A 288,358-nucleotide genomic window follows, 5' to 3' on the forward strand; every position below is an offset into this window, starting at 1 on the left:
ATAAAATATTAATGACGTAATTAATATAATTATTTACCTTTATTAACTATTTGGAGTATTAATACTAACCAACTGTACTCTTTGATAAACATGAATTACACGCGGGACTAAAATGCAAATTGCATGGCAAATAATTCTAATGACTAACTGTGGTACGCATATTAACCGTAGCATGCGTTGTGATAGAAATTGCATGATTTATGTTGCTTTTGTAATCGTTTGCGTTCCTGGTACTGCGAAATGGTGAGTATTATTGCTTTAAATGTTGCTATAAGCTAGGAGAATACTAATAAATAATGGGATTAGTGTGGGTTTAAACATTAGAATCTTCATTTCTTTATATTAATTACTTTTTATGTTTGTTTTGCTTAAGTTGGCATTTGGGCCTACTAAGCCGCGATATTCAAAATGGAGTTCGGAAGTGGCCACCGTCATGTGAGCGCGATGTCTACTGCACAGACTCGGATGGCTCTGAAGATCTCCAGGCGTCCTTCTATTTGAGCACGGTGTTCCTCGTCAAGGATAGGAATGTGGAGGACTGCCAGAATTCAGCTAGTGTGAGTGACAGAAATGACAATGACAACCTATACTCAGAGGTCAACATGTTGATACTTTGGAACTGTTCGCATGAGAACTATAAAAGCAAAGGATGACATATTTGATTTCCTGAGAACAAAGAAACATGGGAACAACATACCATATTACAAATTTGAAGGGCTTAGCCAATCGGAGTGTTTAGATTTTAGAAAATGTTGCAGGTTATCTTAGAATTTATTATAAAAGGGGAACTTAGACGAGGGTAGTGGGTGCGTTCCAGGAGTGCGTTTCCGAGACCCTGTTGGTGACTACTGATCGATTTACTTACACGATTGCTGGGTCCCGTGGATACCTTTGGGACTGAGGCGTGCCGAGCGAAAGAACTTTTTCCAGACTTACGTGGGTTTTAGCCTGCATTCGATTGAGAATTTTGCCAGAGGGAATTAATTTATGCAGGGCTGACAGGTTTTGGAACTTGTCACCAATATCAAAAAATTAGGTAAATATACTTGTATGTCAATTTGTGTCAAATATTCCATGAAATTATGTAAATTTGATTAAAAGCTGACAATGCCAATGAAAGTGAATTAATTAGATAAACGAAACATTTATTAAGAGAAAATGAGTTTTTGATTCTTTTAATAAGGTATTGATTAAGGTTCTGAAGCTTTAAATGTGTTTTAGCTAGTTCTAAATCACCATCAACCAGTCCAACTAATTGGTCCGTCGACCAAGTGGTGGAGTGCCTTGATGTTAAAGTTAGGGTTCTATAGGTACTAACGTATAGAATGTAAAGAATTTTCTTCCTACAGGTAATAAGGTCCCCCCCCCCCCCCACATGTCCAGCGCTTCTGTCCTCCTGTGTGCAGATTCGGAGTGAGACGTATGAGTGTTGGTGTTATGGGTCCCACCAATGAATGAGTGTGTGAATGAATAAGCGTGATGACGGGTCTGTGATGCAGGGAGGATATGTAAATTTGCCCTTTTCCGCTGGAGCACTAACCAAACAAGTCCTGGCAAAGCCGAAATCTAAACTGCGATTTGAGTACCCGCAAGGCCTGGCACTTTGCATTTAGTGCAGCGGCACACGACCTCACCTCAAATTACAAACAAAAAGTCTGTTACTGGGTCCCGGTCTCCCTGGCCGCTCGCAAACACCCACTCCTCACTGATTATTGCTGTGTCAGTTGCTATGCTCTCCCTACTCAGTACATCCAACTCTTTATTTAATCCTCAGCACAAAGTTGTCGACTGAAAGGGGGTGCCGCGTTTTCACAGATAATGCGTGCACTTATCCCCAAAACCTGGCGTGGCAGCGAGAGTAAAAAAAAATTAAATCACGCCGGAGACATGCCACAACGCCTTAAAGGCCCTGGAGTTTGCTCACACAGGCAGTGGGAGCGCAATTTAAAAAAAAGGCTGTAAATCTTGTTTTTGGCTGCTTAAGCATTTATAAGGTGGCAAAGGCGAGACCTATTGGCTATGCCAATGCTTGTTATACCATTTCCTGGGCTGGTAAAGCTTTGTGCAGGAGCAGGGGAGACCCATCTTCTCCCGCACACGCTGCAGCTGCTCTTTTTGGGAGTTGCTTGCTCACGTGTTGCCTGAGCCATCACGTCTGTGCGAGAGGGAACGCCCGCTGCCTTCTCTGTGCCTGTGTAGGCAGCGCGCCCCAGAGCGTAAAAGGTTTGACATCGATAACGCTTGTTTTGTAGATACCAGTCAAGTTCCTTTCGTTTATCATTGGCTATCGAGATGACGTGACTGAAATACTGGCGCGCCTTTATATTGGATTTACGCTGGAAATGTGTTTTGTTACTTGGAACTCCGGGCTGCGCGCGTGCAGGGCGCAGCGAGAGGGCACGCGCCAGGACTCGGGGATGGCTTCTATCGCCTGGGCGAACTGTCCGGCCTGGTCAGCGGTGCTGTTGGGCGGAACCGTCCTCCTGCTGCTGCTGGAGCTCCGGAGGCTGTGGTATCCCGCGCACAGGAGACCCCCGGGGCCTGCCCCGCTGCCGTTCCTGGGAAACGTGCTGCTCCAGATCAGCCTTGGGGACCCGCTGCAGGTCTTTGCTGAGGCAAGTGAACGCAAACGTGCTTAGAGCGAATCAGATAGACCGGTGTGTTAGTGTGCTGGCTGCAGCAATCTTTCTGCAACCTGCAGGGCATATGTTGTTGTAATCCTGGTGGGGCCTACTTAGCCTGTCATTTTTACTAAGATTAGTATTATTGGGTAATAGTAATGCCAGTTATTTAAAGTGCTGCAAAGCACTATTCATTTATTTATTTAATTAATGCATTTTTATATAGCGCAGACTTTACCCAAAGGTCTCAGAGCGCCTTACAATAGAACCAAGTACATTACAAGAGGAGATTTACAAACATACACCTTAAAAATACAAACGGGATAGATTAAAAAGTAAAATAAAATAGGAGGTGGCATTATCATTATCTCTATCATTAGGGCAAGGCAACCAGACTATGCAAGAGACATAGTGGGCTTACAAAGAACATAGAGACACTTGCAACCCGCCCATTGCTTACCATTGGTTGTTTTGATTGTCACTTTATTTGCCTGCTCCTTATTCGATGGCTTGCCTTGTCCATCTTGTGTCTGTCGCTTCCATTTAGCATGGCCAGTTTGCTTGTGTCCGTCTGCTGCACATTTTTAGGGAACTACATTTTTATGTCTTGCTTAGACAGCGCATGTGCTGTCTCGAAAAGTCATGTTTTCAATTTAGTCGGCTTCAGCCAGAGGCGCAACTAGAGCCAAATTTCGGGGGGGCAAAGAAAACATTTCGGGGGGGGGGCTGATTCTTCAAGCAGAAGGCAGAGTGCAGCTGGAGGGGCTCTAAGAACGGGTGAAAAACATCAAAGCCTCATTAACAAGCAAACGGTCTTTTAAAGACCTGTGAAGTACTCAGGTGCGGCTGTGTGTGCGCTGGGAAGCTGTCTCATCCGGGGCTGCCACACACAACGGTGGGGGCTGAAGCCCTTTGAGTCCAATGGGCGTTGCGCACCTGGCTTAAGCCTGCCATAAGCTTACCATTTGTTCACTCCATTGTCGCTCTTGTATCCTTTGTTCCCATATGTCTATAGCATAAATGTGTCCTGCCTCTTCCTGTGTTTGGCCCTCCCCCAGAGCATGGACCAAGAAATTGTGTACGTCCACTGTTCCCATTTAAGGAGCTATCTTTTTCTCTGTGTTCCAGCACTCCACACAAGGCTTGTGTTTTCACTTGTTTGTCCCCTCCCACCTGCCCCAACCCTGTTGCTTCTTTCTTCCCAGATCAGCACCTCCTCAACAGCCCTCACAAAGTTTCTCTCCCGTTTTTATAACTTTGCTCATGGTGTGCCATTGTTAGAAAAAAATGTTGAAATATAAACCAACATTCTGAAATGTAGCAAGGCTTTTAAAATGACGCTTCACAAGGCATGCTGTTTATCAAGCATTGAAATTTTATTTAATTTTCACCCTCACAGTTCGGTCGCCATGCCCCTCCCATTTAAAAATAATTGCCAGCTTGTAGCCAGTGAGTCACAATGGAGCATACCACTGCTCAAGCAGACAAAAGGTCTGTTGTTCGGGACTGGGCATGTGCCCGGGAAATATCCAGGCCAAGGAACAGCTGAGGGAGCTGGCCTCAGGCAGGTTCTGCTTTGACATTTTGTTTCAGTTTCTTCAAGAGTTGCTCCTTGTGTGCTCTTGCCCAAATATTTTAGTTCCCTGAAACTTTTTTCTTCATTATCGCACATAAAAGTGCTTTAAAATATGTGAGTTCAGAATACAGTGCAGGCAGGCAGGGTCATAGCACTTTTATACACAACTTTAAGCCTTGCTGAACAGGAGCTGGGCTGCTCTGTAACATGGCTAGAAGACATTGACCCTGACAATGCCACTAGCTCTTGGATTGCCGAGACCAATTGGCTTTGCCAATGCTTGTTTTGGTTTGTTCCTGCACTCCATTGGAGTGCATGTGTTTTCTAGCTCTCTCTAGTGTGCCTTTTCCCTTACAACACCCACCCGACTCTCCATTTTGCTCCCCCCAAGCTCATTTACAGTGATGAAGTACTTCAGCTAATTAGTCTCTGGACACATGTTCCTGCTAATCATCAACACCTAACTTTCTAACTTGTTGGAATGCTCAACTTCTGCCCTGACCTGAGAATACAGCCAGATGCTAGAGGTGGTGGAGCTAACAAGTTAACAGGGAGAGTTAAGCCAGAGCCAAACCAAGGATCTGGCTTGGATCTTAGAGCCCGTGCATGAGCTGAACCCCTAATATGTGTTATGTATATCATACCAAAAAACTCGTGAAATATGATAAAGTCACTTCAAAGTTCAAAAAGTGTTTTTCTTAAACATGTGGTAGCTTTGAAATTACAGAAAAACGTATTTAAATTGATAGTTTTGTACAACTGGTAGTCTGAACTCACATATTCGAAAGTGCTTTTATACGCGATAATGAAGGAAATTTTTTGGGGGGTGAAATAAAATATTTGCCTAAGATCACACCATTTAGGCGGGGATGGTGCGACTTATCAGGGTTTTCCAGTTTCACTCTGTCCAAAACAGCCGATAAATGGGTATCTATTTGTCATTCCTTATGTCAAGCTTTGTTTTTACTTCTTAGTGCATTCTGCAGTTTTTATAATGTTGTGCGAGCTCAACCCGAAAGGCTTCAATTACTTTACATGAGCATCAGTTACATTAAGCAAGGTCATATGCATTATAAGGCATGGGGCGATTACGTGCTTTGCCCAGAATCACATGATGTTCAGCGAATGCCGAGACTCAAACCCGGTTCCCGTGTTCTATAGTCGACAGCTCTGCCTGGAACTCCCCAGCCCGGGAAGAGGGAGGGAGGCAGAAGCCAGATGAAGCTCGGCACATCTTGGGCTCGAGGTTCCAACAGAACCTAAAGCTGAGCCAGAGCCAGGCTTCAGTCTTGAGCCTGGCTCCAGCCTTCAGTGGCTCGTCCACCTCTACCAGATGGCGGCTGGTGACATTTGAAAGTGGTGAGGCGTAAAATGATTGTCATACTGCACCATAGCGAGCCAGCGTAGCAAGCGAGCCCGATCAACCTAAGGGGGATTCAGGGGGGTTCTTCCCCCGAGAAAATTTTGAAAAAAGAGTGGACAAATGGTGCATTTTCAAGACAATTTGAGAAAGCAGGAAGGTTAATAAAGCAATTGTGAAAGTGCAGTTATTAAATTAATAAAGTGATGTCATATAACATAGGTCGCTGCTTATTCAAGCTTTCTTTCACCCCATAGTCCAGCAGGGTCTTGATACAAGACAGATAAGAGAAAAAGCAGTGTGGTCATCGACCAGGAAGACACTCATATTACGTTGGTAAGAAGTCAAAAGATTTTTCAAATTGAAAACCTGAAATGCAATACGCAATCCAACAATTTGCAAGTACTTCTCATCTATGTTCAACAAGCCATGTTTTACCCATGATTGGCTTTGCTCCCACACAAGAGTGTGCCTAGAGACAGGCCAAGCTACTGGTAGCCAGCCTGGGCTTCCAACACACCAGAACACGTACAGTAGAAACAGCTTTAGTGCAAGCTTCACGTAAACACACAGAGCGATAGTACATGCTTTACTTACAATCACAGAGCAGGAAGATAGGCCTCAGTGCTCTGAGCTTCCTAACACACGCGCGCGCAACACAAAAGTGCAGCACTGAGACCAGCCGGGCACGTGACACGGATATAGCAATGAGAGCAATAGTACACGCTTCACTCACAATCACAAGTATAAGTCGAGAGTGAAATACAGAAATGGAGAGGATGGAAATGAAGTATGAGATATGCACAAGGAGAGACTTCAGAAGGAAGTGTAGAGAGAAAAGGCATAAGTAACTAATGCAGAGAGGGAATATAGTGTTGTGAAGGGGACTGAAAGAATTAAAGACTTATAAAGCACGTTTTTACCCAGCAATGGATTTCCTGGTGCTAAGAGTGGTAACTCATTTATCTGATATTTGGTAAAAATCTGTGCCAACAAGCATGGGTAAAGTCCATACGTCCGTTTATTGTAGCCCATTGATGTGTGTGTGTGGTGTTTAGATGCATTAACAAAACACAAAGGCACCTACATACTGGTCAGATGGCTAGCTGTGTCAAGAACTGTTTCTAATTTACAGGTTTTAGGTAAGCTTATAATTACATAAGCCATACCTCTAATATATGATATAATCAGTTATGCTTGTCTGGCCATGTCACATCCCTTTTAGAGACCACCTCCCTCCTCCGAAAAATTGTCACCCCACTGAAAACACTGAATAGCTCAGAAATGCCTTGCTTAAGAGCAAAGTAAACTATAAATGAGTCTAGTGAATTTGCAATAAATCCGATTTCCTAAAATATCCTGATACTGTTTCTGCAAAAATGTCACAATATTAGGTTTGTTAATAAAATAATTGTGGTAATATTATGACCATTTTTCAGACACAGTGTTCCAAGTTTATATATTTGTAATACGCAAAAAGCATATCTTAACGGCTACAGGGGCATCTTGGGTGTAGCATTTCTTCAAGGCTGTTCGTGGTTATATGGATCATGCTTGCAGTTTCTAATTGCTCATAAAACTACATATAGATTCTGCACTGCATTATGTACTGTGATTGTGCAGCAGATATTCATAGGGATTGGATGTCCTGAACATTGATAGTTACAAAAAGTGGCCCGCAGAGAGCCTGAGCCTAGTTTCTACATGTTGGTGATGTGCTTAATGTTTTAATTCCTAAGTTAGTTATCATGGATAAACGAATGTTAAAACATCTGAGAACAGAGAGACAGGCCAGTCAACATGAATTGTATAGGTTTGAGCTTTGGACAACGTAGCCATTATTCAGGTAAAACGGACCCTAATAGAAGCTCAAGCTTCAAACAGAAACAATACCCCTCAGGCTACGCATATTGAGGCACAGGCACAAACACATACACCCCTGAGCAATTTTATCTGGATTGTAGCTTGTGACTTGCAGAATACACAATGGATTCTGCAACAAACACACTTACCATCTGAGCTACGTAACAAGCCACCTGCGGGTAATATGAAATGCTCTGCAACTGCGATATTAACCCACTACATTTTTTAGATGTCGATTAAAACCATAGACCAGCAGGTTATACAGAAATCAGCAGAAAGTGCATTAACCACCTGAGTTACTTTCCCAATAATATATGGCTTAAGACTTGATGGGGTCCCGCAGAAATCTGCAGCAGAAGCCAAACCCCCATGAGATTACCTTACAATGCACACTAAATATTATCAAAAAAATAAAGTAAAACTACTTTTCCTTGTCGGTTTGCACGGAGACAGTGTCTAAAAACACATTATGCATTTGTACTGGCAGAACATAAGCTGTCATGGAAATTCATGTGTTTTCCTGATTCAAGTCACCCAATCCGCCATTCGGACACATACTCCCAATTCGTTAACTTTCGTCAGCTCTAAACCATGAGCTCAGGTGTGTAAATCTAATAGACGTCTACTAGGACTACAACTCCCACAAGACACAAGGTTGCCAATTAAAGGTAAGGACTGAGAGTACGGTGTCCAGACCAAATCGATCATTGTGTCAACCATGTCTATGCCTCTTTGGGAAGTCCATTCTACCTAAAGCTAAGGGCTGATGCCTTAACCCCTTCCTCCGTCTAAAATAAGGCTGCATATTTCGTGTATAGCTGCCCTGAAGCGTCAACAGAACTTTGCCCGAAAGCCTCGATCACCCACCAAATCCTGCCTGGGCAATTTAAGCTTGATTTATTTTGTAAAGCGCTCAAAAGCGTATTTATGTGATTATGTTTAACCCTTTGTAGGGCTAAATGGCTTGCTGAATACAAGAAAGCCCAATATGCTACACCAGCGCCCTTAGACCCAGAGTGCAGAGAGCACTCTGCTAAGACATCCGGTGCCAAATTACAGCGCTTTAGCAGAAATAAAACAGACTCACACAAGCGCGTGCGCACTGACTTAGGCATCCCACACACATTAACACATCCTCTCCAATTGTACTGCTGGGCCCAAGTGAAGACCAGCCATCTATATATATATATATATATATATATATATATATATATATATATATACATACACACACACACACACACACACACACACACACACACACACACACACACACACACACACACACACACACACACACACACACACACACACACACACACACACACACACACACACACACACACACACACACACACACACAGACACACACACACACACACAGACACACACAGACACACACAGACACACACAGACACACACACCCTCTCACGCTTTGCCAAGGCTTGTTGGTTCCTCTCTCTCACCTTCTCGTGCTCTGCTCGCCCAGAAACCGCCGACGCCAGCCAGCATGGTGCTGTCACTTTCGAGTACCTCACCATAATATATCCTGGTTAGCCAGGCTTTGTGACTTAGCGTACTCATGCATTCCAGGGATCTGTGGTTGACCCCATAGTCAAGTGCAAATCTAGTTGGGCCATTCACACTTTCGTTTTTGTCAACGTTGATAAGAGGAGAACAATTGTGTTGAATAAAATAAGCATCCCTCATATGTGACTAACAAGAGACCTTTGCCCCTGAGAGGTAACCTTGCACTTTACAAATAGGGTTGGTATTTTATGTTAATCTGGTCTCAACTGTAACAAATCAATCAATCAGTCATTTGTAAAGCGCACTACATACCCGCGAGGGTCTCAAGGCACTGGAGGGGGGGGGGGCTGCTACTGATTGAACAGCCAGGTCTTGATTGTTCTCCTGAAGGTCAGCAGGTCATGGGTCTGTCGTAGCCTCAGTGGGAGGGTGTTCAATGTTTTGTGGCGAGGTGGGAGAAGGATCTCCCGCCGGTGGTAGTTTTTCGGATGCACGGGATGGTGGCTAGTGAGAGGTCGGCAGAGCGTAGCTGGCGGTTGGGGATGTAGAAGGAGAGACGTCTGTTGAGGTTGGCAGGGCCGGTCTTGTGGAGTGCCTTGTGTGCGTGGATGAGGAGCTTGAAGGATATCCTCTTGTTGACGGGGAGCCAGTGCAGGTTACTCAGGTGGGGTGTGACGTGGCTGTGGCGTGGTACGTCAAGGATCAGTCGTGCCGAGGCGTTTTGGATGCGTGCCATAGAACAAACAGTTCTATGGCACAAAAGCTTATGATTGAAATCTGTTGCAATCAAATGTTTCCTATAAAGCGCTCTGCTGCTCCTTGGAGTCAGATCAGCACTATAGAGAATCACCAACATTAAAGCAAAACCAAAGGGGATGATGGACGGAGTGTTGAACATTGCAAACACTCACCCCCAGTCAACTAATCTGGGTTTAATCCATCACTCCGCCACCCCAGTTCAGACATGGCCATATGCAAATCAGTCTGACCCTGTTCCTCATGGGAACAGTCCAGCCCGAACTGCCAAGCCATGTCTTCCCTGGACCGGAAACAAGCATCCTGGGACCGGTTTCTGAGTGCTTGCAATGTTCAACACTCCGTCCATCATTCCCTTTGGTTGTGCTCACCAACATTAAATACACTCTAGTCAAGAGAAAACTCTCATTCTAAAATCGCCGATTTAAACAATTTAATTTACGTATATTTTTTTTGCTGCAAAATCTAAATAGAAGTTAGATAATGTACAAAAAAATGTTAGCTAATGTTGTTTCATTAAATCCTAAAAGTCCGACTTCACAGTCAAGTTGCAACGAGGAAGACCTTTTCAGGACCTTTAATCGATCCCACTCCTCAGGCGGGAGTTGTGCAGCCTTCAAACAGCAGCCAGGTGAGTAGTTCTAGCTTAAAAGGCCAGTTTGTTGGCTTGAGACTCACTTTACGAACACAGTGTCCCAATTACACGTTTCTTGGAAGCAGCTCGTCTTGCTGGAAGGAACACCAGTCGTGAGGGGGGGGGGAGTGTTGCGCGGGGGGTGGGGGTTTAAAATAAAATATAAATCCTACCTGACCAGGTCCGCACCGCCTGGGGTCCGTTGGCGCCTTCAAGACAACAGCCGCATCACTGCTGGCAAGTGGCAACCCCTCTCAGCCAATGAGCGCCAGGATTGACTTAGAGCAGGGCTACTCCTTGCCCGCCTGCCCATTAGTTTACTGAGGTTTGAGCCTTTGCTCAACCCTCGCTCTCCTAATGGGCATGCGCCAGCCTGAGCAGACACTAGTGCGCATGACTGGGCACGGCGGAAAAATTCGCAGACCTTCACAATTCATGCGCACTTGTGCTGCTGCCTGTCCCTGGTCGGACAATGCCTGTCAGTCAACATGATGTCGGACCGCCCACCTCCTTCAGACTCTGAAGGGGGTGGGCGGTCTGACGTCATGCTGACGGACATGATTGTCAGTTCTCCCTCGGCGTCTCTGAACTTAAGTTAACTGAGAGTTTACTTAAGTTCAGAGATGCCGAGGGAGCTGCGGGCGCGGGCGGCTTGTGGGGCAACGCCCCAGCGCCCTAACGACACACCGCCACTGGTAATGTGTCTAGCTGCATGTGCCTCTTTCTGTTTACAGAGTGAGCCAGTGGTGCACCATTTGCTCTATATCCCTGGGAAGTGATAAGGTCAGCTCAGCTGAGATCGCGCTGCTGAGGCGGCACACCCACAGCACCAAATTGAAGGCAAATTAGGAAAGGCTTCAGTCGTGTTTATTGTGGGACAAAGGCTGTATTTTTTACTATTCATGCTGCATGTATCTTTCAACTCGATGATGTGTAATAAAGTTGTACTTCAGTAAGTCCCAGTTAACAAACTTGTGCAGCTCACATTAGATATTGATTTGTCAACACGTGTTTGCTTTCAAAGCCTGTTTGCGTGATGATCTGGGAGAATTAGTTTTCAAAATCAGGCCTGTCAGACCCAAACGTGAACCGGTGGAAGACAAAAAAAAGTGTTTGTAAGATATTCGGATCAAAGTGCAAGGTTTCTACTTCGTCTTGTGCCCGTTATAAAATGTTAATTTTATTTTTATTCGTGTTGGTAGTATCTATAGCAGAAAACAATACATATTTTTATCAGCTATAATTTTCTGTGAATCAAAAGCATTGTCTACAAACTTTATGTAATTAACACATAAAACCACATTGTAGGTCATATCGCAAAAGGAGGTCATCAGGCTGCACTTAAAAATTTGGCCATGTCTAAACTGGTTTATACCTTAAGCTCAGACCTGCACACATGATGAATGCTCTGCTTACTCCCGACGGCGATTTATTCCCAAAACTGCTGTAGGTGATCCCTACCACAAACACTGTAAGCTCTAGTAGACACCTACACCTCTTTGCTACACTTTAAAATAATTTCTGCTAGCTGTCTTCCTTGGAAGAGAGCCATCAGTCCATGTCATATGGCCTGGAGCATGCCAGAATTATAAGCATCGTGAACCAAGTAAAGACATTGACTGTTCGGCACCTGCCCACCTACAGTTTAGTTTACTTTATTATTAAAAAAACATTAAAAATGCAAATAGAAATAAAGCTTGAAGGCGCATATACAAATAACTAAACTACCAATGACGACATATACAGAACAAAACTTATTACAATACATACAAAATCTGAAATGAACCCAAGAGTCTAACACAAAATTAAATAGATCCAAATACACAAAGTGAAATCTAAGCTATCTGGTATTGCAAAACAAGTTTAAATTTTTAGAGACAAGGGCAAAGGATGCAGAAAATAGAGCCCACCGAAATAATATAAGGATTATTGATATGTCTGAACATATTGAGGGCACTGCTGTAAATTTGATTGACTTTTTGGATACATGGATTGAAGAAAAGGTGGCCCCACAGGGCCTTTCTCCATACTATGCCTTGGAGCGTGCCCATCATGTTCCCAAAAGGCCCCTGCTGTCTGGTGCGGCTCCTCGTCCAATAGTTGCGAAGCTATTTTATTATAGAGACCGTGACCACATTCTGTCACAAGCCAGACTCTGTGGAAATATTATGGTTGGAAACCACAAAGTCATGTTATTCCCAGACTTCTCGCGTGGGGTCCAAAAGCAGAGGGCTTCCTTTACAGATGTAAAAACTGGCTTTGCCTGTTTGGTATATCGTATGCTGTGTTTTGTCCTGCCAAACTGAGGGTGACCTTTGGTGAGGAGGTGCAATTTTTCACTACTCTACAATCTATTTAGGAATGGATTGATGGCCTCCCTCAACAAAAAGATGAGTTCAAACTGAAGAAAACCAACGTCGCAGGAAAGCACCTAAAAAGAGCACCAGGGGTGTCAAAGGAACTGCTCCATCTCAGTCACAGGTGCACTATGAACAGAGGCATGTTGTAGAGGCGATAGCTGCCATGAGCAGTGGGGAGGCAGCTTTACCAGCACTCAATAGAGAAAGCTATCAATGTGACTCAGACTCTGATCAAACATCTGTCTTGTCTCGGGATTCTGCAATGATGTTGCCTAAAATCACTCCAGGCTCATCAGATGAGATCATCTGAAAGCTAGTGAATACTGTAATGTGGGATTTTGGAGTAGGGCTAGCATGAGGTCAATATTCTGTTTGTAATTTTCAGATGGTGTGATGTGAAGAGGGCGCTTAACCCACCCCCCCTTTTTTGGCGTTCTTGTGCTTGTTATGCATGCACGTGAGTTGGATGATGTCTGACAGGTTTGGATGAGAAGTTGTCTGCTTCTGGTCCTGGGGATAGGGAGTTGGGTTAGTTTTATTAGGTTTTGGGTTTTAGGTACAGTTAACCCTGTCTGCTGCTTTAGGGCAGCATTAGAACAAGTAAGTGTCACTGTCATGTGGGCTACAGTGACCACCGTCTGTGGCTATTCTACATGGCGACCTCCGTAAAATATAATTTTGTATCCTGGAACGTCCGGGGTCTAAGCAGTATGTCTACAAGTTTTAAAGTGTATTCCTAACTCAAGAGCAGGGGAATTCCCTTTGCCCTTCTTCAGGAAACCCATCCTAATAAATCTGAAGGATTGGTCTTCAGAAGAGATGGCAGGGCCAAGTATGTGCCACCACTTATTCGACATTTGCTAGAGGAGTATTGGTTTGGGTGAGACCTGGGGTACCCTTCTAAGAAACTAATGAACCTGTGGATCCTGAGGGTAGATTTGCGGTTTTCTCTGGGAGCTTAGCAGGACGTTATCTTACTGTTGTCCGAATTTATGCACCTAACACAAACAGGGGTGTATTTCTTGCGGACCTATTTACGGTGTTGGCACCTTACTTGACTCATCCCAATTTATTAGGTGGGGATTTTAACAGTGTTGCAGATCCAGCATTTGACCATGTGCAGCCACCATTAGGGATTCTTTCGTGAACTGGTCAGCTCTGAATTTTAGGGCCTGGCAGCAATAGTTGGGGCTTGTTCACTCTTGGAGGCGAATGCACCCTGTGACACGTGACTACTCATTTTACTCAGGACTACACAAACTTCATGTTCCGCTGGATACCTTTTTAAGCTCTCCGACTATCCATGGTGTGGTTCACAGTATTGAATATCTATGCTGAACTATTTCTGATCATAACTCTGTGTTAGTCTCTTTGAATCGAGGGCGTGAGCACCTTTGCGTTCCGATTTAGCGTGTAAAGGTAGAGGTCCTCGATAATTTCGTTTTTTAAAAATAACATTGGAGAGACTATAGCTAAAAAATGATGATGGATTCAACCCAGATCTGTGACTGGGGGTGAGTGTTTGAAAAGTTTCAGCACTCCGTCCATCATCTCTTTGTGTTTGCTTTGTTTGCCCTAAAATGGCAGGATATGCCCAGACGTGGGTCCCTTGCTCACTTAGCCACTTGATTCAAGCTAGCCTGGCTGAAGAGGGGTGAAACCCCGAAACCTGTCCTAGGATGCTTGTTTCCAGTCCAGGGAGGACCTAGCTTGGCAGTTCGGGCTGGACTGTTCTCATGAGGCACCGGGTCAAGACTGATTTGCATATGGCTGGGTCCAAACTGGAATGGCATGGTGAGCAAAAAAACGATGGATTTAGGCTCAGATCTCTGTACTGGGGTGAATGTATGACATTCTTCTGCATTCTGTCCATCAATTGTTGTTTTTGCGGACTGTTGAACTGCGGTGGCAAAGTGAGCTAAAGAATGATGATTTATTCAACCCAGATTTATGATGGGGGTGAGTTTTTGAAAAGTTTCAGCACTCCGTCCATCATCTCTTTGTGTTTGCTTTGCATGTGCACGCATATGCCATAAAGCATGCAAATGTACAGATATTGACTCAGCCTCTAACCGTGTTATGACACATGCTCAAGCATGCATGTGTTCACATCACTATGCCTATTTGGGTATTTTTGTTGTTGTTGTAGCTAGTGCTACACAGCATCAGAAAAAAATAATTTGTGCTGAAGATGCACTATATCGGCAAAAGGCATTAACAAAACCAGTAGCAAAAAAAGGTAAGACCTATTGGCCTTTTAGTGCTTCTTGTTTCTAGCCTTTCAAGGGGGGCATTATTTAAGGTTTACAGTAGTCTGGCATTCAATGATATTTACACAGCTTTTAAACAAATAACATAGGCCTTCAATCTCCAAATAGTGCAGCTATTTGATGTCCCATCGGAGGACTTGAATGTTATTATTTTTTTGTTTATTAGCCTTTCAAGCGTAAAATGGAAATCCTCTGCCGTGCAAGGCAGTACAACAATAACAACACATACAATTAATCTGTGAGTGACCGTTACACAAAGATCTGAGTAATAAGTGACTAATTAGTAACCTTAATGACAGCTGCAGCAATATACAATCATAAATACATTAATATCTTCATTATTCAGCCTGTGAGCTGTTGATAGTAAGTTGTTGCATGTTCCCATATGTCTCTTGGTCTAGACGTTACAGGTAATTCATCTGCATATAAGGCAAGGTTTTCATTGCAGTACACCATGTCTTTTATCCAGTGCTCAGCTTTTGGGGCCACAACACTCTCCCAATGTATAGCAACTTGTCGCTTGGCCATCAACAGTGCAATACGCACAAACTTGCCAATTGTTCCTTTTAATTGAGGTACATGACATAACAAGCAAATTGATGGCGTACATTGTAGCGTAATCTCCGTAATTTCCAGTGTGCGTTTCAGTACAACCTCCCAGAACAACATCATTTCTACATTCCCAAGCTAGGTACATAAAGTCAGCGTCAGGTTGGCCACATCATTTACAGTTACTTGTTTCTCTGAGGCCGCATTTATATAATTTAATGGAAGTGTGATAAGTCTGGTGGATATACTTAAAATGTATAATGTGCAGGTTGCCGTTGGGCGTGAGAGCGCTAGTCAGCTTGCAGATATGCTCCCATTCCGTATCCAGTAGTGGTGGATTTAGTCTACCATTCCAGTGGGCCAAACTTTTGTCTGGTTTGAATACCCTCTCATCCCGCACTGCTTTATACAGTTTCGTTACCAGTTTACGCCTTGAAGGTGCAACCACTAGCAATTGTAGGGCTACAAGTGTTGGAGGTTCAGCCGGGTACGTGTGATAGTGGGATTTTACAGCCTGTTTTAGTCTGTGTATGGTGAAATTAAACAGTAGCGATGGGTTATACGTCAGGTCTTCCGCTGTGAGAAAATGGCCACCTGGATAGATATGTCATGGTTACGATGCCCACCTCTCTCAGCGCCCTAATTGAGCCCTCTTTTCGTGTCACTGATAGTGCTGCGTGATGCGCGAGGGGCAATGCCGGTGCATACAATGGAAGTTTGTTAGCGATATTACCAATAGCCTGCCAAGCTGCAATAGTCGTGTCTAGTGTGTTGATTTCTATTTTTGGTGTGCCTCTTCGTGTGTATGTGTGACTGCATAATAGAGGAGTGGGATGTGCATCCCTGTCCACTACTGCAACGTGTGGAGTGTACGCATGTGGTCGGAACCAATAATATGCATATTGTGCCTGGGCACATAGGTAATATATATAGGGATCTGGAGTGCTAAAACCTCCCCTAGCATAATCCAGCGTTAGCATGGACCAGCTCACCCTGGCCTGTTTTCCCCCCCATATTAAGCGAATGAGGGAAGATCGAACCTCCTTGAAGAACTGTTGCGTCAGCTTGATCGGGACATTGCAGAATAAATATAAAAAGCGTGGAAGTATAACCATTTTGATGACTGCAATGAGATCAGCTAGGGAGAGTGGCAGCTTGTTCCACCTATCTATCTGTTGGTCCAGTGAGACGCATGCTCTGCCTTAGTTTTCACGTATCACTACTTCTGGGTCCCGTTGTACCCAGACACCCACATATTTCACCGGGTCTGTGGTCCACACCAAGGGGTAATCCATGTTCGGAGGGGTCGTTTTTGCCGTGAGGGGTATCACTATTGATTTATTCCAATTAATTTGCAACCCCGAAAACAATCCACATCTTATGTATTCCCTCAGCACCTCCGTTAGGTACCGTCCCGGTTCTCGTATAAATAGCACCATATCATCAGCGTATAGTGAGATACTGACCGGCCGATGTAAAAAGTTAAGTGCCAATTCTCTGTGGCGCTGACGAATTACGTAGGCCAGCGGTTCAAGGGCCAGCGTGAACAGTAAGGGTTGGGACGTCAAGCCCCCGACACGCACCAGTGCGGATGAGTCCGTATATAAGAGCCGCACCCAGCCCAGGAACAATGGCGGAAATCCCATGTGTTGCAGTATGTCGAACATGTAGCTCCACTCTATAGAGTCAAACGCCTTTGCCGCGTCGAGCATGACCGCAGTGGTGGGCAACTCAGGGTCTAAAACATGGAACATGGCGAAGATAGTTCTCAGATTGTGGGACGTAGACCATTCCGGAATGAAACCGGATTGTTCCGGAAGGACTAAGCTGGGCATGAGGGGTTGCAGTCTAGTGGCCAACATCTTCGCCAGAATCTTGGCATCTAGATTGATTAATGATAGCGGGCGATAAGATTTGCAAATATCTGGGGCCTTGTCCTTTTTTAGAAGCGTAATGATTAATGCCTGGCGGAGAGATGGCGGTAACGCACCAGACTTGTGTGCCTTGGCATACATCTCCAATAGATGAGGCATGACTAAGTCAATAGATTCTTTATAAAATTCAGCTGTGAGCCCACTTGGCCCTGGCGCCTTTTGATTGGGCAGTGCTCGAATTGCCGCTTTTATGTCTGTTTCGTCTATTGGTTCTAGTCCATCAGGACGTATATAGATCTGAATAGAATCCCCGTAATTGCTCCACTATCGCCAATAGGGCATAGTGCTCCACTCCCTGATGATCTGTGATTTTAGTTATATGGTGATAGTCTTCTCTGAGTTTGATTTTAGCGGCCAGGTTATGTCCTGGTCGTCCTCCCTCACCATATGCCCGCGCCACGGTTCTACGTGCTATGTAACGGATCGCTGATTCCGCCAAAAAAATCATATTCTAAGAGTAAGTCGTGAATACGAGTTAAAGTCTCAGGGCAGGGTGTGGGTGTGTATTGGCGTTCTAGCACTGTCAGTTTTAGTTCAGTCTGTTCGAGTTGACCCCAGATATCTTTTAAAATGCCGGCCATAGTACTGATTCATACCCCTAGTATGGTCACTTTAAAAGCCTCCCAAAATGTAGCTGCACTCTCCACTGTGCCCGTGTTAATAGTACAGTATTGTTCTATGACAGTTTGTAGAGTGTCTTTGTAAATGGGGTCTGAGAGAGCCTGTGCTCGAAAGGCCGAACATAGGGGCGATGAACATAGGTTGCAATCTGGATTGTAAGCAGCACTGGGTTGTGATCCGATAACGTGCGCGGAAGTATAGCGACATCCGTGACCCAATCATTCGCCCTCTCGCTAAGGAGCCAATAGTCCAAGCAGGACCAACTGTTATGTGCAGGTGTAGTGTGTGTACCCTCTCTTTCCATGCTATTTTGCAGCCTCCATACATCTACTAGACCAAATTCAAGCAGGGCATCGTTTATACTTTGGGCTATCTTGGGTGTACACAGACCTTGCGGGTTTGATTTATCTAGTTGAGGGTCTAGATGCGTGTAGAGATCACCCCCCACACAATCGCCGCCTCAGGCCACTCCTGCAGAATACTGTATAGTCGGGTAAAGGTCTCTGGCTCAACTGCTATGGGCCCATATACATTGATGAGAGTGACCAGGGAAGCTCCCAGTTTACCGTGTACCATGGCACAGCGCCCTTCCTTGTCTGTGAAGGTTTTGATAGGCGTAAAGTGAAGGCCTCGTTTAACTAGAATAACCACCCCTCTGGCATAGGAGGAATACGATGAAGCTAATTTGTACCCACCCCATCTAAGAGCGATCTTAGTCTCAGATGTCATGGTCAAGTGTGTCTACTGGAGGAGAGTGATCTGAACTGCGTGCCTATCTAAATAGGCAAACACCTGTCTAATTTTTTGGGGGGTATTGAGCCCTCGGACATTCCCATGTCAAATAGATATACTTCTCACCCATTTGCAGACTGAAACAACATTCCTTCTGAGTTCAATATTTTGCCGCAACAATCACATTCAGCGTGAGCCTTGGTTTGCCTATCGGTACAGTCACAGTGATGATGCCCAACTTAGAACAAACCCATCCCCCCCTCCACCCACTTCAGCATACCCCAATCGCCAAAGCCATCCCTAGACCCATCCAAAAAGCCCCTGTTCCACCCATCAAACAAACCCCTAACGAAACAATAATGTGTTGTGGTGCACACAACGTGGCGGGAGCAGCCAGCCAGATACCCCGGTGACAGCGTCACCTGGGGGGTCGCTGTAAGAAAGTAATACTCCTGATAGAACCTGCTAAATTTAGTTACAAAAGAATGCATGGACCATTTTACAAGCTTCCTCGTTATTTACACCACTGCACACCATGGATATACACCTCGCCCACCATGGCAATTGTAAACTGTAAAACAAACCATGAGTTCAATGTGGGCACCTATCTATGTCTACGCAGAGGAGAGCCAAGGCCGTCCAGTGGATAGTGTTCCAGTAGTAATCAAAGTGCAGTAGAATTGCTTATTATTCAACATCTGAGGTGTTTCCTTGTTCTTCCTGTTCACATCTAGGCTGTCTCCTGCACGGAGCCTGGGAGCCCTTTAGCTGTAAGAATTTGAGTACGTCTTTGGGATCATTGTATACAACACTTTTCCCTCCATCCATCACACGGAGGCGAGCCGGGTATATCATTGCATATGGAATGTCCTGGTCTCTTAGTTTCTCTTTAACTGCCACAAATTTTTTTCTCGCTTACTGGACATGTTGTGTGAAATCCGGATAGATGGAAATGGCCATCCCATCGTGCATGAGGATTCCCAGTTCCCTGGCTTTTCTAAGCGCCGCGTCCCGATCCCTGTAGTTCAATAGTTTTGCTATGATCAGGCGTGGCCTTGCCCCCGGCGGGGGCGGTGGAGCGAGCAATCTGTGCGCCCTCTCGATGATGGAAACATCTGAAAAAGAGTCTTTACCGAACAGTGTCACCAGCAAGTTTTCGATGTAGCGCTCCATATTTCCCATATTCGTTGACTCTGCTATGCCCATAAAGTGCAGGCTAATGCGGCGGGATCTCACTTCTAAGTCCACAGACTTCGCCATTATAGCTGCAAGCGTTTTTTCGGTCTTTTCCTGTTTGGTTTCTATTTGACACTGTGCGTCTTCCGAGTCCGAGATCCGCCTCTCCGCCATATCTATCTGCTCCGTGTGCCGATCTAGGCGTTCAGACATACGATCCACTCTATAGGTCAGGGTGTCGATCTTCCCATCGATATTGATCACCGTTGCCTGAATAGTTGCGAACATAGATTGAAAATCAACAGTATTAACAGAGTTGGCATCCAACGTGGGTATCTGGGCTGATGCCTGCTTGGCCACGCTGTTGTCCGTCACCTTCTTTACCTGCTCAATTGGACTTTGGGCTGAGTCCTGTCTGTTTTCCCCATTGTGACAGCACTGGATACAGCCAAGCACTGCGCCGAGGGTCCGCGTCACATAGGGCATTACCCCTCACCACCAGGCCTGAAGTGGATAGTGGCGCCCTGCAGCAGGATTCGCGGAAACTCAGCAGCGCTGGAAGTCAGCGGGCAGACGTGCAACGATTGTGTACCAGAGAGGCCTCAATCATCCCAGGCAGCCAGGGTCTGTCTCAATGTGCATGCAGTTCGATCGACAGGGCCATCGTAATGCAGAGCACCGATGCTATCGCGCCTCGTGATCCTCAGAGACGTATAGTCAGCATACACAGGCACAAGCACCTCCACCATGACATTCAATGTGGGCCCAGGTGAGGTGAAAGCAGGCGCGAGGTGAGGGGAAGGGGGGGCCGATGTACAGCTGTGCGTCTCCCACCTCAGTCTTCGCAGCACCTGCGTGGTATGCCACAGAGCTTCAATTTATTGGAGTCCGGTCACCCCTGGCAGTTATCCACTGGCTATTCCAATAGTTATGTGTCTATATGCATTGTATCTGGGCTGTGACCTTACTTGCAGTCTCACATGAAGAGATCAGCCAGTGAGTCTCAGGATGCCACTCAAAGAGGGCTTATCGGTTATGGGCCCCCTACGCTGGTCACGGCGTGTCGAGTGTTTCTTCCCATATGAAGCGCTGGTGTGTTCACTTCAGGTTACGGGCGTCCCCCGCCCTAACCACCCGCTCCCACGCTGCACAGAGACCGCTCTTAGCGGTCCGAGATCCCTCCTCAATCAGACCTCACCTTCAACGGAGAGGCCAGCCAGAGTCTCGCGGTCGGCGCTACATTGTCACCGACCACTCGGTGGTGTCATGGTGCCACACCGAGTGGTCCTGCAATTTCGGCAGTACTTTTCACCCACCTCATAGCTTGCACAGGGGGAAGGAGGCACCTCCTCGGTTATCTTATCGCCATGGCACCAGCAGCGCCACCTCAGGCTCTCGGGGCTCCACACATGCGCACTTCCAAGGCGCGTCCCGGCCCCAACTCAATGGCTGATTTTAGTCGCTCCGGGGGTGATTTGGGCCGTGTAAATGGGTGCACCGTGTCGTCTCTACCTTCCTGTTTAGTGGTCCAGAGTCTCAGCACAAGGAGCAGGTTATATGAGCAGGATAAGTAAGCGACCGCAGGAGCTCGCCTACAAAGCGGCCATTTGCAGGTGTGGCTAGCTCCGCCCCCTAGGACTTGAATGTTGTGAGCTCCACTGAAGCCAATAAAGCTGTAAATGGCATGTCATCTCTGAGATAGACCTGTTGCTCTTACATTCCAATGTTTGTTTTTCCATTTCTTCCCATTTGATGTAGAATATTTCGCCTCCGGTGGGTGGAAGCAGAATGCTCTTATTTAAAAAAACACACAAGATGATGGACAGAATGTTGCACATTGGCAAAACATTCACCCCCAGTCACAGATCTGGGTTTAATCCATCGTTATTTTGCTCACCACACCACCCCAGTTCAGTGCATGGCCATATGCAAATCAGCCTTGACCCTGTGCCTCATGGGAACAGTCCAGCCCGAACTGCCAAGCCATGTCTTCCCTGGACCGGAATCAAGAATCCTAGGACCGGTTTCGGGTTTCACCCCTCTTCAGCCAGGATAGCTTGACTCCAATGGCGTAGTGAGCACGGGACCCACGTCTGGGCATACCCTTCCCACATAGGGTGAACAGCAAAACACACAAGATGATGGACGGAATGTTGCACATTGGCAAAACATTCACCCCCAGTCACAGATCTGGGTTTAATCCATCGTTATTTTGCTCACCACACCACCCCAGTTCAGACATGGCCATATGCGAATCAGTCTTGACCCTGTGCCTCATGGGAACAGTCCAGCCCGAACTGCCAAGCCATGTCTTCCTTGGACCGGAATCAAGCATCCTAGGACCGGTTTCGGGGTTTCACCCCTCTTCAGCCAGGATAGCTTGACTGGTCCTAGTATGCTTGGTTCCAGTCAAGGGAGGACCTGGCTTGGCAGTTCGGGCTGGACTGTTCCCATGAGGCACAGGGTCAAGACTGATTTGCATATGGCTGGGTTCAAACTGGAATGGCATGGTGAGCATAAAACGATGGATTTAGGCCCAGATCTCTGTACTGGGGTGAATGTATGATATTGTTCTGCATTCTGTCCATCAACTGTTGTTTTTGCATTTGTCACCCCGAGTGGGACAGGTATGCTCAGACGTGAGTCCCGTGCTCTCAATGCCACTGGAATCAAGCTATCCTGGCTGAAGAAGGGTGAAACCCCGAAACCGGTGCTAGGATGCTTGGTTCCAGTCCAGGGAGGACCTGGCTTGGCAGTTCGGGCTGGACTGTTCCCATGAGGCACAGGGTCAGACTGATTTGCATATGGCCATGTCTGAACTGGGGTGGCGGCGTGAGCTAAAGAAAGATGATGGATTAAACCCCGATCAGTTGACTGGGTGTGAGTGCTTGCAATGTTCAACACTCCGTCCATCATCCCCATTGGTTTTGCTTTGTTCGCCCTAAGTTGGCAGGGTATGCCCAGACGTGGGTCCCTTGCTCACTTTGCCAATGGATTCAAGCTAGCCAGGCTGATGACAGCTGATTAGCCAGAAACCGGTCCCAGAATGTTTATTTCAGGTCCAGGAAAAAAATCGCTTGGCAGTTCGGACTGGACTGTTCCCATGAGGCACAGGATCAGACTGATTTGCATATGGCCATGTCTGAACTGGGGTGGCGGAGTGAGCTAAAGAAAGATGATGGATTAAACCCAGATCAGTTGACTGGGGGTGAGTGTTTGCAATGTTCAAGACTCCGTCCATCATCCCCTTTGGTTTTGCTTTAATCTTGGTGATTCTCTATAGTGCGGATCTGACTCCAAGGAGCAGCAGAGCGCTTTATAGGAAACATTTGATTGCAACAGATTTCAATCATAAGCTTTTGTGCCATAGAACTGTTTGTTCTATGGCACGCATCCAAAACGCCTCGGCACGAATGATCCTTGACGTACCACGCCACAGCCACATCACACCCCACCTGAGAAACCTGCACTGGCTCCCCGTCAACAAGAGGATATCCTTCAAGCTCCTCATCCACGCACACAAGGCACTCCACAAGACCGGCCCTGCCTACCTCAACAGACGTCTCTCCTTCTACATCCCCAACCGCCAGCTACGCTCCGCCGACCTCTCACTAGCCACCATCCCGCGTATCCGAAGAACTACCACCGGCAGGAAGACTGATTTGCAAATGGCTGGGTTCAAACTGAAATGGCATGGTGAGCAAAAAAACGATGGATTTAGGTCCAGATTTCTGTACTGGGGTGAATGTATGACATTGTTCTGCATTCTGTCCATCAACTGTTGTGTTTGCTCTTATTTAAAAAAGGCCCATCTGCCTCATGCTTCATCTCTCATTAAAGGCCCTCTGCCTCATTATAGGCCTTCACCTGTGGCTCGTATCTATGACTTGGGTTCAGGACCTATAACAACCGGTATAGAGCTTAACAGTGGGCTATCATGCTACAGCAATGGCCTCCCTGACTGTATTGCCTGCTAAGTTTTTTTCCCTTATATTTATCAATATCAAACCTTTTCTTCGTACCTCTAAGTTGCATCAACCCTGGCAATTCTAATCCTTGCTAGGCACCGTGCTGTCTCTATGGTCTCCCAGCTTAAACCCAATATACGTTTTAGGTCTCGCGACCTGCGTTGCACTGCGTAGCAGTGCTCGCGCAGGCGAGAGTCCTTTTGTCCGGGGTTCAAAAATGGACCCTGGAATCGCACACGCTTGTGTGTGCATTTTCTTTTCAGCTCTTTCATTGGCCCTTGTGTGTGTCTTAGTCTTAAAGACTGCACGCAATTGGCCCGAGGCACGCACATATCTCCTCCCATGGCCTATTGGTGTCTATTACGCGCACCAAGCGCATTATAGACACCAATAGGCCGTGGGAGGAGCTATGATCGTGCCCAGAGTCAGGCGTGCCGCACGCACCAGTTGTTATAGAATGGTTACAATACAAATAGTTACTTATTGGTATCTCTTGAATATGTGACATGCTCTGCACTCAGGGTAGAAAGGCTGATGGTGTGGCAGCTATTTCCACGTGGTGGACTCGGTTTTTGTTAGTTGATGCGCTGAGTGTTTGGAGCGAGCACAAAGGGTTGGATTAGGTTCTGTGTTGCAATATATATATTTTTGTTAATATCTCAACGTCTTCCTTGTTAATTTTAACAATCTGGCTGTCTATGCACTTCTTTTTCATTTTTATGCGCGTTAACTGTTATGTGTAACTGTATATATAGTCTGTTGGGGAAAGGTTTGAGCAAAATCGTGTCGGGGGAGTTGAAGTTTGAGCATACGCAGGAGACGGTCTCGGCTCCCCTCCCTCTTCCTGATCTTATAGTTGAGTTGAAGGTCACCTAGATGGTTCAGGTTTCTGCTGGTGTTCGGTTGTTAGTTTAGAGTGGAAGATGGCGGCATCTTTGGAAATTTACGTCAGGGTGCACGCCGGCGTCGTGCATCATTTCTTTCTTCCCATGTGTGGGGCTATCTGCTAAATTATGTACAGTGCGGGCTGTATAATTGTCTGCACTCAGGGTTTCAAACGGTAAAGCACTCTGACACCGACAAACTACAAGTAACCGTGTGCACTACATTAAGTACTGGTGCCGATTGCGTCATCTATATCGGGGTTATTTCTTTCAGGTTTACACCTTCACGTGCGCATTAAACCCAAATTCGCAGTTCTATAAATGAGCCCTCCAGGTGCCTACCACAAGCCCTCTAGTCTAGAACTGCCTTACTTGATGACGTTGAACCCTGACGTGTGTGGCCCTTACTGTACCGACCACACATGCACAGTTTAATCTGCCTGCAAGAGTGCTCAGTAAATGCATAAATGCTCACCTAGAAGCGCCTCCGGTTTTCCTCTGTGCGCACCGTGGCCGCGCCGCCATAGCGGGAACTCCACCGTCGTGCTTTTGCTATTTTGACAGCTCATTTCACACTGTGTCGGAGTCAGGGACTTTTACAGAGCTCGGGCAGACGTATTCATAGTGTTTGGCGCTGTTTTTCATTTTCATTATTGCTGAGTTTCCTTTCACCTACTCTGACAACTGGGTCAGGTGTTCGTGCGTGGAATACCCTGTGTAAGTGGAGCCGTGCCAGACAGTGACTCACGGCGCGCGATAGATGCAATGAAAACAATATGCAAGCCCTTCCGATGAAGCTGCTCAGAATTGGCCTAGTAACCGTATTTATGTTAATGAAAACACATGGCATTTGTCCAGGGCACATTGTGCCTTCGAGGCATATGCAGTACTTAGTACTTCTGTTTTCCAAAGGCAAGGCCTCTCCAGTCTAAAGGTCGGAACATTTTGAGAGATAAATGTCTGTTAATATTTTACTATGAACGGTTCATTAAAATAGCCTTTTGATAGCAGTGCAGAACCATGTAATTCTTTGAGTAGTTGTGTGTGTGTGTTGTGTTTGTGTGTGTTGTGTTTGTGTGTGTGGGTGTGTGGTTGTGTGTGTGTGGTTGTGTGTGTGTTTGTGTGGTTGTGTGTGGTTGTGTGTGTGTGGTTGTGGGTGTGTGTGTGGCTGTGTGTGTGTGTGGTTGTATGTGTGGGTGTGTGGTTGCGTGTGTGTGGTTGTGTGTGTGGTTGTGTGTGTGGGTGTGGTTGTGTGTGTGTGTGGTTGTGTGTGTGGTTTTGTGTGTGGTTTTGTGTGTGTGGTTGTGTGTGTGGTTGAGTGTGTGTGTGTGGTTGAGTGTGTGTGTGTGTGGTTGAGTGTGTGTGTGTGTGGTTGAGTGTGTGTGGTGTTGTGTGTGTGTGGTTGTGTGTGTGATTGTGTGGTTGTGTGTGTGTGTGTGTGGTTGTGTGTGTGGTTGTATGGGTGGTTGTGTGTGTGGTTGTGTGTGGTTGTATGTGTGGTTGTATGTGTGGTTGTGTGATTACACATCACATAATTACACTGTATTCACTATAACATAAATACACTCGACATACCACTCAGTACTACATAATTGCACGTCACATAATTACTCTCTACTTGATGTAAGATAAATACACTCCACACAATACCACTCTGTGCCACATAACAACATATCACATAATTACACTCTACTCAATGCAACATAAATACACACCTTTCAGTCAAGTTCGTGCTATATAAAAAAAACATAAAAAAACAATAGGTCTCACATTACTGAATCTTTGAGCTGCTATTGGTGTTGCATTATTATTAGCAATGCCAACACCTCAAACTTTAATAATGCGAGACCTATTGCATTGAAAATGCTTGTTAATTATGGCACTTACATTTCGTTGCTCATTATTTATGTACTATGTATATGTTTTTAGCCACGTGTGAAAAAAACAAATTAGGAAAGTTGAAAATAATCGTGGACCTAAACAGTATATATAATATACATACACCTCTGGTAATAGGTATCAAAAATATTTTTTATTATTTATACAGACAATTTTCTTCATGTACATGTTTAAAAAAGGGGGGAAGAAAAGGAGAAGTTATTGTCCTCTATAATTTATATTGCACTATGGTTGCACTCTGTTTTTAGCCACCCCTTAACTGATTGGTATAGTCGTGTTTCTTTCACAGTGTGTTTCTGTTTTTCTGGACAGTCTTCCTAATTTGAGTGCTTCTGTTATTTTAAAGTAAATCATTCCTTGTTACGTCTGCTGTTAAATGCTCTCATAGCCTTTTGTGAACTTGGATTACACTACATTAAAATTGCAGACTGAAAAAATACTATTTTTGGTTGTTTAGTCCGTAATCCTTAGCATGCCGGTATTTATAGTTTTGCAAATCCTCTGGCATAAATTAAGGACATCTGGTACAAGATTGCAAAGAGATGGTAGCCAAATATGTCACGCATCTTGAGTGATGTCATGTTTAACGTTTTGGTGAATTGTCTCAGATCTGCATATTGGTCATTCTTTCTTGTAGGTTATGCTACTCAAAGTCCCATGTGAAAATAAAGACCAAGGATAGTCAGACTCCCAAAATAAGTATTCAAAACATAGACTGTCAGAAAAAATGCTAATTAAAAATATATACTTACAAAAACATCTGCAACTAATCAATCCCAAAAGTAGTACTTGAACCCAAAGGCACCACTAGTCATGCACCATCAACGACTTGTGGGATGTGATACATGCTCTTTAGCAGGGTCTGATCTCATGAAAAATTTACCATTGATCTATATCTGAGCAAGATGTGGCTGCTGAAGTACCTTGGAAATTCTACAGCCTCTGGTGTGTATGTGCAAGTTTATTTAAAAATTGTGAACTTAAGGGACACCTCACACTAACAGCTGTTATCCCTTTGCTCATGGGAGTACATCACCCCGGTGTTACAGTTGCTTCATCGGCTCCCTACAGCCGCACCTCTTCCTTCAAACAACACTTATCATTCACAGGGTCGTCTCTTACGGAGACTGATACATTGTTCACCCAAGCTAAATTCCAAAGATGTTCTCAGAACAAAGTCCAAGTGATGTGGAGTTCTTTCTGCCTGCTGCTTCCCCGTCTCACCATTTGGATGGGTGGTGGAGAGTGAACAACATCCCACAAGCCCTAGCCTCCAGCGTCCACCCATCTTGTCATCTCCGCCCGTCGTATCCATGTTGGACGTCAAGGTGCTGGAGGGGGCTATGGCCTGACCATTGCACTTTGACATTCATGACACACCTATCCTTACCTTACCTCTTCAAATAATTTCAAATTCTCATTTTAGTCCGCCACAGCAGTAGCCTAGTGCCAATTTTTCATAGTCCAGTGTGTGTCAAGCGCTCACTTTGTTATTAGTGTAATGCCACAATCACTAATGCTCACTGAGCACTTATCCCTATAGTGGTAACCATTACATACCTAAGAGATGCTACTATTTCGCACCCAGGTTGACCCGAAAGGGCACTGAACGAGGCTGCCTGTATCAATCACATGCCAGTGAGTCCTTCTTTCACTGCTGAGGCATTTTTAACAGCTGCCTATAAACCACATAGCCCAGGTTTTGCCACTTTGTTGCCCCTGGATGTACCATATAGAGTTCTTGTTCTGGCTGCCATTCACCCATACATGGACTTTGCCTGCTCCTCTGTTACTGTATAGTATTTAGCCTGAAGACCTATAAACAATGCCTGTCCTTGGACTGCTCCTCTCTTCGCTATTAAGCAGACCCTAGAGACTATTTACCCTGACTGATAGTAACCAATACCTGCCATGGGTTCCTCCTATGTTGCTTCTGGGCAAACACTGTAGAGCATTTATACTTGAGGCCTGTGATTACGGCATACCTTAGGGCACTTCTGTAGGAGTTGGCCTAACAACTAGGGCGGTTGACCTAAAATCTGGGGAACTGGATTTGAGTCTTGGCAATGACGCTGAACAACCCGTGATTCTGGGCAAATCACTTAATCTCCCCGTGCCTAACAAAAATGAATGTGTCCTCATGTAACGCAACTGGTGCTATGTAAAGCACTCTGAAAAATTCTGAAAAAAATAATAATTCAGGATTGATTCTAGGTAGCAAGTGTCTCTGCTCCTCTGTCATTCCACATGGGCCCTACCAAGCAATGTCAAAGACTGCAAATTCTCCATGATACTTAGGCCATAGCCTACTGATATGTGATTGGCCACATTCATTTTTCTCGTTTTGTCTGGTATCTTTGATTGTGTCCCAGCATACACAATTATTGACCATGGGACGATTTCCCATGGGACGATTGACTGTGGCTGCCGGTAACCAGTGCATGCCTGTGAATTACGCTCTATCAATCCTGGGTAGACCCGGAAAATAATTAATTAGATATGCATTTTTCGTGTGCATAACTGTTAATTAGGTCTGGGAGAGTATGCTTTACTGTGGTCTAAGGTGAGCTATATATGGATTAACCACCCTGTGCAATTATGTGACAGATCTGCATCATTATAAAATAAAAAATAATTGAAAGAATACAGAAATACTAAATAACTGTATGTGGCCTCAGTTCGCACAGACCATACGTGTCTCTTCTTCCTGTGCATAAGATTGCTGCTGGCCATATCCAAATATTTGCGCTCAAAATGAAACGTAGACTTCACTGAAGATCTAGTATATTAATGGTCAGCCACTGGGCTTTTGTTTGGCCTGTGATGTAGTGCAATGTGTTGAAGACCTAATGCAAAGACTTGTGAATAAACTAGCGTCTTAACAAACCAAAGTACTAGAAAAATGTGCGTACAATCAATTAAGTCAACACATTACTGAATTTGATCAACTTAATGACTGCCAATCACGGTTCAGACCAAATCACAGTACGGAAACCGCAATTCTACACATAGTAGATGATGCTTTGCTAGCCCTCGACTGCAATGAAACATGACTCCTGATCCTTCTAGATCTATCATCTGCATTTGACACAGTAAACCATCCCAAACTATTAGATCGCCTGGAAAATAGGGTGGGCTTATCGAGAACTGTATTGAAATGGTTCTACTCCTTCCTAGAGAACAGATCCCAAAGATTCCTGGTAGACAACAAGCTATCCCCACCATCTCCGATTCAAATTGGGGTTCCTCAAGGATCACATCTATCCCCTTCACTATTTAGCCTTTACATCGAACCACTAACTAAAGTACTGCATAAGGCGAACATTTAGTTTCACATGTATGCTGACGACACACAGCTGTATATGAAGATATCATCTCCGGAAGAGATCAACACTATGAACCATGCACTCCAGAAAACTGTTGATTGGCTAGCGGACAATCAACTTAAGCTCAACTAAAAAAAAAAAAAAATTCTCCTTCTGAGCTCCCCACCGAAAAGTTCAGCCAAGATTAAAGAATGAACCAAGATGATCACAGTTCTAAACGGTACCCCGACTATAGTGGACTCAACCAAATCCCTTTGGTATCACACTGGATAAAGATCTAAATATACGAACACACATCAACACGATGGCAAAAAACGCTTGTTTTCATCTGAATTACCTCAGAAAACTGAAGCCAGTCATCGATCAAGGTGATTTGAAAGGGGCAGTCCAGGCACTGGTCATATCAAGAATTGAATATGGATGCACAACCCTATCAGGACTCCCTAAGATCTCAACAGCACCCGTAAAAGCTTGTCTCAATGCAGCAACTAGACTTATCACTGTTAGAACTGGGGGTCTCTAGTTGGCAGATGTAGGTACCTTTGACCAAATAGGGACCCTTGCTTCTAAGTCAGGGAAAGGGGATTACACTACTGGATAACCCCTGCTCACCCCCTTGGTAGCTTGGCACGAGCAGACAAGCTTATCTCAGAGGCAGTGTGTTAACCATTTGTGAACACATACAGTAATACAGTGAAAACACTACAGATGGACACCACACAGGTTTTATAAAAATAAGTATTCTTTATATAGACAACACAAGACCACAAACAACAAAAATCCACAATGCTGTACTCAAAATTGACTTAAAGATGGTAGAAGTAACTTAGTTCAAGTTGCTGGTAAATGCGACGCAGTTCTCACAAAAGTACCTGGATGCGTAATTCAAAATAAACAAAAGGCTCGCAGCGTTGGAGATGCGTCGGTTCTTTGCTTCGGGAGAGACGATGCGTCGCGCCTCAATGCTTGCGCAGAGTAGGGGATGCGTCTTGATCCTTACTGGAGAGGAGGTGATGCGTAGATTCTCGTGCTGCAGCCCGGTTGCGATGCGACAAGATGGCGCCTCGATGCGGCAATCTGGTGCGATGCGATATGATGGCGCCTTTCATGCGACGATGTTGAGACGATGCGGGCACGCCTTGGCAGCCTTGCGGCAACTCTGTACTTTGGAGCCGCTACAGGCCCTGCGACACGCTTCTCCGATGATGCGACGGCGACCCTCATGGTTGCGACACGCTTCTCCGGTGTTGCGTCGCGCTTCCAGCTCGCAGCGACACGCAGGCTTCTGCAGATAGAATTCCCAGCAAGGAAATTCAGAGGGGAGCTGGTGGTGAAGTCTGTTGTCCCTGATACTTCAGCAGGAGGCAAGCACAAGTTCAAGCCCTTGGAGAAATATTCTGCAAGATCATGAAGTACACACAAAAGTCCCTTCTCCTCTCCTTGGCACTGAAGACACCACTGTAGGCCAACCCAGCACACTGGCAGAGGGGCATTCCACTCCTACAGCTTCCTTTAGTTCTTCTCCTTGGCAGAGGTTTCTTGTTGTTCTAGAAGTGATCTAAAGTCTTGGGTTCTGGGTCCCCATATTTATACTACTTTTCTCTTTGTTCTCTGAAGGCAGAGAGGCCTTTGCCTAGTCCAAACCAGTTCTGGTCAGTCCTGGAGCACTTTGTTGACAAGACTCCTCCTTTTCTTTCACAGTGCAGGGCAGGGACATCAGACGCATAACAGTATTTGGAGCCAGCATTGTGGAGGGAAGGCACAGCCCTATTCAGGTCCCAAGTGCAACTCCTCCCACCCATCTATATGCAGATCTTCCTTTTCAGCCCTGTGCTGTCTCACCCTCTCTCCTGGAATCCCCCAGCCCCTGTCACTCACAGAACCAGACACACAATACACAACCTAGCAGAGGCAGGCTTGGACAGTTAAGCAAGAAAATACCTACTTTCTAAAAGTGGTATTTTCAAACACAGAATGTTAAAACCAACTTCACTAAAAGATGTATTTTATCATTCTGAGTTCAGGCATACTAAACTCGAATTTCTACCTAAGTCCCTGAGTCAGTTAGGATTATAAGATGTAATAATCAAACTGCCCATTCTGGCCTATGGGGAACAGGTAGCCTTGCAATAGTGAAAAACGAAAATGGCTATAATTCACTATTAGGACATGCCACACACACCAGGGCATGTCCTACCTTATACTTACAATGCACCCTGCCCTTGGGACTACCATAGGGGTGTCTGATATGAAGAAAAGGGAAGGTTTAGGGACTGGCAAGTGGGTGCACTTGGTCAGTCAGCATGGCAATACCAGACTGCACATAGGCTCTGCAATGGCAGACCTGAGACACACTTTACAAGCTGCTTCTGTGGGTGGCACAACCAGTGCTGCAAGCCCACCAGGAGCATTTGATTTACAAGCCCTGGGCACACATGGTGCACCTTACTAGTGTCTGACTAGTAAATCAAATAACCCAATCATGGAGTCACTAATCAATACATCACTTTAACATAGGGAGCACTTGCACTGTGGCACTGAATAGCAGTGGCACAGTGCCCAAAGCATCAAAACCAGCAAAACATATCAAAAACAGAGGAGGCAATCAGAAAAAATGGAAGGGAGACTCACGCCAATGGTACCAGGTCTAACTATAACGGAACAAGAAAATACGACCACATCACTCCTCATCTGAAAGCGCTTAACTGGCTACCATGCAAAGCAAGAATAGAGCTAAAAATTGCTTGTATCACTCAGTAGGCAATTCACCACAAAACTCCACATTACCTAGCCCATAAAATTACTCTATCCGGCGGCACCAGAACCTCGAGGGGATCTAAGGATTTTCTACTGAAACCAGCATTCTTCCGTAAGAAAAAAACCTACGATAGAGCATTGTCGGGAGCAGCACCAAGGATTTGGAATTCGCTCCCACAGAATATCAGAAGAATAACCCATGCGCCACGATTCAAAAAGGAGACTAAGTCCTTTCTGATGGGTAAATTTCTCCCATAACGACCAATATGGAAATGTGCTGTAAAAGATGCAATACTATCAGATGTTCAAATTATCTATTGTGAGCAGGAATACGACCCTACTAGACACAGAACAAAGAAACTGTTCACCTCCAGAATCAAGATACTGTCATTAACTTACCTCGAATGGCTAGCCTCCTCTCCTAAAAGGAAGTACAACAAGGCAATTTTGAATCTACTCTAATATCTTATATTTTTACTCATTATATTTTTATATATGGTTAATTATATGCCAATGTTTAGCGGGACACATAGACATGTTCTTGACGTGAAAGAATTGTACAGACGTGAAAGAATTGTATATCTGCTGATATCCAAGTGGTTTGAAATGTTAAGTGCTTTGACACCCAACTCTGGGTCTGGTTCATGCTATAGAAAATACTGTATAAATAAATAAATAAAGTTTTATTCCAGGAATATTGGCTCTCCTCCATTTTATGCATATCAAAGAAGGGCCAGTGAAGTGCGCAATTGTTATCACAGAATAATTCCTGCATTAGTGTACATTGCAGACATGCCTATTATTTCTTCATGATTTATTTTTTTGTACTAAAACTTGATAGATTTTTGTTTGGTTATCTCTCTTTTCAGATTCACAGAAAATATGGTGACATGCGTACCATCTTCATCGGTCGCACCCCAATGGTGATTCTCAATGGCCACCAAGTGGTCAAGGAATCCTTAGTGCAATTAGCTGTGGAGTTCGCAGACCGTCCAGCAATTCCAGCTATTGACTGGTATCTTCGTGGTCAAGGTACGTTGTGAATTCTCAAATCAAGCTCAGGGTCAGAGGTAACTCATCTGGCTCACTCCGGCGGTATAGCAGCGTCAAAGGTGTGAGTAATTGAAGCAGTATACTTACACCTACTAAACATGTATACTACAAGCATCCACTGTCTTTTCCTTTGTGTCGATCTCAATAGTTTAAATAAAATAACATATCTCCTAGTTGGATCTCCATGGCTCTCTTTGGTTTTTCAAGACCTCACAATACTTAGGTGCATATACTTTTGCTTCCATCACTCCCTGTATGATGATGTTTTGGTCAAATACCTTTACTAAGATTACCTACGCCCCTGTAGTCTTAGCCAGAAACACAGGGTTGTGCCGAGAGTGATGGATCAAAGTACCCTGAAAGTACTTAACTCCAATCACTAATCTGTTGGTATTTTGTTTTTAAACAAGCAGGAACGCGTTAAAAGTTTGAAGGAACTGTTAGTCGAACTTTTAACACATTGGGCTTCATTACAATGTCGGTCAAGTGAGTGTCCGGTTAACATCGTAGTGAGATTGGGACCTACAGACAAGTAGGCGGAGGTCCCCCCTACCAAATTATGATGTGACCACCGTGTGTGAATCTTAACTTTTTCCATTGCAGCTTGTGCTGCCGCCCGAAATGGGACGCAATACAAGCCACAATGGAGAAAGGGATGTTCTTAAACATCCATGCACCGTGTGACAGGCCCCATGTGGTGCCTGTCACAAGGAGCATGGATGTTTAGGGAGGGCCCCATAGGAGAGGCCCATGGGTGCCCCCAAAGTCCCATTGCAGGTGCCTTTTCATGGTAGTCAGACCGCTATGAAAAGGCATGCAGAATGGGCCTTCGCAATCTGTACGGCGGTGCCTCCACAGGCTCCGCCCCTGTTGTAGTGAATACAATCTGACCAATGCCCCGACCGACCACATCATAATGCAGCGGTCGGAATGTCATGCTGGATATCGGTCAGTCAGGCCGCAAACGACAGCCTGTCATTTGCCATTCGACCAACATCGCAATGAGGCCCACTGACAGGAACTTCTGTGACATTGGTTCCTGCCAATAACTAGAGATGTTCGGCGGGCGGGCGAACATCTCTAAATGACGAGTATAGGTACTCCGGCTAGCAGCGGAGAATTTTACTCTGTCGCCCTGACTAAGTATATAATGTACTCCTCACTATATATAAGTCCCAGGTTTTGATCTTCTGTCCCAGCAGAAGTTACTAAATGCAGCATTTGTCCTGGCTTTGCAATCGCGACTTAACAAGCTTTTATGTGTTCTAGTGCGGGGTTAGATACCAGCCATTCCAGAAATCAGTTTAATTTGTACTTATGATATTAGGTGTAAACGTTTTATATAAATGATTTCCCTTACTGTCTCGGTGGCTGTGTTTTCTAGGCTGGTGAGCGCTGTCTTTTAAGTCATAATGTGCTTCTCGGTTAATTGTGAAATTGTTGTCCTACTCCCATTTCTGTAAAATGTCCCGGTTTTTGATTTTCAAAATCTGGTCAACATATATATATATATATATATATATTAAGCTCCTTACTGTCAAGTAATTCAGACCAGCACTCGCGTTGGGTATAAACTTGTTACGGTTTATTTACGAGACAACTAATCACAAACGCGTTTCGGCGTCAGCCTTCGTCAGTGTCGACGATTTAGCGGTTTGCCACCGCTGGACCGGGCACCCGCTCACGAGTGCAGCAGCAGGCAAAGACCACGGAGCAGCGACATATTAAAGGCTGCCGCACCACTGCAACAACCGCGGAAGAGCCCCCGAGCTTCGGATGAATCCAACTGTATAAGAAGTACTCGGTGGGGTAAGTGAACGGCGGTTTTCACTTGTCCAGCGCAGCAGAGCGAGTTGGGATACGAGCAAGAGAGAAATTTCAATGTTTAGTGAAACGGCGCGCCGTGACGTGGCAGCAAGCATATTTAAAGCATGCCCGGTTCAACAGAGTGAGGGTACCACTCACACAGAGCCATTGAGTTTGAAAAGCAAATATCAACGTCTGGAAAGGCTTCATGAACGGGAGATCAGGAAGTGGTGGGAGGCCACTTCCCTACAAAGTTATATTGACGTCGAAAGGGTACCGAGGGGCCTGAGAATCTACACGGTCCCGGCGTACGAAAATCCAGACCCAGAACTCCTAGATGAATGGGCAGCATTCACGGCCAATTCATCGCAAGGAATGTTAAAAATCCTGGTGCGCTTTGCATGGCGTGACAGAGAGAAAGCGATCAAGGAGATTGAAGAACTTGAAAAATTGATTTTGGAGACAACGGATACCAGCAAACATCAGGAGGAGAAAGATAACATCAAGAAACGACTACTGACCTACGAAAAGAAGATCCAAGAAAGGAAACAACAGAAATTTGAAAGGGATGCCAGAGATTACGCACAAGGCAGAATATTAACCTTTTCTAGAAAGTATGATGCCCCTGACGTGATTTAAGATCCACAACAAGAAAACCAACTACTGAACCTGAATTTACCTCGGAATCAGAAGTAACAAGCGCCGAACAATCCGAGGAGGAAGGTGGAAGCGCAAACCAAAGAGCCGTAGTCCAGACCCCCCCTTTTCACGAGGAATTCAATTTAATTCGACAAACTTGGCTGAGAGGGGGAAAAGGGAGACCCCCGGAAACCAAAGTAAGAGAATCAAAAGGAGGGGCGGCAGAAAACGTCAGAACCAATACCGGGACCAGGCGGGGCAGGAATACGAAGCGTTGAGAGAGAATCTAACGATTGTCAATTTGACCAGTAAAAAACTAACTAAGACAGAAGAATCGGTCTTAAGGATGGGTTTGACGTTCTGCCCAACTGAAAACTTTGAATACACCCAAACACGGATCGATATGTTTAAATACATACGAAGAATAAAATTATATAAATTTTTCAAGATGAAAGATCCGATGAGAATCCCCATGGAAGAAAGTAGTGGGGAAGAAAACATTGGTCAATTGACGATCAGAGACCGCGAAACCATGGCTACCCTAGAAGAACTTGGAGAGGAATTTAATACCCAGGAGTTGAGACACAGAGGCTATCGGGACAGAGTAGAGGAGATGGACATCATGCAAATAAGAGCGAAGCGCCCATTTAAACCAAACTCTAAATTTTACCCTCAGATGCCTCTGGATGCAATAGATGTGTTTGCGGAGAGTGTCAACAAAGACCTCCTTTTATTGAGAACACAAAAGCATAAAAAGATGAGATGGAACTTGACATACAACCAAAAAAAGGCAATTCGAGATTTGAAAGATGACAACGCAATAATAGTGAAACCTTCGGACAAAGGAGGTAACATCGTTTTACAGACAAAAGAAAATTACTGTAAAGAGGCCATGAGACAATTGAATGATCGTGAGAGTTATGTACCGGTCAGTGAGAAAGACTACCTGAACAGTATAGAGGAATTTGAACAAATGATCAACAAATGGCACGATAAAGGCATATTGTCGACAGATGAATTCAACTTTTTATCGAACAAGTATCCACGGATCCCGACCTTTTACCACCTCCCAAAGATACACAAAGATAATGGGAACCCCCCAGGTAGACCAATAGTCTCATCGCTAGGGTCCCTGACAGAGAACCTATCAAGATATGTGGACTATTTTTTGGCCCCACTAGTGTCGCAGCTCACATCATACACCCGTGACACTAAAGACTTTTTAAGCCAGATTCAGGGGATCATTTGGGAATCAGACTTTGTTTTGATAACTTTGGACATATCCAGCTTATATACAAGCATAAGACATACGGATGGAGTAACAGCGGTGGAATACTTTTTGAAAGGACGGTCACTCAAATTTTTGGATCATAATGAAATGATCATTGAGTTCATACTATTCTGTCTGAATAATAATATCTTTTTATTTCAGGAACAGAGGTACAGACAGATACAAGGGACTGCGATGGGCACCTGCTTCGCCCCCAGCTACGCGAATTTATTCGTGGGCTGGTGGGAGAAGCAGGTGGCCTGGGCAGAGACCAGTGAAGAGGGAGTTGATAATGTAATCTGCTGGAGAAGGTACATAGACGACCTCTTCATTATTTGGAGAGGGTCAAGAGAGTCAGCAGAGAAGTACGTTTCCTCATTAAACACTAATGAATTAAATCTTAGATTCACTGGGGAAATAAGTACCAAGGAAGTGTCATTTCTAGACCTGCGAGTATTTGTGGAGGGTAGCACATTACACACTGCACTCTATAGAAAGGAAACCGCAGGGAATTCTATACTACACAGAAAGAGCAGTCACCCCGCGAGTTTGATTCGAAGTATCCCCTATGGGGAATTACTTCGAATCAAACGTAACAGCTCTCGGGATGAGGACTATAAGATGGCGGCATCAGAAAGCCTTAAACGCTTTAGAGCGAGAGGGTATCCTACGGATATTCTGAGAAGAGCTGAAAGTAAGGTAGCCCAGAAAACCAGGTCCGAGCTCTTGTTTCAGGAGAAGGTACGAACGAACACTACAGATGTTGAGAACAGGTTTCGTATGATCACCAGCTACTCGAATGCGGCACCGGATGTTAGGCGCATTTTACAGAGTAACTGGAAAATCTTAAGATCAGACACGATCATTGGCAGAGATCTACCAATGAAACCAAGTATCAGTTTCAGTAGAGCTAGATCCCTGAAAGATGAGCTAGTAGAGAGCCATTTGGAAACTAAGAAACCCGACACAGGCTTACAGCGACTACATGGCTCCTTTCCTTGTGGCAAATGTAGAGCTTGTGCCACAAGCAAAAGAGTCATAACTTACGCAGTTGCAAATGAATTCAGACAGCGCAAGATAAATAAATTCATGACATGCAGCACCCCATATGTGGTCTACTGTCTGACATGTCCATGTAGCCTGAGATATATCGGGAGCACAATAAATCCGGTGAAAATGAGAATCTTAGAACACCAAAGGGCAATAACTAGTGTTGACACCAACTATCCGGTTGCACGACATTTTGCAAAGATTCACAATAGCAATAGATCACTTTTGCAATTTTTCTGTCTGGACCATGTCCCAAAGAACATCAGGGGAGGTGACAGAGAGAGGAGTCTGAGGAGACTGGAATCCCGCTATATTATAGACCTACAAACGAAACATCCAGGTGGTCTTAACAGCGGGGAAGAATTAGCAGTCCATTTGTGAGAGACATAGAAAGTAGTAACCTACTCTGTATATTTGTGCATGCAATTTTGGACGGTAATAGATGTGGCTATAATTTTCAATACATGACGTAGATGGGAACCACTATAGAATGCCCATACAGGGCAGTATGTTGACACGAGATGATCATATGTATATATTACACATTAAATTGGAGTTTGTGAGTTTGCCCATCCAGGGCATAATGATTCCAGATAGCGCAATTCCATGGAGGATCAAAATTATGTTGTGAATAATGAATTGAATCCAGGCGCGATCACTCATGACCTATAAGGTAATTAATTATCAACTGTGGTCCCATATCATGAACTAGTTTGACCAATTGTTATGTCAGGCTGGAGAACGGGTAGCTGTGGAAACTAGTGCGATCCTATATAGGACGAATCATGTTGCACAAAAATAATTGAATGCACACGCGAATATTCGCCACCTGTAAATGTGTTAGTGGTAGATTCGCACTTGATTTAGTTGTACCAGACTATTACTATTGGCTGCATTATGAGTTTGATGTAATTTATGTGAATATTAACATATTACAAGATGGCGCTCAAAGTTGAGCAGCAGTCCTTCGTCCATTACGTGAAATTGATTTGTATTTAAGCTGTCACGGCAACGGCGATCGTCGACACTGACGAAGGCTGACGCCGAAACGCTTTTGTGATTAGTTGTCTCGTAAATAAACCGTAACAAGTTTATACCCAACGCGAGTGCTGGTCTGAATTACTTGACAGTAAGGAGCTTAATATTTAGCGGTTTGCCACCGCTGGACCGGGCACCCGCTCACAAGTGCAGCAGCAGGCAAAGACCACGGAGCAGCGATATATATATATATATATATATATATACCTCTCACATCAAAATCATTCATGCCTTGAGGAGCCTTTTACAACCCAAAACACCACTCTCTAAAATACTGAGGGGAGACACGCGCTGCAAAATATGCAGTCACGATATCTTCTGAATTAACTTGGAACATCATTCTACACTTTGCTGCACTGGTATGTTTACAAGTTAATAAAGAAGATATTGTGAATGCATATTTTGGCGTGCGCATCTCTCTTCAGAATCTTTTGTGCGTGTATGTATATATATATATATATATATATATATATATATATATATGCCACAAGGAATCGCCTCACAATTTGCACACCATTGACGTACAAGAGGCGAACACGGACCCAATAGTAAGTGCTGGTTTTCTTTATTCAGTCCAAAACTGCACCACCGCCATGACGCGTTTCGGCCTACCAGAGCCCTTGATCATATATATATATATTCTTTTTACCTTGCTTTCTCCTTTCTTCAGAAGTCTGCCTCACAGCCCTCCCAGCGGTGGTATGACTACGGGCAGAGGGAAGCTGTCATATTCAATTGCTCAACTCACACACTTCCCGTAGGTAACATGAGTTGTAGGCTCCACGACGATGCCAGAACCACACTTTATTATTTTGGCTGCAAGCCCCAGTGTGTTTTGGCTCCCAAAGCCTAACTCATGGATTCTCCTACAGAAATCTGGGAGTTCATATATGTAAATATAATTTCAAGAGGAGGTGCCTCTCTCCCAAGAGTACCATGCACCATCTCTGAATAGGCGATCTACCTATTTTTCATCATTTTATGATTTTGTTTCGCCCACTTACTTTGGTTGGGATTTTTGTTTGCCAGTACTTTCCACTAGTGGGGTAGCCTCCCAGCAGGATCGGATTGGGATTACAATTTGGCCGGGCACCCCCAAAAAAGTGGCCCACATTCCCAGATCGCACTTGTTCATGAAACAGCATTTGACTAGTGTCATTGGGCTCATTTTTAGAGAAATGTTTGATAAATTATGTATTTTAAAGCTCATAGCGCCAGAAACATTGGTGAAAACCAGAAGCACTACATTTTGGCCGGGTGGGTGAGGTGAAATAAAGTGGCCCAAAGGCCATAACTCCTGATATGGCTATGTTTGCCACCTGGCTGTTTTTTTTTTTAACCAACATTGCTGGTATTTTAATGTCCTGGCCAGTACGAAAATGAAAAAAATCACCAAACGCTAGTACTTTCTCCTCTGATCACTATACACTTTAAAGTTTAAACAGTAAAAATAAGGTGAAAGCACTTTAACATGTGGTCTAAAGCTGCCTTATTGATCTGTGACGGGTAGTTACAAGTAAACAAAGGAAGATAAGCCATATTACATTTTTATTATTGTATAAAGAATCCTCTTTCATTATTATGTTCCAGCCTTTACAGACTCTTAAAACATGAACAAACAGGAGGTTATTTTTTTATTGAAGTTTTATATAGTGTGAACTCGGCCCAAGGGCAGCGATTATATGAGCACCAGTTACATTTGAGGTCTTGGGCAATTAAGTCATTTGCCCAGAATCGCAGGATGTGGAGCCGAGGCTGGGACTCAACACTATTTCGATAGTTCCACATTCGTCAGCTCTGATCCTAATATTGCATCCTCTCAATTTTCCTCTCTGGGTAAGGTGTCTCACAGCAAGGCCTATGCAAACATACCCCTCCTCCCTCCACCAAGGCCAACAACAGGCTGATTCACTTACTCTCCCACTTCCCCAGCCAACTATAGCCTCAGGGCGATGGCCTGGCAGGGGAGGGGAGGGGTAAACAAAAGCACAAAGCTGGTGCTGCTCCAGGGGAGCAGAGGTGATGGTGGCTCAGCAACCACATCACCTGCCCCCAGCCAGGATGCTGCACTCAACAGCTTGCCTCACTTTAGCAACACAGCAGGGGAATGAGACACTGCTTCTGGGTGCCTGTGCTGGAGCCACGTGGGGTCAAGCAAAGGTCAGTAGTGGTCAGAACAAATCTTGGCCTAGCAACACTGCTGCAAGCTACCCCCTCAGAGCCTGCCTGCCTGCCCATAATGCTGGCTCCAAATTACGGTGGCCTGGAATGCAAGACAGTAAGGCTCTGTGGACCGGTTGCCAAAACCCAGCCCACAGGTGACCCTTAGGCACCGGCCCATCGACCAATGATGGACTGCCCTCCTTCCCAATCTGATACAGCCCCCCAGTGGTGGGAAGAGTTTCCGGGCTCCCGTTTGTTCTTAGTTGCCCCTCCTTTTGTACGACGACATCACACCCATTAGCAACGTCTCTCATCCTGGTCACCTATTTCATTCCTGGCAGTGAGCGTTCATGCCAGATCTCGCTCTAAGGAGGAGGATTCCTTTTTCCCCATTGTGACCTCGATTCTGGAGATTCTTCTGCCATTCTGAAAGGAGGTGCTTATTTTATTTCCTTGCATTGGCTCTAACAAGAGGAGGTGGTTGGATCCTAGGAATTTTATGATGCTGTTTCTCCCTCTTACTTTGGTTGTGGCTTTAGTTTATAGGCTTCCGGGCCTGCTCATACCTTTGTGTTGGTTGTTTTAAGAATTCTTGCTCCCTTTGCTTTCAAATTAGCCAACTTTACTCTCCTTGGCGATTTAAATTTGCATATTGATAACATACTATGTCCTTTTGCTAATCTTTTCTTGACAATATGGCATCTTTTGAGTTGGTTCAACATATTGAGTCTCCGATACATATTGTGGGACATATGTTGGATCCTGTTTATTCTAATCTCTCGCAGCTATCTACTGGCTCACTGGTTCCTCTGATCTGGACAGACAGTCTTGCTTTTAATTGTTCTGCGAGCCCCTGTACTTCACTTGATAGTTCTCTCTGCCATGAACTTATTACTCACAGATGGAATAGGCTTAATTAGGAAACTTTCTGTGATAACCTCAGTGAGTGTCTCTCTCCATAATTTTCAGATACTGGAGAGGCAAACCAGGCTTTTACCTCATGGTTTATGTCATACGTGGACAAAATGCTTCCGCTAGCTAAGATTAAACCGGTCGGGGCTAAACATTCAGCACTTTGGTTTTCGGAAGAGCTAGCAATACCTAAGAAAAAATGTAAGGCCTTAGAATGGCTTTGGCGGAAATACTATGATGCCCAGTGAAAATTTGGATATAAATCATCCATTAAGGATTATCTTCAAGTCATCTGAGCAGCACTGGCAAAAAATGATGCTGAAAATAATTAAATATCTTCTAACGCCACTAAATATGTTTTCACTATTGTTAAATCTTTTTTTAAATCCTTTGGCTTCCTTAACTTCAGTGTCGGTTGAAAAGTGCAATGATCTGGCCACCTCCTTCTACGAGAAGGTCACAAATACATACTCCCCTTTTCCTGTAGAAGCTAGGAGCTTAACCCAATGTGACATTGAGCTCTTGTCAATTTTATCTTACTCATGTTGCACCTATGCAGAAGGACCCTTTACAACAACTTTGCTATGCCATTCATTTTGGATCACTTCTGCATCCAGTTCATCCATATATTCTTGCTAAATGTCTTCCCATTTTGCTACCTACACTAGCCAACCTAATGAATCTCTCTTGAGGGGCAGCTGGGATTCCTGTACCTTGAAGCATGCTGTTATCATTGCCTTGCTAAAAAAAAAACCCTGGATGATACTAAATCAGACAAATAAAAGCCAACCTCTTTATTACCGTGTCTGTCAAGATATTAAAAAGCATGTCAATTTGCAACTTTGCATCTTTCTTGCAACACACTGTCCTCTCACCTCACACAATTTGGATTCAAAACTGCCCTTGGACAGAATCCGCTCTGCTGTTGGTTAATGAAAATATCCGGCACACACTCAATGCCAGGGGTTCAGCAGCTGTGATCCTGTTGGATCTCAGCGCCATCTTCAAGATGGCCTCACATAAGGTCTTGCTTATGAGACTGGTGTCCCATGCGAAGCTTTCAGCTGGTTTGCTTCTTTCTTAGCCAACCGCTCTTTTCAGGTGGCTATAAAGTCTATTTCTATAAATCCTTCCCTCTGACTCAGGGGGTCCCTCAAGGTTCCTAGATGAGCACAACACATTTTAAGGTGTATATCTTCCCCCTAGAAGAACTTGTTAAATTGCACGAGGTGACTCTACTTTCCTATGTGGATGGCACACAACTTTTCATCTTATCGTAATAACCAACATTTTAGGCTTCTAAACTAAAGACATGTTTTGTCTGAGTTGGCAGTGGGAATGAACCATCATTTTCTTAAACTTAATGGCTCCAAGACGCAGGTTTTGACAATAGGCCAAGTTAGTATATGGTTCTCCTCTTGGTGGCTGGATTCCCTGGGCGGCCTTTCTACACTTAAACCATTGGTGAATAATCTGGGTGTGCAGCTGGATGAAACCGTATCATTCATGCACCAGATTAACTCTCTATTGGCCGTTTGTTTTCAGGATACTGTGTAGCTTGAGCAAAATTCTGGGGTTGTTACCTATCTCGGCAAGGAAAACAATAGTCCAGGCTCTGGTTACATCTCACTGGTACTATTGCAATTTGTTGTACTTACTGCTCCCACAAGGTCTTTTCAGTCAATTTCAGGCAGTTCATCACTCTGCTGCTCGCCTCCTTTTGAACCTCCCAAAATGGGTTCTCATTAGGATGCATCTTCATTAACTGCACTGACTTCCAGTGGCAAAAATAATTTGATTCAAGGCCATGTGTTTTACATATAGGCTACTATCTATAAGTAGCTCCAAGAATCTTCACCCTTTGTTCATTCCATAGGTCTTCTAGAACTCTTAGGTCATCTGATTCCTTATTAGCTGCATTATCCAGTGTATGAAGGGTGAGACAGGGAGGTTGGTACCACTGCTATCTTGTCGCTAAACTATGGAACTTTTTGGCCATTAGACTGCTCAGCTGCCGGAGTGAAGAATTGTTCCGGAAGCTTCTTAAGACTTGGTTTTTCTAGGCTATGCAGTTTATGCAGTTATCCTCTTTAAACGTGATTCTAGCGGAGGGACTCTACCGTGTGATTGATATATATATAGTGCTTAATTTGAGCCAGAGCTTTCCGGTGCTGAGCACCGGCACTTAATTGTCAACGCCACACTTAGGGCTGTCTGCCACAAGGTGGCGCTGCTCCTGTAATCTAGAGATGAGCAGTATAACAGTTGTTTAGGAAAACAATATACATTAAAAAAATTACTAATACCTGCCTCCCCAGCCATTCCTTTTGCTTTGGGGACCTGGAATAATCTGAACTATCGCATTTACATGTGAGAGAGATGGTTAGTTGTTGTTTTGGCAGCGATGACGGGGACAAAGGGTAGTGCAAGCTGCAGTGGCCTCCTGGTCAGAGCCCTGGCACTTAATATTTTACAAATTAGGCTATATATATATATATATATTCAGGTGCTGTGTTGAACGTTTTGGGGTGATTCATCAAGGAAGAATCGAGAAAAAGGGGGGGCTCCTAAACGCATTTTCCCATAGCAAATTCCAGTAGGGTTTTAGGCACAATTACAGCCTGAACAGCTGAACGAAATTACACCATTGGCAAAAAGGTTTCTCTTGATCCAGAAAACAACTTTTTTAGTGGCTGTTTTGCACAGTAAGTATCTGTGTGAGTGACTATAGATATGCGAGTGGGCATGTAAGTGCTTGTATTGATGTGTATGGGTATGCAAGTGGTTTTGTGGATGAGTAAACGGATGAATGAGTGACTGTATGGGTGAGTGAGTAGCACTTTTAGTAGCTGTATGGGTGAGTGCATGGTTGTATGTGTGAGTGGGTGTGTGAGTCTTTGAGTGGATGTATGAGCAGTTTTGTGGATGTGTGAGTGGCTGTGGGAGTGGCTGTATGGGAGAGTGAGTTGTTGTATGAGTGAATGAGTGTGTGTGTCGGTAGTTGTTTGGGTCTGTGAATGGGTACACGAGTTGGTGTGTGAGTGAGTGTATGAGACGTTGTACGGGGGTGTGAATAAATGTCTGAGTGATTCTGTGAATTATGTCATCAGTGATGTAATTTGAGAGATCAGTGATGCTACTGACCATTTCATGAGTCATGTAAATTGTGAGGTCAGAAGCAGTGCATTGCGGGGACAGATATTATAGTTAGCCCGAGTAACTATAACTGCTGAATGTCTCTGGCTTTTTAAATGTGAGCCAAACTATAACGTCCCTGTAACATTTGGACCTTTGTATTTTTTCCAGCATATATAATGCCTGTCTGTTTTTGGACTTCAAAAACCAGTTTTGCATTTATCTTGGGGCTTGCGGCCATGACGGAGCACCGACATGTCAGGTCGATGTGACTGCATTGCTGTTACAAATTAGAAATATATTATATAAAGCTTGGATCCGTTTTCTTGACATATTTCTTGTAATTTACAGTGCTGTATTCATTTTCAGGAAATCTTGCTTCCCTAAAGAAATAAAAAAAGTTGAATGAATGGCTAACAGAGTAACTCATCTTTCTTACAGTGCTGGAAAAAATACAGTTTTAAAATAACAGTGCGTTTATCAGAGCATTAACCAGCACTCCTAACAAACTAAGCCTTGTAGACCTATCCTTGATGCAAATATCTACCAGTAAATCATTTGCACTGTGTGAAAATAGACATTGTAAACACAGAACCCTTTCAACAAAAAAGTTGCACTTTTGCACATAGCACTTTACTTTCTTTGTTTATGATTGTCTTGTTAAACCTACTGTGTAGTGTTAATGTATTATAAAAAGAGAAGTGAATTCTAAATATGTTTTTAATTTCCTTATAATGTGCTTCACATTTAAAATGTAACTTACAATATTACACATGGATGCCAAAAACGCATTACAAATAATGACATATTATCCCCTTTAAAAACCCACATTTCTCAAAGCATTGGGGATCCCCACCTTGAAGTGTTTGAGGGCCTTGTGTGTCTCAGTGACCTGGAGAACAATGCTTGCAGGAGTTTAATCTGCTGGCATGGTCACTGGTGGACCGATGACAGGGTAGTGACCAGATAAAGCACAATCACTAGTCCTCACGTGGGGGGTTGGGCACAAGGCAAACAACCATGTCCCACTAGAAAATAAATTGTTACGTTAACAGAAACAAGAACCACAAAATCTTCTGGGCACAACTGGACTTCCAAAGTCTTTGAATAATCCATGCATGATTGACAGTAGTCCAAGCCACAAGGAAACAATTGAGAGATAACATGAGTTCAGAGTGCAAGTCCAGAATCAGATTCTGGAACGCACGTATTATGTATGACACAGGAAAACTGGCTCAAGTAACATCTGATATGAGGCGCATTAGCCTACACATTCTGGGCGGATCAGTGTAAGCAGGTGGCTCACATTTGATAGAATGAAAACCACCACAGGACAGACACTGCTGTTCTCGGGAAGGAACTCTGGTCAATATCATGGTGTAGCCCTCATCCTGAGCAAGGGTAAAGAGAAAAGCCTGTCTGGGTGGAAGCCAATTTATAGAAGACTAATGACAGACAGGTTAAAAGGCAGACACATCAACATCACTGTTATCCAGTGCTATGCTCCAACCAATGATAGAGGAAACAGTCAAGGACATATACTACCCACAGAAGACTGTGATTGAGGACTTGAAAGCTAATGTGGGAAACAACAGTACTAGCCATAAAAGAGCCTTGGAAAGGAAGGTTGTGGAACAATGAACAATAGAGGAGATAGACTGCTAAAAGTTTGTGCCACCAATGATGTGGACACAGGAGGGACTTTCTTCGCATATCATGATAACCACAAACTAACTTGGTGCTTTCCCAATGGCAGAGACAGAAACCAGAATGACCATTTGATAAGCCCCATCTGGAGATACTCACTTCATGATGTCCGAGTGAAGGGGGAACGGACATCGGCAATGATTTTGATCTAGTGACAGCTTTTGTGAAGTTTGAAGTTTATTTGCATAAGTTAATTAAAACCATGACATTACAGTAAAATAACATTAAAACAGAACCGTAGTATCTGTGCTTGGCCCTTGCGTCAAAGTTAAAAAATAACGAAATTACTTCTGGTTATGTACGGGAAGCTACGCAATATTCATTGGCCAGTGCCCGGTAACCTTTGTAGCCAATTTAGTGGTCAGTCAATACTCCCTCTTTATGACCCTCTCCCCTTAGCGGCGGGAGATTTGCCTATGGACCCAACTCTCCTGGAAGGTGCAGGTGCTGTGTCCCAATTGTGTAGTCCAGAACTTAAATTTCATGTTTACGATTGCACATTCCAATACGTCCAGCCTTGGTGGAAATTGACCCCGTCTAACTCATCCATTTTTTGGTTCTTCCATTCTTTCCTTGTCCTTTTGCGCCATGTGCTCTGTCCTTGATCCTAGATCTCTGATAGAGTGCTTGTGCTTTGCGGCTTTGTGAGGTTTAAAACTGACTTTCATTGGATGAGATAGTTGGGAGTCCACAGCCTCTGTTGTACTTCATTCTGAGCAGGATCTGAGATCCACCGGAGAGCTGTATATTCCATCTGCGAAAGTGACTTTTGGAGAATATGAACATGACTACTAGGTTTCATTTCTGGTCAGCGAAAAGTCCGTCTCCTGCCTCCTGGTTAAAATAATCCAGAATCAGTTTTTGGGTTATGCGTGGGTGCGATGGAGGATCAGAATGGGGCTGGAGAGCATCCCGAATTGTTTGTGTAAATTTTCCGCAACATGACAGGATAGCGAGCTCTTTTTGTGAGAAACATATTGCCGATGCCTCGTGGCAGGTGCTTGCATTTTCCCTCAGGTATAGTTCCCTGAGAAGATTTCTCCTTTCATTCATTATAGCTGGGCAACAGCACAAAAGGTGCAGCCATGATTCTCGTTTGTAGTCTCATAGTCTGAATGCTCCTACAGTTTTTTTATTTGCCCAGGCCCGGTTGAAATCCGCTATTGGCAGTGCCAGCAATCGCATATACATGATCTCTCTTCTGGTTTTAGGATTGATAGAAGGAAAGAGGTAAGGCTGGGGTTTAGTTACCAGATATGATGCATTCAGTGGAATCAGGGAAGGAGATGCTTTTAGAGTAGCCTGGTCTTGCTTGAATGAAGCTAATTGCACTTGTTTATTAATTGACTTTTTCCAAATTGCATATGGGATTAAAGGCAGGGCAAGTGCTGCTTGGTTTATTTCTATAGTGTCAAGGGCTTCCTTAAGCTGAATATTCCATGGAGAGCCTATTTTATCAAATACCTTTCTAAGGCAGCATTTAAGGATTTTCCAGAGATTTCAAAATACAAATGTAGTATTTGACGAGGTCGGCATCAATGGTTAGTGCTTGTTTAACCAGTCCGAGCTCCAGCCTGAGTCTCGCCCTGAGGAGGTATTTTGGTAGTTGGAAATCTTTTTGTAACCCACGCACTGTGCCTGCTCCAAGATTTCTGCGCAGGCGCCAGGGAACGTTTGGTGCCCATATGAGAGTAGTGGAAGGAGGGAAGCTTGAATGACTTTCCTTATTCCCTTTGCCGACATACTTTGTAGCTTGTTGTTGAGTTTGATTAAACCATAAGTGATGGCCGTCAATTTCTTGGTCAGATCTTTTTTATGAGCAGATGTTTGAGCAGATTCTGTGAACCAGACCCCCAGGTACTTGTATTTCGGAGCAGACTTGATGGTCATTGAACCTATGGCACATGCAATTTGTTTTTTGTTCTTCTGCCGTCCGAGTACAAGGATCTTCGTCTTGTCTGGGTTGATGATAAGGTGATTTGTTGCACTAAATTTGTGTAAACTGCTCAGTGCACATTGAAGTCTCACTTTGGTGTGGTCCATGACGACTATATCGTCCGCGTATTGAAGGATGTGGAGTGGGCGATGGCCTAGACAGGCGGAACCAGGCAGCTGTTGGACAGAGCTTTTCCCAAATCCGCTGTGTGTAGGTTAAACAGTAAGGGTGCCAGCATGCAGCCTTGTTTCAGACCTCTAGTCGTAGAGATTTTAGCTGATATAGATGTTAGGCCTGTTTTCACTTGTGCCCAGGTTTCCGAGTAAAGGGACATTATGGCCGTTAGGAGCGAATTTGGAATTCCTCAGTTTGCTAGTTTCACCCAAAGAGTCTGTCTGTTGATCCTGTCAAATGCTATGTGCAAGTCAAAAAAGCAGCAGAAAAGTGGGGGTTGGTTCTGCTGGTTAGCTTGATGGACCTGGCTTGGCAGTTTGTGCTGGACTGTCCCCATGAGGCACAGGACAAAGACTGATTTGCATATGGCCAGGTTTAAACTGGGGTGGCATGGTGAGCAAAAGAATGATGGATTAAACCCAGATCTTTGTGACGGGGGGTGAATGTATGCATTGTTCAGCATTCCGTCCATCAATTATCCCTTTTGCTTTTGTAGCCCTAAGTGGGAAGGGTATACCCAGACATGGGTCCCGTGCTCACTGTCCCACTGGATTCAAGCTAGCCTGGCTGATATAGGGTGATGCCCCGAAACCGGTCCCAGGATGCTTCTTTACGTTCCAGGGAGAACCTAGCTTGGCAGTTCGGGTGGACTGTTCCTATGAGGCACAGGGTCAATAATGATTTGCATATGGCCAGGTCTAAACTGGGGTGGCATGGTGAGCAAGAGAATGATGGATTTAACCCAGATCTCTTGACTGGGGTGAATGTTTTGATATGTTCTGCATTCCGTCCATCAACTGTGTGTCTTTTGCTTTTATGAGCGAAACAGTCCCGGGCACATGTAATGAGGATAACACAAGTCTTTTTGTTAGTAATATCTCGTAGTAGCGAATCAGCGGTCGACACCAGTTGAAGGATTAGAAATGTTATTTAATAGTGCAACAAACAAAGAAACGACCAGCCGACACGTGTTTCGTCACATGCGGGAAGTATCCCGTGACTCCGCGGGGCCACGAATAGTGAAGAGACTGTATGCAAAACAAACATCAAGATGCAAACGGGCGGGTCCGCCGAATGCGAAGAGATCAGGGTGCCACTGGGGACCAAGGGTGGGATGTCCTGTGACTGGAAGGTGCCAGGTGAAGGATGAGCCGGACACCTTAAGCGTACTTGGAAGTCGTACTGAAGCCTGGGTCCGTCGGAGTTCCGGATGCGGACAATTTAAATATTAACAAAAGTACAAATATCAAATACATCTAATTTGATTACTTCCCTCCCTATAACCCTACAAAACACACTGCTCACACCTAAAACGTAATTTAGAAAACAATTAATTATACAATGAACATAATTAACAATTAAAATAATTAATGTTAATTAATTTAAAATAATGTACTTTTCACCCTATACCCCTACATAACACACAACCCACACCTAAAACTAGAGTAATAATTATTAATTAGGATTCAATAATTAAGTATAATTAATTTACTTCCCACCCTATGCCCCTACAAAAATCACAACAGCCACCCAAAACTTAATTTAAATAAATAATTTTACAATTAACATACTTAATTATCAGAGACTTACATTTTATTAAATTTTAATTAGAACATTATTTATAATTAAGTTATCTCCCAACCTAAATCCCTGCAAAACAGGTTACCTGCACCTGAAACTTAATGAAAAAAAATAATACATTTAACATAATTAATTACCAATTAATAATTAAACATTAATTAACAATTAATTATAATTAACTTCCCACTCTATACCCCTACAAAACACACAAACCGCACTTAATAGTTAATTAAAATGCAATTATCATAACTAATAATCAATTAACCAAAAAATATTAACAATAAATAAAATATTAATTAATTATAATTACTTTCCACCCTGTACCCCTAAAAACCCCACAACCCACTACGGTGCTAAACAAATGTATAAAATTAAATTACCAAACTGTTAACAATTAAATAACAATATTTTTAAAAAAAGGAATAATAGTTATACATACACTTTAAAATATATACAATTAAAATACATACTAAAATACATCAAAAAAATCAAAAAGCGATATTACTAACTATGGGCCTGATTACGATGGTCGTAGGCTTTCTGACCAACATAGTAGGTTTAAAGTCTGAGCGCGGAATTATGATGACGGCGGTCAGAGTTTAAACTGGCTGTGGAATCCTAGGCAGTTCCGACTGGCTCAAGGAGCCCGTTGGCCAATTGGAAAGCCCTAATAATCCCTTAAGGACGGTGTTTCAGCCATCGGAATTAGGATGTCGGTTTCCGACAGCCAATCCTTGTCAGCCTTTCTGACATGGATTGGCTGTCGGAAAGTGTCTGGAGGCCCCTAGCAGGGACCCCTTCCCCATGTCCCTCCGCATTTGGTCCTTGGGGCACCTATGGTACCACGAGGTGCCTGCCACACGGTACAGGGATGTTTAAAAACTTCGTATTTTCAATGGGAGCTTGTGCTGCGGGCGGTTTCAGTCGGAAGCACAAGCTCCTATTGAAAAAGGAATGCGGCCGCATCGTAATTGCGCGGTCGGAACCACCGACCAATGGTTGAGCGTTTCCTTCCATGAAACTGTGTCGGTCAGAGGCAACTCTGACTGACATCCTAATGAGGGCCTATATTTTAGTAAACTATATTAATCGTTTTTGATATTTTAGTAAACGATATTAATACTTTCGATATTTCTAACATCGTTATAACTTACCTAAAATCATATTTTTGACAAAGATATTCTTGCACACGATATTTTTATATCATGATATTAAGATTTGATTTTCTTGTTGGATGATATTTTTGGGGGATATTTTGTCTGAATGCCAATAAAAACAGAGTGGAATAAATAGGGAAACAATGTTCCTCATTATTCTCTATAACTGGTCAACATGTTTCTTGGCCTTTATTTAAGACTGAAGATCTAAGGCCCCAATAAACTAATCTACATACAATGGGACCGTAACTCAATTTGAGGAGTGTGCCCACAGTTAATCACTACCAAATATGTGTTTCAAAATGAGTTTTAACTCTTGAAATTCACAGAGATAATGAAACAGACATAAAAAAAACAATAAATGCACACATAAAGGAGAGAGAAATATCTCAGGCCAGTGACCAATGCAATCTTTTTGTGTGAGTGAGGTCCGTCAGTCATCCAACATATATCTCCCACCACAAGTATTGCACCATTGTGCTGCCAGAGGCATAGATAAACACCATATCAAAGTGACAGACGCCTATATCACCAGCAGAAGTGAGACAATTATTTATGCAAAATATTGAATGGAAATACAGAATTTTTTTACCTAATCCCTACTTAAATTAGACCCTTTAGGACTTGCGGGATCTTAAAAATCACTCACTGTTAGTTTCTGAATATGACAATAATAGTATCAAGAAGTAATTGACATTCTAAATTTGCAGCGTGTCTGTACTTTAAAAGCTTGTAATTTACTTACGAACACGTTTGTGGTCAATTCCTGTCTCCTAGCATGTCTCCACAGTCCAGAACATGCAGGTGTAGACTGGCGTGTTGTATTAGTACCCAGTAGTCAGCGGGGTACATTAACGTGTTTAAGTAATTGTGACCAAACAACAAAATACCAAGATGGCTCGAGAACAATAGCTCAACCTCAGTGCCACGTTGGGAGAAGTTCAAACGGAATTTGCATTAAAATTGGATAGGGGATAATATAACAGTGTAAGTTGAGTGGGCGTCCCCTTGTAGATATTTCAAAGCACCCCCAACAAAGTATATTTCAAGGACATGTCATCCTACATGTATTGACCTGTCACAGATGTGTGAACATTATATAGAGGCAGAGGTCGACAGAGAGAGGAGTTTACCAAGTGGGGATCATTGATGTGACAGTTCACTCAAAGGAATATCGTAATTTCACCGATTAATGTGGGTTTTTAAATTGAACACCCATCTTTGTTCGCTTTGTAAAAAGGATGATTTGTCTCTGTGTGTCACAACCTCCAGGATGGTCCACTCCATATCATCAGGGGTGTGGTTAATTTCCAGGAAGTATGCACTCATCTTCGTTGTGATTCTTTTATATCTGATCCCACTCCTGTGTTCATTGATGCGTATCTTAGCTGCCCTTGTCGTCATCCCTACTTATTGCTTTTGCTCTGAATTATAAACATTCCCACCAACCGTTGTTTCACTGTGGAACCTTATTTGTGTTTACCTGGACCACGGCTAGGAACAGCATACTCTATGATTATTGGTAGTCACATATGGGAGTGCTATGCTGGACCTTCATTACTCCGTGTCCCTCCATTTTCTATGATTATATGCATTGTGGCTCAACCATGGGACTGATATACTAATAATTGTTTCTAAGAGGTGATATTATACCAGTCAACTTTACCTTATAATAACGTGCCAACCATGGATGATATCCTGGGCCTTAGCTACGATGATAACGTAGCAGAGATTTTTAAGACAAATCACTCCTGGAGTAGATGGCAGCACCCCAACTTGTAGTTTGAAGGATGATTGAGGTTTGCTCACCTCACCTTACAAGACTCAAATTTAGACAGCTATACGTGGAGCCATCATGATGGAATACCTGAAAGCAAATGTGGCACCTAATGGTCAATTAGTAATAAACGCACTTCACCATTGTTTTGAAGACCTGGTCTTTCAGCTTGAGTGGTCACAGATTGTTTAGAAATGCACCTAAGACTGGTTGGTCCTCACTATAAATACTTCAAAAAGACTATTAGAAGCCCTTATGATTAAAATCAATATTGCTCAAGCCTGCTTGGTACTTTCTTGTTTGGTTACAATGACGTGAACACGGTGACACACCTGCATGCCCTCCTGACTGCTGGGTACAAATACAACTAATACAATGATTCTTGGCTAATGTAATCATCACATTTTATCCCACAGAATAGTATTAAACTTTTAAAGGCAATCCAGTGTGCCCTGTATATAAGAGAGGCAATGTCGCTAAAAGACAAGATCTATACTTCTTTCAGAAGTCTCCCGTAGAAATTCAAACCAATGGTGGATCTGCCTAATGGTGCTCCCAGATATACTTTTGTATATTAGTTGAAAATGAATACTTGAATTCTTTGGAATGATTGTTTCAGATATGTCTATTCATCCACTCTAACACCAATCTAATAGAAGGATGTCACATCTCTAATTTATTGGAAATTTGGTTACTGGTTGAGGGGAGTAAATTCCTACTCAAGCAGCAACCATAATCTCTGTCAGTGTGAAACACAAGCACACCTCAAATTAACCTGTGCATTAGTCTCTGGTGGCTTGGCACAAAGCTATCAAGCTTAACTTGGAGACAATATGTAAAGTTTTTATGCCACACTTCAAACCGTGTTAAAGTAAAAATACAGCACAAGACAAATACCACTCCAATTTAGAGAAATGGAGTAAAATTCAATAAATTATTGGAGACCAAAATGATAAAAATAGAACTGGAGATACAAGTTTAACGATTTAAGTAAAAATAGTGCCTATAAGCACAAAGTGCCAACTGTGGTCATCTGGTCACGCTGGACTGGGACAAAGTCACAAGCTCGGGCAGGATACAGGGACCCCATTAGGTCAGCCGAACAAAGCGCTTTAAATCCTGGTTTGCAGAGCTTTGCAATAGCCCGCTTTGAGGATGCGTTGTGAATCTGCAGTTCTAAGAAAGCTGCAGGACTGTGATGCGAAATCCTGGATTATCATCGAGGATGTCGTTGACAAGGAGATTGCAATACAAAAGTCTGCATCGAAGATGAGTCGCGCACTGGCGGTTCCGATGAAGCTGCGTAGCTGCGATGCGGAATCCTGTGTTGTCATCCAGGATGCCATAGAGAAAGGGCTTGCCACATGAAGGCCTATGTCGAGGATGCATTGTGCAGCAGCGGTTCTGAGGAGTCTGTGGGCTGCTATGCAATGTCCGGTGTTAGGGATCTGTTACGCAGTGGTGGATCCGAAGTGGCTGCAAGGGGATGCATCTTGCTGCATCATTTCTGCTTACAGGTCCACAGTTGGATAGCGAGCACCTTTAGGCCCACTTTCAAGGGTCCAGGAGCTGGGGGTAGGATCACTTGTGGGAGGTAGGCCTCTCAGATGACAAAATCCAGGTGCTGGTTCAAAGTGATTGGACCCTTTTCTGTCCCTGAGGCTCTGATCAGGAGGCCAGCCAACTAACCTTTGGAGTCATTCTGGTGGTCCTAGGTTTAAGATGCAGGTCCAGTCCTTCCTACTGAGACAGCAGGGCAGCAGAGTAGCAGTCCTTCTTGCAGAGCAGCACAGCAGTCCAACTGAGACTTCCACAGGTCCAGAGGTGTACTGAATAATTGTGTCTGCAGTCCTTTATTTATACCTGGTACCATCTTTGAAGTAGAAGGTTCTAGAGGTTTCCACCCCCAGAGATGTTTAGTCTTTTGTGACCCCCTGACAAGCTGAGACCAGGGCAGGGAGGCAGGAAATTCAAGTGTCAAACACTTTGGGCCCAATTTCGAGTCTGGCATTCCGATAACCCCCAGACCCATGGTGGCGCGGCAGTGGCAGTCCAGCCACCGCCAGACCAGCAATCCGACTGCCCAATTACGGCTTGGGCAATCGGAGCATAATTGGCCTGCCGGCTCCACCAGCGAACCGCCGTTCCCTGGCGGTGGAGCGGCAGTCAGGGGCTATGCAATATGCAGGTGGTGCTGCTGCAGCACCACCCTGCATAATACAAGTTTTGGGATAGCCAGCAGTTTCTTGGAAGTCTTTCCTCCATAAAAAGGCTGGTGGGGCTGAAACCCAGCCTGGGAATGCATGCAGTGGGGCACATCAGGTACCCGTGTGTGCATGCACCCAGATTTCTGCATGGCATGGACTTTCGTGTCCATGCTGTGCAGGAACACCTAGTGACATTCCATTGCCGTGCCTTTGAAAGACATACTGCAGCTGGACCGCATGCTGCCTGCCAGACCACAAAATTGTTTGTAATCTGGTGGGTGGGCAGCAGCGACCACCACCACGCCTGCCGAAAGTCATAATTAGGCCCTTTGTGTGCACCGCTAGGCAGAGCCTTTGTGATGTGCAATTGTGGTAGGTGACAACTCCTCCCCTTCATCAAGTCAGCGATGGTCCGTCCTGCCAACACCCATCTCCCCTTTGTCTCACTATTTTGGAGCCATACACAAACATTAGCTGCCAGCTACACCTAGTCATGTGACCCACAATACAGGCCGCAGGCACGAAATGGTTAGGACAAGAAAATGCCAACTTTCAAGACTGATTTGAATATGGCTGGGTCCAAACTGGGGTGGCATAGTGAGCAAAAGAACAATGGATTTTAACTCAGATCTCTGGACTGGGGGTGAATGCTTGATTCATTCAGCATTCCATTCATTATTTGTTGCTGCAGCACTTTTCGCCCTAAGTGAGATGGGTATGCTGATGGGCATGTGTCCCTTGCTCGCTGTGCCACTGGATTCAAGCTAGCTTTGCTGATGAGGGGAGTTACCCCGAAACCGGTTCCAGGATGCTTGTTTCCGGTCCAGAGAAGACCCGGCTTGGCAGTTCGGGCGGGACTGTTTCCAAGTGGAACAGACTCAAGACTGATTTGTATATGGCTGGGTCCAAACTGGTGTGTCGTAGTGAGCGGAAGAATGATGGATTTAACCCAGATCTCTGGACTAGAGGCCAATTTCTGATTCATTTAGCATTCCGTCCATCATTTGTTGCTGCACCAACTTTCTAAAAGGGGCATTTTCACAATTGAGATTTAAAATCCGATTTTACTATTAAAGAGGATTTGAAATTACAATTCCATAGACACCAAACTCGATGTTCTGCTCCCAATATACGGTAACTCAATGTTATCCTATGGGAGAGCATGGCTTGCAGAAGTGAAAAACGAATTGAAGAGTTTTTCACTACCAGGACATGTAAAAGTTAAAAGCACAAGCCCAACTTTTTAAATACACTGCTGACATTCCCAGGGGACTATATGGGGCCTAACCTAGGGGTGGCCTACATGTATAAAAAAAGGAAGGTTTAGGCCTGGCAAAAGGTCTATTTTGCTAGGTCTAAATGGCAGTGTTAACCTGCACACACAGGCTGCAGTGGCAGGCCGGAGGTCTGTTTAAATGGCTAGTTAAGCTGGTGGCACAATAAGTGCTGCCGGCCCACTAGTAGCATTTGATTTACAGACCCTGGGTACATGTAGTACTACTTTATTAGGAACTTACCAGTAAATTAAATGTGCCATTTGGGTGAAGGCCAATTTTACCATGTTTAGAGGAGAGAGCACAAGCACTTTTGCACTGGTCTGCAGTGGTAAAATGTGCTAAAAGCCAACAGAAATGGTTTCAGAAAAAAGGAGCGTGTAGATAAAATGTTTGGGGTGAGGCTGCAGAAGGGCCAAGTCCAACAATTGTCCTACTGAGTCACAATTTCTTGAATATATTGCTTGTATTGCCCCGTCCTGTATTTCGAGAGATGTTTTCTACCTGCAGTGGAGTTTTTTCAGGCTTCTCTGAGTTAGCGGTTCCCGCTGTGAAAAGCTGCATATTCTTAAAAAGCTGCACAGCCCTGGCATCATATTGAGAACATACTTCATGCAGTGATTATATTAGGATCTAAACTTATAGCAATGCTATCACCCTGAAATGTGCCTTTACTGTAATGACATAATCACTACAGTAGGGGCAGATGCCTTCAAAGACATCACACTGAGTTTTGCCTTTACTGCAATGATGTTAAGTTGGGAACCCTCCTTAGATAGACTTCACTTAGGGAACTCCCATTGCACCAGAGAAATAAAACAACTGCTCTGCAAGAAGGACTGCTACTCTGCTGCCCTGCTGTCTGAGTAAGAAGGACTGGACCTGCGTCTTGTCGCAATTATGTAGCGAGTGTGAACTAAGTATGAACGCCTTGTTCATATAAATATTTTTTTCTTTTTGCTTCTCTGCTTTAAATATTATAGACTCGTACCCTTATGAGGGATTTCAGAAACAAAGTACTTTGAATGTATCCAGAGAACTTTCAATTCTGTTGTGCATGGTGGCTACAGAGTTTTGGCCTGAGATACAAAAAAATGTTTGGTAAACTGCGGAATAATTCCCTCGACACTAGTTAAGGGTAAACCAGCAGTTATAAATATGCAAGTTCTAGGCGCTTATGGGATACCTGTTTGCTTTGTTTTGAAGGGATTTTCTGTGGAAAGGGCTAAGGACTCTGTAAACTTTGGAACAATGGGCTCATGTATTGCCTTCAAATTATGTGGTAAGCAATAATGGACTGTTTCATATTGTAGTCTTTTATGGGGTACTAGTGAGATATAATGTAAGACATGAGTTGATGTAAGTTTTATAATGGATATTATATTTGTGGTGACTCTTTATTTTTTGATCTTTCTGAAAGAAGCGTGCTACATGATGCACTTACAATGACTTGGAGACATGAAAATTTATAAAATTGGGGTTGGCATTATTTGCATGTGGCTGTGTATATTAATTATCAATGCTATAGTTTTTAGGGAATAGGTAATCATAATTGCAAACATGATTACACAGGCTTCTTTGATATAATTTAACAAAAGTGTGTATTGCACATATCTTGCTCTGTGTCGACTTACACATAAAGGGACTAATTACGATGTCTGTCGGAAAGCCTCCGCCATCTGGTCGGAGGCTTTCCGACCAACATGGTAGGTTTAGGCATTAGGTTGGCGGCAGTTGGAGTTTAAACCAGTGGGGTAATCCGACTCGGTTCCGACAGGCTCAAGGAGCCCATCATTCAGTCGGAACTGCACCATAATCCCTTATGGATGGCGTTCCGCCGTTGGGATTATGATGTCGGTTTCCGACAGCCAGTCCATGTCGGCCTTTCCGAAATGGATTGGCTGTCGGAAACCAACTTTGGGGGCACCTAGCAGTTCCCCCCCGGCCCTCTGCATTTGGGCTGGGGGGGGCACCATAGGTACCCCCCTAAACCTCCCTGCACCATGTGGCAGGTAACTTGAGGTGCCTGCCACACTGTGCAAGGATGTGTACAAACTTCCATTTTTCAATGGGAGCTTGTACTGCAGGCGGTTTCAGCCCGCCGTAAATCTCCCATTGAAATATGGAAGTTTGCAACCATACCATGTGCAGTTCAGAGGTTGTCTGAACCGCCGACCTAAGGTTGGGCAGTTCCCTCTCTGAAACGGGGTCAGTCGGAGGCAAATCTGAACGACATTGTAATTAGGCCCATAATGTTTTGTATTTTGTGTTTTATATGTGATGCATGTTGCTTTTAAACTGCCCTAGAGGTTTTGTATAAGTATATGCAACATTTAGGGCCTCATTACGATGTTGGTCGGAATTGTCTCTGACCGACATCGCCGCAAATGCAGAACCGACCAACCTCCGGTCGGCAGTCCGAAAATGCAATCAGGATGCAACTGCACATGGCACGGTCGCAAACTTCCATTTTACAATGGGAGCTTGTGCAGTCGTCTGAAACTGCACGCAGCACAAGCTCTAGCATAGTAAAATGGACGTTTATGTGCATCCCTGCACCGTGTGGCAGGCACCTCCCAGGGAGGTGAAGGGGGTCCAAATGTAGAGGGCCAGGGTGGGAAGGGGCCCTCCTAGGGCCCCCCCAAAGTCTGTTTTCAATAGCCAATCCATGTTGGATTGGCTGTCGGATACCGAAATCATAATCCAGACAGCAGAAACTCCTTTCTTAAGAGATTATGAGTGGTTTCCAACAGGCCGACGGGCTCCTTGAGCCCGTCAGACGCCAGTTGGTTTGCCCACTGGTTTGTACCACCGACATTGTAATTTGACGGTCAGAGTGTAAACCTTCCATGTTGGTTGCTTTTCGACTGACATCGAAATCAGGACCTTAATATTTTGTTGTCCTTTTGGTCTGTCTGCCTAAAAGTCTGTGTCTTGTCTGAAGAACCCCCTATATTAAGGGATGAAACGCGTTGGTTGTTTCCATGTTCATTTTTTCTGTGGAAACAAGAGAAATAAAGGATGAACATTAAAAACACACACAGTTCATGATGCTTTAGACCTGTATGCCAGATATATATTACTAGACAGATTTCAGGCCTATTGTGGGTTTTGAACCCAATATGATTGAACTCAATGTGATTAATACTCTTCGGGAACTTGCCCTTAATTGAGAGCTCCTCCCCCCATTTTCAATGTTTCCTGTCTTTGGGGCATTTTAGAGGGTTGTCCCTGGGAGAGAGCATTTGTTCTTTATGAACTAGTGTGCGGCAATAACATGCCATAACCGTTCTATTTGTGTTTTTATTGAATATAAACAGTTCAGGAAACATTGTTGGCCAAGTCCCATTACCGCAAAAGCTAGAGAAAGTGATATTTAGAGGGGGGGGGGACTACTATAATGTTTTTCAAATATCAGCCTTCCCTTCAGATAAAACAAGCAAGCTGTGACATAAATCAGAATTGGGAAGAACTATATCTAACATGTTTTCATTTAAAAAAACACACCTCATCCTTTTTGGCACATCCACTAACATGTTTATATCATAGTTGAAAGCTATGTTTTGACTGTTTCAGGGATAATCATGGCCCCATATGGACATTCCTGGAAGCAACAACGGAGGTTTACTCTCACCACTCTCCGAAACTTCGGATTGGGGAAGAAAAGCATTGAAGCGCGGATATCCGAGGAAGCCACACTCCTGATCAGGGAATTTCAGAAGGCAGAGGGTAAGTATAATTCTGCTTTCCTTCAGGTGGGGTCCCTGCTGCTTGCTGGGCCCCCTCTACTGTTGGTGGATGCTTTTTGCGAGTGATGTGCCTCTGTGCTGGTACTTTATTGGTGCTAAAGGCTTCTTTCTTGTGATGGAAGCCAATTCCGGCGAGGCAGCTATGTTACACGAGGGGTACACTATTACCGGAAATACCTCATAACCCTGAAAGTAAAAATGGCACTTCCCATAGAACAGCTCTACCAATAAAAAGAAATACTTTGCATAGAATGAGTTCTTGAAAATACAATACACAATCATTTGTAATAAGAGTTTAAACATTATGAGTTCTGGGTATAGGGTTAAAGGTATAGGTTGTTGGAATTAAGAGTATGGGGTTACGAAACGAGGTTAACAGTATTGGGTTATGTGTATTGTAAAGGTATTGGAATAAGGTTTAAGCGTTAGGGATTTAGGGGTCAGAGGGATTAGAGTTTGGTAGTTAAAGGTGTCACATAAATCTCCGTCCACACTGCTTCAGAGGCAGGAAGGGTTTATTGACAAAAGAAAAATGAATGGTCTGTGAATCACAGATTCAGTTTGCTAGGGCGCCCCTTTGAAATGAACGATGGAGACATGCTCTACAGGCACAGTCTCTATTGACCCTCCACTACACACAAGTTTCTAGTATTGGTCACATGGCAAGATTTCACAAAAAGAATGCGGGCAGGTGTCTGATTAAAATTATAAGAAGAGGAAGTAACAAGTAAAAAAAAATATACTCTTCTCAGTTGTTCAATTATTATTTTATTTATTTTGGGACCCAAAATGCCAAGAACCACAACATCTGTGACTGACCCTAGATGCGGGCAATATTAGGCTGAGCAATAAAACATGGCTGATGCTGGTTACATTTGCGCTTCCACAGGCACAATGCGTTGTGAGGTTTTCATTTGGGTATAGAGTAAAGAAAAAAGGTCTAAAAGTTAGGTACGGACTTATAGGTTGAAAGGTTTGAGGATTGTTTTAAGGATTACATTTTATGTATAGGGCTAAGGGTTTGGGATAAGGCTTTGGGGTTGGTGTTTACAGTTTAAAGGCTCAGGAGATAGGGGTATGGTGTGAAGGACAGCACTATAGAGTTTAAGGGAATAGGGGTTAAGGATTTGGGGCATATGGTTATGGGCATAGGATTTAATGGTATGGACTGTAGCATGCAAAGGCTAAGTGTATAGGGTTAGGGCTTATGAGTTACATTTATATAGTTACGTGTCAGGGGTAGTACAGTGTTAAGGTTTTTGGGTTATTGGTATTGGATTGTAGAGTAGAGGGCTAACAAAATGTATTTAGGGACGGAGATGGAAACATACTTAGATAAAGGTTTGTTGATCAGTGTTACAGGTATTGTGGCCTGTGTCCGCTGTATACTGGCTTCGCTTTTGGGTCCCAGGTTCTCCTCCTGTGGGAGCAAGTCACATCAGGAGAGCCCCCTGCCAATGTATCCAAAGTGGTTTACTCACAAGCCTTTACAGATTCTATTATTTTATATTTCGTATCTTAGCCTACCTATACGAAAGCTTGCTTTTCACTGTAACACTACACTGGATTGATTTCAGTGGAAGACGCTTCAAATTTATAGTGATTAAAAACAACTGGTGCTATTTCTCAGTAAAAAAAATGTTGAATATGGTCCCGCCCTCTTAGCTTGTGGTGTGGGTACTTTACTTATTGTTATGAAGAGTCTTACTGGTGCCATGAATACTTTGCTGGTGATGTGGACTTTTTGCCACTATTGGGGTCCTCGTGACTGATGTTGGATACCATTTCTGATGCCAGGGTATCCTTAACATACATTCCCGTACATTTAAGGGAAATAGTCTGTGTGTTCCACTGCGGAATTGGTGAATTGTATTAAACACTCTTGTTTCCTCTTCCACAATGACTCCAGTTGAGGTAAGACCATGATATATGTAGAAAATTCCCCTGTTGATAGCAGTCCCTATTGCACCTGTTATAATTGGTCTTATCCATTTTTGCTAAGATCTCTTGGGTTTGATGAGAACTATGTAGGATCCTTAACTGTATTTGTTGGAATCCTTCACTCATTGCCATATCTCATGGAACCTGCAAGGTCTCCCATTCTGCATCTTGTAGTGTATCCAGGTATAGCTCCCCAGCTTCGCCTTTATTTTACCAAGGAATATGGAGAGTTATTAAAAAATATTCTTAACAAATGGATATTCCTTTTTGGGAGGGAGCTCAGAGAGGACAGTAGCTTCCATGGGGGAACTTTCTTCTGTAATGACATTATCAATAATATGGACTCTGAGTGCATGCCCAAGTTGCATGTATTAGTATACTTCACTGTCTCCTAGTTCGTAATCTCTCCAAAATGATTCCAGGCATGCCAATTCACCCTTGTCCCAAATGTTCCCTAATTTACTCATTCCTGTAGGATCCTGCTTCAGGAAACTCCATAGTTTCCCTACTTCTCCAAGCCCATCACCGTACCACAGAGATGTTTCTTTTTGTAACACTCCCTCCCATCCCAAATTCCTATTTGTCTCTTTACAAGCTTTTAGTGCAAATTGTGTATGCTAAGGGATATTTTTTAAAATTTTATAGAGAGCCTCAGGATATCTCCTAAACCCCAATGCTTGTTTGTTAATCCGCAAGGAAAGTAAATTCTGTGAAGCAAACGCATATTCATTGACTACCACTAGTGGGCTGCCGAGAGCCTTTAAAAAACCTTTGTTACTCACAATAGTGATAACTTTTGATCTTATTCATATTGCTCATTGCTCAGAGTGGCTCTTTGACAAGTGTAAATATAAGAGAGTGGATATCACCAACATCACTGATACCTCCATGTAGATTGAAGAACGTGCAACTGGTCCATTTTCCCAACTACACAAGTCTCAGGTACCCTGTTTAAATTGTTTATGAGGACTATCAATTCTGTCGTAATACCATGCCGCTGTATGATGTAAACAAAGGATACCATTCTGCGCTATCTGAAGTCTTCTTAGGTTTGAGCATAACCTTGAGGCAAAACTCTGATTTGTCGTGTGAGTGAGGGATGATGTTGATGAAATTGCAAATGTTATAGGAAGTGACTCTTTGCCTACCAGAATCAGTCTGATCAGGTTTGAAAAGTGAGACAAGGGCAATTTTCTAATTTCATGCCTAGTATATACAGTTTATCAATGTTTTTCCATAGCATGGTTAATATGCATGAAATGCATATTCCCTTGAAATTAGATGTCATTCTCTAGTATGTGTTATCATTCCAATCCTTACTTCTTTTGAATTCCTCCCTTTATGGACACAAGCACGAGGCCCAGATAAAATTTCCTGTATGCCACTGTAATCTCACATAATATTGAGAATTTGGTTTTATGCTTCTAACAGGAAAATCCTGAAATTTTGCAATTACAAAACATTGAAAATGTTAGTGCAGGAGCACATGAACAATACAAATGACCAGAATGCGAGTGACTGTTTGCGTCACTTGTGTTTCCTTGCATCCAAAATATACATGATATGCATTTCTTCCTAAAATATGATGCAAATGTTGGATTTACATCTCACATAAATTTTGTCGAATTTTATATAACTATGCAAACGCAAATTACTCACATTTAACACGCCCCTAAAGAAACGGAATATCTCTCCACCAGCGACAAGGCTGCCTAGACTATACTCTTATAATATACACAGCAACACCCTCTCCTGCTATAAATTAACACTTTTAATGCAGCATGGGAGTTTAAATCAACTTGTTGCTACACAGTACTTTTATATGCGTCCAGTAGTTTCAGCATATATGTGTTGTCTCTGTGCAGAAAACTTTACAGCATATAAGATACTTGTGTATAAATATTTTTATACGCTTGTGTATGTAATTGATGTACATACCTGTGGTTTTGTATTGTTTATGTTAAATGTTTTTGCTGTTGAACATACCTTTCAAAAAGTGGGTTAATGTCTGATGATTGTGCTTATTTGTAACTACCATTGGGTTTAGAAATAATGTGTAGTAACATCCTGATTGAAGTTTCAAAGTTGCACTAGAAGAATAATGGTTACTTAATGGATATGAGGGTATTGCTGTCTGTAACATTTGATAAACTGCCTTTCTCATCTTTTGAGACTAGATTTTACTCGTTACATTTTCTGTAAGCACTATCGTCTCCAAAAAATAAGATTTTCCAATTAAAATGTTCTGTGTGCAAGTGGAGTTTTGTGGTAAAAATTGACGATTTGCCATACTCGGGAAATGGCAGTGAAATGTAAATACCCTTTATTATTTTAATTACTTCATACCTTTTAAAACTTTGGGAGAGTTTGAAAATATTTTAGTTAATCGTTCTAAGTAAGGTGAAACTCATTGTGTGACTAAGCCTTATGTGGAAGGTGGTGTCTTGTGTCCAAGATCTTGATGGCATACATTGTCTCATGACCAATCTTCTGGTGGCAATAAGCACCTAATGATCAATGATTTAGGCCCTTATATGATAGCATTGTCAGTCTTCCTGCTAGCACACATTTCTGTGGCATGCAGCCACTTGTTTTGGAAGGCTTTTATCTCCGATTATTGCTATGTCTACTCTGCCACATATGTGGGCATTAAAATTTACATTCACATTCAGGATATGTTTAAGCTAAATTAGGAAGTACTATTAGTTTATTCAATCACATTCACACAAAAAAGGACTTACTGCCATTCGGGATCATGGGATGGTGCAATAATATAAAAATTATTATGGTCTTGATTTAGTTTGACTGCCTGTCCTATTTAGAGTTTTCCGACATATGGCAAGTTTTCACTATCCATAACCATCGGCTAAAACCCGGAGGCAAAGGACAGTGTAAACAGTAAAATGACCCTCAAGCGTGAAGGGCTCATTGATTTTTTTTTTATACTTGCAAACACAAAATCACGCTTTGATATATTGTTTTTGAAAACTAGAAAAACAGTGAAAGTTTGACGGACTGCATGGTCATGTTGACGGAGCAGTCTGTCAAACTTTCAATGCATTTACAGGAACCATAGTGATGTGACTGCAAGAAATACCCACTGGGCCAGCAGACATCTCCAAATTTGGCATGCGGAGAACCCTCTCCAAGCAGGAGTTAGGTAATCAGCCATGCAAACAGTAAATACGCTGTACGCCAAACTCTAAATCAGGCCCTATGTTACTAAAATTCTTGTTTCAATTTCAGATTCTTCCACTCCTTATGCCAATAAGTTTTTTTCCATAGTTGAGTCCTCTTTGTTTCATTTCATCTGGTAGTATAAGAAACCGTGCAGCGCTCTTAGTCTTTTGCTGCTCCACTTGCATACTGTAGGATGGAGGTATTCTATTTTGTTAAGTTCTCTTATTGGGTTACCTTTTTTGCTAGACGTTGACAATTATGTGCAATTACTAAAAAACCCTTGGGATTAATGTGAATTATACTCACTGTTTTCATTGATCCATCATACTTTGAATTAACCCGGTTCCAGACTTTAACAGTATATGTACATATCTGGTTGCAATCAGTTGAAGGTTTCAGTGCCCAAGGCTCACTAGATGAACCTTTCTTTGGCTTAATCCATCTTTACCAAATTGTTTTCATAATATATTTTTGCATTAGTGGTCTAACTCTACTTTATAATACCTAAGACAATTGTATGATGGCACAGTTTTCCACTCTTTCACATTGCTAGCCTTGTTATATCCAATCTCTGCTTTAGGGTTCTTCAAGTATATACAGATAGTTTAGTATTTTCCTCAAATCTTGTATTCTAACATGAACCTGACACCATTAACCTTCACTGACCTTGTTACCTTAAATTGCAAAAGTATTATTGTCCGGGTATATCATTTATTGTTGGAGAAAAAGCTAGATTATTTGCAGCACCTGCTGAAAAGATTGGTGGTCAGACTAGGTGAAATGAGTGCCGGAGATTAAGTATCTAAAAGTATAATTCTAGCTCATAAAATTCTCACTGTTTTACACCTCAAGATCCTTTCACATCAATCATATTCAAGATATATACACTATTCCCTTAAAGAAGTCGTACATGACATTGTCGTAATGATTCTGATTTTGGTTCCTCTACATAGCTGCTGATCTGACTCATTTATCAATAACATAAAGATCCTGGTATTTTGGACTCATGTGTTCCAGGAGCTCAGTAAATTGCTCACATTTTCTCACTATCCATCTGCAAAGCTGATATTACTAGCTTTTCACCATAATTCCCACTAAATGTGTGGAATTGTAGAGTAGTGACTGCTGTGATGGCAAGATGCTGTATTGCAAGATTATGACTAGATATTAACCTCCACTGACGTATGAATGATGGAAGCAGCTCATAGACCTTTCTGGATTACAGATGGCTATCCTACAGAATAATGTTGAAAGTCCACATTTGAAATTTATTTTGGATCAGATTGCTTTGTGAAAGCAGACATTGATATCTTGAGTAGGCTGTATTTATGAACTCTTGAGTCATTCCATATTTATTATCTTTCACTTTTTGCGCTTCAGCAAATGTACTTTAGAAACAGAGCTAAGTTAAGAAGATGTGTATTTTGTTTACTTATGTCATATAGTCATGGTGTTTGCTGCTATTTCAAATTATATTGGCCTTTTGTATATTCACTGCAACAACTTTTCAGAAAAATAAATAAATAAAAAGGAGGAAAAACCTTGTGCCCAAGGTTCTAACAGCTTGCATTGTCTGCTGGTTGTTTTCTACCTAACATCATTTGATCGCATTCAGTACCTAAAGGGCTAGCTCCTAAAGGCATGCAGTGCCTTAGGAATATTATCATTCAGTTAATCAGGTTGTGCCACCCTATGAGAAGCACAAAACTGCTTCAGGCAATCAATCATTTGCACACACCTTGAAGTCCTCAAAAGTTAAAGTCAAAAGGATCACTGGGTTTTGGGCATTAAATGCTCCTTCGCCATCCTGTACCTCCAGGAGTTAGCAATGAGAACCCTTGTGTAAGGTAATTACTCTTTAGGTTCCCAGTTCAGTGACTTATTTTTCTGTCATTTGTATGCAGGTCAGCCATTTGATCCTCATGTCAAAATAATCAATGCTGTCTCCAACATAATCTGCTCACTTGTGTTTGGGAATCGGTTTGAGTACAGTGATGCCAAATTCCAAGAACAACTTCAGCTGAACACTGACAACATTCATCTTGCTAGGGGGTTGGCAGCGCAAGCAAGGTCGGTTCAGTACATGTGGTATTATCTTCCTTTAAAATACTTAATTTGTGAATTGTAGTCATAAGATATACGCAAAATCAACTACCTTTGTGTTGTTACATATTGTACTGCAGTAATCTGTCCAACTGCTGAGTTACAGTATTTATACATTTTTAAGTCTCGTCAAGGACAGCACCTATGTGCTCTTGCTTGCAAGAGATATTGTGTGCAAGGAAGAGACTTAGAAAACGCCAATTACTTACAATTCATTGGATTCATTGTCACTCTTATATGCCGTTTCTTAATTGGCCAGAATGTGCAGGCTTCGCTTCCTCTTTCGTATGGAGCATGACCAAGTACTGATTACTCATCCTGATTAGTGTCCTCCCGCTGCTCGCACTGTGATTGAGGTACTCTTTTTAAGTCTCTTCTTCATCGTTTGTCCATGCTGCTTCTTGTTTCTTATTGCTCATTGTCCCTATTGATTCTTCTTCCTCGTTGTCTGTGTTGCTACTTCTTCTTTCTGGTGGGATTGTAGTTTTTGTGCTGTCATCATCCATGTTTTTCCCATCTGAACTGAGAATGTAAATCTTCCAAATTCTTTTTTTATAAACCCATCTACCATCACTGGAAAAAACAATTAAATTGAAGGTATGTTTCTTTTCTCAGGATTGAACATTTTTAATGAAAAAAATAAATTCCCCTAACAAAACTTTTTTTTGGGTGATATTTTGATTAAGATACAGAAGCTAACAAGCTGTGGCAAAGCCAATATGTTTCGACTATGCAAGAGGTATTGGCGTTGTCAATGTGTTTTAACCACGTTATATAGCTGCACAGCTGCCATACAGTATGGCTTAAAGTAAAGAAAATTAAAAGCACTATGACGACGATTTGCATTTGCTCTTAATGTTGCTTTAAAAAATAAAAAAACTTTTAACCATGCTGTACAGTCAGTGCATGTTTTTCCAGGGGGGGCAAATAGATGGAGGGGAACAAGTGGTTAAAAGTCAGTAAGTATCTACACGCACCCCTGTCACTGTACCTGACCTACCCTGTTTGCCCGACAGTTGTCCCACATCAGACCAAGTTGTGTGCATCCACATGCTTTATATATGAGTTCATTCAATATATTGCATGTAACAATACCTTTTTTCTATTTTGATACGCTACAGGGACTAGGTTTTCTCCAGGTTTGGGCTATATCTTGCATAATAATTTACTAGACATAGTTTTATCAGGGAATTTCCGGGTGTTAAATGCAGCCAGTAGCTCATAACAGCTTCTATTCTGTCCACTGTTGCATTCCAAAATGGCTGAGTGATTCTATAGGATCAAATGATGTAAAAGAAATGTCTGTAGAGCAACAGTGACAGCATGGGCTAGGGGCGCACTGCATCCACCATAAGTAGTGTGGAGTCAGATAGATTCTATGTAAAATTTAAGAAGTATTATACGATATTGGGTAGACCCAGCCAAATCACTACCAGCCAGTTGAGCGAACCTCCATTCCTCCTCACTTAATTGGGTGAGTGTCACGGCTCGGACCTCCCGCGTGGCGCGGGTGAAGCGCGCGAGGGGTGCAGGACTACACCTCCCAGCATGCCGAGCGGAAGGCGAGAGCACGGGACCTATATAGGCCCCGCCTTCCTTCGCTCCGGCGCTTGTCAACCGCCATACGGATGTAAACGAGCCAGGAACACGGCTCGTGTTCTACTTCTTCTTTTGAGCCACCCGCATCTTCGCCTCAATTATCGGCAGAGCGCCGCGAGGAGAGAAGGCGCGCTCCAACGCTCAGCTGTTCCCGAAACACCGCCGGAACTCCTTGGCGCTCCCGCGGCCCTGAGTCTCAGTTACGGAGCAACCGCACCCTGTAACGCCAAGAAAGCCATAGGAGCTTTTACCCGGCGCCAGCACTGCTGATCGTTAGCCACCCACCATCCCGGAGCAACGTGGGCTGACCCTCAGCCTCCTTATAAACCCTTGTCTCAGGAGCACCCACCTCCCTACCTTCTCAGGCACAAAAGCAGGGACGTCTTCACTGGACGCCGCGTTAGTCTTCCGGGGAGTTGTGGGGCGACTCTAATCACCCCTTATTCTGCCTTCCTGCTGTGGCATCCCAGTTAGGTGCAAAGCTTGTTCCTCAGCTGCGTATGCAAGGAGCGCCAGGAACAGACCTGCGCCGCCTTGGGGAAACCTCATACCTCCCACTTGAAGCCGCTTGAAAGGCTCGGAGAGCTCCCAGGACCACTATCACTATGCGCTTGGAGCCGCTTGAAAGGCTTGGAGAGCGGCATAGACCCTAGACAACGCCCTGGGACACCTCGCTGGACATGTAAGTACTGCTATAGGCATTTGACTGAGCGCTATCTATCTTGTGTTGTGGTGCTCACTTACTGGACCCCGGCTATCACGCTTTGCTCTCTCTTTACAGGGTTGCTAGGACTACGCTTCTGGCGTGAGGTTACCTTCAGCCGGTCCACCCCAGAGGGTTCCTTCCTAACCCCTTCTCCCGGGGTCCCTTCTGTTCCTTTTCCCCCTTTAGGTGGTGTTCCACGCCAAGCGTCCTAGTTAAAGGTTGGCGGGCAACACCACATAGGGGGAGGGGTTTACCAGCATCGCTCCCGCTGTATCCGGCTTACGAGGTGAGTGGTTCTCAACCCTCGTGTATACAAAACCTGACAGGTTGACAAGCCCACGGATACATACAGCCTGAGCGATGGATGCGGATACCACCCTTTCCGCAATATTGGACACTTTGACTGCCTTGCGAGGGGAGGTAGATGCCTTTCGGGCAGAAAACGCCGCGCTTAAGCAAGAGATGGGCACCATGAGAAGAGAGGTGGCAGGCCTCTCCCGCCAAAAGGGAACTGGAGCCGTAGGAAGCTCGTATATCAGGGGATGGACTCTGCCACCCCCTTTTGCTCCGCAAGCGACCGCTACAGACTGGGGAGCGACCACTTCGTTAGGGGGACAGGGCACTGGGGTCTTCCCGCATACCTCCTTTTCTTCCGTGCCGCAGACAAGTTCTGCACCTGTACATGTCATACAACCCATGCACCTGCCTCTCGCCCCTCCTGAAAGGTTCTTTGGGGTATTCATGGGCCAGTGTAGACTGCATTTCCTGTGTAAACCCGCTGTCTTTCCCACGGATCAAGCGAAAACCGCCTTTGTGCTGTCCTACCTAGGAGGCAATGCAGCGAACTGGTCCTTTCCCCTGATAGAACGAGACGACCCGGTGTTCTACAACTTCCCGAACTTCTGTGTGGAAATGCGCCGGTTATTTGACCGGAAGGGTCATCAGTTGTCACTGGATAAGGAACTCCTTTCCCTCAAGCAAGGCACACAAGACCTGCTTACGTATATTACCACCTTCAACCGGCTGATCGTGGAAACTGAGTGGCCCGAGGAAAAAAGGACGTCGCTGTTTTATCAGGGACTGAGAGGGGAGTTGAAGGACGTCCTGGCCCAAGTGGTTCAGCTACCCGCCACGTGTGATGAACTAGTTGACCTGACCGTGCAGCTAGACCACCGTCTGCAGGAGCGGAAGGGAGATAAGGTACGATCGGAACCGAGATTCCTCCCTTCGCGGCTCCGTGTAGGTCCCGAGGAACGAAGCACTCCAAGCGACGGATCGGAGCTCATGCAGATTGGGGGAATTAGAGGCCCCCTCAGCCCAGCCGAAAGAGAGAAACGGAGAAGTCAGAAGTTGTGCTTATACTGCGGGAAACCAGGGCACTTCATTAGGGAATGCAAAAGCCAGCTGAAAACAGTTAGTCCAGGAGGACCCGGGAACAAAACCCTGTCTGTGGTAAACACTGCGGCCGAGTATCAGGAAAACTGACGTCCTCAAACAGGTCAGAGACCCCTTGTTTGAGGCCTACGGTCACCGAGGTCTCACCCGCAGTCGCCAACACTCTGCAGTCATCAGTCGCCCACATGAACATATGTGCGGTGCTGGACTTACCCTTGGAGATATCAGTGGTGGTCCATGCCTTATTGGACTCGGGGGCAACTGGAAACTTCATAGATCAACAGTACGCCAGAGAGATTCACCTGCCTTGCGACCAAAAGGAGGCGCCTGAGAAGGTAAAGGCCGTGGACGGCTCTGCTCTAACATCTGGTCCTGTGCGGTTTCACACACAACCGATCCGGATGCAGATCGGAGAAAACCATGTAGAACGCATACATTTCGATCTGATCGACACCCCCCAGTTTAAACTTATATTAGGAATGCCATGGTTAACGTTACACGATCCTCTGGTGCGAAGGGCCGCTCGCACAGTGACTCTGAACTCCTCTTTTTGTCGGGAGCACTGTACCATGAAGGCAGAGAGCAGTGCTCTACCTAAGACGAGTCCAGCCGAGATGCTCGCAAGTGCAGGCTCGGATCCAGCGGTGTGCTGTCTATCGACACTACCTGCGGTATACGACAAATTCAAGGCAGTGTTTGACAAACAAGAAGCAAGCCAGCTGCCCCCTCACCGGGAGTACGATTGTGTCATCGAACTGGAAGCGGGGGCCAGCATTCCTTGCAGCAGGGTCTATGCCCTTACAGAAGCCAAAACAACCTACCTAACACAATATCTAGCAGACATGCTGGCTTCGGGATTCAAAAGCTCCTCTTCCTCTCCCACGTCCTCGCCGATATTCTTTATACCGAAGAAGGAAGGGGGATTGAGGGCATGTATTGACTTTCGGGCCATTAACAGAGTGACCATAAAGAATCGGTACCCGCTACCCCTGATCCTGGTACTGTTGGACCAGTTGAAGACAGCCAAGGTCTTTACCAAGCTTGACCTCAGGGGTGCGTATCACCTGGTAAGGGTGAGGCGGGGGGACGAGTGGAAGATAGCATTCAGAACGAAGTTCGGGCTGTATGAATACCTGGTGATGCCCTTCGGCCTCTGTAACGCCCCCGCCGCCTTCCAGTTCTTTATGGACGAGGTGCTGAGAGGGCTTTTGGATGTCCCATGTATCGTCTATATAGACGACATCCTGGTCTATTCTGCCTCCATGGAGGAGCACGTGCATCATGTCTCAGCAGTACTGGAGCGCTTGAAACACTACGCCCTCTACGCTAAACTGGAAAAATGCCTGTTCCACGTCCCGGAGGTAGAATTCTTGGGTTATGTCATCGGTCCTGGTGGAGTGTGCATGGATGACAAGAAGACGCGAGCCATCATCCAGTGGAAAACTCCCACCAATGTGAAGACCTTGCAAAGTTTCCTCGGCTTCGCAAATTTCTACCGGCGATTCATACAGGGCTTTTCACGTGTAATCCAGCCTCTTACCACATTGCAGCGAAAAGGAGCTACCTTTGAGTGGACGGAAGCCGCTGAACAGTCGTTCTAGACCCTGAAGCAGTGCTTCACCACAGCACCTGTGTTGCGACATCCGGACGCTGCTCAGCCCTTCGTGTTGGAAACTGATGCTTCGCATTTTGCGGTTGGAGGGATTCTGTCGCAACGCCACCCAGACACGGGCCAACTACACCCCATCGCCTTCTTTTCCAAAAAACTATCCGCTTGTGAAACCAATTACAGCATTACGGATAAAGAGTTGCTGGCGATTAAGAAAGGATGTGAGGAGTGGCGGCACCACTTACTGGGCGCTCAACACACTGTGGAGATCTTCACGGACCACCGGAACCTCCTGTTTTTGAAGACAGCCAGGGCTCTTACTCCCCGACAACTCCGCTGGTCGCTCTTTTTCTCCGACTATGATTTTGTGATTCGGTATCGGCCAGGGCCGCAAAATGGCAAGGCAGATGCCTTATCAAGACTTCAGTACCCTCCTGAACCCTGTGAAATGCCCCCCGAGGAACCCCCCGCCATTCTACAGAAGGCCTCCTTTACTGAGGAACTCCTTGCAGCTACCCACGTAGACAACTTTCTAGAGGACGTACGCACTCAGACAGGGAAGGTGGACCCGCTTGCATGGGTGGCAGAAAACCCCACCCTTCGCTCCACCTCACAACGTCTCTTGTATCATGAGAAGAAACTTTTTCTGCCTTCAGAGGAATTAAGGAGGCGTGCTTTGCACTGGGTACATGATACTCCGTTAGGGGGGCACTTGGGAGCACGCAAGACCACTCAAGCCCTGCAGCGTTACTTCTGGTGGGCAACCTTGGGACCAGATACAACAAACTACGTGTCGGGGTGTGCAGTGTGCGTGCAAGGAAAAGCGCAGCATAAGAAACCCTGTGGGAAACTGCTTTCTATCCCTATTCCTCCGTCTCCGTGGCACACGGTGTCCATGGACTTTATCGTGGACATGCCCCCTAGCATGGGTCTAAATACCATCCTGGTAGTAGTGGACCACCTCACCAAAATGGGTCACTTCCTAGCCCTCGACAAGCTGCCTTCATCCGCCACTCTCGCCCTCACCTTCCTGCAACAGATCGTGCGCTTACACGGGATCCCGGCTGTTCTCATCACTGACCGGGGGGACACAATTTACCTCTCGATTCTGGAAAGCCTGTGTGATGCTATGAGAATAGACTCCCGCCTTTCCACGAGCTATCACCCACAGACTGACGGAAAAACAGAGAGGTTAAATCAAACTTTGGAACAATACCTCCGCTGCTTCACTATATCGCATGAGGAAGAGTGGAGCAGACTGTTCTGGCTAGCGGAATTCGCATATAACAACGCCGAACATTCCTCTCTGGGGTGCTCGCCCTTCTATTGTCTAGCAGGTCACCATCCTAACATGCTACCCTTCGAATGGCCAGTGCATACACACCATCCCACCATACAGGAACATCACACACACCTCCGCTCCATTCTCCAGGCAGCCAAGGGACAGTTGGCTGCAGCGCAGAGGCACGACAAACAGTACGCAGATAAACGAAGGTCACCAGAGCCTGCGTATGTGGTGGGGGACAGGGTGTGGCTTAACACTAGGTACCTTAGATTCAAAGGCAACACCCGTTTGCAGCCCCGATACGTAGGGCCTTATGCCATAGAGAGGGAGATAAATCCGGTAGCGATGAAGCTAGGCCTCCCCGCGTCCTGGCGCATCCACCCCGTATTCCACGTATCCCTGTTAAGACCTTGCCTCCCAGATACCAGGCTCCTCTCAAAATCCCAGCCTTTGATGGTAGATGACGGAGAGGAATACGAAGTCAAGAAGATCCTCGATGCGAAACGGGAGGGGGGAGACTCCTCTACCTGATCGACTGGAAAGGATACGGCCCAGAGGAGAGATCATGGGAGCCCGTGGACAATTTACACTGCCCTGCTCTGCTAAGGCGCTTTCACGCAACCTATCCTTCCAAACCAGGAGGCCCGCCGAGACTCCGGGCGCAGGGGGGGGTTCTGTCACGGCTCGGACATCCCGCGCGGCGCGGATGAAGCGCGCGAGGGACGCAGGACTACACGTCCCAGCATGCCGAGCAGAAAGCGAGAGCACGGGACCTATATAGGCCCCGCCTTCCTTCGCTCCGGCGCTTGTCAATCGCCATACGGATGTAAACGAGCCAGGAACACGGCTCGTGTTCTACTACTTCTTTTGAGCCACCCGCATCTTCGCCTCAATTATCGGCCGAGCGCTGCGAGGGGAGAAGGCGCGCTCCAATGCTCAGCCGTTCCCGAAACACCACCGGAACTCCTTGGCGCTCCCGCGGCCCTGAGTCTCAGTTACGGAGCAACCGCGCCCTGCAATGCCAAGAAAGCCATAGGAGCTTTTCCCGGCACCAGCACTGCTGATCGTCAGCCACCCACCATCCCGGAGCAACGTGGGCTGACCCTCAGCCTCCTAATAAACCCTTGTCTCAGGAGCACCCACCTCCCTACCTTCTCAGGCACAAAAGCAGGGACGTCTTCACTGGACGCCGCGTTAGTCTTCCGGGGAGTTGTGGAGCGACTCTAATCACCCCTTATTCTGCCTTCCTGCTGTGGTACCCCAGTTAGGTGCAAAGCTTGTTTCTCAGCTGCGTATGCAAGGAGCGCCAGGAACAGACCTTGCCGCCTTGGGGAAACCTCATCCCTCCCGCTTGGAGCCGCTTGAAAGGCTCGGAGAGCGCCCAGGACCACTATCACTATGCGCTTGGAGCCGCTTGAAAGGCTTGGAGAGTGGCATAGACCCTAGACAACGCCCTGGGACACCTCGCTGGACATGTAAGTACTGCTATAGACATTTGACTCAGCGCTATCTATCTTGTGTTGTGGTGCTCACTTACTGGACCCCGGCTATCACGCTTTGCTCTCTCTTTACAGGGTTGCTAGGATTACGCTTCTGGCGTGAGGTTACCTTCAGCCGGTCCACCCCAGAGGGTTCCTTCCTTACCCCTTCTCCCGGGGTCCCTTCCGTTCCTTTTCCCCCTTTAGGTGGTGTTCCACGCCAGGCGTCCTAGTTAAAGGTTGGCGGGCAACACCACATAGGGGGAGGGGGTTACCAGCATCGCTCCCGCTGTATCCGGCTTACGAGGTGAGTGGTTCTCAACCCTCGTGTATACAGAACCTGACAGCGAGGTCCCTTTCCCAATCCTCTCCTAGTTTGCAAAATTAGTCATGGGTAATTGTAATGGCTGACTTACGTAATGCTGATATTCTACCTGTGATGTAGCGAGTTTGACGTCGAGGGCGTTCTGTTTTGGAATGTCAATATTGGACAATAGGTATGGAAAGTTGTATGACATAATTGCAAAGACCGCAAAAACTGGATTTTCTTGCTTTTGTTCTTTGAAGGATTTAATGACATTTATTCCAATTATGGGTCCTAAGTTTGACATACCTAGGCGATCCAACCCTGGAAGCCAGTTGGTGTATTTATCTGTGTTAGATTTGCACCAGCCCAAAGTAGGGTTTGACCTGCTATCTTACCACCTCTATGAGTCTGCTTTGGAGAAGCATACCATGGGCCAGATGTACAACCAACCAATTTGTGACTTGCATATTGCGTCGCACTTGCCACTCGCAATTTGCAACTCGCAAATTTGGTTGTACAACAGTGTCTCAGACACTGTTTGCGATTCCTAATGGGGTCGCAAATTGCTTGCCTCATTAATGTTAATGAGGGAGGCGCAATTTGCGACCCCCATTAGGAATGCCCACCAGTCATAGGGATGGTGGCTTGCTGGGGTCAGCAGACCACCATGTCTGTGACTGCTTTTAAATAAAGCAGTTTTTTTTAATGCAACCTGTTTTCTTTAAAGGAAAACAGGATGCATTTAAAAAAAGAAAAATTAAACTTTTCAGTTTCATTTTTTAAGGGCAGGCAGTGGTCCCTGGGACCACTGCCTGCCCTTATAAAATATTTTTTTACCCATTCACAATGGAGAAGGGGTCCCCTGGGGACCCCTTACCATTTGCGAATGGTTTACCACCTACTTGAAGTAGGTGGTAAATTGCAAGTGTTTTGCAACCGCAATTGCGGTCGCAAAACATTCATACATACAAATGCGAGACGCTATTAGGAAGGTACGCCCTTGGCACGCCCTTTCCTAATAGCGAGTTGCAAACCTCATTTTGCGAATCAGTAAAATTTACTGATTCACAAATTGAGGTTTGTACATGGCCATGCCCTAAATTGCCAATTGCCCATTAGCGACCGCAATTTATGGTCGTACATCTAGCCCTAAATGTCTTTGACTGTTTTAGTTGCTGGTGGAATTTCTTGTGGAGGGTTGTTCCATATAAGTATTATATTGGGAGTTTGCCTTCCATAGCTCATAGTTCAGTGCAGTATGCTGGGTCATCAATTGACCAATAGACCCAATCATGAAGTATACGTAAAAGTGCTACCCTACAATATGATAATTGGGTCTACCATACCCAGTCCACTGTCATATGCTGATTTGCAGCATTTAGTATGTAATTCTCGTGAGGGATCGCCCTGCCATAGGAGGCCTCTTAGACATTCAGTCATGGTTGTAAAAATATCTGTGGGTAGTCATTGACAATATTTCCTTAGTATATATCATATTTTTTGGTAAAAGGATCATTTTAATTAGGGCGACTCTTCTTTGTAGAGAATCTGGATTTTGGATCACTTCTTTGTGTCCCTATCAATGAGGTCCAGCAGTAGACTTATATTATCAGTTCTTGTTGCTTTTTTGATATGTGTTCTAATATATTTAAAGCCATGGTACCACACCACAAATCCTTTGTGGGCAACCCACATATTTTCTTCAACTGTGTAGTTAATGCAGTGTAGCCTTTAGTCAAATTTTCCTTTAAGCCAGTGTGCTCACCAAACTCACTCAATATTTGATTTACCTTGCGTCTTGAGTATTCAGGTCTGTTATGATAAAAGGTCTTCTGCATGAAGAGACTCCTTATCTGTAATACTATCAGTCCATCCGAAACTGGGAAGGTATAGATCTAGCCGAATTAGCTGTGCTCCTTTTTCTAATGCAAGAGCAATCAAATTATTGAGGTGACAACAGGCATCGCTGAAACATTCCAAAATTGAGCTCTAATGGTTCGGACAGTATACCGCCAATTCTTACTCTTTATCTCGGAGTAATATATAGTAGTTTAGAGAATGCTATAAACATTGGTCCAAATCTCAACTGGCCTGGAACAGATAGATCCCGGAGAGACTATTGAAAGCTTTTTCAAAGTGTATCACAAACACAGAAAATGGATCTGATATTTTATAGGACATGTGGCTCCCACTATATACTCTTCAGATATTATGTCTAGTGGATCTACAGGATATAAATATGCTTTTTTTCTGATGAACCTGACATTTGAAGATCAGTTGTACAAAGAGGTGACTAATATTTTGGCACATATTTTAGTTTTACAGTTGATTAGAGATATGGATGTGTACGATAAACTTTAGTCTGGGGCTGATTGGACTATGGAGGCCGACACTATGTGGGATTCTTCTATATCTAAAGACAATCTTCCGTCCTCTTTTGCCTTTACAATAATAATGGCATGTAGCGGTTGAATGAGGGTACCTGTTAGACATATAAAGAATTCAATGAGGAGCCCATTGAAGCTCTGGTATTTCCAAGTCACAAGTTGGCCAATGGCTCTGGCAATCCTCCTCTATTTTCAGTGTTCCATCTAAGGTTTTGCTTTGGTCTGGCGTAAATGTGTGGAGGGAGATTTTGTGGGGGAGAAGCATATAGTTTGATGTATATATAGGGTTACTGTATAGTTTTCGCATACAGTAGAGGAAATGTATGTACTGTATGTGATGTGGACATACATAAATTCTTCTCTTCACTTCCGATACATGTAATATGTTGGGATTCTTCCTCTCTTCGGCTCATACAGTGTAATAGCTTTCCAGTTTTGTTACAGTGTTCGTACTGTTGTGTGAGGCCATCCATAGCTTTTTAGCCTCATCCAGTTGTATTTGTTGGGATTTAATTCGACTTGTATAAAGTGCACTTGCGATACTGAGAAAGACCAATTTTGTAATACTAGGTGATTTAAACTACAGCCTAAAGGATATGACAAACTTTGATACTTCATACCTAGAATCCCTCAAAACTCTGGGACATACACAAATGCTCACGCTACGAACGAACAGGCAGGGTATACACTACATGTAATCTCCAGCAATATTTTGACCCTGGTAGTCAATCAGCCTGACCATCCAGCCATAACCTTTCAAGTTAGGGTTCACCCTGCCCTAAACAATATGGCCAAACCAAACCTTGAGATAAAGTCTTGTAACAAGTTAAACATCTCACGACAGAATCTGAGCAAGGCCTGCAGGGAAACACCTTTCCTTATCAATAGACACATTAACAACAGCACAGACCACTTCAACGCCAAACTAAAAGCAGCACTAGTTAGCATTGCAACTTTACCTAATTCAAACCGTAAGCAAAACAACTACATCTGCACCGTGGTTTAATGATGCCCTGAAGAAAAGCAGGAGGTGCTGTAAAAAAGTGGAAAGGGCTTGGAGAGAAGAATAAAATCAAGAACAAAAAAGCTAATACAGAGATGAAATTAGAAAACACAAACAGAATATTAAAATAGCAAAAGCAATCCTCACTCCACCACTTTACAGGCCAAACGTCCTCCTGGAGAGCTATTTAAAATTGTGCAATCTATCCTTAACGCAGAGAACTGAAGCTTGTGGATTACTCCTTCACAACAGCTTTGATATGAACTTGCCAATTTTTTAATGATAAATGTAAAAAAAGGTTTCTTGGGTAAAGATAAGAAACCCTGCAATTAGTTGAAACCAACAAAGACATTTCTCTAAAAAGATGTACTATACTGTCCGACTTAGAGACACAAAACCTTTTAGCTAATGCTAAATCAGGTTCACCATTTGACTGTGCATCTTCAGAATCTTCCATCTAGTAGCAGACATCCTGTGCTCCCACCTTATTCAATTAAGTAGTTTTTTAAATGGGGAAGTGTCCTGCGAGTTGGAAAATGAAATCCATGACTCCTTCAGCTGGGAAAGCTGAATGGAGACTCAAAAGAACCAGCAAATTATCAACCCATATCTCTTCTTACTTTGCCAGCAAAACCTTGGAAAAGGCAGTGCATTCAAAACTTTGTCTACCATGAAACTAACAACTTGCCAGACTCCACCCAATCAGATTTTAAACAGGGCCAACATATAGAAGCAGCCCTTCTGAGAATATCCGACGAGGTAAGAATGATCCTCGACTAAAGAGATTCTGACACCTTGATGTTGCTGAAACTATCGACCGCGTTCGCCATGGTCTCCCACCTGGTTCTGCTCTCACCCCTGGGCAATGCAGTGAAAACCCCCTTGACAACCAATTGAAATTGATAAAAATGCACAATATAGGTCATGTATGAACAGGTCAATCAACTGCAATATTTATCCCATATAGGGTGTAAGTCATATAAATATTTTTAGCAACAAAAAAAAAGAAAATACACAACACATCTAATATAGCAAATTCATTCACAGCATATAATGAAACTAAGAAATCAACACTACAAAGTGTAAAACAAAGACAAAAAACATAATAATGAATACATATAATAAATCACCAATAAAGTCCAAATACATAACATCTCATACAATACCTGTAAAATTCATAAAGTAATACACAGGTTAATATCGTAATATCTTTGAAGAGTGAGTACAATCTTTGATTTAATATGCAACAGATGAATAGCAATTATTATAAATTAAGTCATTCCATATTACTATTTTAACTTGTATATACTTTGTGAATTTTACATGTATTGTATGAGATATATGATATATATGTATATATATATATTATCTACTGGCGGTCGCCAGTAGATAGTTATAGTTAGGACCCTCTTACCATAGGAAATCCGCAACATTCTATTTTGAATACCTTTGGCGCCGGTCTACGAATCCTCGCAAAAGTTTCAAAATAGGTGGGGCGTTGAGCTCCGCTCCTACCCTGAAAGTCTCGGGGGGATTTGTCAAGCGGGGGCTGAGATAAAAGGGGGGTCCCAAAACGCGTTTTTCCCATGCATTTTTCCATAGGACCTTTAGACAGAGCTACAGCCCGAACGGCTGAACAGAATTTAATGAAATTTGGCAGAGAGGTAGTCCTCAGGTCAAGGAAGTGCCTTTTGTAGGTTTGGTGTAAATCTGTTCAGTAGATTCTGAGAAAATAGCCTTTAAATCAATATATATATCTGAGCCAGCTTACGGTGCGCTTACGGTGCGCTTACCGTACGCGTACGGTGACGTGCGCGAGCGCGATTCTGATTGGCCGTTAGATCTTAGTAAACATTCGAATCGGTCGAAACCAGGAAGCGGCGGCCGCCATTTTCTCTCTCGCACTCTGACAGGGGGTTGAAAAACAAAGTGCAAAAACATGTAAAGGGGCTGTTTAGACAGCTCCCAAGCACCTAGCCATGTCGAGGGAGTCCCCAACGATCCCCCAAGTGAAAAAAGGCAATTTTAATTTTTTCGAAAATTTTGCCGATTACGCTTACCGTACGCGTACGATAATAAATAATAAAAAAAATAAAAAAATATCCACATTCTCCCCACCCCGTGTGCAAATGGTGCCCGAAGGGCACCATTTGAGCATGGCTTATTACAGCAAAACAAAACATATATTTTACCTGTCACAACGATGCTCATCATATGTCCTCCATGTGCGCACGGTGCGCGAAGCGCATCGTGCGTTCATGGCCCATCTAGCGTAACGTGGGCACGCGGTGCGCAAAGCGCACCGCGTGCTCACTGTGCGCGCACGGTGCGTGAAGCGCACCGTGCGCGCACGGAACGAACTGCGTTAAGTGGGCGCGCACGCCACAAATGGCGTAAAGTAACTTAGCATTTAAAAAACCGTACAAATTCACTGAAAAAACCATAGGTTTCACACACGTTATAGTTTGGAATTAGCATTTAAAAAACCTTGCAAATTCACTGAAAAAACCATAGGTTTCACACATGTTATAGTTAGCTGGACATTTTACTGATAAAAAACCAATGAAATTCCCCCGTTATAGTTACTGTAGGCAACTATAACTCACGCGACCGTAATCTTCTGCTGATGACATATGTGTCTTTATGAAAAAAAAATATTTGTAATATATGTATAGCTAAAATTTAATGGAAGAAGACATGGGCAAATAAGTGTCTAAATACAGTATTAGCATCAGCAGAGGATTACGGTCGCGTGAGTTATAGTTGCCTACAGTAACTATAACGGGGGAATTTCATTGGTTTTTTATCAGTAAAATGTCCAGCTAACTATAACATGTGTGAAACCTATGGTTTTTTCAGTGAATATATATATATATATATATATATTACATTACCTACTGGCGGTCGCCAGTACGGTCGCCAGTCGGTAGTTATAGTTAGGACCTATTTTCCATAGGAAATCCGCAACATTCTATTCCCAATAAGTCTGGCGCCGGTTGACGAATCCTCGCGAAATTTTTCCAAACTTTTGGCCAGCTCTGCTCCACTCCTACCCTGAAAGTTCCGTGGTGATTGGTCAAGCGGGGGCCGAGAAAAAAGGGGGGTCCCAAAACACGTTTTCCCCATGCAATTTCCCATAGGATCAGTTGTCGCAGCTAGAGCCCGAACCGCTGAACGGAATGGCACCAAATTTGGCAAAGAGGTAGTCCTCAGTTCAGACTCGTGCCTTTTGCATAAGTGGTGTGAATCCGTTAAGTAGTTCCTGAGAAAATTAGAGTTAAAAGTACATAAATATCTATGGCCGGGGAGGATCCGCGGACCCTACCCGCACCGTAAGCGCACCCTCCCCGAACCAAGCGTGCACCCTCCCGATCGCGCGCTGAATGCTAATTGGCTGTCGAGTGTCTGTCTACATTCGAAACCAAGAACTGTTGGCGGCCATTTTCTGCCTCGGTAGAAGCGAGGCTGAAGAAGCAAGGGGAATAAGTGTGTAAAACATATAAAGGGGGCAGAGTGGAAATACTCTGACCCTCTAGAGGTGCTTAGGGGGTTCTAGAAGGACCCCCGGGGTCCCCCTTTTATAAAAAATAAAAAAAACGGCGAAATGCGCGCACGGTGCGCACATCCTATCCCGTTGGATGCACAGATTCTCTCGCGTTGGGTGCGTGGATCCACGGAATTTTTTTGGGAAAAAAGACAAGAAATCACTGGTTGTATGACTACTTTCTACACTGAAAGGTAGGGTGTATATTTCTGTTTTTTAAAGGTATGATTCTTATTGGTTGACAAAATTGTAAGGAACATTATATATGATAAGCAGATATGTTGAAAAGTCAAGCACACTTCCTGTCTTGTTTAGCAACATTGTGTGCTGAACTTGTGACCTGTGTGCTCAGTGCAGTGTTCCATGAGCTGTTTCTATGGTAACAGGTAGAAGGCAGATTGGGGAAGGGTTGAAATGTATTTCAGTTGGAAAGGGTTGACATGTTTAACCAATAGAAATGTGTGTTTGCTTTTGAGTTTATGTGTGAAGGATTGTGATTTGATGTTTACATGTATATGTGTGGAAAATGAAAGGGAAACTTTTCCATTCTTTGTTTTTGCTGAGAGGTGCACAGTGCAGAGATTCTGTAAAAGAAAATATAGTGAGTGACTGATATACTTCTTAATCTACAAAACAACTTGAAAGGTGAGTTATTTAATTGTGAGGGGATGTATGTAGACTATTTTGATTTTAATCAGACTAATGTATTTCTCCTGCTAAAGTGTAGGGAGTACTTTTTTTCTCTACAATCTTATTGACAGTGTGTGTGCATGTACAAACCATTCTGTGATAATCATTTGTGTTTTTCATGTGTTTGCAGACAGATAACTGTGCTGTTTTTATATTTTGGTAGAATTAGTAACCAGTCATTGTTTCTGAATTTGTGAAATGAGTTATGTTATGTTTCTATACTAAAATGTAGTACTTCTTCTAGATGAAGAAATGTGTTTTGGTATAGTGAAAGGGATAGTGTTGTTTGTCTAGAATCACACAGTGAGTATGTGTGCATTTGGGAACCACTGTGAGAGAAGCATCTGGTAACATTGTGTATTTGCTGACAGATAACTGTTTTAAAACCTGTCATGTTGTCAAGTTTTAGTAGCATTAGAAGCCAGTCTTTGCTTATGCATTGATAAAATAACTCATGCTTTGACACTAATGTGCTGTACTTTAATATGTAGATTGTGTGTAGTCTCCTTACCCCTTGCACAGTAGTGAATGAGTGTTGGTAAGCTGCTAGGGATAGTGGTGCTTGTCTAGAATCACACTGTGAGTTAGTGTGGATTTGGAAACCACTGTGAGAGAAGCATTTGGTAACATCGTGTATTTTCTGACAGATAACTATTTTAAAACCTGTCATGTTGTCAAGTTTTAGTAGAATTAGAAGCCAGTTTTTGATTATGCTTACATTAAATGAGTCAGGCTGTGACAGAAAAGTGCAGTCCTGAAATATGTAGATTGTGTGCAGTTCCCTTATCAGTTCCACAGTAGTGAATGATTTTTGGTAAAGTCCTAGGTATAGTGGTTGTTGTCTAGAATCACACTGTAAGTCTGTGTGCATTTGGGAACCACTGTGAGAGAAGCATTTGGTAACATCGTGTATTTTTTAGCAGATAACTCTTTTAAAACCTGTCATGTTGTCAAGTTTTAGTAGCATTAGAAGCCAGTCTTTGCTTATGCGTTGATTAAATGAGTAATGCTTTTACACTAATGTGCTGTACTTAAATATGTAGATTGTGTGCAGTACCATTACCTCTTCTAGACTAGTGAATGAGTTTTGGTAAACTGCTAGGGATAGTGTTGCTTGTCTCAAATCACACTGTGAGTCTGTGTACATTTGGGTAAGGATTGTGAGAGAAGCATTTGGTAACATACTGTATTTGATGACAGATAACTGTTTTAAAATTGGTCATGTTGTCAAGTTTTAGTAGCTTTAGAAGCTATTCTTTGTTTATGCATTGATAAAATGAGTCAGGGTTTGACACTAAAGTGCAGTACCATGTACTATTCTCTTCACTATGCCAGAACTGAAAATTTAAAAGTTTTACCCAGGCACTAACCGAGCAGTAGTCTGATGATTTAGTCAGTTTCCAAGTACTCATGTTGTGAACCATACATTACCACATAGATTGTTTCAAATGTCTATGCAGTATGCATGCAGTCTTCTAACATACTATACACTTGTCTTTCACATTTTTACAATTCGCTAGTCAGTATCCATACACTTCCAGGAAACACCCTGTAACTCCCTTTACAGACCTCTAGTGACCCATTCACCATCATGTACTAATCCATTCACTCTGCCAAAACACAAACACTTATAAATTCACCAAGATACTATCTTTGGAGTACTCTAATCGTTCAGTCAGTGCCTAAGTATTCATGCACCTAGCCAGGCCTTAGCACATGGACTGCTTCAAACCCCTATGCACTATGTATGCAGTCTTCTAACCACCTAGACACTTGTCTTTCACACTTTCAATTCCCCAGTCAGTATCCATACAGTCCAGCAAAATTCCTGTCACTCCCTTTGCACTCCTCTAGTGACCCATTCAGTACCAAGTACTAATCCATTCCCTGTGCGAAAAGCCTACCACTTATAAATTCACCTAGGCACTCTCCTTGCTGTACTCTAATCATTCAGTCAGTACCCAAGTAGTCATGCAGTGAGCCAGGCCTTAGCACATGGACTGCTTTAAATGCCTATGCAGTATGGATGCAGTCCTCTAATCACCTACACAGTTGTCTTTCACACCTTCAATTCCCTAGTTAGTATTCATACACTTCTAGCAAACACCCAGTCACTCACCCAGTGTGTCTCATTATAGTACTGTAATCATTTAGTCAGTTAGCATGTAGTCTTTTAGTGAGGTAGGCTTTATGGCATGAACTGCTTCAAAGTATTATGCACTATGCATGTAGTGTTTTAACCATCGTCACACTTGTGGTTCAGGGCTATAGTTTCTTAGTCGGTTTTTATATAAAATGTGTTTGTACAGTAATGGAATAGTATAAATGTGAAAGTTATTAATATACATTTATTTGTGATTCTTTTTTACAGATACAGAACAGGAGTGTTTCTCATCTGTTTGTACTCTTCTTGTGCAAGATTGTTTGGATGAAGGCTCCTCAGGTGCCTCATCATACTTGCTGTGCCGGACGAGTATTTCTTGTTAGGATCCCCTCGTGACAGCACTCTTTTGCAAATCTTGCACGTAACCAAGGTGGCATTGGTCTTATTCTGCCCCTCAGGAAAAGTAAAAAATGTCCACACCACTGAAGAAAAACGTTCTTTGGGTGGTGCCTCCTCCAAAAATTCATCCTCAGAAGTATGAGGAGATGCAGGTGATGCCTGCTGCCCTGAAGCCATTTTTGGTGGAAAAAAGTTAGAGCTAAGTGTAAACTTAGTCTAAAAAATCTTCTTCTCTCCAAAGAGATGGTGCTCTAAAGAAGGTCAAAGAAGAATGATTGAAATGGGCGGGGTCATCAGTGATGTCATCAGTGATGTCACTCACCATGTCATGAGTGATGTAATATGTGACGTCATCAGCAGTGCATTGCGGGGGCGCGAGTTATAGTTAGCTGAACTAACTATAACAGGGGAATTTCTAGGGTTTTGTACGAGGGAAATGTCCCGCTAACTATAACGCCCCTGAAACCTATGGTTTTTTCAGTGAATTTCGAAGGTTTTTTAAATGCCAATTCCTAACTATAACGCCCCTGAATTTTCAGTGAATATATATATATATATATATATATATATATATCTCAAACTCCAATGTTTCTTGCTTCAAAAACCGAACACTGATGCCGTAGATTTGGTTTCAAGTGAGTTATTTGTTTCTTTTCATGATGTAATGCGTTTCGACAGGATCCCCTCCCTTGCTCACACACTGAGCTCCTCTGTTCCTCTCCCTTTGTTGGGAGGGTCAGTCACATGAGGCAATAAACATAAACGACGTACTTTCCAAATTAACATTTGTTGCATATTCATCCTTGTTCAAACATCATGAATGTTACAGATTTAAAATCACACCTTCCAAGACGTGAATAATAATCATGAAAGCATTAAAATCAAATACCTTTCACTTTCTGTCACTTTTTCTTTTCTCAATTTGCTTATTTCTTTTTTTAAAATTTTTAGAATATCCTTTCTATTTTCTCTTTTTTTACTAGTTCAGTTTTTATTTAATGTGTGGAACGTGCAGAGTGATTTTGTATTGCCCAATGTTTGAACCCGGAATTTAACACAATATTCCACCAAATAAAATGTGCTTAAGTGCAACCAGGTTGTGCCCCTTGGTTATCAATCCATCCCCTATACCTTTGGTATTTGCACCCCAATTTTTCTCTTTCTACCTCATTGCATAAAAGAACAGTAATTACAGATACAAATGTCAATCTATGCAATAGTACAAGAGACCAGGAGTCTCACCAGAGGAGAGAACATAATGATTTTACAACTAGCCTGTTCAAGTGAAAGTCTGCTAGCAGACTTATAATAAAGTGCAAGATGCGCTACTTAAAGTGCAACTGCATTGGTGCTTGGCAATCACCCTGGTCGATATAATTGCTTGGTCCAATTGCTGTTATTTTGTTGCTAAAATGCAAGTGCAATGTACAATGTTGTATTAGCCTACCTTGCTCTATTTAGATCTTAGTCCATTGTAATAAAATGCTATTATACGAACTCTGGGCTCAAAGTGCAAGTGCAATTGTGTAATATTGTATGTATGTGAAAGTGCAAGTACTTTATTTATATTCTCATGTAAACTCTAAGCTTAAAGTGCAAGTGAAATCGTGCAATATCGCATGAATATGAAAGTGCAAGTGCCTTATTCATATTCTTATGTAAACATAACAAACACAGGTTATGACTATTATATATATATATATATATAATATACACCACAAAAGTATAAAATTCAATTGGTTGCCAAGGTGATTTTCACTGCATTGCTGAATTGTTCCCTGCCCTTGGAAGCGTCCTTTATCAGGGGGGCCCTATCTCTTTATATTGTCTGCTTTCACCCCTGACATCTCTAGGGTTCAGATAAAAGGCTCTCAATTGGCTGCAATCCTTCCTTTCCAAAAGAGTTCAGTCAGTCAGTGGTCTTGCACCATAGAAGGTCTGATAACGTCATCTCTAACTGCATGGTCCCTCACGGCTCCTCGCATAGCCCAATGATCTTCAACATTTACACGACTTCTCTAGCTAACCTGGTTAAGTACTTTGGGTTTGCTTATTGTCCATTGTCAATGACACCCAACTGATTGTCTCCATACCAACAAGCTAGAGTACAGAAACCAATTATGTAAATTGCATGAAGTCACCCTGTGGACAACCAACAACTGTCTGTTGGAGACAAAACCAAAATTCTGCTCTTTGGAAACAAATTCTCAACTTGATCACCAGAGTGGTGGCCAAACATCCTAGAAGCCCCTACTTCGCCTATGACCCATGCTAAAAACCTAGGAGCCTATTTGACACCAAGCTTTCATTTGTTTAGATATATGAACTCTGTTGTAGGCACCTACTTTTTGAGCCTGAATGATGTGTGAAAAATCCTCTCAATTATACCCATGTCTGCATGTCGCACAGTTGTCCAGATGCTTATAAGGACCACAATTGACTATTGCAATTCATTGCACCTTGGTACTCTGAAATATATTCTAAAATGGCTTCAGGCAGTTCAAAAAGTAGTGGTCTGACTAATCCTGAACCTCCCCAAAACATCTTTGATAACAGAATGCTGGACACTTTACACTGAATACCCATCAACAAAAGAATACTCTTCAAAACAATACATATTCCACACAAAGCTATAAATAACAAGAAAACCTGTTATCTAGCCAATAGATTGGCCATACATGCTCTCTTGCAAAACCTCAGGTCCGCCAGTAGATGCCAACTTAACGTCCCAAAGGTAAAACATACAAGAACAGGAGGGAGATCTTTTACTTCCTTTCTAGATGGTAAAATTTCATGCCTCTGCAGGTGAGGCATTGGATCAATCTGATCTCTTTCAGGAAACATCTAAAAAACATGGTTATTCCAACTGAAATTCTAATGAACCCCTCACATAGCTGTAGTCTCCTAGTGCCAGCTTGCCTTCTGGTACCTTTATGCTCTATAAATCTAAAAAATAAATCAATAAACTGTAATATAGCAGCACTGTTTGTGCACTTCTCTTTTACTTTATCTTCTGCCTCCTGTACCTGACTTTCAAACTCTAATACTTTTTGCTTTTTGTTCTTTCTATAGTAGCAGATAGTAAATATATTCTTCCCTCATCTGAAAGCATGATAGCCTTCTATTAGTCTGGGAAATATACAGTGCCTGTATTGAGTTCAGATATTGAGTTGGGTCATCATGGAATTTCTATTTAGTGAGCTGGCAGCAGCTAATTTTCCATATTGGATTTGTAGTTGAATGTTCAGTGTTGGATTTGAATTTCGAAAGCCACATCGTCTGATAATCCCTGTGAGTATGTTATGTTATGTTATGTTATAATCAATTTGTAGAGCGCCTATCACCATCGGTCTCTAAGCGCTTACACAGAGAGAAACATAACCAACTGCTTCCACATCACTCCGCCAGCCGTCCTACATAAGGTAAGGAAATTGTTTGTTAAACAAGTGAGTCTTCAAGTTCTTCCTGAAGGACAGCAGCTGCGGGTCTGCCTTCAAGCTAGCTGGTAACTCATTCCACAATTGCGGAAGGAGTACAGATAAAGCTCTCCCTCCTTTTGATTGTAACTTAAATCGGGGTTGACAGAGGTTGGAGGCCGTGCCCGAGCGCAGGGTTCTGGCTGGAGTATACTTCCTCAGACGCTGTTTAATATAATCTGGGGCTTTGCCAAAAATTGCCTTATGAGCTATGCAGAGGCACTTAAACTGCACTCTGGATTTAACAGGCAGCCAATGTAGCTTCCGTAAGAGAGGGGTGGCATGTGAATTCCGAGGTAGTGAGTAGATTAACCTGGCAGCATCATTTTGCACTACCTGCAGTTTCCTCAGCAGCCACTGTGGCAGGCCAAGATACAGGGCATTGCCATAATCTAGCCTTGAAACGACTGTGGCAGACACAATGGACTGCAGGGAGGAGGCAGAAAGAATAGGGACTAACTTGCGCAGTTGCCTCAACACCCCCGTACAGGACCCCACCACAGCTGAGACTTGGGGGGCCATGGAGAGGTCAGCGTCAATCTTTAGTCCTAGACTTTTCACCACCCTACCCGGAATGGGAGTTGTACCAAGTTCTGGAGGCCAAAACAGGTCGCACCAGGGGTTTGCATGATTTGTGATGACCAGAACCTCTGTCTTTTCAGCATTTACTTTCAACATGTTACTGGTCATCCAGTTTACAGTGAATCGAAGCAGGTTCCTTATTGATTCCTGTGCTTCCCCTGAGTCTTCCAGCTGGAGCAGAAGCTGGGTATCATCGGCATAGTTGAAGATTTGACAGTTCCTATGCATTAGCTCCTCCACCAGAGGTTGTAAATAGATATTAAAGAGTAGAGGCGAAAGAGCGGACCCTTGAGGCACACCCCAGGTCACAGCACATGCCTCGGATAGCTGGTCCCCAAACTGCACTCTTTGGGTGCGATCCATCAGAAAGGACTCAAGCCATTTAAGCACTTGTCCTGAAATTCCCAGCCTTGCGATACGGTTCAGTAAGATGGAGTGACTGACCGTATCGAAGGCTGCTGACAAGTCTAGAAGAACCAGGGCACATGGCTGTTTATTATCTGCCCTGATTCTCAGCTCATCCATGACAGCGGCTATTACCAGCTCGGTGCATTGCTGGGGTCGAAAGCCCGCCTGCCTAGGGTGGAGTAAGCCACGATCCTCCAGGTGGCTAGCCAAAGTATTCAGGACATGCTTTTCCAGGATTTTACCCAAAAAAGGTAGTTGTGAGATAGGCCGATAGTTCTTTAAGGCCATGGTGTCTGTGCCTGCTTTCTTTAGCAGAGGGGAGACCCTAGCTTCCTTCAACAGGGCTGGGAGATAGCCCCCCTTTAATGACTCGTTCAGGAGACTCAACAACTGAGTTTGAATGGCCGGCAAAGCCATTTGGAAGAACCTCGGGGGACATGGGTCCGTACTGGACCCTGACTTAACTTGGCCAACTAACATGGCCAGGCTCTCCAAGTTGATGCCGGGGAAATCACTCACTGTCCCTGACAATTCTTGACTAGCCGAACAAGGGGACAGCGAAGACTCGACTGAGGTTGCTGTGATATCCGTAATGATATCCTGAACTTTCTGGAGAAAGAACCTTTGAAAGGTATTGCAGTCAGGCTGGTTACTAGCAGAAACCTTCCCAGACAGCTGTGTTAGTTCCCTCAGAATGGCAAAGGTTTCTCTTTGTTTATTTGTGGCTATTCTGATCCTGTTTTCGTAGAAGGCTGACTTCCTCACCAAAATCTCCGTCTTGTATTGTGAAAGAGACTTTTTATAGTTTTCTGCCTCCGCAGAATTATAGTTAAGTCTCCACCTTCTTTCCACCTTGCGAAGAATTTGTTTTTGTTCTCTTAAAGAAGCATCAAACCATGGTGCTCCTTTTCCTTTAGCTCTGGTTTTTTCTAACCATTCGGGAGCCAACTTGTCCAGGGCGGCGCGGATCCAGGCCATGAAGGCGGTGGTATCTGAGTCCAGATCTGGTTCTTTTACCATAGGGGGTGAGGTGGAAAACAGCGTGGCAAGTAAGGAGTCTGCCTCTATCTTTTTCCATGATCGGACCTTCCTCCACAATGGGCTCGACCCAGCGGATGGGAGATCTCCTGGGACCCAGCACTTGATCAAGAAGTGATCCGACCATATACAGGGGCTAACTTCAAGTATTTCAGTCTGGGGTATAGAGGACCAAACAAGGTCAAGTGTATGGCCCTTCTTGTGTGTAGGTCCTACTACTAATTGCTGTAGGTTGAATAAGGAGAGGTTATTTCCAAACTCGCCCACTGTGGGGTCCCTAGGTATCTTATCCCAATGGTAATTAAAATCCCCTACCACCACAATGGATTTATATCTAGAGGACAGATGAACCATGAGTTCGAGAAAATTATCATTAAAATCTGGCGAACTCTGGGGTGGACGGTACACAGCTACCAGCAAAATACAGGAGGTTTTAAGCGAAATCGTTATGCCAAGAAGCTCTGCACAGTCACAATTTTCAGCCACCGCTTGTGTTACCTTAAGTCTTTTTTTAAACAGAAAGGCAACGCCCCCCCCCCTCTACAGTCATTAGGGCGATTGTGCCATAGCGCATCATACTCCGGAGGAAGTGCCGCCAAAATATCTGGTGCAGATGAAAGACCTAACCAGGTCTCTGTAAGGGCCAGAATATCTATCTCGCCAGCAGCAAGAAGTGTAAAAACCTCTAGGTGGTGTTTTTGTAGGAAACGCGTGTTAAGCGTGGCAATTACTAACCCAGAAGGTTTCGGAGGGTGTGACAGGCATAGAGATCGTGAAGGTACACCTACTTCCCGCAACAAAGATTCTTTCTGCAGTGTGGCTGATGTAACAGTATCCAGCCCCATGGTGCCTGTGAATAGGGTACGGAGAGTATCCATAGTATAACGAAGAGGCGAGCAAAGGAACCTGGCCCCTGGGCCCGTCCTGGCGCGGACGGGCGCAGACGGGCTTTCCTCTGGCGCTCCTCCGGCGCGACGCTGCGCGCGTGCGCTGCGCGCTCGCATGCTAACCCCCTAAATAGTGTGTGGCATAGGACCGGCGTCAACACTAGAACGCTAACCCCAGAGGCGTCTAGGGAGCGTCACGAGCACACAACCAAGATGGCGGTCGGGGGAGAAAGCGGCGCGAATTCACCCTAATGGCGAGTCTTGTATGTCTCAGTTTTTTGTAAGGTGCAAGCAGTGCGGACATAAGGGGGAGAGGAAAGGTATAAGTTAGGTATTGCTTTGCGGTGAAGAAGTAATTGAGATAGGATAGTGATCAATGTTCCACGAGAAGTAAGTGTATCCACATGGATTGGCATAGTAGTGCCTCTGAATATTGTGTAGTACGAGGGCTCTCTAAAATGTTCGTAAAAGGTATTGGACAGTGCCATCCTGATAGGGGGTCCTAGACTATCAAGAGAAATGTAAGGAGACTTTGAAGCCAGCACCAATGATTGTTAGCCGGGAGGTGGCTTCTGCCATTATTGTGGTGAAATGACAGACTAACTAACTTCTGAGAATGGCGTTTCCAACCCTGTCTGTAGTAATTGCTACTTATGCTCTATAAAAATCTTCCCAAGCTACTAATGTTATTAGTGTTGTTTTTAGGAGTGACCAAATCAGACAAGATTACAATGGTGGTCATGCATTCAAGACTATCAGCAGTGAGTACCTCAGTGCACCAGGCAGAGTTACCAGCAGTAATGTGAATAAGGCTTTATCAGTTTGTAAGCCTCTTCATGAGTAATCATAACAGCCACACCGTAATGCCCCTGGCACCAAGTCAATAATTCGTTTCCCCAACACCACATGATTTATCACTGAACTGTCAGCTTCAAATATACCATAACATTTGGATTTGTAAAGCGCATCTGCACCCTAAAGGGTATATTAGTGCAGAAATGCATGTTTATTGTCACCCAACTCCATGGTTGAATTAGAAATTCAACTGGGAATTTAATTGGAAATTCAGTTGGAAACTCAACCACTTTTCTCCAAACATCAGCTCATGAGTTCTGAAAATACTAAAATTTTCGTCTTCAATACGTGCTTTTCATTGTTGAGATATATATATATATATATATATATATTACCTACTGGCGGTCGCCAGTAGGTAGTTATAGTTAGGACCACGTTTCCATAGGAAATCCGCAACATTCTATTTTGAATAACTTTTGCGCCGGTCGACGAATCCTCGCGAATTTTTCTAAATAGGTGGGACGCTACGCTCCGCTCCTACCCTGAAAGTCTCGGGGGGATTCGTCAAGCGAGGGCTGAGATAAAAGGGGGGTCCCAAAACGCGTTTTTCCCATGCATTTTTCCATAGGAGCTTTAGACACAGCTACAGCCCGAACGGCTGAACAGAATTACTTGAAATTTGGCAGAGAGGTAGTCCTCAGGTCAAGGAAGTGCCTTTTGTAGGTTTGGTGTAAATCTGTTCAGTAGATTCTGAGAAAATAGCCTTTAAATCAATATATATATCTGAGCCAGCTTACGGTACGCTTACGGTGCGCTTACCGTACGCGTACGGTGACGTGCGCGAGCGCGATTCTGATTGGCTCTTAGATCTTAGTAAACATTCGAATCGGCCGAAACCAGGAAGCGGCGGCCGCCATTTTCTCTCTCGCACTGAGAGTGTGGATTAAAATACAAAGCACAAAAACATGTAAAGGGGCTGTTTGGACAGCTCCAAAGCACCTAGCCATGTTGAGGGAGTCCCCAAAGATCCCCCAAGGCCAAAAACGGAATTTTTATTTTTTCGCTAATTTCGCCGATTACGCTTACCGTACGCGTACGGTAAAAAAATATTTTTAAAAAAAAATTATCCACACTCTCCCCACCCCGTGTGCATTTGTGCATGGCTTATTACAGTTGTGAAAAATTAAAATATTACCTTTCAAAACAAAGTGCATCATATGTCCTCCATGTGCGCACGGTGCGCGAAGCGCATCGTGCGTACATGGCCCATCTAGCGTAACGTGGGCACGCGGTGCGCGTAGCGCACCGTGCGCGCACGGAACGAATTGCGTTAAGTGGGCGCGCACGCCACGAATGGCGTAAAGTAACTTAGCATTTAAAAAACCGTACAAATTCACTGAAAAAACCATAGGTTTCACACACGTTATAGTTAGGAATTAGCATTTAAAAAACCTTGCAAATTCACTGAAAAAACCATAGGTTTCACACATGTTATAGTTAGCGGAAATTTTACTGATAAAAAACCAATGAAATTCCCCCGTTATAGTTAGTGCAGGCAACTATAACTCACGCGACCGCAATCTTCTGCTGATGACATATGTGTCTTTATGAAAAAAAAATATTTGTAATATATGTATAGCTAAAAATTTATGGAAGAAGACATGGGCAAATAAGTGTCTGAATACAGTATTAGCATCAGCAGAGGATTGCGGTTGCGTGAGTTATAGTTACGCTAGATGGGCCATGAACGCACGATGCGCTTCGCGCACCGTGCGCACATGGAGGACATATGATGAGCATCGTTGTGACAGGTAAAATATATGTTTTGTTTTAAAGTAATAAGCCATGCACAAATGGTGCACTTCGGGCACCATTTGCACACGGGGTGGGGAGAATGTGGATATATTTTTTTTTTTTATTATTTATTACCGTACGCGTACGGTAAGCGTAATCGGCGATATTTTCGAAAAAATTAAAATTGCCTTTTTTCACTTGGGGGATCGTTGGGGACTCCCTCGACATGGCTAGGTGCTTGGGAGCTGTCTAAACAGCCCCTTTACATGTTTTTGCACTTTGTTTTTCAACCCCCTGTCAGAGTGCGAGAGAGAAAATGGCGGCCGCCGCTTCCTGGTTTCGACCGATTCGAATGTTTACTAAGATCTAACGGCCAATCAGAATCGCGCTCGCGCACGTCACCGTACGCGTACGGTAAGCGCACCGTAAGCGCACCGTAAGCTGGCTCAGATATATATATTGATTTAAAGGCTATTTTCTCAGAATCTACTGAACAGATTTACACCAAACCTACAAAAGGCACTTCCTTGACCTGAGGACTACCTCTCTGCCAAATTTCATTAAATTCTGTTCAGCCGTTCGGGCTGTAGCTCTGTCTAAAGGTCCTATGGAAAAATGCATGGGAAAAACGCGTTTTGGGACCCCCCTTTTATCTCAGCCCCCGCTTGACGAATCCCCCCGAAACTTTCAGGGTAGGAGCGGAGCTCAACGCCCCACCTATTTTGAAAATTTTGCGAGGATTCGTCAACCGGCGCCAAAGTTATTCAAAATAGAATGTTGCGGATTTCCTATGGTAAGAGGGTCCTAACTATAACTATCTACTGGCGACCGCCAGTAGATAATATATATATATATATATATATATATATATATATATATATATATATATATATATATATATATATATATATGCTCCAAAAAATACAGGGCACTCACAGGTTTGCCTGGATCAAAGATTTTATTAAATGCAAATGCGTTTCAGCACTGAGCCTTCCTCAGTGCTTAAAATGTACATACATTTCTCACAGAGTTCAGTCCATTAAGGTAGTGAGCACATCCTCCTAATTTGCGAACACAAAGTAGTGGCAAATAAGAAAGGACTGTAATAATGTTCCTTCTAATTCGGCCACCATGTTTGCGAGGGAAAGTACTGGTACTAGTTATTATAATTTTATATCAACTTTGATACCACAATAAGCCATTACACTTCAATAAATAAGCACTGGTCGTTGTCCTCACATCTACAGCTTGCTGCGTTGTATACCTACTAGTCACATCTTTCACTTCAGCCCACATGGGCTGCCACAATGTCACTAAGCGCTGCACACCCCTTTGCCAAGCTGCTGGATTTTACACCAAGATAAGTCCACAGGGCCATGAATTTGGATGATTCACGACCATTTGATTGATGAAAAAGTCTTTCATGGACGATTCTGGCAGCATGGTATTAAACTTCAGCTCAAATCCCACCTACAGCTGCCCAGCCCTTAGGACAAGTGCCTCCGTGATGGGCTTCCTGGATCATACATTTTATTAAAAGCAACCCTGTGAGCATTCCGTATTTGTTGAAGTTTTAATGTAGAACATGAGTCCTACACTCATGATCACAGAGGCACCCGACTTAAGAGTTTGGCAGCCAAAGGCCATGCGTGCAGTCAGTTAAATTAACATATGGTAATTAAATATTGCTTTATGTTAAAAAAACATAGCAATTCACTGAAAAAAACAACGTTTACAGAGATGGTATTGTTAGTAACACATTTTAAACATCCAAATTCAGCAGTTATAGTTCTACTTATCTGACCACTTATAGTTATACTTATCTGAAGAAACTATAACTCGTGCCATACAGAATTTAGGCCATAAGTTATAGTTAATTAAAATAAAAAATGGGGCGAGCCCTGGGGGATGGGGTCCCTAGGGCTGAAATTGGCCTGTGGGGGGGGGGCCACGCAGCCCCCCTCACCCATTGAAAAAAGGCCATGGCCCCTCCCTTAAAATAAAAAACAAAACTAGAAAAAAACTCCAGTAAATCGCTGGACGCCACGCCCCCTTCACAACCACTCTGGAAACGCACCTCCTTGAGCAGTGGTGGCTGAGGGATGAGGTCCCCGTCGAAGCTGAGAATCCTTGGAGTTCAGGGACCCCTTCTGTCACCTCCAGTAAGTCTCACGCAGTGGGATTATTGAGAGGACTTGGAGGCATTCTCCTTTTCTCACCACTCTACAAACGAGCCTACTGGTGTGCTACTGGTCTGGAAATTAATTCCACTTTACTCCTGACGGCCTCAGGACTAAAGTGGACTTCTTCCATAATCAGTATTGCACCTGGAGACGTGTTTGCAGAGTAGTGGAGAAAAGGGGCGTGGCCTCTGACGACCTCTCAGCAATCCAGCTGTGTGAGACTTACTTGAGGTAACAGGAGGAGTAGTTTCCCCCAAGGACTCTTGAGAGCCAAGGGGACTTCCTCCCCCAGCTAGTAGTGTGCAAGGAAGCACATTTTCAGACTGTTGGAGAAAGTGTGTATGGCCACCGAAAACCTCTCCGCAAACCCACTGTGTGGGACTTACTAGAGGTAACAGGAGGGGAAGTTCGCCCCTAAGAACCCTCAATAGCCAAGGGGAGTTCATCCCCTTGCTAGTAGTGCACCAGGAGGCGCGTTTGCAGAGTGGTGGAGAAAGGGGGCATGGCCTCCAAAGACATTTTAGCAATCCTGCTGTGTGGGACTTACTGGAGGTAACATGAGGGGTAATTGGCCTTGGGGGCCAACTACCCCTCCCTTTATTCACTACTCTGCAAACACGCCACATGGTGCACTAGTGGTTGGGGGAATGAAGTCCATGTTACTCCTGAGGGACCTCGGGTGCCAAGAAACCCTCATGGTACTTCTTACACAGCGGGATTCATGAGAGCTGGTCGGAGGCCCAGCCCCTTTCCGCCATCATTCTGTAAATGTGACTGCTACTTAAAAAACCTTAGAAATTCACTGAAAAAATCAAAGGTACAGGGATATTATAGTTAGGCCCAGATTTCACTCATACAAAACCAGTGAAATTCAGCATTTATAGTTAGCTAAGCTCACTATAACTTGTGCCCCTACAATTGACTGCTTATGACCTCACATATTACATCACTCGTGACCTGGTCAGTGACATCACTGATGACATATCAAATGAGACACATAATCACCACTTATGCAGTTTTTCACGCACTCACTGAATCATCCAATCAGGCACTCATACACCCAATAAGTCACCAATACACCTTGGTATTTATATTTAACACTCAAACATTTTAAAAACACTCAGTCATTGGATGATGTCATCAGTGATTTGATTTGAGATGTCATCAGTGATGTCACGGACCATGTCATCAGTGATGTAATATGTGAGGTCATAAGTGTCACAATTTGCTTCCTGTGCTCTCGTGCCCACCACCAGGGGGCCGAATTGTGGGACTTTCTACTGTCCTAATAAGCTTCTGGGCCCTCCCCTTCATGCATATACTGATTTCCAGCCATTTAGAAACTATATGGGAATTGACATCCATTCCCAATCTATGTTGGGTTTTGTGGAAGACAGCCTGCTCATTACTGAAACTCCATTACCTAGAATTCCCTGCTCACTGCTTCGTCTCCACCCCTGCAGGCCACGGATGGGTGGAGGAATTCAGCTCACCTTCGGCTGGCTGCTGTTAGCCTGCTCACACCTGATGCATGTGATTACTGTGAGCTCTTTTAAGCCCTAGCTCAATTCAGTCCGGGGTGGGTCATTGTAGCTGTGCTTCGGTGAGACCGATCTTTATTTTCTGAGCTTTTGATATCCTTGTTTCCAGTGTTTCCTGTGCTTTTGATATCCTTGTTCCTGAGCTGCTGCTGTTGACCTTGTTCCTTTATTAGCACTGCCTGCAGTGCTACTTTGACTCCAGAGCTTTAGCTCAATTCTAGTTCCTGCTCCAGCATTGGCTTCAGTGCTACTTTGTTTTCTTGATTCCTGAACCAGCACTATTCTAGTATACCCTTGTAGCCTTCCCTTCTATATATTCTTTTCCATTCCCTGCTTTTCTTCCCATTTCCTTGGTTCCAGTTCCTAGTTCACTGTCTTGAAATTACTGCTGTCTTGCTTCTATTACCTTGGATGTTTGTTACATGCTTTCTGCTAAGTGTGCCCTGTGATTTCTTCCTTTCCTGTTAATCACTCCTCCTGGCTATGTCCTTGTCTATTGTCCTTGTATTTAGTTCTTCCCCCTTGTTGTTACCTGTTTGAATGCCAGGATCTGTGGGCACAGCTGGCCTAGGTGGTGTTTCTTGTCCACTGTGAGTATTGTGTTTGAGTTACATTTATAACATCACCATCTGTATAAGCTCCACAGACCCTGCCTTTGCATGCATATCCTACATGTGGTTATTTGCAGTCAGTATCTGTAGTAGCAATTGTGGGTGAGGAACTTGTTGAGCTTCAGTCTTACTGTGTGGAGCTCCTGAGTTCTTCACCCCACACTTCCTTTATTGTTAATGTTGTTTCATATATATGTCTTGCACATTCGTCCTGGGTGTAGATATTCTGAATGTTAAATCCCCACATGAGTGCCTGTCCTTTCTGAGTCTTAGCCATCTTGTTTCTTTGTGCAGGCTTCCCCTTTGGATCTCTTTTCTTCTCTGACTTCCTGTCTGATCCTGGGCAGCGCTGTACTCCGCGTTCTGCTTATGTTTTCTACCCATGTCGCCAGTCTTTGCCCCAGTCCCTGACAATAAGCAGTGCATTGCAGGGGTGCGAGTTATAGTTAGGACAATAACTATAACGGCTGAATTTCTCTGGGTTCGTACAAGTGAAACGTCAGCCTAACTGTAACATCCCTGTAACCTTTGTTTTTTACGGTGAATTTTGAAGTTTTTTTAATTCCATTTCCTAACTATAACATCCTTGTAACCTTTGGTTATTTCAGTGAATTTCTAAGGTTTTTTAAATGCTAATTCCTAACCGTAACATCCTTGTAACCTTTGTTTTTTTCACTGAATTTCAATTTTGTGTTAGGTTTCGACTTCACAGCACTTGCGCTGTGCTTGTGAAATCTATTGTTTTTAGTATAAACTTTAAAGGGGATTACAGCCCGCCTTCTCTCTTTCCCAGCTTTCCATTGGTTCCTGTGCTTGGCACTTACTTTTCTTCCATTTCTATTGGTTGTAGTATGTTTTCCTGCATTTACCAATGCTTGCTCCTCGTATGCTTCTCCTATCAGTTTCCCGTTGCCGAAATACTGTTAACATCAACTTTGGTGGAACTATTTTTGTGTATAATTCTGCCTTTTATTTGCTTTATTGTCTTCCATCAGATTTTATAGCACCACTTATCAGCGGAGAGATTAAATGACTTGCCCAGACTCACAGGATGTTTCACTGCCGAGACTCGAACTGGATTCCCCAGCTCTCGAGTCAGCAGCTCTGGCCACTGTGCCACATCCTCTCCACTCTTGTGATGCTTCTAAGGGAGCTCTTTCCTTCATCCAACGGTGACTGAGAAAAACAGCTTAATATTTGTTACATAGGCGAAACCGATGCATTACCAATGTTTGTTTATATTGCACTCAATACTGTTGTTCAGCCTCTTCTTAATTGCTATATTTTCACTTAAAGAATCACAGTAGCATTACAGTATCTTCAGAGAATCTCTCACTTTTGATCATGCGGGGAGCTACAATCACATCCTCAAGTTCCCTATTTCTGAACTCTTAAGTTTAACCACTTAACGGCTGCTCTTTCTATAGCATATCTACTTGGGAAACAGGCTTACTGTTTCAAATGTCAAAAAAAGCACAGACGTAAGCGATCCTGCAGTAAGCTTCTGCTTAGAATATGCATTTGCAGATTTTTGCTGTATTTGGAGTTCATATGCAGTGAAGACCTAGCCACAAGAGGGCGACATGTATATTATTTAATTTTATGAAGATCTGTCTAGCACAAATTTGGACCAAGGGAACTTTACTTGCGAGCAAGGTCAAATTACTTTTTAAAGGCACATGGAGATTATGGGCCAGATGTACGACCGTTTTTTGCAGTCGCAAAAGGGAAATCAATCCGTTTGCGACCGCAAAAAACGGTGGTGATATGTACAAATGCTATTTTGCGAGTCACTGACACGCAAAATAGCGTTTGTGAGTTGCTATTTAGGAAGGGGCGTGCCAAGGGCGCCCTTTCTAATAGCGAGTCCAAATGGCATGTACCATGTACCATGCAAGTCGCAAAACAGTCGCAGTTTACCACATACTTCAAGTATGTGGTAAGCCACTTGCAAACAGGAAGGGGCCCCCAGAGGACCCCTTCTCCTTTGTGAATGGGTGCGAAAATATTTTTTTAGAGCAGGCAGTAGTCCCAGAGACTACTGCCTGCCCTTAAATGAAACTTTTCAGTTTCATTTTTTATCGTTTTTAAATGCTTCTCGTTTTTCTTTATTAAAAAAGCAGTCACAGACATGGTGATCTGCTGACCCAAGCAGGCCATCATCCCTGGGAGTGCTAGCTATTCACAATGGGGTCGCAAATTGCACATGAATATTAATGAGGCATGCAATTTGCGAACCCATTAGGAATCGCGAACAGTGTCTGAGACACTGTTGTACATTCCATTTTGCGAGTTGCAAATAGCGAGTCACAATTTGCAACTCGTAAAATGGAATGGTCGTACATCTGGCCCCAAGTGTTTTGCCCAGGATCACAAGATGCTGAGCCGAGGCTGGGACTCGAAACCTGTCTAAAAGCCTGCAGCTCTGGCTGTTAGGCCGCTTCTCTTTCCTCAGTGTGGTTACTAGGAGTATGCAACAGTTTTTACATATCTCAAGGATGTTTGATTAATTGGGCAAAGGAGAGGGGCTAGGGAGAGAGTGGCGGTGTCACTTCGCTTATATCTCTTCAGAGAGCCAACTGAACCTCAAGTTTAAATCCAGATTCCTCAGCAAACATGCTTCCCACCGCAGTCCATTCCAAACCAACATTTACTTTCCTGCCAGTTTGAGCAAGCAACGCAAAGTAAAGCATTTCAAATGTCATTCTGCCAGTGGCACAAGGTCAGCGCAGGTCATGAAATGGGATTGGTTTCCCTTCTCTGAAATGCATTCTGTAGCCTCAGAATTGTATTGTGTGGGGCCAGAAGCATTAGTTACCACTTCCTCCTTCTTGGTTGGTTGTAGGGTAAGTAAACATTGTCTCGGTTAGTCTGTGGTCAAGCCCGATATTCCACCCTGCTTGCTGTATTCCATCTGTAGGAAATTAAATGATTGTGTTTTAAACAGTTGATATGGGATATAAAAGTGTGAGCCACTGAGCACACAAACAATCCAGGGAAACAATAATATTCACTCCGCGCGACCCCTTGCTCGAAAGCTGTTCTGTGGTTAAATAGAGACATTTTTGTGTATTTATATTTTCTCTTGGGCACCATGAACATGAAGTATTCACTCCAGAGAGTTTGAGGAAGGAGAGGTAACACATAGATATAAGCCATGGACAATCTTGTAAGCCCCCACATACGGCTAGCTCTGCCTTGAATGTCTGCAGTAATGGAAAACCCTTAAGATTGTAATACAGTGCATGTATTCATGTTAGGCATCTGTGAGAATTGATTTGTTTACATCATATAAAAGTGTTCTGTTTCGCACTGTGTTCTAAGTATTGGGCTCAAAGTATATTTATAAAATATCACCTACTGGCGGTCGACAATAGGTACTTATAGTTAGGATGTAGTTTCCATAGCAAGAGCGTTTTTTCATTTGCCAATAAATTGGCCTTTGCTTGACGAATCCTTGTGAAATGTTCAAAACTAGTATGATAAGCACTTCAGTTGCTGTCTTGAAAGTTTTGTGGTGATTTGTCAAGCAGGGGCCAAGAAAATGAGGGGTCCCAAAACGCATTTTCCCCATGTTAATTCCCATAAGAACTTTGGACATGGCTACAGCCCAAACTGCTGAACTGAATTATACCAAATTTGACTGGAAGGTAGATGTTTGTCCAGGTAAGTGCCATTTTGTGATTTAGTGTAAATCTGTCCAATAGTTGTGGAGTTATTAACTGAAATCCAAATTTGTGTATATAGGCCCCGGATCCTCTGAGGAGCCGACAGTCCCCGTGCTCAAATCTGTTGGCAGCCATCTTAGGACTCGGCTTGAGTCCCAGAAAAAACATTTCAAAATAATGAAGGGGGCAGGGTATGAATACCCTGACCTCCTAGGCCTCTTGGAGGGGTCCCAGAGAGATCCCCCTAGGGCAGAAATGTTTATTTTTAGAACATAATAATAATTTGGAAGGAGTCGCACGGAAGCTGTGGCTCCCACTGAAAAATAATAAAAAAGAGAAGCGTGGACTCCCACAATTCTCTATTGTTTAGCCCCTGAGTGGGCTAGGTCCCGGAGGTGTGCCGGCATCATTAGTTTAACCAAAATCGGACTGTCACCTTCCCGGGGTTTATTCATACTAAGGGCCCAGGGGACTGCCACATCCATGAGGCTTTTGAACAAATTAATGCGGTAGGCCCATACGACCCTTTCCGCTGCCCCTGGGACCGCCACCTCCCTGGGGCTAATCAAAAAGAAAGCGGGTGGCCTTGCGGTCCACCTATGACCCGGGGACCACCACCTCCTGTTTAATTTGTAATAAGGGGCCTCAAGGACCATCCCAGTCCCTAGTGACCATTACCACCACCTCCTTTGGGCCGAAAGTGTTTTTTTTAAATGGGAAGGGGGCTATGTGGCCCCCCTCCCGGGCTGTTTTCGGCCCCGCTGACTGCCACTTCTATGGGGCAGGCCCTACAAGAAGAAAGGAAGGAGGCCACACAGTCCCTTTCCCGGAGATAATAATGGCCCTGGGGACCAACAAGCAAGAGCCTTAAAAAGGCTTTCGTTTGCTGGAAGTGGAGCAGAACTGCTTTCACACACAAGGAGCTGCCTTTCCAGCAGCTCCCTGTGTGTGAAATCAGTGCCGGCTCCCTCAGAAGGCAGGGAGTCGGCAGGGACCATAGGGCCTTCAGGCTCCCCACTGTCCACAAAGAAAGTCATTGGGTGCCCTGGGTGGGACCAGGGTACCCAGACTGGAACCCGGGTCCCTCTAGTAAGTTCCACACAGTAGGATTGCTGATAGGTCATTGGAGGCTTCGCCCCCTGTCTCCACCACTCTGCAAACGCGCCTCTTGGTGCACTACTTGTTGGGGGATGAAGTCCCCTTGGATGCTGAGTGTCTTTTGGGCCAGGAACCCCTCCCGTTACCTCCAGTAAGTTCCACATAGCGAGACTGGAAAGGGGTCTTCGGAGGCCATGCCCCCTTTTTCCACCACTCTGCAAATGTCGCTCCTGGTGCACTACTGGTTGAGAAATGAAGTCCATTTGGATATTGAGGGTTCTTGGGGGTGAACAACCCCTCCTCTTAACTCCAGTAAGTCCCACACAACAGGATTGCTGAGAGTTCTTTAAAGGGCTCGCCCTCTTTCTCCACCACACTGAAAACGCCTCCTGTTGCACTACTGGTTGGGGTTGATGTGCCCTTGGAATGCTCAGGGCCCTTGGATGCCAAGAACCCCTCCTGTTACCTCCAGTAAGTCCCACCAGTGAGATTGCTATGAGCTGGTCAGAGGCCCCACCCCTTTCTCCACCACTCTGCAAACGTGCCTCCTGGTGCATTACTGGTTGGGGGATAAAGTCCCCTTAGATGCATAGGGTCTTAAATGGCCAACAACCCCTCCTGTTACCTCCAGTAAATCCCACACAGCGGGATTGCTGAAAGGTTATGGGAGGCCCGTTCCCTTTCTTCACCACTTGGCAAACGTGTCTCTTGATGCACTGCTGTTTGGGGGATGAAGTCCACTTAGATGCTGAGGGTTGTTAGTGGCAAGGAACTCCTCCTGCTGCCTCCAGCAAGTCCCACACAGCAAGACTGGTAAGAGAGCTTCGTAGGCCATGCCCCCTTTCTCCACCACTCTGCAAACATCCCCCCTGGCACACTACTTGTTAGAGGATAAAGTCCCCTTGTCTGCTGACGGTTCTTGGGGTAAACAACCCCTCCTGATACCTCTAGGAAGCCCCACACAGCAGGATTGCTGTGAGTCCTTTGGAGGCCACATCCCCTTTTTCCACCCCTCTGCAAGCTTGCCTCTTGGTGCACTACTGGTTAAGGGATAACGTTCCCTTGGATGCAGAGGGTCTTTGTAGGCCAAAACTCCCCTTCTGTTACCTCAAGTAAGTTCTTCACAGTAGGATTGCTGAGAGCACGTAGGAGGCCCCACCCCTTTCCCACCACTCTGCAAACGCACCTCCTGGCGCACTACTGGTTGGGGATGAAGTTCCCTTGGCTGTTGAGGGTTCTTGGAGGTGAACAACCCCTCCTGTAACCTCCAGTAAGTCCCACACAGCAGGGATGGTGAAAGGTTTTTGGAGGCCCACCGACGTTTATCCACCACTCTGCAACCCTGCCTCCAGGTGCACAGCTGGTTTGGGGATGAAGTCCCCTTGGCTATTGAGGGTTCTTGGGGGTGAACAACCCCTCCTCTTACCTCCAGTAAGTCCCACACAGCAGGATTGGGGAGAGGTTGTTGGAGGCCCTGCCCCCTTTGTCCACCACTCATCAAATACACCTCATGGTGCACTACTGGTTGGGGGATGAAGTCCCCTTGGATGCTGAGGGTCTTTGGGGGCCAAGAACCCCTCCTCTTTCCTCCAGTGAGTCCCTCACAATGGGATTGGTAAGAGCTGGTCGGAGGCCCCACTGCCTTTCCCACCAGTCTGCAAACGCACCTTCTGGCACACTACTGGTTTCAGTATGAATTGTCCTTGGATGCTGAGGGTTCTTGGGGGCCATGAACCCCTCCTGTTACCTCCAGTAAGTTCCACACAGCAGGATTGCTGAGAGCTGGTCAATCCCTTGCCTCCTTTCTTATCCATTCTGTAAAATGCACCTCCTGTCGCTCTGTTAGTTAGGGGATGAAGTCCTCTTGGATGCTGAGAGTCCTTGTGGGCCAAGTACCCTTCCTATTACCTCCAGTAAGTCCCACAAAGCGGGAGTGCTGAGAGCTGGTCTGAAACCCTGCCCCCTTTTTCCACCACTCTGCAAACGAAGCTACTAGTTAAAAAACTATAGAAATTCACTTCAAAACCCAAAGATTATAAGGATGTTATAGCTAGGAAATAGAGAATTAAAAAAACTTTTGAAATTCACTGAAAAAACAAACGGTACAGGGAAGTTGTAGTTGGACTCAGATTTCACGTGTACAAAACCATTGAAATTCAGTAATTCTAGTTACCTAAGCTAACTATAACATACTCACTTCAATACACTGCTTATAACCTCACATATTACATCATTCATGACATGGTCAGTGACATAACAGATGACATCATTGATGACATCTCAAATGACACGAATCTCCATGAAAGTTTCACAAAACATCCCCTTTTTGGTTCAGCTGCTGTGTTGAAAGTTTCTGGAGCCAAGAGAACTTCATCCCCCTACTTCTAGTGCACCAGGAGGTGCGTTTGCAGAGTGGTGGAGAAAGGGGGCGTGGCCCCCGACAGCCTCTCAGCAATCCTGCTGTGTGGGACTTACTGGGGGATATAGGAGGGCTAGTTGCCCCTCAAAGACATCCTTGGGGGCAACTACCCCCAAGGACGTCCTGTTACCTCCAGTAAGTCCCACACAGCAGGATTGCTAAGAGGTTTTCGTTGGACACACCCCCTTTCTCCACCATTCTGCAAACACACCTTCTGGCACACTACTAGTTAGGGGATGAAGTCCACTTTACTCCTCTGGGACCTTGGGTGCCAAGAATCCCTCCCGGTAGTCCTGTAAGTCCTACCCAGCGGGATTCCTGAAAGTTGGTCGGTGGCCCAGCCCACTTTCTCCACCACTCTGCAAACACGACAACTACTTAAAAAACCATAGAAATTCACTGAAAAAACCAAAGGTTACAGGGATGCTATAGTTAGGAATTAGCATGTAAAAAAACTTTGAAATTCACTGAAAAAAACAAAGGTTACAGGGACATTATAGTTTGGAAATGGAATAATAAAACTTTAGAAATTCATTGAAAAAAACAAAGGTTACAGGGACGTTATAGTTAGGCTCAGGTTTCACTCGTACAAAACCTGTGTAATTCAGCAGTTGTATTTAGCTAAGCTAAATATAACACACGCCCCCTGTGATTCACTGCTTATGACCTCACATATTACATCACTCAGACATGGTCAGTGACATCACTGATGACTTCTCAAATGACATCACTGATGACATCATCCACAGAATCACTGACACACCCACTCACACCCCCATATAACCTTTCATACACCCACTCCCACATAACTATTCACAAACCCATTCACAGACCCATACCAGTACCTATACTGCTACTCACTGATTCATCTACACCAATATCCAGTCACTCACCCATACAGCCACTCATACACCCACTCAGTTACTAATACGGCCATTGACATATCCACTTATAAACCCATAGAGCTACTCACACACCTAGTCACTCGCCCATACAGTCAGTCACACAGCCACTTACTCACCCATACAGATACACACACACCCACTCACTTACTCATATAGATACTAACACATACTCACTCACCTATACAATCAATGACACAAGCAGACACTCACCAATACAGCCACTCACATTCACTCACTCACCCATACAGTCACTCATATACCCCTTACCTATACTGCCTTTCGCATACCCAGTTATTTACTCATATACCACTGAAACATCCACTTACTCACCCACACATCCATACACACACTCACTCACCCATACAGCTCCTCACACAAATGCTCACTAACCCAGACAGCCAGTGACTCACCCAATCACTCATCGATACAGGTAGTCACACACCCTCTCACCCACCCACCCACACAAACACTCAGACAACCAATCACTCACCAATACAGCCACTTTGGTACCCACTCACACACCCATACAACCACTTAGACACCAACTGACAGACTGATACAGGCATTCAGTCACTCACTCATACATTCACTGAGACACCTAATCACTCACTTATACAGTCAGTTCACACACCCACTGATTCATCAATACAACTTGGTGTATATATTTAACTCTCTTAAACTTTTTAAAAGCACTCACAGTCACCGGATGATGTCATCAGTGATGTCGTTTGAGATGTCATCAGTGATCTCACTGACCATGTCATGAATGATGTAATATGTGAGGTCAGAAGCAGTTCATGTTGGGTGGTGCAAGTTATAGTTAGCTCAGCTAACTATAACTGCTGAACTTCATAATTTTCTTTACGTGTGAAACCTGAACCTAACTATAACATCCCTGTAACTTTTGTTTTTTTCAAAATATATAAATATATACACACACACACACTGCCAAGCAAATGCTTCGAATTTAGTAAGCTGGGTTGTATACTGGAGAGCTATTTACAGGTACCTGTAGAGCTACTAGTAGCTCACAATTGACTTGCTGGAGAAACCTGTATCTGAGACAATGAACGCGGTGCTCAGCCGCGATCTGAGCAGGTAAGGGCGGTGGGGTGGGGAGGCCAGAAAGTCGACAGATGATGGAATTGGATTCATTTATTTAATTAATTTTCCCTATTCCCTCGTCTGTCGACTCCCCGCCCTACCGCGCTTATCTGTATGGATCGCCGCTGTCGGTGCTTACATAGTAATCAACAGTAATTAGCATTATTAGGGCATCAAGCAATTGGCCTGATATCATCATGTATTTCCAGTCTCTATCGGTCCATGTACTCTCTACCTGAAGCGGAATATGTTGGCTGCTTAAAATTGCTATTCCTCCAGATCTCCTATGGTAGCCAACATGGTAGACGTGTGTATCCAAATCGTTGCAGCTTCCTTTATCATAAGTGTTTTACTTTGCACGCTGCTGCTGGTGGTGCTTCTGGGGTAGAACTACATTGCCCAGCAGCTATCAGGAAGCCCGTGGCCAGAAGGAGGAGGGGACGCCTCCTGAACTTGCGCTCTTAAGCACTTACCATATCCCACAGCGTGGGACACACCCAGGTGGTGCCTAAGCCAATGGCAGGCCCGTCTGCGCCCATCAGAACCCAGAGGAGGTTGGGCCGGGCCCTTTCTTTTAGTCCTACTTCCCACTTTGTGCTTGATTTGAGAGGTTCTGTTTCTCCTGTTGTATGCATCTCGGGAGGTTAGACTTGGATTTATATATTCATTCATTTATTTTGCACCCGGCTGCCCCTGTGCCACTGGTGGTGTATGTTTAGTGCTGCCCTGAGGTGCCCCAATTCTTTCCCAAACCTCTGCAGCTTCAGCCCAGCAGTCGCTTTACTTACTTGCAAGCAGCGTTTCTTCAAGCACCCCCAGTTTTTATTGGGTAACATTCAGTTGCGGCTCTTCCGCTAAGGCGGAGGAGAGTCACATCACTGCTATTTAAGCAGTGCACTAATGAAAAATAAAATGATAATAACAGGGCTTTATTATCATTTTAGTTTTTGTATGCGGCACTCGAAACCATGTGTGAGCGGGGCTGGGCTCCGTGACTCCAAGCAGAGTAAGGAGTGGTTTTGCACTCCTCTAGGTGCACATGACAGTTTGGCCAGCCCTCTGGGGCCTGCCAAACCTTTCATGCGCACTTGGCATGTTCTCCATTGGGCTGTGATAGAGAGCCCCATAGAGAGCATGCCCAGCCTTCCTAGGCACTGCCTGAGCGTCCAAACAGGATGCTCAGACCAATCAGGATGCTGCTTCTGCAGCGTTGTGATTGGCTGCCAGAGCCCGGAAGCCTGAGTGCTTCTTGTGCTGTAGCAGACCTGAAGAGGATGGAGGAGAGGTGGCGGCGGCGCAGCGGCAAGGGAAAAAGTAAGTTTAATTTTTTTATTATTCTGTATTTTTTAATCTATTTCCACCCCCACTCTCCTTATCCCCTCCAACCCACCAACCCTTTCCGAGGCAGCCGCACTCGTAACATGGGGCCCGATCTCCAGATTTGACCTCTGCATCTGCACCTGGCCGCCCCTTTGCCACTGTTGATGCAGTGTTTGTGGTTACCTGAACCTTGCCCTCTGCTGTCCCTGAAACCCAAAGACTGGAATTGTAAGATGCACTTTTAACTGTAAAACCACATTATTGTCTTCTTCTATAGGTTAACATTATAAAGACTGAAAATTGAAAAGTATTTCTATTTAAGAAAGTACTTATCTTTTTGCGTAGATGTTGCTCTTAAAATAAATCATGAGCAAAGCTTATTTTTATAAAATCGTGGATCTCCTTTTTGAGTCGTGTGTCATTAATTGGTCCTTGTGTACACAACAAATGTCTTACTTACACTTCTCTGTGTTAGGCATAAGGATGCTCGCCCATACTGTCACAAATAGAGCACTTTTGGTTTGCATTGAGCCCTGTACACTTCTGGGGAAATTTCTGGACTCTGTGCACAGTATAACCACTTAGTGGTATACCATATACAGAGCCAGCTTCCTTCACCTTCGCTTTGCAAACTGTCACAAAATGGTTCTCTTTTTGACAACCTTTACATATCTGTTCAATGACAGGACGTTTATAGTCGTGTGAAAACGAAAACCCACAACTAAAATAGAACTTCTTTTTATGTGTAGACATCACTTTGTGTCCTTCAGTCTTTTACTTTGACTTACTTTCTGTACTCATGACGGATTCCCTCAGTGCACTTCTGTCCTCCATGTCAGCAGCTTGACTTTCGGCACTCTATTCAGTTCTGGCAGCCACTAACACTCGCTCCAGACTAAGAGTTTCTCTCAGCATTTGTCTTCTGAATGAATCTGACAAGCATCCTTCAATCACTCTCAGACATGTAGCTTCTTCATCATTAAATTATTTGAACTTACAGTGTTTGATGGACATATCAAGTCTCTCGACACATTAATTTGTTTTGTATATTTCTCACTGTGTAATGGAATAATCTTTCATCCCATGAAAAGCTAGAACAGAAGTTGCGCACTCAAAATTTCTCCAGGTCAATATTTTAAGCAAAAATAGTTGGTGCAAACGAATTAATCCCCCTGAGTAGGGAATTCAAATCGTAGATAATGATAGCACGTTCCTGAATAGGAAAATGTCTTTCGTTTTGCACTCAATCTCAGAGATGTGATCTCTTTTATGAACCGTTGTTCAAAGTTAATGAAGTCAAAGAATTGTATTCATTCTTTATCAATGCATCATATATTCAACTGGGGCAGTTGAATATATGATGCATTGATAAAGAATGAATACAATTCTTTGACTTCATTAACTTTGAACAACGGTTAATAAACTCAAGTTATACTTGAATAAATTCCGATTTACCTGAGTTTAATTTCATAAAAGAGATCACATCTCTGAGATTGAGTGCAAAACGAAAGACATTTTCCTATTCAGGAACGTGCTATCATAATCTTTCATCCCCTCATTTTCTTTAAAATAGATTTCTGTATCAGCCCTGATCTCGATTACTATCACTGGGTCTCTCAGCTCCCATGCATTTAACCTTCATCCACTCCCTCCTTCTCAGGTGCTCCCCTCTATCTTTACCACCAGTTGGGAGTGGTATAAGATCCCACTCTGCAGAAAATCCACTTCCTCTATCAATGGAAGTTCTATTGCTGAGATTTAAACCGAGTCCAGCCTAGAAAAGTGTTTGTGCACCCAAACGTAGTGGGAGTGCTGCCTGCCTTAACATACACAAGGCCCATGGCCCGAGCAAATTGAAACAGCTGTGTTATGGTTGGAGACTGCACTATTCTCAAAGTAGTCCTACCTTCATCCACACCATACCATCATTAAAGTGTTCTCCAAGCATATATAGTGGAGTGTTTGCATCCAACAGTACAGCCCCTGCTCTATCTAAGGTTCCCTGCTGCAACCAGGATGGTGCAGACATGTTAACTCAAGCAATTTCTTGTCTCCCACAAGTCCCCAGCACTCCAGCATAACACCCATGTGGAACCGATCAAGCATTTAGTTACTCGAAAGGTTGTATTTTTCATTACCAAGATTGCTACTACTCTAGCACCTTGTGAAAAGCCTGCATACGCTAGAGAGACATTCTGGCCTCTCCCCAAGGAACCTAAAGTCTGTGCCTATTAGATGTGTTGCATGCAGCAAATCAGTGTCAGAAGCTAGCCATTGTATACACAGAGCCACTATCCTCCATTTCATTTTGCCCATTTACATTCCAGGACATTGCTTTAAGTTCCAACTTGACCCATTGACGCCATAATCCAAGGACACAGCCTTTTTCTGTTGCAAGTCTTTAAACGGCCATGGGTCTTACCCGTTAGTGCTAGCCCTCTAATCATAATCATGTTAACTCGAAACAATAACTACTCAGACATCTCTTCCCACTCTCTCCTCACTTTTCCAGTACCTTCATGTGTGTACAAACTGCTCAAGACCCAACTGGGAAAGGTTAGCTGAACACCCACTCGTCCTTGACTGCTCCCCTTCACCACTCTTTCTCAGTGGGAATAAAAAAGTTTAGCAACAGCCTATACCTAGAAGCGGAGACACAGTTCCAAAGCTGTGTCTTTGTCGCAGCCTAATATATTTGCTGCATGATATTTAAATTATTTTTACAGTTTCCTGGATTTCTGACCAACCTAGGAGGTGGGAGGCCAAGGGCGAAAAGAGGCAAGGAAAGGAAGGGTCACCTCCCTAGCTTCCTACCCACCCTTCAGATACCACCACCACTCCAATGAACAATCTCACTTTTATCAGTTGACTTATGTATGTACAACACCCTAGAGTTTATCCTGGCCTGTGAACTGCTTACATGCCTGTATTGCTCACAAGATTTTTCTAATTGCCAACATTTGGGGGTGATCCTCTGCATTTTGATCTATATACTTTACCTTATTATATGAGTTTCAGAGTTATTTTAAGAGTATTGTGTCCCTATGGATGCCTTTCTGTATCTTCACTTTGAGCAAATTATTCAGATGGGCATTTTCTATATCCTTTTAATGTTATCCCTCACTCTTCTTCTGGTGTTTCTGTAGGGAGTCCCATCGCTGAGTCCCATCCTCTAATTCAGTTCCCACCCTCTTTATTGAGGTCCTGAATGTCGTCTAATGTGTCTTGGCAGTTCTCTGGGCCCACAGGGTTGCTATATGCCTCCATTTCTATTTCGTTGTCTTGGGGGTTATTTTTGTGTTTTTGCTCCTGTATCTCCAGCTCCTGCAGAACTTGAGTGATTGTGGATTGGGCTTGATAGTTAGTAAAGTTTCAGGGTTGTTTTGGGAAAAATGTAATGTCGCAGATAGAAACTTTTCTTCTGCACATGTCCAGGCTTGATCTGGGTTTCAAAGAAATATGATCTTGACTGAAAGAGAACCTTCAGCCTAGCTGGGTATAATAGCATACACTTACATCCCATTGTTTGTAGGTTCTCTTTGACGTGATAGTAGGATTTACGCTTATTACTGGACTGTTTTCATGTAATCAGGGAAAATTATTATAGTGTGAAACTCATATGTTAATCCCCCTTTTCTTCTTGCTTCACGCAGGAAGAGACCTCGATCTTTATAAAGTTCAAGAGTCATGCACTTAGTGGCCTGGCTGGAACCCTAGGTGGCGGTTTAACTGTTAGTGCCTGATGAGCTCTTTCAAACTAGATGCATATTGAGGATTTTCCATTGTGAAAGGTTGATGTTAGCAGGTCTTTCATGAACTGCTCCAGGTCTTTACCCTCTGTATTTTCTGAGAGCCCAATGAAGTGTAGATTATTTTGGCATAAGTGTCTTTCAGCATTCTCAGCCCTTGCCGTCAGTTCCATGGAAGCTGTAGCTAGCTAAGTAACCATGTTCTGAACTTCCTTAGCACTATCTTCTAGTTCCCAGATGTGTTCTTCTGCCTCAGACACTCATTCAACAGCATTGCATGGGTCCTGGCGCAGGAAAACCATGTCTGAGTAAACCAGCCCAATTGTTTTCTTTTTCCATCCTGGGAGTCTTGAATGTTTTGTAGAAGCTGATCTGTTGTGGACCATTAGGTCTTTTAGGGGGCTTGCATTATTCCAATATTTGTCACCATTTAAGTGGTGTGAAGTGGTGTTCTTATAGGCTTGCCAAATGTATCCATTGTTTAGATGTGCCTCATCGAGTATAAGAGGTTGTATGGATCTTTAATGAGGTAGCGTATTTGCATCAAGGTCACTGGAGTTAAGATGTGCCATCCTCCGACCTGCTGGAGAGAAGACTGTGCCTATTACAGGTGTCTGTAGTTTCTAAATTCTTATTTGCCCCCTCAGCAACTTCTGCACATAAGGGAAGAAAGAGGGGTGATCACAAATGTCAGGCAGTAGGTCTATGCTCCCTCACAAGATAGGGAGCCCTCCAACTAGGAAGCTGGAAATATTTCTATTTAAATTTTTAGTCGTGGCTGAATTAGTGTTGAGGGTACACTCTGATTAGTTGCAATTTTAAATATCAAAGGTGAGGAGAGTAGTGGGGGGAGAAAATGAGTATTAGTTTACCGTCTTGCCCTGGGAACATCACAAGGCAGTATGAGCAGCCCCAGATTTTAGATCAAACAGGAAGAGGAGAGGAAAAGATTAGTGTTGAGGGTACACTCTGATTAGTTGCAATTTTAAATATCAAAGGTGAGGAGAGTAGTGGGGAGAGAAAATGAGTATTAGTTTACCGTCTTGCCCTGGGAACATCACAAGGCAGTATGAGCAGCCCCAGATTCTAGATCAAACAGGAAGAGGTGAGGAATAGAAAAGACAAGGGAGCAGCAGATGTCCTAGCCTAGATCACAGGGATGGGAGGCTTCTGAACCCGTAGGGTGACTTACCACAGTCAGCAGGCTCACTACTGCTGTCGCGTGTGCCATGTCTCACGTCCTTGTCTTTCTTCCTGAGTTGGGAGACAGGTAGGACTCTTGTGAGTCCGCTGCCCTTCCCAAGCATTGCCGGTATAAGTTTCATCGAATCACATGCTTAAATCATTCCCCATCGTCGAAGTGGGAGTCCCACTGTGCCATAGAAAGCAGCGGTCAAAGACCTACGTAGAAGCCAATGTTAAAAGACATTCACTTTGGGTCTTTTTAAATTATGTTAGTAATCTATTAAAGTTCAGCCAGTCAGGGGACAGCAGCCTTTAGAACCCTCAGCACAGAGGCTCCAGTCCCTCAGAATATCTACCGCATGTTGTGTGATGGGAGTCTACATTGAAGAAGAATTATTTTCAAGTCAGGTTTGTATTTACATTTATTATATTCAGACTACCAAACTAAGTCAGGACCACATAAAAAAAAGACTGATGAAGGTCTGTGGAAAAAAGAGATTGCATTCAGAAGATCCACATAACAAGTGCATTTATTGTTTTCATCCTGAACACAAAGAATGCAAGATATGCCACACTTTCTCCCAAAAAACTCTAAAAGACAGAGAGGGATGATTGTTGATTTGGCTACAGAAACCGAAGTCCAAAGAAACTCCTCTATATGAGGAGGACAGTAACAACTCCTCTAAGACAGAAAAACCCCGTAAGAGGGATAGGTCTTATGAAAACGTGCCTCCTGGGTCACCAAAAAAGGCTTTGAAGAAGACCCACCATGGGTTCTCAGAACATTCCAAGAAATCTGAGGAGCGTCCATATATTTCCAAAAGGAGAAATTCTCAGCAGAAAAGGTTTCCATATCAACCCACATAAAAAAATCTTCCGAATCCCTTCCGTCAATGACAAAGCATAGTTTCTGCATCTCAGTTTGCGATCTCGTCAATGATGGCACCATTGACGACAACATCATCGACAACAGCGACGGTCACCATCACTACATTGACATCCACATTCACGTCAGCAGCATCGCCAGTGATAATCACATCATCACCAGTAGCATCGATGACAATGATAAATTCTAGGATACTTTCAACTACGGCACCGTCGACCAAAGAGTGTGGTTTCTTACCTGTAATCCCAGTTCTCTTTTAGGGAAGTCTCCATTGAAGTCATAAGCGTTTGCATAGTTCCACCCATGTGCAGGAATTCTGGAGTACTCTCCCATAGATATCTTCTTAAGTGTAGATGTTCACCTTTCTTCAGGAAGGCCTGTAGAAACACTTAAGAAGGAACATACTATACAGCCTGTAAACACAAGCTACAATGGAGATTCTTTAAATTGCACTTACAAAACGGTTAGTATACCAATATTTATCTATAAATTTAGGTTCGATTTTTTTACAACAGATTAAATTTCTTCCACAAACTTCTTTCTGTAAAGTAGAAGATGAAAGAAAGCAGGACAGTGATGTCCCAAAGGCTGCTCTTATGTGAGTTTAAACTAGTGTTTGTGCCTTGAGGGACCCAGAGACCACCGGTCTCTGATCATGCCTAGCAGGCAGCCTCAGTTCTTTTCGCCTATATACGTTAATAATGGGTAAGCCTAATAATGCCCTCTGTTATGTTCATCGGGGAGGCGGAAGGATCGCTTATGATTTCAATGGAGATTCCTCTTAGTTAGAACTGAGATGACAGGTAAGAAGCCATTCCTTCTCTCTTAGGGGATCTCCATTGATAGTCATAAGCGTTTGAATTGAATAACAAGCCCATCCCGATCAATAGCATTGGAAAAAACAGGGGAGACTAGGATTGGTACGGTTTGAACAATGCCTCTGCTCTTTGGGCCTTTCTAGGCCGACCGCCTTCAGAGTCTCAATCTTTAATATAATGTGAGTCATCTTATCATCAGTATAGTTGCTGAAGAGGGTAGCACCTGGAATGAAAGATTGATGATCCTTTGTTGAGACTCTAGTTTGAGAGTAGTAAGGTGGAACCAAGAATGTATTCTTGAGGCTATTCTATAGCAATATTCATGTGCCGCTAACAAGGTAGAGTCCACTGCGGCACTTATGACCTGATTAGATACCATGAGGCCTTCATTGACTACTTCTAGGCAGTCTTCCCATCTGTCCCTAGGAAGATCCTCTGCAAATTGTTGGATAGAGTGCCAGAATGCCCTATTGTATCTGTGAAGGAGGGCAGTAGTACTAGCCGTTATCATGGTGGTTGCGGCCATGTCGCAAACCTTGCGGCCTACAGAGTACAGCTTTTTGCTTTCCTTATCAGGTGGTACTGAGGAAGCAGGGGTGGTAGCATGGTGCTTCTTGGCTGCCAATATGACTGCTGGGTCAGGAGGACGATCTGATCAGAGGAAGAATGGATCCTGCCCGGGAGGTCTGTACTTTTTTTGAAGCCTCGAAAGAGCAGTCATAGTTGAGGCGGTCAGACAAAGCTCCTTTGCTGGCTTTAAGAGTCCTGGCTCCAACGGCAGCAGTGGTCTTGACGCAAACCACTGGTGGAGCGTCTCAAAGATAACAGATGTAGACGTGTGGGTAACGACATCTGTATATTAAGCTTTGCAGTTCCTCTTGCCAAGATCTCCTGGAAGGTGGTGATGTCATCCACTGGAGAAATAAGAGGAGTTGGTGAATCTGACAATGTTAGCGAATATCGCCCTGTAAAAGAAGATGAGGATGTTGTATATCTGGAACAATGCCTAGGTCTTATGTGTGAATTTGATTAGGGGTGGGCGGAATTTGCAAAATCCACTTTCACAAATTATCACGAAAATGTTTAAAATTATCGCAAACAAGCGGAAATATCGCGAAGATGCGGAAGTTTTTTTCCCGTATGTTCGCGAGATTTTCTGCATGGTTGCGGCTCGCCAACTTACCCATGTGGTTGCTTGCGGGCGCGGCCATCTTGTTTTCAGTTGCCTCGCGGTGCATGATCGCGAGAAGAAAGACGTGATCGCGCGACGCATGACGTCACTGCGGGCGCGAACTGTCGCGAGACAGCGCAAATGGCTAAAAACAATACAACATCTCATGGAGAACGCGACCGGATCAAGAAAACTTGTCGGCGAACGCAGGAATTCAGGTAAGGCGATCACGCGCGCGCGAGAATGTATTATTTTACAACGCGAGCAAGAAACAAATTATCGCCAAGCTGCGGAATGCGGAAATTTTGACATTTTCACGCTTTCCGTGGAACGCGAAAATGTCAAATTATCGCAATTTCCGCGAATGGAACGAAATTTTCGCCCAGGCCTAAATTTGATCGATGGCTTCCATGGGGAGAGTGCCTTGAGAACGATGAACACCTAGATTGACGCCTGTCATGGCATCAACGATGGCTCATTATCGAGCGCGATCTAGGTCTTGCCGGTTCTGCAGGCGTAGGAATTGGCGCTCATGGAATAGATTCAGGAGGTGGTGGAGGAGGTGGTTGTGGTGGTGATGGTGGAGGAGGTGGAGGCGGAAGAGGAGGAGATGGAGGTGAAGGAAAATCCGGTAATACTATCTGTGAAGAGAGGGACTATTCCCTCAAGCTTTCGGAAACTGAAGGAGAATACATTTCTGTCTATTTTCTCTTCTTTTTCTGTGCCCTTGGCATCGAAAAGCTTTTCCACATCAACCTCAGTTTGTGTCTTAACGTCAATCTGCTCCTCTACAGTGATTTCCTCTGACGCCTTGACGTCGGACTGCTCCTCGGCATCGATGGATTTGCACACCTTGACGTTGATACACTTATGGACGTCGACTTTACTGTTTGGTCAACCGTGCATACCCTTTAGATGTCGACCTTCCTTGCCTTGACATCGATTGGCACTTCTTCCTTGATGTCGAACCAACCCTGGATTGGTGAGCAAGTCAGTGGCATACCTGATGTCACCGTCTACCCCCTCGACGATAACCAGAAATATTTTTGTTTCCGGGGTGTAACCCTCTTTTTTGGACTTTCCATGTCCCTCAGAGGTAGATGGTAAAGTCCTAGTAGAGGACTGACCCTCTCTTCGCTCTGAGGTCTGACTTTGAAACTGTACTTGCTGTCTGCGCCGTACCTTCGAGCCATGAAGGCGCATTTTTTCCCTCTCAAACAGGGTGCGTCCAGAACATTTCTTGCAGTGCTGACAATGCTCTAGAACAAGAGTAGATGGAAAGAAGAGAATACACACGTTGTGAGGGTCTGATTTGGCCTCCTTTATCCCACAGGCATGGCACTTGTCAAACAGAGACGGTATATTAAATGACCAAATACCACAATTTTCTGTCTGAAAAAGGCAGAAATAGTGAGCGCATGATGAAAAACATCTTAAGAAACAGTTTTTACAAAATCCCACTGGAGAAATTTGAAGAGAAAAAGCCTAAAAGGTCAGGCTCAGTGCTCCGGTATCCTGCCACCAGGGACTAGAAAAAAGAACTGAGCCAAATGCCACCTGCTAGGCATGATGGGATACTGGTGGTCTCTGGGTTCTTAACGGCACAGAAAATAGTTTAAACTCACATAATAGCAGCCTGTAGCCTGTGTTTATAGGCTGCATAATATGTTCTTTCTTAAGTGTTTCTACAGACCTACCTGAGGAAAGGCGCACGTCTACACTTCAGAAGATATCTATGGGAAAGTGCTCCAGACTTCCTGCACGTGGGCAGAACTATTCAAACGCTTATGACTTTCAATGGAGATCCCCTAGAAGAGTAAGATAGTTAGGAAAATATCCAAAACATCGTCATCCACGTTACTGCTGACGACTTGAATTAATCCGTCGACGATGATACCGTTAATGACAACGCAGGCGAAAGCCCCTTTGACGATGACAACGCCGATAAGAGTCCTACCAATGAAGACACCTCCATTACAAATCTCATCAACGATGGTGACAACAACGGCACCGTTGACAAAGGCACCATTAACACCTCTGAGGCCAATCTCAATCATTTCTACTGAAGGAAAATCTCCAACAGAAACAATATTGCCTGCCCATATGTTGCCTAGTAAATTTTAAACTTTCCCGCCTGCACATTTATTAGATGATGATGACTCAGAGTATGAAGCCCCTTTGGGGTCGGATGCTGCGAGTACGACCAATACTATGCAGACCAATATTATACAAGTGAACAAACAGTACAGTATGAGGATCAGCACTCCTGTTATGGTCAGCAGGATCAACAGGAATAGTCTGTGTTAATGCCACTGGAGTAAGTCACCACTCTCCACTATATGCTCTAGGACTGTTATTATAAAAGTTTCCCAGAACCTGCAAAAACTGATCCTCTACAGCAACCTCCAAAACCCATCCGATCTCTTTAGATCCAGACACCATTTACATGTGTACCACCTATATTTCCAGTTCAAGTGACCCCTTTACATACTCTGGCAAGTACATTGGCTGACCCACCAGTGGACGATCCACTTTCCTCAGAGGAGGTTAGCGAAGTGAGGGAGATCAGAAACTCTGCTTCAGTACCTAATGAATGGGATGACTATCTGATCCCAACATCAGACCCACCTGAACCACCATCAGTGGACTCACCACTAGACATCGGGGTTTTCACAACCTCATGGAGAGAACAGCAAAAAGATTTTATCTTCCCTTAACAACTAAGCAATATGATTGCACTCAATCAGGAGCATCCCATTTGTAGACTTTATTTGGGAAGATTGTGTCAAGACAAGGGGAAATCCAGCTACAGTGTCAGCAGTGCCTCCTAGATTAGATTAAAAATACAAAGCACCAGACGATTCGCTGGCATGTTTAATTGGTCATACATAGCCAGATTCCGTCATCACGCGAAAGGCCCAGCAACGTTCAAAGAATCCATCAACCCCTATCACAACACCACCAGATAGGGATGGATGTAGACTGGATAACATCAGAAAACACTTTTTTACAATAGTAACCACCACTGTCAGAGCAGCTACCTCCCTTGCGATATTAGGAAGCTGTGACAGGCAATTGTGGTCTGATATCGCTCCATACCTTGATCCCTTACTGGAGGATTCAAAAACTGAAGCACAGAAGGTTCTCTAGGAGGTAGAGAAGGCTTCTGCAGATAATTGACCGCACAGTTGACATTTCCTCAACTGGATTTAGACAGCTGGCTAGAGCAGTAGTACTTAAAACAAAAGGATGGCTGAAGAAAACAACTTTCAAACCAGACATCCAGAGAAAAAACCTGGATATACCGCTTGGTGGTAAAGCATTGTTTGGCAAGCATGTCGACAATGGTTTTCAAACTATAAAGACAGATATGGACATGCCCAGGTACTTGGGAATGCTACAAATGCAAAGACTGCCCTTTCAAGGAGCCTGGGCAGGGGTTCATACTCTTATAGAGGAGAATTTCAACCTTACAGACAACCATTTTAACCCTTTCAAGGCCAGTATTGCTCCCAGTATACCCAACAATATAAACAGCCATCCCAGTGGCATACAAGCAAACACCAAGAGGTAAACAACCTCCTAGAGGGAGAAACACTGCTATAAAGCAGTGACCGTTCAAGGGTGCCGGTTACCCCCCACAATTCACAAAAACAGCTTGGAGGCCGTATCTCCAACTATCTTCATCAGTGGTCCCTTATAACAATGGACAGATGGGTTCTAGATGTCCTAACTCGAGGATACACACTAGAGTTTATCACCAAACCATCAAATATTCCCCCAAAAGGGGCGTCACCTCCCCATCTAAAGCAACTTCTGCTAAAAATATCAACCATGCCAAAAAAGGGAGCAATAGAAGAGGTCAAGAATACTCAGATGGGAATCAGTTTGTACTCCAGTTTCCTTCTGATACGAAAAAGTCAGGAGACTAGGGCCCTCTCTTAGACCTTCGGAAACTCAACAAATATTTTAGAAAACAATCCTTTGGCATGGTCATCCAGCAAGATATTTTGCAATTCCTCCATCATGGGGATCGCATGACCGGTTTAGATCTCCAAGATTCACACTTCCATGTCCCGACTCACCCAAAACATTGAAAATACCTGTGATTCAAGGTGGCCGGCACCCACTACCAATTCAACATCCTTCCTTTTGGACTAAAATCGGCTCCCTGCATCTTCACCAAGTGTCTGGCTCCGATAGCAGCTCATTTGAGACAAAAAGGAATGCTGGTATTCCCATAACTGGACCTCTGGTTAATAAAGGCTGCCACGTCTTGGCAAGCAACAACAGATACATCAAAGTGCCTCGCACACAAAAGCTGGGCCTCACAGACAGCAAACAAAAGTCATATCTCACACCGACAACAACGCTGACTTTCCTGAGAGCGGTTCTAGATATGAACCAAGACAAGTAATTCGTCTCACAAGAAAGGCAGTCAAGGATTTAGCAGCTGGCTCAGCATCAAAGCAAAAGAAAGTCTATTTCAGTTTGACTGTACAAATCACTCCTTGGAATGGTATCTTCTTGCATTCCATTAATGACCAATTGCTGACTTGACATGCGAACATTGCAGGAGGAACTAGACAAACAATAGGTGCAATTCCAAGGGTCATTCAACATCAGTCAGATTACGTCAACCCTGATAACATCCATGCAATAGAGGTCTCAGAGTAGAAATGCAGGCAAGCGGCTAGTATTCCTCACACAGATCTCAGATTTTGTAATAAAAACAGATGCGCCCTTAGAGGGATGGCGCATTTATCTTTAGGATTTGACAGGGAGAGGTGGAACAACCCCCAAAAGAAAATGCACATAAACTTGCTGGAACTCAAATCCATAGAAATGGTCCTAATCTCTTTTTTCCTTCCCAGAATAGCAAGATCATCTGTATTAATCTGATCGGACAATCCTACCGGCGTGCATTACTTAAACAAGCAAGGAAGAACAAGGTCATCAGCTCTGTCATAGCAAGTGCAAGAAATGTGGAAATGGGCCTACACAACCAAATAACACTAAAGGCAGACCATGTCCCCAAAGCAATCAATGTGTTTTTCAGACACGTTAAGCAGAACGACTGCCAGGTGCCATGAGTGGGAACGCAATCAGCAGATTCTAGAAGACATTTTTGATCAGTGAGGCAAACCAAACCTGGATCTATTTGAGACCAAGGACAAACGAAAATGGCGGTACTAGGCAAGCTGGCATCAACAGAAGGGGGCATGGGGGAAATGTGTTTTTGATCATATGATCAAAGATCTATGCAAATGCTTTTCCCCTGATACCATTTTTCCTGCGAATCCTCAGGAAACTCAAGAGGGAACCTGCCCGAGGGATCCTGATTGCTCCCAGATTCAGCTGAAGCCCATACCAAGGTTGCTGATAATGATGGGCAGGTACATCATCCGAATCCAACATCTCTACACTTGTCGGCCTGGCTCCTGAATTCAATGAATTCACAATGTTGAATGTTCCGGCAGATTGCAGGAAGATCCTTGCAAAGGACAGGGCCAACACCACAATAAAGCATACAAGCTCAATTGTATTTCAGTTTGTGGTGTCAGGAACCAATTGTTCTTCCTATCTAATACTCCCCAGAACAAATTATCCCGTATCTTCTTAATTGACAAAATCTGGTCTAGCTCCCTCATCCATTAAAGTGCATCTGGTAGCAATAGCACAATTTCGAAGATCAGATAAGTTACCTTCCTTATGGTCGAGCAGAGTGATCAAACAGTTTTTCAATGGACTTTTCAGGGTATCTCCTCCTGTGAAGAAACCTCCTCCTACTCGGCATCTAAATATAGTACTAGGACAATTAATGAAGGCACAGTTTGAGCTCATTCACAATAGAGACTTAAAATATCTGACATGGAAAACGGCGCTGTTTTTGGCACTGACCTCAGCAAAAAGGGTTAGTGACGTCCAAGCTTTTACAATTATGGAACCATTCATGCAACTCAAACAAAGACAGTGTGGTATTGAGAACCAATCCTAAATTTATACCAAAGGTTCCTTTGGATTTCCACCTTAATGAAGCCATAATACAGAGAACATTCTTTACCTATTCCCAAACTATGGCAGAAAAATCACTAAATACTTTGGACGTTAAAAGGTGTATAAAGTTCTACCCGCACAGGATTAGACAACTCCGCAAAACAGATCAATTGTTTGTGGCTTATGGGAATCTACGAAGAGGTTTCCCAGTTTCAAAGCAAAGCATAGCAAGATAGATTGCAGCACCTATTCAATTATGTAACAGACAAGCAGGAAAACACTTAACACACAAGGATGAGGTACATTCTACCAGAGCTGTTTTTACTACCGCAGCTCTCTTTGCTGGTGCGCCTATTCAGCAAATGTGCAGAGCAGCAACATGGTCCAGCAGGCACACCTTCACACAGTATTCCTTCCTGATTACTCTGACAAGAGCGATGTGGCTGTGGGTAAAGATGTGTTGTGCCATCTGTTCAAATAATGTGATACATTTCTAACTATCTTTCCCACCATCTGCTATAATATGATAATTTTGTTCTTTCCAAATACTAACTGCTGACTATTCTGTTCAAGCATGTGAATCTATGTAAGCTCTTCCCTGTAACAGTAGTTCTCCAGTACTATCTTTCATAGATTCACATTTGACCCACCCTCCTGCCCATAGAGGCCCCCTTTATTTCTCTACAGTAATATATCCACTCGTGCTGGTACATCTGAGGGATTGGAGACTCTGTGGTGAGGGTTCTAAAGGGTGCTGTCCCTTGATTGGCTAGACTCTGGGCCTTTTAAAATTATGTTAAAAAGCTATTATATTAAAGTGATTTTTTTTTAACATTGACTTCTATGTAGGTTTTTGACTACTTTTTTCCATGATACCGTGGGACTCCCACTTCAATGACGTGGAATGATTCAAGCATGTGAATCTATGACAGATACCAATTCTGGAGATCTACAGTTACAGTTAACTTATTTTCTTTTAATTCAACTAAAGTACCGGGTTACATAGACCTGGAAAAAAGGCAAACCAGGTGGCAAACATATCAACTAACACCAACCTGTTCACAAGGGCACCTCCCGGTTATGAAAGATGTCTATCCCCTGTGGAGTCGCCCACGGTTCCGTAGTGTCTCCTGTCATCTTCAGCCTTTACATGGAGCTGCTTGGTGCGCTACTCCCAGATAACTGCATAAAAATTCAATAATGTGCAGATAATACACAGCTCTAATTGAAAATCTCCTTTGCTGCACACATCCAACACCTCAACACTGATTGCACATCATCCAGATCTGGACATCCAGTGCTTACCTGAAGCTCAACCCAACCAAGATAGAATTTCTGTGATTGCCAAGACCAACAAATAAAATATAGAATAAACCTAGCTCAATGACATGAACCTTAATGGCTTTGAGCCCCAACTTTCACTGAATGCTAAATCACTTGGATTTACCCTGGACACTAAACTCATCCTCAAGGGACACATTGCCCAAAATAACTAAGACGGCCTGTTGCTGTTCAAGCTCTCATTCTCTTGCATCTGGATGGTGGTAATTCCCTTCTCCAGGGCTTCCCAGACTCCACACTGATATCCCTTAGGGGTATCTTACACACTGAGCAAGTCTCACCCAGGACCTCAGTAAATATGATCACATCACCCACATCCTGATGGAAATCCATTGGCTGCCCTTGCCAGCATGTACCATCTTCAAATCCAGCTGCATCATTTACAAACATATCATCGCCAGCACCCCCCACTTACCTTGCAGACAAGCTCACCATTGTTGGTAGTTCTTGGCACACTGCACTCAGGACACTATCACACTGCAGACATGTAAAGCACGAAAAAACAAGACAGCATGTCTTTTCTGCAACATCTCCTTATCCATCAGAACGGTCCCAATGTTGCTTCAGTTTAGGCAGGAGCTGAAGACTCACCACTTTAAAGAACACATTGCAGTGTATTAACCATCCATGACCCAGCTTCCTCTCCTATGACCTATTGATCTTATGCTTGTCTTTGACATTGTGCAGTCCTCCGCTGCCTTTTGGCTGGGTTCGTACATATTCATACATACATGGTTTCATTAGGCGGATGAAGGCATAGCAGTCTCAATATGTTCCTATAATAGTCTACCCTCTGCCCTCTTGCCGGCTTTGTCTAGGATTTTCACACCAGAATTCAGGTTTTGCTATTAGGTGAAAAAAATAAGCTATGTGCACAGCAGATTTTCACAGAGAATAGTACTATACTAGGGGTCGCCTAAGAGTCAATTGTGTTTGAAGGGGACAGGAGGAAGTTGAAGTATGAAAGTTTGGTCAAGGCAGTGAGTTTGTATTCCTCCCGTGTTCTTCCTTTTTTCAGATGGTCAATATGTGCCCTATTTTGAAATACTTTCCTGGACCACACCAAAAGCTCTTGGAGAACGCTGCCCAAATCTTCAAGTTCATAGATGATGCCACAGAGGAGCACCGAAAGACACTTGATGCCCAGAACCCACGAGACTACATTGATGCCTACCTTCTGGAAATGGACAAGGTGAGAAGGAGGTCACCCACGGTATTATAAGGGTTGTAAGTCTGCTATTCCTTGAAACACTTGTCTCCATATGTCCTTAAATCAAGAGCTGTGGCCTTGACAAAGGAGAGTGCTGATCAGATTTAAGTCATAAGGACCAGTATCTCCATTGGATATGTAGAAATAAAGAAATTATTTAATTAGCATAACATAAGCAGAAATATTAGTTATGTGATCTATAAGAAATATAGCCTGTTGAGCCTGGGAATGCATGGAGTCTGGAGCAGATGGCTCTGATTGGTAAGATGATAATACAGACAAGTGGGCATTCTAGTGGGCAGGATTATGGAGTGCATAAAGCATGCTTTTTGCGTTGATGAAACAGCTTTTGGAGACTTTAGTGCAGACAATAGCTGGTTTTGGTGAGTGAGTGGGTATATGAAATCCGATTTTTCAGCAGACCCCAAGTAAGTGTGGGACATGTACAGGCCCTTCACATTCTTTGCCAGGGTTCTGGAAAGATGATTCATCAATCAATTAGAAGAGAACAGCAATATTAATCATCTCATGGGCGATTTCCAATCTGCTCTCCAATCTGTCACAGCATTAAAGCCCCCATCCTGAAAGCTGGGGATGACACTTGGGTCTCCTATTAAAAACAAAAGCTCCTGCTCCTTTTCGTTCTTACCAATCACCAGCCTTTGATACTGTTGACCATGATGCACGAGAAAAAGTTTTGAAGGATTTAATGGGCATAGAAGAAAGAGCATTCAACAGGTTTCTGAGTGATCGCAATTTATCAAAATAGTTCATTCTTTAGGTAATTCTTCCGCATATACTATTAAAATTTCATACAGAGTCTCCCAAGCTCCATCCTCTCTCCCTTACATTTCAGTTTCAATGTGGAGCCACTAAGGAATGCCTTAACAAATCAGTAAATCTCCTTTCTACAATATGAAGATCATACCCAGTTATCCATTAAGACCAAATGTTCACACAACCTCAAAACTTAACCATCCACCGGGATGACTCATGTGAAACTCAAGTTGAACCTAGCGAAAACAGAATGTCTCCTTCTTTCCCCTAACAAATGGCAGTAATTGCACACTAAGAGGACAAATCAATTTAAAGACACTGTTACTAACGATGTTCACATGAGCAAAAAACATTCCATCCATGTTTGAAAAACTCCTCTACTCTAATCTTCGTGTCAAAGAAATGGTCAGAAAGGCCTTCATCCAAATACATGTGTAGTCTCAAGTCCTTCTTCCATAATAATTAATTATGTTGGTTTTGCAAGAAATAGTCATCTGATATACTCAATGGAAATGCTCTAATAACTGTACTGCCCAATCCTTGATAATTGTCTCTCCCATCTGTAGTACTATGCAGTGATACCACAAACAGTGTACTTTGCCTTATTTTCACCTCAACTGTGTATCACTGAACCAAGATGTAATCCACCCTGTCATCTTGTGCCATATGTCTCATTGCAGTGCATCAAGAACTATAGGAAATCAACTAAAAAATGAAGGCGATTCAGGTACAGTGTGGTCTTGCAAAACAAAAAGCTTCAAAGCACATCATACCTCAAGAAGAACAATATATTAGACTATTCAGAAAATGATGGTTTTATATTTCATCGTGTGGCAGTATTTGCAGAGAGGGTGTATAACAGCCTTTATCTTTAGACTGATGAGTGTACTTTAGACTTATGAGTGACTTAGCCTGGAAGATCCTGTACCATCCACTACTGAAGTGATTTTTTATTTTTTAGCTGTTTCATGCAAACCTTATCATGCATTAGAGAGATGGTGTTGAAGAAACAATAAATATTGATGGAATCATAGAGTAAGGTGGTGTAATTCCAGGCTTTTTCCTAACGACCAAAATGCAAAGGATGTGATGAAGACAGGCATTGGGTATATTTTATTGTTTGGAAGCTTTTCTTCCGAAAACCTCTATGCCTTTAGCACATCCACCAGTGCAGCAGACAAAATAAAGGCAGAACAGATTGCCAAGCAGACGCCATGTTTTTTGGCCCCGCTCGGCATTCTTTATTTTTTAAATGAACTCCATAAGCATTAGTTTGTTTTAAAAAAAAAAAAATAATAATAAGTAACTTGATGCTCAGGGAGTTGCGTTAGGGGCCTTGTTTGCACAAAAAACATTGTTTGTTTACCTTACCTGATTTTTTCCATACTGACAGGGAAATGCAGTGACAATCACTCTGTCCTAACTAAAGCAGGGCGACCGTCACAGTGGCCCAGCAGCCCAGAGACAGACAGACTTCCATGGGAAGTGTTTCCATCAACAGAGCTATTACATGACATAATTTGTTTGTGGCATGCGTAGCTGTAGATACACATGCTCTGCATACTCCTGCTATCTAGTTTTGAGATTGGATGTGTGTAACTTCTTTTTCTTCAAAGACATCTTTCAAGCTGCAAGGTGTAGTGACTCCTCTTGTGACTGGCAATGCGTATGGGGTTTGGCTCCATTGTTAGATTGTTTTCTTTCCTCTATTGAGTTTGGATGTGCCACCGATTGAGCTACAATTCGACACATCGTGGTGTTTGTCGCCAAACTTCTTCAGTCTTTCCTCTCCTGCTGGTATGGAAAACACATTATGCGTTCAGTTTCTCCTGGTCTGATCATCGGTCTATTTTTGATGATCAAGTTTCTCTCGATGCTCCTCCTTAGAGCCTTGCTCCTTGTGTGGCTTTCCACCTTGTTTCTGGTTCTTCACATTGACGATGATCACCCAGTAATGTAAAAGACTTGCTTTCAATACAGCCCTCGGTGTTACTCCAAGTATCCTTGGACCAACCAACACCAGCTGCATCCTTTGTCTGTCTCCTGAACATGCCAAGGTTGCCTGTCCAGCCTTCCCTACCTTCTGTTCCAAAAAAGACTCTCAGGTATCGATGCGATCGGAAACCTGCATGCCGGAAAATAGAGCATCAGGAAGGAGATGATACCTTCAGCATCGAAGAACAGTTGGAGGTCAACCCATCCACAGTCAGTCTCTGCAGGTCAGCCCCAAACCCGGCCCCCAGTCCGAGTCAGAGACAGAGGAAGAGTAGCATCTGAAGCCTCGGAAGGTCTAGAAATATTTGACAGTGAATGCAGCCTCTGAATCTCAGAGTGCACACCGACATCGTGAACAGATTGAGCACCACCACTTTGGGAGTCTGGTGCTGAGCCCACAGGCCCTTTCACAGTTATCCTGTCCACCACAGCCTGTGGGCCATGGTCACCACTTACAAACAGCCTAGGAGGTGATACTGGTCATTTCACCAGCGCTGAAAGCACCTCACAATCCCCGCCCATCCTCTGAGCTGACATCTCTGCCAACTGGGGCGGCCGCAGTTTTTCATACGGTGCGGCACGGCTGTGGAATAGTCTGCCTTCTTACATGCGTTCCATGGAAAATTTATTTCAATTCAGGAAAGCATTGAAGACTTGGCTGTTTGTCAAATAATTCTGGAGCAAGGCTAATTGGAGTAGTGGACAGCGCCAGGACACCTTTTGTGGTAATCGCGCGCTATATAAATCACATTAACATAACATAACATAACATCAGCACCAAAACTACCCCCAAAACCCTCTTCAGCCTAAAAAACACAGCTCTGCATGGAAAAGTCTGTGGAATCCTTCGATGTTGAGTTGCTCAGCATCAGAACAAACCGTCAATGGTGAGCCTAGAGGATTCAGAGCAGCCGAAACTTCATCATCTCCAGAAGGAGCTTGGCACATAGTAAAAGAGTCTCTTCATCCATCCAAAGACTGGAAAGATCTCAACAAACTTGCCACCTAACCCACACAACACTCTTCCCAGGAAGAGAAGACTAACTTTTGAGGAGCAGCTTACCCTGGACCTCACCCCTATGAGCAAGTGCAGCAAACATCAGCTTGTCCTTCCAGCTCGTCCCTCCTCCACATCCTCCTCCACCCTGCAAGCCATCGCCATATTTTTCACCTTCTCCAGGGCCATCACCACATTCCTCTGATGGGGGGCGGAAACCCCTCCTACCTGTTATACCCCTTTTAACCCTAGGAATAACCCTTGGGACAGGTACAATGTCGATCTCCCAGGGGGCATGGGTCCGGACCTTTATCCGGTCAAACCTCCCCACCAATGATACTACTTCATATCAGGAAGTGATACTTCAGGTCAAAACCTTTCACAAGGTTGATCTGCATACCTTCCAGGAAGACAGCGACTTTCTGGTTGTAACACTGTCCACCACACAGTGCACCGTGCAGTTTCTCCCATGCTCAAGGGCATGCTCAAAACCGCACCGGGCACCTTCAAGGATCCCTTTAAAGCCAGAGTCGCTACGCAAAGGATGGATAAGAAATATAAGGACTCAAACAATGACTTTACCTACGTCTGTGGCTTGCTTCCACCGGACACCCTAGTGGTCCACCCAGCACACTAACCCCCCAGGGACTGGTGACACACCTCCCTGATGAAGAGAGCAAGAAGATCAATGCAGCAGGCAAGAGGGTCACTTCAGAATCCACAGCACATTGGAGGATTGCAAATTCGATCACCTTGCTCCTTCGAGATGATGCAGCCGACTGCAATGAGATAGAGGAACTTCCCCAGCACCTCCCAGATCATTACCTACAACAGGGCAGCAAACTAGTCTCAGAAGACAAGATTATATCTAACACCACTATCCGCTGCACCCCTGATGTGGCTGATACTGTGGCCAGGGAGATAAATTCTAGTGTCCTCTTTCCACACCATGCTTCACTTCGTGTCTTTGGCTTCAAGCGATATGTTCAGCAGCATATGTGAAACCTCCTGTTCAATAGCAAACATTTCTGTGGGCCGCTGGTGGATCAGAGGCTGAAAAAGATTTTTTTTAAAGATAGACACAACAAAGCTATTGGTACTCTCCAGAGGCTCCTTTTGTATGCCCCAAAATGGGGGTGGCTAAAACCACCTCTCTTGACTCACCAGCCACTTACCAGCATTGGCAGCAGCTGCAGTCAGTGCAGGGTCTCAAGGGGAGTTTACAAAGGAAACAATACCAGGGGCAGTGGTGAGGCACTGCCAAACAGACCGCCCTCGCAAAGCAGTGACTCTCTTACTGTTCCCCCAATCACACCGCACCTGTCGGGTGATGATTACAGGGGTTTTTCCCCATGTTGGAAGGAATCACCTCCGAACAGTGGGTCCTCTCTACCATACTGCATACTGTGTAGAGCTCACTACTTCCCCACCAAACATCCCACCCAGCAGGAATACCCTTGTCACAGAACATCAGCTCCTCCTTAAAGAGGTACAGGTACTCCTCCTCAAAGGAACAATAGAATCTTTGCCACTACAACACCATGGTAAAGGGGTGTATGCCCTACACTTTCCCAAGAAAGACAGGACACTGAGGCCTATACTTAACCTCAGGCATCTGAACGAGTCCATCCTGTCAGAGCACGTCTATAGGTCACCCTACACTGTGTCAGCCCCCTGATGCAAGAAGGCAAACTACATGAACGCTCCCAATCTGAAGGACACTTACTTCCACATACCTATCCACCCTGCTCACCACTGATACCCGGGGTTCGTGGTTAGTGGTCAGCATTATCAGCTACTCGTGTTGCACTTCAAGGTAACTAAGACCCCCCCTGGGGATTTACAAAATGTCTTGCCGCAGTAGTTGCTCATCTCAGAAGGTGAGGCATCCACATGTTCCCCTAGTTAGATGACTGGCTGATCTAGAATGTAAACAAGCAGCAATGTTTCTCCTACACTCAGTCAACCATCGATCTGTATAATTTAGATTTACACATCAATACAGTCCAAGTTCCACGTCCAGCCCCTCCAGGTTCAGCCCTTCTTGAGCGCACATCTTAATACTGTCACTGGTAAACCTTGCCCCAACCAAGCATGGGTCCACTTTCCAAACACTACTGCCTCTATTTCAGCCAGATTGCCACCCAACAGTTAGAACAATGATGCACCTTCTTGGCGTGATGACTTCTTGTATTGCCATTGTCCCCATGCAAGATTATACATGAATCCCCTACAAGAGTGCCTGGCACAAGTGGAGTGTCAATGGGATGATCTAATGTTGATTTGGGCCACCTACCATCACTTCCTGCAGTGGTGGAACAGCAACAACTTTTTGCAGAGCCGGCCCTCTCTAGACCCAGTTCCGCAGGTGACCATCTCTATGGACACTTCCTTTAGGGCCTGATGGGGGGAGGCGCATCTAGAGCAAATGACTGTCTAGGGCCTGTGAACATCCCATACATCGGGCCTCCACATCAGGTCCAGCACTAGATGGTCCTCGTCATAATAGACAACATGACAGACATGTATTAGCTGAAAAAATAGGGTGGCACACACTCTCTACTGCTGTCAACGCACTGGCGGAAAATTTGGCGTTGGCCATAGGATTTATCTGCTCGCAGTTTGCTGCCGGGAATGGACAATGACTTTGAAGATTTGCTCAGCAGGATGCTGCAACAAGCCCACGACAGGGAACTCCACCCTCAAGTCTGACTCCCATACTTCCGTTGTTGGTGGTTCCCAGGTGTGAATCTCATCGCAACCGCCCAAAGCGCAACAATGTCAAAGTTTCCCCTCCAAGTTCCCACAATCCATGCGCATTGCACTATGAATGAATTAGTCAGTTATATCAGCCCATACTTTTCTGCATCTCCCACTCCTTCTGTTTAGAAATTTTGGCAAACATCTTTCACCCTCACCCTGGTGGCTCCCACGCGGCCACCCTGTTTCATGACCCTTCTAGACTTGTCAGTGGTCCCTCACGAGAAACTGCCAAACCGACCAGATCTTCTTAAGCAAAACCAAGGCGGCATCTGACATACAAACCCCATGCAGCTCAATCTTACATTCTAGCTCCTGAAATCCTAGAGTTAGGATACCTTAATCTCCCTACAGGATGCACATCTATCCTCAATGAGGCATGTAGACCCACAACACACACTTTTTATGCAGTCAGGTGGAAAAGGATTGTCCACTATTGTCTTCCCAAATACACAGATCCACTCAAACCAGTAGTACATGATATAGTTTGCTACCTTGTTCACCGTCACTCATCAGGTTTGGCTTACACTTCCATATGCCTCCACTTTCAAAACAGAGAGTTCTCTTCCCTCTTTAGAGTCCCAGTCATCAAAGTTTTTATGGGAAGGCTGAAATAAAATATTCCATCCAGGGTTCCTCTCGCCCCAGTCTGGAACCTCAATATCGTACTTACTCAACTCATGGACCCTCCTTTTGAGCCTCTAAACTTGTGCTCACTATTATTCCTATCATGAAATGTTACCTTTCTGGTAGCTATCACGTCTTTAAGGCCATTTAGCAAACTTGAAGTTGTCACTCGGCAAGAACGCCTCTTCCAGATTTATGACAGAGTTGTTCTTACGACCAACCCAAGGTTTCTCCCAAAAGTGTTATCCCCTTCCACCTCAATTAAAACATTGATCTTCCTGATTTTTCTACAGCCCCAATCTGTGGCAAAGAGGGCCCTCCATCTGCTAGGTATCAACCATGGCCCCCTACATCACATTGATAAAACCATGCCCTTTTATAAAACCCAACAACTGTCTGTCGATTTTACCAAACCACAGAAAGGTCCCTCGTTGTCCAAAGGGGGCGTAGACAGATGGCTTGTCAAATGTATTCAAACTTGCTATGCTAAGGACAAAAGTCACTTCCTGCCCCACCCTGACCACACTCTACTTGTAAGAAGAGGGTCTGCCTCACCCCGACCACACTCTACGTGTAAGAAGAGGGTCTGCCCCACCCAGACCAGACTCTACTTGTAAGAAGAGGGCCGTTATGGCCTTCCTTGGCAACATCTCCATAGCTGATATATGTAAGGCAGCTACTTGGTCCACTTCACACACATTCACCAAAAACTATTGTTTGTAATGGTTGAAATGGAGTAGCTGAAGGTTGAACCCAGTTCAAGAGAAGTGATTTTGTTCAGGTAATCTTGTTACTCAAGTGTGCATTAGATGAGTGTTAGTGCTGGAGGAAGGGTCTTGTACTGGCATTGTCGTCTGCAAGGTTTAACTTGCAGTCAACTATTAGAGATTTCCCGTTCTCAGCGACTGAAATTTCTGACAATTAGAACTGAGCGAGTGTTATATTGTGACATGCTCACCTTGGTGGGATGACCAGGTGAAGGGGCGTTTGGTATGGGGTTTCAGTTTCTGTTAATATTGTAGTTAGCTTTTCTCGAATGCAGGGATATTGTAATTTCCAACTGTTTAGAATTTGTTTCTTTTTTCAAGTCCCTTGTGGTTTAGCTGCAAATGTAAGGCTGCATAGGTGTGCAGGAGGCAAGTCCTAGTTGGGATCTTTGGAAACTGTCAGTGCACCATATTCACTGAAAATTGATGAAGATAGTGGGGCTGTGCCTTCAGTTTGAGGTCACCTATTTTGGTACTGAAGCGCTCAAGTGCAAAGAGGACCATCTGACCTTTACATTTTCTGTAGACACACTAGAAGGCATTATGGTACTCGTGCTTGGTTGTTGATTATATTGAATTGAATTGTAGAGATTAAATAACATAATATACCTCATGTTGTGAATTGCTTCAATACACATTGGTTTCTTGGACAACGATGAGGTGCACAAGGCTTCCAATATGGTGTATGATGTGCTACTGTACAAAAAGCACAAGCCGAAGCAGAGAGTAAGAACAGATGTAGTCACACATATCTACTTTTTAAGAAAATTTATTTATTGTAGGTTATCTGTATCATGCAATTGGAAAGAGTCGGACTTCCGGTGCTCTCAGAGCGTTTAGCGGATTCTCGATTCTTAATCTTGCAGAAGTCGAGTTCTAGAACTTAGCTGAATAGAGAGAGAGAAAAACTTTGGCCAGTCTACAACTTCTTGAAGGGCAAAATTGCCAAAAGAGAGGCCAACCCAGAGAGTAGTCTTGTTTGGTGATAGGTGCAGACATTAAGTTAAAGGAAGAGTGGTAAAACTCCATGGATTGCTCAACCTGTAATGCACTTAGTTTTACATGTGAAATGCACAACTGGAAATAAGTGTAGGCTTATCAGGGTCAGAGTGATGCAAGTCGAAAAAAGCGAAATTGAGGTAGCTGCATTTTGAAATCTTTGTAATGTGCAAAGTAGGAAGAGATGGGTTATCCTTTGGTTTAGTCCATGTCTGGAAGTACTGAGGTGATGGTCACTTTTACTTTTTGAGGGAAGCTTAGGTATGGGGAAAAATTGGGGAATCTTTCAAGTGTTCTTTCCCATCCTGCAACCCTCAGTGTAAGCCCTTGATTGCTTTGACTAAACACCTCCATCCGTTTCACAAAGATCCTCTGTTGAGCGTCCGGTGATATTTTGTGACGCTGTGCCATACTAATCTGCTTTTTATTCAGGGTTTGATGGCTCACTGGATCAATACAGCGACTACAAGAATCTCTCTTTATCTTCATGGGCGCAGAAGGGCTTACACAAAAGGTCGCATCATGTGAAAGAACACTTGAAAGATGGGTATACACTTATACACATCTGAACGTGGTTGGATAAAGATAGACTTCTCCATGAAAGCAGTAGTCTAATTTAAAAACCCTGCTGTTGACCATATACTGAAGTTTGGATGCTAGGTTAGAAGTATTTGATAATTTATAGAGGTGTGCTCCAATGAACGATTTGAGGTGCCTTGGGGTTATCCCTGCTTTTGCTGTGCACGGTGAAATGGAAGATGGTTTGAACCTTGAATGCTTATAGTGAGAAGGCCACATGCATCCTGATGTCCTGCTATTACAGGCCACTCATGAGATGGGCCCAATCAGGAGCAACAGCAGGGGGACCAGTAATGGTGGTGTTGAGTTATGCAGATCAGAGGGAATGCATTCTCAGAGGAGCAGGGAAGTAGAAGGAAATACATGGTGTAAAGGCTCATCTCATGATGTTCTTTGATCAACATCAGGACAAACTGGCTCAGAAAATTGACACATTCAACATAATAAAGTTTTGATCAGCAATTAGTGGGAACCGGACATTATACAAGTGGAAATGTTTTGTATGATGGTTGTAGGAACATTAACTTGGAACAAAATGTTTTACTGAATATGTGATGGGTACCATTTCCATCTTCTTTTGAGATCTTTAGTAAAATGATTTTAAACTTTAAATCGTTTTGTAGTCCCTGTTTTCACATGGACCTTTTGTAACTTGTAACCACAACCCTTCATATGTTCTCCAGGCTAGAGATTTTTTTTAGGTTTAATGAGTATTGATGCCACGTTGGGAGAGGTTGTGGAGCTGAGTCTTAGTTGACCTTGCTTGCAATAGTTTGGCGAGGATTCTGGTGCTGGGTCCTAATGGGTTTCTGGATGAAGCTTTTGGTGGGGGACGTGGTAATGTCCGAATTCTCTTTTTTCTATCTGGGGGGTTTGGGCAGTTGTATAAACTAGCAGAGTTCGTATCAGAGTTGCAGCAGGAGTTTTAAGATAAATGTATACCATGAGTCCATGGGAGATTGAAGCTGTATGGCAAGTGTATGCTTTCGATTCACTTTGACCTGCCCCATTGGGTGTGCTAGAATGGCTTATAGAAGTTCTTACTCCATCTTTTAATTGATATCTATTGATAGACTGAGATGCTCCTAAAACGTCTTTGCTACACTCGTGTCTGATTGTATCCCATCACCCTATAACACATGCCCCAAATATGTAACATTGTGTACTTTGAGTTGACACTTTATTACTTGTCAGAAAGTTCTGTCTTCCCTAGATGTTGTTTTGGAAACACACTACTGCACTCGTACTTTTGAAAATATTCTGCTTAAAACTCTCAAAAACTGCTCTAAGCACAACATTCTTTCTTCATTATCAATACCCCTTTTAGTTTCAGAAATAATTAAATTCATCCAAAGTTGTCATATATGTATAGGCTGCCGGGTGGTTTTCGAGAAGATGTATATTTCATTAGCGTTTAAAGGTTACATGAATTCTGGCATACTGTGAATAAATTATAGAAGAGGAGGCCTAGGGAGCAGCTCTAAGTACCTATGTTCTTGTTTGTAATTATGTTTATAACCTTCTTTCATTCCAGCAAACCTCTAATCCAGACTCTACCTTCTCTCCTGGGAACCTGCAAGTGTTTGTCGCTGACCTTTTTTCAGCTGGGACCGACACATCTACCACCACCCTTAGGTGGGGACTTCTGTACATGATTGCATACCCAGATATCCAAGGTAAGATGTGCAAATTAATAACATGGTGCTCATTTATGAAAACACTGATATCTAGAGAACCAGAAGCATACAGGCGGGCTGATGGTGACAGGCCCACACCATTTTCTTTTTTTTTGCAGAGATAAGGTAAATGCCTCCTTCCACTATTCTGGCTTCCACAGTGAAAAACAGCAGAAAATTCAGACCAAGCATATCAGTGCCAATTAAGAAGAAAAAAAAGAGTCATTATCGAGAGAGAGGTTTCTTGGGAAAGGTGATGGGGGTGCAGACATACATTAAACAAGGTCTTCGGCAAACTGGTGACAGTTATTGTAACAGAGCCCACCCACCATTATGCATGGTGAGTGAGACCAGGAAAATCACTACCACCGCCCTTGGACAAGGTAGGGGTAGTTATTGTAACAAACTACATCCCACCAGTGAACAAGGTTAGGTATATATGCCTGTAATGCTCACTCCCCCCCCCCCACCACCACCACCACCAATAGGCAAGATTGACGTGGGGGAAGAAAGATGGGGCTACTACTAGTTATCCCATATTCTCTTTTGAAGCCTCCTTTCGTTGCCTTTGGGCAAGATGAGAGAAAACCTCTACCACTGGCATTGGGGACAAGGCAGGCATTGCAAACCAAAAACATCCTCCTTAATCCTTGCCCAAAGGAAATATGTGGAGAACACACTACCGGCGACATTGGGCAAGACTGGAGTAAACAACTACCCTCTTGGGTATGCTGTGATGATAAAGGCCTATAATGGCCCAAGTCTTTGGTCTTTCACCCTAAGCCAATGTTTTTTATTGTCATCCTGTGCCAATGCACTCACCTTCATACATCCACAAAACCAACATTACACTGTATATCACCATCAACACACAAAAGGGAAAACATCTAAAAATTAAGGAAATGTTGACAGTGGCTATGACACATAAACTTGGAAGCCATGAAACTAAAATAGTTAGAATACCAGCTTCCCGTAATCTCCCAATTCACTGTACTAACTCTATCTTCACTCCACCCCCAACATCAAACATCCAAATTAAAAAAACATAGGACTTATTGTAGGACACTTAATAAAAAGTCAAACTGCTGTAATTCCAGTTCACAGTTCCCACCTCTGGGGTGTTGTCTGACTGCACATTTCAAGTTGAATTAGTCACTGTCATGATATTCTTTGTAATGCATTGCAATAGGATATTTGTTTTCTCCCTTAAAATGATATCAGTATGTTGTGTAATTCTAATTCCCAATTTCCAAATTGTGCTGTCTATATAAAGCTGGCCACAAGGGCAATCTAGCTGACTGCAGTAAAGCTTGGGGCTATCTTCTTTGGGTACATGTTTGACTCATATTGTCTGCTGTTCTAATTAGAACAATTGTGTTTCATGCAAATACATTCACCATAAATTATAGCTCTTATCTAGTTATAGCATTACCTAACAGAACAGAGTTAGAGGATATTTCCTTTAAAAAGAAAGATGTGGCAATAATGTTCTCAATTATAGAAATATGCTAAAAAGGGTCAGTTTTCACTATGAAAATGTGGTGTGTCCACGTTGCGTTTTGGGCCATTTCCTGTCGCGGGGGATTCTGGGTAACAAAACCTGGTGAGAGGCACACAAGTCACCCCATCCTGGATTCCCCTTGGTGACTAGTTTTAAAAAATGTACAGGTTTGCTAGGTGTCCCTATGTGCTGGCTGCGCTAGGGCCCAAAATCCACAGGTAGGTACATTGCTAAAAACAAGGCTGTGCCTAGTGGGCTTTCTGCCACACTGGGGGGAAATCGGGGGGAAGGTTGTCCCGATATGCCGCCAAGGGGGGCAGAATGACTGTGGCTATTTTTTTGGTGGTGGGGGCATTCTGGGCAGCCCCCACGTACAACAAAAGCCAGCGTAATCGCTGATGCCTATTGGGCTTTTTGTCACCCCCTTCCCCCCCGGGGGCAGATCAGGGGCCACTTCGTCATGAGCACTGAAAAGGTTAAAGTGGTAGTTCACCAGCCACTCCTTAAGGCGGTTTCTTTACATGAGGGGTTAGTGACAGAGACTTTAGCAGATACCCTTCCCCCAGCCCGGAAGAGAAATAAAAAGAAAGTTGTCCACTTAACTTAGATCTGCATATAAGTACTTCGAATAATGACAATTGTAAGGTTAATTCAGTGAAAACCTTGGTTGACAATAAGGTCCATGTTTTTGTGGACAAGCTTTATGTTAAAGTCGAATTGCTTATCAAGGGTCTTTTTGAGACCCTATAATCATCGTCTTAGCAGTATTGAACAATCAATCCTGGCCATTAAAAGGAAAGCAAAAACCTTTGTTCAGACCCAGCTCGACTACCACAGAGGATCCAGATAAGAATACATTTGACAACGGACCTACCAGGGTGCGAAGCAAGGTGGGGAAACTAGTTTAGGAAAGGGTGTTGAACCACGCCCCTGATTTGAACAACCTTCATGCCAGTCCAGATTACGCAGGGAGAGACCTTCTCTCACAGGATCTCAAGGGAACATTATTACGTCTGAGATTTTTCATTGGACAACCCAAATCCTGCAAACAAGGGAAGTTGCTGTCAGTTCCATAGTCTACCACCGCTAACCTTCACTAGCCTACCCAAATCACTCACCCAGTTTGAACTCAGGAGTTAGTAACTTACCTCCTGAAGCCATTCTTTTTGTGGTCATCCTAGGAAATGTGTCACCTTTGAAAGAAAATGTACTCAAAAGTTATACACGGCTCAAAATTAGGTCATACACTGGATAAGGTTGCACTCTAACTTGAGATCTAATATCTATGAGTGGGTCAAAATGGTAAGAATAGTGAATTGGCTAGACAAAGACACAAAAACTTTTCTGGAGCTGTGTGGTGATGAACGTTAATAGGCTCACAGAGGTGGCTCATGTTTTGGCTTCTATTGGATTGTCAAAAGCAAGCAAACCATCATCTATACTGGCCCTTCTGTTAGGCTATTTTTATATGCCTGAGGCGGTATGCCCTACCTCTTGGAAGCTTGTACAACATCAGGGTAACGCTTCATGTAGGGGTTCCCTATCCCCCCCCCCCCAACTGAATACATTGCATAGATATGCGCCTTTGATCTTCTTGGACTTATGTGATTGACTCCATTTGTAAGAACCTCATTGTGATGTTATTCCTAAGCGTGTTTCTTCTTCTCCTAAAAGTCCTCTTGAGGGCCCATTTGTATTTACATTTTGTGAACTTAAGCTCCAAGATCAAGGACATGATTTGGCTCAAATGTACTATGAATTATGATGGGATCTGTCTACAGGAGACTTGGGCCACCACTAAACAGCTTTTTTGGAAGGGTCCTATCTTATCCCTGCAATTGAATCTCCTTTTGAAAGGGCCAAGGAGTGTCTAGCACATTTTATGTTATTGACAGTTAATGGTAAGATTGAGGAGTTAGCTACTGGGATGTCCACATTGCAGGCATTGAACATTTCCCTTACAGGCTTTACGATGATAACTTTTTTGAACTCCTGTAATGGGAGAACAGCATCACATAATCTCCACGCACTGGGCTCTTTGATTAGTAAACTTGAAGAAAGGAAGAAGGTTGTGGCCAACCTATTTGTGGCAGGGGATTTTAATATCCATGTATGCGAAAGCTTCTAGGTTGCTTTAAGCAAGCCCTTAAGATGTATGATCTCGGAGGGACTACACATGGGACACTGTAGTAAGGGGAGCCTATTAAATGCCATCAGAAACAAGTTTAATCTTGTTTTCTCCATGGATAAGTTGGTCACTTCTGTATCATCATATGTTCCTCCAACTTTTAATGGTAGAGGCTGTGACTCCATAATAGATTTTGTTTTTGTTTTCAGCCCCTTTGTTTTGAATGTGTATAAAGGAAATCCTTCAAAGCTCTTATGGTGACCACAACCCAGTTTGTTCATCGTTTGATTTTGTTTCGTAAAACTTTATTTGGCTATCAAAACAGTCATAAAAGTGCATATAGAATAACACAGTTAAAACAATTAAAATCTTTTTTGATATGATACATACAATGATAATTATAAAATTCATTTGCTGCGCTGTTACATAATACTTTTCCTCAAGTTGATAAGATTTCAAAATAAATAGGTCAACATTATAAGATACAAAAGGTTCACTTAGAGTCACCAGATATTTCATTGCTACTTTGTGACCTAAACTTCTGTGCAAGAAGCACAGGTTTGAGATTTTTAAAAAACTGAAATTCTGATAAAAGTTACAGAACAATAAATAGTGCAATGTGCTTTGTTTGCTTTGGTTGTCACAAGGGCAAAGAGCCGTATCGGGTGGAAGGGACTTCATAGTTGGAAAAACAACTAGATGGTGCACAGTGCCCCATCTAATTCTTACCAGCACAAAACGATGATGCATATTAGTCACATATCATAATTAGCTATTTCCTCCCTCCTCCAAGTTCAGAGACTTATAAAAGTTTGTCTATCATTGATTTGGTTGCGGCCCATTATTATGAGAAGACAAGGGGATCAGGTTCAATTGTTAGCAACCAACCAGGGTAGAAGAATTAGATGGGCCCAAGTGAAAACAAAGCGTTTTAAGCAATCTCTGTTTACTATTTGTGCAAATTATTTTTCTACCTGTATAGACGCTGAATTCTCTAACCAGGTGATTTTTAGGTGCCTTTAAAAGTATATTCCGAAATGCGGCTTATGTCCTCTTTTTGCCCGTAGCCCCTCAAACTTTGTCTGCACCCAAATGGTTTAATAGAAGCTGTTGCATTAAGAATATTAAAGAAAGCTCTGAAAGATATACCTATAGGCACAGCACGTATAGTAGTTTTTCGTACTATGTATAAGTCCAAACTCAGTAGACGCAAGAATGCCTTAAGAGATATCGCCTGGGATAATTTATTGCAAGCTAGTAGTTGGAAAAACAGTGCCACCTTCAGGCGAATCATCAATCAAACTTGTTTTGCTGAAGACGATGTACTTGCACTATGGCATCATATCACTGCTGATAGCTGGGTTGCTCATTTTGAAGGGATAAATACCTGTGTTTCCTCTCCACTTGACAATGAGGCTGGGCAGCCTATAAAAGGGATCTTGAAACTAGTGCTTACTTTAGATAAAGTCAAGAAGGGCATTCTAGGCCCGTCTAAGAACAAGGCCCCTGGACCCTGATGGGATTCCACCTTTTCATAAGCAAAACGATGATATGGGGTCCAGTTTAAACCCAGACTCTGAATGCTGCAGTTTGGGAAGGACCGCTTCTGTCCTAGGCCACATCTATTATTGTATCGGTTTTCAAAAAAGGAGAGAAGGATAACCCCCAATGTTATAGGCCAATATCTCTAATTGACTCACTATTAAAGGTCCTTGGGCGGGTACTGCTGGATAGATTAACCTCTTGGGCAGATGAAAACAACATACTATCTGATCTACTACAAGGATCCAGGCATGGCAGGTCCACTATCACCCAGTGCCTGATTCTGTATATGGTTATCAATAAATATACAGTGGCCCATCCAAAATCTATCCATTTTGGCATTTATGGGCCTTACTTCGGCCTTTGACAGAGTGAATCGCATCAAATTGTGGCAAATCCTTTTGTCACGTGTGGGTGGATCCGTCAATTGCCTATTTTTTGAGTTGAGGGATCTTCATGCAACAATGCCGCAACAGTTCGATATACCAATAATTCTGACTGTACCCAAGATTTTTAAACTGGAAGGGGGGTTCGTCAGGGGTGTATTTTAGCCCCTTTTCTATATACTTTATACATAAACAGGCTTGAACAGGTCTTAGTTGCAACCTGTGTAGATTATCTGCAACTAGGCACACACTCTCTTCCAGTACTGCTTTACACAGATGATGCCATTTTAATGGCCGAGACTGCAAAAGGTTTACAAACCCTACTGAATACATTAGTAGCTTTTATGGATCAGCTGGAATTATAAGTTAATTTTAATAAATCTTTTGTTATGGTGGTGGGACTCCACTCAACCAGGTCTACATTTTTCACTGTGGGGACCCAGACCCATTATCAAAAGTGAGGGCGTTTCCATACCTTGGAATTCTGTTTGACCCAAATTTAAGCTGGAAACTGCTGTTACATAGATCTCGTATGGCTCTGATATTTGGGGGTATGTTGATCATAAATAGCTCCAAATCATGGAAAATAAGTTCTTAAGGCGTCTTATATGTTTTCCCCAAAGCACTCCCTCATTTTGTGGTCATGAGGATTGAGTGTTAATTATGTCACTGATCTGCTAGGCCTGCACCCTCTTCTTTGATGGATTAATGCCTGGACAAGAGTCGAAACTAAGTTAAATTAGGATATTTTCAAGTGTTGTATTTCCTCAATTTTGCACTCAGTAGGCCCTAGCTTCAATATAGCAAGGAGTCGTTTCAAAGTTTTGGAAGGGTAGAGCTATTCACCAACCCGGGTGATATGCTAAAGGATGACAGTAAATGGCTGAAAGAACACTTTTTAAGGTGAAGGGTGTTGCATAGGGAACATGAGGAACTGCAAATACCAGCAGTACGTGGGTATGTTTTGTTGAATACAGCTCAATTGATGGAACTCTATCTCAAAACTGTGACAAACACTACTGAGCAATGTTTGCACACTAGATTTAGATATAAATTGTTGCACTTGTTGTTAACATCTCGATGGGGTGGCAAGTTAAGCTCATTGGGTCCTGGCAGCTGCGACCAGGTGTCTCCACAACACACAATGCATTTAACAATGATTTGTAGGTTTTATGATGAGCCCAGGAACGTTTTTATTATTCCCTTATTGAAGGCCATGAAATGTACTCAAGTCCGACCCGCTCTTATGTTTTCCAATTGTCATTTGATGAATTCCTTATTTTTAATGTTGCCTGCTTTTTAAAAACTACAATGAGATTGATGCATATCCGGGAAGATTGATTGTGTTATGCATTTATTTTACTGTTTTGTAATGATTAAGGTTTGTTGTATTTATTATTGTGATTTCATGGTTTAAAATTAAACCAAAATGAAGCTTGACTTGAGGATTTGATCCAAATTTGGATCTCAGGACCACTTTTTTCAAATCAGTGGGACCAGGCATTGCTCCTTTTAAAAGCCACATTGCAGCAAATAATAACGATTTCCTTAGAATAAAAGAAGGTAATTATTTTATAGTATTAAATGTGTCATTACTGTTTACGTCTTATTATGGCTTAAATAGGAAACAAATCAGTCACACAGGAAGAATTTAAAATCTTACTTGATTGCCGACGTGTAAGCGAACATACATCTAGAGTAGCAATCAGTTATCCTTCCTCAATAGGGAGCCCTTCTAATTTTGCAGTATCATTATTACCTCTGTCCTTTACGTATGATGCAATTGAATTTTTAGAAATAATTAGAAATATTTTCTGTAATATTCCCTATGCTGCTCAGCATATCTCTTCTAGAAGGTGAAGTAATGGATTTATGGATCTTTGGAAGGAAATAAACCAGAGGAACTAAAGAGTGTCCCAGACATGAGAGCTTTCCTTCTTTGTTACTAATTATGTCATTGTCCACACACTCTTGAATAAATGACTGAAATGTTTATAGTAAGTATACAGTGGGATGAAATATCATTTATTATCAGTAAGTTGTCTATAACCTTGTCAAAAAGGATATCTGAATAAAGTAACAGTGCTGCTCCCTTAATGGAGGGCTTAATAAGAATTGACACATATATTCTCAGTTTTGGGTGACATTAGGACTTTGACTAATTATTTAATGACTAGACCTAAGCAGATATTATTCTCAAAATGTGTTAACACATTCTACCCATGCCAGTCTCTCAAATTCATTAATAAAAGCATCTTCGACTTGGGGACAGCCTATAGATTGTCTTTTCTTGACACTTTCCACAACAGTCTGTTCATTTACCCATTTATCAGGAAGAATACTAAATCTGCACCAATGTATGTAGTTCTATCACTGAATTTCATTGTTGCGTATTTTACATTGTAGGCATCAACAAAATACACACTACAAATAACACCTGAAAACTGTGTGATCAAGAATAGAGTCCAAAGTGGGCTGCATCAACGGTTCTGGAAGTATTGGCATTAATACCACTGCTACAGCTAACAACAACTCTAGCACTGGTAAAAGTACTAGTTGTGGTAACAGAAAACTAGCAATAGTAAAAGCAAAGGTGGGTCTGGCAATCTTACTAGTATCAAGAGCAATGATTCTAATAGTAGTACAAATAGAGGATCAAACAGTAACACTATGAGGGGCCGTAGTACACATTAGCACTGTTTGCTTCCGGTTAACTTTTTAAAAGTTGCGCCGGGCGCAAACAGTGATAATGCGCCCCATTATGGTGTATGCGCTGCCCCCATGGCAGCCGCGAACTGTTCCTGCCCCCAGGGCAGCACATTCAAGTGAAAACACAGAACAGCTGCTCCGTGTTTTCACAGTGCAGGCGGCACCCGCCTGCACTTTCAAAGGGGATTAGAGATCCCCTTGCAGGTGGGTGAAGTCCGTGACTGCATCTGCCTGCAAGGGGATGTCTGGGGGTCCATGGGACCCCCTTTACCCCCTGCAAAGGTCTGCTCTCAGGAGGCGCACTGACAGTGTGCCACCTTTATATGGCGCTCTGTCAGTGCGCCTCCTGAGGCTTCTTTGACTCTGCGCCCACATCTGTATTATGGCGCGGGTACAGAATCAAAGAAATGCCTTCATTCTGCCCGATTTCGGAAAACGGGAAGTGTACGAGACTGTTACTCTGAGATCATCGACCCGACTTCACAGAGCGGTGTCGTCCAACACGATTATTGGGAAAGAGACAACTGCTCTTCTAACATAGTGCATAAACATAGAGGAGCCCATTTGTAAGGCTCTTTCTGTGCCTTTGAAATGTTGATACATCTGGCTCTCAAAAGAACATTGCACCGAATTGAAGGGACTTCTGTAACAAATACTTTTATGTCCTGAAGATGGTCTGACGGACTAATCAGCCACAACGAAACGTCGGCTAAACACATCTATTTCCCCAGCATCTGTTGCTTTGTCGGAACTGTTCTGTTGTTTCAGATTCATTTCCTCCTTTAGACATTTGGAATAGATATTTACACCTATGATTTGCAGGCAGTTTTGTTGGTCCTCTATCATGGTGTTTAGTTGCATTTGAATGTACCCTTCGGAACTTTGTTCACATTAAAAATTGTGTACTTGAAAAAAGATATAACCGTGTCCAAGAATTTCAAGATATTGAATTTTTTTGTTTCTTGAATAATCACATTGATGTATTGATTTGTCAACTTTTGGTTACCAATTGGGGATCAACTTAGTTATAACTCTATGTACTAAATCCAACTAAGAACTACTAATGAAATCCCTTGAAGGCCTCTTTACCTACCAATAGTTCATTTGCATAGGGCACACCTCTATGCAAATGAGGGAACACCCTCCGAAGGTAGCTCTGGCGCTTTAAGTGTGCCAGTGCTATCGGTATTATAGAAGGGGACGCACAAGCGTCGGCGCCCCCTTCTATAAATCCAAAGTGCCCCGGGGGCGTGCAAAGCGGGCGTGAGCGCCCATTGCGCACCCGGGGCTCCTTCCGTAATATGGCCCCTGAAGGCTTCTGACTAGAAACAGTCATTATAGCAGCCATGAAACTAGTACAAGTACTACTCACAGGAGTAGCAGTATTGCTGATAGTCATATTGTGAACAAGGAGTACTTGTCGAGTGCTGGCGTGATGATCTTTCTGTGTATCTTAGGTTTCTGGTTTTGAAGACAATGTGGCTTCTCTTAGATGCCACTTTGCCAGCCTGTAACCTAACATGGAGCTGGAGAGTGTCCCTTTTAAGAATTTGCCAATTGAAAGAAAAAGCCTGAGGCATAAAAAGCCTCCAACCCATGGTTTAGGGATAGTAACTGCACAGATATAGTACCAAGAAGGTAAATCACGTAATGGCCAATTAACAACCAAAATTAAGAGGCCTAAGGTTTTGAATAACAGCCAACAGAAAATAATAGAAGGTATTGAAACAGGTAAAAGAATATTAATTCCAAAAACCAGGAGAAAACCAAAAGGATATGACTAGATGCGTTGAAGATGCAAATATCATTGTGGGCAGACTCTTTATATAAGTACAAAACAGGAAGTGCACTCCTTTGCAACCTTGAAAAGGAAGAACACCATATTGGATTGGAAAAGGTCTTTAGAGAAACAACCATAGGCAGCCTTAATGAATTGGGCAGTATAACTACCGGTCCCTGCCCTCTGCTTAGGATCACACTTTACGGAAACTTCTATTGGTGAACGGCCTTCCTTGATTTACTCTCCCCCTTGCCCCCTTTGCAGTAAGAAATAAATCCCTCACAAACCATTTCTGAAGGGGAATCGCCTTACGATGGTTCTGCAAATCTGCAGACTGTGAGGTTAGTAACCACCAGTGAATCCGAGTCCCAGCAGATCAAGCGTTTCCTATTAAGAACTACCCCTACTACAGAGCTCTAGAAAGTGAGACAGTAACATAATGGCACAATGAAAGGCAATGGATTTTCTATTATTTGCATGTCAAAAAGTCAAACCCGATTAGAAAAGCTAGGAATTGTCTACTGCTCCAAAATATCTGGCAGTTCTGTAGACCTAGATCAGGACTGTGGCTCAATCACATACGTATGTCAATACTGCAATGAATGGTTATTGGGTCTGAACTGGGGTGGCGAAGTGATCTAAAGAATGATGATGAATTCAACCCAGATCTGTGACTGGGGGTGAGTGTCTGAAAAGTTTCAGCACTCTGTCCAGCATCTCCTTGTGTTTGCTTTGTTCACCCTAAGTTGGCAGAGTATGCCCAGACATGGGTCCCTTGCTCAATTTGCCACTGGATTCAAGCTAGCCTGGCTGATGAGGGGTGTTACCCTGAAACTGTTCCCAGGATGCTTGTTTCCGGTCCAGGGAAGACCTGGCCTTTCAGTTCAGGCTGGATTGTTCCCATAAGGCCCAAGGTCAAGACTGATTTGCATATAGCTGGGTCAGAACTGGGGTGGCGAAGTGTGCTAAAGAATGATGATGGGTTCAACCCAGATCTGTGACGGGGTGAGTGTTGTGGAAATATGGATTTTTCTGGTCAGTTATGTCCCCTATCTTGGACCCCAACGGTTCTATGTACATGTCACAAGTACATGTATGTTCCCTCCAGTTCCAGTTATGAAGACGCAAATACATGTGCGTCCACCGTCAACATGTCCTCTGTCAAATCCGCCATGAATAGGCCGGATATTCCATTCTTAAGTACAAAAGGCCACCGGCTTTATGTGGTTCACTTATGCCATTTTACAGTCCAAGCAAGTAGGCCCTGATTCTGTCATCAAACTCTTCTTGCCTTCTGCCTCTGAAAGCTCCAGTCTGAGCCTGCATCTGTGACCATGAACTTTGTCTCATTCTCTGCGCGACTCACGAAGCCTGACATCAGCCTATTCTCTGCCAAGAACTGTATTTCACCTTCGAATTATCTGCTTCCCCCTCGGCCGATGCATTCCTGCCTAGTAGTTTAAGTAAACATTCTTCCAGCTAGCAAGCAAAAAGCCCGGTTTCTCTGTCTTAATACAAGTAATTCATAGCCCTGTTACTATGGAAGATTCCTGCCCTCGCATTTAGTGTAGACACTTAGACGCTTGTACACGCACGCACAGTCAGTATAGAATAGATTCTGTTCGAGAGTCCTTCCTTTGTGGATAACATAGTTCTTTAAACATAGGATGTTAGATATGATTTGGGATTAGGTTGACTTGACCCCCCAGACTTTTCGTCTCCACATGTAGAGCTAAATGTCAAGTTCCCTTCACCCCCTAGTTACACGTCAATCACACGTCATGCTGCTGCGCGCGCATCTATGCCAAATATTATCTTATAGATCCACCTATACATGACATCACAACCAATTATGTTCCTTTTTACTCCTTATTACACCCATTTTCGGTTACGTAGACAACTTGTCATTTTCCTTATCAATTGTTACGCCTATTGTATTCGCTTCATTGTAATGTATGTATTATAAAAGCCATTTCATGTCAATAATGTATGTACTTCACTTCCTGAACCTTCGTGGTGACGGAACTTGAGGCAACCGATTATAATCGAGTTAATGGAATAAAGCCCATTCCGAACCTCTAATACCACGGATTCTGCCTCTCATTTTACTGAGCTATTTTATTATGTTCCTGTATCAAATTCAGTCCCGGTAAAGGAAAATTATTTACCACATGAATGGCGCCCGAACAGGGACACTTTCTCATCTCACGCGCCGGCGGTGCGTTGCAGGCCCGGTCTCCTGCCACAGCTGGACGGACAATAACGCGTACCAGCAGGATTTCCTGTATCTCCCTCCGGTCAAGCGGGGGCGACTGAGACTGCGATCAACACCCAGACGAGGCGGTGAGAAGTGCGAAGTATCCCGACCAGAGCCTAGCTGAGAGAGCAAGATCCGAGGTATACAGAGGCCCACCAGTGTCTGAAGTCCCAAGTCGAGTCCAGTGTCCGACGAGTCGAGTCGAGTCCAGTCCGATTCAAGATCAAGTTACCGAGGCCTTCCGTTTCCGAAGCTACCCGGTGAGTACCATTGCTGGGGAGGCATTTCTGACGTGCACATAGGTTGTGCCGGTCAAGACGGGTTTGGGTACACAAATCCGGTCTGCACTGTTTTAGCAGTGTATCTGTACTGTTTAGCAGTATATCAAGTATTCCGAAGTGTCTAGTTATTGTCGAGAATTAAGCTTGGTGATTAGTTATGCAGACGATCATCATTGTTGTTTCAGTTAAAGGTTTAATGTTTAATGTTTAATATGTTTAAATACGTTCTGTATATCGTGGTATGAATGACTGTTCATTATCGTGTTTATTGTATTAAGTCTGTTCAAAATCAAGTATCGGGTCAGTTGGTCAAAATCAAGTGTAAGGTCAGTTCTCAACATGCCGCTCTTTTCGAAACTAAGACAGATCACTACAAGAAAAGGGGTACTCGAAGAAGCCGTTCCTATTCCTCCTAGGGACACCCCAGGGTACTTCATGTATCATAAGCATGGCTTAGATGCTATATTATTTCTTGATTTATGGGTAGACTACACCATGGAATTACCAGAAAGTCAGAGGTGGCCCACAGCGGGAACCTGGGATGCAGAGTGCATCATGAAAGTAGAAGAAGAGTTATGGAAAAGGAAAGTCAGACAGTCACAGAAAGATGCCATTGAATTATGGCGTAAAGAATCACATAGACGAACAGAAAAAGCACGTAGACAGGAAGAGAAGAGTAAAGAGAATTCCAATAAAGTTCAAGAAAATCTATTAATTGAGGAAGGAATCCGAGTGAAATCAGAACAAGTAGACAGACAAAGAAATGCCCTTATGAATGGTATGTATCCCCTTCTGGCCGAAGGATTACCTAAGGCTACTCCAGAGATACCGAAAGACTTGCCAACACCATTATTTCCAAAAAAGGTACATCCTAGGGGGCATCCTAGAACCGCAGAAGATGTTTTTCTGTCCTCATATTTAGATGACGCAGCTCCCGAGTATGCTAATTCCGCCCCACATAGACCGCATACCAGGGAGGTTCAACGCCAAGATCCGGCACCCGTATCTCTGCAGTCACAAGTTCTGGCAAGCACATCTGTTTCTACATCTGTTCCCACAGCTGCTTCTATAGCTGTGTCCACACCTATAGTTGCTGTATCACGTTCAACGAATCCTTTCACACCCGACACCCCAGATGGGGCTACGGGAGGTGCTACCAATATTTTTTCTACGCCGCCTAGAATAAATAAACTTACTTTTCAAGAGTCAGCACATTCACGTACACCCAAACTCATAAGTGCCCGTGCGCTTAAGGAACTTCTGATAGATTGTAGATATGACCCCGTGCCCGGTAAAGAGGACGAAATGACCCTAGCATCATTACGTATCAGACGAGCCGCAGTGTATTTAGGGAAGTTACCAGGAATGACTGCGCATCTAGATAATATATACCATTTTGTCCAGACAGGGCGAGATCCAGAATGTATTCACAGAGCTATGGAATACCAGAAAGTAGAGATACAGGGGGAACTGTTACGTTTCCTCATAAACTGTGTGATCAGAAATCAAGACCGACCGGGGGTAGACCCGGAAGCAATGCAAATTCTTACCCGATGGAGCCAGAATATATCAGAAGGGAGACATGATAAACAAAATTGTATAATAGCCATGTGCCGAAAGATCCGTAAAGAAATAGAACGCCTACACGAAGAGAGATTAGAGGTAGACGAGTTCGAACAAAGCGAGGAAGAAGGGTCAGGACCGCCCACAGGACAGTCAGAAACGATAGCCTATGTAGGTAAAAGAAGATCTTGTAATAGTACGAGATGTCTTATTGACCCGACACGCCCGATATGTCCAGACAATAACAGGGGTTTCCCAACACCCATAGTCCATATAAGGTCTAACGAGTATTCATTCCAAACAGCTGACAAGTTACTCCGAGAACGAAGGGGTTATCATTTCCTCGATTCCATGGATGAACAAGATTTAGCCAGGGCAGCTGTCCATTGGGTGGACAGTCCCGGAAAATATAGTGATGATACAGTAGTACGCACATTTTTGAATCTCACCCCAGATGAACAGAGGTTAGCTGGGATTTATATGATCCAACAACTCATTATACTATATCGGAGTCAACATTCAGATCCTGGTCCCTTACCCGACATATTGACTGAATTACTCACGAATAGATGGAGAGGTTCAGGTACTAAATTAATTAAAGAAATTCTAGAATCAAGAAAGCAATATATTCTTTTTGTATGTTCAGAACATGTCTCATTGCCCGTCAAGGAAAGAACTACGTATCACATAGATAGACAGAATCCCTTACGAGAAGTGCACCCAATAAAGGGCGAGGACAATCAGTTTAAACGTGTATTTGTATATACGCCCATATCGAAAATAGAATTGTTACAAATGAAGAAAGTGGTACCCAGTCATGACAAAGACCCAGCGGGTTTTCACCGAGAAATTAAAGACATGTTACTCATGGGAGAGTATACCTACCCCGACATTATGACAATATTAAAGGTATTGATGCCTGCTGGCATTTATGAGAAACTCAAGGAAAAAGAGTGGGAGGTAGGAGACCAAAAGATAGAATGGTCAGTATTAGAAGCAGAAGAAAAGGCCCGAACTGCAGGAGCAGGGCTTGGGGACAAAACTAAGGCATTACCAGGATTACTAGTACAGGTACTGCCGCGTTTATTAACTACGAAAAAGGAAGACTGGGGTACAATTTCAGCCTGTAAACAGAAGCAAGATGAGGACACTAGTGATTACTATGCCCGATTTGAAAAATGTTTTGGTATAAATAGTGGCATAAAAGCAAGTAGCGAATCATACCCACATCTGTTTGTAACAAAATTAGTAGAAAATGCCCTGCCCCCAGTAAAGAATAGAGTATTAAAATTCGAGAGTACCTGGCAAGGTAACACTCCATCACAAATGTTACAAATGTTACAATACCATCACAATAGAATTAGAGAGGAACAAGAACATGAACACAGACGCATGAAAGACACAAAAATGAAAATGTTAGTTTCCCAGACAGTTCCAGCTGAAGGACATAAAAAGGGTATGACACATTCCGATTCAGCCGGACCTGTAAAAGGGACATGCAATTATTGCAAAAAGCCAGGTCATTATGTACACGATTGTCCAGTTTTAAAACATAATATCGCCATAGGTAAAACACAAGAAAGATCACGGCCACTCAGACAAGATCAGAATGAACAAGGAGCTATGCAGCATGCCCAGGCCATGCCAGCCGCACAACAGCCAATACAGTTCGTGCCAGCTGCACCAGCGTTGCCTGTTGCTGCCACACAAACAACAACACGACAAATGTATCAGACCGCACAGTATGAATACCCTGAGTACCAGCGTTACGCATGAAAAAGCCTAGAGAGGGAAATTGACTTACCCCTTATCGAGATACCTGTAGATCAAGAAGGACCTTATGTACATAGTGAACTATTAGGCCAAGACAGAAAATTTTTACTCGACACAGGGGCAAGTCGAACAACAATAAAACGTAGTGAAGTTCCAGTGGCACCCCTCTCAGGCTCACAGAATATTTCCCTTGGTTTTTCAGGAAAGCCTATTGTTAATGAAGTGTCACAGCCTCTTCCACTTACGATAGGACCTTTGACTCGAACTACAGATTTGTTGCTTACTAAATCATGTCCAGAAAATCTATTAGGAATAAAAACGTTAAAAGCTCTAGGAGCCATAATATGTTGTTCTCCGGAAGGAGTAAGATTATTTTTACGTGATTTTAAAGGTCACTATGTATCTAGAGACATGGATCCCCGATTACAGACTTTACCCACACATCTATGGGCACAAGGCCCTACTGATGTTGGTTGCATGAATATTACACCATATCGAGTCACATTAAAGGCAGGAGTGGTGCTACCACGAATGCGACAATACAAGTTACCCCCAGATGCTGTAATGGCTTTACTGCAAATCATTGACGAGCTCATTGCCCAAGGAGTAGTTGTAGAAACAGACTCCAATATATGTAATTCACCGATAATTCCAATTCTTAAACGTACAGATCCAAAGGCCCCGCCAGTATATCGATTGGTTATTGATCTGCGCGAGTTAAACAAATGCATTGTGCCACAATTCCCTGTGGTCCCAGATATCTCGTCCTTGTTGACAGCCATTGATTCCGAAGCAACATTCTTTACTGTAATCGATCTCAAGAATGCCTTTTTCAGCGTCCCAATAGATCCGGAAAGCCAATATTTATTCGGATTTAGTTTAAATGGGCGTAGCTTTAAATTCACACGCGCACCTCAAGGATTTACAGAAAGCCCCAGCATCTATAGCCAAGCACTGAAACGAGAACTTGACAGTATCCACATGCCAGTTAACACTGCTCTGCTTCAATATGTCGATGATCTGCTGATCACTGCCCGAAGCGAACCTGAATGTGAAAAAGCATCACTGACAGTTTTACAATTTCTAGCCGAAAAGGGGCACAAGGTGTCCCCTTCTAAGCTGCAATTCTGTGTCCAGCGAGTTATTTATCTTGGACACTCGCTGTCCAAGGAGGGAAGGCAGCTTACACCAGACCGCATTCAGTTAATAGCTAACATGCCAATACCCAAGACACAAAAGGAGGTGCGGGCTTTCATAGGCCTCACTTCATACTGTAGACAGTGGATCCCGCAATATGCATTCCTAGCAAAACCACTCATTCAGTTGACAACACAGGAGGCAGCCACATCGACTGTTCTCCCTTGGACCCAGGAACATACGCAAGCTTTTGAAAGCCTAAAGAAAGCCTTATGTCAAGCACCCGTTTTAGCAACACCATGTTACAGAAAACAGTTTACACTCTTTGTTACAGAACGCGAAGGTACTGCTTTGTCAGTACTCACACAGGAACAAGCAGGAGCACACAAACCATGTGCTTATTTTTCTAGTACACTAGATCCCGTAGCTCAGGCTTTGCCTGCATGCCTAAAATCAGTAGCAGCGACAGCTTTAGCAATCAGACAAAGCGATGCCATAGTGTTAGGACATCCATTGACAGTTCAAGTACCACATGCAGTAGAGGTTCTTGTAAATAGAACGCAAACACAACACTTGACTATAGCACGACTTACAGGGTACGAACTTACATTGTTTCAGCCACACATAGAAATCAGACGCTGTAACACATTGAATCCTGCCACACTTTTGCCAGTAATCGGAACAGATCCACTAGCCCATGACTGTATTGAAGTTATTACTATAACGACGAAACCTAGACAAGACTTGACAGATGTTCCATTGTCAGATCCAGACCTGACATTGTATGTAGATGGTTCATGTATGAGAACAAGTACAGGAGAGTTAGTGGCCGCTTACGCAGTCACAACAGATACTGAAGTCATTGAAACTAATCGTATAAATACTTTGTCAGCTCAAACCGCAGAGCTCATCGCTCTGACACAAGCCTGTATTCAAGCCACAAGTAAAAAAGTCAACATATACACTGATTCACGTTATGCATTCGGAGTTGTACATGACTTCGGCGTGCTGTGGCGAGAGAGAGGTTATTTAACTTCCCACGGTGCCCACATTCAGCACGGACCCCTCATTCATGCCTTATTAGATGCAATACATCTACCTACTGCAATATCAATTATGAAATGTAAAGCTCATACGAAAGTTACTGATATCATTTCTCAAGGCAATGATCTAGCCGACAGAACAGCTAAACAGACTGCTCAAACTCAAACATCCGACATGACAAAGACAATAGTCCCGATGCCGACACATTGTATGACAGTTAAAGATCCTACTCTTGACGTAATTGACATACAGACACATGCTACACCAGACGAAATAAAGAAATGGACTGAATTAGGAGGGATCCAAACGGACCAAGGATGGATGATGAAAGAAAAGTCTGTATGGTTCCTTCCTGATTCAATGGTCCAAGTTATAGTTAACACTATACATAGTCCAGCACATCTAGGAGAAAAAGCTATGCTAGACAGCATTCAACACATTTGGTTCAATAAACATTTACGAGCTGCAGCCAAACAAAAAGTCCGTACCTGTATGATCTGTTGCCAGTTCAACCCAGGAAAAAGTGTTCCCGTAGAACAAGGTGGATTTCATCCTCCTGATCACCCTTTTGAGGTCCTCCAGATGGATTATATCCAGATGGAACGATGTCGAGGATTCAAGTATGTTCTCGTAGTTGTCTGCGCTCTGTCCCGTTGGACGGAGGCATACCCGGTTTCAGATTACACTGCCCCGACTACTGCCAAACAGTTAGTTCGAGAATTCTTCCCACGCTACGGTTTACCACGTGTTGTCTACTCAGATAACGGCCAGCCGTTCTCATCCGAATTAATGAAACATGTTTCACTTCTGCTAGGATATCAGTGGAAATTCCACTGTGTCCGACACCCCGAGGCAGCAGGTCTCGTAGAAAGACATAATCAGATCCTGAAAATTAGATTGTCAAAAATATGCAGAGAGAAAGGTGTCGACTGGATAGTAGCATTACCAGTTGCACTCTTTTACATGAGAATGGTAGCACACTCTCGAACAGGGCTATCCCCGTATGAGGTGATCTTCGGCAGACCACCAAATATGTGGGGGACGCCTGTACCACGCAAAATAACTGATATTGACTGTAATATGCTGACAGATTACTTGGCTTCCTTGATGTCTGCACTACAATCTTGTCGTTCACAGGTAGCTGCAGCATTTCCCGACAACACTGAGGTGAAACCCCATGACGTAGTTCCGGGTGATTTTGTGTTTGTGAAAAACTTCGACCGAAAGACTCAGCTGGAGCCCAGGTGGAAGACACCCAAGTTGGTTCTGCTGACCACAAGAACAGCCGTGAAGATCGAGGGCCGCAAGGGCTGGATTCATTCAAGTCATATCAAGAAATTTCATGGACTATCCTCGGATATAGACATTGTGCCCTGCACTCCCTCACAGACTGATTCAAAACTTCCTTTGGTGGAAAAAACTGAAAGCGAACTCTACAAAGTTAAGTTGAGGCCTAGGACGTCAGACGATTTGATTGTTTAAGTCCTCTCCTAGGTGAAGCGGTTGAATCTGTCTCTGACATGTATCCTCTAGACCTGAATCATGAACAGTCGCGAAAAACGATGAAACGACAGGCGTATTGTAAATCACTGCGTAGCCATTGTATAGTGACATTATTAATTTTGTTTTCCTTAAGTCTTTTAATAATTATTACCAGTATGTTGTTGCACATATATTACCCTATTGCCAGAAATGTTCACAATGTTATTGCAGAACATTCTTTTAGTGACTTACCCCCGCATGAATTGTCCTATAGACTTGCGCTGCGCAATAACACTTTCATTAGTATGTTACATCATTCCCATCAGACTAGTAATGCAACTAATTGTTGGGTGTGTGGCCGACTCCCTCCCTATCAGAATTATGAAGGAGTCTTGCCTTTCTTTCCACACCCATTTACACATAATGGCTCCTGTGGAGCATGGTTTAGTTTAATCAATTCCATAGACTCAGACACAGCAGTTTACCAAGATCAGTGGGTATGGGGAAACCTAAACCTAGTTTTACTCAAGGTCTGCTACCCTGACAAGGAGGGTCGCCCCAAAAGAACAGGAACTGATCTAGAAAATGAAGTATATGGATTAGGTAATTTTACACCTAATCTCATGATCCTAAATGTCGTATCCGAAGTTGAACTAGTCTTACCCACCATGTCAGTATTCCCAGCAAAAGGTGAATTGTGTGTAAGAAAGGTTGGTTCCATACATATGGGCCATAGTAAATGCACTACTATCGTAGAATTCAGTGATCAAGGCAAATCTTCATTTAGAGCTTATCGCCACTCCTACTTTATATGTGGTCAGACTGCATATATGCGTCTACCTCTAGATTGGGATGGTACCTGCTACATTGCATTCCTTTTGCCACCTGTTTTCCTAGCTCCTCCTGATTATTATAGAAATATTCATTTAGTACACAATTGAGAGCGGAGAGATCTCCCAATTGTCGATTATACTGAGACGGCATGGGACAAGTATGTAGATTTCAATAAAGGCATCTTTCCCTATATAGGTACTGTTACCAATAGTAAGCTGATACGTAGATTAACTAGAACCCTTGAAGCAGTAGTGAATGAAACTATTTCCGCCTTCGGCAATTTAACAGAAGAGCAGTCTGCTATGCGGATTGTTGTACTTCAAAATCGTCTTGTCCTTGACGTCATCCTGGCTGATAGAGGCGGAGCTTGTAGGGTCATCGGATCAAGCTGCTGCGTATTCATACCAGAAAATTCGCCATCTGTATATAAAGCTATAACTCGCCTCCACAAGATTGTAAGCCAGATACACCAGAATCCAGGCACCTGGACTTGGTCCAGTTGGTTTTGGAGTGTGATATCAGCCTGGGGATGGAGAGTTCTATCCTTCCTAGGTATTGGCCTTCTCATACTATTCAGTTGCTGTCTATGTCTCCAATGTGGACCAGCGATTTGTGGTCTGTGTGCCACATCGTGTATTCCACCACCAAGATTTCATTCAAGATTCCGGAAGAAGAAAGAAGAACAAATGATGCTATATGAACAGATCAATGGATTAATGAAGATTGATATCTCTTAACGGGCAAGTAGGGGACAAGGAGGGAATGTGGAAATATGGATTTTTCTGGTCAGTTATGTCCCCTATCTTGGACCCCAACGGTTCTATGTACATGTCACAAGTACATGTATGTTCCCTCCAGTTCCAGTTATGAAGACGCAAATACATGTGCGTCCACCGTCAACATGTCCTCTGTCAAATCCGCCATGAATAGGCCGGATATTCCATTCTTAAGTACAAAAGGCCACCGGCTTTATGTGGTTCACTTATGCCATTTTACAGTCCAAGCAAGTAGGCCCTGATTCTGTCATCAAACTCTTCTTGCCTTCTGCCTCTGAAAGCTCCAGTCTGAGCCTGCATCTGTGACCATGAACTTTGTCTCATTCTCTGCGCGGCTCACGAAGCCTGACATCAGCCTATTCTCTGCCAAGAACTGTATTTCACCTTCGAATTATCTGCTTCCCCCTCGGCCGATGCATTCCTGCCTAGTAGTTTAAGTAAACATTCTTCCAGCTAGCAAGCAAAAAGCCCGGTTTCTCTGTCTTAATACAAGTAATTCATAGCCCTGTTACTATGGAAGATTCCTGCCCTCGCATTTAGTGTAGACACTTAGACGCTTGTACACGCACGCACAGTCAGTATAGAATAGATTCTGTTCGAGAGTCCTTCCTTTGTGGATAACATAGTTCTTTAAACATAGGATGTTAGATATGATTTGGGATTAGGTTGACTTGACCCCCCAGACTTTTCGTCTCCACATGTAGAGCTAAATGTCAAGTTCCCTTCACCCCCTAGTTACACGTCAATCACACGTCATGCTGCTGCGCGCGCATCTATGCCAAATATTATCTTATAGATCCACCTATACATGACATCACAACCAATTATGTTCCTTTTTACTCCTTATTACACCCATTTTCGGTTACGTAGACAACTTGTCATTTTCCTTATCAATTGTTACGCCTATTGTATTCGCTTCATTGTAATGTATGTATTATAAAAGCCATTTCATGTCAATAATGTATGTACTTCACTTCCTGAACCTTCGTGGTGACGGAACTTGAGGCAACCGATTATAATCGAGTTAATGGAATAAAGCCCATTCCGAACCTCTAATACCACGGATTCTGCCTCTCATTTTACTGAGCTATTTTATTATGTTCCTGTATCAAATTCAGTCCCGGTAAAGGAAAATTATTTACCACAGTGTTTGAAAAGTTTCAGCACTCCGTCCATCATCTCCTTGTGTTTGCTTTGTTCGCCCTAAGTTGGCAGGGCATGCCCAGATGTGGGTCCTTTGCTCACTTTGCCACTGGATTCAAGCTAGCCTGGCTCATGAGGGGTGTTACCCTGAAACTGTTCCCAGGATGCTTGTTTCTGGTCCAGGGAAGACCTGGCCTTTCAGTTCTGGCTGGATAGTTCCCATAAGGCACAAGGTCAAGACTGATTTGCATATAGGTGGTTCAGAACTGGGGTGGCGAAGTGTGCTAAAGAATGATGATGGGTTCAACACAGATCTGTGATGGGGGTGAGTGTTTGAAAAGTTTCAGCACTCCGGCCATCATCTCCTTGTGTTTGCTTTTTTCGCCCTAAGTTGGCAGGGCATGCCCAGATGTGGGTCCCATGCTCACTTTGCAACTGGATTCAAGCTAGCCTGGCTGAAGAGGGCTGTTAGCCCGAAACCGGTCCCAGGATACTTGTTTCCAGTCCAGGGAAGACCTGACCTTTCAGTTCAGGCTGGACTGTTCCCATGAGGCACAGGGTCAAGACTGATTTGCATATCGCTGTGTCTGAACTGGGGTGGCAAAGTGAGCTAAGGAATGATGATGGATTCAACCCAGATCTGTGACTGGGAGTGAGTGTCTGAAATGTTTCAGCACTCCATCCAGCATCTCCTTGTGTTGGATCAGGATCTCCGACAGAACTATGTTGATTCAAGACACTACAGTGATAGAACCGGTGGGGTCTGCAGCTAAGGCCTGAGTTCCCCTTATAGATTTGTGTGTGCCTATTGTTTTTTAATACGTGGAGATTTGCATCTGAAGGCTCGGTTGCATCTTTGTTGGGCCTGAAATATTAGGTACCATGTTTGGAATCTGTTTATAGGAAGAATGCATAATTTTCAGATCTTGCATCCCTCAAGTCACTGCTCTGTGCACCTTTCATATTGTTCATGGAGATAAATGTTGATTAGCTGTACTGGTTATCACTTCATTGATATTTAGGTTATTGTCTTCTCTACTCCCCTACTATGCCTGTCTTGTACCAGTGCGCTGCCAGCAAGAGATTGAGCAGGTGGTGGGATGGGACCGCCTTCCTTGCTGGGATGATCGGCTCAAGATGCCCTATGTCGAAGCCACTATCAATGAAATCCTGCGCTTCGGTAACATCGCGCCTACTGGGATTTTCAGAGCAACTACCAAGGACACCACTCTCCGCGGATACTACCTTGCCAAAGTGAGTACCCAGAAAATCCCTAAGGTTAAACTATAGCTCAGGAAATGTAAAGCACTTACTTAATCCTGGAATGCACAGTTATGTCTTAGTGAAACTGGATTGTGCACTTTCATTCCCATCACTAACATACTGCACGGGCCTATGTCTTAGGGATGTTGATCAGTTCACGTTAGTACTCACTGTCATAGGATTTTGCACAATGACAGCACTGAGTTTGAACCATCACGTAAGTCCAGCTTCATAGGATCTGTCATGGGTAAACACCACTGCACAACTGCATAGTGCACAAATGGCAGAGTCTGGATTGCAGAGGGAAATGCCACCTTAGTAGGACTGTGTAAAAGTATGCACTATCTCCTCACATTTATTCTGTAGAAAAAAGTATATAGGATAAAGTAACTGAAGAGTTCTTATCACAATACTGTGATTCATATAATTTTTAGGCCATTTAGAGGCACAAGGAAGCAGCACATGCATTTGCAACGTCTTTGACTTGCTATACCTTTAAAATGCACATGTGGGGATACTGGGATGAAATGGGTAAACCATATAATAATTCCACATTTGTAAAGCGCAAACCTATCACCCTTAAGGGCATTCCAGGCGCTGGGGGCTGTTGGGGAGATTAAGTGAGCTATTGCCCAAAGTCACTTGATGCTGAGCTCAGCTGAGCTGCCGCCGGGGTTGGAACCGTGAGCCTCGCACTCCAGAGTCAGCTGCTCTGGCCTCTGTGTCACACCTCTCCCGATATCTATAATTATTAGATTCCGTATAAAAACTCATTCATAGGTACCCCCCCTCATTAAGCAGCATAATAAAAGAAAAACATCAGTGATGTATAAAACAAACAACATTGTGGAAATGTGGACCATTAGGCTTGTGGTTCACTAAAGGTGTTTACAATGAGCATTCTATGGTGATTGTGTGCCAGAGGACTTCTGGCAATCATAGTAGTTGATTATGATTTAAAACATTTTTTTTTTCCATTCCGGAGTCTCTTTCAGCAGTCTGACAGGGCTGTATTTATGTCATGGATTCACCCAGTAGGGCACTAGCCTTTCATAGGTACCCAGGCACTGGCCATTCACCGGGACATTCCGAAGCTGGAATACCATGCTCATCCAAATGAATCTGGTGAGATAGCAAACATTTGGCCTGATTTCCAAACTGCATTTTGCAGTATGTAAAGTAGAGCTACAGAAGTTCTGTTTTCTACTATAAAATGCAATTCACAAACCTACAAGTATAAATCTCCACCTCCCCTATCTATGGTGAGATCCTCACACTTGTAAGTTTTCTACTTAGTAGTAAATGTGAAAAGGACAAGAGGAGTGGTTCGAAAAAGGGGCATGCTTACTACGAAATGGCAGGCGTTTAGTGAGGAGTAAGGAGGGGGTCAGAAAGTGTTTTGAATGGGTTTAATGGGGGACATGTGAGGGACATGTACCCACCCACAAAAGAGTAAGTCCTATTCAGAAACTGCACTTCTAAAGTTGCTATAGCCAAAAAGGACCGAAAACAATAGTATATGTACTCCAATTTGTAGCTGGAGTAAGTGACCACATGTGGCGAGGCACTTGTACTGCTACAACCTCCCATAGAAAATTATGGAAAATAATGGCAGTACGAACTTAAAATACAATAGAGGTAAGAACTTAAAATACAACATGATAGCAAATAATATTAAATTAAATTATATAAACTAGTTACATTTTTGAAAATAATTTCTAATGCATAATATAAAATAGATTGTTTTGAAAAAACATTTTAAGTTTATTTAATGTATTAAAAAGAATTGCATTTTAAATTAAAAATAGGTTAATAGTGTTAAAAATATGACATTAATATATATTAACATTTAACATAAAAATATTTGTAAACATTTTTTTCAAGTATAAGAAACTTTTTTACTTTTCCCAACACTTTACCAAAGGGATATCTCTGCCTTCAGGGTGGAGATTTTGCAAATGGTATTCAACTTTAATAAACTTATGGCAAAGTCTAGCAAAAAGTAAAAGTTTTTATTAAACTTGAAAGAAATAGAAAAAATATTTAGGTTAAATATTCACGTAAATTAATTTTATCTATTTACTTTAATTTTAGTACAAGATAATAAAATACTACAGCACTACTATCCTACTTTTAAATATATTATCTAATTAGATTAAATATATTACATTAACATTATTTTTTAAGATTCAGTAACGATAAATCTAATCTAAACTAAAATGTTTATTTATTATGTCTTAAAAAGGTTGTGTAAAATTTATGTAAAATAATTCACTCAACAAATTTAAATGAAAGTTACATTTATTTTTAATAAAACAGTTATTAAAATATTTTTTCCTGACATTTGTAATTTTTAATTATTGAAATGTGTCGCTATGACAGTGTATGGTAGTGTGGTTTGGGGTTACAAGGAATACAATGAAGTTCAAGGAGTAGAAAACAAACACCTACGTAAACTCTTAGCTGCTCCTTCTAGCATTCCAGCGTTCATGGTACATGAGGAATTAAGGCAGGGATACATTACAGACAATATTGCTGCAGCACCCTTGATATGGTGGCTAAAAATTTGGTCTAGAGATAAGCCAAACCTAAACCAAATTATTCTAGAGGACTGCATGATGTTAGACAGAGTTGCAGACATTCCCTGGCTAAAATATGTCTCCCGGCAGCTTTCAGCCCTCGGGCAACCAGAGCTATTTAATCAACCAAGAAAGCTGCACCCTGAAGACATGAAAGCTATAAAAACACAATATTTAACAAGGAGACAACTGGATAGGGAAGTAAATGAATTAAAAAAACCTACATGTAGACATTTTATGATTATAAGTCCTGGAAATTTAAATCAACCCTTTTGGTCTTTTGTTAATAATCTGCATCATCGCTTTCTTTAATCTAGATTCAGATTTAATTGTATCCACTGGTCCCTAACTGTACCTAAGGGTTTTACAAAGTTAGGAACCCTGCAACCGTGTGCCTGAGATAATGTTTCTGACTAAGACCTGCTGCACTTTGTTTTTTTGTGGTTTTTATACTGAGCTGTGAGCTAAATATATTCCACCACTTTTTAGAGATTGTTATTTTGCACAAGTAAGACCAGCACTGATTTATTTACAAATGCTTTCTTCTCCACTCATTTGTTATGGGGTTGCAAGTTTCTTATCAGGGGCAATTCATAAGAGGAAAAATCTGGTTTGATAACAGTAATGACTTGGGCCTATCTGAATATGTTTCTTTTAATACTAACATTTTAACTGTGCTTTTAATTATATCCGTATAAAATGTATGTGTTCTATTATGGGAAATTTACTTTTATGGCCAGAACGTGGCCGAATAATATATTACCTACTGGTGGTCGCCAGTAGGTAGTTATAGTTAGGACCTTTTATCCATAGGAAAAGCGGTTTTTGATTTGCCAATATCTTTGGTGCCGTTTGACGAATCTTCGCAAAATTTTCGAAACTGGTGGGGCGCTCCGGTCAGCTCCTGTTGGGGTAATTCGTCAAGCGAAGGCTGAAACAAAAGAGGGGTCCCAAAGCGTGTTTTCCCCATGATAATTTCCATAGGAATTTTTGGAACAGGTTATCTGCCCGAACTGCTGAACAAAATTACACCAAACGTGGCAAAAAGGTAGCTCTTGGTTCAGAAAGCACCCTTTTTTTTAAAATGGTGTAAATCCGTTCAGTAGTTCCTGGGAAATTCAAAAAAGAAAAAATATCAATATCTGAGCACCGAGTAGGAGTTGAGACTAATCCCGAGCACAAGATTCATTCTAATTGGCTGCCAACACTCCAAACCAGGAAGTGTTGGCAGCCATCAAAAGGTTAAAAAAAAGGTTAAAAATGAAAAACAGGGTGCAGGGTAGAAACACAAGGACCTGCCGAGAAAATTTTAAAAAACGAAGCGTGGTGTTCCAGACTTCGTTTCTTTGAGCCCCCAGGTGGGCCAGGTCCCTTGGGAAATTATATGCGGGGGCCCAATGTAATCATTGCAGCCAGACTAATGTAAATAAAGCTTGGACATTGGGAAGTGCCGCTACATCTGACAGGAGCTTCCAAATCTGAGAGGCCACCACTCCACATCTAACAGGAGCCTTTCAATTTAAGGGTACGTACACATCAGAGAGATTCTTGCTGTAGCATAGGAGTGGTGCAGTCTGAGTGGTTGGGCACTCCGGAGCCTAGCAGTGGTTGGGTCCAGAGCCACATCGGAATGCAATGAGGAGGGGTCATACATACCTAACGCAAAGAAGAAAAATGCAGGGGACCATTCTGGGTGAGAGGTGAGGATCGCTGAGGGGCGGGGTGCAGCGGCAGCATGCAGTGCTTTGATGCATCGGATCTCTTGATAGCAGCACCTGGGAGGGCAGCGACAGCCCGTTTATAAGGGCTGCATCATCTCTGCTTTCGGGACCTGCCCGCTCTGTTTCCATTAATAGTAATACCCACTATGATTGAGTCTGTATGATGCATGCGCTTGAGAACGGGTGCCGACTGATGCTGCCTTGTATTATCTTTTCAGGAATGTGCCTTGTGCTTTTGTTCCCTTTGTTTTATAAAGCGTAGATGTGTTGTCTGCCTTTATGTATGATTAATTCTCCGATGCGCACATGACCCCTGAAGATGGACGATCCTCAGGGTTCCTTTGGTGCGCCTTGCCCTGAATCTGCGTCACTCGGAGCTACAGTTCTACCCATTACTATCCCGGGAGGGAATTAAAATTATTATTGAGTAGACAGTACTGTGCCCTCGCTTAGCAGACCCATTTAAAAAAAAAAAAGGCTGCTTCTTTTTTAGCCTAAAGCAGCCACTGGAGGAATCTCTGCCCGATTTCCTCCCCTCACCCGAAGGTACTCCAGGACCAACTTCCTCTCCTTTCTATCTAGTATTCCATAGCAGACTTGCACCTCTCTCCCCAAGGCAGCCCCAAGAAAAATAAACTTCATTTGCAAAGCTCTGTCAGAAACCTCCCTAAGATAGCCTGGCTGACTTTCTCCATCTCTCCTGGAAGCAGCCATTGACACCCCCACCCCCTTCTCCCTTAAAAAGCATCTCCTGGCAGACTTTCATCCTCGCTCCCTATTGCAGCCTCTGGCACACTTGCCCCCTCCTCCTTTCCAAAGAAGCCACGGCAGTCTCCCGCTGCAGTTCACTGCACGAACCCCCTCACAACCTCTTTTACAGGCAGCCCGTACACAAAGCAAACTCTTAATATACTACACAAGTAGCCCCGGCAGTCTTCTGCCGTTGTTCCCATTAAAAATATATTTTTTTAAACGTGTAGATTCTACCCCTCTGCCAAACCCGCCCTGGTGCTGTCAGCAGCTGTACAAAAGCCAGCACATGAGCACACTCTCTATCCTGTGGCAGCCATCCCTATTTTACACACTTTACCACGCTCCCCTGAGGGCGCTACTGTTAGAGTCTCACAGGATGCAACTCTCCTTGCCCCCGCCATCAATTAGAGGAGCTACCCTCGAGGGCCGCCATACGAGGGCCAGGCTCTGTCACAGGAGACTGCTGGTGGGAGCATTAGTGAGGGTGATAGAAAGGTGGATTGTAGCTTTAATGTAATCAGCTGCAACTAAAACTGCCAAACACGCTTAATGACTTAATCCCCATCTGCATGGGTTCGGAAGTCTGCGCGCACTTATTTACCCCCGTGCATTGGAATTTCATCCGGTTCCGCATGTCGGCGAGTTAATGCGCCTGCTGCACAGAAGGGTGTATCATTTCCCCATCGTATTTGAATCCAGGTGAGACCAAGTCGGCGTTTTATCTTAGTCGTTTGTGTTTGTTGTGGAAGGAAGAATGCGTGAACAGGTATTGGGGCATGAGTAGGGTGACCAGATTGTGCGACCCAAAAAAAGGGACATTTTGCAAAAATAGAGGAAGGACTACAAATTTACATCAATAAAGTGGCAAGAATGACAGCCCTCATCCCCATAGAAACAGAGAAGAGGCACTAAGAAAATAAATAATGGGGTTTTGACAATATTGATGATATCCGCAGATCCGAGCACAAGTTCTTGAGGGATCTGGTGATGCTCCCTAGTAACACCCCACTAATCCCCTTAATGTTTGATATGGGTAGACGGCCCCTCAGGGATATTGCTAAGCTGCACCCATTGCTTTTCTGAGCACGCTTAATGCGTACCCCTGAGCTTGTAAATTATGCCGATGTCCTGACTGAGGTGCTTAATTTGGATGTGGTGCATAGGGTCAAGTGGATATCTAATGTCAGAAAGACGCTGACACAGCTGGGTCTTTCGGAAACATGGGACACTCAAGTCCCACCCAGCAAGTCAGAGCTCAAGTATATTTATTGGAACTAGCTTGACTCTAATGATCTGAGCAAACCAAATTTGGGGAGATTAACAGATGAATTGTTTAGTCAAAAGCAGTCAGAGCCTTAGAGCCTTAGCTGGATATTATCCAGGTCCCACGTGATAGGCTGCTATATACCCAATTTAGGTTCGGCACACTCCCAGTTCACACAACAACATCCAAAAGGCGCTCACACAAACATCAAAACGAAGGCTGTGCCTGTTGCAGACCTCCGTTGGAGAGCGTCTCCCATGTTTTGTTAGCCTGCCCAGCTTATTCCATTGCCAGGTCTAAATGGATAAAACCAGTTTGCAAATCCATGGGTCGCCCTGCGTATTCTTAAAACGGATCCACGTATGCTTTTTACTTGTGGGGTGGCCACATTTTTGAGTTGCGCCTGGATTATTAGATACAAAGCCTTGAAGGGCTCTTATATGCAGTGTGACAAGCAATAATGGCAGTTCCTCCTCTACCTCTCTGTAAAGTCTTTAAATACCCATATCCTACATAATACTGTTTGGTGGTGTTTTAATGCTTCCTCCTCCATTGTTTTATATATTCCTGTTTTTATAATTCTTAAAATTCACTTAGGACTTATTATCCTTTACTAGTATCCTTTGTTTTTTATACAATCTCTTATGTACTTACCAACTTAAAAATCCAGTTTAATCATGTTTTAACTACTAGTGATCGAATAAAGCATATTTGATTTGATTTGAAATAAATAAAATGTAATTTTTAAAACCAGCATCATACCTGTTAATTAAATTGCTTACTCATAACAGCTGCTTACTAGCCCTGCTTTGAGACACCTAACCAAAATCTCCTGGGACAACTGTTGAAAAACCTGGATCGTCCGGACAAATCGGGGACGCCTGGTCACCCTAGGCCTGAGGTGATTCAGAGAGTGGCGCGTGGGACACCTGGATCCAAGAACTTGTGGCAAGGGAGATTTTTGTTGTCTCAGCCTCAAGGTGGCAATGATGACGCACAGAGCAGGAGTTAGGGGACAAAGCAGTGGCTATTTCAGGCGTGCTCATCACTTGTCTATCCTTTTTGCACGTAGAAGCCTATCCCTGTGCAGGAGCGACCCTAGATCTAAATGTAAAATATTCAACCTAAATCTACTTCCAAGTCATATGTTTACCACTATATAAAACCATAATTCCTAAATAAATGTCTCAAAGGTTTCTTTTTTTCTTTTTTTAAGTAAGGGTTTCCGGCGATTTTTAAGTGCTTCTGATTTTGGCAGACATGGAATCTGGGGCATAGTAAAAATAGGTACTTCAATCAGCATCACCAGTTACGAACGTATTGGAAAACAGGGATTTTAACCCTGGTTTGCTGGCTTCTCAGCCAAAAACATAACCACTAGTCCACATCTCATGTCAAGTGGGGTACGCAGAAAAAAATATTGTCGGACAACTGTTGATAGGCAGAGGGACTCAGAAGATAGGAATCTTTTCAAATAAGGAAGAGTCTATTAATTTGCCCTTTGCCTATTTGATTCCAGTCCTAATAGACATAGTAGAGCTACTGTCTAAGCCCACTCTAGTTACTGTGTATACATACCAATTTGCAGGGTTGTAAGTGGAGCGGGTCCCCCCTGGTCTACGACCCGTCAGTAATTGAAAACTGAATTTGAAATGGGTCCCTAATAAGACGTCATTAATGTTACTGTTACAAAACAGATCGATTTCGCAACAATAACTTTAAAAATAATTAAGGTAAGGTAATTAAAGAGGATGTTGCCTTAAGGCTAGAGTGGTCGACCTTGATGCTGGGGAACTGGGTTTGAGTCTCTGCAACGATGCTCAACATCCTGTGATTCTGGGCAAATCACTTAATCTCACTTAATCTCCCCGTGCCTAACAAAAATGAATGTGTCCTCATGTAACAAAACTGGTGCTCCTGTAAAGCGCTCTGATACCCGATGTCTCGGATCTAGTTTGCGCTATATAAAACTCTAAAAAATACAAAAAAATGCTTCCACGACCTGTGAGTGCATCCTGGTTTGTGCTCGCAGGAGAAAAAATTGGAGTACCAACCTGCACACCTGTGGTGCAAAGTGTAAACAAAATGTGCTAATGTGATCAGTTTATTCCAAGCGTGCTGCTGTGTGCTTAAGGTCCAGCCTAAATTGACCTGTGATACTACAGTGTAAAAATGAGGTGCGGAAATATCCGTACCTGACACTCAGCGCACTGTTGTGGTGTCCCTAAGGCTTCTTCCAAATGATATAATAGTACAGTCAATAAACAATGTTTTTCATTTGAACAACAAAATAATCATTTAATTCATTGTATTCTTTTTGTGAATTACACCACTTTCTTCAGTGTCTTTTTGTCAAACAAAGCATGATTTTCAATGCAGACTGAGAATAAATGTAGTTCATGTAAAAATAATGTATTCAATATCAATTGTTTGAACATTCTAACATATTTAAACAGAGACCCAATGCATTTCGGGTACAATCTTTCATCAGGGGCATAACATTGCAAAGTCATGAATTTCTATGCATGTGATTCCATATCTTTTCTTGTAGCCACCGACTGGAACAAATGAAACAAGTAAAAACCAATATGATCAGAATACCACACCATATCCGTTCTTGCTGGCACTATCACATGTGCATGGTGAATTGAGGAACCTTATAACCAAGGCTAGGTAAGCGTGAAAAAGAGAAATGAAGAAACCGGAAACGTGCAGGAACTAAAGCACCCTGGAGCCAGGGTTATGTCGAAGTAAAAGGAAAAGTGAAGGAACGTGCTGGCAACGACGACATTGAGCCTCCTCATCGTGAATACAGAAACAAATCATAAAGTCTTAAAGTGTGAGCGTAAAACGTAAGAAGAGACCAACTAGCCCGTTTGAAGAAAGTCGGTTAATAAGAGTCTGTGCGTGACATTACAAATGTTATTTGAGACATGCTCACCCGCTAAAAACGGTTAAAACAGGTTAAACACTGAAACCTGTGTGCTCCTTAACTCAAGATTTACCTAGTGCCATTTTCGTGCCTATAAATAAGTCCTTCCACTATCTGTCTTGAAGGGATGACGCGGTAAGACTGTGTCCGTGTACCCTTCAGTGCGTGTTACTTCCTGTGTGAGCAAGGAACAATACCTAATATAATGAAAAGAAATCGTATCATGAAAGATACTAGGAATGGAACAGACTGAAATGGTAAACAAGTTTACCTGTGCTACTGATACCGCGACAAATCTTTCTGGAGCGGACTTGACTAACAAACGTAATCTGTGAACAAGAGACACCAACAGTCATAAACCGCTGCACGGCAACTAAGAGACACCTAAATCTACGGCATCATCCATTTCTCTCGCTTACCGAATATTAAGGAAGCTCTGGCTTGAAAAAGTTCTGGGTCGGACTTGACTGTTGAAAGTAATCTATAACAAGAGATATCAGCAATCATGAAACACTCAAATGGCGACCGAAAAACCACATTAGTCTCCAGCATCAAAACATCTTTTCAGCTTACCGTGAGTTAATAAGGCTCCGACATGAATAAGAATCTCCGATTTAGCCGAGTTACTGAACCTCAAAAATGGCAATGTTTAAATGCGTATGTGACGTCTCTACGCGTCACCTGATCTTAGCGCATGCCTAATGTGCTAAAAGGAATCCTCCTTTGTGAGGCCTAGTTTGAAGGAACTTTATCGACAACCGTCTCGGCATGCGTGAGGTTCTCATCAAAACTATAACTGTTATCCACAACACTAGCCAAGCACATAGCAGACGTCCATATCAAAGATAATCAACTGCAATGAAGAACGTATTCTGACCAGTGAAATGCTATACTTACGAATAGTGAGAAAGAGTAAAAATATCTCCGCATGCGTGAAATCTACCGTCCTAACAATAATCCAATATGCAAACCTATGATGCATCCCAGTGAAGGTTTTACAGGGAACGAATAAGAAAAGTGTGTACAAAAAGTGCTGCAATAACTGAAAATAGATCACACAGTTCGTGGAGTAAAATGAAAGTGATAGTGGGAGCAAGTGCAAATGAACAATAACAAGATGCCACGAATACAAAATGAAAGAAAATGCCATAATAAAGTAAACATCAGTTATGCAGAACGATAATACCACTGGATAAAATGGCCTAACAAAATTCCCATATGTTATTAAAAACATAGCATCTCATAATGATCATTTAGACCTTTTGGAATGATGGTGTCGAGAAATGTTATCCAAAATGTTTCACGTTGAGCTAACCTGGAGTTCATGTCAATGCTGCCTTTGTGTGTTATGTTTTCCAAAATGGTAAATCTTAGTTGTGGAATGGTGTGTGTCATGTCTATCCAATGTGCTGCAAGGTATGAGTGTCTGTTCTTATTACGTATCATGCATTTATGCTCAATGATACGAGTTTTGATTTTTCGTGAAGTTCTACCCACGTGGATAAGTCCACATGGGGAACGTATCGCGTATATGACTCCCTCCATGTTGCAATCCGAAGTGTGTTTCAGTTTTATAGGTTTCCCCGTGCGTGGATGATGAAAAATATTTCCCAGAATGACATTTCCACATTCTCCACTTTTAAAACATTTTTTCATACCCATGAATCCTGAGGTAAATTGTGCAGGTTTTGGTTTCCAAAGCTCTCTGAGATTTTTGGAACGGGTATGCGCAAAAAGGGGTTTGTGCATAATTAGTTCCTGGAAATCTGGCTCCTGTTCCACAATTTCCCATCTCTTTCTAATGATCTTCTTGATTTTTGTGGCTTCCACAGAATGTTTCAACACAAATTCTTTGCGTTTGTTTATGGTTTTTGGTTTGTTAATGAGAAGGTCCTCACGTTTTTTCATTTCCACAATAGACCTGACATTTTCCAAAATCTCAGATGGATATCCCCGTCGGCGGTATCTCTCTGCTTGATCTTGATTTAGTGTGTCGGATTCAGTGGCGTTTGAGGAAATTCTTTTAACTCTAATGAACTGAGAAACCGGGAGGTGTCTTTTTAATTAAGCCGGATGGAAACTGGAAAAGTGTAAAGCGTTGTTTTTATCAGTGGGTTTACGATATACCGATGTTTCTAAGCTTGTTGCTGTATTCCCAATTTCGATATCCAGAAATTGAATCTTGGTCTTCCAGTGTAGCTTGATTGCCTTGCCATATAGTCAAAATGTCGTCAATGTATCTCATATACATGACTAAATGTAATTGCTCGTTGTTCAAAATGTATTTATTTTCAAAAGATGCCATGTACGTGTTTGCGTATGAAGGGGCTCCGGGAAAGCCCATGGAAGTGCCAGTTTGTTGTAAGAAAATGTTATCATCCCAAGTGAAGCAACTGTGATATAATGAAAACTCTAGTAGTTCCAACAAAAAAATCCCACTGACTTGTTCGGATTGACTGTTAAGTATTCGCCATTCCACTGCTTCTATCCCCTCACCTTGAGGGATTGAAGTGTAAAGTGCCACCACTTCTATTGTGCAGAGTAGTAAAGTGTCTTCATTACATTTATTTTTTATGCTTTGCAATTTAATCAGACAATCGGTGGTGTCTTTTACATAGGAACTCCATTTCTGGACCAGTGGTTGTAGATAAAAGTTAATGTATTAGCCGATGGATTCATGTATCGAGCCACATCCCGCAACAAAAGGGCGTAATGGAGGATTGACCGCGTTTTTGTGCATCTTGGCCAGCATTTATAAAGGAGGTATTTGTGGATTTAAGGGTTGTAAAAGTCGCTTAGTGGTGTCAGTAATCCATCCCATCTCCTGTGCATGATTGAGAATGTGTTCCAAGATCGTCATAAATTCCTTCGTGGGATCAGATGGTAACTGGATGTAAGTGTCGGTGTTTAGTACATGGTCATTGACTTTCAGGTCAGAGAATTCTTTGTCCATTACTACAATGGCTCCTCCCTTGTCTGCAGGTTGAAACATGAGACTGGTATCTGAGCTCAGAGATCTTAGTATTTTCTGTTCCTGTGATGTTAAATTCTTGTGCTTGGGATGATGGTATTGAATACCCTGGATGTCTTTTTTGACAAGTAATTCAAAGGTATCTAAAGTTTTATGCGAAAACGGCGCCATGAAATTACTTTTCGGTCAAAATCTCTCCTGTATCTGGGTGGATGTTTGTATGTTGGGACATGAATGAAAGAACCACCTCAATCGTAGTTTCCGCATGAACTTGAATAACGCAATCTCGGATTCCAAGCTTTGGAAGTATATGAGGGAATAAAGTACATTCCTTTACTTAATACTGCTGTTTCTTCAGGTTTCAAAACCCTATGTGAAATATTCATCACTAGGTTACTGTCTTCAGATTACGCTGTGGTCTGAACGATTCTATGTTTTTTTTTGCCTTTTCCCCTCCTTGTCCGTATCCTCGTGGGGGATCTCCTTTGTCCAGTGGATGGTTCGTAGACCGTCCCTGCTCTAAAAAAGTCTGCTTGCTGCTAGTAGAAGGTCCTTCGTCCACATGGGTTCTTGGAGTATGTTCCTGCATAGTCGTTGGAGGAGGTCTCTGAAGGGATAGATCCTGATCATTAGCAATACTTTCTTCCAAAGACGTTATGCCAGGTTTTCTAAAAAATCTTTTTTGGGCATATGCTTCTGCCCATGAATATACTTCATCAAGTTTGTAATCGATGATATCTCGTTTAAATTTGCGTAACTTGCGGTCATGTACTTCTTTCGCATGTTGATCCAATTTAGTATTGATATCATTAAGAGTTTTGGTCCAGTCTTCAGTTGCCATTTGGTTTGAAATTTCATCTTTGAGTGTGTCAATCTCAATAGCTAATTCACCCAGAATTGTTGATAGCTCTTCAATAATCAGGAGGATGAGATCCAGTGAACACTTGTTCAAAATGGCATACCAGCGTGCCATGAAAGTTTTGTTGTATTTAAAAAACATTGGTTTAAGGGTGATCCGGAATCCCCCAGGTATTCTTTTCACCTTGTGGTATTCTATGAGTGTTGTGGTGTATAAACGTTGGTTTATTTCTTCACGCATTGTGTACTCTAAATGACGTAACAATTGTTGAACTGTTCCAGGGGTGGTGCTGAATGTTCTCGCTGCCTGTATGAATAAATGCTTTCAGCATCTTCTGATGGGTAAACCTTGGTGTCCGCTTGATTAGCGGTTAAGTCTGCTATCTCTTTAAATGACATGGTATTTTGGGTGCTGGTTGGTGGGATTAGGCTGAAAGTAAACTATGAAGCAAAAAATTGGGGTACCAAACTGCACACCTGTGGTGCAAAGTGTAAACAAAATGTGCTAATGTGATCAGTTTATTCCAAGCGTGCTGCTGTGTGCTTAAGGTCCAGTCTAAATAGACCTGTGATACTACAATGTAAAAATGAGGTGTGCAGAAATATCCGTACCTGACACTCAGCGCACTGTTGTGTTGTCCCTAAGGCTTCTTCCAAATGATATAATAGTACAGTCAATAAACAATGTTTTTCATTTGAACAACAACATAATCATGTAATTCATTGTATTCTTTTTGTGAATTACACAACTTTCTTCAGTATCTTTTTGTCAAACAAAGCATGATTTTCAATGCAGACTGAAAATAAATGTAGTTCATGTAGAAATAATATATTCAATATCAATTGTTTGAACATTCTAACATATTTAAACAGAGACCCAATGCATTTCGGGTACAACCCTTCATCAGGGACATAACATTGCAAAGTCATGAATTTCTATGCATGTGATTCCATATCTTTTCTTGTAGCCACCGACTGGAACAAATGAAACAAGTAAAAACCAATATGATTAGAATACCACACCATATCCGTTCTTGCTGCCACTATCACATGTGCATGGTGAATTGAAGAACCTTTCTTTCTTTCTTTCTTCAAACGGGCTAGTTGGTCTCTTGTTACGTTTTACGCTCACGCTTTAAGACTTTATGATTTGTTTCTGTATTCACGATGAGGAGGCTCAATGTCGTCCTTGCCAGCACGTTCCTTCACTTTTCCTTTTACTTCGACATAACCCTGGCTCCAGGGTGCTTTAGTTCCTGCACGTTTCCGGTTTCTTCATTTCTCTTTTTCACGCTTACCTAGCCTTGGTTATAAGGTTCTTCAATTCACCATGCACATGTGATAGTGGCAGCAAGAACGGATATGGTGTGGTATTCTGATCATATTGGTTTTTACTTGTTTCATTTGTTCCAGTCGGTGGCTACAAGAAAAGATATGGAATCACATGCATAGAAATTCATGACTTTGCAATGTTATGCCCCTGATGAAGGGTTGTACCCGAAATGCATTGGGTCTCTGTTTAAATATGTTAGAATGTTCAAACAATTGATATTGAATATATTATTTTTACATGAACTACATTTATTTTCAGTCTGCATTGACAATCATGCTTTGTTTGACAAAAAGATACTGAAGAAAGTTGTGTAATTCACAAAAAGAATACAATGAATTAAATGGTTATGTTGTTGTTCAAATGAAATCATTGTTTATTGACTGTACTATTATATCATTAGGTAGAAGCCTTAGGGACAACACAACAGTGCGCTGAGTGTCAGGTACGGATATTTCCGCTCCTCATTTTTACACTGTGCTCACAGGAGCCACTTGTCGGAAAACCTGAGTGCAGGCTTATGGTTCTCTATAAAGAAAGGGCCTATTTATGTGTACCTAGTAATCTGTTTAAAACTGACTCCTTAGAGTCAAATCCGCGGCCTTCTTTACGATGCAATATGTCTGCCAAGCAAACAGAAGAACGAGGTTGCCCAACTTCAGCTCTCCTGCGCTGTCGCGCCTCAGACACAGGGTGCAGACAGCCATGTGTAGCGAGTCCTTACACTTTTAAAGCAAAGGGCATGAGGCTGTCGAAGAAGCGCACCCACCCCCCCTCATAGTTGCCACATTCCTATTTCTCTTTCTTTCATTTCAATCTGAACATTTTTGAATGCGTGCACTGTCCCTCTTCAGGGGCAAGTGTCACTCCGTTTATGGCAAAAAATGTTGACATTTCTAAACTTTAAATGTCATTTTCTCTTCCATTTATATAGGCCGCTACACTGCAAGGTAGCAGGTTAAAATGCCCGTTACCCCCATCCACTTTGCAAAGTCTCTCGCATGGCTTCCCCTATCTTGGAACACATGGGCAAACAACTGTGAACACATGTTCTCTCATTTCCTAGACACGCCCCCTCTGAGATATGTGCACTGTGCATGGTGCATACTTTACAGACACCTATATTGTAGCCAACGAACTAACTTCCCCAGAAAGCCAGAGAGAAAGAGCTGCAGAAAGCGCCGTTCTTGTTACAGGCGAAACGTGGTTCTGTGCCAAAAACCTGGTTGGAAAATGTCCCTTACTAGGTCAGTGGCACTCTGTTGGCTCCTCAGAAACATGTCAAGTTTTTCCCCGTCCCACCCTCGCATGGGTGGGACGCTGGGGCTCCTCGGGTCCCACACTGGGAATGCTCCCCACACAGACGCCTGAACAATCCCACACAGTGTCCAAGCATCTCTCATTACTGCCGACAGTACCTTCACGGGTGGTCATTGAGTTACCCCTCCTTTCACCTCACACACACAGTCCACAGCCCTCTTCTTTCGCGTTTGCATTGTGTTTTATTCATTGGTTTTCGAGTAAAACAGCCCTCGTTTAAGAGAGCATCGCTGCGCTGGCCAAAATCATCTTCGAAAGTTACAATAAAATTCATTTTAATGGCGCTCACTGCTCGGTTTTATGAGCTGTAACTGTGCTTGCTCAATCCGTTAATAACATATGTTTATAGACCCCACAACCAGAACCCAGGCCTAAACCCCCAATTTAGCAACATGGAAAAGAAATTGCACAAAAAAATAGCAAAAACTTGGCCGTTGTCAGAGGCCGCATCCGAAAAAAGAAACGTAAATTGGTCATGCAATGTTGCAGAGAAAGTCGGGATTTTCTGTAGTGTTACTGCGAGTGCACGTGAATCCGTGGGGGTACCAGTAAAATTAGTATTGGTACTCGAAGCCTCAAGGAGGAAACCTCCATTGCTGAAAGCAACATTCACTTCGCTATCATTGATTAGAGCAGCAGAAAATAAGAGACCATCATAAAAAGGGAAGAGAAAAAGCTGAGACTGATACCAAGAAAGAGTAGGAGGGTGAAAAGAGTATATTATAAGTGGTGGAGGAAAGCACAGAATATTAAAGTTTAGGTGACTAGCTAGTATTCTCCTTGAGAACAGGTGGTAGATCAGAGGTAGCGGGCACTCAGCAAAAGAAGAGTATTATTGCTGCGACAGACTGAAGGAGGGTATTATCCATGCAAGGGTGTAAGCAGAGTATTGTTGCTGCGCCAGACTGAAGGAGACTATTACTCGTGAGGGTGTACGCAGAGTATTGTTGCTGCAACAGTCTGAAAGAGAGTATTATTCATAAGAGGGTGTAAGGAGAGTATTGTTGCTGCAAAATACTGAAGGTGAGTATTTGTCATAAGAGGGCATAAGGTAAGTATTATTGCTGTGACAGACTAAAACCCCCAAAATGCTCAGGCCCTGGGGGATGGGGTCCCCGGGGCCCAAAAATAATAAAGGGAAGGGGGGCCACACAGCCCCCTTTCCAAAAACCAAATTTAGAAAAACCGGCATATCACCAGAGGCACCGCCCCCTCCCCGCACCTCTCTGCAAATCCCCCAGGCGTGTTTTAAGTTGGGGATTAAGTCCCCTTCATTCCTGGGGGTTCCTGGGGGCCAACTAGCCCACCAGGTACCTCCAGTAAGCCCCACAGAGTGGGATTGCTGAGAGGTGGTCCGAGGCCACGTCTCTTTTTACACCACTCTGCAAACGCGCCTCTTGGCGCACTGCTGGTGGGGCGATGAGGTCCTCTTGTGACCTGAGGACCTCAGGTCTAAAGTGGACTTCATCCCCCAAGCATAAGTGCGCTAGGAGGCGCGTTTGCAGAGTGGTGTAGAAAGGGGGCGTGGCCTTGGACCACCTCTCAGCAGTCCAGCTGTGTTGGGCTTACTAGAGATAACAGGAGGGCTGGTTGGCCCCAGGGACCCTCGGGAGTCAAGGGGACTTCATCCCCCAACCACGAGCATGCCAGGAGGCGCGTTTGCAGAGTGGTGGAGAAAGGGGGCGTGGCCTGTGTCTACCTCTCAGCAATCCCACTGTGTGGGGCTAACTGGAGGTAAGAGGTAGGCTAGTTGGCCCCTAAGGACCCCCAGCAGCGAAGGGGACTTCAATCCCCATCCAAGAGCGCGACAGGGAGCACGTTTGAAGAGTGGTGGGCAAAGGGCGTATGGCCTGCTATGAGAATTTAGAAATCCTGCTCTGTGGGACTTACTGGAGGTAATAGGAGGGGTAGTTGGCCCCAAGATTGTCCTTGGGGGCCAACTACCCTTCCTGTTACCTCCAGTAAGTCCCACACAGTGGGATTGCTAAAACGTCTTTGGAGGCCATGCCCCCCTTTCTCCACCACTCTGCAAATGTGTCTGCTAGCAGACTACGGGATGGGGGATGACGTCCACTTTACTCCTGAGGGACTTTGGGGGCCAAGAAGTCCTCCTGGTACCTCCTGTAAATCCTACGCAGCGGAATTCCTGAGCACTGGTTGGAGGCCCAGCACCCTTTCTCCACCACTCTGCAAACGCGTCTACTAGTTAAAGAAGTATTTGAAATGCAATAGGTTTCACATTTGCGAGAGTTAGAGCTATTGGCGTCGTAAATGTAAACGCTTTTTACTAATGTTTTTTGGAGTGGAGTGGATGTATGTTGTGTGTAATGGAATTATGTGGTAAATTGTGCAGTGAAATTATGTGGATAGAAAGTATATAGTATTTAGTGTGTAGGAATTATGTAGAGTGGGATTATGTGTTATGGAGAGTAATTATGTGGTATGGTAGTCTTTGTTGTGGAGTGGTAACCTCAGGTTTAGTCTTCCTCGTTTCCATAGAAGCTCAACTACGAACTCATTGAGACAAAAAAAGAAGGAATCACTGAGGAGAACTTGAGGACCCAGTCAGAGGTATGAGCAGGGCCACTGGAATTGCGACTGTTTGGCTGCACCGACTTTTGCACAATTATATATTTTTTTCGCATTAGCCACATAATCCATCATCTGCTCCCTAATCTGCAGATTTGAACAAAAAAAGCCTTGTTTCAAGCTCAAACGTTACCTAAAATGCAGCGACAAGTGTTGCAGCATGGTAGAAGGCCCTTTGCAAACCTAGAACGTATTGCTAAATGTGGGTGTTGATTTGGTACTAATGGTGTGCAAGCCACTCTTGCTTTCTTCTGTGCCTCTCTCTGCATTTCTGTTGCTTGTTTCTTCACATTTCTTTCTTTTTCTGCAAATCTCTTCTAGTTTCTGCACCTCTCTTGACTCTTTCCACACCTCTGTTGCCTCTTTCTGCTCCTCACTTGCTTCTTTCTGTACCCCTCTTGCCTCTATCTGCACCCTTCTTATCTCTTTCAGCACCTCTGTTGCTTCTTTCTGCACTTCTCTTTCTTTTTTCTGCACCCCTCTTGCCTCTTTCTGTACCCCTCTTGCCTCTTTGTGCACCTCACCCCTCTTTCCTCTTTCTGCACCTCTTACAGTTCTTTCTATACCACTCTTGCTTCTTTCTGCACCTCTTTTGCAAATGTCTGTATCCCACTTGCCTTTCTGCACCCCTGTTCCCTCTTTCTGCACCTTTCCTACCTGTTTCTGCACCTCTCTTGCCGCTTTCTGCACCTGTTGCTTCTTTCTGCAATTCTCTTTTTTCTTTCTGCACTTCTGTTGCTTGTTTCTGCACCTCTCGCGTCTTTCTGCACCTGAGTGCCTCTTTCTGCACTTCTCTTGCCTCTTTCTACACTTATCTTGCCTCTTTCTATACCTCTCTCGCCTCTTGTGCACCTCTCCTACCTTTTTCTGCACCCCTCTTGCCTCTTTCTGCACCTCTTACAGTTCTTTCTACACCACTCTTGCTTCTTTCTGCACCTCTTTTGCAAATGTATGTATCCCACTTGCCTTTCTGCACCCCTGTTCCCACTTTATGCACCTTTCCTACCTGTTTCTGCACCTCTCTTGCCTCTTTCTGCACCTGTTGCTTCTTTCGGCAATTCTCTTGCCTCTTTCTGCACTTCTGTTGCTTGTTTCTGCACCTCTCGCATCTTTCTGCACCTGAGTGCCTCTTTCTACACTTATCTTGCCTCTTTCTATACCTCTCTCGCCTCTTGTGCACCTCTCCTACCTTTTCTGCACCCCTCTTGCCTCTTTTTGGACATCTGTTGGTTATTTCTGCACTGCTCTTGCTTCTTTCTGCACCTCACTTGCCTCTTTCTGCACTTCTCTTGCTTCATTCTACACCTCTGTTGCTTCTTTCAGCAATTCTCTGGCCTCTTTCAGAACTTCTCTTCCTTCTTTCTGCACCCCTCCTGCCTCTTTCTGTACCTCTATTGCCTCTTTGTGTTCCTCTCCTACCTCTTTCTACACCCCTCTTGCCTCTTTTTGCACCTCTGTTGGTTCTTTCTGCACTGCTCTTGCTTCTTTCAGCAATTCTCTTGTCTCTTTCTACACTTCTCTTCTTTCTTTCTGCACCCCTCCTGACTTTCTGTAACTCTCTTGACTCTTTGCGAATCTTTGTGCACCTCTCCTACCTCTTTCTGTACCCCTCTTGCCTCTTTTTGCACCACTGTTTGTTCTTTCGGCACTTCTCTTGCTTCTTTCTACACCTCTGTTGCTTCTTTCAGTAATTCTCTTGCCTCTTACTGCAATTTTCTTGCTTGTTTCTGCACCTCTCTTGCGTCTTTCTGCACCTCACAATGCGGGCTGGAGGGCTCCGACCAACGGTCGAAGCCATTCCAGCCCGCATCGTAATCGGGCCCTAAGTGACGACAGCTACTCTCTTTTCTCTTTCTCAGAGAACACTTTTTTCTATTTCAGATGAAAGCCAGAGTAGGACCTCACATATATTTTCGACTCAGGCCTACCAAAATCTTCTGAGATGTATGTAACTATAAGAATACAAATGCAGGAACAAAGGGCGATCAATTTAACTAGTAACATGGGTTAAACTCCTTAATGAGTCTATTGAGGATTGGTCAATATTATTTTTCCACTATGAGTGCATGGCACACATACAACTCCGACTCTGAACTGCACACGGCAAATCCATCCTCTGTATGATTATGCACAGGTTACAGAGGATGGCTCCCATGGAGGTCACTCCTTCCTAAGATTGCCTGTTGGATCACACAAATAATTTAACCATGATAAACCAATATAATGACCCCGATCTTCTAGTTTGAAAGTCTGCATCGTAACCACTAAACAGCACTTTGTTTGAGGTGGATGCAAAGGCTTTGTCTTTTGCTGAATACCAAGTACTGCGCTCCAAGACGTTCTGTTGTGTCTCCTTCTTGATTGCCCAAGGAAAGGGGAACTCATCCCAGTAGCAACCATGCCACCCTGCACAGAACTGGAAGAGAATGTGGCCCAACGGCTAGAGCGGACGACCTCAGAACCGGGTTCGAATCTCGGCAGGAACACTCAACATTCTGTGACTGGGCAAATCACTTAATCTCCCTGCGCCTAACAAAAATGAATGTGTCCATCTGCAACATAACTGGTGCTCATTTAAAGCTCTCTGATACCTTCGGGTCTAGTTCAAGCAATATAAAACTCCACACACAAAAAACTGTACACCTGAAAAGTGTCAAGTGTCTCCTAAAGAAGATTCCAGTTCAGAGGAAAAAGCACTAAGTCTGAAAAACATCCCAGACAATTTTGTAGGTCTTCAATGCATATGAAGATTAATACATAAGTTAACAGCAAGGCACCTCTCTATCTTTGAAAGTGCCAAGCAAGAATATCCAGATGTAAATGTAGTGCAACAAGCAAAAATGAGGGTCAAAAACAGTACAAAGTGGGTGAAGACTGAAATGAAAGCTATAGGAACTGTGGGACTATCCAACACTCATAAATGCATCCTTCTGTATGATTTAAACAAGAAGGGACATTGGATGAATAGACTTTATTTCATCTTGGACCGGGAACCTCATATAGATTCTCTGGACAGACCACAATTTAGGGAAGGGAAGTTTATAAGGCTTGTACACGCCCCTTTCTTGAAACAAATGGTGCCGGTTTCTCACACAAAAAGGAAGGCCAAGATTGATGTGGTTTGCACAGCACTGAACTCTGCAACCTCCCTTCTTGCCAATGCTCTGCTCCGCTAGTGAGACTCCCCTCCAAGTTAACATGAGCTCAGAATCATCAGAGCAGTCTAGGGACAGAGTACACTTAACCATTTGCTAAGCATGCAGCCTGACAACATACTGCCTGACTGAGGGAGGAGAAATCCGTCTTCTCCTTAATGCTTGTAAACTTGTGGCACAGACATAAGTGTGAGACAGAATCAAAGAAGTAACCATCAGATAAGTCCTCCCTCCATATGACTGTACAGTGAAATGTCTTTTAATCTTACTCAGGAAGTCCAATCTCCTTAGAGACAGTAAAGTAAATTCTGCACCTCAATACATCAAAGCACAGGCCTCGCCTCCATAGGGTTTAATAGGTAACTCCCAGGTAAGTCCCATGTCTGTGTATCTGTGCAGTGGAAAGATATTTCCTCTCCATCTAGATCCTAAGTCTGAAAGGGACTTTGAGTATCCTTCAGTCAAGTCCCAGCCAGATTCAGAAGGATCTCAGCGTTTTGAGTAGGTAGACTGATAAAAGTTTTAAAGGTATTCCAATCAATAATTCCATTAAATATAGGCATTGAAAGATTGTAAACATTTCCAATAGAATTAAGCATTACTAATGGCAAACCTGCCTTGGGTTTCAGCATAAAATTGCATTTAAAAAGTGACACAGAGACATTTGGTGCTGCAAAATAAAAAACATGAGGCTTTGATATTCACAGGCTTAGTCAGACGCTTTCTAGTTAATAAATTATGTAAAACATTGCACAAGTAATTCGTAGTTTGGTTTAAAGTGGCTAGCTTAGATTTTATCCTATGTGATTTTAATTCGCAAAAATATTAAATATGTGAAGTAGCAGCATATAGTTGTACTGAATTAATACGACATTTTAAAATGTAGAAAAACAGAAACAGCTCATGATTCAGCTCTTGCTCTGAAAGCTCCAGTTGACGTTCGAGATAAGCAAAGGAATTTTTCTTTCCTTGTGAAAGACAGAATGCTTGGCATAATTTACAGCATGTAACCTCTGAGCCTCATCTATTTAGTTGCTTGAAATTTTAAACAAAGCCTCAGTTAATTATTTTCTTTAGAGAAAAGAGAAAACCTACGTACTTTAAAAATGCATTACCATGTTATGCTTTAATGATTCTTTCTTAAATAACATACACCTTTTGCAGCTAATGTTATGTGTTTAGTTAAATATAAAAAGTTTCATTAAAGAAAGGTTAGGAGATTAAGTTATATTAAATAAGATGCAGACTGCCAGGAGCTGGAGATGAGAATGTTGAATTCCAATTGGATGCAGAACGAAACCATGCCACCTGCTTTGTAACATTATTTGTTATATAAATGCATTCCAAGTTCGGAGTTTCAGAACCCTCGCTGAAACCTTTGCGAGAGACAGACTAAGACAGATTTAGACACAGGAGGCTGCAGAGGAGTTTCAGACCTCAATACAGAACTGAAGGGAGCAGAGCAGATGTGATTTGCAGATGCAGCGCAGGAGAGGGCAGACTTTGATGGAGAGCAGAACGGATGCAGGCAAAGGCAGATTAGATGCAGGTTTTGTTTCAATCTGACTTTTATTAAAATCCACAAGCTTTATGCTTTGACTAACTGGCTTTGCCAAGCCTTATTTGCTATATGCTTTATTTCTCTTTATGGGAGATTCTGCAATTATTAGGTTTTTTTTGGGGGGGGGGGAGTTTTACATAGCGAAAACTTGACCCAGTATCGGGTATCAGAGCGTTTTACATAGCACCAGTTGCGTTACATGAGGACACATTCATGTTTGTTAGGCACGAGGAGATTAAGTGATTTGCCCAGAATCACAGGATGTTCAGCGTCATTGCTGAGACTTGAACCCGATTCCCAGATTCAAGGTTGACCGCCCTAGCCATTAGGCCAACTCCCCTACCCCTTGATTTAGCTTTATGCTAATCTCACTATTGCTTCTATTCGTGAACTCTTCATGAGCTCTGACTGACATCATTTGTGCCTCACTTTCTTAGAATAGGGATTCTTTCCATTATGGAACGTGCTGTATGGAAATTATATTATGCTCTGTACTAACTTTATTTTAATATTATCAATTCCGTAACCTGATTGATACCTGACTAATCAATGAAGAGTCAGAGAATCTTAAATAATAATTAGAAAAAAAATCCCTTTAAAACTACTCACAACGCTCATTATTGATTAAAATGTTTATTTGCATTTGATTATTTGCCTAAGTTTATGAAGGAGTTCTTTTGGTCAAAATACGGTGGCAAAAATTCATCACCTTGAGCAGAAACAAGGGTAATGGAAACTAATGTTAATAGTGCCACACATTCTAAATTTCCAAAGAGACATTACCGTGACATTTCCCTGTTATCAGCCTCCTCACACGAGATTTTTGAAGGGACAACATCAGACCACATGTACAACCAAGATGAACTCCAATTGAGCAGGGCAGATGTAATGTGGCCACTTGTGGTTTCTAATATTCTCTCTAGTCCTTGTAGGTGCTATGAACTATTTGGATGCTACCACAATTAGACAATGAAGGTAGCTGCTAAGGATCTGTGAGCATACCCCATAAATGTCTAGCTGATTTTAGCTCAGGGATTGAAGGAAAGTCCAGAACTGATAGGCCTGTGTCCCTCGGACACCACAATACGGGCAAAAGGCGTGCTTGGAACAAAGAGTTCTGGCAGGTCCTCTGTTTCAAGATGCTGCAGTGTCACCGGGTAACCCCAGAAGGCTGGTATGGAAGACATTACTAGCTTTCTGTGCAGGGCTCTCCCAGTCAGTCTTATGCTAGAGTATGGGGAGCCTTAAAAAATTCCATAGCGATAATGTGAGTAACATAATTTTAACGGATGTGGAGATACAGGTTTGAGTGCCATAGAAAGCCACAGGGTGGGTCCCAGAGATAAGAGAGGGATCCTCAAGACAAAGAATGAGGGTATATATAAGCCTGCAGCAAAACTTATGCAGTCATGGAGACTAAGGTGTTCTCCTGGGGCACTGATCACCATAGATGATTTGTGAGAAAGCCAGGAGGGTTATGGAGGACATGTCTCTGGCGGCTGGGGCATCAGGATCATCACTGGTAGAGTTTAGGGGGAGGGACCTCAAGGTCATGAGTGGCAGCAGAGCTTTATATGCAGTCCACTTATTTAAGGAAGGTGCTTGGCAACTTTCGGTGTTGTATTGGCTCCTTCACTATTACTTCTGTTCCTTCCTTCAACATTACTGCAGCCTATACCTTCGTTGTTTTTCTCCCTTCTCGATGCCCTCGGTTCATTGACCTTCTTGCTCAAACTGTGACTTGCTCTCTGGATTAAGATTTGGTATTATTTGGTGACCGGATGCCTGAACTCTTGTATTGCTATTACCCTTGAAATTGGTTTCTTTGCTTGTTTTCTCGCTTCCTTCCTGAATTCCAAGTTTGGTATCGACCTGGGATTCAACCATTACTAATACTAGCTGCTTATCTATGATTATGTCATAAGTTTCCTGCGGCCCGCCAGTGTGAAACCAGTAAGCATAATTCATCAGTACCTTCTTTTCTAAGATCATTTAAATGTTTATTCAACATACAAAATCTATATTTTTAAAACCTGTAATATACATTTGGCATTCCCCCTTGAAAACACTATTTTGTATCCCCTATAGTACACAAAGGCTGTAGTTGGCGAAATCGAACTATCACAGCTGTCTCTTTTCTCTCTCTCTCTTACTCCCATTTCCCTTCCCCATACCCTCTAGGGTTTAGTTCTGCCACTCTTGCTTACTCAACATCGGCAAAGCTATGTTCTGTGGAGTGGGTTGGATTGTTTTCAAACTCTGTCCATCATGAACCGCGAATCCCAACACCTGGTTTCCTTACACTTTAAAATTTTCTATGATTAATTGACGATTAGTTGGTGGAGCGATTTGTCTGGTTAATTCCGATAACGAACGAGACTCCTCCATGCTAACTAGTTACGCGACCCCCAGCGACCAATCACCACGTTTAAAGTTGCAGAGGGTCCATAACTCATCCTACCTGCAACTTTATCTCTTTTTAACGTCTCCCCAGCACCTATCAGAATAAAGTTTTTTATAGGTAGCATGAGGAACAACTCCTTTTTATCACTCACTTGAGCACTCCTCACTTTCTTATTTTATCATTTTTTTCCCTGATCACTGCTGGAAAACTCAGTGGTTCCCTCCGGGCGGAGGATGCATGGAATCAACCCAATGATGATGCTATCACGTATTTAACGGCGGAGAATCAAGATATACCGCCCCAACATACTCTTGACGTGATTGAGGGTTTTTTACCTATACCAGAGACAACCACCTGAACCCTGGTGCCAGTAACTAGTGATCCCTCCTCCTTTGATTATCTATGATTAATTGACAACATTTGTTTAACAATCTTAACACCAGAACGTCCATCTTTATGCTAATAATATGTTATTTCAGAATCAGATGAAGACATAGAAATATAACCAAGAAAGTGGCGGTGCGCGGGTGAGTTCCAAAGTTGCTAAGCCGCGCTCCGTCACTTTTGAAATAGAGGGATGCACCATATCTACATTAAAACGGCACTTGCCTGCGCTTCTTCCTGTGCTGGCGCTAAATTCAGCTGCCAAGCGCCAACACAAGTACCATTCCACCATAGTGCAAGGGTGTCTGCATTGAGTGAATGATTGTTTATATGCAAGAAGGTGTCACTTCCTGCACATAAACAATCCAGATTGGCAATTTGTAACTTCTATGTGCGCTACATTGTGCAGCACACATAGATATTGCAAATCGTAATTTTTTTAATGATTGTTTATGTGCAGGAAGGGAAACCTTCTTGCACATAAACATATGTGTGCCGCACGATGCAGCACACATAGACACAGCAGAAATTACGAGAAATCCAGCATTTCTGTTTGTTTTGCCATGTCAAGACCAGGATTTCCCTGGTATATATTTTAGCGCTGCCTCCTTTTTATGCCACCCTTGTAAATAGGGGGTAGCGTCAAAACCAATGGGTGTTGTGGCGGAACGCCCACCTCAACACCCATTGCCCACCCCTTTCACGCTAAGTATAGTGTGAAAGGGTGCCTTATTCACAAGGCGGTGTTAAGCCATGTTAAGTGACGTTCCTGTTGCGATGGGGGCTTGTAAATATGCCCCCTTGTGTCTTACCAATATAGTTGAGGACTTCTGCATCTTAAGCTGTTGTGAACTGCACAGGAAGACTAACTGGTGACAGTAACTTCTATCTTTTGACTCTAGGATGAAAGGAAGGTTATTTAGGAGAGGTTTGCCAGGCAGACCTGATAAGGAATGAGCCAGTGGAAATAACTTTTGCCTTTCAGCATTCCATTGGTAAGAAGGAAAGCAATTTAGACTTAGCAAGCTGATTTAATTGTTTTAGTTTGGGAAGCCATGATCAGTGTAGGGCTCTTCAGGTCTCTGCAACGCAATCTCTTAGTTTGTTGCCACAAATGCAGCAGAAGTGTGATTTGCGGATGTCTATCCAAGCCAACAGTTTTGACATGAGACCGGCATACAGCCAATTTCAGTGGTCGAGCTTGCCAATTAATTACAGAAACTTGAAAATTTGCAGGATGGTTAGCCATGTGCTAAATAACGTTGGTGTTGAAGATAAACAGAGAGAAATTAGACCACTCCAGGACTCCATGGTAGACAGTACAAATACGTTTTGATTCTCTACTTCAGAAATCAGACCCCAGATCTTAGAAGAGATGCAATAACAGGAATCAAAAAATTAAAACCATAACTATTAGCAATACTATAGCATTAGTTATTTCCAAGAATCGTGCAGAGGTAATGCTTTTATTTCAGTCTAAATTGTTGAGTTAAGTTTACCCACAATGCACCTTGTCTCTTGAATATTCTTGATCACTCCTAAATCTCTCAATTCTTCTGCCAAATACCCCTAAATTCTTCCCAAACGTTTTGCAAGCATCACCCACATCAGGTGAGTTTCTTTTAATGGTTTTCACTCTTTCTTTTTATTCTTAGGGCACAGCAGTGACCGTTAACTTGACCTCCATTCTTTTTGACCCTTCGGTGTGGAAAGACCCCCATCACTTCAACCCCCACAACTTTGTGGATGAGAAAGGGCAGTTTGTGAAGCCTGAATCTATGATTCCCTTCTCCACAGGTGAGCAGCTCCTGGACTAATTGGTTTGGTGTTTTGGTGTTAGTCTTAAGGGTGGGCGTAGTTCGCGAAGTGGCACTTCGCGAAGCTACGCAAAGTGAAGTTCGCACTACGCGAGCTACGCGTAGCACTTCGCGAACTGCGTAGAAACATGTTCGCACTGTGCAAGATGTTGTTTTCAATGATTGCACAGTGCGGACAAGCAACCGGCACTGTGCAATCATTGCAAATGGCATCTTGCACAGTGCGAACTGTAGTTTTCTGCTGCTCGAGTAGATTTTTACTCGAGCGGCAGCTTTCTCAACGCGAACTGGTAGTTTCTCATCGCGAGCGGTCGCGAGCATACGCGACCCCTCGCAATGAGAAACCTGACCTCCTCGCGTTGGGAATCTCGCCGGGAGGTTTATTTTCCATGCTCGCGATCGCCAACTTGATGTTGCTGATCGCGAACAAGGAAAAAGTCTCGCCGGGATGTCATTTTGCTTGCTCGCGGTCGCAAACTTGACGTTGAGGACCGCGAGCAAGCAAAAAATGACCGCAGCACTACGCAACACTACGCTACGCGTGTTCGCACTGTGCTACGTGCAGTTCGCGTAGTGCGAAGTAGCGCGAACTTCGCAAACTACGCGAGCGTAGCGTAGTGCTTCGCCCAGGCTTAGTTAGTCTGTGTTTGCCTAGACACTGCATTACTTTTCTTCAAACGTCTAGATTGAAGAAAAACATAATTCACACATTTTCTAAATTTATCGTAGTTGAGCTGCGCACATTTCGAAAATGACTCTCTTCCTTTATTGGCTTTACGCATAGATTCCTCAAACTGAGACACACAAATGACACATTCAGTAGTACCCATTTCATTTTTTACAATTAACCTATACAGCTTACAATATACTTAACATATTACTTAAGAAAATATTTCTCCCTCTTATGTGACCTACATGTTTTCCTCAGGAACAGTTTCGATTGATTCTCTACTTCAAACTGGAAATTGAGTTTGTGGTTGTTCCAGATTAAAAAGATGAGTGAAATATTTTAAAAAAAACTTTGAATCCATACTTTTAAGAGTTGGATCCCGAAACAACTGCTTTCAACTGTATATTTTGTAGGAGGAAATATCCTACTTTTACCTCATCTTATACACCTTAAGAGGTCCCATAAGAAGGAGAAATATTTTCTAAAGAACAGTGACGGCCGGTGCAGGTAAAAGCGGTGAGGCAGTGGGGCGGGCAGAGGGGGGAGTCGACAGACGATGACGAAGGGAAATAATTTTTTTTTAAAAAAGAGAACCACTTACCTTGTGCTCGCCGCATATTTCCGATAACTGCTACCCTAACAATAAATGAGTTTCTTTCCCGGCTATAACGATTCCTTAAGTAGTAAATACATTTCTTTGAATACTTGCAACCACTTCATGCACTGTTTTTTTCCTGAACACTGAGGGTCTCTCATGCAACTGCTCTCATGGTTTGTGTATTACTATTACTATACCCTCATGATTTCACTCTAATTTTCCTGCTTCTTTGCCTTCATCATACAGTACCCCTAGGTGTCTGGTAAATTGGTACACTAAAGCAGTTCCTCTGATTTTCTGGGTTTTGCAGACACACTTGATCTTTGGGAACTTTAAGCTCCATCATTGTGGATCCCTGTCCATTTTAATTTATGGGTCACAACAGAGCTTCTACGATTCAGAAAATTCCTCAATACCACTCACTTCTCTCTTTTATCATTTTGAGGCAATTTCAAATTCACTTCCTCCTAACAACATGAAACCATCTCCAGTGCAAGCCCTTAGCAAAAATAAATAACATAATAATATATAACAACTCCCAAAAGAAATAGGAAATCAGCTAAAACAAATTATAATTTTGACCACATCTTCCTTTTTTTTTAATAGTGTGAGTTCACTTGCTGTAAGATTTAACTTGAAAAGTACAAACACAGCTTTCAATTGGCCATATCCACTGAGCAGGGTGAGCTCCCTCAATCTTGGACATAATATTGCAGAGGGACATCATAAAGGTGTGGGGCTGAGCAGAAAAAAATAAAAAATCAGAGCACTATCACCTTTTTTATGTTACCCGGGCTCACACTTGAATCTCAGTGATGTTGCTTAGGAGTGTCAGTTAAATGTTTGCATCCCTGAGGCTTAGGTAATTTACGAGAAGATGATCCCAGAAGTCAGAGACATAATACAATATCTTCAATTGACCATATACATAGTCTTAGTGAAAGTTATGGACCAAAAATATAAAAATTGATTATACTAGCGTGCTGAGTTAATTACCGCACAATAATCATACAAAACAGCGATGGAAGGAATGCCTTAATTAATCTCTGGTTATTGGTTATTGGTTCTTTTATTTCCAGTGTGTCTCACAATATGTGATCAAATGAAGATATTTTATTTCGGCTATGAGGAAGCAATGTAATGTATTTGTGTAACAGGTGTTGCCGTTCAAATATCTTAATAAAGTCTTTACAAACCTCTAAAATTGAACTTAATACTATTTAATTTATTGTTCATGACATATATGGAGAGAATAGCTCTCGGCCCTTAATTAATGTCATAACATAACACCTAGCAAAGTTTTCCCATCCTTGAAATCTGTCACTGTACTGCATTCCCTTTTCACCCCTCAGATTTCCATATCCAAATCAGATTGCACAATCCGAAAATTTCTTCAGAGTTATTGTACAATTGTGCACGATGATTCAAAATATTGCGCTGCTTCTTGTGTTCTGATTGGGTATGGGTTTCTTCTCATGTGCACATTATTTTTGCTTTTCTCTCAAGCCCCACTCATTTAATGATAGGGTTTGGGGGTAATTCATGGACCATTTGTAAGGGTTCTTTTCATGCCTTGTTTCTTGTTGTAGGTCCGCGGGTGTGCCTGGGAGAACAGCTTGCCAAGATGGAACTCTTCATATTCCTCAGCTGCTTACTTCAGAATGTGGACTCTCTTGCGGACAAGGAGCATTGTCCTAATTTTTCTTACAAAAATGGTTTTTTGCGTACCCCACTTCCATTCCATTCAGGCGTGAATCATTTATGCAAAACGCATAATGCTACTCCTGAAGCTGCACGCCTTTATGACACTATATTGACATCTTTTGCTATAAAAATATTGTGTCCAAAATATTGTGGTCTTAAATACATATTGAAAATGTAAACTATATATATATATTATATATATGCAAATTAAGATATGTGGGGAGTACCGTATGTATGGTCAAAAAACGGGTACAGGAACATCTTAAGGCCATCACAAATGGGGATTTACATTATCCTATTGCCCGCCATTTCCAAGAAAAACATCAGTCAAACAATGCTCTATTGAAATTTTATGCCATCGAACAGGTCAATATGGGCAAAAGGGGTGGCAATAGAGAACTAACTTTGAGAAAGAAAGAATCAAAATGGATTATGGAATTAGAAACCCGTTCCCCGGGGGGCCATAATTTTGATGAAGAATTGGCAACTCACCTTCATGATTACTGAAAAAAATTTATGAACTTTGTAATTGAAGTGAAATGCAAACTTTTTTTGTCGTGTCTATTTTTCTGAACTGTGTGTAAGATGAAAAAGACAAACAATGTATATATCTTTTAACAAGGTTTTTTAACTTGTTTTGTTACAGGGTTCAAGAAGGGACTCCCAAACTGTTTGGCTCGAAAAAGCTTATGGGTTCTCTTTCATCCCTGCTTATTTATAAGAGAAGTGATTTTTCTCTTGAATTTGGTGTTGGCACTTATTTACACATTTTCTTTATGGATATTGAAAAAATCTTTATATAAGGTTTTCACTTTATACTTAGTAAATGCACATTGCAGAGTTATTTAAACATGATTATAGATCTGGAACTTACAAATGCGAGGAAGGGCATACAAAATACTTCTCTGTGACCATGTTAAATCAATAAGGAGGATATAAGGCACTAGTCCGCATTCACCCAAACTGAGTTGATGTTAATACCAAATATCCTCCTGAATTTCCAACCATCTTTCATGAAATTATGTATATATCGTGTCATTTATTACGCACTAGTCGCTAATATAATGTGCTTTCGATTCATGAATTATGTGACACAGGATTACAGCTAATACAATAATTATGTCGAAATAATGGTATATAATAGTATGAACTATGTATTTGCCTTTCATAGCACAAGCTTACAATAATCTTATTACAAGAAAACAGAACTTGCCAGTTCCATTATGTAGTGACCATTCTAAGATGGCGCTCGTTTTGCTTGGTCATTTTGACTAAAAAAGCTGCAAGTGCATCGTCTATGTTTTGTATGGTTTATTTACTTATACACGTTTGTTCGTCAGTATAACTATCGTGTGAACAAGACACCAGTGGGTGTTGAAACGCGTTACGAAGAATAAAGAAATTTGGCTATTCTCTGCATCCTGAGTGCGCTTTTTACTTCAACTTGGATTGTGATATTGATTTCCGGCGTTGGGGTACCTGCCGGCAATGCGCCACCCGACTATGGGATTAACCCCGGAAGGACCCTAAGATTCTTGAATGTATATATACATATATACATATATATGTGTGTGTGTATGTATATATATATATATATATACACACATACATACATACATATATATATTACCTACCGGCAACCAAAGTTTCCGTAGGAAAAGTTTTTCTTATTTTGCCAATAACATTGGCGTTCCTTGACGAATCTTCACCACATTTTCACACAACTTCCCTTTTTTGGTTCAGCTGCTGTGTTGAAAGTTTCGGGGTGATTTTTCAATTAAGGGGGGGGGCGAAAAAATAGGGGGGTCTCAAAATGCGTTTTTCTCATGTTATGTCTGTGGGGATTTTTTATTTTTAAACAGAAAGCGTGCTCTTTGTAATTAAGTGTAAATCCGTTGAGTAGTTTGAGAGATATTTAGGTTTAAAAAATATAGATTTCTGGGAGCCCAAAATCCTACTGAAATTTGATTGGCTACCAATACTTCAATCAGAAAATGTTGGCAGCCATCTTGGGGCCAGTGTCCATGATAGCACCCTATTGAAATACATTGTAGTGAATGGCAGGCTTTGAGGGTTACCCTGTGGAGAGTCTTCTGCTGGGAGTTGGAGAATCATGTTTGAGAGAAAACTATTTTCTCATGATTTCCCAGTAGAGGTTATGGAAGGTGCTCCAGAGGCTAAAATGAGCGCATATTTTCTGTAAATTCACACTATCTTTCTCAGCCATATGAAAATGAAGTCTGACAGTTAATTCCATTGTGTTCTACTGCAGCCTCCCAGAGTATTCTGAAAAACAACTTGCTAACAGTGTTATTTATGACAAGAGTATGGCACACCTAAAGCCACGTTGGCTGAATCAAACTGGTAAAACTTAAACCATTTCATTTAGAAAGGAACAAACTGAGGGTGTTCAGTTTGTGGGTGAAATAATAGTTAGTGCTTTAGAAAGAAAATTATGTCACATTTTGAGTGAGTTCTCAAATATCTTCCTCTTCTATTTCATTGAAGCATTCTGACATGCAGACTGAAACATGAAGACTGAAACATGCACTTTTAACACATGCAGTCTGAAACATGCTCTTTCAACACCAGCAGCAGACTGCGAGTTAACTCCCTGATGATCAGCAGTTTTACTACAATGTTCTAATGAGCAACTAAAGTGCTAACGTTCTGAATCTCTGCCAAATGTGTGGCACATATGAACACCATCTTGGCGGAATCAAAGTAGAGAACTGAAAGCATTTTCTATTGAGGATACTGCAGTAAATGATGACATTAGGGAGCTTCATAACAAAGAAGTCCCCCAAGATGGCCACCGGAGAAAAAAGAGCACAAATATAGCACAAATATCACTCAAATGTAGCCCAAGTGTAGCCCAATGACAGAAGTGTGCAAAACACTAAGGGACACATGTATCAAAATTGGAAATTGCGATTACCTAATTGTGATTTTCTGGGAAGCGCAATTCCCAATGTATAAAACTCCAAGAGTTTCATATACTGATTCCTAGGGGGTCGCAAATCGGCCTACCTCATTAATATTAATGCGGTAGCTCGCAATTTGTGACCCCCTAGGAATTGCTAAAATCACAGGGAGGGTGGCCAGCTGGGGTCAGCAGACCACCATGTCTGTGCTTACTTTTAAATAAAAACATCTTTTTTTTAAATGCAGCTCTTTTTCCTGGAAAATGGGTTGCGTTTTTTAAGAGGAGGCAGTGGTCCATGGGACCACTGCCTGGTCTTAAAAACGTTTTACAACCATTCCCTTAATGGGGAAGGGGTCCGTCAGGACACCTTCCCATTTGCGAATAGGTTACCACCTACTTGAAGTAGGTGGTAAAATGCAAATGTTTTGCAACCACATTCATGGTCACAAAACATTTATACATACCATTAGGATTAGCTATTTGAAAAGGACGCCCTAAACAGGCCCCTTCCAAATACCGAATCGCAAACCCATTTTGCAATTTGGTAATAGGTTACTGAATCGCAAAATGGGTTTTGATACATGTAAAAAGCCATTTTTGCCATCACAAACAGGCCGATTCACAGAATTGGCCCGTTTGCGAAGGCAAATTTGGTTGATACATGTGGCCCTAAATAATTTTGTTTTTTGCAGTTTTATATATCGCAGACTTGAAACAAAGGTTTAGGAGTGCTTTACATGAGCATCAGTTACATTAAAAAGGGCACATTCATTTTGGTTTTAGGCATGGGGAGATTAAGTGAGTATCCCATAATCTCAGGATGTTGAGTTGATGCATGATCCTCCCTGGTGGTGGTCGGGTACCCTTGTGAATTTTCGGTAGGGTACTGCCAACCTAAAAGATTTACTGATTAGTACCAGACCAAAAAAGGATCCATCACCACAAAACCAATTGTGGAACTTGCCTCTTGTGACAGGCCACTACCCTTGAGGACAGTGCATAGTTTGCCCACTTACAAGTGCAAAAAAACAGTTGTATAACTGACACGTTCAGATGGTAACAAAAGAAACACACCAATTGCAACACGCGCAACTGCGTATATCTGATCACTTGTCCTTGCCAGCTCAAATATATAGGAATGACAACACACCCTGTAAAAACCAGAATGACAGAACACAGGAGCAATGTAAGGTGTAAAAAGACCAACACCAAAATGTGTGCCCATTTCACTGAAATGAACCACACCACAGATGACCTACATTGGACAATATTGGAATCGCACCCCCAAATAAGGATGGAGGCGTTATTCAGGAAGGAACAGCAATGGATTTTTAGACTTTCATCCCATATCTCAGGTCTCAAAGATGATATCCCTTGGGTGGAATTGAATCAAACTTGATAAACCTCACATACAATCGTACCTGGGCATCCTCTTGCTGTGACACTTCTCCCATTACACTGAGTGGGCATAACAACCCTGCCTACACCACCAACAATGACTGGGCATACCCTTCCTGTGATACTTCTCCCATTCTATGTAGTGACCATGACAACCCTGTATTGCCACCCACAATGAAAGCATACTATAATTGGGATCTTAGGTCCTTAGTGACCTATATACACACACCAAGCATCATGAAGTATACCTCTGAACCCTGCTAACCTCCTGTGTAACTGCCTCCATCATTGTTCTGTAGGCATGAGATCCCCCATTACTGATGGTTCATGAATGCGGCCACCTCTACTTAGTGATGACTAGATACACTAAGCAACATGTAACATGGAGTTAATCATCGAGATGGCTATATAAAAAAAACACCACCAACATAGTATTCCCCATCACATGTTATACCAGCAACGATATGTTCCAGCCAACGCCATTTACTATGTTGCCCTGTTATCCTCCTGTGTAACTACTTCCATCACATTTTGTGGCCATGAGATCCAGTGACTACATCCACCCTTGTTACTGACAAAATCCAGTAGGGTACAGGAAAGGTCAAATCAGCATTTATTGGTATAGAACTCATAGATCATCGGATTGAAGATCCGCATTGACTGTTGTAACACAGTGTATGTTGAATAAAGTTGACTACAAAGATGGCCGCCACGCTTAGCGTTCCAGCGTTGTGACCTTACGTATACACAGGATTCTGAAGCACATACAGGGGAACCAGAGCAAGGGTAGGACTACAACTAGTTGCCACGCCACCCTACGTGAGTATGACTGTCCAATAGCTACAAGGACATGCTGGACGGCAACAATTTAAACTCTGCCTGTAAGATTAAAGCGACGTGCACTCACACCCAGACGCTTGGCTTCTTCGTTTCTTCTCTCCGCAGGGTACGAGCAACGAAGTGCTCTGCTGATACACCCCCCGTCATCTCTGACCTCAGAATACAGGGATGAGTGGGTTTCCCAACAGTCCAACATGGAAAAGGCATAAAACGTACTTACCAGATAAGCCCATGGCCTCATTAGAAATTGAGAACAAATGTAAACGCTCTTACGCTGCGATAAATTGCTAATGTTTTGGTCTAATCTATATGTGTGAACTTGCATATGGCTCAAACTAAGGCGGAGGTGGCTACCCCTCGTTTCTGCACGTGGGTCATCCACACATATAAGGTAATCACTCTATATGTTACCCACTATATATGTTGTATCGTCAGTGTTCGTCCATCATCACGGTTTGGCAGTGATATTTACTGTCATCTCAAAAAACCTATGGCATTACAATGAATTTGAAGCCATGGAAACAAGCGTTTTTCACTCTGTGTTTCTAAACATCGTGACTTTTAATACCGAGCACATCTACAGCCCATATGGTCTCAGACCATAGAAAGATGGACCTTATTGATCCTTCCTTTCAGATACAATTATATTTTATCCACTGCATGCTGCCGTGTTCTGGTCGCTCCCCCACAAGTACTTTCAACAGCACGCTGAGGCACTTTACGAGGGATGCGTTTATTCATCACCTTTCCCTCACACTAGGAGGTCGGTGAGACCCATATGGGCTTACCCAACACCACGACCCCCTTCTCTCGTTTATAATACTTTTCACCCTTATCACTCTCTTTTCAGGTCTCAGAACTCCAGGCCAATCGACCTGGTGCTAAACAGCAATGCTGGTTACATCAGGAAGTCAAGAACCAGCATTGCGGTAGTGTAAGAGTCGAGATCACCTACTACCACGGTCCTGATTAATAGCCACCAGACCCACTAGGGGCTTTCCAGGCAAGAAACATGTCAACCACATGCACCAGACAGACCCTGTGGGACCATTATCTCCAGGCACGGCTCACAGTTTTTAGTTAGGTTAATGCACCCCCAGAATAAAATTATTGACAAGGGCAGTACTAGACCTATTTTAAATTACACTGCACACTCACGACACTACCCTGTCCACATACCCTCACACACTGAACGGCTTCATCAACAAAGATCTACGCTAAAGATCCCCTTCGCGGGTGCCCGTCGGGCATTGCAGCGCCGGCCCCACGAGGTGCAGGCCCAATGATGAAGCGTGACATCCTCTGGGGGGGTGTGAGGGCACTTTATAACAGACCTGAACACTCACTCACATTCAAGAACTGCACATTGGCATATTTTACAAATAGGATTGCATACACAGAGACAATGGAAGGAAGGTGGGAGGGGGTAATGGGCAGCAAGCTGACCACACATAGTAGGTGGTAGGGAATGTGGCAGAACAGAAGACTGCATGGCAAGCGGGAGGGTTAATGGCAGCACAACGGGCAAGGTGGGCGAGAGGGCAGGGGCATGCACAAAAGACCTTGGAGAACTGAAGGGAGGGGTAGGGGCTGGACACAGACAGAAGAGGGCAGGGGAAGGGTGTTCACTACAGACCATGCAGGGCAGACAGGAGGAGCAGTTGCAGCACAACAGAGGATGGAGTGCAGAAGGGAGTGGCAGCAAAATAGACCATGGAGGACATGTGGGAGGGGATGGGGCATGGAACGGCAAGGTGGAGATGGCAGGGACAGTTGGCAGCCATCTGACCATGCTAGGCAGGTGGGAGTGGCAGTGACAGCTCAACAGAACACTGAGTAGATATGAGGGTGGTAGGTCCATGGAATATGGTGGGCAGAAGGGAAGGAGCAGGGGCATGCACACAGACATCGAAGGGCAGGTAGAAAGAGAGTAAGGACAGCAAGCTAAGCACAGAGGCTAAGCTACAGGACAATGATGCTGCATAAAATTGGGAAATGGAGGGCAGGAGGAGTGGACAGGGACATCGAGCTAAATGAAAGACAGCTGCAGCACATCAGACCATGCAGGGCAGAAGGTAGGGGCTGGTGCATGGACTCGGAGAACAGAAGGTAGGGAGGAGGTGGATGGGGCAGGATGCTAACTGTTTAGGGCAGGCAGGAAAGGCAGTGGCAGAACAACGGTCACACACAGCTGTAATGAGGTAGCAGGGTCATGGACAATGGATGTCAAGGAGGGAGGCAGGAGCAGCAAGCTTGGGTGGGGGCAGCACAATGCCAAGCCAGGCCTTGCGCTCATCCCCACCTCACTGTGCACTGTGATGGGCATCTTACTTCACGATATAAAAACCTTAGAAATTCACTGAAAAAACAAAGGTTACAGGGACATTATAGTCAGGCTCAGATTTTACTTGTACAGAACCAGTGAAATTCAGCAGTTATAGTTAGTTGAGCTAACTATAACTCCCTATACTTAAACAGGTAAGTGCAAAAATATTGAGAAAAAAATATTGATGTCAAAAATATCATAGTTGTACAAAATATCGATTTTATTTATATAATAACATATTAAATATATTAAATAATAAAATAAATATAAAAAATAGATTTAAATCTAACAAATATAACAAATAAACTTAATTAAAAAAGTTAAACACACACATAGGGGCCGATTCCAATCCTGGAAAAAGGGCGTACGAATCGTCGTACGGAGCGTTTTCTCCGTACGACTCGTACCCGGTAAACTGTCCGTACAACCTAGGAAGTACGATTCATACAGAAAGCCTATTTCCGTACGAATCGTACAAAACACCGTACGGGTAAAAAATACCTACGAATCTGATCCGGAACAGCCTGTGCGCGACGTCCGTACGTATGTAAGCAGCGTTTTACGGCCCAGCAAGTACGAATCGTCCCCACGTCACTCCGTACGGCTCTTTTTTTAAGGGAGCCAATAACAGTCGTAAAAGCTGAGTCCCCAGGAGTACGAGTCGTACAGGCATACACCCCCGTGCGTTATGTATGTACGGTGCGTACCCCCAGCGCATATGTACGCACCGTACCCCAAGCGCGTATGTACGCACCATACCCCCAGCGCGTATGTATGCACCGTACCCCCAGCGCGTATGTACGCACCGTACCCCCAGCGCATATGTATGCACCGTACCCCCAGCGTGTATGTACGCACCATACCCCCAGCGCGTACGCACTGGGGGTATGGTGCGTACATACGCGCTGGGGGTACGGTGCGTACATACGCGCTGGGGGTACGGTGCGTACATATGCATGGGGGCCTGTACGACTCGCACCCCGGGAACTACTTTTCCCAGGATACAAGTCGTACAAACTTTGCTTCGTAGCGGGTAAAGTCATTCCCCGTGTACGGGACATTTTCCGTACGATTCATAAATCGGAAAGCCGGTCCGGATCGTACTTGTACGCTCGGACTGTATTTTTACGATTCGTACGGAAAAGTGTCCGGGTCCGTCTCGTACAACTTTTCCCGCTACGATTTGCACGGATCGGGCCAATCTGTATGTACTTTTTCCCGTACGAATCGTACTTCACGGGTCGGACGTGTCTTGTACGATTCGTACGGAAACAAATACGGATACGAGTAGTACGGGGAAAAAAAATACAGGATCGGAATCGACCCCATAATAATTGATATATATACATATATATATATACTTTAAAACAAACTATTAATTTTGATTTATTTCATAATTTTAAAATTGTATAAAATTTACAAATAAATATATATATACTAATAACATAAAATCGAATAAAAAAACATTCTATAATAAATTAAAACATTAAACTATTAAGAACAGTAGGGAAAGTGTTGGATAGTGGAGAGGTACAAATTACTATCCCCACTCTAGTCAGTGCAACAGTACGGAAAGTGTTGGAATGCGGAGGGGTAAAAATCACTATTCCCACTCCAGTGAGTGCAACACTAGTGAAAGTGTTGGATAGCGGAGGGGTGAAAATTACTATTCCCACTCCAGTGAGTGCAACAGTGGGAAAGTGTTGGATAGCGGAGAGGTACAAATTACTATTCCCACTCTAATGAGTGTAAGAGTAGGAAAAGTGTTGGATAGCGGAGGGATCAAATTTACTATTCCCACTCCAGTGAGTACAACAGTTGGGTAAGTGTTGGATAGCAGAGGGTTAAAAATTACTAATCCCACTCCACTGAGTGCAACAGTAGGGAAAGTGTTGGATAGCGGTGGGATAAAATTTACTATTCCCACTCCACTCAGTGCAACAGTAGGTAAAGTGTTGGATTGCCGAGGGGAAACAATTAATATTCTCACTACAGTCAGTTTAAAATTAAAAACAAACAAAATATTAACAACCAAAATATTTAAAAAACACTAAATAAAAAATATATAAATATGTTAAAACTTAAAATACTAATATATTTATTAGTAAACATTAAAAAATAACAAATATTAAAATGTTATATATATATATGACAAGCACCTACAAATATTATATTAAATAAACTAAAAAATAAATTTCAAACAAATATTTTTAATTAGGAAATAGTTAGAAACAAAAACATTAATTACATAATTCTTTTTTTATTTCCTACCCTATAACACCACACAATTCACAACCCACCTCTAAATTAAAATAAATATATACTTTCATAAATAAGATGATTAATTACCAATTAAAGAAATATTATTAATTAAAAAACAAATTAAAACTCATAAAAATGTATTATCTTCCCAAACTGCACCTGTATAATCCCCACAGCTAAAATTATACTATAAAACAATAAATTACACAATTTAAACTTATTTTCAATAAAAAAAAAAATAGTATTGAGCAACTAATTATAAAGTAAGTAAAATTAATTTGCTCCCCATCCTTTACCCCTATAAAAGTAAAACCCACACGCAAAAAATAAACAATTACCCTAATTAAATATTGATTAATATTAATGCTCAACTAATTATTAATTAAACATAAATTACTTCCCACCCTTTCACTCTATAAACCCCACAACCCGCACCTAAAATGAATTACACAATTCCCATAATTACATTTCAATAAAGTAATTATCAATTAACAAATAATTAATAATGAATCACAAAAAACTACTTCCCACCATTTACCCCTATAAACCCCACAACCTGCACCTAAAATTAATCACACAATGTCCATATTTAATTTTCAATCAATTAATAATATTAATAACGATGTATTATTAAATAATTAAAAATGAATTACTTACCACCTTTTATCCCTATAAAACCCGCACCTTAACTGAAAGAATTACACAATTACCATAATTAATGACCAATGAATGCATTATTAATTAACCAATTAATCATTAATTAACAATAAATACCTTCCCACAATTAACACTATAAAATCTCAATTAAATCAATATAATCAATATTTTTTTATAATTAAATTGCTTCCCACGCTATTCCCCTATAAACCCACAACCCGCTACAGAACTAAAAAATGCAAAATTTTATTAAAATAAAATTGATAATTACTAAAAATGTAACACATATGTTAAAAAACAAACTATTCTTGTACAAAAAAAATACAATACATATATTTAAAATATATACTAAAATACATGACACTAATTAAAAAATCGATATTTTAAACAACTACATTTTTGCAAACGATATTAATGACTTCTATATCTTTAAATTCGATATTCTTGCACTCGATATTTCCTCTCCACAATATTTCCAACTCAATATTAATGTAGGTCGAATTTTTTTACCTCGATATTCTGCCTCATTACTGATACTGCAACACCCTCCAACTGCAAATAATGAAACTAGATACTCAAAATAAAACCCTATAGGATATATTGAAAATTAAATTAATGTATTTAAGCTATATATATATATGTATGTATATATATATATATATATATATATATATATATATATTATATTGATGATATTTACTGAGGAGCCTGGCTCACTCGCGCATTCCAACCCACGAAGGGATGTCTACTATTTTAGCAAAAGGAATGGCGCGTGGAAGGGATTTAAAGAGGGATGATTCCCTGCTTTAATCGTGCCTGAAAGACGCTTTTATTTACATGAGCCAATTACTTTAAAGATATCTGCGACAAGGATTAAAATTCACCTGTCTACTTGAAAACGATTCCTTGTAAATATCAATGCACGTGCACCAGTTAAAATCACCGAAGAAACGAGACATTTCTGGATTGCCATGTTACAATGAGAAAGATGTGCACGATGCATTTTGGGAACGGTAGTACTAACCAAAGCAGACACGTGATACACCCTTTAAATACCACCTGTGCGCACCTGGGCGCTTGTGTTCCTGTCCGTGAACAAGGCAGAAAGCTGAAACGTTGGGCGAAAAGGAAACAGACGCTCTTTAAAGACTCTGCAAATAAAGCAACTTCCAAGGTATTGGGCCTCACTTTGTCTTTCCTGCCAGTGTGGTGTTTGTGGGCTGCTCCGTGCTCATGTGGTGAGGCCACCCTGAAGAGCCTGGGGCTCCGGAAACGGGGGAACGCTGTTGCTTCTTGATGATATATATATATATATATATATATATATATATATATATATATATATATATATATATATATATATATATATATATATATATATATATATATATATATATATATATATATATATATATATATATATATATATATATATATATATATATATATATATATATATATATATATATATATATATATATATATATATATATATATATATATATGCATAATAAGCACCTCCATCCACGGGAGCTCCCAACCCTACAAGGTGGCCTCAGCTGGCTGACAGGGATGGAGCTTCCTGCCACATATTCAAACATAAAGAAGAAGCACCGGAGCCGATTCTGGAAACATACCAGGCATTGTAATTCATGATAAGGCACACTAAGGGCATCATTACGAACTGCAAACCGTACCGCCCGTCATAGGTGCGGCGGTCCCGCCATGCCAATCAGGATGCGGCCGCCACCATGGCAGTCGCATCCCGCATTTTTTACATTGCGGTGGGCAGTGCTGTAAGCAGCATCCGCGGCAATGTAATAAATGCATGTTGTGCATTGACAGGCGGTGCTGCCACCTTGTGCATGCCAATGTAGGGGGGTACCATAGGTACCCCCCAAGTGCATCCACCATACCCCCGGGGGCCTGCAACGGGCCCCCATTACCAAAGACCGCATGTCTTTCCATTGCGGGATTGCCTCCATGGAAAGGCACAAATCTGCACATATCATAATATGGCGGGCGGTGGCTGCTAGGCACCGCCACCATATAATGTGCAAGGACCGCACGGCAGGCAATCGGAACGATTGCCTGCCTGCTGTAAAGCGACGGACGGTCTTTCCGTCCACCGCTGTGCCCCCGCGATTGTTATTGGGCGGGGGGATAAATTGCTGGCGAGGTAAGATGTTGGCAGTGGCGATCAGCCTGACATCATGATGGCCTCCTATGTGCCTTTTTTATCATGAATTAAAATGCCTGGTATGTTTCCAGAATCAGCTTCAGCGCATCTTCTTTGTGTTTGATATATATAATATACACATTGAAACATAAAGTTCATAGTTTTTGCAAAAAAACACAATACTTCAAATGATATTTACATAAATATATAATGAACAAATACTAATTTAAAACACATAAAATATAGAACATATATTTAGACAAAAGTTCATAAATGTATTGTAAAAATGTTAATAAAAAATAAAATTATACAATGTTGTAAATAAATCATCAAAATTACCTTTTAAAAACACATTAGTAAAATTAATCTTAGTCAAAACAGGCTACTAAATAAAACCAAAATTTCAAAACAAGCAAAAAATACTGTAAAATAAAATCACAAACAATATAGATTAAAAAACAGGCATAACGGACTAGCGAAAAATAAAATAAATGCATAATCAAAATTCACAAATACTAATGTAAAAAATGGATATATGTCCAGCAGTAAGAAAATATTTTTCATTAACTCTGTTAAAATGAAACTGAAACTAAACCTATAAAACAAAATTAACATTCTAAATTCAACAACAACAAAAAATAAAATTTAGAGCAATAAAATTTCCATTTCGTACTTCAACTTAAGCAACATTGATGAAAGTATTGGACTTTGGAAGGGAAGATTTACTCTTCCCACTCTAATCTAAGCAAGAGCAGTGAACGTCTAGACTTTGGAGGAGTCATACTTATTAATCTCAGTCCAACCTATACAGCTGAAGAAAAAGCATTGGACTCTGGAGGAGTCAGATATACTTTTCCTAATTCAATCTAAGCGTAAATAGATAAAGTGTTGGACTTTGGAGGGGTCAGATTTACTATTCACACTTCAACCTAACTAAATTTTGTAACAATTAAATAATATACAGAATTATTAATGTAGTTAACACAACTACTATTAAAAACTGAAATCCTTGTATGTGTCTACTTGGGAAATCGAGTTGGGAGGACAAATACCAGGGAACTCATGGCTAAAAATATGAACCCAGGAGGGGAAGGCTTCTATTTGTACGTAGTACAAATTAAATGACTGTAAAATAATCTTACAATGGTATTTCAGTGTAGTGCCAGAGGCACTCCCATGTATTGGGACCACGTGATGACCTTTGACTACCTTTCACTACTATTGTTTTAATTGACTTTAGGCGTTTTACTTTACTCTAGCCTGAATGTATGACATCATGTTTCCTGCATGTGCATTTTGCCTTGATATTTTATTTTGTGTCTCCTTGTAGCTTCGGAATGGGAGTGTTTCACAGAGTAGAACAGCATTGCGAGGAACTGAATGTGTGGGATGCGCTTAGAGAGCATGAGAGAGAGAAAGGTGTGTAGTGTACTTCTCTGTCTCGGAGTGTAGTGTTATAGGCAGTGGTGCTCAAATGTGCATTATGTTGTACATTGAGAAATGAAGTGTGTGATGCTATAGGCAGTGGTGCAAAAAGGGGCATTATGTTGTACATTGGGAGGTTTTATGAAGTTTTTACTATTGGCTTTCACATGCCTTCATGCCATCATGAATTCTGACTCTGTCTAGCTTGAGCTTTGCACACACACGCAGGCCCCCCGGTTACTCACGTTATTGAGGTTATTCACGTTCAATATTGTTTTCTGTACTTTTGGAGAGGTTTTCTACTTTTGCAAGTTTCACTAAGCTGGAACATGTAGGAGCGCAGAAGAATACTTGGGAAATCCTTTGCCTTTGGAATGCTTGTGAGAGATTGGTCAACTCAAGTAAGTTTACTTGGCGTAGAGGAGGTCTTCGCGGAAACTTCTAGTGGATTGAGATTATAAAACTGGGGTCTGTTGGCTTGGAAGGCGGGATATTGGACCTGAAGGACTGGCGCGTCTATTCAGTGTGGCAGTTCCCGGCTTGCGGAGTCTCTTGACCCCAGAGCTGTGAATCACCCAGTCTGGTGTGGGCTAAGATTAAGCTATTGCAGCCGATGATGTATTTTCTCTGATTATTGGCATTGTGATGTATGCGTGTGTCTGTGTGTACATTCAAGTTTCCAGTGGTCATAATCATCTGATGTAGTCTGTGTATATATCTCTATATGTTTTCATGCTTTCCTTTGATTACTTGTGTCTGATTACTTGTATTTAACACTGCTAATTTCTTGCAGTGGTCGTCCAGTATTATTATCCCATGCATTTAACAGTTGCATTTGCTTATTTGCTTGTAAGTGTATTATTATTGGTTGCACACACACACATATATATATATATATATATATATATATATATATATATATATATATATACACACACACACACACATTTGCATATTGTTTCATTTGACATCTAGGAAAGCCTTTCTGTTAGAGTGTTGCACAAATAAAACCCCACATTTTATTCTGAAAACTGTCTTTTGATATGCCTCATTTTATGAGAGTGAAACCCCTTTTCAGGTGTTTTCTTGCTTTGCCGAATGTGTGTCTCCGTGTGGGAGTGCCGTGTGGGAGTGCTCCATGTAATATTTGACTTGACTCAACAGACCGTATATAGCAAACTCTACATTGATGAGGCAACACAACAAAAGATTTCAGGGGTAATTCTATGAAATTTACTTTGTGATGACTGCAATAGATTTGCTTTTATGTTCTGCCTCTGTTCTGTGTGTTTGGGAATAACATTTCAGTCGTTCTGTACCCAAATATGTAATGTAAACTACTTTTTCAGAGTGCTATGTTTCAATTACCTAATAAAAATATAAAATACGTTTCAGAAAAAAATGGATAAAAATCATAAAACAGTACAAAACCAATTTCATAAACAACTTTTAAAAAAAAAATATTTAACACTCAGGCACAATATTCCTACCTGTAAAATTCAGTACCACAATTTTCTTGTCATTATGATATTTTTCTGACAATATTTGAATGAGTTTATATTTTAGACAGAGGAATAACTTTATGCACCAGCCTGGCACATCAGACTTTTCAATCTAGACTAGAAAAAAATTGTAACAGCACTCTTCTGTCATATATTTACCATACCACCAATCTCACCTCAAACGTAAATACTTCACATATCAATATCTGCAACCCAGCCAAAGGGTGAGATGGCCACATCTCCAAGGAAATGGTATTTCCCTACAAGGTACAGTGGAAAAAGGGCAGAAGATTTTGAGGCTTGGAAAAAATACTAAAACACTGAAACCCTGAGGTTTATATCACAGCTCCACATGTAGTAATGAACAATGCAGAATGATAAGACTTGGCCAACCATAGCACAATATTTCATAAAAAGACATGATCAGAGACCACCGGGCTAATAAAGAGTTTTAGAGTATCTGGGATCCTATAATAAAGGTTGATAAATAAGGCACAAGATCAATAAAGCTATGTCAATCAAGCCATGCCATAGTGCTGTAACTCCATACAAACTTGCACTACTGTCAAATCCAGGCTGGACTCTTGCAATTCCGTCTGCATACTCCAACTTCCCGTACACAAGGTCTTCATTCCTGACCAGCTGGACAGGTGACTCAGGTCGAGGAGCACATTGGGGAACCTATTAACCACCCACCATGCCAAGCTTCATGTGTCTGAAATAGATTTCCACCTCAACTCAAACTTGAGTGATTTATTCAAATTTTGCAGCTGTCTTAAAACTCTCTTCTGCTATGCATATGCCTAGATGCTAATCCTGATCCTACTTTAAGACTGGAGTTGTGCTCATTGATTTTTACTTGCCGTTACAGAAGCTAAGTGATGGGTCTAAGCCATTGTAACTACGAAAGTAAAACAGTCTTCTAATGACTTATACGTACAAACCTGCTATGTGGGATAAAAAATATCCATTGGTGAATGTAACAGTGGAGATGCCAAATGGGCATAGATTCAAGTGGACTGGGGTTTATCCGGAAAATATGCTGGCTACCTTAATTAAAAATCACAATTATTTGGAAGGGGCTTTACATAAGAGGCCTAGAGATACACAGGCTATAAAATCCCTTTGGCATAGGTACAAACAGAAACTAATCTTACAGAAAAAGTAAGTCTAGAAAGAGTCTAAATTGCTGTAGGCAAGTGAAATGAATAAGTTATTTTGGGATACAATAAGGTCACCTCTTTTTAGGGAAGCCACTGCCCCACAGTTTGACTCCTTACTACCATGCCAAGATTGGGTTGCACACTTTGCCTCTGTGTTTAACGATGGGAAAGTTGATAGTTCTAATAGCCCGCATGACCGAGGGAATTAGATTCAGTTAAAAATCATCACACCATCATCTAGGTTCTGACTGGGTGAAGTCACTTCTGCTATAAAGAATTGTAGCAAAAGGAAAGCTGCAGGCCTAGATAGTGTCCCATTAGGCTTGATAAAACATTTTATTGAATTGGGGCACCAGTTTTAACACTCCTCTTTAATGCAGCATGGTCGGGTATCTTTCCCTGGACATGGACAGAGACCATGGTGGTTCCACTTTTAAAAATTTGAGGTAGATCAGATCCCATGTGTTACCGCCCAATATCCATCCTGCACTCATCTGTGAAAAGCTTGGGGAAGGGGACGTTCTACTGGGAAGACTAGAAGTCTGAGCCAAGGGAGGCAACATTTTCACAAAAGCTAAATATGGTTTTAGGAGTAGCATTGGCATGGTGGGACAATGTCTTAATTTGACCTTGATAATTGGGAAAAATACTGAGGCTAAAAAAGAGCACTTACATCTCTGTTTCATGGTCTTGACCACCACCTTTGATCTTGGTAATCACTAAATATTTCACACATATTAGTAAAGCCAGGCACACCAGAAGATATACTTGCTCTTCTTGCACAATTGTGCAAGAGGGCAACTGCACAAATTTGTTATGGTCCAAATGAGGAGGGCTCACCTCCTATTAGGGGAAAGAGAGGGGTTAAGCAAGACTGTGCCATGGCACCCTTTCTCTTCACCTATACAACAATAAGAGTGATACAGTTTTACAAGCTAAATTTACAAACTTCATTTTTCTTTATGCCGATGATGCGGTACTAATGGCAAGAAGAGCTAGTGGATTACAGTCATTCATCAACGCATTTGTAGCATTCAAGAATTGTGGAGACTCAAAGATCAATCTAAGTAAAACCTATACAATTACATTAGATAAAAGGAGTGTGCATTGACAATATTTTGAACTTTTCATATCTTAGTGTACATTTTGATTCCCTTGGCAATTGGGTTAATCTTCGGAATGGCAGAAGTTAGCAGCTCATTCAAGCAGTGGAAAGGATTTTTAGATTTGTAACTAAGTTGGGCCAGAAACCTATTAAGGAAATGTGTTATATATAAACCTACATGTTTGAGACCTGCATCATATGGAGCAGGTATCTGGGGCTACTACAGTGGAAATGCAATATAAAGTGGGAGAAACGTTTTCCAAGATAGATCTAAACAGCCCCTCAGTCTACTTTAACTTTTACTGTGTATAAAGAGCTATGGGTATCATATATTGAAACTATTTTAAAGATACAGCGAGTACTATTCTGGCAGTCCATTTGGGCTAAACCCGAAACCACTGTTACCAAGGCCATCATAAAAGATTGTTTGGCTCTTGACTAAGCCTATAAGGTGCCCTGAATTGATTACATTAAAAATGTGCTTGTTTGTTGGGGGAAAGCGTTACATTTGATAACTCAGAATCCATACTCTGTCACTCCTAAAAGGAACTTATGTACTTACAGATGAAGGAAATAAATGGTCCAAACAAATCACAACTGATAGCATCAAAATATCAGTTAAAACATGTGATGACTCAGCTGCATTTCACAAAGTAGTCCATGCTCTCAGACTCTGAGCCCATTGGTGACTTGAGTGCAAATTCCTAACATTCTATCTATTTAGATGGATAGATAAAGGTGGGAGCTGCCACATTCCTCTGTACGTTTGATTTAATGTCTGGGTACTGGCAGATTACCTTGACTGATGGGGCCAAGAATGTGTCTGCATTCTCAAAACCAGAGGGGCACTATCAGTTCTGGGTGATGCCCTATGGGTTGAAAAATGTCCCTGCCACCTTTCAGAGGTTGGTCAACCAGGTGTTGGCTGGACTGGAGACTTTTAGTGTTGCCTACCTGGATGACATTGCAGTGCTCAGTTCCAGCTAGGAAGATCACTTGTACCACCTCTGGGAAGTGTTAAAGGCCCTGCAGAAGGCAGGCTTTACTATCAAGGCAAGTAAGTGGCAGATAGGGCAGGGGCCTGTGGTGTACTTAGGGTACTAGGGAGGAAGCGGCCCGTGGCTCCCCTACAACCTAAGATTGACACCATTCTGGCCTGGGAACCCTCCAAGACCCAGACAGAAGTGAGAGCCTTTTTATGTCTCAGCAGCTATTACAGGAGAGTTGTCAAGGTCTCTGGCACCATAGTTGCCCCCTTGACTGAGCTGACTTCCAGGAAGCAGCCATCGAAAGTGTTCTGGATGGATGCCTGTCGGAGCCCTTATGATGCCCTAAAGGCAGAAATGTGCACGGTGCCTGTGTTCAAGTAATGTGACCTCTCCAAATAATTTGTCATGCAGACAGATGCTTCAGAGCATTGTGTGGGAAGGGTGCTCTCACAACTGAATGAAGAGGGCCTAGACCAGCATGTAATCTTCCTTAGCAGGTGACTACTCCCCATGGAATAGAGGTGGAGTGCAATTGAGCATGAAGCTTTTGCTATGGCCTGGGCACTGAAGAAGCTAAGACCCTACTTGTTTGGTACTCACTTCCACGTTAAGACAGACCACAGGCCCCTCAGATAGTTCATGCAGATGAGGGGTGAGAATCCCAAACTGTTGAGGTGGTCCATCTCCCTACGGGAAATGGACTTTATGGTGGAACACTGTCCTGGCACAGAACACACCAATGCTGATGGTCTGTCCAGGTTCTTCCGCCTTTGTGAAGAGAACTCCCAGGTGAGTGAGTAGTTCTCCCTACTTTCAGCTGGAAGGGACATATGTTAGACCTGGCATCTTTTGGAGTGTTTCCCCCTGTCTTTTTGCTTTCTGACCTCGTGTTTTTGATGCTATACTGAACTTCGTTTTTGCAGGTTTAGTGTCTCTGCGCGCTTTCTCACTGCCATTCAGTGCTAAAGTCCAAGTGCTTCTTCTGTAAATGGTATTATGATTGATTCCCCATGATTGGCATATATGATTTACTGGTAAGTCCCTTGTAGAGTGCACTGTGTTTGCCCAGGGCCTTACATCAAATGCTACTAGTGGGCCTGCGGCACTGATGGTGCTATCCACACAAGTAGTCTTTCAAATGGATCTCAGACCTGCCACTGCAGTGTCTGCTTGTGCAGTTTTAATATGCCATGTCGACCTGGCAAGTGCACCCAGTTACCAGGCCCTAACTTTTCCTTTTTATACATGTGGAGCAGCCCTAAGCCAGGCCCAAGGTACCTCCATGGGTGAGTGCAGTGATTGCGAAAGGTAGGACATGTGCTGGTGTGTTTTGCATGTCCTGCTAGTGAAATACTGCCAATTTCGTTTTTCACTATTGCGAAGGACTAGCTCTCTCATAGACTAACATTGGCGCTGCCTTGTAACATTTTACAAGTGTAACTTTCAATTAAGAACAGCTAGAGATTTGGGGCCATATGTAGGTAATATATATTTACCGATTCATAAATACCGAATTTTACCGATTCGGTATTTATGAATCGGTAAATAGAATGTAGGTAAACATTCGGTAATTATTACCGAATCGGTAATATTCGGTATTTATGAATCGGTATTTACCAATTCGGTAATAATGCATCCCTTCCAATTCATTCCTATGGGCCTGGAGGCCCATAGGAATGAATGGGAAGCCATTCACAATTACCGATTCGGTAAATACCGAATCGGTAATAGGGGGAGCATATTCATGGGTGGCAGGGTGTCACATTGACACCCTGTTGCACCCCTGAATCGTGCATGTATGCACATGTGGCGCACATACATGCCCTAAGGGCATGTATGTCTGCCACATGGCACTTGTCAAAAAGCACAAAATTGCTTTTTAAAAGGTTTTCGTTATTTACCATCAACTTGTAGTTGGTGGTAAATAACGAAGCCAGAAACCAAAAATGCACTCACTTGAGTGCCCCCTACATTGGATTTCAAGATTCGGTAATTTACCGAATCGGTATTTTACCGATTTCTTAAAATTCCGATTCGGTAAATTACCGAATCCTGAAATCCAGCCACCTACATCTCAATTGCCTAAATACCGGTCGGTAACGGGATATTTACCGATTTTCGGCCGTTACCGACCGGTATTTAGGTACCTACATATGGCCCTTGGAGTTTAAGCTCTCTGAACTCAGAATTTAATAACACATCTTTAAGTAAATATGGTTTTTAAATTGTGTGTTTGAAAATGCCACTTTTAGATAGTGGGCATTTTCTTGCTTAACCATCCTGTGGGCCTCTGCCTGTTTGTGGATTCACCATCTGGTTTTAGACTGACAGGGGCTTAGGTGTGCATTCACTCTAGACGCTCACACACAGGGAGCTGAGGTGGCCCTGCATATACTGATGGGCCATCCTTGGTTAGAGTGGTGGGAGGAGTTGTCACTGACACCTCAATAAGCTGTGGCTGCCCTGCACAATGCTGTCTCCGCCTCCTGTAGTCAAACTGAAACTTGGAGGACAGAACTAGTTTTTTCTGATCAAAGACTTCAAAGGAAAAAGGGATATGAGTATTGTGCTCACAACCCCAGATCTTTAGATTACTTCTGGAATCAAGAGGAACCTCTGCCAAGGATGAAGAGCTGTGAGGAGGAGTGCTGCTCCATAGCGTTGGGATGCATTGCTGGGTTGGTCTGCAGTTGCTGCCTCTGCTAAGGAGGGGACAAAGTCTGGACTTTGCTCTGAAACCTGCTTGAGAAGAATCTCCAAGGGCTTGTGTGTGTTTGCCTGCTGTTCTGAAGTCTCAGGGACACAAAGAATTCACCTACAGCCTTCCTGTACTCTACTGCTGTGAGTACTTACCTGCCTAGTGGTGCCTATTCCAGTTCCGGGCCCCTGGAGGTTGTTCCTCCTACAGAAAGCAGTAAAGAAGTGAAGAAACTAAGAAAATGTGTGGGAGAAATTTCAACGCCTGGACCTGTGCGGCCGAAGAAATGACGCAGCACCTGTCAGCAGCCCGAAAAACCGCTACACACCGATTCCCACGCACCAATCTCTGAAGTCCGAGATCACTGCACAGTCTCTGACACAGGCCCTGCTGTGCAGCTAAAAGAATCGACGTATCGTTGGACCACTGCTGAAGAAATCGACGCACCATCTGTGTGACCACCGCCGCATTGACCTCCAGCATGTCCAGATCTCCATGCATCGCACCGGTGCACCAAATCTACATCAACGTGGGGCTGCAGTAAGAAACTGATGCATCACCTCCCCGTACAGTAATAAACTGATGCATCACCTCCCCGTACAGTAAGAAACTGATGCATCACCTCCCTGTACAGTAATAAACCGACGCATCACCTCCCAATGACGGCCAGTGCAGGTAAGTGCGGTGGGGTGGTGGAGCAGGGTCGGGACAACGAGGGAAAATAAAATTAAAAATAAAAAAAACACTTACCTTGAGCTCGTAAAATCGCCGAGTCTAAATCACACAGATTTTATACATACCCAGGGTCTACGGGATACACTCTTTTTAACCAATGCCAGTGTCACCTGCTATGTGCGCCATCACTGGGCCCCCTCCCACCCCCCACATGGTAAGCAGCAGGCGGGAATAGAGTTGTATTATTGATTACAGCTGGTCTTGCAGACAGAGCATGCGCGCTTGCTAGACTTAAACAAAAAAAAAGGGCTCAGTGGACCCCCAAGCTTTTTCGGACTCTGGTGACACTCCACATGCTACACAATTGACAGATACACCCCTGATTTATACATAGCACTGACGGCAGAGAAAGCCGCCTGTGCTGGTAAAGCTTTGTGCAGGAGCAGGGAAGCTGCCCCTTTTCCTGCACAGGCTGGTGCTGCTCTCTCCGGGAGATGCTTGCATACAGCATGTGCCATCACGCCTGTGTGAGAGGGAAATGCCCGCTGCTCCTCCTACTTTGTGCCTGTGTAGCGCGTGTTACTGCACCAGAACCAAAATCTTTGGCATTGGTGATAACATGGCAAGTTCCTTTAGTTTATTATTGACTATCAAGATCCCGTGGCCGAAATACTGCTGCGCCTTTAAATTAACAATATTTGCAGGGGTATGGACTCAGGCTGGGAAGGTTGGTGATTCGGTGTTGAGAACAAGCGATCTCGTCAGTGAGCACCTGTTTATTATAGCCTGAGGTAACTCCATTATTTGGCCTATTTTCTCACTTTGTGAATACACTGTTGCGAAATTCCTGCAATTTTTTACTATGCCATGTGCATTTCTTCCACAGGTGCCGTCGTGATCAAGCTTCTGTTGTTTGTTACATCGAACTCCGGGCTGCGCGCGTGCAGTGCGGAGTGAGAGGGCACGCGCAGGGCTGAACTGGCCATAGCGGGCACCGGTCGTTTACCCGGTGGGCTGGAGGGGTGGGGTCTGGTTTTCCAGACGTGGGGGCCGGCTTTGCAGTAGTGCTGAAATATCAGCCCCATGTAACAAATGCAAAAGAGGTGCTCGCAACTAGAGCTTTTCAGTGTCACAACACCACCCCTCCCCCCCCCCCACCCCCCACCCCCACCAGAGGCTTGTTGAGTGGAATTGCCAGGGCTGGTTTCTCTCCCCAGTCCGGCAGTGGGCACGCGCCCGGACTCGGAGATGGCTTCTCTCGCCTGGGCAAACTGTCCGGCCTGGTTAGCGGTGCTGCTGGGCGGAGCCGTCCTCCTGCTGCTGCTGGAGCTCCGGAGGCTGTGGTATCCCTCGCACCGGCGACCCCCGGGCCTGCCCCGCTTCCGTTCCTGGGAAACGTGCTCCAGATCAGCCTTGGGAACCCCTTGAAAGCCTTTGCTGAGGCAAGTTATGACAGAAACATACTTTAAGCAGGTAAGGTAGAGGGGCGGGTTAGTGTGCTGGCTGTAGAAATATTTGTGCAACCTGCAGGGAATATGTTGTTGTAATCCTGGTGGGGCTAATGCTTAAATTGACGTGGTGGTGGCGGGTTGGGCCAGCCAACACTCAGTTTTGGGAACCAGCACTTTCTTTTCCTCATCAAACTTACTTTGATCCAGAGCAAGAGAGATAAAACACAAAAGGAAGACGATGGAAAAACAGCAACAAAGTGAGAAAGCAAGGATGAAAAAGAACCTGCAAGAGTGAAATAAATGAGTAGAGCAGTAGGTAATTTGTAAAAAAAAACAAAAAAACAAGCATTGGCATAGCCAATAGGTCTCGCTTTTGGGACCTTATAAGTGTTTACCCATTCAACAGTTGATGTTGTTGTACCAAGGATATTGTGTTGCATAACTAAATACTTATAAGGTCCCAAAAGCGAGACCTATTGGCTATGCCAATGCTTGTTTTACATAAGGTCAATGGATGAGAGAGGTGGGCATAGTTGGTCTCCAGTCAGCATCAATACGATTGACTGTCCCAGCCTCTCTGGCATTTCAGAGGCATCAGCCATTTTTATTTTAAATTGAGAGATGTCACGATGGGCCTGGCTGACAACTATTTAGCCCCTTATTAGATTGACATCTGCCTCCTACTTAACCTTTTATTCTTACAACATCTCGGACAGCGCTTGTGCTCTGCTGATCTGTCCCATAAACGAAACAATCTATATTCATTAGGGATACTGAGTCTAAAATCGGAGTCGAACTACTGCCCCAAATGTTTCAGGCACAGTACATTTCTGATAGGCACGGGCGAAGAGTGTTTCTTCATGGCAGCAGATAATTGCACCCAAACCAAGACGAACCCTGAAGTTTTTTAAACGCTGAAAAACACTTTTAAATATCCATTGTTCCAGGTTGATGTTCCATTTATCTGTTTTGTTTATTTAATGCATCTTCTTATAACAACGATTAAAATAGATGGTGGCGATGGATACACATCTCTGTTCACCTATGCTTGTTATACATTGGGTAAAGTAAAAGGAAAGTAAGAGTGGTGCTTAAAAAAAAAAAAGTTCTGCCTCTAGGCAGCAATGTAGTCACCCCACTTTCAACCATTGACATCTGGCTTACTTTTTTGATAAGCAGCTCCCTTCTCCTACCAAATCGATTATGCTCTAGTAAACATCTTCAGTTTTGTATACCAGACATGAATTTAAAGTTTTCACTAGCAACAGATATTGCAGAAAGTACCATGCCTTTTAAAATGTGGCAACCCTATCTATAAAAAATCTAACATGTCCATCTTCTGCTATGTGCCTTGACGCCAGATATTTTGATCTTGCGAAGTGCCATGGATGACTTTCTAGCATTCAAAAGGATGCTTTCACTTTGAAACTTAATCTCAAGACTGGCCTTGTTCATGTTTTCCCAAGAGCAGTCTCTTTCGCGACAGATCTGATCGGTTTGAGCAATCCCAAGTTTCACAAGTCAGGGATGTTGTTGGCACGTGTCCTTCAGTTGGCTTCCAGAGATACAAGACTTTCTTCATGGTTCCCTCTGTCAAAAAACAAGAATTTTGCCACCTCGTCTTTTGGAAAGACCTCTTGTCTTTTGTTTGGGCCCATATAGCCTCTCGTCACCAAGCATGGTCGCTGCTTTGGAAAAAAAAGCTTACAACTGATTGCATATATTTCTCAAAAACACCCACACATGAAACACTGCACTTGTCATGCATCAATAATGTCTCAATACCGCTGGTACTACTATACGGTTTACTTTGCACAGAGACCCATTCTTCAATGTATATTTTGCTAAATATTAAATAATCGCATTAGGCTACGTCATTTTATTTCTAATCCACAACTCATTTCCGTTTACGCACCTTGCTGCTTTCACATAGAAGATAACGTTAACATGTTCAATGAACATACAGTTCATCGTCATCATTTTCTACCGATGTACATGAGTGAGTAATGGATACATGAGAAGAATAAATATTAGCAAAACGCTCATAAAAAGCAAATGTTAAATGAAATGGACCAAATATCGATAGCAGCGTTCTTTTCAAAAGAAGCCATTGGACTCAAGGTGAGTTGGGATATGAGCTGGTAACCCTTCCTCCTACGGAGACCCTTCATAACTACAGTTCGATGATGGCACTTAGTTACTTCCCCCAATGGAAATACTGTCTCATTAGTAGTAGTAATAATAATCACAGCTATAACAATAGTAGTGACAATAATAATGATAAACTTATGTGGCTATCTGATTAACAGCTTGGAGGATGTGTGAAAAAGTTAAAGCAGACTAGATTTTAAAATATTTGAGGGTTGAGTTGTGCGAAGGTGGAAGGAACTAGTAAACAACAAGCGCTCGCGCCTCGCGCAGCAGCCGGGGGAGGCGTGCGAGCCTCGCGCGGCAGCAGGGGGGAGGAGGGGGACCTGCACGATTCACTTGCGGGAGCGATAATTGCTACCATATGGCGCCGCTCGCTCCTGCAAGTGAATCTTCAGACGTGCACGCGTTGCCATTGAAGGCAATGGAACGCGTGCACGTTTTTGGCTGAAAAGCCGAAGCGATCGCAAAAGGTCTTTTTTCCTATGCAACGCATGCGCGCTGCGTAGGCGAGACCTAAAAAGTGCTGGGGCTCTCGTCAGGAAGCAGCTTGCACCAGCCCGTTTCTCCTGTTAGAGCCACCTAAAACAGAACCAACTGCTAACCCTGAAAGTGGGGAGAGTATGTGGCCTAATAATGGCCAGAGCTGCCGGCTTTGGAGCTGGGAAACCAGGTTAGAATCTTAGCCTCGGCACAACATCCTATCATTCTGGGCAGACCACTTAATCACCCTGTAAATGAATGTCTCCTTAACTGGTGCTCATAAAAAGCACCGGTGTTGATGATTAAGTGCCGGTGCTGACCACCGGAATCCATCAGCTCAAATTAAGCACTGGAGCAGAGAGTGTATGTAAGTGGAAGAAATAGGGATGAGCTGGAATCAAATCTAGGTATTTGGCAATCCCAACAAATGTCAGCACCAGATTCTGAGAAATATGTAGCACTGGGAGGGGGGTTAACTCAGCCTTTCATTGTTCAAGGCTGTTAAATTAGCATTGTTGGATAATAGTAACCGAGATTATTTCGAGTTCTGCTAGCACAATCATTAGGTCGAGCCTAGCTGTCTGTCTGTGAATGAAAAATTATGAGCTTACCAAGAACATAGAGGGGCTTGCAGCCTTCCCATTCCTTACTATTGGTTAGAGTTACTGCCACTCTCATTTGCCAGCTTGTGATTCGATGGCTCGCCTAAGCCATTTTGTGTCTGTCCCTAACCAGGCGCAAATTTACTTATGTACTTTCTTTGCTCACTTTTTCTAAATGAAATTTTTGTTCCAGCACTTTATCAGCATGCATGTGTTTTCTTGCTCTCTCCACTCTGCCATTTCCCTTCCTCTCAGCCCCTCCCCAACTCTGCATTTTGCTCCTATCAGGCTTGTTTATAGTAATAAAGGATATCACAGAATCAGTCTTTAAGTTCTACTCCTGCTAAAGCTGAACACTTATCTTTCTAATTTTGTCATGGAGCATAACATTTGCCCTGACCTGAGATGCAGTCTAGATACTTGATATGTCTGACTTAATAACCATCTTACTGTAGAGGCGGGCTAGACACTGAAAGCTCGAGCCAGACTCGAGCCTGAAACCTGGTTCAGCTCAAGATCCTGTTGGAACCTCAAGCCCATAGCAACCCGAGCTTTAACGTGGCTTCTGCCTCCCTCCATCTATCCAGGAGTGGTATCAAGGCCATAGCTACTGAATATGCAACTCAGAAACCAGGTCCCAGTCTCAGTGTCAGCTCATCATGTGATTCGGGGCAAATCACTTAATCTCCCCCAGCCTATAAACAATGCATGTGACCTTTTGTAAATATAACTGGTGGTCATGTAAAGTGCTCCAATAACATCGGGTGGAGTTTGCGCTATATTTTAAAAACTGCAGAATTATGCATCGCAAGCCAATTTTTGGATGGTCATCAAAGTCCAGTTAATAAACAAAGATGTCATTAAATCCTGCATTTATTATGTCACATTCACTGCGCTTCTGCTGCTTATTTTTTAACACAGGACTGGTAATTATGAATTTCTCTCACTTTGCAGTCATTGAAAGAAAAGTAAAGTGAATTGTGTGACAATCCCACTGGGGTACATGAAGTGTGAAAGGAAAGCTGGAGGATGTCACTTTTTTTCCAGAACACACAAGACCTAAATCCTTGAAAATAAACTGTATGTTGTAGGGATTCTGATGAAAAACAGAACTATGCCGAGGATCACACGATGTCAGAATGTAGGGAGTCAGTCACCTTACAACATCAGTACCTATGGTCCCAAATCTAGACTAACTCATATGGCTTAACCTGCCCTTCCAGAGACAGGTAACTTAACACCCCAGAACACAACACTCTGAACTCTTGAACTCTCTCAGGGGTCACGCTAAAAGGTCATCACCTTTTGTTTCTCACAAACACATGTTCACAACAAAATGAAAGAGACACATGACAAGCGTACAATATTTATTGAAACAAACATGCTCTATTATGCAAAAACTGTGCTGCCATTAGGATGCATATGCAAGTCAATAATGTGATGAACACAATTAATAGACTGTACACAATGAAAAGCCCTGTCATATTGAATAGCTAATCAGCCTACAGCTCCCCTTGCTGGGTATATACTATATTATGCTAAAGATCTCTAGGATTAGTGCCGGACTCCGTAACTGACAGTCATAATCAGTTGGTCTAAATCTCAGCCTCATAGCTCGTTCATCTCAGGACCTTTTCTCTGTAAGCCTCGTCTCGTTGTTTTTAGAACTGCAAGTCTTGGGATATATGATAACATTTGCCCTGTTCGAAAAACAGCAGCTGGGTTTCGCTATTGTGACTAGGTGTTAGTGTCCGACCACAGCAGAAAACAGGGCAGAATGTTGTTTGGCCTTGCACAATGTACAGACTAAATCCCAGCAGAAGAACAGAACAATAAAATATGTACAACGTATTTTGAAAATAACAGTGTGGCACAAAAACAGGTGTGTTACTGCGTAACATTGGCAAAGCAAACCGGCCTATTATGTATGTTCTAGGGCTAACATAAGGCAAACCTACAGTGGGCCCTCTACACGACTCACTACATAGACACATTCAGCAGCTAGGAAAGCAAAATGAGGCACATTTGTTTGTAATTGTCATAAAGATTTTAGTAGGATTAAAACAAATCAAGGTACTTCACTTGGCGATGGACAAATAATTAATATTCACAGAAACCCGCGTTCCGAACAATCTTGTTTTTATGCAAGATAGTTTTGTCTTAAACTGCATGTCTGTGCAAATTTAGTGACCATTTCAATGGAAAATTTGCCGTTTGCAAATAACAATGTGCTACCACACATGACATTAAAAAATCGCCAGCCTCATGCCTAAGAAAGCTTGGTAGGGTGCAAACGTTTGTTGTAGTAAAACGTGGGTCTTGGTTTTAAAAGGTTTGGGAAGCACTGCACTAATAGGTAAAAACAAAGCCTTAACATAAGGAAAGACAAATAGGTCCCCATTTGGGAGAGGATGTGGTCCGTCGGCTGCGCTGCCGACTTTGGTGCAGAAAACCAGGGTTTGAGCCTCGAGGTCGCGTCCACATCCTGTGATTCTGGGCAAATCACTTAATCTCCCCGTGCCTGAATGTGTAATGTAAATACGGTGCTATGTAAAGCGCTCCAATACCTTCGAGTTCGCGCTATATAAATATGCAAAAAAAATGTACTGATTGATTTAAACAGAGTGAAACAGAAAACTTGGATAAATCATAGCTTTCCTGCTTAAATTTTGTGAACTTAGCCCCAAAAATGTTTTCACCAAAACTCTTTCTTTCTTCATTATCTCGCATGAAAGCACTTTCAAATATGTGAGTTCAGACTACAAATTGTAGAAAACTATCACTTTTAATAAGTACTTCTCAGTACAGTGTTATAATGTCCCTATTAATGCCAAAGCCTTCACATGTTAAAGAAATGCGCTTTTTGAACTTTGAAGAGACTTTATTATATTTTACACGGTTTGATGTATGATTTACATAACACATATTTGTAGGGCTCGGCTTGTGCACAGGCTTGACGATCCCAGCCAGACCACTGGCTCGGTGCTGGCTTGGCTCTCCCTGTTAATTTCTTGGCTCGCCCACCTCTATCTTACTGTTTACAGAGTGAGTCAGTGGTGCACCGTTTTCACACTGCAGGAATGGCACATCCACAGCACCAAATGGAAGGCAAGTTAGGAAATACCAGTGTCTTGTTAATTTTGAAGAAAAGGCTCCCTTTTTTAGGCCGGACGTGAGCCAGTCCGCAAGCGCTGATCGGCGAAGAGCTGTGGTAGTTCAGTATGGAGAGAAACTTCGCCCACTCCCCCGCCCTTATTTTTCATTGGCTTGTGTGTTTGTCCTTTGTAAATGCTGTCTTCTGATTTATTATGGACCTTGTTAGTCCCTCCTTAGTACAGCTGTGTCGTCATTTGTATCTTCCCATTACTACTGGCCCCTTTAATTGGCTGTTACATGGGGCGCATGTGTACTTTTTCCTTTTGGAGCCGGAGCCCGCCACAGGAGACGGAGCATGTAAATGTGTGTTTTGGTGCCTACTACCCCCCTATCGTTGTCGTGTCTTCTTCCCCCCTCCACTCTCCCTTCCGTTGTCCGTGCCCTCTGTTCCCCTCCCCGCTCTCCCTCCCATTTTCCATGCCTTCTCCTCTCCTCCAAACCCGCCCTCCCTCCCGTTTTCCATGCCTTCTCCTTTCCTCCAAACCCGCCCGCCCGCCCTCCCGTTGTCCGTGCCTTCTCCCATTGTTACCTGTTAAGCCAAGTTGCCAACCATTTGCAATGTAATAGGTCTCGTGTAAATTGAAGACCTATTGCATTGCAAATGCTTGTTTTTAACTGTTCATGCTATATATCCCTTATACTTCAATAAGGTGTAATAAAGTTGTAGTGCAAGACGTCCCAGCAAACAAGGATGTGCTCCATATGAGATTGTTTTATTCGCTTGAATGTTGACTTTTCACAGTTTGGTTACTAGTTTCTGTGTCTTCCAGGGAGGGCACAGGAAATATCAGTTTGTAAAATCGGGTGTGCGGAGTCCAAAGGAGAAACAGTGGAAAATCAGATACATGTGTCAAAGTGCAAGGTTTATACTTCCTCTTGTGCCCACTGTGAAATGGAATTTCCATTTAATTTATGTTGGTTGTATCTATAACAGATTTTTTTTCTCCAGATGACTTTCGGTGTCTCAAATGAAATGTAATATACAAGCTTTACGTAATTGCAAATAAAAACAAATTGCAGTCTGTGTTGCCAGTGAAGCGTAAAATAAGGCAAAGCTGTTATGTTCTCTCAAATGTACCCAGAACTGAAGTAAACTTGGCCTACCCGAGGCGCATTGTTTTTCGAACTCATCAGGCTGCACTCACACCTTTGGCCACATGGTGGCGCTGGTGTCTATGTTAAGCAGAGACTTGCACATATAAGGGATGTTCTGCTTACTTCCTATACAGACCTACGCCCAGGACCGCTCTAGATGACCCCTGCAACAGACCCCATAAGCTCAAGTGGGCTACCACACCTGTCAGCTGACAGAAAGAAGCTTACAGAGTACATACAAAAAATTAAACCACCACTAACGACATACACAGAACAAATCATAATGCAGTACAAACAAAATCTAAAATGAACCCCAGGGTCTAACACAAATTAAAATTAAATAGATACAAATACACAAAGCAGCTTATATTGTTAGAGAAGTGGGCAGGGACTGCCAATACTGCACCCAAACGCTCTGGGCCTACTGAGCATCCAACAAGAACTACAAAGTGCAACTACAAACTACTAAAAAACAACTAAACTAAAAAAACGACAAAGCTAAAAACTACAACAAACCTACAAACTACTAGTAAAATACCAAAATCTCCTAAAATATGACATTCAGTAACAGATGATAACACCGGGGGAAAAAAAAAAAAAAATCTCCTCAATCAAGTTCCTCTGATTGCTGTGAGTTTGCCCATGAAACTCAGACTAGACTTGCTCCACACCACAGCTGCCCAAGACCTGTGAAACATGGCATTCTGCACACTGCAAATATAGGAAATAAAGTAGAAAGGCATATGAGTGAACACCCAAGCACTGGCGGGACATCCAACATTTCTTTATAACACCTGGGCCTGAACACAGGACAAAAGCACAGATACCGAGGGCTCAGGCTCCTTTCGTTTTCCTTCCTTCTTCATATTACGTTAGAACAGACAGCATCGACCAGTCCTTAGCAAGGCCTGTGTCCACAAAGCATTTCCGGCCATCATTGATAAACAATGTCATCCTGGCTATTGTAACCAATTCACTCCTCGCATTAGGGATTCAGGCACAGCTCATAAGGAGTCATAGATATTGACTCAGAAGCCAGCAGTGTCAAGATGCGGCCTTCAGTATCCACGCGCTCACGTCATTACCCCTTCTTGGCTTTTGCTGATGCTGCACAACATCAGAAAAAAGCATTTATTTTTGTCGATGCTGCACATTATCGTCAAAAGGCATTGACAAAGCCAATATTCCTAAAGGGGAGAAATATTAGCTTTGCCAATGCTTGTCCTTTTTGCAACCTTTCCAGGGTGACGTTATTTAAGGTTTTGCACCCTTTCCAGGGTTTTATATTTTCACACCATTTAAACCGATGCCCTATGCTTTCAATCCCCAAAGAGGGCAGTTGTCTGATTTGTCATTTGAACACTGGAATGTTGAGTTCCACTGAAGCCAGGTGTGGCAGCGGGCCAATAATTGCCGATAATGACCTTCTGCCCCTACATTCCAGTGTTTGTTGTTTCAGTTTCTTCCTAGTTAATTTAGAACATTCTTTCCCCAGTGGGTTGAATTCGAATTTTCAAATAGAAATATTGTCCTTTTGCCCAAGGGCATAGGAGGTGTGGGGGATGCGGAGGATGTGGGCGACGAGCGGACAAAATAAGTTTCCTGCTCACCTCCACAATTGGGAGAGGTTGTGGCCTCGCGGCCAGAGCTGCCGACTTTTGAGCTGGGGAACCAGGTTCGAGCATCAGCGTCATCTCAGCTTCCTGTGATTCTGGGCCAATCACTTACTCTCCCGGTGCCTACTAAGAAATGAAGGTGTCCGTCTGTAACAAGTGGTGCTCGTGTAAAGCGCTCCAATGCCTTCGGGTCGAGTTTGCGCTATATAAAATATGCACACAAAAACATTTGCAGGTGCTTACCTATAATGGCCATGCTCTTCACCTGCTGACCTCCTTCCAGTATTTGTGACCAATTGATGGTCACAACAGTGAAGCTGACATCACGGAGCTCAACCCCGACCAGTGCCCTTTTATTTGAACTCCTTTCTCCCCTTCTACTCGGCTACTGACCGAACATTCACTAACTAGGAAGGATTCCTGTGTACCACCCAGCTTACCCACGACTCCAGCCATGTTCATCATGCTTGTTCCCCTTCCATCTCTCTCGCCCATCACCAGCAAAGAGTCAGCTGCTCCGTGCCACCCCTGCCCTCGTTCACCATCCTCTAACGGCCTCTGGCTCGGAGTGCGAAGTTTGTGTCGCTCGTAGGCTCGGACTCAAGCGCAGAACCCTTGGGCTCCCATCTTTCATCTGCTGATACGGGGAGAAGGCCGCCACGCTGTACCTCGACTTGGAGAGACTTTGCTGCCAGAAATCGGATTATCTTGCACCCGGGACTGCGAGGACCAGGGTGCTGAGCGCAGCATTCATCAGCTGCACCTGGTCCTCTTCCCGACTCCTCCCCTTCTAACTTTATCAAGCCTCGCGACCCCCGCTTCGCGGGAGTCGCTCGTAGGCTCGGACTCAAGCGCAGAACCCTTGGGCTCCCATCTTTCATCTGCTGATACGGGGAGAAGGCCGCCACGCTGTACCTCGACTTGGAGAGACTTTGCTGCCAGAAATCGGATTATCTTGCACCCGGGACTGCGAGGACCAGGGTGCTGAGCGCAGCATTCATCAGCTGCACCTGGTCCTCTTCCCGACTCCTCCCCTTCTAACTTTATCAAGCCTCGCGACCCCGCTTCGCGGGAGTCGCTCGTAGGCTCGGACTCAAGCGCAGAACCCTTGGGCTCCCATCTTTCATCTGCTGATACGGGGAGAAGGCCGCCACGCTGTACCTCGACTTAGAGAGACTTTCCTGCCAGAAATCGGATTATCTTGCACCCGGGACTGCGAGGACCAGGGTGCTGAGCGCAGCATTCATCAGCTGCACCTGGTCCTCTTCCCGACTCCTCCCCTACTCGTGCCCTCGTAACCTATAACAACAAAGCCCCACACAAACGCGCCAGCGGGACGCGCGCGGGTCGTAGCCCGGGGCGAAGAGCGGGCCGTTTGAGGCCGTTCGAGGACGGACGAGGAAGGAGAGGGACCACCATTTTCTGCTGATTCCTATTGATACGTACCGTACACTTGGGAGGCTGAGGATGTCGCAAAGGACAACTAGGAGCAAATCCTCGTCGGCCAAGGGGGCCCCCTCAGGTACATTGGACACATACTTTGTGAAAGCGGGATCTCTCCTTATAGATGAAATATCTATATTAGAAAGGCGAATTTCCCAAGAGCTAGAGTGGGCTAGAAGATCTTCTCTGGGCCCTCTTCAACATGCAACATCTCCGGCCCCTCTAGTCAGGGCCATAACGTTGGACGGGGGGGGGGGGGGCAAATGAAAAAGTGACCAACATAATTGAGCATTCGCTACTTGGTACCCCAAATGCCTCATTAACAATTCACGATTTCTCCATCCACTCTGAACCCAGTCTATTACCCCTTCCCCTACCCACTCCGTCCATATTACCCACTATTATTGAACCTAGTCTTCCTGACAAAGAATTAATTCCAACCTCCATAGTCCAGCATGAATTAACCACTGTATATGAGAGGGAAGGAGCAATCCCTAAGACAAAAAAAGGGGCACAAAGTACAAGAGGAATCAAAACTAAGAACTTCAAACATACTCCTTCTCGTGACAACAATTCAGCTAGCATAGCCAAAAAAGCCACGATGATATTACTAAAACAAGCCAACTCATCCTCCAGCGCACAGCCCAAAAATAAACCAATTATAACTGATGCTTTAGGAGAAGAGGGCCTTACATTATTGAATATTGGTACACTTCTGAGGGACTTACTCAACCCTATTCTAAACTGCCTAGTAAAGATAGAAAAAGCCTTAGTGCAGCGCCAGAAGGATCTCACTCGTGTAGACAAGGGCTCTGACCTAACCAACCAGATCCCACGAAATAAATCCACACATACCACCAAAACTTCTACACCTGAGACTCAAGGGGAGGTGGGTAGTTCGACCTTACACCCCATACAATTGCAGCAGCCTACCAACGTCCCTGCAGTGCCCCCGAACCATAGCCCTATAACAAAAGCCTATGGTTCAAGTGACCAACTGAAGACAGTCATACCTTCTATGAGTACCAACGGCATTGACCATAATTATAGAACCATTGATTTACCGCCAGAAGCAATGCCTTACACTGTAATTCTAGCTGGCATCCCCAAATTAAATTCCTCTACTAGAGAGCCAGCGGAGGCCTTGAAGAACAAGGTAATTCACTGGCTCTCTATGAATAGGCCGTTGCCAGAGGGAATATACAGTGAGATTTTGATGGTAAGACGAATCCCCTGGATAGGAAATACCAGGAAGTCAATCCAGGGAGATTGCGCTCTGATCAATTTTAGAGACCCTCTTACTGTTTCGCACATATGTAGTTGGCCCTATCAGCCCCAAGGATCACAGATTCACTCCCTCCCTCTATCCTTTTTTTACCCAACCGTTAATCCCGAACGGGGAGAAGATTGTTGGGAACTCGTGTCCAGAAGGTCTAGAAATCAGGCCCCTACAGCTTTTAGAGCAATTCCACACCTTAAGTCCCCACGCTTCGATTGCTTATTCACTCACAACAGATTTAGCAGCCTTGACATGGTCGATTGACCAATAAAGTCACTAGGGGCGGTAACAACAGGGTTCAATGACTTTACTAACACACTGAGCATGCTAACTACTCCTTCTGAAAATACCATAACAACTGGAGTACATCAAGTCATAGAAAAAAATATGGGTTCTCTCCTCCCAATGCCTAGCCCACATGAGGTATCTGCACTCCAAGTGGCGAATTCACGGGCTTCCAAACCCACAAGGCAGGATATGGGGGAGAACGATGTCTCTGCAATTATTGCATCGGAAATATCTAACCGTCCCTCCCTCAAGATCCTGTCCTGGAATGTGGCAGGTTTGGCAAATAAAGCCAACTGCCCAGAATGGAGAGCATTTATCCAGGCCCAAGATATTTGCCTTTTTCAAGAAACCTGGGCGAGAGAACATCTCACCCAAACAGGTTTCGCTTCATTTTCTGTGCAGGCAACATGGGCTGGCATTGGACGTCCCTCAGGAGGTCTGGCTACCTGGGTAGCCACTGACCTGGGTTGTAAGGCTGTTGTATACCCACAAAACTCGCCGAACATCCTCATGGTTCGGCTTGACTGGCCGAATACAAACAGCCTCCTGTTGATTAATGTATACTCCAGACCAACTACGATCTCCCAGACTTCAAACACGATAGAGGAGCTCTCAGGAGTCTTAGATGATATCCCACAGGGCACTTATTTTCTGATAGGAGGAGATCTTAACTCCCACTATGAGCCCCTTCCGGGACTACTGCTGGATTTAGCCGTGGAGGAGGACATGGAGTGGTCCATACCTCCCTTGCAAGCAACAGCCCCCAGAGCTTGGACCCCTCTTGCTACACAAATTACCGCTGTAACCTTGAAATATGGTCTGCGGGCATGCAATGGTAGGACAACCTCAGATAACCCAGCTAGCTTCACTTTTAATAGCAAGGGTAGGGAGTCAAGACTGGACTATATACTGGCTCCCCTACCAATGTGGGCAAGCATCATTGACTTCTGGGTATTGCCTAGGGAAGACAGCGACCACAATGCGCTGAAACTAGAACTTGCCCATCCTGGCTTAGATTCTAGACTGGGATTGAGGGAATCCCTGGATATCGGCCTTGGCCTGACACTAAACAGACGTAGAGTAAAGTGGGAGAGATTTATCTCTAACCCAGAGAAGATACCTATACTTTATCAAAGGGTTGTCCCTATACTTGAAAAAGCTCAGGCACTCACGGTCTATGATATAAACCAGAGTAATCATGAACAAGTAGGGCAGTGCCATAGAATCCTCTCTGAGACAGTATCTGCAACACTCACTCGTACACTAAAGAGGCCAACTGGTTGCGTTGCTGGCCCAATTTGGTATAATAGGACCTGTCACAATGCAAAATCAAGCCTCCTGACCTCTATCAAGGCAGGTCTGGGAAGCAAGATAATTAGAGCCAAGAGATCCGCTTACAAAACTTTAATTTGTAATGCAAAAAAAGAATGGGAACACCAGAAATGGGAATCCCTTTCTGTATCTCTGGCCAGGGGGGATTCACGCACATTCTGGCGAACAGTGAATACTGGTTCACTGGAATTGGCCCCAGCACTGGAGCCGAACATCTCACCTAGTGCATGGTCTGATCATTTTAAATCGCTGTACCAACTACCAGATGGGGAGCAGGTTGTTTTCTACCCTCCATGCACTGAGGATCCCAAAGAAATCTCCCTGTTTACAATCAAGGAGGTTAGAGCGGCCATAGCCGGATTAGCTCCAGGTAAGGCCCCCGGGCTGGATGGTATCCCAGGTGACCTTTTTAAGCAGGAGGTGGATGTCTGGACTCCATATTTAGTTTTACTATTTAATCACATTCTGCGTGGCATGGAGATTCCTGCTACTTGGCTGGGTGCAGAGATTGTTCCTGTTTTTAAAAAGGGCTCTCCTCTGCTCCCAGCCAATTATAGACCTATAAGTCTCATAGATGTCCCACAAAAGATCTTTGGCAGATTGATCCTGAACCGGCTCCAGGCCTGGATTGACGATAATAACATCTTGAGTCCCTTTCAGGCAGGTTTCAGAAGGGGGTTTCAACGGTGGACCAGATCTTCCGTCTGAACCTTCTTTACTGGAAATCAGTAACAATTGAGGGGGGCAGTTTATATACGATATTCGTCGACCTGCGGGCGGCATTCGATCTAGTCCCTAGGGACAAACTCTGGGCAGTTTTGACAGCCTCAGGGGTTCCCGCTGATCTACTCTTCATTCTGGAAAAACTACATCGGGGTAACTATGCAAGGGTAAGATGTGGCAGAGGAGGTACCCTCTCAGAACCTTTTCCCGTTGACAGGGGGGTTAGACAGGGTTGTGTGCTTGCACCCACCCTTTTCTGCCTCTTTGTCAACGGGATCTTTAATCATCTTGATGGGATTAGTAACATCGATGCCCCTAGGTTGGCGGGCAATAGGGTACCGGCAATTATGTTTGCCGATGATACCCTGTTGCTCTCCAAATCACCTATGGGTATACAAAGGGTCCTCAATGGTTTTGTCGACTTTTGTAAGTCGCATGGTCTGGAGATCAACACCACAAAAACAAAATATATGATCTTCAACCCGCCCGCCTCTACCCGATCTAGCCCACGGATAGGGACCTCCACCCTTGAGAGGGTATACACCTTTGAATACTTGGGGGTTATTTTTAATCCACTAATGAAGTGGGATTCACATCAGACAAAAGTGAATCTGAAGTTAACCCAGATGACGGGTGCTATCTCTAGGATGTTGAGTGGGCTGAACTATAAACCACTAGGCCCACGCCTTCATATCTACAAAACCCAGGCTAGGGCGGCTGGGTTATATGGGGGTGAAATCTGGGGATATGTACCTATCCAGAAACTACAGGTTGTCGAGAACAATTTCTTGAGGCAGATAACAGCCCTACCATCAAGCACGCCGCTACTACCTTTAAGATTAGATTTGGGTTTAAGACCCATTGCGGTGGAACTAGGCCTCAAACCTCTAATCTTCTGGCATAAATTAAGGCGCACCCCAGAGCTTGAGAACTACAGAATAGAGCTACAAGACATTCTGCGCCTTATAAGAACTGATCAAGTACCATGGCTCGCATATATTAAACATTCCTGTGAGTCAATAGGAAGACCCGATTTGTGGACTGACCCTGCTAATATATGCCTAAGGTCTTCCCGTAAAACTATTTCCTTAGCTTACTATGAGCACAATTTACGTGTTCTAGTCATGAAGGCCAGGGCTGGGTCCCTTACTGAACAGTTCCTGGGATTTAAAGATACATACACCCGGGAACCAGTCCTAGATGATATTGAACCAACACTAACCAGGAAACTTTACTTACAATGGCGCTATGGTACCTTGCCCCTTGGAGCCCACACTGCCAGCTGGTCATCCAACCTAACAACTCAATGCCCAGCGTGTGGCCACCCATTAGAGTCTGATCTGCATATAATCTTCTTTTGCCGAGCCTACCACAGACCACGAAGATACTGGCTCCTTCCACTCTTAAAAAATCTGGGTTTTAAGCATTACATTTCAGCTTACAGAATTTTAAAAACTGATTTATCAGCACCCATAGTATTTGCTGTTGCGAAATTTCTAACAGCTATGTGGATCAGCCGCAATCGCTACGTAAAGTCTAAAAATTGAGGATGGTCTTTTCTGAATGATGCTATGCTGCTAATTCTAAATGATGCATTTTAACACGCGGTGTATAACATGTTATTTATATTGTATGTTTATTTGTTTTATTCTTTTATGGCCCAAGCGGCCGAAATAAAGTTGAAATGATGATGAAGGTGTCCGTCTGTAACAAGTGGTGCTCGTGTAAAGCGCTCCGATGCCTTCGGGTCGAGTTTGCGCTATATAAAATATGCACACAAAAACATTTGCAGGTGCTTACCTATAATGGCCATGCTCTTCACCTGCTGACCTCCTTCCAGTATTTGTCACCAATTGATGGTCACAACAGTGAAGCTGACATCACGGAGCTCAACCCCGACCAGTGCCCTTTTATTTGAACTCCTTTCTCCCCTTCTACTCGGCTACTGACCGAACATTCACTAACTAGGAAGGATTCCTGTGTACCAACCAGCTTACCCACGACTCCAGCCATGTTCATCATGCTTGTTCTCCTTCCAAAAACAAGCATTGGCAAAACCAATAGGTTGCGTCTATGTTATAGGCCTCTGGTTCGGAGTGCAAAGTTTAAAAAAACAAGCATTGGCAAAACCAATAGGTCGCGTCTATGTTATAGGCCTCTGGCTCGGAGTGCAAAGTTTAAAAAACACAAGCATTGGCAAAGCCAATAGGTCGGGTCTATGTTATAACTATTGGCTTAGGCAATGTTTTTTAGCCATGTTGTAGAGCAGCTTGATTGCTGTACAGCATAATTAAAAGTTTAAAAAAAAAATTGCAATAAAAGTTCTTTTTTTTTAAAAGATATGCGGGAAGGCACGATGAAAACATAAAAATGAACAAGTTAACCTTTGAAGCACGGGAAGGCTGTCTTTCTGCTTTACGGTTGAAGCACACCCCTCAAGGATTTAGGCATTTGTGGTTCACACTAAGGCTTGATTACGAGTTGTTGCTATCTTCCGACCGCCGCACTAGCAGTGGCGCAGCAGTGGTGGTCCCCCGTCTGCCATATTACGACTTTCACCGTCATACGGGTGGTAGACCACCGCCTGCATCAGGGAACCACCTTTCTGTGGCAGTGGTGCGGTGGAGGGGCAATGTAATAAGCTGACCGCGACTGGTGCAGGCCTGCCGAGCATATTACGAGTTCCTCCACCACCAGCCTTTTCATAGTGGTGAGCCTGCCACGAAAAGGCTGTGGGTGGGGGAACACAGGGGGCCCTGCAGGGCCCCCATACCCCCCTGCCATGGGGATGCATTCAGTTGGCACAACATGTGCCCCCCTGTCTGCTTGCACCCCAAGTTCCAGCACGACATGGCCTTCACAGTCGATGCCGTGCTGGAACATTTTTTAGACCGTTCTCATTGCAGTGCCCTTTTTCAGGGCATCGCCGTGAGAAAGACAAAAAGACTGTCCTCCTGCACGAGTTGAACTCGTAATCAGGCGGGCGGTCTTTGAGTTTCTTTGGTGCAGCTGCACCAGTGGAGAGACAGCACAACTGCGCAAAAGTCATAATCGGGCCCTTTCACAGTTTACGCTACGCACGATCATTAGACTACAAAGAAAAACAATAAAAAGACACTAGCGTATTAGGAAAATAAAATTAAAAGCAATATTGTGTAACATGTTTCTTTTTTAAAAATAGTATATGTGAATATCAAAAAATTATGGGGCAGACTTACAAGCCCCTTGCGCCACTTTTGCGTCACTTTTCCCATGTTAAAAGTGACGCAAAAGTGGCGCAAAGGGCTTGTAAATCTGCCCCTATGTCTTTAAGGGTAATAGGGTAAATATGATCTCGATGGGCAGGAAGGAGTTACCTGTGGGGCGAAACACCACATCGGAGGAAATATTCAATCTTGCCTACCAACAATGGGGAGGCAAGAAAAGAATGCTGTAGAGGGAGCTGCTAGTAGCTGCAGGGTTGAAGACATTGTACCTCAAGCACCTCGGGAGCAGCTGATGGGCACAGATTACATTTCATGAATCTATGCTTGATCCGTGCTCCACCGCAAGCATCGGAAGTGACATTTCGGCTGGACTAGCCAATTAGGGACGCTGGAAAGAAGAGTGACGCCGAAGCACACAAATGGTAAGCAGTGGGAGGGCTCCAAGCACTTTTTGTGAAAATAGTGTCTCGCAAGCGAGATGCATGCACTAGCGAATGCTCTCGCAGGCTCGACCGTAAAAAAGTAAGTGGAAGGAGAAGAAAGTATTTTGGCCTCTTGAACAAGGGGCATTTTCACAGTATGCCGGAGAGGGGGGATCCGGTTGTGCTGCTGGTGCCATATGTCTTTCCTGTACTGCTTCGACGCTGGCGTTGCAATACTGGCCATTTGTTCACATTTTAATCTTCTATAAGAGCCTGGACATGATTCCTAATTGGAACTTTTTAATAAAATCATCTGTTTTCATTTTTAACATGGCCTTTCTGCCTTTGTCTACTTTAACTATCAGCCAGCGGTCATTAAGGCAGCTCAAGATCACATTTAATCGTGCTTTGTCTTATAGGTATTGTTTTTGAAGTATGCACCGATAAAGGAAAACATACAAGCTTTAGGTGATTTTCCAAATGTTTGTACCCACTGGGTTGTAAACATATCGATCATGCCAGGAAAAAAAATAGCCAGGTGGCAATTTTAGTGTCCACCTTCCCCAGAGAATAGTACCAGTCATTTGTGTGCAAAGGCCTGGACTTGGCACCTTAGGTATTGGCCAGAGATTATCAAATCAGTTTTAGCACACATCTTAAAGTGCTTTCTTCTTATATATGTACCGATTGGGGGGTGGGAAATACTGGCTCTGTCTGGCTCATTAGAATACTGGTCACGACAGTAAAAAAACGCACAGCCAAGTGGAAACCCTATTCGGTATCTATAAAAATATATAAAAAAACAAATGGGCCATCCCGAGTCGCACACAAATTAAGGGGTTTTTAAATGCGTGGCTATCACCTAATCAAAACAAACAATTTTGGCAATCTTGGATAACTTCCAGTATTTTTTACTTCAAAGATCAATATCGTAATAATACTTTTTATCTTCCGAAGAACTGCAACAAAAATGTATCCGCTTCCATCAGATATTTCTAAATACAAATTTTTATGTAATTCTATTCTTGATTCATTTTCCAGCAATTTTGCAATGGAAAACGTATCTGATTTAGAGACGTATATTCAAACAATAGCTACTTCATCTCACGCTGTGTCAATGTATTATAAAAAATAAATAATTGTGACAAAAATAACATTAATTTTATCTCTTCTTTTTGGAATAATGAACTCAATCTATCTATTTCTCAAGACGTATGGAAGAAAATATGGATAAATAGTGTCTCTGGATGGTTACCTGTGTCCTTATATCAAACTACTTCTTTCATACTATTTAGTTTTGTTTCCTTCAAACAGGCCCCAAACCTCATCAAGAATGACTTTACTACGACCCTCAAAGTTTTTCGGTGAGTCCATTCGCCCCCTTAGCACACAGTTGTGCAGATGTGGCGCCCCTATGATGAAGCATGACACCTGAGTAGGGGTGTGAGGGTCCCTCTAATATTTTATAGAATATTCTAGGCATAGATAGTAACGTGTATAGGTACTTTCCAAATAGGAAATAACCTTCCATTACATTATTCCCAGGTAAATTTTACTTTTGAAAGACTAATATTTAGGAAGTTGCTTCACTGGATAGCCCCGTCCTCTCTCTCTCTTCTTTTGTTTGCATAAATTACAAAGACCAATCCATTGTTCATCCAAGGTAAGGTCCAAAGATAGTCACAGAACAAAGTCTATGTGACCTGGCTTTCTTTCAGTCTTCTGCACCCCAGTTTCACCATCTGGATGGGTGGTGATGAGTGTAACACAGCCCACAAGACCTAGACTCCTTCATCTAAGCATCTTGGCATCTTCTATCACATCAATTCTGGACATCAAGGAACTGGAGGAGGCTAGGGCCCAACCTTTCTACTTTTACAGTCATGCTGCACCTATCCTTCCCTCACTCCTTTATTTATTTTATAATCCTTATTTTAGTCCTCCACAGCAATTGGCTAGTACCAATGTATACTAATCCAGGGCATTTCAGACACCCACTATGTTACTGTTGTTATGCCACACTGACCTACATTGATCACTTGTCCCTATGGTGGTATCTTTTGCGTACAGAGGAGTTGTTTCAACTTTACACCCAGTCTGACCCAAAAGGATAGCCAATATGAGGCCAGGCATTCTTCTTTCACTGCTCAGTGACACCTGCTCTACAGACTGCCTAGCACCTATGCAACCCATTAGTTGCTACTGTATTGCACCTGGATGTGCCATACAGAGAACATGTCCTCAGGCCGGTCCACTGTTCACTACTGGGTTGACCCTGTAGACCAGGGGTCTCCAACTAGTAGCTCGTGAACTACTGTAGCTCTCCAGCTACCTCTTAGTAGCTCACTTGTGTGCAGCTCAGTGTATTAAATTAGAATTCTTTTGCTTGGTAGAATTAATATACATATAACAAAAATTATTTATACAACACTAGTAATATTAGTAGCTCTCAATGTGTTTCATTGAACATAAGTAGCTCTCAGTACAGAAATGTTTGTTGACCTCTGCTGTATACAATTTATCCTTGCTTCTTGTAACCAGCGTATGGGTTGCTCCACCGTCGCTCCAGCGATGAACACTGTAGAGCATTTATCCTCGATGCCTGTGATTGCGGTATCCTTTTGGGCTACACTTCTGCTATTCTTGGGTGGACTGCAACAGGCATGTGGAGCTTCTCCACTGTCCCTTCACATGGCTCCTACCCAGCATTATCAAAGATCTTTCAAACAATGCAAATTGTCTTTGACCAAAGTGGTGAATGTTACTGTACAAATTGTGCTTAGACCATAGCGTCCTGATTTGTGACCGGCCACATTTAAATATCTCGTTTTGTTTGGAGTTTTGCGTTGTGTCCTAGCACGCTCAATTGTTGATCATTTGATATTGACCTTGGGACCGTGGCTGATGGGACACGGTGCCAGCCTGCGGTTTGCTCATTATCGATCCTAGCTAGATCCCAAAGAGAATTCATTATGCTTGCATCTATTCTGTGCATACATATTAGTTACCCCCCTTGAGCTTACTCACTCTAGCTCTCTACAGTGGACTATGGTGAGCTACGTATGGATGGACTACAGTGTCCATTTATGTGACAGATCTGCATCGTTATAAATTAAAACATAATTGAAGCAATACTGTAAAATGTAATAACTGCTAGTCTGTGGCCTCACTTACATACTGGCCATACCTGTCTCTTCTTACTGCACATACACCAGTCGGCCATATTTGATAGACACCATCATAATTTAATATGGACCCCAGACAACATCCAGAGTGTAAATGATCAGGCATTGGGCTATCTTTAGGCTTGTGACACAGTGCAGTGTGTGGGGACTTAATGCCGAGATTTCTGCATGAACTGCAGTCACATAGTCTTATTGCGGGAACACGGGCTCAGACTTCCAACCATTTGATTACTATATAAAAAGGACCAGTGAGGGGGGCGATAGGGACCAAAGAATAATTCCTGCATTAATATACACTCTTTAAATGGTTATTATTTCTTTATGATGCTTTGGAATAAACCTCGATATTTTTTTGTTTGTTTCTCTCTCTTTCAGATCCACAGGAAATATGGTGACATATGTACCATTTTTATCCATCAGACCCCTATGGTGTTTCTCAACGGCTATCAAGTGGTCAAGGAATTCCTGTATGCAATCTGCTAAGGAGTTTTCAGGCCATCGAAACTCCCAGTTCTGGACTGGTATGTTGAAGGTAGAGGTACGTTGGTATGTTCAAGGTCAAGGTACATTGGTACATTCAAGGTCGAGGTACGTTGGTACATTCAAAGTCGAGGTACGTTGGTACATTCAAGGTTGAGGTACGTTGGTATGTTCAAGGTTGAGGTACGTTGGTATGTTCAAGGTTGAGGTAAGTTGGAACATTCAAGGTCGCGGTACGTTGGTACATTTAAGGTTGAGGTACGTTGGTATGTTCAAGGTTGAGGTACGTTGGTACATTCAAGGTTGAGGTACGTTGGTACATTCAAAGTCAAGGTACGTTGGTACATTCAAGGGTGAGGTACGTTGGTATGTTCAAGGTTGAGGTACGTTGGCATGTTCAAGGTCGAGGTACGTTGGTACATTCAAGGTCGAGGTACGTTGGTACATTCAAAGTCGAGGTACGTTGGTACATTCAAGGTTGAGGTACGTTGGTATGTTCAAGGTTGAGGTACGTTGGTACATTCAAGGTAGAGGTACGTTGGTATGTTCAAGGTTGAGGTACGTTGGCATGTTCAAGGTCGAGGTACGTTGGTACATTCAAAGTCGAGGTACGTTGGTACATTCAAGGTTGAGGTACGTTGGTATGTTCAAGGTTGAGGTACGTTGGCATGTTCAAGGTCGAGGTACGCTGGTACATTCAAGGTCGAGGTGCGTTGGTACATTCAAGGTCGAGGTACGTAGGTACATTCAAGGTTGAGGTACGTTGGTATGTTCAAGGTTGAGGTACGTTGGTACATTCAAGGTAGAGGTACGTTGGTATGTTCAAGGTTGAGGTACGTTGGCATGTTCAAGGTCGAGGTACGTTGGTACATTCAAAGTCGAGGTACGTTGGTACATTCAAGGTTGAGGTACGTTGGTATGTTCAAGGTTGAGGTACGTTGGCATGTTCAAGGTCGAGGTACGCTGGTACATTCAAGGTCGAGGTGCGTTGGTACATTCAAAGTCGAGGTACGTTGGTACATTCAAGGTTGAGGTACGTTGGTATGTTCAAGGTTGAGGTACGTTGGTACGTTCCAGGTTGAGGTACGTTGGTACGTTCAAGGTTGAGGTACGTTGGTACATTCAAGGTCGAGGTACGTAGGTACATTCAAGGTTGAGGTACGTTGGTATGTTCAAGGTTGAGGTACGTTGGTACATTCAAGGTAGAGGTACGTTGGTATGTTCAAGGTTGAGGTACGTTGGCATGTTCAAGGTCGAGGTACGTTGGTACATTCAAAGTCGAGGTACGTTGGTACATTCAAGGTTGAGGTACGTTGGTATGTTCAAGGTTGAGGTACGTTGGCATGTTCAAGGTCGAGGTACGCTGGTACATTCAAGGTCGAGGTGCGTTGGTACATTCAAAGTCGAGGTACGTTGGTACATTCAAGGTTGAGGTACGTTGGTATGTTCAAGGTTGAGGTACGTTGGTACGTTCCAGGTTGAGGTACGTTGGTACGTTCAAGGTTGAGGTACGTTGGCATGTTCAAGGTCGAGGTACATTGGTACATTCAAGGTCAAGGTACGTTGGTAGATTCAAGGTCGAGGTACGTTATGAAGTCTCAGATCAGGCCCAGTCCAGAGGCAGCCTATTGAGTGAGGGAACCACTCATGGTCACCGCTAGGGACTAAACAAATGTAGTTATGAGCACTGAGCTGACCTCGAGATAGAAACTGAGCTGCCCTGGAAGCAGAATCTTTGCTTCCTTAAAACAGTAAATCCACACTTGATTCCCACATTAAATACAGTTAATTATGACGAGTGATAATCCAACAGCTGTAATTGGGGCAACTGAAATTATGCCTCAATTTACGACCAAGCCATGCAGCTCTTCTAGGGAACATATGCAGCAAGGAAAAGACACATTCTGGGGCATGGAAAGGCAAACCATTTAGTATATGAGATTAGTGGTAAATTGTGGAGTTCAATCTGTGGCATCATTCAGTACATATCTTGATATTTTAACACATTATATTAAAAAAGTGATCCCTAGGCTATGCAAAATGCATAGCTCTTTAACCCAAAAAAATTAGCAGAACCTATTTTTTCATGACAGTTTATGGTTTTGTCCAGCTTGCAAACCCAGCAACATTTTTTTAACCCAGTCCTTTCTAACCCAAAAGTTCGTTGTTAGAAGAGCACACACTGTTGCACTCAGTATTAAAACCATACATGTTCTCTTGCCCATTACAAGTTTACATTGTTGTACATCAACCTTGTAGAGTAAGTGTCTCACCAGGAGCCCCTTTCCAATTAAAGACATCAGACCTTAAAAGAGTTGTAAAATGTAGTTTAATCTTCTTGAAAAAAACTGCCTTTTTGAAATAGCTGTTACTCTTAGGACAGGGTGATGTAAAGATACATTTCCATCACTAATTAAACAAAACGTTTTCAGAACGCAGAATGATTGTTTCTGTCCACTTTGTTTTTTATTTATAGTTAGGGGCTTAATTTGCACATGTAATTTACACTTTTCATTAAGTTTACCACTTTTTGGCTATTCACAAAATCCGAGTGTAGGTGAAACTTTTGGACTAAATGGGCATGTGGATTTTGTGAATAGCCCACAAATTGTAAACTTAGTTGAAAATGTAAATCACTCAAAAATGTACAGCCCCAGGCCTTTCATTTTGGCGGAGGCAAGTGAGTTACACATTTTGAGTGAATTTACTCATGTATTTTATGAATAGAGTCAAATATAATAAAAATACTCAAAAGAGTAAATTAATCCCCCAAAAAGTGTAAGTTACCTTTGTGAACCAGGACCATACGAATTTTGTTTCCTGCTGCTACCAAAATCCATGCCTCCAAGGCAACTAGTTTGAATGTTTTTATGTGCACAATTCTCACTTCTTTGGTTTCCGGATGGTGCAATCAACAGTTTAAAGAATACTAACTAACTTTTGTAGAACATCAAAACATGCACTACATTAAGTTTGCAACGTTTTACCAACTGCTGAATTGTGTCAGTTCGAAACACATTTTATATTTCTGAAATCTGTCATTTATGGGGCAGATTTCGTGGCGAATGCAGCAAATCCAAAATAACCCAGAACCCTTTGCTGCCATGGAATGGTGCAATTTGAGTGCCACTAAAGAGAATTAACTATAATGATAAACATACAAGTAGGCATGCATGCAGAAGAAGCATTTTGGTCTTGGTGATAAAGTACAAAGGTTAAGTACATACATTATGGGCATATTTACAAGCTCCTATCGCCACTGGAACATCATTTCTAGTGACTTCCTATGACGAAAAGAGCTTCGCCTTATTTACAAGGCAGCGTTAAGCCACTTAACATGGCTTACCGCTGCCTTGTAAATAAGGCCCCCTTTCATGCTATACTTAGCGTGTAAGGAGTGGGAAATGGGTGTTAGGGTGGGCGTTCCACCGTAACACCCATTGATTTCGACGCTGCCCCATATTTACAAGGGTGGCAAAAATATGGGGCAGCGCCAAAATTAAGACCAGGAAAAATCTGGTCTTAAACAGGTGCAACGAGGAGAAATGTTTAATTTCTCCTCGTTTTTGCTTTTTCCATCTGTGTTGCATTGTGCAGCCCACATAGAAACAGAAAAGCCCTTTGATTGTTTATGTGCAGGAAGGTGTCCCTTCCTACACATAAAAAACCCATAAAAAATGACGTTTTGCAACTTCTATGTGTGCTGCATTAAGCAGCACACATAGAAGTTACAATACACCATTTAAAGATTGTTTATGTGCAGGAAGGGACTCCTTCCTGCACATAGACAATCTTCCCTTCAACGCAGACACCCATGCACTATGGTGCACTGGTGCCTGTGTTGACGCTAGACTGCTAAATTTAGCACCAGCTCAGAGGGAAACGCAGAGCAGCACCATATTGTTTTAAATATGGTGTAGCCCTGAGTTTCAGAAAGGGCTGAGCGTGGCGTTAAGCCAAGGAACCTAACGCCACGCTGAGCCACTTTTCTAGTAAATATGACCCTTAGTTCTGACATGTTGGAAAATTGCTGAACACTCTGTAGGGTGTACAATTTCTCAGTACCACAGTTACACTGCTTAAGTGGCATTTACATCTATTGAATCATCAAGTTAAACTCATTATTGAATGTTTGCCAGTTTTTTCTAAGGTGGTATTTCACAGAAAAGAGGTCTTACCTGTCAAATATTCCCAGTAATTCACAATTCTGAATTCATTTGCAAGTTGAATGGATAGATAACAGAGCGCTTTGTCTTTCTTACAATGTGCACACATGCATATTTCAGGGGTGCAACAGGGTGTCCTTTTGGCACTCTTGCACCTTTTAAATTGCATGTGCAATTTGCGAGTACCTATTTGGTACTCTCAAATTGTGAATGCACTCCTATTCATTCCTATGGGCCTCTAGACCCATAGGAATGAATGGGAAGGTATTCCTTAATAGTGAATTGCAATTTGCAATTCGCTAATAAGGAATATATAGGTTTCACAATTTTTTTTGCAAATCCTACATACATTGCATTTTGCGATTCTTAAATAGCGAATCGGTAAAATATGCTATTTAAGAATCGCAAAAGCAATTCTTGATACATTCGGCCCAAAATTTCCAAAAATCCTAATGTCGATAATGTGTACAAAGTTATAAACAAAAAAGTTAGTCTATTCGCACTTAAATGAAGTGGCAATAGGTTGTTAATAACAATAAAACCTATATGTAGGACCCTAACCAAGAATGCTGCAAAACTTTGACCTTACAATAATGCAAAACTGTGATAAAAAAAGAATATGGCTGATTTTTAACTGTGGTTAACACCGACATCAACTAATCACACTCTGCCCGTTTCTGTAGCAGAGAGAGGGGCAGCCAAGGACCATAAGCCCAAGTCTACCCAGCGGCCGTCGCCGCCATAGCACGTCTACTGTTTGCGCCTGGAGGCGCGTACTTCTGTTGACTGGGCCCCCGCTGCACGGGACATGTTTCTGTAGCGGAGAGAGGGGCAGATCAGGATCAAAAACCCCAGCCTACCTAGCGGCTGTCACCGCCATAACATGTCTGCTGTTTGTGCCCGGAGGCGCTTACTTCTGCCGGCTGGGTCCAGGCCAAGAGCAGGCCCGTCTGCGCCCTTCAGCGGCTGGAAGAGACCGGGCTGTGCCTACTCTCTTTGATCTATGGAAGGAAAAGGGAGAAAATTTTCTGCGCCAATAAACACAAGGAGGCTGGATCGAGATATAGGAGCCACACCAGAAGTCTCCACAGTGAGTAACAACTTAATAGCCAAATAGTCAGGTACAGCTTGGTGGGCCTCAGGTCTTTGAGGGCAAATCAGTGCACTCTTACACTTGCCCCGCCTTCCTTTTTTACTTCCCCAGGCTACTAGTACCTTGCTAAAAATGGTTAAAAGGAAAGATGTGGCCCTTACGTCACCTATTGGCCTTAAGAGATCGACCATAGACTAATTCCTAGTGAAGGCGGTGGCCGCCATCTCGGAAGAGACTGACCGGGCGGAGAGGAGGCTCTCGGAAGGACCGTTGCCTAGGGAGGCTTTAGACTCTGCAGCCCCATCCGAGAGCATGCATGAGCACGACACAGAGGGTGTGTTGATAGACTTAGCTGGTCCTAGCTCCAATCATCCCCCTCTTGGCCCCAAGATCCCAGCTTCACCGGCTCCACCAGTTGTAAAAGACTCAGTAATGCCTCCACCCTCTAAGCAGAAGCACTAAACCAAAAAAGCGAAACAATGCAAACTATGAGGAAGGGGACTGGGATTGACAATACAAGCTGCACTTTGAAGGACATAGAGAAGTTTGGGGACCTCTTAACACTAACAATTATAGAGACATTGACTGAGTTAATGACTCCATTGTGTAATAAAATAGCGAGACCTGTGTTAGACTCGAGAGCTATCCTCGACAAAGCTGAGAATGTTCTGTCTACCATCAGTGAAGTCCCCTACATTGAGCTCCTCAGGCCCAAGTCATATGCATTAAACAGCCTCCCCCAGCTCAGCCCGTAGATGCCAGACTCATTTCAATACTGAGAAATCATGGGCCATGCTAGTCAGAATATTTCTACCAGATATACAGCACCCGAGTCCTTTAAGTCACAAGTTCTTACCTCCCAGGCCTTTTGTCATGTACCCCGACAGCTGGGACTGAGCAAAAAACGTCTGTCAATCCTCCTCCTGTGATTAACCTCCCTCCAGATTGCTGTCCATATACCTTGGTTTTAGCAGGGGTTCAAGGGCTCAATTCGGTGAATCAGGAAACCAACTAATTAACAAAGGTTCTCACTGGCTAGGCAAACATACTAGATTTAAAGTGATAGATTGCAGGAACATTTTGATGGCTAGGAGAATTTCCTGGATAGGGTCCTCCAGGAAGAGTTTAGAGGGAGATTGTGTGATCATTACCCTTAGATATCCTAACCTGGCATGTAACATCTTGAAACATTCAGCCCAGTCCTACCTCCCCAATCAAATATTAAATTATTACCGCTGGGCTTTTTCTATAGACTCCAGCAGAATATCACAATTATGGAAGACCTTAACGATTTGGACTGACTCACAATTTATGATACTAGATGCCTTCCTAATGATCTCCCTCTAAGATCCCCCTCACAGGTTTTGGCAGATTATGTTGCCCCCTCGTACTTAAGTATAGATCATCTAATTTAAGTCCCCATATCCCAATCAGTAGGAATTATGAATCCTCTCCCAAACTGCAGCCATGACATTGGGAAGGGCCTAAGTCTTGTCTCATGGAATGTAGCCGGGTTATCAGAAACATCTGCAGATGTAGGGTGGATTTCGTTTTTTAGATTATTTAATATCATTTGCCTCCAAGAAACCTGGGAGATTGAGAATAAATTCTTTCTAGGGGGTTTTAAAGCGTTCTTTCTCACAGCAGTGAGCTCCAGAGCAGGCAGGGCGAGTGGAGGTCTTATTATCTTTGTGGATCTTGATCTTGGTGGGCTGGTGAAGCAACTGAAGTGGGATTCTAGAGTGCTCCGGGGCATCAAATTATTGGTGGGAAGATCGCTCCGCCTGACCATAGTAAATTTTTATAATGCTTAAAAGGGAAGATTGGGGCCCTCAATTATAATAGCGCTGAGAGGGGCCCCAGACACGCAGCAGGACATTTCTCTTGATAACTTAATTATTGCTGGGGACTTTAGCTGCCATCCCAGCCTTGATTCATTACAACCCCAACAAAGTGCAGAAAAATGTCTGACTAGGGAAGAACTGCATGTGGAGCACTCCACAGAAGGGTCTGAAGTGAATAGCCTCCTACACGCTTATAATTTAGTGTTTACTATAGATAAGAGACCGGACCCTTTTAATACTGTTATTCCTCCAACCTATACAGTTAGGGGTCACGCGGCCATTATTGACTATATTTTTTTTTCTGCCTCACTGGGAGGGTCCTCTCTCTGTTTCAAGATTTTACATAGTTCTTACCGCGGCCACAACCCTCTGACACTAGTGTTTGAAAGGGTGCTTAACCACCTGAAGCACCCTAGACCACCTGTGGGTTCATTATCCGTAACTGACCAGGGGGGACACCTACAGTAGTCGCAGGTAGACTCCAAGGTTTTTAATCATTCTCTTTTTTAAACTAGACAAAAGGAGATTCAAATTTACCTAGAGCCACTGGCACTCGATGAACAGATTATTAATTCATTAATTGCCATTACACAGTCCACTGCAGCTTATTGTCAGCTCCTGTAGCCCAATCAATCCCCTGACCGTCCAAAATGTTTTGACAATAAGTGTTCTCGGGTCCTTTGTCTCCTAAAGAAGGCTTTGAAAGAAACCCCCAGGGACAGAGAAAAGGTGATTAATTGTCGCACCAACTATAAGGAGGCTGTAAAGGAACGGAGCTGAACACTACAGGGGCAGGCATGGGGAGAATTAACCCAAGTGAGTGAGCTGCGGGATAGTACTCTATTTGGCAAGTAATAAATAGACCCTGTTTCTCTGACCCACTGAAACCCACCTTATGTCAACACATCACCCCGGAAGAATTGATTGCCCTTTATGAAGGGGTATATAATTTTGGACGATGTGAGGAACTTGTCTATGGGATAGGGCTACCCCAGGCGAACATTCCCATAATTTTCACCTTGGATGAAGTGAGGGAAGGCATTGAGGGATAGGCCCGGAATAAGTCCCCTGGTCCTGACGGGTTCCCCTGGAACTTTTCCGGGATAACACTGACGTATTGGCCCTGGTTTTGACAATGGTGTTAAATGCAGTGGCAAGGAATAGGCTGCCACCGTCGTGGTCTACTGCCACGATCGTGCCGATCTTTAGGAAGGGGGACAAGAATAACCCTCACTGTTACCGCCATATCTCTCTTATTGACTCCTCAATCAAAGCCCTGGGGAGGGTCCTACTTAACAGGCTTTCTGATTGGGCCGAGTCGAAACATCATTACTGATGAGCAGAACGGCTTTCGAGTGGGAAAGTCAACCATGGACCAATGTTTGAATCTTTATTTAATAATGGCGAAATATACGGTTGCTCAACCTGGTGCCCTCTTTCTGAGTTTCATGGATCTTACCACAGCTTTCAACCAGGTGAACCGTAATAAACTATGCGCCCTACTTTTCCCTGGGGGATTGAGCCCACTATCGTAAATCTATTAAGAACCCTCCATGCCCACACTACAGCCACAGTTAGACATTCACAGGGGGCAGGATCCACTGATCATTTTAATTGAACCAGGGGTGCATTTTAACCTCTTTTTTGTTTACCTTATATATTAATGGCCTAGAGGCATCCTTGACATCTTTGCAGATAGACTGGCTCCGAGTGGGTAAATAAGCAATTCCAGTTCTTTTATATGCCCATGACGTGGTGTTGATGGCACGCACTGCGAGGGGCCTACAGGCTCTGATTGATGGATGTGTGGTCTTTATGAGTGGGTTGGATTTGTCGGCCAACTTCACAAAGTTGTACGTTTTGGAAGTTTGCCCTCAGCAGACCCGCTCTAAGGCATTCAAAGCAGGTGCCCATACTTTAGTCAAAGTCCCGGCTTTCCATTATTTGGGAATTGTATTTGATGAAAAATTCAACTGGAAACAGCTGCTAGAGGGGAAGGTTGGCGACATGAACAAATCCATGGGAGCCATTGCTAGTTATGCCCATAGACTAGGTACCTGGTGTGATCATGAAGCTGTACCAGTCGTTCTGTATATCTAAGGCTCTGTATAGAAGCATTGTTTAGGGCTATATTGCGACAAATAAACTTCAGATCGCAGAAAATACGTTTTTGAAACATATCCTGAAAGTTCCTCAGGGTACTCCCTCATTCTCTGTGCACAAGGACCTAGGATTAAATTATATAGCGGATATGGTGGCAGTAAAACCCCTGACCTGTTGGGTGAAAATCTGGTCTAATAATGAGCTAACTCTCCAATGTCTGATTATTCAAGATTGCCTATCATTAGACCATGCGCTAAAAATCCCCTGGTTACAATATATTAAAGAGACTTTCTTAGCTCTGGGCAGGGCATATATTTTCTTAAAGCCTGACTCAGTGAAGCCGTGGGACCTGAGTATAGTGAAGGACCTATTTTTTAAATATACTACGGCCGCCCGTGAAAATATCGAGCTTACCAAGCCAGCGGTGAGAGGGCATGCTCTTTTAAAATCAGTACAGGGCATGGAGAATTACCTATGCATGCTAAGAAATGCCTCTGAGAGATTTGTATTAACCCATTTTAGATTTAACCAGCTTCACCATCTTTTAGTTTCATCAGCCAGTTTTGTTTTACACGTTGAGATGAGAAGACCCTGTGGCTGTGACATTAGATCCCCACAGCATACCTTACATTTTGTACTTTTATGTAAATACTTAACTCACCCCAAGAGACTATATCTTAATCCCCTTTTAAAAGCGATGCGTTTTAGACAAGCCCAGGATGCTTTGATGTATCTACAGCTGCTGCCTAATGATCATGCGGTCTTTGCAGTTATGAATTTCTGAAGAGCAGCAATTAGATATGGAAATACTAGATGTGTTAATGGGTGAATGGATTCTGCGTTTTTTTGCACATTGCCAGATGTTTTGCTCAGCTGCATTGATGAATGTGTTTCATCTCTTGTTTGTGTTTTTATTACTGTATCTTTTATGGATGTGACTACTTCTGAATAAAGATTATTTTTATTATTATTATTATAACTAATCGCATAACCAGTTCCCAGCACCATGTACCGTGGCATACCGTGAATTTACCATGGTATGCCATAGCACGATATATAATTACGTTTTATACAATTTATAACTTGAACATTACTTTCACTATTTACATATATAACCAGAAAATTAACATTTTGTATATCATAATATATATATTTCGGAGATATAACTTTGGCATCTTTTCACACACTTTGACAGTGCATTTCATTTAATTTACACACTCCACTTTATGCCACTCCACTGTATAGCAGTTGCCTTTACACCACTCCACTGTACGTTATTTAGATACGTATCATTTACACACCACTCTCAAATTACTATGTCATACTTAGAACTCACGTTTATACTTCTGCACCACCATTAAATGAATATCACTCCTGCACCTTCGTGCACAGTCTTGTCACCTCACTTGCCACACTCCATTAACTATAACTCGCCCCTGTACTATACTCTGTGATATGGCAAACAATATAATTTGAGACGTCATAAGTATTTTAATTAATGCAATGATTTCACAGACTAGAACTTATGTAATATCCAATGGCATACCTAGTGCATGGAGAAGGGGCGAGTTATAGTTAATGTTGTAGCAAGCGAGGTGATAAGATTGTACGGAGGCGCAGGAGTGATATTCATTTAATGGTGGTGCAGAAGTATAAACGGGAGTGGAACTTTTTCGGAAGTAGTACTTTGGAAATGCAGTTTGTGAATAGCATTTTTAGTACGTTTGTAGTACTATTGTAGGCCCTTCAATTTGGTTGAGACATGTAAATTACACATTTTGGAGTACATTTTTGGAGTACATTTACACTCAAATTGTGTGAATACTTAAATAGTAGTAAACTTACTCAAAAGTGTACATTACTAAAATAGTGTAAGTTACCTTTGTGAAACAAGCCCAGATAGTGACTGGTTTACCCACGAAATAGAAAATCTGCACCCAGAGGAGTACTCTTTTTTTTCTACTACTTTTTAGAATCCACAAACATTGTCAGTAGTAGGTTTGGAAAGCTGTGCCAGTCTCAGATTTTCAGCGGTAATACTCGCAATCAAACACCCAAAAGGTGATGGGATGAATGCTTACAAATAGTAGAACCAGTGGCAATCACTCAGGGTAGCATTCCAACCCACTGTTTTTCACCTACTGTGCCACTCTAAACAGAGTTCGACCTAATGCAAATCAGTACTAATCCTGTTCTTTGTCAAAACAGTGCATTCTGAACCTTGGTCATCTCACCCCTCCACTTTGCAGCTCACTGCTTTTTTAGTTGGGAAATTTGAGATCCACACCCCCGAATCTCACTAAGCTACACCTCTATGTATATCCCACGCTGTGGGGACCGGATCGGTCCTAATATCGTTGGTTAACCTTGACAGAACCAAACACTATGTTTGTGAGGATCGGTACATTATGAGGACCGGTCCCCGTTGAATGTCTAAGTACTTTCAAGTGAAAGTATCAAAAAACGTAAAGTGCAGTGCTATTTGCCTCTGTCCCCTTTATAACCTACCATACTATCAAAGTGCACGTGGAGTTAGAATATTAATTACACACTTCATTATGGTCAATTGCCGGTCTTCATAATAATAGGTATGTTATGGTGTGTGCATTAGATCATGGGACTACAGGATATCTGGAAATCTCCTTGAAACGTATGGTAGGAGGTAGTTTATTCCTTATAATACAAGGTCACACCTTCAATGCATCTTCAAGAAAAACGTAGATTCTTGGTTTCATACCCCTTCATCTAAAAAATTATGGTTGCAGGTGTGCAGAATAAACACAGAATCTGTGGTATGAAAGTAGGCATCAACATGCACCTAGCAATTTGTTGCAAGTACATACTATAACTTAAGACCTTTTATGAAAGTAAGTTTAAAAAACGACTCTCATCCACATAGTATGGTAACATGTAGAGTAGTTCTTGCTTTCTTTTATTGAAGTATATCTGTGCAATAAATAAACATGCTGCCAGAAAGTCTCCTTTTTGGTAGTTACTGTTTAATACCAGTAAGCATAGTTTAGACGAGCTGAAATACAAATTCTGATGGTCATTGTTTACATACCAGTTGTAATTGTGGGTTCATGACCTGCCTTTCACACATTTTCTTTTTAGCAAGCATTTTGACCCGAAATTCTAAGTGTAATAAGTTATTACTGTCGAGTAACTGCATTGTTTTCTTATTACAGGAGATCAGTGATGTCACAGCTAGACTTTAATAAGAAATTGTAGACAGGCACTTATACAGGGATTGGACACTCCTATTTATTATAAAGATTTAATACACTTCTTGGAAGATATGGTTTATCCGATAAACAATCATTTTGCCTGGGAAAAAGACAGTGGAGGAGATAAAATCAAGGACTCCTATTCGACAGACTGTTCAGCGGTGTGTGTTCAGGATGTATTGGCCTGACGAAGTTGTTTAATTTAAGACTCAGTGACGCAGACTGCTGCTCTATAAAACTTGTCACGTCCTGTAGTGAGCCAATTTTGGGAAGATGTTTTCAATTGGATTAGATTAACATGATCTGCAGTCCCGTCCTGCTGCCTGGAAAAAAATGTAATTGCTGTAATCATATAAATAAGCCATGGGTTAAACAGAAACTGAACAGATCTTGCATTTGAAATGTTTTATTGGTGGGAAAGCAACTGGGAGCCTGATTTTCGAAAGGTTAGGATTTGCAAGGCATTCAGGGGGCGATTTACTAAGAATTTACACTTTGTATGCATCCCAAATGTGACGTAAATCAGCTAAAAAAAAAATCCGATTAACTTTCCAGTGCTAACCTTGTTTAGAGCTGGAAATAACATGAAAGTAGCGCGATACAGCCCATAGCGCTGCTTTGCATTGCTTAGCGCCGAGGGGGCGTTCCACGGGTGGAACATGGGCGTTCCCAAGTCACCACCCAAGGTTTCTGATGCTAAACCCAATGTGCTAAATAAAGTAGACAGGGTTTAGTATCCGAAAACTACGCTTTTTTGAAGTGGGCACTAGGAAGGAGAAATACTTTCATTTCTTCTTCCTTTTCCACCTTTGTACATGTGCTGCACTGTACAGCACACATATGAATAGGGACAATGCTTTAAGGTAGTCTATGCATAATATGTTGTACTGGAAGGGTTCCCTTCCAGTACAAAACCTATGCTAGACTCACGGTGACACTCTTGCAAAGGTTTCTCCGTGGCGCATGGGAGCCGATTTCAGCGCCGGCGCTAGGGAAAGGGGAAGAGTGCCGTACTTCAGTCAATTTGGCGCTCTCCTCCTCTCTCCTTTTCACGCAGTGCATCATTTGCAGCTGCTGCACGCCGCTGCGTGAGTAAGTTGTAAATCTGCCCCTCAGTGTTTTAGCAAAGCGACTGCTGTGCTAAATCTGTTAACAGGGCAAAATGTGAGTTTGACAGGGTTAGCAGAATTCCTCTAAATGCCTGTAAATATCAGGAGAAATATTTTTTATTGACAGCAGACCTCCATCCTTACATTCACAATCGCAGAATTTCTTTTTTCCCAGAGGTCAGCTCCTCTCTCTGAAGTAGAGAGAGGCTGCATTAAAAGGAATGGCATGCTGTAAGCGGACAGATGCAGGGAGCCGCGGAATGGACTTGTGTTCCTTACATAGAAATTGTCCATCACAAACAGCCTGCACTTTGAGAATCTCTACAAGTTCTAAAACAGGTTGGTGTCTGATAAATGGATTGTGACTACAACTATAGTCACAGTGGCAGACACTGATAAATTCCATTTTGGTTTGGAAAGTGGAGCTGGAAGCCCCTTTCATTCCTCCTCCAGCTTCTCTATCACAAGGAGACACAAGGGTATTTTGGACTTTCAAAGTACCTTTGATAGTAATGCATTCATGCTCCAGGGGTGGGACAAACACAAGAAGAAGAAGGAAAGCCCACACAGCTAACGAATAAGAAGCAAGCAAATGAGAGTGACAATTAAGCCAACCACTGGTAAACGATGAGCGGGCTGTGAGCCCACTGTAATGTGTCTCAAAATACACAGTGAATGCAGTCTTAGTCTTGACTAAATGAAGCTGGGAGGACGGGAGGAAGTCAGTTGAGGCGAAAGGAAAGAGGTCATGGAGTGGTTTAAACAGGAGGGCAACTAGGCAGGCAATGGAAAAGTTAGGGAGTGGAACGAAAGGAGAGAGAAAATGGAGGGCTGTGAGACGGGCCGTGAGCATAATAGAAGAGCAGCGTCACTCGGAGAAGTTGGGCAGAGGATAATGAAAATATAGAAAGAAGGAGATAGGTAGGGAGAAAACAAAAGATAAGAACAGAGAAAACAGAATGAAATGGTCAGTGACAAGAAAAGAAAGAATAAAAGATAGTAAGAACAGAATCTGTAGATAGTGAAGAGATGCAAGATGCAGTAAGTATGGAGGAGAAAGAGTTAGAGAATGATTAAAGATTTGACTCTGGACAAGAAATGAAGAGCAGAAATGGAGAAAGAGAAAAAGATGGGAGAAGAGAGGAGAGGAAAGAAAATTAAAAATGATAAGGAAGAGAGACCAAAGTCAGGTAGGATGACAAACCTAAAGACCCGTAAGCAGGGGTGCTACATTATTACTACATTGAGTGCAGTAGTACTGGGGTGCTCATGGGTGCATGGGAATCCCTACCTGAATTACGGCTGCCTTATGCAAGTAGCAGGTGGCCAGTTTTCCTTGCTTGCATTAGGGCCCATGATACGCTTGATATTCCACTGATGTAAGGGGGACTCATACATCGCACTTTACATTCCCACGTCTCTACGCTCCTTTCTGATGTAACATCACTTTACTACATGATTACAAACAGGATTGGGCAAATATCCATCAGTAAGAGGAGAAGGGCTGGAAGTGGGGTAGTTTCACTTCATGTACGAAACCATCAGCAAGTCCTAGTTTTTTACCCAGTAGCACTAATGGAAGTGAGATTCTTTCGTTTTTTACCTTACATTTTATAATGCAAAACTACAAGGCCCTGACTGCAACATACTGTTGGCTAGAAAGCCATACTTGCTTTGGCAGCTGTAACTCAGTGCAAAGAATATGGGGCATGTTTTTGTAACTAACCTTGCCACCTCGCCTGCTTTTTTGGTTAACACAATCATATTTTACTAAGTTACTCTGAGAAACTATTGCTTTCCCGTTTAGTGCACTGAAAGATTGATTTAATATTTCCCTTCTATGGGCCTGATTACAATGAGGTTAGGAAAGCATTCCCACCGTATCGGTTTGGGAATGGTTTCGACCGAGTCGGATCGGCAGAGTCCGACCGACCGAGTACAATGCATCCGGATGCTTCCAGATACGATTTGGTTGGACTCCCATTGACTTCAATGGAAGCCTATGTTCCGACCGAATGCATAGGCTCCCATTAAAGAAAGGGGTGGCTAGGGGAAAATCCTGGTGCCTGCCACACTGTGTATGGCTGGTAAGGGGGCACCCATGGCCCCGATTGGGAAGGCTCCGGGTACAGGGGGGCCCGCTATGGGCCCCCAAATTCTGATATCGACAGCCGACTTGAGTCAGGCGGCTCGATTCGGAAAGGCTGTCCGAATCCAGCATCGTAATCGGTCGTTCGGAAATACGGCCCCTAGAGACGCACGATTCTGCTCTGTACGGCTCGGTTATTCCAAATGCCATCGTTTCAGATTAGGATATTCCTAACGCGTAACTCGCATCATAATCGGTCGGTTGGAAACCTTTCCAATTCGGATGGAAAACACGTTCCCGATCCGATTTGGAAGGAGCAAATGCCGTTAGGAGGCCTTCCTAACTGCATCGTAATCCGGCCCTATGTGGCAGAAACTAACTGAGGTGTCCTCTGACCCTCACATCACATGGGCCACATTGAATACATTTTGCACTGTGTAAAACTAGAAAAAAATGCTAATTTTTCACTGTTTTACTACTTGTCTCATATGGAATCAGTCCCACTGGGCCTACATCAGTACATACTGCATAAAGACGTTTTCACTCATGCAAAAAAAATGTGATTTGCTCTGTCTTGCTGTGTTTACATAGTAAGGAATAGGACAATTGTTTTCCACTTTTAAAATATGATAAATTCAAATTTGAGACAAATTTAGTTTGCTTCTTTTTTAACAAGGTTTACTCATCGCTCAGGCTTTTCCATTGTTAAAAACTGTGTTATGTAAATTTCTGCATAGGCAAAAGAACTGTCATTTATATTTTTCCAATTCTTTCAGATCTGTTTTCTCTGTTTTTCACCAGGTGCACACGTGTTTATGGAATTACGAGTGATGCTAAATCTGTTTTTGGCTATTTAAAAAACAAGATTGAAAACGTCAGATAATAGCTATTTTGCTCTGTTCCAATGTTTAAGTAGGGCTAGAGTGACCCTCTAATTTGCTGTGAAAGTGTAATAATTGTATTGTATTTTCTTTTTATTGTTTTAATCATTCATAAGAAGAAATATGACTGAAAGTGTAAATACAGAACAAATTTTCATAACCTCAAAAAGACGGGGCGTGGCCGAGCAAGACTTCAGACCCGGGCATAGAGCACAAGATTTCCGCCGCCCCAATCTTTATCCTCTGACAACCTGCGGGGAATTTGGCCTTGATCTTTGGCATGGATGGCCGAAGGTGGTACTGAGGCTAGACCGACCCCTTTTGGGGGCCTAAATTTGGTGGTCACTGGCGAGGTTCTGTGATCGCCACCCTGGAGCTCTCTGAGTGGGGGAGCCGGCGGCCATATTGGCACAACCGGATATGGTTTTCTGGCAGGGCCTGTTGCTTCGATGCGGGGGCCTACATGCCTTGGGCCTCTATGGAGCAACAGAGACTGCACACACAGGAGAGGTGGAGGCCAGAGGGGCCCGTACAGAGTTGTTGTGGTGTGGCTGGCATTACAAAGCAGAGTCGACTGTGGTGGCCTGCGGGTGAAATATCAGGGCTTGGTGCAGTGGAGGCTGAACAGCCCTGAAGCGCACATTAAAGGGCCCTTGCTGGGTGCCTCTCCCTGGGCTGCTGCAAATGGCCTTGAGGGGTTCATACGGCCTAGAGACCTGGGACCCGGTGATAGACCATGCCCTGATTGCGAGACATGCACACTCACAGATTACCCTGTGACACCTCTGGTCTGGCCTGAACTTGTAGAGGCACCCTATGGGGTGGTGAGGGCTACGCCTGGGAGACTACGCTTTGGGATCCCTCACATGAATGTGGGTGGCCCAGTGGGTGTAACCTGAACCCAGTGGGAGAATCGAATTGACCACCAAAATGGTGAAAGACAAGATGCCCAAAGGGTCTCAGGGGAACACCATTACACAGTACACCAAGCCCAGACATACAGTTGCAGAAGGAGCAAGAGCGTGAGAATCCGCAGGGGTAACCATCCAGTTCCTCGTGGTCATCTAGGGCAATCGCTTGTCCCTGGAGGAGAAGATCGAGATGTTTCAGTGGATGTTGACGTGCTATGAGCTGACCTATAGAAGGTGGTGGAGAGCGTGTAGACCGTGGAGGGCTCGGTGATGGAGCTGAAGTCTGAAGTGAAGACTCTGAAGGGGCAGGTTGCATGCCTCAAGACAGCTGCCACTATCGCTGAGGACCCTGAAAACGGCTTCCAGCTGAATAATATATATTTCTTTGGGTTTCTGGAGGAAGAGGAGGGAGCTAACACTGAAGCATTTGGATAGGACTGGATAAGGATTGGATAAGACAGGAGCTCAACCTCTCAGTCTGTCTGCTGTTTTTGAGGTAGAAAGGGCGCATCGTGCTCTGACGGCGTGCTACCCCCAATGCTCTGCGGAGAGCCCTGATTCCATGCATTTTGAATTACAGAAACAGGGACAGAATCCCCAGGCAACACATTTTGCTACACAAAATAGGTTTGAGAACCACACGATTGTGGTATACCCTGACTGCAATCGGAAGTATAGGCATGGCTGAAGATGTGGGACAAAGTGGGGGCCAATTCAACAAGGGGCCCGGGGGCCAATTCGACAATGGCTCCTGGATTTCAAAATACTGACTCTTCCTGGACAGTGGTGCGTTAATGGAGGAGATGGCCTGGTAGACACCACCTAAAGCCACTCCCAACAGACTCTGTGAATCAGAATTGGAGACGACGGGACAATGGTGAGGTCTGGTGAGTCCTCATCGGATGAAACTAAGCCTCTGACCGTGGGCCCAGCGCCACCCCAGGGGAAGCCGGGCAGACCAGGTGGAGATGGGGGATGCCCCTGCAACACCGTAAGGATGGACAGTCTGGGCAAAGTGACGGCTGGAATATACTGTATGTAACTGAGGTGGCGCCGACATGATACTTTGAAATTAAGTGACCTTGCCATAATTGCATGTACTATTACAAGTGGGGCCATCTGCTGAGAACAACTCAGGCCGGCCTCTCTACCAGTGGGGAACCGGGCCCCAACATGCTTCTCAGACGAGGGACAGATTGCAGACATTAACTTCCCTCTTGGGGCAAGAGCTAGCAGAGCTGACCCGTCGGCCTTGGCTTCGGCTTGGCCTCTGGAGGCTCGGACACTGCTTGCCTTCTATTCTATGTCAAAACTGTAGTGGGGAGCAATTTACTCACTGGTGAAGTTCAGGTTAAATGTGGGGCAGAGAGTACATTATTCTTCTGTATATCGGGGGAACTAGTGATCTCTGGGTGAGCCATCAGTTGGGAAGGAGATGTCTTTGCTCCATGGATTCTTTATCTTGAAGTGGGGGAGGAAAGGGTTTGTTGAAGTAGACAATGTATTGCAACCATACTGAATGGGTGGGGTGGGATACCATCATGAGGGGCCCTGGTGAGAGGTACTGATAACATGAATGCCTATAGTACGAAACAACATTAATGACCAGGAATGTTCATGGAATGAATAGCTGCCCCAAGCCCTATAGAGTACTCTCCTACCTTAAGTGATACAACTTGCAGACTGCCATGTTGCAAGAAACGCACCTGCTGGGCTAAGAGACGAATAAGGTGCGTAGCAAATAGAGGGCATCTGTAGATGCTGACACCTACTAAAACTATGCTAGGGGTGTGCTGAGGTGGATTGCTGCCGGAGTCCTCTTCATGGAGAGAAAGGCAGTCATGGATCCGGGAGGACAATACATACCGGTTGTCGGAGTGATGGATGGGTTTGAGACATGCCTGATCTATACTTACTCTGGAATATAGATGACAAGACATTCTACCCGGATCTGATTCAGCTTACTGATCCGTTCATGCATACAGGGCTCATCTTGGCGGGAGACTTTAACTGCGTTCTGGATTGGCGACTGGACCGGCATTCCCCCAGACCGGGCTCTAAGACACACATGGAGACGGACGGCCCTGCAGCAAGGGATGGATGACCTGCAATTATTTTATGTGAGGTGCCTCCATCCCCTGGGGGAACTAGCCTACTCATATCACTCACAGGTACATGTAGGATATAGTAGATTAGATTATGTTTTGGGGAGCAGGGACAAGGTAGGGATGTTCCAACATTCCTCATACCTGAACCAGTACCTTTCAGATCACTCACCACTCCTAATTGCTCTGCTTCCTAGGAAATCGATAACCCAAAATCATGTTATGGACACTGCTGGCTAAGGTACTGGCAAATAGGGGTTGTCAGCCCTTTATCGGAGAATTTATTTCACGGTTCTTCCAAGAAAACCAAAGGGTTCTACGGCAAGCAGGGCAGTGGAATGGAAGGGCTGCAAAGTGACAATCCATGGAGAATGTATGGCTATCATGCTAGGGGTGCAGAAAGAACTAGAACAGGAGCTTCTCTGACTGGAGCATGCGCAGGAAGGGCTGGATGCAAAGACTGGCCTGCAACCGGATGAATTGTGAGAGTAATCTGATATTTAAAAACAGGTGGAGGAGGCCTGGAGAGAAAGGGACATGCAAGGAGGATGATACAGCAGGAGCACCCGCAGATGAACATCCTCAGTTTGAGAGAGGAAAATGGGGAAGACATTGTTGACTGGAACAAATTAAATCTGCCTATACACAATATCTAATTTCTGGATTTGCCAAGGCTCTTAAAACTGCAGTGGACGGTGCTCCGAGAGTACTTGTTGAGTGTGGGACTTCTGAGGCTGACAGTGGGCCAGTGGCAGCAACTTGGGGCACCTCTGAAATTGACAGAACTGCAGGAAGTGCCCGAGTCCCTTCTGCAGTGGAAAACTCAAGGAACTGATGGCTTCCCGGTGGAGGAGTACCAACTGATCCCATCTCAACTGCTGTAACGTTTGATGGAGATCTACCTAGAGGCGCGAGAGACGGATGTGCTGTCTCTGAGAATGCTAGAGGTGTGATCGTGCTGACCCTGAAGGCTGGGTGGGACCCTGCCTGCCTGGACTCCTAAAGACCGCTGCCTATGCTTAATACAGATGTAAAACTGCTCTGCAAAGTACTGACTAACATACTAATCAATGTGGTTGGCTCTCCTATACACCCCTCCCAAACAAGGTTCATCCCTGGTAGTCGTATGATGTATAACATATGGAGCCCCAGTCATTTGTTGCACTTACTGGCCAATTCCCCCATTCATGCCACACTTGCCTATTGGATTTGGAGCGAGCGTTTGATACCGTGGGATAGCAATATCTGTGGGCAGTCCTGCGGCATAATATTTTCTACACTAACTATATTAAATGAGTGTAACTATTATATATGGACCCAGTGGCTGGGGTACACACAGGGAATGTGGCCTTAGATGTGTGGACTCTGGGCAGAGGTGGCCAGACAGGAGTGTCACCTGTCCCCAGTAATCTTTGAAAGGGCAGGAATGGACAGTATTGCATAAATACGGTGCATTCCTGCCATTTCACTTTGGTGTGGGGCAGTGCAGCAAGCTGACTTGCTGTGCTGCCCTATGCTAAATCCCCATAAATGAGTGCCTAGATGTTTATATGTAATGCAAAATGTTATGGCTTCAGTCCCAATCGCAGCATTCCGCCAACTGGACCAGATGCTTAACCGGCTGGTGTAGGGCAGGAAATGGAGCTGAGTGAATCTAGAGGCTTTAAAACACCCCTTAACGAGGGTGGACTGGGACTCCTATATTTGTTTCTATACTATGTAGCAACGCTGCTGCAATACACGATCAGCTGGATCAAGGATGAGCCTAACTGGGAGCAAACCCTACTGGTGTAAGCACTTGGGTCATATTCACTTCAGGAGCTCTTCCCAATTGGGAGGGAATTCCCTAGGGACTTCTCTGATTTGACAAGGCACCTGGTGGAAGTTTGGCACAGAGTGGTCAGTACATTCCTGCGGAGGGGTCTCTTCGGCGGAAAACCTGCCGCTATGGAGGCTGCGGCCCTTCTCTGCCCTGCAGAACTCAATGTCCTATGACCAGTGGCATGAGGGAGTCTGTGAAAGCGTGAAAGACCTTTATTACAAAAATAGATTTATCATCTTTGAGCAGGCGCAGGATTAGTTTGGGGTGGGACAATTCCTGCAATATGCAATATTTGCTCATGTGGTCTGCCAGGTGTGGATGACATTCCCGGACAAGCCACAGGAACATTGCATGCTACAGCAGCTGACAGACCTGGCAGGATGCAAACAATTGATCATTCATATGCACAGAGCACTGCTGGAGGACAAGGGAGCATGACAGAGAGGGCAAAAGACAGATGGGAGGCTACCTGTCTAGATGCACTGATAGCGCAGGGCTGGATTATAGCTTGCTCAGCAGTGAAATCGATATCTTCCAATGCCCTGTTCAAGTTAATACGCTTTAACAACTTACACCAAACTTATCTGACACCCATAAACCTGACTTGGTTCGACCCCACCAGGCCAGTGGCACATGGGAGGTGTGGACTGCTTATGCAGCGGATTTCTTACAAATGACTTGGGCATCACCCGCTGTGCCGAGTCTCTGGGGAACCGTCACGGTGGAATTATATCGCATTCAGACAATCAGGCTGGCGGGGTTGGTTAAGATGTGCCTCCTTGGTATACTTATGGAATGGAAAAACTGGAAAATGAGGAAACGCATGTGGCACTTGGCTTAGTGTCAGCTAAACGCAGGATTGTAATACATTGGGCAGCACCACAGGCCCCTCAGGTCCCGGTGTGGGAAAAAGACTTACTGGAATTGGGCGGTCACAGATACCCAACATATGAAGCTAGTGAGGCAAAATGATAAGGTGGAAGAAGACCTAGTGGATTGGAGTAGGAGAATAAATTAGATTGTGCAACAACATGAAGATGAAACTTTCCGTGATCCCATAGATAGAAGTGTGGGCAATAAATATTAAGGGCCTGATTACGATGTAGGTCAGAAAGCCTCTGACTACTCGTCGGAGGCTTTTGGACCTACATGGTAGGTTTACATTCCGACCGCCGAATTATAATGTCGGCAGTCCGAGTGTAAACTGGCCGGGAAAACCAACTGGGTTTCCGACAGGCTCAAGGAGCCCATCAGCCAGTCGGTAAGGCCACTTAATCGTTTTAGGAAGACGTTTCAGACTTTGGGATTATGATGGCACTTTCTGACAGCAGTTCCATGTCGGCCTATCCGACATGGAACTGCTGTCAAAATGTGTCTTTGGGAGCCCCTAGCATGGCCCCCTTCTCCCCTGGCCCTCCATTGAGGCCCTATATCCCTGCATCATGTGGCAGGCACCAAGAGGTGCCTGCCACACGGTGCAGGGATGTGTAAAAACTCCCATTTCTCAATGAGAGCTTGTGCTGCGGGCGTCTTCTGCCCGCAGGGCAAGCTCTTTTTGAGAAATGGGAGCTTGTGACCACACCATGTGCAGTCGCATTGTGAAAAGGTGTGCGGAACCGCTGACCTATGGTCGGTTGGTTCTAACACCGAGACGGTGTCCGACATCGTAATAGGCCCCCAAGTTGAAAAGACAATGTACCAGGGAGCAGTACGCAGTGCAGTGTGTGTGATTACACTGAACTATATATATGTGATGTTGTGTGCCTGTGTATACACCCTAGATGGTTGCAATCACATTGCTTATATGTTTTATTTAAAAAACATCCCCTTCTCTGGGGGATTTGACGTTTCTTTCCGAAGCAAGACCTAAAAATCTTGGTCCAATCTCTGGTTCTCTCTAGATTGGACTATTGCAGTTCTCTCCTTGCTGGCCTGCCCAAATCCCACCTTTCCCCTCTTAAATCCGTACTCCATTCAGCGGCTCGTTTTGTTATTGGGGCCAAAAGAAATGATCACATGACACCAATCTGTTTTATTTTAAATGGATTCCCATTGAAGCAAGGTCAATCTACAAGACTGCCTGTATCACAAACAAAGCCTTGCACACTTCCTCCCCTCGATACCTGGCAATTAAACTTAAAATCTCTGGAGGCTCTAGACCGTAACATAATGCGGAAATATTACTGCTTGAATCCCCCACCTTCAAAAGGGAAAGATCGATGGCTCAATCCTTCTCAGGCACTGCGGTTAGAATCTGGAACTCGTTTCCTCCATTACTCCGAACCACCACATCTACCCGGACTTTCAAAACAGACTGCAAATCTCTTCTCTTCCAAAGACACGTCTAGAATGAATACATCCCTTTTCATGTCCCTCAAGGTCGTTTGGCATTCTCCTGAGCCCAATGTTGTAAATATGTTTTCTATGCCTGTGCTAACCTAATCCTAATGTTTGTGTTTTCTTTTTTTTGTGATTGCCACCTCATATTTTATTTTACTTTTTTAACTATCCTGTTTGTATCTGTAACGTGTAAATGTGTAAATCTCCTCATGTAACATACTTGGTTCTATTGTAGAGCGATCTGACACCTTTGGGTAAGGTCAGCGCTATATATAAATGCATTAAATAAATAAATAGATACATAAAAAAGTATTCAACAGAAAAAGATGAAACTTAGGATCATCAGAGCTGGGATGAGTAAAGGTTTGTATCAGTGTTTCTAATTGTAGCTCTGGTCTAAACCCACTGTGCTTTCTCTTCAACAAATAGAGACACTCCAGAGCACTGATGGGCATTTTGTGGAATTTCATGCTGAATGACTGATTCCTTTCTTGTGAAGTGTTTAGTCAACTTGGCACAGCTCCTTTCTGCACAACGCTGATTGCACCAACAAGCTTTGCAGGGGTTTCACTGTTTCACTGCACCCTCAGTCAAGTGCTTGTTCTTCAAGTCATTTGGAAATAATGCAACACTACAGCCAAATCTGCTGACTTTAGAACTAGGGAAGCAGGCGTTGGCTCAACATTCTGGGGCCGATCCAGGTCGGAAGGGCACCGAACGCGATCCGGATGGAAAAACTACGAGCCATACTGTAGTGTCCGGAGTGTCCGGTTTGCAAAACGTCTGGGTGGTTGCCTTTGGGGGTCCACGTCGGACCCCCTGTCACCCGCAGCCCTACGACTCAGACACAGGGGGAGACCCAAGGGTCCCCCCAACAGAGGCATGTACGGTGCAGATGGCACCGACGCGTACCCACTGTAGGGGGCGCCCTTGTGCGAGACGTACCCATTCAGTCAATGGGAGCGCATGTACGCTTCGTACGACTGGCTCCCATTGACTTCTACTGGAGTCCGACCGAACCGAGTCTGGTGGCATACGGTCGCATCGTACTCGCTCGGTCGGACTGCAGGACTCCGGCTCGGTCGGAAAACACTCCGGATCCGGCTCGGTCGGAGTGCCTTCCGACCCGGATCGAAATCGGCACCTCTGTGATCCTGGACACATTACTTAATCTCCCCGTGTCTGATAAATGATTGTGACATTGTGAAATGTAAATGGAACTGGGGCTCACATAGAGGGCTCCAATGCCATTGGGTCGAATTTGCGCTTTATATATAAAGAAAAAAGTGGCAGGTGAGGGTGGGTAGAGAAGCATACAAGGGATAAAGCTAAATTAAACGTGCACTCTCATGGGGTGCTTTGGGAAAAAGAAAAAAAAGTGCTGAAATGTAAGCACTCATGGAAAAGAAGCCAACCATAGTGGTGGTACAGAGGGAATCCTCCACGAGGGGCATGGGTGGGAGAGCACTTGCTGGACAGCCTTCAACAAGTAGAGCCAGCGAATAGACAGAAAGCAACTGTGAGAAACAAAACACAAAGTCAATGGTAAGCAATGGATGGAATGCCTTCCTAGGTAAGCCTTCAACGTCCCAAATATGTTTTTTCAACCAGAGTGCTGTCTGGTAAGCTTCGACCTAAAAACAGGTGTGGGCATTTGTAAAGGTGAAGGAAACACAGAAGGAGAAGTAGGTAAAGGGAGGGGGTCAAGGAGGGGATGGGTCCTTCGGACAATTTAACAAAATTCAGAAGTTTTAAAATATCAAGAATGTGCGGGCAAGTAAGAAGTCTGAGAAAAGAAGCACACTGCACTTACAACAGGAAAATCTAGGCTTTGATTTGAACTAGTTCTAAAGAAGACCACTAGAAGTATGCAATTTTTTTTGTTGCAGTTATTGATTTATTGCACTAGCTGTATTATCTACCATCTGGCACATAATTTGCAGATTAAAAATAAATTGGTTCTAGCTCAAACCGATCATGTTACTCCAGTGGCGGCCGCCACAAAACAAAAGTGGGTGGGTGGCGGGGGACGGGTCTGGGGGAGGGACAGGAAATTTAGGGGAAAATATTGATTTTAAAAAATGCACCTCTCGCTACTGCTTCCTCCACTGCCGAAGGCTGCCTCAATCCTTAAATCCCAGCAGTCACTGGGAAGGCACAGGCTCTCCACCCAATCCAGACGGCACTCTCATGCTATGATTGGTCTGAACGGCCTGGTCTGCTGCTCATACACTGCCTGGGAGCCTGCAGCTTTTCTCCAACCCAGCTGTGAACACAGCTGGTTTAGAGAAATCGAAGTGTGCATGTCTGTTTGTCCACTCTAAGATGGCCGGCCAAACTTACATACACACTTCTAAGTGCCCACCATTCCTCCCTTTCATGGCCCGACCTGATCTCGCCCTACACATGCCAGCCAGTCACAGAAAAATAAAATGATATTGTTTTATTATCATTTTTGTTTTTCGGTGACTGACTCTGACGTGTTGGGCGATTCTCCTCCGCAATTACAGGGGAGCCACCCTTGAGTTACTCCCATCACGTCGTGACATGGAATGGTGGACAATTTGCAGAGGGTTGTGGCTGAATTCGAGTGTTAAAGTGATAATAATGAGGTGAAACATTTGCTCACACTGTTCAGAACGGTGTTACAGTGATAATATAGTGCACTAAAACTGTCACAGAATGTCCAGCATTTTGCTGCGCAATTTATTCAACCCTAATGCATAATTTGGTCCTTCATTGCAGCATACTTCCAGTTATAAGCCAACAGCCTTGTGCACTTTAGTTGGTAATGAGAGGGACTTGCCCTGCTCGGCCACCCTCAGGCCTTCAACAATCTCCAGTATCAAAAGAAAACCATAAATTCACAGAGGAGCATTCAGAAGGTTCAGTTTGACATTACAACTCACTCGTTCTCTTACTACCACTGTATCCACTCATGACACTTTCAGCACTAATGAAACAGTATTGAAACTGTTAGATGGGCCGCTCCTAAAAAAATGACAACATTAACATAATTACCATTTAATTGATTAATAAAAATTGCCAACCAATAATTAATTAATAATAAATTATTTCCCACAATTAACACTATAAAATCTAAATTAAATAAATACTAATAAATAAAAAATAGTAATTAATTTATTATAATTAAATTATTTCACACCCTTTTCCCCTATAAACCCACATTCCAATACAGAACTAAAAACCGCAAACTTTTATTAACATAAAATTAATAACTACTAAAAATATAACACATATATTAAAAAACAAAAGCAATACTTATACAAAGAAATAGATCACATACTTTTAATACATACTAAAATACATAACACTAATTAAAAAATCGATATTTTAAACAACTATATTTTTGCAAACAATATAAATGACGTCAATATTTTCAAAAACGATATTTCTTACCTTTAAGTCGATATTCTTGACCCCGATATTCTTGCTTCTCTTCTAGGTGGTCTTCTCAGCTCATTTGTCAAGTTTGTACCCTGCCAGTTTTACATGAGCTACTCTGTGTGTGCACTATGGCTGGTTATGCAGTTGTTGTTCCCTTCCAATCCTAGTGAACTTCATATAGTATTCTCTAGCTGCCTGAAGCAGTGTGCCCCTTTCACACCTGGATGGACTCCATGTAATATTCTCTGGCTAGGTAACTGTACCATGACTTGGGTCTGACTAGTGATCTTAAAGGTGGAAGAGCCAGAGTGGTGGTTTGTGGACACCTTAGGAAGTAGGAAGCGGTTGCTTTTCATTGGAGTTTTGGTAGAATGTATCGGTTATGATGTAGCATGTGTTGGAGTCTGTCTAGAATACAAAAGAAAACAGTAATAACAACATAAAAGAACACAAAAAACCATAACACATTGTAACAGAGCAACCACATGACTGTAACGCAACAACATAACAACATGTGAATAACATAACCTAAGTGCAACACAATAACAAATCACTAAAATTATGCAATACAAAACCACCATAAATATTCAGAAGTCAGTACAAAACACCCACCATCAATAATGCATCAAAATGTAACACAAATGCAACACATTAAAACAAAAAAAGCAAGGGAACCTAAAAGAACACAGCAATCTTACATATAAACAATTACAACACAGTACATGACAGAACACAACATTAGAGCACAATACAAAACAACGATATCATTGCAATAAAACACATTAGAAAAACACAAAAAAACATGCAGTAATGTAAACAACACATCAACATTACAGCAGCATACCACAGAACATAACAGAAACACATAAAAAGAACAACCCCAGTATAACACAAGAATAAAAAAAAAACATTAGTACAGCAAAATCACATAATAAACCATGACACAACACCACAGCATTAAAACACAGTTTCATTATTATTTTGTTTTTATTATTTTGTGCTATGTTGTTATTTTGCCTTATCGTTATGTGTTGTTGTGTAGCTTTCACACCCAACCCCACATGTCTCATTGAGGCCAAAGGACGTGCATATTTTTGGTAAGGAGTTATCTGAATGTGCTAAAAAACTGTGTTGTCCAAAGTTCTCTGATTTGTCATTTATTTCTCCTAAAAAAGTTCCCGATTTCTAACAAAAGAAGATGATTAAGTGCGTTGTGTTTGACTGCTCTTAATTTAAAACACATTTTCATAAATGCCCATTGTCATGATATAGTTTTCTTAATGAGGCTCAACTCTAACCGTATTTGTGTTGGCAAGGCATATCTTGGAAGCCAGACAAAGGCGTGATCTAGGGCGGGACTTTTGAATTTATATATTGCTAATGTGGAAGAAAGGACCCTCTGTTGTCCATTATGACATCAAGATATTTATATTCAAGCTCTTTAATCACTGGCTGGCCATTCAATTACAGAGTGCATGGTTTCTTACATTTCTTTGCCCATAATCACAATTTTTTTTTTGTAAAGATGATCTTCAGATTGCTGTTTTTGGTATATTCGTTCAGTGCATTCAGCAGTCGTTGCAAATTGTTTCTTGTTTTGCTTACTAGCAGGACATCGTACGTATAGAGGAGACACGATATTGGATGGCCACCAATTTTTGGAGGATGCCTTCTGACCTTATCGAGTACCAAAGGTACGTCCCCTAAAAAGATTAAATAAATAATTAATAATAGGGTCAGCACACAATCCTGTTTTAGAATGGATATTGTTTGGTATAAATATCTGAAATTTGAACTACTGGACCTCAGTCGTAATGACTCGTGGTCTAAATGGAATACTATTCTCGATTCACCAGTTACAAGTTCAAAACCAAGAAAATAAATAAATGTATTTGGACTTTTATACTTAAACTTTGATCAGTATTCTTGGTGTTTTCTAGACGTGTGCTCCAACATCTTTTGCCTTATCTAGTTCATGGCATCAACCTTTGGGCTTACACTATACCCAGATCCATAGGTAGCAGGGTGATAGATGTTATTGCATTACTTTAAGTTTATGCCTACACAGCGTTTGTGTAATCTCTTGTAATTTTCTTTTTAATTCTTAAAATGGGGTTTCATCCTTCTCAGTGGTCAGCAGCAGCTTCTCACATCATCAGGTTTCACTTCCTCTCTTTCCTCTGCTGTTCCCTGGAGCTTGGACCAGTACCATTTCCAGCTGGTGGACAGTGGCTAGCGGCTGGTGTGCTTCCACTGGCTGAACGATTCAGAGGTACTTTTTAGGTTTCGCCTACACAGCGCTTCTGCTGTGTTTGTGAAAGCTTTTGTATTGAATAGATCTTTAAAGGGCCTTACATCCCGCCCCCTTGCTTCTCATTGGTTCCTCTACTTGCCACTTTTCCTCCATTTTGATTGGTTGTTGCATACTTTTGCCTGCATTTGCCTGTGCTTGTTACTGTGTTGTTCCTCGTGTTCTTGTATCAGTTTCCCATCACCGAAGAACTGTATCCATATGCTTTTGTGTAACTTTCACAGACTGACTTTAATATGGCTGCCAGACACTAATGCAAAATTTAGCATGCTAAAATGTTCCATGCAAGAAAGCATTCAGAGCACACATGCCCTTGTAGAGACAACTCAGGATAAAAATACTACGAAATAACAACAGTCAGTAACAGTGCTTTAAAACAAGTGTCGTACAATGCGTTATATAAAACAAGTAATTGACTTGTTACTGTTCAAAATAATTATGCACTTTGCTAATGTGTTTTAGTTTTGAGCTTTGATATACATAGATTAGGTACATTTAGCCCCTTCATTCTCTGTATTCGTTTATGTGTCAAAATTGTTTAATTTTTTTGTATTGCGTTTGGTACCATCACAACATGGCTGCCACACTTCTCTATCTTTCTCCAGCACTTCCTTTTCTAATGCTGTAACACGTGTATCGTGTCATAGGCTTGTGCATGTATAATATGATACCACTTAGGATCTGTTCCTCCGCCACTTTCTTTACTTTATCATTGGGTGATGCCTGCTTCGCATCCCATTCATGCGCACATATAACATGCCACCATTTCAGACACCGCTAATATCCCTCTCTGCTTTTCAAATTCGGTGTCCGTAGCATTCAAATGCAACTTCCGAAGGTAAGACCAGCTCACTTGTTTATTTAATGTGTAGTTTTATGTTTGTTTCTGCCAGCTGATCCACATTATGCTATCCTCTTTCATGCCATTCTGTATTCTCCAGCGATGCCCCCTCTACACCGAACGTGCAATGTCATAACTCAACAATGATCAACAAGGATAAAGAAGGTACCCCTTAGTATTAATTTCAGGTCCAAGAGGGAGGGGGAGAAAGAGGGCAAAGACTATAAAGAGTCCTCTAGCTGAACTATATTTCTTTCAAAAGTAGCCTATGGCTTACAAATACCCCGCAAGAGAAAAGTGTGTCCTGTCTAAAGTGAAATCATATAGATATGACAATAGTGTTTAAACAGACATTATTCTTTATTTATTTTTTTATGTATATTTATTATTTTTCATTTTCAAAAATCACACAGAAAATTCAATTAATAACAAGCTAAATCCATAGGTCACACAATTATTTTTACCATAGATATACAAAATTGGAATCTAATACACATCAATTCTATGTAAATTTGAGATACCCCAGCACATTCATACAATACCGCAACAAGCTCACTCCATACCATACCTCTCATTCACCTGACATTCAAAGTGCAAGATAAAAAGAAAATTTAAGCAAACCAATGGGGATCCGACAGGGACAGGAGGGAGAAAAAACTTATTAGGAAATCATTTCATCTACGACATCAAAACATTTCCTAAATTACAAAAGTGTCTAGGGATCACTGAGTCATTTCATTATGATTTGCAGCCGTCATAACTATTGCTTTTCCTGTATATCTCTCTAGGAGGATTCCCAAGGAACATTGGCCGACGTACGTTTCGGTGGTACGCAAATTCTTTTCACCACCTTCATCAGGACCAGTGTTTAAATTGGACAGTAATAAAAAATATAGATAGAAGTAGGGATATCTGAAAGGAAAATTGTTCAATCCTACCTGTAGCTTTTATCATTGAGGGCCTCTAAATGGGAGTTGCGGACACTCCTTCTCTTTACTCAAATCGAGTCCATAAGGAAATGGGCGGGACCATTCAGTTCGTAGGTCCGAGGAGACTTCACTCTTTAAATCAAGAAACGTGGAGCGTCAAGGGGTGAGTCCTTCATGCAACATGTGAACTCCAAAGCTTTATAGGTGTCCAAATACCATCATTTTCCTAGATGCAGAAGCTTGTGGCTCGTATCAAATCCCGGCGGAGTGTCCACACCGCCCATGTAGTGCCATAGGCTACTTTATAACTCAACAATGTCCCTAGGGGGATCACTTCACCTTTATATGGGGACACTCACGTACTGGACTATAACTGAGCAAGACACTCAGAGGTCACCACTGTATGCAGTACACTGACATCTCAAACTGCAGTTGTTTTTAGGAGACTCACACCTCACACTGCAAGTTTTTAAGTGGGGCACCTGTGGCCTCAGACAGCATGGCTTTATTCGGACAAACTGCCACAAATTGTACCTCTGTAAGGCTTATTGCCACCACCGGATTCCACAATTCTGTGTGGGTTACTCACACTACTCACTGCACGTCTGTCAGGGTGATATATTAGCACCTCGCACTGCATAAATCAATTTGGTTACAGAACTGAGACGACATGTCTGTAGCTGAGATACACATCTCTCACTGCACCTCTACATTTTTCGTATTCACACCCCAAATTCAGCCGCTGTGTGTGAGATAGTTACACTGCACGTTTGTCTGTGGGACACACACCGCAGATCTGTATGTGGGACCATCATACCACACTTCAATAAGTAAGGCACTGACAGCTCAGATTTCACCCAAAGGTGAAACCATATGCATTGGAAATGCTCGTATTACTTAGCTGTGTAAGCAGATGCTTTAGACTTAGGGGCCGATTACGATGCCGGTAAAAGCCGTTCCTACGGCATCGTAATCAGCAGTTTGGATTCATTCCCGACCGACCCATTTGGATGGAGTCGGTCGGAAATGAATCCAAACTGGCTTTCCGAATGGCTTCCAATGGGCTCGGAGAGCCCGTCTGCCATTCGTAAAGCCTCCTGTAATCCCAAGCTCTTTCTGCTCAAGGGATTACAATGTCTGATTCTGACAGACTTTCTGATGACAAAATATCGACCATCAAAATATCCCAATACCAAAATATTTTGACCAAAATATCAATTTAAAAAATATAGTCATCCTATACCTATAATGGTAAGTACAAAAATATCGAAAATAAATATTGTTGTATTAAATATCGTTTATTAAATATATATAAATTAAAAAGATTAAATAGTAACATTAATTTAAAAATAAACAATAGGTTTAATATATATTTTAAGAAATATAGCAAATAAACTTAATTTAAAAAGTTAAACACACATATATAATAATTTCATTACAAGACCGGAGGCTACATTATGCATTAATCCTTTAATGCAGTCACAGACAGCCGCACTACATCATAAACAAGAAAGTTCTAGAATGTAGAGAGTAGGGTACAAGTGGCATGAGGCACAAACAGACTGCCTCTTTTAAATGCGGCTCACAGGCAGATAAGTAACATTTTTTATTATGTCCTTATTTATTGCCTTAAGATCGTTTTTTCTTAATGTTTAGCCTTAAGAAGGAGAAAGCTTGATATCATTGCCTTGTTCTTAACATTCTGCTGCTCTCCTTCATTTACTTACACTGTTTTATGCCTTTTTACAACTTATGCCTTGTTACAGCTTTTAATCTAACGCTTCTTCGTACTCTTGTACTGTCGGGTGTCCGTCTATGGGCCTTCCCCCCCCCCTTCATTTTCACCCTTTACATCGACTTCCTATTAAGGTTGTCGATTTTTAAACACCACTCGCGCGCGAACTTGTGGAATTCTATAACTTGTGCTCCCGTTTTCATCTCGCCGAATATCATTAATTAACTTCCCCCCCCGTTACCTCTTTCTGTACCTCGTATTCACTTTTCACTGCCTTTTGTATCTGTTCGTCGCGCTCGCCTAGCCCGTGCGAGCGCGTTACGAACTTCAAAGGACGCTCCAATGGCATCCCCCAGGGCTTCTTCCTCTAAGCTGACGCTTCCCCGGCGGCAGCTGAGCTCGAGGGAGTGCGTCAGTTACTCCACTCGGATCAGCTGTTGCCGGAGATCGCGTCTGGATCATCTTCTAACGAATCCTTCCTATTTTATTCAAAAGAGCTTCTTGGCTTAAATTTGAAAGTCTATCTAGTTAATCTGCCCCAATCAAGCCCTGGGATATATATATATATCTTTGCCATCTTTAATTCAAAATAATAAAATAAAATAAAGGATATATAATATTGAGGAGCTAGAAATTTTGAATATCATTATCATCCTAAATTAATCAAAAAATATAAAAAATAAAAAAAAAAGGGGGAGATAAAAATTTTTTTTAAAAACTTAATCTATACCGGTTATTTTATTAGAATACTAATTACTTAAATTTAAATTATTTTAATTTTCCACTTCCTACACAAATGTCAGACCTTGACTCTGACGATGCCACAGCTAGCTCTCCCCTCCATAATAATGACAACTTTAAAGAATTCTTGCAGAAAGAGATGCGTTCCTGCATGCTTTCAACTCTAAAAGAGGCGATGTCTACCAAAAGACCTTTTCCCTCTGATCTAGATGGTCGTTCCATCGACATTGTAACCGAGGGCAAAAAAAGTAAAAAAAAACAAAAGCTGCGAACATTCCTTATCTATGGGAGGTCGTGGCACCTCAGTTGACATGGGAGGTCCTAGCACCTCATTTACGTTGGGAGGCCCTCGCGCCTCGAATGAGAACGTTGCCCCTCGCGGCACAAATCTGACCGGTGTCCATAGCGGCACAACTTTGACTAATACCCTCCGCGGTTCAAGCCGCTATGCTACTAAGGATGTCGCAGACACAGACTCTGATTCAGAGGAAGAACATTTTGATAATCCCCTTGACGAATTCGTCTTGGACTTAGATGACCCGAACCAAGACATAGACTTTAACTTTCCTGGTGAAGGAGAATCCCCCCCCCCCTCTTCTGACAATATTATTCTGGATCCTCTGGGGGAAGAAATGTTCTCCCCCTTAACTCTTTCCCATCCTAACAGTTCTAAATGGTTCCCTCAGGAACACGTTTCAAAGTTTATTAAGAGATGGTTAAGGAATTCACTGGAAAGGGAGACAAGGAATACACTCAGATCAGAGTGTCCGAGACCTACTATTCACGAAAAGGTCTCCCAAACCCCCAACCTTGATCCGGACTTGATTAAATTCCTATTTAAGCTAGGCAAAGACCCTAGAAGAGGTCTGGAGAGAGCACTTAAGGTCTGCCAGGACCGCCTTCTGGATGTCCTAGGCCCCCTCACCAGAATCCTTGACCTGGCTGAGGAGTCTCACATTTCCAGAACGCCTCTTGACATCAATCTCATCCGCGGATGGAGTCAAAGAGCTATTGTCTTCCTCGGAAATGCCAATTCGAGCTTAAACACCGAAAGGAGGAGGACTATCCTTTCTAAGATCAACCCAAAGCTTAGTGACTTGGCGGTAAAAGAACCTTCAGACAATCCTAAAGGCCTTCTCTTTGGCGAGGACGTCATCAAATCAATTGGAAAATATGTTGCTACCTTTACCGCCCTTGATAGGGCTCAATCGAATATGAGACGTGTTTTTAACACAAGCCTTTTTGGACAGGCTGGAAGAAGGGGCCGTTCTTCCGGCCGCAGTAACCAGCGGCCCTTCTCGTCCTACAGAGGTTCCAGTAGAGGCTTCTACCCCTCAAATCAGCAATTCTTCCCTCATCGAGCAAGAGGACCACGCAACAGAGGCTTCAGGTCCCGAGGAAATCCAAACTCCTCCAACCTTCCAAGTAAGTCTTCCTCTTCCTCTTCATCTTTCCTCTTCTTCCCAAGTTGGGGGCAGACTGAAACATTTCTACCATGTTTGGGCGTCACTAACTCAAGACCCCTGGGTTCTCGAAACTGTCCAGGGTTTCAAAATAGACTTTATAGAGACTCCCTTCCAATCTCATCCCCCAAAACCCCTAACTCTTTCTCTCGATCACGAAAAAATTGTCGAAGAGGAAATCTCTTCAATGCTCACGAAGGGAGCTAATATACAGGTGCCCTGGTCCTTAAAAACCTTCATCAGTACCCTTTTCTTAGTTCAAAAGAAAGACAAAGGTTGGAGACCAGTAATAAACCTTCGAGAGGTGAACAAATACTTAATTTACAGACATTTCAAAATGGAGGGTATTCACCTCCTAAGGGATCTACTTCTAGAAGGAGATTGGTTAGTGAAACTAGATCTCAAGGATGCTTACTTTACCATTCCTATGGCACGGGAACACCAGTGTTTTCTACAATTCAGCTGGAAAGATCTTCTATATCAATTCCAAGCTCTTCCCTTCGGACTTTCCTCCGCCCCCTGGTGCTTTACCAAAATTATGAGGACTATCGTTTCTATCCTCAGAGAGAGAGGTATTCGTCTTATTATTTACCTAGACGACATCCTCATAATGTCCCAATCCTTTTCCCAAATTCAGAGAGACCTAAATGTCTCCATACATCTCATCGAGAGCCTTGGTTTTGTTCTAAACAGAGAGAAATCTATCCTCAATCCCTCGAAATCTCTAGAGTTTCTCGGATTCATGGTGGATACCTCCCGTTGTCTCCTCCTTCTCCCTACCAAGAAAATCGCCCAAATCAGGAAGGAAATCAGGTATGTCCTAAAGAAAGATTCTTTAACCCTAAGAGAATTAGCTCGCCTTATAGGCCTCCTCTCTTCCAGCATTCAAGCTATCTTCCCGGGCCCTCTGAACTACCGTGCTCTTCAGAGATTAAAAGGGAAAGCTCTCAATTCTGGTCTCTGGTACGAGGACTTTGTGACCTTGGACGAAGAAGGCAGATCAGAACTTTCATGGTGGCTGGACAATCTCGACGCCTGGAACGGGAGAGCAATTTTTGGCTCTGCCCCGCAATTCATCCTGGAATCAGACGCCAGCCTCCACGGTTGGGGCGCTCGTCTCCTCGACCAAGACACTGGTGGTGCATGGTCGCTTGCGGAGTCTTCCCACCACATAAACTTCCTAGAACTTACAGCCGGTTTATACGCCCTAATGAGCTTCAAACAATCTCTTCAGGGCAGGTCCGTTCTCCTCAAAATGGACGTTTCCGCAGTATCTTATATCAATCGCCTCGGCGGTACGAAATCAGCAGACTTGTCGGCTTTAGCCAAAAAACTCTGGATGTTCTGCTTAGAACACAAGATTTCTCTGAAGGCAGAATATCTCCCTGGGAAGTCGAATATCTCAGCAGACTGGAACTCAAGATTCCTCTCAGACAGGACCGACTGGAAACTCAATGCGAACATCTTCAATACTCTCTCTCTCGTAGGGGGAGGAGCCAAGATGGCGACCGGGACGGCAGCGTAGGCTCCCGGCTCCGTGAACCTCCGCATCCCGCACAGATATCCTGCATGAGATCCTTAGCCTGCGCGCTATGCCCGTGTTGGTGAATGAGAGCGGCAACCGATCGTGTGACTCCGAAGTTTCTGGCAGCGGTATCGCCGGAGAAATGTCCATTTGAAGTTTGCGGCCGATGCAACCCTGGAACCGGGACCTCGAGTGGATAACATGGCCGGGCGGCAGTTCAACAACAGCGGCCTTCGGTGACTGGGTGGAGTCGGACTAACCGGAGCGGTGCGAATATCGGCCTACATTTCGCCGTGGTCGTTCCTACCACTAAGCGTAGCGGAACGAGTGCATGCCCGAGGTGGCTAATCCAAGATTCCCCGGTGATTGCCTCAGCCTTCGCCGGTGAGCTGCCCGGCCGCCGCCCGTAACTCGCCCTGATTCTTGCGGCCTGCTCCCGGATTTTCGCGGGCGCAGGTCCATGGTGGGGATGACTGTTGCCCGTGACCACACATCGGATATATTTTTTGCCTGCCCCCGAAACCCTGATTCCAGTGACATGGAACCTGAGGCGCTTGTCCCTGAGTCCTGGTCCCAATCTGGGTTGGACCTACCCGGCGGCCATCTTGACGGGACGAGGTCTACCATCCCGTACACTGGGTCGCAGCACGATTGGAAGTGTGCGACTATGAGGAGCGTAGCGGAGCGAGCGCCGAGAGCTGTGCTGGGGTATGGTGATCTTCTCGAGGCTCTCGGTGCCCTTCATTCCACCTTGGTTCACGGCGCCTGGGTATTGGGGAGTAAGCTTGATGGGGTGGCATCAGCGTCGGAACAGTTGCTGCCTGCCTGTCCCCAGGTACACGGGGACTTCCTACACTGCACACAGGAGGACAGTGTCGTGGCCGCCCCTGTGGATAGTGACCAGCTGGAAACTCCGGACAGTATACTAACGTGTGACCGGCTGGCTGTGGGTCTGGTCTGTTCCGGAGGTCTTGGACCTGAGTGGGGGGTGGTGGCCTTGTCCCGTGCGCGGCCTCCGGCGACCCAGACAACATTCAAGCAACGGTCGCCTGCTCTGGCTTATTTCGCCTTCTTGGACCTTGTGTGCAGTGCAGATCCTGGGGCAGCACTGGGAAAGACGACTCTCCATACTGCTGACTGTGTTGGTATTCAGAGACTTCCACCCTACCTGTGTGTGTCGCTTCCTGTTCTTTTTTGGACGCTCCTCTTCTTTGTAACATTGGACATGGCACTGGGTCGTTGGGTATGCATGTGTAGATTCGCAAAGAGTGGCCAAGGATAAGGCTGATCTTTCAGAGGTGGTCATCTAATAGGCGGGCGGGCTCAGGGGTTGCGGCTCTCACGGCATAACTATCAGTGTAATAGGCGCATAATGCTCCCCATTCTTCTTTGACATGGTCGATTCTGTGTGGCTTATTGTTTGCTTTGGGGGAAAACATATTGTGCGGGAGGGAGAAGCCGGGGGCATGTTTTGAAGGCCCTCCTCCAGTTTATTAATATTCTCTCTACCCCCGCGTCTGGTGGGGTTTCTTTTCTTACTCCTCTTTCTCTGTTTCTTCTATATTTCGGGTCTGGTTCCGGGGCGACAGGCACACTGCTGGGGGGGGGGGGCCGTACTCATCTGCAGAGGTGCAGGGTGGGGGGTTGGGGGAGGGGATCCTTTAGTCTTTAACCCTTTTTTTCCATGGCCTCCTTTTTCTTCTCTTATTCTTCTTTGTCTTTTTTCTGGGATCAGCATGGTAGAACTCCTTCGTTGTTAATCGCTGCGTTTTCATGTGTGCCACAATTTCCGTGGTGTTTTCTGAGTTCTAGGGCAGGGGACTGCAGGCGCAAATGGCCGTGATATTCCTCCACATCCTGAACTTCCTGTTTCAGCGCCATTGACTAGATAAATTGCTGTTTATTGTTGACGTTTATTATTCTGCCTGCCATTTCTTGCTGCTGGGAAACTGTTTGGCACCTGATCCTTCCATCCTCCCTTATTATAAAATGAAAACCTCTTGTATCCTGGTCTCCTCCTTGGGCTGTTCAGTGGCCGAGAGTATACTAGCATGGAGATTCTGCTCCCCGAGGTGCTGCCTGTGATAAATGTTGATCTCTGTTACTCTGACTGCTTAGCGGCCGGCCCCGGGGGTTGTAGGCCCATACTTGTTATTGGTTGAAATGTCAATAAAGGTTTTTCAAAAAAAAAAAAAAAAATACTCTCTCTCTCTTTTGGGGTCCACTAGATGTGGACTTGTTCGCCAGCAGACTGTCGTTCCAACTCCCAAAATATTTCAGCTGGATGCCAGACCCGGGTGCTCTGGCAGTAAACGCTTTTCTTCAATGCTGGTCGAACCTTCAGGGTTACGCATTTCCTCCCTTTGCCATGATTCAAAGAGTCCTTCAGAAAGTCAGATCGGACCAGTGTTCCCTGATTCTGATAACTCCATTCTGGCCGTCTCAGGCATGGTTCCCGACCACCCTCGAACTTTCTTGCGACGTTCCCTTCCTCATTCCTGCGAACAAGGGTCTGCTCACCAACGCGGACGGAGAAGATCACCACCTAATCTTTTCAGGGAATTTGAACCTTCTTGCTTGGAAAGTGTCAGGCAATCCAACGAACTGTCTGGCCTTTCGACGTCAGCTTTTTCTCTCCTCGGGGAATCTTGGGCTCCCGGAACACACTACAGATATAACAACATCTGGAAAAAATGGGTTTGTTGGTGCATGGAAAGGAATTTGGATCCCTTGGAGGCTCCTATCGTCAATATAGTTAATTTCCTTGTCGAACAATTCGATAGAGGATTAGCCTATAGGTCAATTAACTGCTACAGATCAGCTATCTCTGCTGGACATTCCCTTGTCAACGGTAAGACGGTAGGTAAGAACAATATTGTTTGTAGAGTTATGAAAAGTATTAGACTTAAAAGACCTCCCAGACCTGAGTACCAATACATGTGGGACGTGAAAGCTATCCTAGATTTTTTCTCCTCTTGGCCAGATAACGCCTACCTAAACAGGAAATATCTCTCGCTTAAGCTCGCTACCCTTCTTTGTTTAATCTCCTGTCGTAGAGTTTCAGATGTGAGATGCCTTGATATTTCTTATAGATCCTATGATATGTTTGGAGTTAAATTTGACTTGTTCAGAAGGACTAAAACTATGTCTGACTCGATTTATTATCCTCGTTTAGACCTTTGTAAGAAATTGTGCATCATAGACTGCATGAGAGAATATGACTTGAGAATGAAAGACCTTCGTCCTTTAGATGCCAAGCAACTCCTTTTATCTTTTGTTAAACCCTTTAGACCAGTTTCTTCCTCCTCCATAGCTAGATGGGTCAAGTCTGTTATGAATCTGGCCGGCATTGATCTCTCCAAATTCCAAGCTCATTCTCTCAGAGGTGCTATGGCAAGCAAATCCTTCTGGTCTGGTGGCAAATTGGATGATATTCTTAAAGCTGTTGATTGGTCTAATGCTTCAACCTTTGCTCGTCATTACTGTAAACCTGTGGAACATATGTCTGATGTGGTACTTCGTGGCTACCAACATGCATAATGTAGCCTCCGGTCTTGTAATGAAATTGCGATTCTCCTATTAATATGACCAGAGAATCTGGATTTCATTAAAGACACGGAGGCTATCATTATCCCGCCCTTAGCCACACCCTTTGAGGTTTCATTTACGATTTGTATGTTTATAATCTGCATTTTGATATGTTGATATCAGTTCATGCTTTGCAATTTACGTTTGCTTTTTATTTCGCATTTTGACATTTATTCTCTTTTTCAGATAATTCTGGATAATCTCCATTCTCCAGCCTTCTTCGCTTCGGACCTCTTGTTACCTTCATCTTCTAGTTCATCCTGGATCTCATCTCTGGACTTTATCTACTCGTTTGCATTTAAAAGAGGCAGTCTGTTTGTGCCTCATGCCACTTGTACCCTACTCTCTACATTCTAGAACTTTCTTGTTTATGATGTAGTGCGGCTGTCTGTGACTGCATTAAAGGATTAATGCATAATGATAGCCTCCGTGTCTTTAATGAAATCCAGATTCTCTGGTCATGTTAATAGGAGAATCGCAATTGATATTGATATATATACATATATCTACTTAAAAAACTATTATTAAACTAATAATTTTAATTTATATTATGATTTCAAAATGTGTAACTAATATAAAAATATAACAAATAAATATATATTTATGCGTTTACCTTGGTGAAAGCGCATTGCTCTGTGCTTAAAATAAATGACTGGGAAGTTTTACAAGTTTGTATTTTTGAACGTATAAGCAATTCTGCCCATCTCATAGGGGCTGTAAAACGAAATGGCTGATGTAGATGGAGACAGTCAAACGTGACATAGGTGTGGATTATTTAACTATTCAAAATATCAGCAGTTGGCTATTTGAATATACTTGTGCACCTTTCATGTGTAAGAAAGACAAAAACAGCAGTTTTTATGCCGGAGAAAATGTGAATTAATAATGTAATTTCTGAAAGTGCTTGGAGGTGATATAATAATTGAACCACGAGTCCCAGAATGCCCCTAAGGGTATGAAACATACGAGTACCTATAGAAATTGTAAAGAGACTACTGTGAACCAGGCCGTATTGGCTGAAACGTGTTGCTGGCGTTCATGCTTTGTGCTCAATAAAGAATCTGGAACTATGAGCCTGCTAAGTGCAGCATCATTCTTTTTGCCTTGAACATATATATATATATATATATATCAGAAGCAAAGGGTGTCCCCAAAGGAAAGGTCGCACACAGAAGAGCATCCGCACACCATCTCCGGCAGCAACCCCACACCACGGGCATACGCAGCCTTCCTGATTGCAGTATGCCAAACGTTTCAAGCCGTAGCCCTTGATCACCAGCCTGCAATCAACACAAGGAGGCATCCACATAGATTAGGAACTTTTATTGGTAGATAACAGTCCCGCCCCAGTGGGCGTAAGCAGGCATGGCATTCTGGTAAATGCAGTCCATCTGCTAAAAACTGGCGTTCCCTGTACACCCCAGTGGATTGGATGCCTCACAGTGTCACAAACAATGTTAACCCGGTTGGGTGAGGGCATGCATAAAGACCGTAGTGTAGTTCACCAATACAATCCAGAAATGAGGCCCCTTCTGTTACCGAAACGTGCCCGTATTGACGAGCACCGGGATCCGCCAAGATTCAGCAGCGGGACCTTTCCGCGCCCGGACGAGCCGCAAAACATCAGAAGCAAAGGGTGTCCCCAAAGGAAAGGTCGCACACAGAAGAGCATCCGCACACCATCTCCGGCAGCAACCCCACACCACGGGCATACGCAGCCTTCCTGATTTCAGTATGCCAAACGTTTCAAGCCGTAGCCCTTGATCACCAGCCTGCAATCATCACAAGGAGGCATCCACATAGATTAGGAACTTTTATTGGTAGATAACAGTCCCGCCCCAGTGGGCGTAAGCAGGCATGGCATTCTGGTAAATGCAGTCCATCTGCTAAAAACTGGCGTTCCCTGTACACCCCAGTGGATTGGATGCCTCACAGTGTCACAAACAATGTTAACCCGGTTGGGTGAGGGCATGCATAAAGACCGTAGTGTAGTTCACCAATACAATCCAGAAATGAGGCCCCTTCTGTTCCCGAAACGTGCCCGTATTGACGAGCACCGGGATCCGCCAAGGTTCAGCAGCGGGACCTTTCCGCGGCCGGACGAGCCGCAAAACATCAGAAGCAAAGGGTGTCCCCAAAGGAAAGGTCGCACACAGAAGAGCATCCGCACACCATCTCCGGCAGCAACCCCACACCACGGGCATACGCAGCCTTCCTGATTGCAGTATGCCAAACGTTTCAAGCCGTAGCCCTTGATCACCAGCCTGCAATCAACACAAGGAGGCATCCACATAGATTAGGAACTTTTATTGGTAGATAACAGTCCCGCCCCAGTGGGCGTAAGCAGGCATGGCATTCTGGTAAATGCAGTCCATCTGCTAAAAACTGGCGTTCCCTGTACACCCCAGTGGATTGGATGCCTCACAGTGTCACAAACAATGTTAACCCGGTTGGGTGAGGGCATGCATAAAGACCGTAGTGTAGTTCACCAACATTTTTCCTGCATATATGCATGCTGGTATATGCAGGAAAAATGTTGAGCCACGTGATATAATGATTCAAATACTGCCAGCAATCCTACTCACCTGTGAACAAGGCAATCTGCTGAAACGCGTAAGGGCTTTAAATTGCTGCCTTCTCCCAGAGGAATAAATGCATTGATGGAATCCAGCATCAGGCTTCTGTGTTTCCTTGTATGTGTGCACGACGTGCTTTAACGGGTCTCTCCATTCCCGTAAACAGAGGCCGCCCTGCAGGGTTGGGGGCCCCCTTCATGGAGTTCTTGTATGGATTTATTACAGGGGGCATGACCCGCTCGCCTTCATTCCAAAGAAAGGGATTTGCCGTGAATACTGTGGTTTTGAAAGGTGAGAAAGGGAAATGAGAGAAGTATTTGCCTCCCTCTGGAGATTCTGGACTGTCGTGCAAGATAGGCCAATGAGGAGCAGCAACATGGATTGTGAATGTGCTTAATTTTATATGCAAAGCATGTGGCTTTTGGTGCGCTGAAGATAAAAATATGAAAAAATGCACTTTGAAAATGAACTCGTGCAAGGTGCAGTGACACTATTGAGTTTTATTTAAATCTGCACCTTAACACAGAGTTGGAACAATAATGATGGTGCATGCTGGTATATGCAGGAAAAATGTTGAGCCACGTGATATAATGATTCAAATACTGCCAGCAATCCTACTCACCTGTGAACAAGGCAATCTGCTGAAACGCGTAAGGGCTTTAAATTGCTGCCTTCTCCCAGAGGAATATATATATATATATATATATATATATATATATATATATATATATATATATATATATATATATCTACTGGCAGTCGCCAGTAGATAGTTATAGTTAGGACCGTGTTTCCATAGGAAGTCCACAACATTCTATTTGGAATAACTTTGGCGCCGGTTGACGAATCCTCGCAAAAGTTTCAAAATAGGTGGGGCGCTCCGCTCCGCTCCTACCCTGAAAGTCTCGGGTGATTCGTAAAGCGGGGGCCGAGAAAAAAGGGGGGTCCCAAAACACGTTTCCCCCATGCATTTTTCCATAGGACCTTTAGTCGAAGGTACAGCCCGAACGGCTGAACAGAATTACTTGAAATTTGGCAGAGAGGTAGTCCTCAGGTCAGGGAAGTGCCTTTTGTAGGTCTGGTGTCAATCTGTTCAGTAGTTCCTGAGAAAATCAAAAGTAAAATCATATATATATGTGGGCGGAGCCTAACCACACATCTCATCCTGAGATCTGATTGGCTGTCAGCACTTCATCCAAGAAGTGTTGGCAGCCATCTTGGGACCAATATGCATGATAGCACCTCATTAAAAAGCATTGCAGTTAATAGAAGGTTTTAAGACTTTAGTTACATTATAAATCATGTGTTGATGGTACCATACTCATTTTAGGAATTGTGGTATGTTCTAAGGTGATTTCACCATGTGAAAAAGCCTTCTGCTGGGATATCATGATTGAGAGATAAATATTTTCTCATGCTTTTCCCACAGAGGTTTGGAAAGTGATCTATAAGCTAAACTGAGAGGTTATTTTCTGTAAATTCACATGATCTTTCTCAGTCATGTGAGAATGAAATCTGACATTCTCAGTAAAACATGTACATCCAACAAGGGCCGAGACTGTCAGTTGATTCCTTTGTGTTCTACTGCAGCTTCCCAGAGTGTTCCAAAGAACAACTAGAGTGCTAACAGTCCTACTTATGATAAACGTATGGCACACCTGAAGCCATCTTGCTTGGATTAAAGTGGTAACTCTTAAAACATTTAATTTAAAAAGGAACAAAATGAGGGGGTTCATTTTTCCATAAAAAAGTATGATTAGTGCTGCAGAAAGAAAAATTAGGGCACATTTTGAGTGACTTCTCAAATCCTCTTCTATTTCATTAAAAAATTCTGACATGCAGACTGAAACATGCACTTTCAATACCAGCAGCAGTTTTCCCTGGTGAGCAGTAGCTTTACTACAGTGATCTAATGAGCAAAAAGAGTGCTAACATTCTGAATTTATGGCAAATGTGTGACACATCTGAATGCCTTCTTGATGGAATCAAAGTAAAAAACTGAAAGTATTTCCTACTGAAGAGACTGCAGTAAATGAGGAAATTAGGAAACATCATAACAAATAAGTCTCCCAAGATGGCCACCAGAGACAAAAGAGCCCAAATGTAGCCCAAATATCACCCAGATGTAGCCCAAGTATAGCCCAATGACAGAATGTCCCAGAGTGTTCTTAAAAACAACTAGAGCGCTTACTGTCTTCATTATGACAAAAGTATGGCACACCTGAAGCCATAGTGATTGGAATAAACTGGTAACACTTAAAACATTTAATTTAAAAAGGAACACAATGAGGGGGTTCATTTTGCCATAGAAATTATGATTAATGCTGAAGAAAGAAAATGAGGGCACATTTTGAGTGACTTCTCAAATCCTCTTCTATTTCATTAAAAAATTCTGACATGCAGACTGAAACATGCACTTTTAATACCAGGAGCAGACTTCCATGGGGAACTGATGTGTGACATATCTGAATACCTTCATGATGGAATCAAAGTAAAAAACTGAAAGCATTTCCTACTGAGGAGAATGCAGTATGTGAGGAAATTAGGAAACTTCATAACAAATAAATCTCCCAAGATGGCCACCGGAGACAAAAGAGCCCAAATGTAGCCCAAAATTACCCAGATGTAGCCCAAATATAGCCCAATACAGAAGTGTGCAAAACACTTATTATTTTGTGTTATTGCAGTGTTATATAGTGCAGACTTGTCAGGTATTGGAGTGCTTTACATGAGCATTGGTTACATCACACAAGAACAAATTCATTTTGGTTGTAGACATGGGGAGACTAAGTGAATGTCGAGCTGAAGCAGAAACTCCAACCTGGTTCCCCAGTTGCAAAGTCTGCAGTTCTGGAAGTAACACCACATCCTCTCCCCTAAGTGCAACATTTAATCAAGTGGTCAACTGGATAAAAAAACATAAAGATAACAAATAATTTAAAAGAGCTTTGTCGCTATTTGAAAACTCAGAAAATATGTCCTTATTTTAGTCTTTTAGAGCACTAACCATAATTTTGATGCCAATAAGACCCTCTCATATATATAATTTCTAAAGGAAATGCTCTAGGTATTACAGTTTTGATTACATCAAGATGACGTCAGGCGTTCCACACTTTTGTAATAAATATAGAATGTTAGCAATCTAGTTGTTCATTAGGATACTGTTGAGAGGCAGAGGCCAGGGGCACGGACTCTGAAAATTGAAGGCAGGTAGGAGGGTGCAAAGGCAACAATTTAACCACACTGAGCAGGCAGGAAGGGCCGTGGCAGCACAACAGACTATGGAGGGCAGTGGAAAGGGGGGCAGGGGCAACAAACCAACAATACAGGACTTGCAAGAGAGGCTGTGGCAATGTAATAGACCATTGTGGGCAGAAGGAAGAGGCAATGGTAGTACAACCATACATGCCAACAGACCCGATTCAGCCAGGAAACGTCCAATGTTTTTAAGCTCAAATGGGCTTTATTTGATCTGTCTCCTGTCTACAATCTCCTCTTTTTCAATGTAACTCAAAGGGGAAAATCAATACCCCAGTTGTTTTTCAAAATCTCCCTCTTACCAAGTTCAAAATGTTCGCAAGCATGGTACATTGGATCATGGAAGGAAATGGGGTAGGGACATGGACTTGGATAACAGAGGACAGGAGGGACATGGAGAGGTGCACCAAACTGACCCTGCAGGGCAGGCATCAGGGTTTGCAGCAGCACAATACACCACACAGGGCATGCGGGACGGGAGTGCAGCACAACAATCCATAGAAAGCAAGAGGGAGGGGACAGGACCATGCACATGGACAACAGAGAACAGAGGGGCAAGAGGCAATGGTAGCTAGCTGACCATAATGGACAGACAGGAGAGAAAGCTGCAGCATAACAGACCATAAAGGGCAGGAGGGACGGATCAGGGGCATTACAATGGAACAGACAAGCCAGGAGGGAGGGAGTAGGGGTCTGCACATGTAAACAGAGGGCTGGGGGCAAGGGGGTAGGGCAGGAGCAGCAAGATAGCCATGGAGGTCAGGCAGGATGGGCACTAGAAGCAAGACACACCATGAAGAGCAACAGTGAGACTGTGATGGCATACACACAGACCATGGAGGGAAGGTGGGAGGGGGTCAGGGGCAGCTAACTGACCACACAGGGAAGGTGGGAGGGGCCATGGCAGCACAGAAGACCATGCATGGCAAGTGGGAGGGTTAGTGGCAGCCCAATGGCTATGATGGGCAACAAGGAGGGTGCAGGGGCATGCACAAAGGACGATGGAGGATAGAAGGGAGGGTCAGGACCTGTGCACAGACAAGAAAGTTCAGGGGAAGGGGCCTCACAACAGACCGTACGGGGCAGGCAGGAGGAGCAGTTGCAGCACAACAGACCAGGGAGGGCAGAAGGGTGTGGCAGTACAATGGACCATGTAGGACAGGAGGAAGAGGATAGGGGCATGGCATGTGGACAGGCAGGGTGGAGGTGGCAGGGACAGGTTACAGTCATCTGACAATGCTAGGCAGGTGGGAGGGGAGTGGCAGCTCAACAGAACACTCAGAGTAGATAGGAGTGGCAGGTCCATGGAACATGGGGGGCAAAAAGGATGGGGCAGGGGCATGCACAAAGACATCGGAGGGCAGGGAGAAGGAGAATAGGGGCAGCAAGCTAAGCACAGAGTTTAAGCAGGAGGTCGATGATGGGGCCTAGAATTGGGCAATGGAGGGCAGGAGGAGTGGACTGGTACATCATACTAAATTGAGGGCAGTGGCAGCACATCAGACCATGTATGGCAGGAGGGAGGAGGCTAGTCCATGGATTCACACAACAGAGGATAGGGAGGAGGGTGATGGGGCAGCAAGCTAACTGTTCAGAGAAGGCGGGTATTAGGAACTTTATTGTTTTTAAAACGTATGTCTGTGCGAACTACTTAAAATATGAACAAGTATGCAGCATAATCTCACTTTTATTCAGGAAGAAGAGGACGTTTGTGACTGTGACTCCGGGCTCACTTGGCAGAAACACCCCCTGACCCTCCACCCCCTATCGCAAAATGTAATGCCCGTGAAAAGGGTAGGAGAACACAATGTTATATAGAACATAGTCCTGAGAGCACGATTGAAAATGAAAACTAGATATAGTGTATGGTATAAACTATGCACCAAAAAGTGTGATATAAGATGAACCAGGCGTGAAATATAATATGCAATACATTGTGCGCAATGACCGATTCATTGGAGAGCGCGAGATAGCACAGGCACTAGCGCGTGCTATGCGATATGCGCCTTGAAGTGTAATATGCACAGGGCAGTGTTGTGTAACCTAACTAGTCTCTAAAGTTGTAATATAAAATATGTGCTGGGGAGTGTAACGTTGCATATGCACTGTGACAAAGATATGGATCCCAGATTGTAATATGTATGGCATAGCACTGTGCGTTATAACATAGGCATCGAGGAAGGCACGTTAGATGGGGCAATATAACCCGTGCGAAGACAAGTGTGGCATGACATATTCACGGGGTGGTGTTACAGTGCACATGGGCTAGAGAGTGTCATAGCATATGCACTAGCTAGTGGAATACAACACAGAGGTGTGTGGCACTCAGCAGGCAATGGTGGGTGTAACACAGCATTGGGCTCTGCCAGGAGCTCGCTGTGACTCTCAAGTGATGTTCGTCCCCTTTCCAGAGAGTAAAATAAAAAGTATTACACATCCGGCAGTGGATGTGTGTTTTATTAACCGTGAGGGGGGTTTCTTGCATAGTTTTGGTCGAATTTTTGTCGAATCCCCTTTGAATGGCTTGGTGTGCATGTGTATTAAATGTGCCCGTCAAGAGCTACCCATGTTTGTATAAATAAACGACAAGGGTGTCTACCGGGATTAGGCACGGTATGGCATCAGACATGTCAGAGCTTCACTAGTGGTGTAAATACATTCCACGTGGATTCATTGTATGCATAGTCGCCTTTTAATGAATATCACGCAAATCGTCATGGTGATAGGTACGTACGGTTTGTCCAGCATGTCCTAGGTGTGTCTATAAATAGATATTTTTAAAAAATAATAAAAAACAGTGGCCGGCCCTGGGGATTGGGGTCAAAAAAATATAATTAGGAGACAGTTCCGGGGGGATGGGGTCATCAGGGCCAATAAATTAGAATAAGAAGGGGAACCACACAGCCCCCCTTCTTAAAAAATTAAAATAAATAAAAGACTGGCATCGTGCCGGAGGCCACGCCCCCTCCTTGCAGCACTCTGCAAACGCGCCCCCTGGCGAGTTGTAAGTTGGGGAATTAATTCCTCTTCAATACTGAGGGTCCCTGAGGGCCAACTAGCCCAACAGGCATCTCCAGTATGCGCCAGGGAGCTGCGCTGCAGACAGGTGTTCTGAGGCCAAGCCCCTTTTTACACCTCTCTGCAACGCAGCTCTGTGGCGCTTACTGGAGGTACCTAGTGGTCTAGTTTGACCCTAGGGACCCTTAGGATTCAAGGGGACTTAATCTCTCAACTTAGAACAGCCACAGGGCGCGTTTACATAGTGGTGAAGGGAGGGGACGGGGCCTGAGGTGACGTGTGCAAACACGCACTATGGCACGTTTTAAATTGGGGATATAATTTCCCTTCAATACTGAGGGCCCCTGGGGGCTAACTAGCCCACCAAGTGCTTCCAGTAAGTGCCACTGAGCTGCATTGCAGAGAGGTGGTCCAGGCTGTGCCACTTTTTACACCTCTCTGCAACGCAGCTCTGTGGCACTTACTGGAGGTACCTAGTGGGCTAGTTGGACCCTAGGGACCCTCAGGATTCAAATGAACTTAATCTCCCAACTAAAAACGGACACAGGGCGTGTTTACACAGTGGTGAAGGGAGGGGACGGGGCCTGAGTTAACGTGTGCAAAAACACCCTGTGGCCTGTTTTAAGAGGTAGTTTTAATCCCCCTGCCCTATTAAATACTAGGGGCTTACAGAGGAGGTCATGCTAATCACAGGGGGACCCCAACGCATAATGTTCCCTAGTGTATGTAGGTGTTTTCACTGTATTCTAAGTGTCTTTTAACATAGCACTGGCTCTAGGACTGATTAGTCAGACTCAGTTACCACCAGTATCCGTCTGAAAAAGTTGAGGGTACAGGATGATTTTGCAACAAGGCTTCTTTCTGCTCTTCTTTTTGTTCTTTCTGCACGTTATCCTTCTTCCTGCACTTTTCTTCGTCTTTGAGGACTTCTGTTGCTTCTTTCTGCACTTCTTTTTTTTCTTTCTGTGCATTTTTCTTCTTTCTTCACATGTCCTATCTCTGTAGGCATAGTTATAAATTAGCATTTAAAAAACCTTTGAAATTCACAGAAAAAACCATAGGTTTCAGGCACGTTATAGTTAGGAATTAGCATTTAAAAAACCTCAGAAATTCACTGAAAAAACCATAGGTTTCAGGGGTGTTATAGTTAGCTGGACTTTTCACTTGTACAAAACCATTGACATTCCCCCGTTATAGTTAGTTCAGCTAACTATAACTCGCGCGCCCGCAATGCACTGCTGATGACCTCACATATTACATCACTCATGACATGGTTAGTGACATCACTCATGACATCACTGATGACATCTCAAATGACATCACTGATGACATCTCTGATGACATCATCCTTGTGATAGAGTGGCAGACCTCCTCTCACCCTAATATAACCTTTGATACACACATTCAAAAATAGAGACTAAAATTTTCAAAACAATGGACATACCAATACCAGTTACAACAACCTCTTCAGTAAT

The 288,358-nt window shown here is 43.5% G+C and overlaps 1 protein-coding gene across 1 annotated transcript; it reads left to right on the forward strand.

Annotated features, from left to right (window-relative positions):
• Positions 1-2,210: 2,210 nt before the first annotated feature.
• Positions 2,211-194,156, forward strand: LOC146772837 (cytochrome P450 2D17-like). Its single transcript, XM_085637807.1, has 9 exons — positions 2,211-2,615; positions 33,686-33,848; positions 61,272-61,424; positions 68,470-68,630; positions 127,169-127,342; positions 138,396-138,537; positions 161,940-162,127; positions 189,613-189,754; positions 192,632-194,156. The coding sequence occupies exons 1-9, from the start codon at positions 2,343-2,345 to the stop codon at positions 192,922-192,924; spliced, it is 1,689 nt and encodes a 562-aa protein (XP_085493933.1). The 5' UTR covers positions 2,211-2,342; the 3' UTR covers positions 192,925-194,156.
• The last annotated feature ends 94,202 nt before the right edge of the window (positions 194,157-288,358 follow it).

This window comes from Triturus cristatus, chromosome 12 (assembly GCF_964204655.1).
Source record: "Triturus cristatus chromosome 12, aTriCri1.1, whole genome shotgun sequence".
In the NCBI taxonomy this organism is placed as follows: Eukaryota; Metazoa; Chordata; class Amphibia; order Caudata; family Salamandridae; genus Triturus; species Triturus cristatus.

What these genes read in the sequence shown, in the direction of transcription:
- LOC146772837 (XM_085637807.1), top strand. Translation starts at nt 2,343, where the DNA reads ATGTGTTTTGTTACTTGGAACTCCGGGCTGCGCGCGTGCAGGGCGCAG. An exon ending in CGCTGCAGGTCTTTGCTGAG is followed by an intron (nt 2,616 to 33,685) that starts GCAAGTGAACGC and finishes CTCTCTTTTCAG; the next exon opens with ATTCACAGAAAATATGGTGA. An exon ending in CTGGTATCTTCGTGGTCAAG is followed by an intron (nt 33,849 to 61,271) that starts GTACGTTGTGAA and finishes TGACTGTTTCAG; the next exon opens with GGATAATCATGGCCCCATAT.